We start from the raw sequence: 232,565 nt of genomic DNA on the forward strand, positions 1-232,565 counted from the left end.
CGACCCGCCTTGTTGAAAAGGGATTGGACGTGCCGTGAGTAGAGGGAGGCCGAGTTGTTCAGACCGCATGGGTGATCCTCCTCCGGGTTAGCCTCAAGCTTGACGAATCGTCCTGAGGGAGTTGAGGTTATTGTCAGAGACGTTCTCAGCCGTTCGTGTGTAACGACATGAGTTGGTCGGTGGGATTTGAAAAAATCCGTTAAAGCGGCTTGATCAGGCTGGCCCGAGATCCCATCTACCAGTTGGGAAGCTTTGAGTAGCTTGGAATCAGCGCGATCAAGTGCTTGGAGAAGGTCCGAGCAGTCGACCTCCTTCCTCTTGTAGCGTGGGAGTGGTGGTCGGGCGCTCGGTGCCGTCATCCGAGTGGTCGGAGGCGACGTCATCCGAGATTGGATCTGGGTTTCTTCCGAAACCGTGGTCGTGAGACCACCGCCGCGCGTCGTCCACGTGATCTGGCCGACGGTGAACGTGAGGCCTTCAGGTACGGCCGCGGAAGCTATAACTATGACCATCTTGTTCGTCGGAGAAGTTGTACGCACACCCCCTACCTGGCGCGCCACTGTCGACGAAAGCTGGTCGGCAGTCTACCTTGGGGTATACCCACGGTAGTAGTTTATCGGTAGACGGTGCGCAAACTACGAACTCGATGGTGACGCAAGACACGGGCGAGCTTTTTATCCAGGTTCGGCCGCCGAGTTGGCGTAATACCTACGTCCTGCGTCTGATTGTATTGATTTGTGTTGAGAGAATAATCGTGTCCTAGGGGGGTCCCTTGCCCCTCCTTATATAGTCCGGAGGGCAAGGTTACAGATCTGGAAACTAATCCTAGTCGGTTACAATTGTCATAGATAGTTCGATATCAATTCCTATTCTAACCGACTAGAATCCAGCTTGATCTTCACGGCTTGTTCCCTTGCGTGAAACTCCAAGCTGTCGGATCAAGCTTTGAGCTTGTCTCGTAATGGGCCAAGTCTCCTGGCCCAAGTCTAGCCGTAAGGGTATAGGGGTTTATACCCCCACAGAGAGAGAAAATAAATGTTACATGAGGATGAAATGAGCAAGCACAATTTTCCAAGTCCTTCAAAACGGGATGACAACCGTCCTGAGAGCTTCGTTTCATTTCATGGATCTCTAGCTCTATCAAGAGGCGTGCCTCCATCCCAATCCTCGCGCCATTCTCCCCACCTACTCCCGGCATTCTTCCTGCTCGGCCTACCCTTTTCCCCTCCTGTGGAGCAGAGCCGATCGAGCAACTAGTGGAGATCCGGCACCAGCCATCTCCTCTACATAATCCTTGATGGATGCAGATCCAGCATCGGGGGAGAGCATAGGGTGTCGCGGCTCTGGCAGAGGAGGAAAAGGACGCGGGGTAGCCAACGCAATGGTGAGATGGCACCCAAGCCCACGCTTGATTTCCATACATGGTTGTAGGCAGGGATTAGAAACTGAGTATAAAGCTGATCATATGGTGTTATGTGAATATCAAACTAAATGTAGGCTATCCAAATATGAAAATTGTTAATATCCAATAAAATTTTAATACATAGTATAGTAAATCATCAATTTATTATGATTTTTTGTCATAATATTATGTTTTTTTGTTATGAATACTAACTAAATATGTACAAGTATTGAGAAAGTTATATATTGAGACATACATTTGGTATATACTTACCATACCTATGAGATGTAATCATGTTTGCCCAGCCCCCCTTAATAAAAAATTTGGTTCTGCCACTGCTTGTATGCCTATTCAGCGAGTTAGTTTCATCAACAATATAAAATAGACACTTTGGGTCTTATTTTTCTTGGTGGAAAAATTCTACATAACCTCTCAACCTATGTAGGATGGACTATTTCACCCCAAAACTATATAAAAACGGATATTCTACCTCCTAAACTTTATAAAACTGGCCAAATAACCCCCACAGACGGTTTTAGACGGTGGTTTTGCTACAGTGAAGCAGTTTTGTCTTTTTTTATTTCGGCTAAATCTTTGAAAAATCATAATAAATCATAGAAAATCATAAAATGGATAATCCAATTTTGTTGGGCTCCATATGAATTGGTCTACACAATGAATATATAATATGGTATGCTTTAGTATAAACTTTTTATGTAGTTTTATATCTATGATTTTCTGTAATTAATTAGAATAATTCATAACTGCAGGTTGTATGGTATAATTATGGTAATATTTTTAGATGGGCTAATTATTGTATGCTTGAACTATAGCAAAAAAAATTTATACTTATTGTATGATGTATAACTTAGTTATAGATAAAGCATAGATTTAACAAGCATAATCCTAAATAAAACTATAACTAAGACTACCCCTCCTCTGTGACTCCGACTCGATAACCAAATATGCTATTATTACTAGTGCATGTATGTAGTAATTTCTCCTGCAGGTGTGTGTGTGTGTGTTTCCTTATATATATGTTAAAAAAATATATATATGCAGTCGCTATTTCTTGAAAAGATATCAATCCCTGATCACTCCAGTAATCCACAAACTTTACATCTTTGACGGAGTAAGGACCATATCATACATGTAACATGTACGGTGCACGCACCACCCTGAAAAAGGATACGACGACGTCTCTATCCTGTATGCCATTATTATTATTTTTTTGAGCAAATCTGTATGCCATTATACACAGGCTAGCTACCATAGTGATGCATGCATACCAAGTTCATTGGCTCGAACGATGCAGTACAGCGAGAGAAAATGGATGTGCGTGTCGTCGCTTCATCAGCTGAAGCTGCCGGGCGACTGGGCGATCGAGTGCAGCGAATACTACCAGTGTCCAGTGCTGCAGCAGCAGCAGCCTGGTGCCGCCACACTCGGGTCTCCATCCATCTCCATATCATAATCCGGCGCGATCACAGCTGCAGCTAGCGTGCGTGCAGATACGATAAGCATCGTGCAGGCAGGCAGGACCAGGCTCCTTAAAGTTCCCAAAACGGTGCCCATGCATTATTCCCTGACGATGCATGCTGCGTGCGTGCCGCCTGTCAATGCATCGGAATTCGGATCATACATGCACCGCACGCGCGCATCGGCATCATATCGCCGCCGTGGGCTCGCCGCGCGCGGCCCCGCCGGCGGCGTCGTGCGGGTCACGGCGCGCGGGTCAGGACCAGATCCAGACGGCGTAGTACGCGAAGGCGGCGTGCTTGAGCTGGCGCAGCGTGAGCAGGAAGCACTGCATCTGCGCAAAGCCGAGCCCGAATCCCAGCGCCGCGCCGCCCGCCTGCCCCACGGACCGGATGCCCTCGCCCGGCACCGCCCAGAACTGCGCGCCCCACGCCCAGCCGAACCCGCCCGACACGGCGCACGCCAGCGCCAACGTCTCCGCCGCGTGCCCGCCCGCCATCCGCGCTCCGCCGCCGCCGCCGCTCAGGCTCAGGCTCAGCCCCGCTTGCGCCGCCATGATCGCCGGAACCGCCACCTGCCACAACAGAAACAGTCGTCACCGGCCGTCTCGTGCTTGCTTGCCACCATGTCCATCTGTTGTATGTATGTACGGAGCACGTACCTGGCAGAGGACGACGAGGACGCCGCTGATGGCGCACATGGCCTCCCGGCCGAGCTCCCTGGCGGCGAGTGCGGACCCGACGACGCCGCAGGTGGTCACCACCACCACCACGGCGTCGCCCATCATCTGCGCGGCGCTGCTGCGCCCGCAGCCGCCACCGCCAGTGGCCTGCGCCAGCATCGGCAGGAACAGCGCGGTGATGTTGGCGCGGGTCAGGTGCAGGAACACCTGCAGCGTGGCCACCACCACGGCGTACGTCAGGTGCTCCGTCGCCGCCAGCCTCCGCAGCGAGCTGCCGCCACGGCTGCTCCTGCTCCTGGGTCTGCTGCCGGCAACACTTGCAGTGTGTGCGCGGCACGCGCACGGGAACACAAGGTCGACGTGGGCGTGGCTCGTGTCGAGCAAATCTAGCGTCCAGCAGAGCTGCCAGACGAGCGCGTCGTCGCTGTCGTCGTCCTCGATGACACGGGTGGATTTAGCTTCATCGTTGTCGACGTTGTCGTTGAGACCACTGACGTACTGCCTACTGTAAACAGGGCCCTCGAAGGCAATGGAGCTGTGAAGATTGGTCACCGAATCACTGATGGCATCCAGAAATGGAAGGAAGCCACACAGGGCCTGGAATATCATGGCACCACACGCTAGCTTGCCCTGTCAAATTCACAAAGTTAATGTTAATGTTCAGTATATATATAGAGAAGGAGAAAAAAATAAGAGAAGTGTTCATCATGTAGAGCCACTTAGACCTTGTTTGAAAACATGATAGTCCCTTCCAATATACGTAGTAGGCATGGTGAGAGAATGAGAGGATTTGAAGTCAAAATTAGTTTATTTTTCGCTCCAATCTACATGTATTGGGAGTGACTCATGTGTTTATAGAACCAAGCCGTTAGACAGTATTTTTTGCTTATCCCTCAACTAAATTTTGCACTATCCATCAACATATTAAACTATCTATCACTCATCCAATAAGGGCCTGTTGTTTGGATCTTATTATTAGAATCTCAATTATGTATAAGATAACTATAATCAGGATTATGCATTATAGTATTTAGAGCCTTTGGTCCCTGAATTATAGTGACTGATTATGGTTTACTAAGTGGGCTCTGAATACTAAGTGGGCTAGATTGGACCTAATGGATTTGACCCAAATAAGAGCTTTTTTACTGTTAATCGATATTTAGAGGCGTTATTCTTTATGGCCTCTTTAAATAAAATGACCGTTTACGAAAATCATCACCTATTTAGGAGAAGGTTACACTTGGACACGTCTCCTAAAATCTATTTTATACTGTGAATATAGAGAGGGGCATTCAAAATTTATTATACATACATGTAAATATAAGAAATTTTGAGAAACAGAAGACACAAATTCAATAGATAATATATATTGTAATTTGGTATTTGTCATGTAATTCCCTTTAATCACACGGATGATAATACCTATCCATTATATTTCAAGACGGAGTCTACCAATTTTGTAATAAGGAAAGGAAAGCCGCATGTTCTAGTAGCGAAGTAACTCGTGCTCAGTTGTTTCGCTGTACCACAGGACAAGAACCGAGGCTGTTGGGCTCAGTCAATCTGACCCTGTGGGCCGTGGCCCAGGGCAATCTTGTTTCTCGACACTCCCATTGGCTGACAACAGGTCTCTTATCTGCTCATCCTGATTCCTGAACCCTCCCTAATGCACTACGCCACTACCATTTGCTGCTAACTCGTTTTGTATCAACTCGAACTGAAGCAACCAAAGGTACAAGAGTATACAAATAGAGAATTGTATATAAAGAATATTATCTTCGATTTGGACCAAGTCGAATTTTCCCTCAGTTTGACCATGTGTTTATAAAGAAATAGTATTAGCAATTATACTATTCATTATCTATATCTAAGGGGTGTCTCCAATGGTTTTTAAATAGCTAATCTAGGAGGAACTCTATTGGTTATCAATGACAATTTACAAATAACTAACTAGATGAGACATATAAATAAGAATAAATAAACGCTATAGTAGAGAGTTATGTGAAAGGAGTATTTCTAGAAGATCGTGTTAGATTAGGTATTTAGGAGTCGCTAGCTATTTGATCTCTCTCCTTAATAGCTAATAAAAGTGCTACTTTTTTATTATTATTTTTATACCTCATACAACTAGTTATTTATAAATTGCCATTAAAAATATCATCATAGCCAATAAAATTCTTTCTAAACTAATTATTTGACTCATAAGTAATTGGTCAACATTGTTACTCACCTCTCTGTCGCTCTACCCTTGTGCGCGCGCCATCGGCGACCAGCCCTGTCCGCAGCGATTCGTCATGAATGGGCCAGCGGCGAGCTGGATGGCACGGCGGCTCCTTGGCGGCTGGCTAGCTACTAGCTAGTCCCCGGCCGTGAGCTGCAAGAAGACGATAGATGGCAGAACAGAACATGCATGAGCGCTAGCTTTTGGACGGTACTAGTAACATCCATAAATCAGAAAAAGCCCGTGCTGCTTGGCACATGCCAATTCGCTGGTGGGCTCGTCTTACCTGCGGCGGTGCATCCTGTCACCCGCGGCCGTGCGGTAGCGCCGCCGCTTCTGTGTCGCCGCCGTACGTTGTACACACGCAGCCCTCTCCGGTTGCTCCTCTTGGCCGGAGCCTAGCTAGCGTGTCCAGGGGACTGAAGAGAGACGGCTAGCTGATGAGTCTTGAGTGCGAGAGGAGGCCGACGAAGAGCCTACCTATCCGCCCAAGCAGCAAGCACACACTGCTGGACCACTCCCTGCCTCCCACAAGATACAAATTGACGACGAGCGCTTTGACTAGTAACAGTGTGCCTTTTAATTTGTGTTGTGTCACGAGGAACACATGCGTGTCTGCATCTTGCTTCACTGCCGAGTACTCCTCTTCATGACGAATAAAAAACTAGCCAGGCCTAGATGCACTACTAGCTACATGATTGATTTTGCGTGACACCACCTAAAATTTACAGGCACCAAATTTAACAGGATTACACAGAGCCGAATCTAATCTAATGTGATGAGAGAGAGAGAGAGAGAGAGAGAGAGAGAGAGAGAGGACATGCATATTTTCCTCGATCATTCATACTTGCGCACATTTTTCATTGAAGACGACTTAAGAGGAAGGGAAACTATAGCACCACAATACAAGGCAGAGCCACGCGAAACGAGACTATAGGGTAATCGCAGGAAACAGAAACATCACCATCGGTCACAGTTCGATCTGCAGCTAAAAGCTCTAGCTCTACTCGAATATGCATGCACTGATCATAGCAAAGAGAGATCAGTCAGCAACTGCAGCTTCTGAATCCTATCGTGTGTTGTGCACCAGAGGTCAGCTTCAGAGACGATAGAATCCATCAACTGGGCCGAGGACGCCCGGCCCCCTGCTGGATGAAAATATATCGAAAAGAGAGAGGGATGACCACACTTCTCGACTGCACACGCAACCAATCAGGATGTGATCACACTCCGATCGCCATCTTGCAGATTGTAGAATCAACTCGTGCTTTGAAAAACCATCTCGGATGACTAGGTGCCAGACGAACCCACTCCGCATGCGTACGTCCCTCAAACTAAACACATTGTATACACCTTGTTCTCCGCTCGGTAGTATTTTTCACCAAAGGAACAATATTTTTTTCTCTTACAACATTTTAGCATCAGCATCGGCAAGCCAAATTTCAGGGTCGTTCTGCTGTCCAACACCTATCCTGCAGTGCAAACCAAAAGAAATGCTTCACTCTCGGCGGGCGCTCACCTTCCACAGTTGTTTCATACCTAAAAGTGGCACTTAACCAAAGAACATGCCTCTATTTTCTTTAGATTAATAGTGCGATAGAATAATAAATTTAGGAAAATGGGTAATTCAGATGGGCAGGCTATAGCTAAACTTGTTCGCTTATAATAGCGAGTTTGATCAAGCTGTACACGAACAATGCACACCTCAGATGTGCAAACATATATTCGGAAGAAAAGCTTTCCGCATCTGCTGGGCATGGATTAATAAGTAGAGGCCAAAAATGGATGCATAGGCCTAATCCTAAATTACTGCTTGGTATCAAATTCAGACATGGATGAGCAGTCTGGATCGGACCAGGCTGCTGATGATTTATTATGCATTTGAAAATAAATAAATTGTTCTGAGTTCGGCCTGATGTGAATCGCAATCCAGGCCATGGGCAGACTGACCCAATCCAGCTTTTTGGGCCAATAAACACCTGGTCCAAGCCCATCCACAAGGCTCCATGGGCTTCATGGACATGTCCAGACTATATAGGAAAAACTTATTTTTTTTATTTGCATGAACCAATATATATAGATCCTAAGTCTCTAAGCGCTAGCCATGTGAAGCATACACGAGACTATAAGTTTACTAATTGAATTGAGGGTACCTATCTCTCAAAGCTTCAGAAAATAAGATTTAGCTCTAGGAAAATAGAAAAAATATCCCAAAAATCTAGAAAATCCACAAACATTCTAATTGATGTCTTAATATGTTTTGAAATTTTTGCACAACAAAAATATGATATGCAACAAGCAAAAATGCAACATACATTTAATCCTTAATGTATTCATGCTAGTTGTATCTCGTGCTATGGTGTGAAAAGTATTGAAAACATGTTTAAACATCAATTCGAATGTTTTATAAATTCTCTGGGTTCTTTTCCCATCTTTAAAGCTAAATCTATTTTTGAATCATTTTAGATCCTTTCATGAGTTCTTTCTATTCTATTTGGGGTTTTCACGTCCTAATATATTTTTAGGATTACCACGGAATATTCACAAACATAAAGACATTCTTTGTGGATTTAAAATCTTATCAAGTATTAGTTGATTTTTTTATACTGAAAGAGGATGAAATGACTTGAAACCACTTCTAACCAGAGTAGGGCGATAATTTATACAGTTTTGAAAGTCGATGGGATAAGGGCATATACAACGGGGCTATAAGACTTGTTCGTATGTTGTTTATTTTACAAAAAGAACCCTGTAAACAAGCAGACGAGATGTCCCTATCGTTTCGCGAGACAACGAGCGTGGCTCGTGGTCCAAGGAGCTCTCGTCTATCTAGAGTCACGTTGTATGGCGAGTCGACGATCTGGAGGATCCAGTACGGCACACGCGCACGAAGAAGTTGAGGGCGCGCGGAAGATGGATTTTGCACGTCAAATCCACCGCCTCCTCTATATATTGTTCCTTCTTCTCGCTGATCTTCAACTCTAGGGAGATGGACCACCACCAGAGGCCACCGGATTCAGGGCAGAAGAGTACAGGCATGGCGGCCTCGGCGGTGTTGGGAGTGACGGCGGGGTGGAAGGGCAAGGTAAAAGCAGCAGGTCATGGATCCAACTAGGCGGTGTGCTTCATCCCCGTTGGTCGTAGATCTTGCTCACCAGCCGGCCTGTTCCCCATCGGTCACGGATCTGGCTCGGCGGCGACTATCTTCCCCATCAACAGCGGCAACAGTTGAGCATCAGGTTCATCATCTATGACTGCATCTGGCGTGGCCGAATCCTCCCTCATCGGTGGCTTTACTAGCCAAGGCGGTGGTAACTTCGCCGGAACTACTTCGCTGCATGCTGGATTTCCATTCTCTCCATCTCCATCTTCGGCTTTATGGGGCTCGGATGGTGGTAGTCCAACATCTTCCTCATTTCAGTGTTCAGATGCAACATGGTAGGTATCCTTCTTTTTTTAGTGATAAGATCCAATTTTAGTGTTCGGATTCAGGCCTTGTTTAGTTCCTTGGCGAAATTTTTTCACGACACTGTAGCACTTTCGTTTGTTTGTGGTGATTATTATCCAATTATGGACTAAAAGATTTGTAAATTTCGACTAAACTGTGTAATTAGTTTTTATTTTCGTTTATATTTAATACTCCATGCATGTGTGTAAATATTCGATGTGACGGGGAATCTTGAAAAGTTTTTGGATTTTGGGTGGAAGTAAACAAGGCCTCAATTTCAATGTCAAGCAATTATTAGATGTCTGCCGCTTGCCAGTTTTGCCTGCATTTATGTCAGACTGTCAGTATGGATAAGATTTGAACCGTGGGTGTGTGAACTATTTTATCAGCATGGTTTCTTTTTTTAAGAGCACGTCATACGACGCGTTTTTCATTAAGCAGAAAGAAAATCCACAACCCTTGGTAACACCATGGTTACCAAACCGGAACAACACAAAGAAAACACCAAAAGCGTTAACGAGAATACACGGATAGCCTCAAAGCTACCCCGGGCCGAAGGCACTAGATGGCCGCAAATAGCATCCGAAGCCTGTTGTTTCCCGCCGAACACCACTGACTGGCTTCAACTTCGACCGCATCGGCTAACTGGACAACGTTCATAGCCACATCGTTGAAGGTTCTCGCGTTTCTTTCCTTCCAGAGCAACCACCCCATCAGTAAGAAGAAAGAATCGAAACCTTGTCGCAGGTTCTTGGGCACCAATTTCCTGGACGTTAGCCACCAGCCCACTGTCGACCCATCCTCCGTTGGGACGTGAATCTGCAGATGCAGTTTCAATAGCCAGATATGCCAGACTTGTCTGGCGAGGCAGCAGCCGCACAACAGGTGATCCAATGTCTCCGGCGCTTGATCACAAATAATACAAATGTTCGACTGTTGTAGGCCATGCCGGAAACGCCGATCCGCTGTCCAACAGCGCTCATGAAAGACTAGCCAGAAGAAGAAGCGGACCTTCGACAGTGCGGCCGTCTTCCAGATGAGCTTGGCACCGAGCATCGGTGTGGAGCCAAAGAACATCGCCCCATAAGCTGACGCTACGGAGTACTCCTTGTCCGCTGTCAATTTCCAATGGAAGGTGTCCGGCCGCTGGTGCAGGCGCACATGTTGAAGCCTGTCGCAAAGCTGATTGAACTCTAGTAGTAGTTGCAGGGAAATTGGGCCAGCAATGTGCCGCGCCCATGCACTTCCCGGCAGCGCCTCCACCACCGTTGCCCTCCTCTTCCTCAGACGCACCGCGCTGAAGAGGGATGGTGCAAGCTCCTCTACGCTGGAACCATTGATCCAGCGATCGGTCCAGAATAAGGTGGACTCACCATTGCCTAGGCCGATGATAGTCACAGCACTGAACAGGGCCATGACGGGGCGTTCGTCGGCCACTCAAGCAATACCTCTCCTTCGATCCCTCCACACCCATCGCACCCGAAGCGCCACCCCCACTCTGGTGAGGTCGGAGATCCCCAGGCCTCCCAGCTCCTTGGGTCGACACACATTAATCCAGGCCACCTTGCATTTCTCGCCCCCAGCCTCGTCGGAGCCTGTACAGATGAAGGCCCGTTGCAGTTTGTCAATGGACTTCACAGCCCAGCGTGACAAGCCGAGGCCGATCATGGTGTGCACAGGGATGGCGGACATCGTCACCTTGACCAACGCTGTGCGCCCCGCCGAGTTCAGCAAGTTTCCTTTCCAGCCTGGGATGCATGCCGCCACCTTATCGACAAGCGCTTGTTCGTCGGACCGTTTTAGTTTGCGTACTGAAAGCGGGATGCCTAGATAGCGGGTGGGGAACCCCTCCATACGGCAAGCCAACAGTTCTTGAATTCGCTGAACATCCTCATCGGAGCAATGTATTGGGGTGGCCACACTTTTGTCAAGGTTGGAGAACAGACCTGACGCCAAGCCGAAGATTCGTAGAGCAGCTGTAATGGCCAACAAGTCGTTCGCGTTGGGCACCACGAAGAGCATGGTTTGTGTTACCTTTCTTGATATCTATCTTGCAACTATATTTCAGTTTTCTGAAACTCTGCTTTTGTGTTGCTTGTTTTCTCTGCTCTCGCTGTTCTTCTACATGGAATTGTCTAGCAGCTGCATTCTTAATTCGGTGACGGCAAACATGTAATTTATATATTGATATAAGCAGTATGCTATTTGTCTATGAGCTCTGTTGTCTTTCAGGTTATATAGTTGCCTGTTTATTTCATCAGATTGAACTAATTGATTGCGGCAGCTTGAATGGAGCTTATTTTCTATTGAAGTTCTGAAAATTATGGGTCCACGTTCAGCCTTTTTCTGAAGTTCTAACTTCTGTATGAATGTTCAGGTTCGTTTGATATTAGTATGAGCGTTTTTTGCTAGCGTGAGTTAAATACTGGTCTATGTGATTAGCTAGCCACAAAATAGTATATAGCGATCATATTTATACTTGATCATAGATACATGAAAGCATTAAACAGCATAGAGATAGTCAAATAGACAGCTCATTGTACGACTTTGTCTATTTAACTGTCAGTGTGTCGGATTCCAGGGGCGAAGGTATACTATGTCTAGGGGGTGCAGATGTACCACCCCAAATTTGAAAAAAAACAGTAGGTTTGGCTTAAATTTCATCACATATGCATCATCCTTGATAAAAGTATATGCACCCACAAGACAAGTACACCACCCTTCAATTTGTTCTAGCTTCGCCACTGTCAGATTCCAATAACTTATAGCCAACCACTTGTCTGTGGGTTGTACATGCCTAAGATATCTAGTTTTGGAGTTTAACGATCACGACAATAAAAGGATTTTTTTTCGCATTTATTCATTGTGCCCATGCCTTCGACAGGCCAATTTTATCCAATGTGTTGCGGTTGGTGCCCATGCCTTCTACAAGCTAAATTTTATCCAAAATGCGTTCCGGTGGCCCATCAATTAATCTGAAGAATGTTCCGTTTTCTTCTCTCCAAAATTGCAGGCGCGCAGCAACACCGCCCGGCGAGCTTCCGGCGCGCGGTACCTTCAACCCCAGTCAGCCCCACCCACGAGCGCCCCCGCAGAAGGCATAGGATGAGTACCTCAACTGTCAAGTGCCAACCACAGGCAGACAGAAAAACGTCATCCGACGCCCGGTGGTCCGGCGGTCCGGCCGCCCTGCATCCCTGACAAACGGCAGCCGAACGCATCCCTGACAAACGTCGCCATCCATGGGGTAGCTAGGAGTAGGAGCTTCTCACTTGCATATTCGAGGTCCGTGGCGGCTTGCAAGAGAATCGAGCAGTTTGGTGAAGGAATGAGGGCGCTCACCTAACGACTTGCTCACGTTGAATCGCTGATGCAGTATACTCGTCAGTCAGTAGTATAAAATACCTCAGTACTGGCCGCTAACGCATCGCATATCGCTGCCTAGCTGTTCCGTGACGAGTGGTAGCTAGCTACTGTAGTAGGTAAGCGAGCGAGCACTCCGAGCAGCGACTAAGCAAGAATGGCCGGGGGCGCGTTCGCCGTGGCCGATGGCGGCGCGTGCGTGGACTACGGCGGGCGGGTGACGTTCTCCGTGGTGGTGACCTGCCTCATGGCGGCCTCCGGCGGCCTCATCTTCGGCTACGACATCGGCATCTCGGGGGGCGTGACGGCGATGGAGTCGTTCCTGTCGCGCTTCTTCCCCGGGGTGCTGCGCCGGATGGCCGCGGCGCGCCGCGACGAGTACTGCGTCTACGACAGCCACGTCCTCACGGCGTTCACCTCGTCGCTGTACCTCGCCGGGCTGGCCGCCTCGCTCGTCGCCAGCCGCGTCACCAGGGCCATCGGCAGGCAGGCCGTCATGCTCGCGGGTGGGGCGCTCTTCTTCGCCGGCGCCGCCGTCAACGCCGCCGCGGTCAACGTCGCCATGCTCATCGTCGGACGTATGCTGCTCGGCTTCGGCATCGGCTTTACCAACCAGGTGTTGCATGCCGGCAGGCACTCCATTCTTTTAATTCTTTGTTAATACGTAACAAACAAGTACTAGTATTACACTAGATGACAGTTCAGCTAGTTGTTCAGTCACTATATATCATTTAAGGGCTGACCCTGTAGCTTAGGTTTCTTTTTAAAACTGAACCTGTAACTTATTAGGTTTTCCTTATTTTTTTAGTTAAAAAGTTGATACTTGGTTGTACATAGGCTGAACTACCATAATCTGGGTAAAAATAACATTGAACAGAATTCCATAAGAGTATAGTCTAAATAAACTTAAGCAAACTTTAGATGATAGGCAACTTTTTGGCAGAGCATGTGTACGTAGACGGTGACACATAACCATAAGGGCCTCTGCAGTATATGCAAAGTAGAGCCACCAGCACAGCACCATTTGCATTTCGTTACACTGCTGAAATAGGATGGCCAAATAAAACCCATACTCTTGCCCTTAATTAGTGTGCATTTTGAAACCAATACACTTACACCTAATAAGAGCTTGTTTGGCTTCATACAAATCCACCTCAGTCCACATGGTTTGGGAGGGATTGAGATGTATACAGAGCCTTATTAGGCCTTGTTTAGCTCAAGTTGAATTCACATTAATCCACATGTGTTAGAGTGGATTGAAGTGAAACTTGAACTAAATTACACCTCAATTCACCCTAACATATGTGGATTGAGATAAATCCGATAACATCCAAAACAAAGCCTAAAGTCCACTTTGTATTATGGTGATGTGTGTTGTTACGTTGTTGTCGAACCTACCTACCCAACTCTGAAGCGGAGCCTACTTTATCAAGTATCCCCAATAATCAAAGTCATGGTCCACAGCTCCAGTTATGGTTATGTAATTATGTAAGTAAGATATTAGTACCTACAAGTAGTTAGCGTTCTTCTTGACAGGAAATAGAAAAGTAAACATGTCGTTGCACAAAAAATTGTAAAAAATTGTCCCATTGTGGTTTTGAACTTTGACATGGTAGCATTTCTTTTTAGAACTGAAGTGATTCGATTATATTATGTTTCACAAAATAACAAAGCCTAGCTAACGTGTTTGGTAGTAGGATACTCTCGGGAATTCCTTCAGAAGACAAGTGATGATAGGTGCTGTGCCTTGTTTAGTTCAAAAAAAAATTACAAAATGGAGACCGTAGTACTTTTATTTGTATTTAACAAATTTTATCCAATGACTAACTAGGTTTAAAAGATTCGTCTCGTAAATTATTACAGATGAATGTATAATTAGTTATTATTTTTATCTACATTTAAAGTTTCATGCATGTGCCACAAAATTCGATGTGACGAAGAATTCTGCAAAATGTTTTGGAAACTAAACAAGGCCCAAAGAAAAGTAGTTGGCCAAAATGAAGCAATTGATACTGTAGCACGGGGAGGGAAAGGTTGTTGCGACGTGCAGTCCTGCATCGTTTGCTCACCGATCCCTCGAGGTAGCTAGGGCTAGTGGTCGGTTTTGAGCCAGCACGTCCATCTCAAGCCCCGACCTGATGGAATAGTGATGCCTCGGTCGCGTCATCCGTACATTTGATCAGTAGCTGCACTGAGGCCCTGTTTAGTTACTCATCCAAAAAATTTTCATCCATCCCATCGAATCTTTGGACACATGCATGGAACATTAAATGTAGATAAAAAATAAACTAATTACACAGTTTGATTGAAAATCGCGAGACGAATCTTTTAAACCTATTTACTCCATGATTAGCCTTAAGTGCTACAGTAACCCACATGTGCTAATGATAGATTAATTATACTTAATAGATTTGTCTTGCAGTTTCCTGACGAGCTATGTAGTTTGTTTTTTTTGCTTCCGACACATCCAATGTGACACCCAAAAAATTTGCATCCTCAATCTAAACAGGCCCTCATGCAGACATCGTCCGGCTTTCTTGGAGTAGTTGGCTGTCACTTTCTAACATCCTGGCTGTTGACTTCACACGCATGACGTACGCATGTTTTTATCTTTTGCAAGTGTGGCCTTGTTTAGTTCACCCAAAAAGAAAAAAGTTTTCAAGATTCCCCGTCACATCGAATCTTGTGGCACATGCATGAAGCATTAAATATAGACAAAAGCAAAAACTAATTACACAGTTTAGATGGAAATCGCGAGACGAATCTTTTGATACTAGTTAGTCCATAATTGGATAATATTTGTCACAAACAAACGAAAGTGCTACAGTACCGAAATCCGAAATTTTTTTCGGAACTAAACAAGGCCAGTAAATTGTGATGATGCATGCATCATGATGACACGACACGTACGTGACAAAAAAACGTACGGCGCTCACGTACGGTTTGTGTGACGAGACGCGCGCTAAGGCCTTGTTTAGTTCTCGAAAAATTTTACAAAATTTTTTAGATTCTCCGTCACATCGAATCTTTAGACGCATACATGGAGTATTAAATATAAATAAAAATAAAAACTAATTACACAGTTTAGTCGAAATTGACGAGACGAATCTTTTAAGTCTAGTTAGGCCTTGTTTAGTTTCCCAAAATTTTTGCAAAATTTTTCAGATTCCCCGTCACGTCGAATCTTTAGACGTATGCATGGAGTATTAAATATAGATGAAAATAAAAACTAATTACACAGTTTGGTCGAAATTGACGAGACGAATCTTTTGAGCCAAGTTAGTCTATGATTGGACAATATTTGTCACATACAAACGAAAGAGATACTGTAGCAATTTTGCAAAAAATTTAGGAAGTAAACAAGGCCTTAGTCTATGATTGGACAATATTTGTCAATTACAAACGAAAGTGCTACGGTGTCCATTTCGCAAAAAAATTTGGAACTAAACAAAGGCCTAACGTTGCGTGACAAATGCATGCATGGCACTATGGCAGGCGGCGCCGGTGTACCTGGCGGAGACGGCGCCGCCCAAGTGGCGGGGCGCCTTCACGACGGGGTTCCAGCTCTTCCTCAGCATCGGCAACCTGGCGGCGAACCTGGTGAACTACGGCACCTCGCGGATCCCGACGTGGGGGTGGCGCCTCTCGCTGGGGCTAGCGGCGGCGCCCGCCGCCGTCATCGTGGCCGGCGCGCTGCTCATCCTGGACACCCCCAGCAGCCTCCTGGTGCGCGGGCGGCCCCTGGAGGAGGCCCGCGCCGCGCTCCGTCGCGTCAGGGGCGGCAAGGCGGACGTGGACGCGGAGCTGGAGGACGTGGCCCGCGCCGTGGACGCCGCGCGGGGCCACGAGGAGGGCGCGTTCCGGCGGATCCTCGCGCGGGAGCACCGGCACCACCTGGCGATGGCCGTGGCGGTGCCGCTGTTCCAGCAGCTCACGGGGGTCATCGTCATCGCCTTCTTCTCGCCGGTGCTGTTCCAGACGGCCGGGTTCGGCAGCGACGCCGCGCTCATGGGCGCCGTCATCCTCGGCGCCGTCAACCTGGGCTCCACGCTCCTGTCCACCGTCACCGTCGACCGGTACGGCCGCCGGCCGCTGCTCCTCACGGGCGGGTTCGTCATGATCATCTGCCAGGTCGCCGTCGCGTGGATCATGGGGTCACAGATCGGGGGCAACGGCGAGTCCGCCATGGCCAGGCCCTACTCACTGGCGGTGCTGGCGCTGACGTGCGTCTTCTCGGCGGCGTTCGGGTGGTCGTGGGGCCCGCTCGCCTGGGTGATCCCCGGCGAGATATTCCCCGTGGAGATCCGGTCGGCGGGGCAGGGCATCAGCGTGGCCGTCAACCTGGGCGCCACGTTCCTGCTCACGCAGACGTTCCTCTCCATGCTCTGCACGCTCAAGTACGCCACCTTCATCTACTACGCCGCCTGGGTCGCCGTCATGACCGCCTTCGTCGTCGCGTTCCTGCCGGAGACCAAGGGGGTGCCGCTCGAGGCAATGGGCGCCATCTGGGAGGGCCACTGGTACTGGAGACGGTTCGTGCAGCCGGCGGCGGCAAAGACGACCGCCGAGGACCCCTGATGAGCAACTGATGTGGGGATTCTTGTGGACGTGACACGCTTGTGTTGTCTTCACTTTGTCTGTGTTCGTCACGTCATATGGGAAGAGTTGTGTCGTGTGTGTGGATATTCTTGTCCGTGGGTTTTCTAATACGTCATGCAAGATTCAATAAGAGGGTTAAGCATTCGTTGTCAATGAGGTTTTATGATCATGTAGAACGTAATAATAGATTACTCAGCAATGACTCCGTGGCCCAATGGATAAGGCGCTGGTCTACGGAACCAGAGATTCTGGGTTCGATCCCCAGCGGAGTCGTTTCTCTCTTAATTTTTTTGTCCAATTTTACCCTCAACATCAACTGGAATGTTTTTCTATTTCACCCTATATTTTTGTTGATGTTTTACTATTTCGCCCTTTTTAAGAGTTTGTACATGGCTGAACATTGGCAGGCTACTAGTATCCCTATTTTACCTTTAACATCAACTGGGATGTTTAGGTCCAGAGCTAAGACAAATATAGAAAAACAACACTTTCGCATACTATATTTCACCCTTCTTTCTGGCTTACATATATATATATATATATATATATATATACTATTTTACACTTGACATCAATTGGGATGTATAAATTTTTTAGGCGCGGCGCAAAGACAGCTATAGAAAAACAACTCTGGATACTTTAATCTTCGTTTCCATGGTTTTTGTTACCAAATGATACAAATTCGGCCCACACTTTGCAATCAAATGTTAAGAGGGCAAATAGAAGACGAATATGGATCTTTTGGGTCAACAACAGCACAAGCAAAACATCCTATAATACCATAAGCCCGGAAATGAGTCCAAAATAATTATTGCACAAGTTCTAGTTCGGATGCACTAATACATAACAAAATAATGTAGCATGAATCAAAGACGAGATCACACACCGGCGTATCAGATGACACGAGCAACCGAGTCAGATTCTCCTGACTCTACATTATATTAGACTAACGATACCCAACATAAATTATGATCCCCGGCACAATTCAAGAGCCAAGAGGTCAACAGATGCACTCTCGGCGCGCTTCAGTGACGAGGGGAGCTATAGCCAGTCCGAATTAGAGCCCTCGACAGCAATCAGATCAGAGCAATGCTGCTCTCACCACCAGGGGGCTTCCGGATGCCGCCGAGGTATTCTCGGGGAGCTGGCGTTCCATCAGCAAAGATGTCACTGCCGCTCATCTCCTTCAGCTTCGCAGAGCTCAGAGACTTCTCAGCCGAGGTAGGGACATCCTCCTTGAAGATGTTGTTACCTGTCAGCTCCTGGAACTTCTGGTTGTGGATTTTCTTTGCTGTCTTCACTACAGGATCTTCACTGAATGAGATGTTGCTTGGACCTCCGGCAGGCTGCAGCATAAGTTTACATAGATTTAGAGGGTAAGATATTCATGCTAACATGATGAAAAACATCTAGCTTCTGTTCAAAGGGGTGAATACGATGGTTTTCCAAGAATATCAAGTCATATGAGAATAACATCAAGTAAAACATGAGGGATTGTTCTATGCACTGATGTTAGCCTAGCTAGTGTATTTCATATGAAAGGCTTACAAACACATTCTTTGTAACATAAACACCAAAATTTCCTTTTCATATTATCCTATAGAATTATGGTACAAATAACTATTAAGCATTTCAAATTAGGACATTATCATGCTAGAGGACAAGATTCAAGCAACAGTGACATCTTTGAATTCTTGATTTCTAGGAGACATTTTACCATAGACAGATTTGATTGTTAGTATAAAAAAAGCACCAGCATGCACTGGTAAGCTAGCGTAGTATTAGCAAGTAGGTATGCAAAAGCACAGTACCATATTCATGCAAACACATCAAATAGGGATCACTACTTATACAGTACAGTACAAATTGTATTAAAATAGCAAGCAACTCAAATATTTGCATCATTTGAACATAAAACAAATTAAATCCATACAAATAACTGTGCAAATATGGAATACTAGCCTGCCAATGTTCAGCCATGTACAAACCATATAAAGTTGGAGCTGAAATCGGTTTCCACGACATATTCCAAGATAAGAAGAGCCAAATTCTCTACATTATGCATTTGGCTGGGTAGGCATATACAGCCAAGAACTAAATAAAATGTGCATCAAAACATCAATAGGAAAGTTATCTTCTAATGTCACTTACATTAGATACTTTAACTGATGTGTGGACGCTTCGCTGTGGAAGTGAAAAATCGACATTTCCTTGTAGCTCCATGTTACGAGCAGCCAATGGCCTGGCAGGAATCTCAGGAGGCGGACCAAAGATGTCACTGCCACTAAGCTCCTTGGTCTTGGCTTCAGAAAGCTGCTTATTAATTTTAGCATCAGCATCTTCCAGGGTACCACTAAGCTCTCGCTGCTTAGCCACCTCAGGTATCGACGATGGCTTCTTCGGCGAAACACTTCCGTCAGCGCTGAATGAAATCTGGCTTATTCCAGTCACAGTTTGCTGTCATGAAAAGTCGACTCACATAGTAAGAAAACAATTCTTCTGTGACATAGAATCAATCGATGCAAGATAACTAGAGATACAAAATCTATAGTCATACATAAAAGTTACATAAACCTAAACTTAGCAAAATGTGAGAAATATAAGCTCTGGAAGATGTGGTTCCTTTTTTTTTTGACAATGGATGTGGTTCCTTTGAAATATCAGTTATAGCGCACTTCCTTAAGAGAAACGTAAGCATCAACTTGGCATGCCATCCACATAAACATATAGTAATATGTGCTGGCACAGTAATGCTTAGAAGGGGAGAATAGGTTTCAGTAGAAGGATCTGAATAAGACCAGTACCTGGTACATCCTCAAGGAAGTCTTGTTAGCAGGATTTGAAGCCTCTGAATCACCAATTTCACTCTTCTCAGCAAAAATCCCACTCCCACTCATCTCTTTCAACTTCGAGCCAGAGCAAAATTTTCTTTCACTACAATATGTCAACAGGAAGGTTAGTGTTCAGTATATTTTATCTCTGAAGAAGTGCCAAAGATAGAATTGGAAGCAATGCTAAAAATTGCATAGACTAGAACATCCCCAGCTGTTTGTCTACCATTGTCCAACGCAAGCAGTCCATCACAGAATTGTCAGGTACACATTTTCATTTAAAACACGAATTTCGAAAAGGAACATACACAAGGTTTGTCACAGTTGCCTGAAAATTTTCAACATTCTCCAATGCAAAACAGAAGTGTATACTTTCAAAAATACAAAAAGAAACAACATGTTAAACAGGCAGTGACACCACTACAGCCTACATCAAGGAGTCGGAAATATCCAAATTTCAAATTGGGGGCTTGTGTTCTGCATCCTTGAAATCACTTTCAGTCAGTGCTAAAAACTTGGAGTCTAGCCCCATCTACAATACACTACTGATACCCATGAAGTTGGACACTAGCAGCGTCACCTACTTGCACCGTACCCCACGCTCACGGCCCAGCCTTCACATGAACCAACCGCCTGCAAGCGACTGCTCCCCAGCAACCACCATGGGAAGGTGTCGCGAGCATTGAAACGTGTAGCTGCCACTACTAGCTAAACCCCACCATTATAGAATGGCCTTCTCGCCAAAACCAGAGCAACCAGGCTTGCTATGTTTGAAATGAGACATCGACTGGATCGGTCGGAGCACACATCCGAACAGAGCACGCACGCACGCGCACACACATAGATACGCATCGCTAGATCAGATCGGAACCGGATTAATAAGTAGTAGAATGCAGTAAACGACACAGATCGAGCGGATCAACACGGAATGCGGAAGGGGGACGCCCCAGATCTCACCTCTTGCTCAGATCCTCGGCCTCCTGATCGGTGACCGGCGCGCCGAACATCGCCGGCGTAATCCCCGCGGCCGGCTGCTCACACATCATCACCCCCCAAGTCAGCCGCATAGCGCATAAACAGATGAACAATCAATTCACAACACACCGACGCCGGTAGGGTATCAATAGGCAACGACAGACCTTGAGGCTGGGGCGCGAGGCCGCCGCCGGCGAGGCAGATGCGTCAGGGCCCGTGGCCGACCAGGAGAGAAGGTCGGCCGTGTTGGTGTGCGGCTTCCGAACCGGCACCGCCCTCTCCATTGCTCTCCTTCCTTCCTACCCGAGCGGCGGCGGCTGCTACGAGATCGAGGATGCTTTCGCTCGGCCACTACCGCCTGCCTGCTCAGCTCGGCACGCTCCCCTCTCGCGATTTCTTCGGGGGCGAAATGGCAGTGATAGGCTGACACACACCTCTCGGTTTCGAAAATTTTTGCCGGTGACACCGCTGCCTGCCCCTGGTTTGTACTGGTACCCATCCATGCCTGTTCCCCTCACGAAACAGTGACGCTGAAGCTACTGAAATGTGGGACCACCTAGTACTGGAGCCACCTGTCGGTGGGTGTAGGGTATTGGTTCCTAGGAGCAGGTTGGACTGGGAAGGCGTCGGGCGGGGAGCAGCGGATCCCAGATCCGTGTGTTCGAAAGGTTTTAGCGTTTCTTTGGAGTCGTGGTCGATGATGAGTGGGTGTGATGGACCAATAGATTCCAATGCTAATGTAGAGGATCCTGACCATGTGCCGGTGGGCACGTTGGCTCGCCGCTCCAGACGGTGCGCTGCGGGCTGCGGCCATCTTCGTACAGAAACTACGCTCAACCATTGACAGCTTGGGCCCACGTGGGGCCAGGCTGTTAGCACAACACAAAGGAGCATTTTCAGAGGACTGTTCTTAGGCCGTGTTTAGTCGACAAAGTGAAAAATTTCGCGACACTGTATCACTTTAGTTTGTCTGTGGTAATTATTATTCAATCATAGACTAACTAGGCTTCAAAAGATTTATCTCGTGAATTTCGAATAAACTGTGCAATTAGTTTTTATTTTCGTTTATTTTTAATATTCCATACATGCGTCTAAAGATTCGATGTGATAGGGAATCTTGAAAAATTTTGAGTTTTGAGGTGGAAATAAACAAGGCCTTAATTCACACAAATGGAGATTTTGATTGAAAAAAAAAAGTTAACATCCTCTGATCTGTATTTCTCACTAGCTAAAGATAAAAGATGAGAACAATTCTCTAGCGTGTACCAGATATACAAAAACTGTTTGAGGATAGAAAGATATAGAAAATCATTTTTCTTCAAAAGAAATCTACAAATAATAATTTAGAGAGTAAATTTTAGAAATACTCTCGCTAAGCATGTGTTAGAGTAACTCTAAGAGTCTCTTTACATGCCTCCTCATTGACAAATATAGAGATTTTGATGATAAAATGCCCTCCAACAAGTTTTTTTATTAGATCTCTAAATTTTGTCATCCTATATTTCAGATTTCTTGCTAGCCACAAGTGGAGAATGAAATTGGCTCTCTAGAAAAATATAGAAAATGATTTTATCCAAATACCTCTCCAAGCGATGATTTAGGGAACGAATTTAAGAAAGACTCTTAGATATACTCTCAGATTAGTGTGCAAATGGATTTGTCCATAAACCCGATAAAAAGATTTAATTTTGTGAGTTATGCAGGGACTATTTGACCAAGCTCCTCCTGACTTCTCTGTGCTAGAGGAGGAGGAACAAAAAAATATTAGCTTCCCCCAGCTCCTAATTCATTTGGAGAAGAGAAAGAAAAAAGATTTTAATGAACATTGCTATTAACGCTGCAAGTGTTGGAGGAGTCAGAGACACTGCTATTAGCTCTTCTAATATTCTCTTGCAGGCTAATCTAAAGGGATGTTTAGAACTGCTCTGCTCTAGTTTTTTCAGTTCCACTTCAGCTCTGCATTACCAAACACGTCTAGCTTCACGAACTCTGCTTTGCAAAAAGTGGAGCTAGAGGTCAGCTCCATGTTTTTCATGGAGTATCTCAAGGGGTACTCTAGTTTTTGGAGTATGGTACTCCCACATGGAGTTGTGAGATAATTACCCACCTTGCCACTCATTAAACATGAATTAATTCTCGTAAATGCTCCCCTTTACCTCATTTCTTCCTTTACGCCCCTCTTCTCTTCACCTTCCCGTCATCCCTGTTAATTATTTATATTTTAATTATGACCTTTGTTAATGCCCTATCATTTTATTTCTATTTGGTTAGAAAATATCAAAAACAATTTTAATCAGGGGTATAATGGACTATTTGCATAGAAACAACTCATTTCTAAAGCTAGAACAGAGCTATATGCCAAACAGTACCTCATACTCCACAAACTCCACAGTGGAGTTCGTGGAGCAGAGCTGCAAAAACTAGAGTGAAGCAGTCCTAAACACCCCTAAGACGTGAGGTACGGGTGTGAGTAATCATGATCATCCTCGGTCACGCGGACTTCAGGCATCACTACTATTAAGGCCTTGTTTAGTTCACTCCAAAAACCAAAAACTTTTCAAAATTCCTCGTCACATCGAATTTTGCGGTACATGCATGAAGCACTAAATATAAACGAAAACAAAAACTAATTACACAGTTTACCTGTAAATCGCGAGATGGATTTTTTGAATCTAGTTAGTCTATAATTGGAAAATATTTGTCAAATAAAAACGAAAGTGCTACAGTACCAAAAACTTTTCGGAACTAAACAAGGCCTAAATTCTATATTGGATACTCACTTGTACATTCATTATGAGTTATACTATAAGTGTAATTAAGCTCTAATTTTGGGTTTTGATAATAATGACCACATCATTAAAAGACTAATGAGATTTATTGAAATGACAAGTAGATAAAATAAGAATGATGATAGCACATAAGATGATGGTGGAGCCTAAATTACAAAATGACGCGGTGATGGACTCAAAACTCAAAGGAGTTTAAATTCTTTGATACTAGGAGAATACCCCGCGCGTTGCTGCGGAAATTTTAGATAATTTAAAAGAAAATTAGATTATTTATATTTATAGTTATATGAATGAAATTATCTTAAACTAATTTTGTTGAATGATTTGACACATCAATATGAACAGCTAAATTGCATGTTAGTAGATGAAGAGATGACTATCATAATTACATGTGCTAGTTGGCTATAATTGCAAGTTTTAGTGGATTGTTGATGTGGATAGCTTGCATGTTGAGAGAAATTTCTAGTGGGGTTTAGTTTTATAAGAGTATAAGATAAGATAAGATAAGATTTGAGTGCATTTGCTCGGTGATGTGCTGAGCCTTTTCGTTGTAGTCGTCGTCATGAAGGGCCATCAGAAGAGGTTTTTTGTTTGAGTGTATTAGTTTATTTTCCCTTTTAGGATATGCTATCTTTTCTCATCAGAATATCCTTCAACTCTAGCTTGATTCACAGATTTGCCAAGATACTAAGTTTGGTTTCCACCCGTGTAGATATGCTGGCATTTAGAATATTCAGGTTAGGTGTCCTATCTAATAGCTTATTCCATTTATTATTTATTTTTACTTAGTATATATTTTTGGTCTGAGTGCTGACTCAAAATCCTTGCATGGAACAGCCACCACACTAATTAAGTCATTATCATGTTGTGTGGGATGAGAAAATTTTTGCCACTGAGGGTGATTATAAAGCTAAGCCAAATTTTGTTTCCAAGTGATATTGTACAGGCAACTTTCAGCAGCTCCCTTAAGTTTTGGCCAATCGAATTGTTACTACCAACTAATAGGTGAATGCTAGTTTGTCCAGGCTTCCTGCATCGGTTGTGCCTTTGCAGAATTGTTGAAGGTGGAGCTGCAAGGCGCTCCCAGTTGGAGTTCAGATGATCAGATCAACATTCAGTGAGGCAATGTGGTGGTGTTATGCTGACATATAGTATGGGTGATTGATCCATAGGAAGGGGTCCAGAGATCTTTGAGCAAATGGTTGATTACTATCGTCTTTCAATTTCAGATCGGACTTTTTCTTCTTTGATTGATAGTGTATATTGTGCCTAGTCAGTAGTGACTCTGGTTGCTAACTGCTGGGGCGGAGTGGGAGCTGGGCACGCCGAGTCAATTCTATTTAAAAATTAATGCTATCGAATTAGCTCTGAATATCAGACTGACAGCAGATATGCAAACATTTACTCAGATTGACAGGCTGACAGCAGCTTGTTCTGCTCGTCCAATAGTATGTATGGGTCTTGTTCTATTAATTGACCGACAACAAGAGGTGATTATTGATGGCAATGGAAAAATATCTCATCTTTTATTAAAACCTAAAAGGTGGACATACAAGAAGTCAAAAAAAAAATGAGGGGATGAAAAAAATTATTTGAGCCCCCCATAATCACCACACAAACTAAAGAGACCAAAATGAAACAATGTAACTAACCAATCAATAAGCTCAATTTGATGGTACAATGCTCTTTTTTTTTTCTTTTCTCTTTTTTGCGATTGATGGTACAAGGCTCCGGGTAACACAAAATTGAACTCCTAACATAACAATCCAAGGACAATAGTCGTGTGACAAATTTGGCATATCTTCGTGTATAGTGAATGTTGCTGTTACAGTTTTAGCAAGATAGAACCACAATCCACATTCCATGAGAGCATGCTAAAAAAGCATGGAACTTTCATGTGTGCATTTGAAAAAAAAATCACAAACAAAAGTGGGCCATTGTAACTTAATGGTAATCCACAAGCATGTAAGTGGTTGATAGGCAGTTTAGTTTGTTCTAGAGGAGCATACCATATGCAGGTGGTTTTTTTTACGAACATATGCAGGTGGTTGATGTGCTTTAGTCTGTTCAGTCAGTGGCTCTGAATACACTCTCTAATGAGAAACAGTTCAAAAAAAAAAAAAAACAAGTAGCGGCGCGTCCTCGTTCGTGTGCGACGCATCTGCTGTTCGTACCTAGCGACGACCGTTTGCCTACTGTCAGCGCGCCGTCCGCGCCTCGCCAGTTCTGTGGGGTTTGTAGGACGACGCTGGAAAACACTTGTGATAGGCGGTTTAGAAACTAAAAGGAATGAGGTGGAGGGGGTGGAGCTGGAGAAGATGGAGGTGCGTGGAAAAGACCATGGAGGCTCATGAGAAAACCGTGTCGCTGTACTAAACGACTTCTAAATTCTATTACGTCGCCCCACTCGGAAAGGCTAACATGACCGTTCATCCATTGAGCCCAGGCAGAACCTCGCCGGTGGTGAAGGCGGTGCCCCAGCTTTAGAAGCAAGCAGGCGTTCTGGGTGTCCGACCCCGTCCACAGGAAGGGCCCTGCGTCGCGCGTCGATGGCAGCTACAACACCTGAGTGGCAGCAGCATTGCTCCCATGGCATAGGTGGGGACTCCGATGCATGAGCACGGCGGTAAGCCGCAGAGTGAGGCAAACCATTCAATCAATTTTCTCAATTCTCAAAATTTGGAGCAGGGGCTATACATAACTTTCTATAAATATTTATCCTGACATGGTAGCGTCTGAAGTACAGTAGTTGTTAATTTCGCTGTGAGAATTGACAATTGAGATGGCCTAAGCTAGTCCTGCTGACTGAACGTTGCTGCGAGGAACATGTCCTCCTCGCTCCCAACCCAGCCGCACTGGCCGCAGCGCTCGGCCGCACGGCAGCACGCGGTCATGCCGCCACCGGGTGTCCTCCTCTCCGCGGCAACGTCGCCGTGGCCGACAGCCTTGACCTCGACCAGCAGCTTAGGCGCCTTGCACCCGGCCAGCTCGCGGCCCACCCGCGAGAGCGTGAGCCACCTCTCCGCCGCCGGCTGCGACGCCGACGACACGTCGGCCCACGGGAGCTCGGCCCGCGCCAGCACCCTCGACGACGGCCTCACCCGCGCTCCAGCAGCGCCCAGTAGCGCCGCCGCCAGCCCGGACGAGGACGACGGCCTCGGCCTCCACCGCAGCTCGAACACGATCGCCCCCGCGGCGGCGGCCGCGGGCGCAGTAGCTGTAGCAGCGGGCTGATGCCCACCGCCCCAGCGCTCGAAGCGCGCGAGCTCGCCCCAGCGCAGGTCCCCGCCGCACGGGACCTCCCGCGTGTCCACGCGCAGCCGCCGCCTCCCGTCCCCGGCCGGCACGTAGTACCTCAGGAAGAGGCTGCCGCCGCGCTCCTCCAGGTGCTCCTGCTCTAGGCCGTCCACCCTGACGACCCTGACGCTGAGCTCGAGGCTCGGCGGCTGCACCCTCAGTCCTCCTGCCATTAACGCACGCACTGACTCGATCGCGCCTCTCGCGCTTCTTCTTCTTCTTCTTGCAGCAAGTTAACAGCAGGAACGCAGCACGCTACGGTTTGTTGGTGTTGGCTTGGCGCGCCGGTCTGGTCTGAGCTGCATGCGCAGGCCCCGGCCGATATATAGGCGGACGACGCCGTCGCCAGTGTGGAAACGGCCCTCGCTTTCCCGAGGGACCAGCCGAGCCGAGCCGAGTCATCAACTTTCTAGTGGAGGTTGGCCTTGATTGATCCCCAGCGCCGCGTGAACCCTTGGGCGTGTCAAGGGTGGTTTGGCCATAGAGGAGGGGCACAAAGAGCGATTAGTTAGTGACCGGCGCCGGCGATCAGCAGCCGATGATGGGCAGTGAGATAACTAGATAAGGATGCGTCGCGTCAAATGGCGAGGCCGATATGGTTAATTATGTGGGTTGTTCGAACGAGCCAACGAACGAGGGGCAGATAACTCTTTTCCCCCTCCTTCCACTTGAGCACATGCGTTTGCTTCTCATTTGATTGGCCGCCGTCCAGTTTGTTTAATACTACTACTACTACTTGGGCTTCCGCCAACTAAATTTTAGAGAGCTAAACTTTAGTCACTTTAGTAGCTAAAATTCCAAATATATTGACTAAAAGGGGCTAAAATAGTTTAGTTTTATTAGTCATCAAGAGTAGCTAAAATTTAGTTGGTGGAACCAAAAGAGGGCCAATGTATTGGCGCGTACCGCTTTTGATTTGCGCGAGGCGGAAGCGAGCGCGGCAGCCATCCATCGACGCACGCACGGGCCACGGGGAAATTGGGAAAAAGCAAAGCAAAGCCCGTTACGTCGCGCACGTCTGCATGGGATTGGATTCGGATAGCCAGATGAGGGCGACGGGGGCGGGCGGGTGTGCTATGCTAGTTGTATTACACCTCGGATAGGTGCTCACGCGTGCCTAGTTTACTACCCCGCCGGTTAATTAGATGCAGCCTACCCCGCTTTTCCCCCACTCTGGAGGTAGAGCACATATTGTTAAACGTGTTCTTATCGCTGATTCGTGCTCAGAGATCTCCGTCAGTATGATGATTGACGAGGGCGAGCGTTCCCTCTTCCTAGTGCTGGGTTGACCCAAATCCACTGCCTGCATCAGTGGCTGGAGAAAATGGTGTGGGGGGTTGCCTACACTACACCACACACACACACACACACACCCCTTGAATGGGACGTGTCGACAAGTTGAATTAGGAGCAGCATCACATTTCACTACATGCTCCTAGCATTAGCTGCATTATTGCAACAATGGTCAGCTCTTTTCTCTACTAGTGGGCCCATCTGATGAATGATCAACCATACTCCCAATCCAATCATTCATGTACGAGCCAGTGGCAGCGTCTTGCTTTTGCCATGTTGAGAGTCGTTGACCGCGCGAAAGATGGGTCAAGTTGGCTCCCAGCCACAGCAGAGGAGAGTGTTTCAGGATTTCCGCACTACCCGCAACAACAAGCACCGTCTCTGAATATGGTCCGCAGCAGATTGGGTCTGCCAATGACACAAAAAGCACAAGCCCTGTATTCACATTCTGATCGTTACTGTTACAACAAATAATTTTGATTTTTAAACTGAGGGAGGGACAAGCAAGGCAGAATGGGAGTGGCACAAATGAGCCGGAATTATTCTATAACAGAAAATAAATGTGTGGTTGGAAATTGAAATCATGGCATAAATCAACATGTCTCTCTGACTACAAAGCAGTGAGGGGCTTATTTTGCAGCACAGCAAAGTCAAGGGATGGAGGTACTGTCAATTATGCACTTGAGTCTGCAGTGGTTGCCTTTGATCGATCGGCTTCAATCATAGCCTTGATGTAGAATTCACCTGCTTTGTAGGAAGATCGAACCATTGGCCCAGATGCAACATAGCGGAACCCCTGCCATTTACAACAAAGACAGGGTCATTTTGTCAGCACCCCAGTTATACGAGCAATGCAGAAAACAACTGTGCGCTTGAAGCTTGTTAACAATGAGACAAATTCTGGGAACCAATAAGAACAATGACAGTAATCAAGTCTGCAAATCAATCGATGCTGCAGCATAGGTGAAAAATGCAAAGTTTCTAGAGCCTCATTTCGCTAGCACAACTAAGTTTGGATTACTAAAATAGAATCACAGAAGGAATGAACATTCTATTGACAATTTTTCCTTTTGTAGCATTCCAAATTGCCAAACAACGATGTCTAATAATCAGCAAAGAGGCATCAGGGTCGAGAATCTTATTTATTTTGTATACATTGTGAAATTTAGTATTATGGTTGATAATAGGCTGGCCATGTACACGATGGAGCAAAGGAATGTGGCTGGCTCTAAATGCCTCATACAATGTAAAACCCAAAGCACACATTCGGGAAAGATAGGCATACCATTTCAACACCAAGGGCCCGGTACTTCTCGAAAGCTTCAGGCGTAACATACTCAGAAACAGGCATGTGACGTTTTGATGGCCTCATGTACTGGCCAAATGTTATAACGTCAACACCAGCAGCCCGCACCTTTTCCATGGTGCTAATAACCTGATCTGGAGTCTCCCCGCAACCTAGCATTATTGATGTCTTTGTAAGGGTACCAGGAGGAGCATACTCTTTTGCCATTTTCAGAACATCTATAGATTGTTTGAAATTTGCACGGTAGTCTCGGACATTTCTTTGAAGCTCTTCCACTGTTTCAATATTGTGCGCAAAAACATGCAATCCAGAAGTTGCAACCTTCTCTACACAGCTTGGATCTCCGCGGAAATCAGGTACTGCAAAATTAGTAGTAAGGGTACAGAAAATGGAATGGTTGATGCACTAATTTGACAGGGCCAATGATCAACTCCACGCTAATATGCAAGTAACCAAGCATATGGTGAGCAACATGTCTCTTACCGAGTGCTTCAATAAGCATTTCTGGCTTCAAAGCCTTTAACTTTTGTACTGTTTCAGCAAAGTGACCACTGCCCTGATCAGGCAAATCGTCCCGGTCAACACTCGTGATAACTATATATTCAAGGCCCCATGAGGCAATTGCTTGAGCAACATTGGAAGGCTCATCAGGATCCGGTGGAGGGGGCGTTCGAGATGTCTTGACATTACAGAATCTGCAAATCAGTAATTTCTCAAATTTGTAAGCAACTATGGGCCTTAAGTTCATTTCTTCAAAAGGTCAATTCCACATCACAAACAACAAACATCCAATGCTTTATAGGCTTACACAAAACAAAACTATTGGTGAAGCGTGTGATCTAAACAACAAACCTGCATGTATCCCGAAAATGGACATCACACACAATAGAATAAGCATATTTTATATAGAACTGCTTCATACAGAAAAGCATTCGTTCTTATTACTACACGGTGGCGGCTATGAATTTGTAAATTTAGATATCAAGAAAATTCTTGCGACGCAACAGCTAGAGCAGTATCAAAGTGCCTAAAAAGTCCAGAAGAAACATCTAAACATATGAGGATGCAAAGTTAGATCATATGAATTCAAACAGTTCATGGATCAAGATAGAGCACACTGCAGCATGTTAGTCTAAATGTCTACCATACAGAAGCAAGTGAAGAGCACATTCTAATTTCTAATACATTGAATCCACGGTACCACAAACAAGCAGAAAAAAAAAATTAATGAGCACGACGAATCTCTCACCTGCAGCCGCGCGTGCAGGTGTCCCCAAGGATCATAATCGTGGCGGTGGCGGTGCCGGTCTCGCCGCCGGACCAGCACTCGCCGAGGTTGGGGCACCGGGCCTCCTCGCAGACGGTGTGCAGCTTCAGCTCCCGCAGCTTGGCCTTGATGGCCGCGTACTTGGCGCCGCCAGGCACGGTCTCCTTCATCCACTTGGGCTTGGGCAGCGGGCGCTGCCGCGTCCCCACCTCCACCGAGTACGCGAAGTCGCCCAGCGACGGCGCGTCCGCCTGCAGCCGCCGCCGCAGCTCCGCGAGCCGCCCTGGTTCCGCGGCGGGAGGAGGCGATGGCGACGGCACTGAGGGGTCGAGGGTTTGGAGGAGAGACGGGGTGGAGGAGATGGAGCGGGACGGCGCCTGCGTCAGGGCCCGGGTTAGGGACGCCGCGAGGTGCCGGCGGCCGTGCATGGCTGCTGCGGCGGCGGCCGGCGGCGGCGGCAGCGGTTGGTGGGGCGTGGGGACTGGGGACGGGAGCGGTGGGGACGAGTCAGGCGAGAAGCGAGATGGAGTTTGTTGGTTTGGTTGTTTTGTGCGCAAGTCGAAGATGGGGATTCGCGGAAAGCGTAATCCTACTGAGGCGTCTTAGGCCGTATGAAGGCGTATTCGTGTGCCTTTCTGAAGAACTAGGCCATCCGCCATCGGAAATCGATCAACAAGGATGACGAGCCCACATTCAGACTCAGTTGGATTAGTGCTCAGCCATAGTAATATTTATTTATTACAAAACCTCAGATGAGTGTCATTTTCGTATAGGGACCAAACGTTTTTCCACTATAAGTGGCGGAGCTTGAGCTAAAATGGAAGGGGCCAAGCACCAAATGGCAATGGACTATCAAGCAAAATTGTGATTATTTTTAAGTCTAGCAACCTCATAAAGTTACAGGGCACAAAACTAATGGTGAATCACTTGAGATAGAGGGACCATGGCACATATATTCGCCTACACTACCGTCCAGAATTTCTACGAAGGGACAAGTGGACGAGAATGAAAATTCAAAAGGTGCTTTTGTGACACAAGCTGATCCGCAATCACCCGTACTTTAACTCTTGTTCTAGAACTGAGGATGAGGATTAGAGCCTTAAAAAAATCGATACTGATACGAAGAGCTGATGGGCATACTTTTATGGTATCCTACTGTCAATGTCATTACCTACCATATCAGCTTGACTATGGTGCATTTAAAGCATTTTGTACAAATTCTTCAAACAACACATGTTGTTCCGTGAATTACCGAATGGTTTTGGGATTCAGAATCAGAACCAAAAAATATATTTCAGTTTCTTCAGAAAGAATATTTCAGGGTTCTCCAAAAAAACTGAAAAAGCCTAGTTTCATGAGAAACAAAATCAGACTCTTCAGGAACATTTTTTATAAAACTGAAACTACAAAACGGGGCTCTATAACAAATATAACCCTCCACTTGTTTTTATACGGAGCATCCATCGCATTTTTTGGATTCAGAGTTCATACTCGTCAGCTAAGAATCAGCCTATGTAAACCTTCTTATGCAAAAGTCATATTTTGGATCCGTATTTGAAAGCACTCTTATATTTATGATTTATTGCTAGAAACATTATATTATACGACAAAATTATAGATCCAAGCATACCAGGTCAAATCACACCCGGTATTGGAGGGAGCATAATGCTCGTGGACCTGGTATGAGTTCAGAAAGAAAATACTGGGATTACAACGATAAGCTTGCTTTCTTTGAAAATTGTTTTTTAAATATATTTTTCAATCTTTACCTGTCGAAGCTATGTCTCAGAAAAAAAAACTGGTACAGACACATAATAATTGTAAAAAAGAAAAAGAAAAATAATACAGATAGGCTCCCCCCTACCACAAATTTACAACAGTACACGAACACCTCTGCAGCTCACGGAAGTACAATGTTTTCTTGTTAGACTAGAGCGTACAAAAATGGAGCACTTCTGAATTGTTCCATTTTCTTGTGTGAATAACATATCGAAGTGTACACGATGGCCATCTTGCTCGCTGGTATCTTTGCTGGAAGCAAGTTGGAAAGCTCACCAAGACTTATCTGATGAGCAATTGTTTGTAAACTATGCTAGTGTGCCAAGAGTTCCAGAGCAAAAGCCACTGTGCATTGATTCACCCATTTCTGGAACTTGGAGCTGCAAAAGGAGCTACTTAATTGCAGCAATCGGGAAAGCAACATCAGTTGAATTTGCCGATTTCCATCTTCTTCTTGATTGCTCTTTGACTATGGTATACAAATGAATCTATGATTCCAGAAACGGTGAACACACCTGCACATCAAGAAAAATAGAAGACTTGGTTTGTTGCTCGAAAATCCTACTTTAGATACCTCAAAAACATAACTAAACGAGGACTTAGTCCAAATCAGTCAACAACCAGAGAGAGAACAATCAGCAACCAAAGTTACATTTAACTTCAGCTCTCACTAATGGTCTACCAGCTTTACCTATACCATTGGCTATATTTTACACAGAAACACAGCTTTTATGTTGTTCATGGTCAAGTTGGCAAAGGGGGCCAATACCCATGTTCAACAGGTCAAATGTTCAATTGAATTACAAGTGCGTTCAACAAATATACTTATTGTAAACAGAAAAGGTGCATGACAGAGAGACTAATAGCATAAACCAAAATGGATAGACGGAAACATTACCTCCAACAATAGCGCAAACATTAGTTAAAAAGTGTAAAAATGACACATGTTGTTCCGTGAATGTGACCTGTAAAAGCCATTGATGAAAAATTACACTCATGTACTGCAAAACACATGTCAAGCAACTACAAATACAATGATTTCCAGCAAAAGAAACAAATGAGTATAGTAGGCCACCCTTACATTATCTATATGCAATACAGTATCAAATGTAAGTACATCAAGCTGGTACCTTGATTGGTGAAAGGTCATAAAAGAAGAACACACCCGGAAGAGCCTGCATCCGACCACTCTCACCACTTCTAAAATGTTCCGTTACAGAGAACTGTGGCCATGAATTACAGCATCTTAGGGAATGCTTGAAATCACAATATGTCGATATGTGCATCAGCAGCATGAAAATGTTTGCCCACCAAAATAAAAGAAAGAAAATACCTGATTAGAGAGAATAATGTGTTCATTTATGTCAGTGTAGACTGTAGGGACAACCTGAAAGACCAGAAAAAAGAATAATTTCAGATATTTTGAATTAAGTCATTGGGTAACAGTAAGTATAAGAATATATAGAAAATAAGAAGGAAAAAACAGGAGCAATTTAACTAGAAAGACAACATATCGTTTGATACTTCTTTTAATTAGGCCTCAAAGGATAGGACAAACCTTGATGAAGTATTGGTACATTCCATATGATGAATGCTGTACCCAACTTGCCCTGCATGTTTAACAAGTAAAGAATCTTAGATTCTCACCTAGATTTTTAGGGGTCATTTTCACCCTAGTAACAAAACCAGAAAACAAATATATGAAATAAAAATAACATTATAGGAACAGGAAACTACCCGTCAAGTGGATTAACAACACCAGGAAAGTATTCTCCAAAACTTAGTCTGTTTATTTTATGGCTGACCTGGCATTGTAAAGAATAAAATGTAATGTTAACACAATAATGCTTGTGAGAAAATGACAAATCTTCCTGTCAGTATACACAGCTATAAAAATCATTTACAGATTTGCTAAGTATGATTACATTGAAGCTGTCCTTCTGGAACGGAAGCAAGTCATGGACGTGCACATTTGACTGCTGGAAACTTTTCCCTGGAGCAAAATGGAAATTCCCAGCAACCTTATTAACTTCAATGAAGCCATAAATATTGCATCCTTCGCCTTCTTCATCCTTTATACTTTGAAGAAAGCCCTCCCTTTTGCACTACAGAACAACACACATCAGACATAATAATTGTCTTGAAAGTAAAGGGGGCATTGTCTACATAAAGTGATCTTTTCTTTTTGGTAGTTATTACAACATATGTTCATCAGATGGTTCTACCTGGTCAAGCAAATCTGGATTTGATACACCCCAACCTTTTTTCCTATAGGCTTCACGAACATCTTCACATGAGTTACAACATTGACCATCAGACTACATTCAATAAGGAAATATGTTAGCTCAAAAATTCATAACAAAACAGCAGATGAACTACATATCTGTAGGTACAACGATAACAGGTTCTAAAGCAATCATGTAATTTCTAGCACAGCAAGAAAAATGAAGGAGTGTTAACAGAAAGATATATGGTAAAGAAACTAAAAATGGCCTGCCTCACACAGATATATTCGATAGCCTCATTAGATCTGACTTTTGCTCTGTAGTTCATAGGAGTATACAGGACTCAAATTAGGGGTGTTATTGAAAACTTCACTGGAAACAGTTTAACACATGGCCCAGCTATTGACATGAGCTGACATGTATGTATTAGCATTTTCATCACTTCATCAGTTCTACCCAGGTCAACATGTCTGGCTTGACCCCCTCACGAACTTTTGTAACAACACTTGCACTAAGTGATGCTGATGGATCAGCGGTGATTGATAATAGACAAAGGAGGTGATTTTTTTTTAAAAAAAATCATGATTCGTGAAGTCTAAATTAGTCCATGGCATGCAACCCAAAAGGTAGAAATACAATTGCGTATTTTGTGGGCCAAGGGATAGATATTATCTCACAAGAGATAGAAGCATACTTCTTGTGCACCATAACATGAGCCACAATAGGTTTCATTGTGTTCAAGCCTTCCACCATGATGTTGTAGAGGTGCTTCCATCTGTTGAAAAGGCAAGGAAATGTGCATCTTTAGGTATAACAAAACATGTATAGATTTGAGCAATACAAAACACCTAAAGGAATTTTTCACTTGCGAAGCCAATATGTGTTATGTAATGCATCAAGGAAATAAGTCAGATATTATGTGCAGAACAAATCACACGCTAAGAAACTAGGACTGTACAAAAGGAAATGTCATAATACTGCATATTTGGATTGTTTCAAAGAATCTGACTTTGAGGCAGTGCTGTTATACATTCTACATGCTATAGGTGTGACTTTGAACACCACAAGAGATGATCTCACCTTCATCCCACCAACTGCATCTTGCCTAGTCGCAATAACATTGCCATGGGCATCAATTCGCTGCTTGAATACATCATGTTTCTACGTAAGAGCATTAAACTGGAACAAGTTAGTTACCACAGGTCTGCAACCATCAGTTATTGAACACAACTCGTAACAGCTAAAAAGCTGAATACACAAATGCATACCACATCTAGGTGCTCCTGTCCACTGATGTCCATTGCATCCAGGCTAATTATAGAACATTGAAGGGCTGGAAAGGTGACATCAAACTGCATTTTAAGCATCAGAAAAGGTAGATGTCAACAAGTGTCTGAACATAAATTGGTACAGATTAGAATGGCAAAGTTATCATGTACGAAATAAGTTCTGGTAAGCCAAGGTCTAGTGTTAGAAAATATACAAGAATGAAGGAACAACTAGCAGGCAAAAAAACCTGAAAAAGAAATGAGTGTTTGCAAACAGTTGGTAAAGGGTGACAATGAAATAGTGCAAGAATATAAAAGCAGTACATTACATTTATGCGAAGTGTTTCTCCCCTTGAAGTATCAACCCTTAGTGTTGTCTCAGTAACTGCATGGAGATATAATCCTGCACAAGTGCACAGAGAAAAATATAAAGTAGTAGATAGGTAGAATGATTTCTTTGGTTAACCTTCATGCTGGTATACTATTCATCCGGTAAAGAAAACCAAAAGAAAGCAAACCCAAGGTTTCGAATATCCACACACTAAAAACCTTATATCTAAAACAATGAGAGCGAAAGAGCCCCTCATTTACTTCAACTAAACATGTGGGTACTAGGTAAATCTGCTTCTGAATTTCTGATGAAACTGGCCCTTACATTCGACAACAAAGCAACCAAGCACAAGAGAAACAGCCTTTTACCTCAAATTTTGTACGAAACCAATAATTATGTATGCAAATTTGCCATTTGTAGCTGTTGTTTCTCTAAAAGCTTATATAACATGTCAGGTCAACGCCTTATTCACTAACCAAAACAGAACGAAAGTTAACAGCAGAATCTCCCGAGCTTCGTAGCTACTCGTGAAATGAGTTGAATCCTGGCAATACAAAGCACATTAAAATAACATTTTGCGCGGTCGAAATAGGCACTCAATTCCACTCCCGCCAACCCAGTTACGCGAGATCAATTCCACGGTTCCACCCGCTCCGCCAATCCGGTAACCACAACACCAGATCTCGACGCATCCTGGAGAGAACGCCGGAATCGTAATGCGACAGGGGGTCATTATACTAGCATCCATCTAGCATCACCAACGCGGCCAAACCTAACCAGCCGATCTCAGAAACGGGTACAGGGACCTAGATCGAGGCGCAGGGGGTGAGAAGAGAACAAGGAAAAAGCGAGACGCGTACGGAGCTCGGAGACGAAGAGGAGGAGCATGATAACGGAGGAGGCGAGCGTGATGACGCCGCCGGAGAGGGTGCGGCTGTAGAAGTCCTCGTTCACCTTGGGGTACGCGTCCAGGCTGCGGAGCTTCGACAGGAGCCCGTCCATGCCTGACGGGATCTCGGAGTCGTCGGAGGCGGAATCGGGCAGAGAGGCCGAGCCCGTCCCTTCCTCGCTATTTCAGTTTTCTTTGGGGGGGGTGTGGGGGGGGGGGGGGAGGAATTGTCCTCGTCACGAATCATTAGCGAATTGCCGGCCTTGTATAGCGGTATTGTTTTTTTTTTTCGCCCTTTTTGAAAAGACGCAAAAAAACGTCCACGAATGCTCCAGTTTGACTTCTTGTTCTTGGCTACTGAAACTGCTTGACTGGTGGGTTTCTACCGTCAGAATAACCATTCTTGATATGGTATAATATACTTCCTTCGTCCAAAAATAAAGATTGTTATAATATTTATCATTTTTTAATTATAATTATATAAAAAACATTAGTCTTTTAAATAAATTTATATTATAAAAATATATTTAATAATCTATCTATCTAATAATATCTTCTTGTATATATATTTGATAATATATTTATATTATAAAAATATATCTAAAAATATCTTCTTGTATATATATTTGATAAAATTTAAAAAGGTTTGACTCCAATTTTTTTGAAATGGAGGGAATACTTCTAAAACATAACTTCTAGCTTGATTTACTTTTGTGCTCTTTTTGCTCAATTTTTATCCAACATCATTTGCAGTGTTACTATAGTTGAAACCATATCAAGTACTTTATCAGCTACAAGGGTCTGAGCATATATAGAACTGGAAACTGCAGAGGGCATAGAGCAAACTCCGATCCACTTTAGTATGAGCATCACATGGCTGACTCTTTAATTTACCCCCGTGCACTAGTGCTTCATGTACTTGCTCAGAGAGGCTAATGCATATTTAAGTTGTGTCCATGTACAAGCGCTTGATTTAAGCATGGGCGCCCGTTGTCTTGTTTGGCATAGATCCCCGTTCACCGTGTGCGCCACCATGGCACATGATCGATGGTCACCTGCTTCGGTTCTGACCCGATCCAAACTTGATGATGACTTCCCCCGTTCCCCGCATCATGCCTGTCACTGATACTCTACGTTTTTCAACTCCGCTCTATATTTTTTAGTTAAATGGTTTCAACTCCACGCACTTATTTCGAGGAAAAAAAGTAGAGTTGTGAGAGCATTTAAAGAGGTACTCCATAAACTCTAGTTTTTTATGGAACTACTCTACGGTGGAGTTTGTGGAGCAGTCCCAAACAGCTATTTAGTAATATTTTTTCCAGCAGAATACAATGCCTTTTTTTAGAAGAATATAATGCCTTTTGAAGCTCTTCTGAGACTACATATATCACCCTCATTAGCTATAGCCTCTTCAACTCTTGGATTGGATCTTGAGTTGTTCAGCATGGCCGTCAATGCACTCTCCTTCGCCGTCCTCCTTTCCTTGGTGATCTTGGTACGTTTCACTCTCTTACTGTGCCCTGATAGTGTCATGCTTGGTCATGCATCTTTTCCTCAATCGGCATCCACATTTACATGCGTAGGCCGCCGGCGCCGGATAAAGACCACTGTCGCCGGACGACCAGGCGGTGGTGCCGCTGCAGAGCTCTGCCGTCGACGCGGCCGGGAGCTACGACGACGACTACAGGTGCGTGTACCCGATCTACGTGGAGACGGGGTCGATCTGGAAGGCCGGGACGGACGCCGTGATCAGCCTGGCTCTCGGGGCCGCCGACGGCGCCGGCTTCACCATCCTGGACCTGGCCCGGTGGGGCGGGCTCATGGGCGCCGGCCACGACTACTACGAGCGCGGCAACGTGGACATCTTCAGCGACCGGGCGCCCTGCCTGCCGTCGCCGCCGTGCCGGATGAACCTCACCTCCGACGGCTACGGCCCGCACCACGGCTGGTACTGCAAGTCCGTGGAGGTCACCGCCACTGGGCACCACGCCACGGCCACGTGCGCCAAGGCCGGGTTCGGCGTCCAGCAGTGGCTCGCCAGCGACGCGCCGCCGTACCAGCTCTACGCCGAGCGTAGCGTCTGCGCGAAGAGTGACGCGGAGGAGTGATGCTGCCGGAAACGGATGTCGCTGCACTGGCCTTCTAGACTTCGAGTCTTCATTGTTTCTGTCGTTCTCTCGCGTCATTGCTTTTTGTTCATGGAGATGTTTGAACTCGTTGGTGTAGCACTGTAGAAGAGCGTCTCTGACAAATTACTATTCCATTTCCCAATAAAAAGAATGCAAGTAGAAGATTGTGTGGTTGCTTCAACACATGAGTCAGATTATTCATTCTATCCCTAATTCTTAAAAGGAAACGAGGAGGATTCAAGTACCATCACTGAATGCGGTGCATAACAACATAAGAGAAATTCAGTCCTACAAAGTAAAAGGAGAAAAAGAACAAGCATTATAAATTCAACCAGGCAATCAGCTTAAGATGAGAAGAATAAGATAAGGAAAGTTTAAGGAAACCTGCTTTTGTCTGTGGGAATCCTGGTTATTAAGCTAGTGAGTGTGAGAATCACAATTCACAAAATCAAGCAGATCGAAGGAGCAAGGTTGGACTTGGGCACTTGGCATTATCCAATAGAAAGGGCTCATGCACTGTTGCCTGGGAGGTGGCATGCAGACCAAAGAGCAAGTGGACTTGGCATTATCGACCTTAAAACCCAGAATACTGTCCTGCTCAAATTCTTCGACAAATTTTGCAATAATGCTGACTTTCCTTGGGTGCAACTCACTTGAAAATGTCTTCGAATGTCTCCACATGCTAGAAGCCCAGCTGGCTCCTTGGCCAAACTGCTCGTCTTGCAAATTATTGTCTAGCTGTGTTTTTAGTTTCGTAAATAGTTTATATTTAATACTTCATGCATGTGCCGCAAGAATCGATGTTACGAAGAATCTTATTTTTTTTTTGATTTTGGGTGTAACTAAACAAGGCCTTAGGAGTTGGGAAACAATCTTTTCTTTGAATGTCCCCTTAAGTCAGTCTTGTTGGACCCCTCTGCACATTGTCTAGAACTTGTCACTCCAACCGCTGGATATGATCATTGAAGCAAGAAACTAGTTTGTAAGCTGCATTCTCAGGGAGCTAGCCATTACTGCCAGTTGGACCATTATATTTGATAATGGTCATGTGTCATTCCCGGTGGAAATCACATCTGTTTGGCTGCACTTGTATCTCCCACCATCTCAAAATACAGAGCCATGGAGCAATGTATGCACCCAATGCTTGATGCTTAGTGCGCCCTCTATTTGGAGGGAGTCTTTTTGTTCACTCTTGCAATTTTGCATGACAAAATCAGAAGAATATAATATATTACATCTCCCGCAAAACGTTGAGCACTTAAATTTGAGACATTATCTTCTCTGCTGGAGGGCATATGTCATCTATATTTACCAAACTGGAACATATATAATACAACACAAAACAATCAGATGGATCCTATGTAGGTACATCTCTTCTGCGTATGCAATGCTCTCCTCAAATCCTCAAACTAGACCGTGATGTTACATCTTTGACATACTACCAAAGATGGTAATAAAGCCTTCATCAGTCGTCATCCTTGAACTCCCTGATTAGCCAATCCAAATCAAATAACCATTAGATATCTCCTTCTGACCAATTTTTATCTTGTTTACATTTATTTGGAACGCCATTCGGGCAAAACATTGACGAAACGAACTTATGAAGGAAAACATATAGGACCCTTCTCTTCTCATGGAGAAGCATCACAGGGAAAAGTCTCCTACATCTATATGACAGGTTCCTAAATCATTCACTTCAACAGTATGGACCATCTGTGCTAAGCAAATTAGCCTCTCCACAAAGGGCCTCATGTACGAATATCAAATTTTGTGACAATCTACATCTATGCACTATGGATATGCATAGTTTCATTTTTTTTTTTTTTGAAAACTCCTTGGTATGTTTTCTAAAAAGTTTTCACAATTCCACCAAGTAGAGTGTTTGCACTGAATATTTCCCTAGTTCCATTATAGGAAATTCAATAATATAGATAATGTTGCTCTGAAGTTGTTAATGTATATAAGGCTAGCAGTGATAAAAGGGGATCATGGGTGCTTACATGCAAAAGTTTTAGATAAAAGCATATTACCTGCGGTCAAGATAGCGTGGTTGGATTCCAGTGCCTTGGCATGTAGTGCATGTCAAAGAGCCGATGCCCTCGCAGTTGACGCACTGTGACTCTTCAGTCTCGCCTGCACCAAGCACTACAGTAACAATGCCCTTTCCAGTGCAAAACCTGCATACCTCTGGAAAATGAACAAATTCCATTTAATACTCAGAACCGTTGGATACTGTTTTGTAAAGAAAAAGATAAGACGCATAGTTACAAGGCAGTAACGTATGCATTATGTGCAACATACCACCATGCCCAGCCCATTATCTATTTCCATCATGACTAGTCGTCTAATTCGCTGAAGCTCATAAAGGGAACTTGCAAGTCCGTTTTTGGCTCAAGGCTCTCATTGATATTGCAATTTTCAAATAGGCGAATGTTTGTCATTTCTCGGGGATACTCAATAACAGCTTTGCTACCAGAGTACCAACTAATTGGTGCAGAATAATTGAACAAGAGATATCTGCTCCCCTGCCCCCCCCCCACCACACACACACACACTAATGCCATCATATTTAGGTATAGATATGGTCATGAAAGGTAGAGTTACAGGGACACATTGCATATTCGAGAAAGATGAAAGTTGCAGTAATAAACATTACTAAAACTTTGGTTCCGATTTTCTGACCCTGCAGTCTGCAGATGTCACATAATTTTCGGCCTAGTCGTCCTCTTCCTACTGTTTTCTAATAAAACATTAAAAGGTCAACCAAATAAAATAGTGCATAGGAAGAACTAAGATGCATCTTTGATTAAAATGAGAGCCTGGATGATATTTTCATTTTAACAAGGCAGTCCCATGACCAGATTTTGTGTGTTTCACTCAGCCACGTGGTTGTCCCAACAATGTTTAATCACACAACCATAGGCATGTTAGAAATGCAAATTGGAATAAAGGAGCTAAGGCAATCTAAAGAGCATAATCATCACATACGCGCGCCAGAACCACTGCAGGGGAAGCACGGCTGTGTATTCTCCCTCTTTGCCTGCATGGGGAAGAAAAAAGGATAATCACATTATTGCCCCTTTTATGACTTTAAGATAGTAGTAATAAATACTCGTACAGAACAGTGGCAAATTCATTAAGCTTGGATCTTTCAGTTTCAGTCAACTAGTAGTATGTTCTTTAGCTGCTAGAACTCCCAGCCTAATTAACGCTACTTGGACAGCGAACAGGTTGCAACAAACTTAAAAAATGGCGAATACTCACGGCATTGTCGATTTGAGTCTCGTAGAACACTGGGACACCTATTCCCACGGCGATGCTGACGACGCCCACCGAAATGGCCACAATCTAGAGGCACCAAGAAGGGAAATCAAGCTCCGCGAGAATCAAAGGACAAGGCAAGGGCGCGATTTGGGGTCGGGTGGGCACTCCGTAGCGTACCGTGTTCTGGTCGAGGTCAATGGCCCGGATGCGAGGGTACCGCCGCGCCCCGGCACTTCGCCGTCGGGGCAGCAGCGCCGCCATGTAGGGCGAGGAAGGAGTGGAAGAGAGGAAGCGGGAGTGGAGCGTCGTGAGCGACGAGGAGGAAGTGGCCATGGCTGCGGACCGGCCGGGTCTCCGGCGGGCGGGCGCGGCGGTGGCCGTGACCCGGTGACCGGCTCCACGCCTCGCGTCGTGAGGAGGAGGTCGAGCGAGCGAGGGAGGACTGGAGGGGGAGAGGAGGAGGTAGGAGAGACAGCCGGGGAGGTCGTGCCGTCAGCCGTCGTGGACCATGTGGATGTGGTGCTTGTTATGTGGAGACGTGGCAGGCCGAGGTGCCGGAGTTGGGATGGGATGTGGGTGCTGCTCGTGACTGGGGCCGCCGGCCGGGCCTCGGGACGAAGAAATGAGCGTGGATGCATGCATCATGCATCGAAGGAATTGAGCGCCGGAATTTGAGAGGCTGCGGAACTCCCAGAGCGGATAATGTCCATATCCGAAAAGACCAAGGCTAGCCACGGAATGCCTGCTGTCCCGATCTCCTCCCCGTCGTCTTTTCTCAGCCGCAGGTAGTAGTAGGAAAGGAAAAAAAAAAATCTCGGCATCAGTGCGACAATGGAGAAGCAGAAGCTGATTGTTAACTCTGGCACTAAGCTGTTAGTTAATCTGATAACCGCGCGTTGTCGCCATTTTGCTTTCTGAAAGAATACCAACGTACGGATTGACGGCCATATGCAATCATATGGTTTATAATAGATTAACCAGATTAATCCACTCGGCAGTTGCGCCACCGTGTCATTTCCGGTTGACAGTGTACAATGCATGCATGCACGTCTTGCCAAGATTACTTTTACTTTTAGCCAGCGAGTCCAAGCAGCCGAAAATGACGCGCATGCTTTCAGATTCAGATATACAGTACAAAGGTCTGCGTGTACTATTGCACTGCACGATTTTTTCAGCGGCATTGCACCATCATCCCCTGCAGCACTGCTCATCGTAAGAAAGTGAAGCTCATTTTACTCAGGCTTCGCAGCGGCAGATGGGAATGGGAGAGCCTCGCATGGGACTGCCCGGTCGGCCGGGACTGGGAGCGTATCAAGGTTGAAGCTCCATTTTGCTTTTCTGACACCTGTCACTCGATTTGCAGCGACAGATTGATTTTCGTCAAAGTTTTCTTCACAAACTTATGCACTGCGTATGGTTCCTTCTGACTGGGCCAATTTTTTTGGCTCCCTACTTATGTCCCCTGAGCACTTTGAGAAAGCCAAGTGCTTAATTCAGTCGAAGGCGCTCACCTCTTGCATCAGTGACTGTGTGGGCATTAACTTCTTCCTCCCCAGCAAGTGTCCTGCAAAGAATGCTATCTCCTGCCCCAATATGCTGATAAATAAAGGGTTATCTTCTGCTGTTGACAACTCTGGCACTTCCTCTGCCGAACCTGGTATTAGTTCTGTCAGCAAAAAGATTAAGAGCAAAAAAGTGTTAGTGGAAATGGAAGTAAGAAGAAGCCCTCGAATCAAGACCCTTAACAAAGGTTTCAAGAAGTCTACTTGCCCTGACAAATTCTGTGTGGGCTGCTCATCTAAGCCCCCCCATCTAACATCAAAAGCAATCAGAGAACTCAGTTCCTCCATGTGTGATATCGATGCTGCTCTTGTGACTGATGCTGCCCTGAACAAAAAGCTGAAGACTGGTATCCCTGGAAACTCCAAGACTGAAGTCAAAAAGACCAATAACAAGAAGAAGAAGTTGCCAGCTCCTTTAGAGTCTGACCATCCTGAGGAGGATGATAAGTCGACCCATGAAGATGAAGACTGAACAAGCCAAGCAAGTAGATGGAGCGGGCTCTGCTGCCCTCCAGCTACCTTCGAATAATCTTTGCAGTGGTGGCAGATGGCCTCAGTTTTACCCCTTTTTTTTACTTCTTTTCTTTAGAATCTTAGTGATACTGTTGGTTTGGTCGTTCAAACTTTACTGCTCTGTGAGCATGAATGCTTTTATAAGTTTAAGTACTCTCAGTGTCCTAAGTTCTTTAGCCATGTGCTCCCTCTGGTTTAAATTTGATTACATTCAGGCTATGTCTGATCATGTAATGCTGCTTCTCCCCTCTCTGTTATTTTATGGATAGTAGACCCTCCTCCAAGGCCTGGAATGTTCTCTGCTGGAATATTAGAGGAATCAATGCTGATGAAAAGTGGACTTCTCTTAGAAATAAAATTATTGAATGTAAATGTGACATAGTTACTATCCAAGAAACAAAGAGGGAATCGTTTGATTCCACCTACATCAGGAAGTTCTGCCCAAATAATTTTGACTCCTTCTGTTTTCTTCCATCTCTGGGAGCTTCTGGAGGAATCCTTGTGGTTTGGAAAAGCTCCACCTTCACTGGGAATATGGTGTTTCAGAACAGATTCTCTATCTCTGTTGAATTTATCTCCACTCACAACAATGACAGATGGGTTCTGACCTCTATTTATGCACCTTGTGATGATGAAGGAAAAGCAGTTTTTCTGGACTGGTTTAGGAACATCCACATGCCTGATGATGTGGACTGGCTGATTCTTGGTGATTTCAACTTATATCGAAAACCAGAGGATAGGAATAAACCTGGTGCAAAAGCTCACGACATGCTCCAGTTCAATGATGCTATTAGCTCCCTGGGTATTGTTGAAATTCCCCTCCATGGTAGGAAATTTACATGGACCAACAAGCAGCACCCACCTTTGCTAGAAAGATTGGACTGGTTCTTCTCCTCTCAATCTTGGACTTTGAGTTATCCCAATACAGCTGCTCATTCCTTAGTCATGGAGGTCTCTGATCATTGGCCCTGTGTCATTGAGATCAAAACTGATATTCCAAAAGGGAAAGTTTTCAGATTTGAGAACTGGTGGATGAATCATGACAGCTTTCTGCCTCTTGTTGCCTCTGTTTGGAACGGGCAGTTCCAACAGTCTGACCCTGCAAAACTTTTAACGGCAAAGTTTAAAGCCCTAAGGAGTGCTTTGAGGTCTTGGCAGGCTCAACTCTCAAATCTTAAGATCACAATTGCAAATGTCAAACTTGTCATCTCTTTTCTGGACATCATTGAGGAATGGAGGGACCTTTCTTTGCAAGAATGGAATTTCAGAAACATACTCCATAACAAGTTATCCTCCCTTCTTCATCACCAGCAGATTTACTGGAGGCAGAGGGGGACCATCAAATGGGTCCAACTTGGAGATGAAAACACTAAATTGTTCCATGCTAATGCTACAATCAGATATAGGAGAAACTCCATCCCCTGTTTAATCGATTCTTCTGGTGCACCCATATTCAATCACAATGCCAAAGCTGAGCTTATTTGGAATGAATTTAAGGAAAGGCTTGGGTCTACCAGCGGTGCTGAAATGGCTTTTAACTTGAACAACCTGCTGCAGAATGATGTTAACCTTAATAGTTTAGAAGCTCCTTTCAGTCATGAAGAGATTGACTGTGTCATCAGAAATCTGCCTCTAGACAAATCTCCAGGCCCTGATGGTTTCAATAATGAGTTCCTAAAAAAATGTTGGCCAATAATTAAGCTGGATTTCTATAACCTCTGTAATGCCTTCTATGAGGGAAATGTCTGCCTCCAGAGCATCAATGGATCCCTCATCACTCTGATCCCAAAGTCTGAAGGAGCAAATAGAATCAGTGAGTTTAGGCCAATATCCCTGCTCAACTCCTCTATCAAGCTAATTACAAAAATCCTTGCCAACAGACTTCAACCTCTCATCACCAAGCTAGTTCATGCCAACCAATATGGTTTTATCAAGTCAAGAACCATCCAGGACTGTTTGGCTTGGTCTTTTGAGTATCTTCACCTTTGTCATACCTCCAAGAAGGAGTTGGTCATCCTAAAACTAGACTTCGAAAAGGCTTTTGACAGAATTGAACACAACGCTATGATTCAGATTATGGAGAAAAAAGGCTTTGGAAATAGGTGGATTAAATGGATGAGAATGATCTTTAATTCTGGATCCTCTGCTGTCCTTCTTAATAGCTCACCTGGTAAAATCTTTCACTGCAAAAGGGGAGTTAGACAGGGTGACCCTCTCTCCCCTCTCCTCTTTGTCCTAGCAGCAGATTTTCTACAGACCATCCTCAACAAAGCTAGAAGCCAGGGGCTCATCAACCTTCCCATTCCCTTGCAATACTCTCTGGACTTTCCAATATTGCAATATGCTGATGACACTTTAATCATAATGGAAGGGTGTGGGCGGCAGTTGTTCACCCTAAAAGCTTTGCTAAATTCTTTCGCAACATCCACAGGTCTCAAGATCAACTTCTCTAAATCACCCAATTAATATTAATGAAGTTAGAACCAGTCACCTTGCAGCAACCTTTGGATGTTCTGTGGGGAGCTTCCCTTTCACATACTTAGGGCTTCCTTTGGGCTTAACTAAGCCAAGTGTTGAAGACTTCATGCCTCTGGTTAATAGATGCGAAAGGAGGTTGATCAGTACCTCCCTCTTCCTATCCCAGGCAGGCAAGTTACAAATGGTCAACTCGGTTTTCTCTTCACTCCCCACTTTCTTTATGTGCACCTTCCAGCTTCATTCAACAATTAGAGAGCAAGTTGATAAATACAGAAAACATTGTTTATGGAGAGGGTCTGACGATAATAACAGAATTAATGCTAAGGCTGCTTGGCCAATGGTTACAAGGCCAAAGGTGGATGGTGGCTTGGGAGTCCTGGACCTTCAAACTCACAATGAGGCCCTTCTCTTGAAAAATTTCAGTAAATTCTTTAATAAAGCAAATATCCCCTGGGTACATCTTGTTTGGGAGAAGCACTACTCAAATGGTAGACTTCCCAATCATACCAGGAAAGGCTCCTTTTGGTGGAGGGATTTGCTGAAGATTCTGCACAAGTTCAAAGGTTTGGCTATTGTCTCTCCTAGGGATGGCTCCTCATGTTCTCTTTGGGATGATGGCTGGAATGGGCAACCCCTCAGATTGACTCTCCCTGAGCTCTTCTCCTTTGCCAAGAAGCCTAATATCACCTTGCAGCTTGCTGTAGCACCTAATGATCACTCCAACCTGTTCTCACTCCCTCTCTCTGTTGAAGCCTTTCATCAGTTTCAACTCCTGACCAACCTTCTTATCCAGCAGCAGCAAATTGCAGGCTCAGATGTTTGGACGTACATTTGGGGCACTGCTTCATTCTCTCCCAAAAAGGCATATAGACACCTACTTGGGAATGCTCAAGCTCACCCATTTTTTAAATGGCTCTGGAACTCCTCCTGTCAGCACAAACATAAAATTTTCTTTTGGCTCCTAATAAGAGACAGACTCAGCACTCGCAATCTGCTCAGTAGAAAGCACATGCCAATCCCATCTACAAATTGTGTCCTTTGTTCTCTTCAATCTGAAGAAACTGTGGACCATCTTTTCATGGAATGTAGTTTCGCAAGAAACTGTTGGAGCCTCCTTGGTTTGGTCATCATCAGCGAACCAGACCTTCTTCGAAGACTTCAAAGCCTCAAAGCTCAACTAAATGTTTCATTCTTCATGGAGGTGATAATTCTGCTATGCTGGAGCATCTGGATCTCTAGAAATGATGTCATTTTCAGAGGAATTTCGGTGGACTGTTTTAGCTGCATCGAAATTTTTAGACATCACTTCAAACAGCTCCTGTGGAGGGCTAAGAAGAAGTACTTTCCTAGAATTGAATCATGGTTAGAGCAGCTTGTGTAATTTTTCTGATTTTCTTTTTTTCTTTTTTTGTGTCCTGAATGGATTGGAAATCCATCTCCCTCCTCCTCCCCCTGTTTAGTTTTAGTCTTTTTTTTTCCTTGTTTTTTTTTACCTTTGAACTTGTTTCGCTGGTTCTTGCAACCTCCTGGGTTGCTTTAATAAAATTTTCAGTAGGGGCTTCCATGCCCCTCCTGTTCTTTCAAAAAAACTTAATTCTTTTCTTTCCAATGCTTCCAATAAGCAAAAGCATCGAAGGAGCAAGCAACGGTGCACCTCCGGGCAGCAGTGCGCGGAATGCTTGTCCGTCGCATGGTGCGGCAGATACGCATGCTCCTCAGCTCGACGTTGTCGTACGTGTTCATCCACTCGGACTCGCCGATACGGCCTGCGGCTCCAATTGCAGTGGGGATCCAAGTATGGGCGTTTCCAGTGCAGCGACCTCGCATCCAGCATCAAAGGCTATCTCATTTATCTTGTGCCTGCCGTGGTGCTAGACACTTTCAGCATAAGGGCCAGCTGCTTCACACTCCACCCTTCAGCCTACATGAAGCCAGCAGAGGCGCTCTTTCCATGGGATCCAGGTGGATATCCTTGTATTTTAGTCTTCAATAAAAAAGGGAAGCCGAGATGTAAAAGGTTTAACCCTATTTCGCTTCAGCTCTCCAGCTCGAGGACGAGCTGGGTCTCCAAGGGCGGGGGAGATGTCATGGGCATAAAGAGGGGCGCCGTAGGGCGCAAGTGTCCTAGTTGGGCCTTAAGCCCATTAGTGTTAATTAGTGTCTCTCTTAGTTATTTGTCTATAAGAATAGTACCATATTGTCTAGACACAAAAGGTGTTAGTCCTATGTACATTTTATATTCAGCCCATGGGGCACAATAGAAAGCAAGCAATGAATTATTAAAAAATAATTCTAGTCTCCCTCAATCTCTCAAGCTCTTGGCAAAGCATAAGGCCTAGTTATCCCAAAGCTCTTGGCAAAGCATAAGGCCTAGTTATCTATCTCAAAATATTCACCTCGTTCATAACAGTTTATGCTTGCTTACGTTGTGCTACATAAGGTGTAATGCAGGCTAAGCCTAATACAAGCAACCAATCAGACCCTACGGTTTCTTGTTCTTGAGGACCTCTATCAAACAGCCAAAAAGAATTGTGCTGGAAAAAAAAATCGATCTGCTCCCAACCTCCCATCTCACTATATCCCCATCCCATTTAATATCTTCTATCTATAAAACAGACAAGCAACATAGGATGCCAAACTTTTTTCCCTCCAAGAAAAACCAGAGATTACTCATAAGAAATATCTTCCCGACTGACATCAAGGTCTAAATTACAATAACAATTTTTTAGTATAGTACGTGCATGCCTTTTAGCTCTAGCGGTATAAAAAAAAATCAGGGTACATGTATGTGATGCACATGCACTACCCATTCTGAATTGCTATACTCCCTCCCAGAGGAGTGAGGTACACACACAGCCAACAAGAATTAGAGCATGAGCATGCGTTTACAACCCAAAGCTAAATCAAACAAACGCCCCCACCCCCCCAATCTACATTGCCAAGAATCCATAATCCAGCAATACATCTCCAATATTTTGTTGCTAGATTGTGGCACAAATATTTACCCACTATGCCATGACAATTGACAAACATAATGTGTAGATGTGCATTACACAACAAATTACACCTCCAGGAAATTTCTTCACTAGTTTTTTAGCAACTGGACGTGTACCCTTCGCTCTCTTTTTCCCCAATACAGTTTGCTCCTTTGCTGCCTTGCTGAGATGAAGCAAAAGTGGTTTTTTTTCTAACAAATATTCGAAACAGGCAAACTTACAAAAACTTTCGACTTTAAATTTCCAATCCTGACCTGATGCAAATATTCTTTCATAGGAAAATCTCATATGCACAGTGACGAGCAGGAAGAAGAAAAATTAATCAGTAATGTTCACCAAATCGCCTCAATGGCCTTGCCGATAATCGCCAGCTTGTCACCGAGAGCTGCTGGGTCATCCCCTGGCTGAGATCATATATGTGCAGCTTCACCGGGTACCCATCTTGCACACAATCACTCAAATCATCATCTGCTCAGTTCAGATGCTTGCGAGAAAGAATGGCAGAATCAAAATTCAGCCCCCTACTACCTCTGCCATCTTCTCCACCCGAGTTCTTGCTTGACTTTTTTCCTTCCAATTCTCTATGAAGTTGATACTGACAAAGCTGAATTTAGGCCCTGTTTAGCTTCCTACCGAAAAAATTTTCATCCATCCCATCGAATCTTTGGACACATGCATGAAACATTAAATGTAGATAAAAAAATAAACTAATTACACAGTTTGGTTGAAAATCACGAGACGAATCTTTTAAGCCTAGTTAGTCCATGATTAGCCTTAAGTGCTACAGTAACCCACATATGCTAATGACAGATTAATTATACTTAATAGATTCGTCTTGCAGTTTCCTGACGAGTTATGTAATTTATTTTTTTATTAGTTTCTAAAAACCCCTTCCGACATCCTTACGACATATCCGATGTGACACCCAAAAAATTTTCATCTACAATCTAAACAGGCCCTTATGCCAAACTCTTACCCCAGAGCTAAGAGCCTAAGGTTTTCCCCAAATTCTACCAGCTCAAATCCCCATTCAAAGACGGGACATTTACATTTTTACCATTATAACGGATGTCACTTACTCGAATCTCACTCTTAATTTGGCTCTTACAAAAATACCAGGTGCGTGCAAGTTTAAGTTTCATTTTTACCACTTTAGCCGATGTGGCACGCCACGGCACGTTGACACGCTGGCACACAGTCAGCAGGGCTAGGTAAAAAGACTCCGCTGCCCCTGTCCATTTGCTCAATATTGCCGCTTCCAATGCCGCCGCGCTGAGCACCAAGGCTGTGGAGTACGGAGTACCACAACTTCGTAGCCACCTCGCTCTCGCCCCACGCGTACACTCGCTGCTCCGTCCGCAGACGCGGACGAGGATGTCTTCGGCAGCAGCCTTGCCGTCGCGGACGAGGGCGCCGCAGCCGCGTCGGCCGCGCACTTCCGCGTGGTCCACCGTGACGCCTTCGCGGCGAACGCCACCGCGGCCGAGCTGCTCAGGCACCGTCTGCAGCGAGACAAGCGTAGGGCGGCGCGGATCTCGAAGGCGGCGGCCGCCGGTGGCGCCAGCGCGGCGAACGGGACAAGGAGCCGCGGCGGGGCCGTGGCCGCGCCGGTGGTTTCGGGGCTCGCGCAGGTGAGCGGGGAGTACTTCACCAAGACCAGGGTGGGCACGCCGTCCACGCCGGCGCTCATGGTGCTGGACACCGGCAGCGACATGGTGTGGTTGCAGTGCGCGCCGTGCCTCCTCGTCGTCCAGCGCCGCGTCGGGCTCCCGGTCCTCCACCGTCACCTTCGGCCCGCCCTCCGCGTCGGCGGCGTCCTTCACCCCGATGGTCTGCAACTCGCGCATGGAGACGTTCTACTACGTGCAGCTCGTGGGCATCAGCCTGTGCGGCGCGCGCGTCCCGGGCGTGGCCGAGTCTGACCTCCGCCTGGCCCCGCCCACTGGCCGCGGCGGCGCCATCGTGGACTCGGGCACCTCCGTGACCCGGCTCGCCCGCCCGTCCTACTCGGCGCTCCACGACGCGTTCCGCGCCGCGGCGGCTCCGTATTGAGCAAATGGATAGGGGCAGCGGAGTCTTTTTACCTAGCTCTGCTGACTGTGTGCCAGCATGTCAACGTGTCGTGGCGTGCCACATCAACTAAAGTGGTAAAAATGAAACTCAAACTTGCACGCGCCTAGTATTTTTGTAAGAGCCAAATTAAGAATGAGATTCGAGTAAGTGACATCCGTTATAATGGTAAAAATGTAAATGTCCCTTCAAAGACAGGATCCCTTTTTCGTCCAACACCAAGCGTTAAAAAAAAACAGAGATTACCCACACTGATTTCTCTCCACCAAGCAAGTAATCCCCAATAGGTAATAGCTAGCTTCTTTCTTTTTCTTCCTCCAAATGAGCAAGCAGCAGCTCAAATCGCCAGCACACCTCCTCCTCTCTGTTCTTCTCTCCACCAAGACCTTAGCAGCAACCTGTAGCTCTTCGTTCTTCCTGCCGGTAAACACCAGGAGCAGATCAGCCACCCAGCTAGCCTTCTTTCTCTCAAATAGCAGCAGCACACTAGATTCATCTAAAAAATTCAAGCTCCAAGCCTTCATCACCACCGCCATGACCTCACACCTCCGTCGACTCTTTCAGCTTCAACCAAAGCACGCCATCTCCTCCGCTGATCCTCGTATCCGAGCCGCAAATATAACAACGGCTCCTCCCAACCCGTCTCTCTCTGAGCAATCGAAGCCACGGCCAGCACCTCTGCTCTGCTCCTCTCCTCTCCTCTCCTCCGTGCGTGAGCGTCGTGGCCGTACCTGAAGTGATGGCGCAACTGGAGGCGGCTAGAGACGAGGCACGATGATGAGAGGCTCAGCAGGCCGGGGGCGGAGCAGGAGAGCGGACTGGAGCAGGTGCCGTCGCCTGCGGTTCCGCGGGGCGCCCGTGCGGGATTCTCCCAAACCGCCGGTGACAGCACCCGGCCAGAAATTGGCCTGATCGGGACGTGAGCGAGATCCCTCCCCCTGATCCACCTGTGGCCGGCGGGCAGCGAGAGGGCGGCGGCGAGGTGGAGCGGACGGGCGGGCATTGCTGGAAGCCTGGAATGCTGGGGCGGGGACCGGGGAGGATCGGCGCAGAACGGCCCAATGCACGATGGCCCCACCTGTCGGCGCGCGGTAGAGAACGGGGTGGCAAAGTGGAGTCTGGACTCTGGAGTGGAGAAAAAGGGTAAGACTTTGGCCGCCCAGGCCCTGACCCAAACCCCTGACCGTGGCGACGGCGGTCGATCGACGTCGACGGAGGCAGCTAGGAGGTTTGCGACGATTAACCGGTCGCCCCTGGATTTTGTGCGTGTGGAGGCAATGCTAGCGCGTGCGTCTGGCTTTGTGGGCAAAGCATGGAAGCGAACACCCAATTTGTCGGTCCAGGTCTTGACCTCGCCGCGCCGCTGCTCCTACATGCCACCGCAGCTTCGTCATCTCCACAGTACGCCGACACAGCGGGAAATACTCCCCGAAGAACAGCAGCTGCTGCAAAATAATAGCGTGTAAGATCTGTTGTTCTGCCTATTTAATTGGGACATCTATCTTGGGTCGATTTTGCGGTTGGGACATCTATCTAGGGTCGATTTTGCGGTTGGGACATCTATCTAAGGCCGATTTTGCGGTTGGAGTGGATGAGCTCGTGTTTGAGAAGAATTTTAAATCTCACGAGTATTATTTATGATGAAAACTGGGAAAAAGAAACATCTTTTGAACCGCAGCCTGATTATTTTTTGCTGCAGAGGAGCTCTACCAAGGCTGGACTGTATCTCCAAAGAGAACTGGAGCAAACAGCGCAATAATGTCAATATGCAGAATTCAGCTGTTGCTGCTGTCGACTCTATTAGGTAATCTTGCTCGCTTCTAAACTTCAGTATTGGCCTGAGCTTTGTAATGTTAGCGTGCTTACATTCAGGGATACTGTTGAGGGGAGTTTTGACCAGAGGTTTGCAACACTGAAGAGCATTGGGGAGGATCGCGTCAATGACCGCGAGCTTGAGTTACTGCTAAAAAGGAAATCTGCCCCCATTTGCTATGTTTGGTGTGATCCCTCCCCCTGGATGCACATATCTGAGGTATATGAACTTTTTTTTGTGTGTGGTAGCATTTTTAAATGCTACTGAAATTGATGCATTCTATGAAGGAATTATCCACATAGTGCTCCTACTAAGGAAGAACTGGGGTAGTTTGATGTAGATATACTCTTTAGTCTGTAATGGACTTTAGATCTATGATGCATGAATATGTCTTGGACTGGTCTTATCTCCCAGAGAGCAATCTCAATGCCCAACACCCCTCTAGCCCCAATGGAGACTTGGAGAGAAAAAGAAACTAAATATACAATCATTTGGGTTTGAGAACAATTCAAAAGAACTGTAAAACACTGCTTTTGTACACCACCTGGGTTCAGAGAGTAAAGCTGAAGTAGTATGTTTCATTGAAAAAATATAGGGGTGTCTTATAATTATCAGAATGATTCTAGAACATTCTTGAATCTTCCTATTATTAGTGAAAAGTTCAGAAAGACAGGGTGGAGCGGCCTGATAAGACCGTAGGGCAAAGATGGTTCCTGCCCTAATATCTTGGTTGATCAATGGGCCTGTTACTTGCTACTCTCTTGCAGCTAGGATTGAATTTGTACTTTTTCTAACGGCATATATGCAGGGGTCCTTAAGAAATTAGAAGATAACTTGCTCACACCTCTTTTTCTCTGTCTAATTACTTTCAAAAGTTCTGCCATTATTTCTTTGTTAATTCAGCACCTGTATAACTATGCAATGGTACTGGGCAATCCTTATGGACTGGCTTCACATAGTCATGCTACACTAACGAATTAAATATCTTTCCTTCAACACTGTTCCGAATGTTTTTGAAGAGATACCTTTATGCAGGACTTGACTGATCTAACAAATCCACCTTCTAGTGAAACCTTTTTACATTCGATGATCAATAGAGTCTCCTGCTCAGAATATCAAAGTTCTTCTGAATGGTTGCCCAGTCTCTTTTTTGTGAGTGCACTGTTGAAGCCATCAGCACTAGATCCTTTGCTATCTGTTGGCATACACTATTATTATCATCATCAATTTCATGCAAACATGAGGAACCCCAATAAAGTTAGTAGGGATTTTCCTTGGACCATAAATATATATTGTATGGAAGTGAAATTTAGTGAACTATGAACATACTTTAGTTCCATATAACTATCCCCGCTGATATGCTTTCATGGTGGCAGGTTCTTGTGGTAATGTTATTGTTGGTTAATGGGCTGTGGCAAATGCTAACTTTTATTTGTGTGGTACTTAGTTAATTCATTTTCTGTCTTGATTCACTCATTTAACTGTTTTTATTTTATTTTGGGATGATGCCATGATGCCCATTAAAGTAACAGATGTTCGAGTTTGTAATGTGACGTTCAATCTTAGTTTTGCACTGATATTTTTTCATGCTGCAGGGCATCATAAAGACTCTCTGTGTTAATAAGATGGTTAATTCTGGTTGTAAAGTCAAAATCCTAATGACAGACTGGTTGGCCCGGATGGACGATAACATTGGTGGCAATCTAAATAAAATGCGGAATATTGGCTTGTACAATATTGAGATTTGGAAAGCAGTTGGCATGGCTCTTGATAGGGTAGAGCTAGTGTGGTTGTCAGATGAAATAAATCGGCATGCCAATAAATATTGGCCACTCGCCATGGATGTTTCAAGAAAAACCACTGTGCATAGAATAAAAAGGTATATTCTTGTTTGGATTATTTGAATAAAAAGGTATATTCTTGTTTGGGTTATTTAAATGTTCATGTGTATTTTCACTTGGCAACCTTTAAATCTGAGCATCAAATGGAGGATCATTTGAACATGCAAGTCATTTCATTTCTGTTTACCTGCAGGTGTTATCGGAATAGAGATCCTTTTGAAGAATTCACTGCTGCTGATATATTTTACCCTTCCTTGCAGTGTGCTACTATATTGTTTCAGAAGGTTATTTTCTTTCCTCTTTGAAAACATTCAACCTTAGCAGGGGCACAGCTAGTGCCACAAGGACAGTGGTGCACTTGAGAAACAGATGCAATTTCAAAGTAACATGTGACCAGATATGAGTAAATGTACTAGCGAAATCTTGATTTACCATGGTGCATGTGCAACTTCCTAATCCAACGCATCGTTGCCCCTGAACCTTAGGAACTATCTCTGTTTGCAAATGAGTCACCATGACATGTGTCGATCAACTTTGTCTTACTTTGAAGACTGGAATTTTTAAAAATTAAGGAAGTAAACAACAATGCAATATAGTTACTTTAGCCTTTTATTTCTCTAAATTGCAGTTTGGAATTATCCTGAGTTTTTGAGATTTGGATGCTTTTATCATCATGTTCTTAAAGATCATGATGGTTTTATATCAACACACCAAACTTTGTTGTATGCAACTATGCATCAAACCAGAGGGGGGAAATGCTTCTGTCTCCAACATAAGTACTGGATAATTCAATTTCTCAGAATAATAATAAATTATGTAGTGTAAGATTTATATAGTGTGTAGAAATGGTCTTGGGAATGATGTTTCAGGATGAGATTGATTTTTCAATCCTGGTCTTTGACTGGAATGGGATGCTTTGGAAGGAGAGATAGCAACGATTGATTGTATTTTTAGCACAGTTAGTGAAATTAGTGGAATGAGATAGCCTTTGATGTATGGGCGTTTCCAGTGCAGCGACCTCGCATCAGCATCCAGCAACAGGCATCAAAGGCTATCTCATTCATCCTTGTGCCTGCCGTGGTGCTAGACACTTTCAGCATAAGAGCCAGCTGCTTCACACTCCACCCTTCAGCCTACATGAAGCCAGCAGAGGCGCTCATTCCATGGGATCCAGGTGGATATCCTTGTATTTTAGTCTTCAATAAAAAGGGGAAGCCGAGATGTAAAAGGCTTAACCCTATTTCGCTTCAGCTCTCCAGCTCGAGGACGAGCTGGGTCTCCAAGGGCGGGGGAGATGTCATGGGCATAAAGAGGGACGCCGTAGGGCGCAAGTGTCCTAGTTGGGCCTTAAGCCCATTAGTGTTAATTAGTGTCTCTCTTAGTTATTTGTCTATAGGAATAGTACCATATTGTCTAGGCACAAGAGGCGTTAGTCCTATGTACCTTTTATATTCAGCCCATGGGGCACAATGGAAAGCAAGCAATGAATTATAAAGAAACAATTCTAGTCTCCCTCAATCTCTCAAGCTCTTGGCAAAGCATAAGGCCTAGTTATCCCAAAGCTCTTGGCAAAGCATAAGGCCTAGTTATCTATCTCAAAATATCCACCTCGTTCATAACATCACCAGATCAAAATATCCTCGACATACCTGCTCCACTTCATTACACAGGTAAAATCACGAGGAAAAAGTAAAGCTAGTCTTTGAAACATCTGTTTACTGTTATATGCTGATATCAGGATTATAGTCGATGCACTTCAGCAGTGAGTTCCTGTTGGATTTAATACATGCACTGGAACCTTGCTTTATTGCAGGTTGACATATGGCTGTTGGGCAGGGCTCAGCATGAGGCCAACTTGTTAGCTAGAGAATATTGCAAGCGTGTAAGAAGGGGAAATGAGCCAATTGCTCTGTCACACAGTATCTTTGGATGTTCTATCTAGTTGCTGTTCCAGTTTGTTTTATGAGCTAAATGTAACAGCACCACAGGTCCATTAACTTTTGCCTGTGTGTCAACTAGGTCCATCAACTTTGTAAGTGCAGTTGAGTCCCTAAACTTTTTTTAAGTGGTTCACCAAAGGTCCATACCCCTTTGTTTGGTTTTTAGGTCTGATGTGGTGTGTACACTCAGCAGTCAGCATGGTGTGTAAATTGCAATTAGACCTTTCCCTTTGTTTCTTCTCTCCTATTCAGTCCTTTCTTTTCTTCCAACCGTATGTGTGCCTCCCTTTTTGCCTTGAGCGCACGAAGGATGACGACACCAGTGAAGTGCTCATGGGGCACAAAAGCAGGGGGCCATCGCTCGGGCGCGTGAGGCGCATCACCACCTTGGCAGTTGTTGCAGTCGCCACAGCCAGCATAATGGTGTGGCCATGCTCCTCCATCACGACCGTGGGCTACAAGTACGTGTGGTCTGGGCAGTGGGCACGGGAGCTAGTGCTGGTGATGGGGACGGGGGCTTGGTGTGTGAGTCACCGAGGGTGGGGCGGTAGCCTTGGGGGCGAACTTTGGCAGTAGTTAGGGTCGCATCAGGTGCTAGGGTGGCCGGCGCCACGGTAGCCGGAGCAAGTAGTGTATCGAGCGGCATAGCAGCTGGGGCCGGAGTGGTGGGTGTGGCAGCAGGGGCCAAGGTCGTTGGGGCACCGTTGCTTCTGTGGTGGTTGTCACCAGTGCAGTAATGAATGGTCCAGGCGAGGTGGTTGTCCGTCTCGGTTAAACCGAGGAGGGAGGGGAGATGCAGGTGCACAGGGTGGGAGAGCACGTGGATCTCCCACCGCGTGTGGTGGGCAGTGTCAGGCTTGCTAGTGGAGGTCTTATTGAAGACCTTGATGGTGGTAGGAGGCTGGGAGGCAAGGCCGAGGGGGGGGGGGGGGGCCTCCATGTGAGGAACATGGCCCACAGCCGGTACGTGTTGTGCTTGGCCTCTTGACCGGCAATGCGGGTGCTACCGTTGGCTAGTCGAGTTGGGGATGGTAGTTGCCCTACACTGCAGTGGCGCTGCTAGGTTGGCTGCATGAGAGAGCAGGTCTAGGGAGCACAGGCCAAAGGCGCAGGGAGCGACACCGGCGAGCGCAAGCATGGAGGCAACAATAGTGGCATGGTCTATGGAGATAGGGAGATTGGGTGAGAGGAAGGGGCTAATTGCAATTTACATGCCATGCTGGCTGCTGAGGCTACATGGCATGTTGGATCTAAATACCAAATAAAGGATATGGACCTCCGGTAAACCTCTTAAATTTAAGGACCCAAAACTGCACTTTCAGAGTTGATGGACCCAGGTAACACACATGCATAGCTGTTGTATTGTGGATGAGTACTCTGGTATTTAGTCCTTGTATAATGGTAATTTAACTTATGTCAAGACACATACACACTGACATACATGCACCAAAGCATACCCAGGCACAGATCCTTAAATTTAAGTACAGATATACTTCCGAATTTGTTACTGTACCCTGAAGAAGAACATAGGAGGAATCCATTTCTGGCTATCTACATGGAAGATATTGAGGTTTGTGCTGTAATTTTAGTACGCTCAACCTCTAACCTTGTTATCTATATTCTATTGATTGCATGTTTTGTGTAACAAACATAATTTTATTTCAAATATTTTGATACATGAGCTAGTTGTTTTTGTAACTCTTGCTCACTGTACATAGAGCATAATATATAACTATGCAAGGAAAACCATCTTGGGCCAGGAAGGCGAGTAACAACTAACAACAGTTTACTTTAACTACCTATGGGCTATGTGAGAGTACAACGTTTCAGTTGGACAGTCATGCACACACATGTGATCTCTGTTATTAGTTCTATTATGGACTCCTCATTCTTTGTTCAGAAGAAGCGACTTTTCTCTTACCACTCATTCTTTAATCAGAAGAAGTGACTTTTCTCTTAGCACTTTAAGAAAGGACTAGTGTCATTAACCAGTTTGTTGGTCCTTTTGTTACTTGAACCTATATGTGAAATTAATTATCTTGTATATGTTTTGTAACATTTTGATTTTTGTCAACTAGTGTAACCATAGAGATATGGGAATTAGCTGCTTCGTGTTCACTACCTGATCTTTGTGTCTTAGGGAATCATTAACTTTGTGTTTGATAGTTTTACAAGTGAGATTGTTCAATACTGACATTTAATGTATAGGTTGATATCAGTAGAAAAATAATACATGCTTTCTGCCCTCCAAAATTGGTGGAAGGCAATCCGTGTTTGGAGTACATAAAATATATTGTCTTACCGTGGCATGGAAAGTTTGAGGTGGTTCGGAAGAAAGAGGATGGTGGTGACAAGTAAGATTCTCTGTCAAGGCACTTCTGCATGTTTCCTGACAAATGCTAGTCATGTAATTGACCAGTAGAATGTACAATTATTTCATCCAGTCTACTAAAAGAGTAGCAACACATTAACAGGCTACAGATAAATAAATTGATTTGCATTTTGCAGAACATTCATGTGCTAGTATATACTACGGTCAAATCTGATACAAGTATGACTACAACTACAATCATTATACAGGACGTTCCTGAGCATGGAGGAGCTTACAGCTGATTATGTAAGTGGGGCTCTTCAAACTTGAAGCTGGCCCTTGCAAATTCTTTAAAAATAATATTGCAGGTAAATTATTCTCTCTTGCCTGGCAGTCATCTTTCTTGCATTTGCTTATGACTTACCATTTTGAGACCTACACCGGAAGATGCACAATACGGGGCTTATTACATATCCTAGACTCAAGATGAACACCTTCACTGAGTCCAAACACTAGGTTAAGTCATGGATTGAAATTATGCCAGAAATTGCATACATAAAGGAGCAAGAAAATGCATGCATTAGCAATGTAGCACTCAGCATGTAGTATAATGTAACTACTACCAAACAAAACTGGAAAAAAAAGTAGTATTTGTTTTCACTTCTCCAGAACATGTCTCACTTCCAATTTTGCCACTGTGTAGTTCCTTTCTTGACAGTAACTATTAGGAAAGGATCTATTAGGATCAATTGTTATTATTGGGATAGGATCCATTAAGATCAATTGTATAGAATATCTATCCATGTATAGGCTAGCTTTCTTGTATTGTACCACCTACCTTGTACCACAGGTTGATCATGGCTATATATATGCAAGAAAGAAATAATATATTGTAGACATTGCACCTTTGTGTGATAGCATGTCCTGTTTCACAATATTTATCCTTCCTCTCAGGAGGTGCCATTTTAAATTATTAGTCCATTGAGTAAAACAAGAGTGTACTTATTGAGATATTTCCATAATGTATCCTATTTTAATGATGTAAAACAATTTAAATTTTTTTGACCGAAACAGTAGGGGAATCCCCTACCTTTTTTTTGTTTTTTTTCCATTAAATGAAAGAATGGTATTTACATGGAGAAAATACAAGGCAGCTAGGCCCAGAAAGAAAAAAGAGTCCTATATATTGAGTTGCATGCACCGACCAATTCAACACAAAAGCTTAAGCTGATGGGGAGAGGTGGACAATTCACTTATATTCCAACACTCTCCCTCACGTGGAGGCTCCCTCAGGCCTCAGACGTGGAATAGGAGCGAGCAGCAATTATTTTATTTGCGCTAACCAGGATTCAAACTCGAGACCTCTGGATATGATACCATATTGAGTTGCATGCACCGACCAATTCAACCTAAAAGCTTAAGTTGATGGGGAGAGGTGGGCAATTCACTTATATTCCAACACTATACATTGTAACTATCTCTCCAAGAACTGAGTGAGTTATGTCTGCTGGGATTGGCTTTAGTACAAACTAAACCAAGTTCCTCCTTGAAATCTCTTCTCCAAATGTTGATGTTGACCTGGCCCTGGTCAAAAATCACCCTGTTTCTGGTAGTCCAGATGATCCAGCATGCTGTGGTGAAGAGCTCTCTGAAGATTGGGCTGCCAAAGTTAGTCCTGGCCTCTAAAACCATATCTAGGGGAGGTAGGTTGAGATTCCAGGAAATAGGAATGGAACTCCAGCAGTCCTGACTGAAGGGGCATTTGAAAAAGAGGTGTAGGTTTGTTTCTTCACATGTAAAAGAATTTAAATTACTATAGCATGCATTGAATAGGAGATTGCACATGCATTTCTCATTACCTTTTCCTTAGATACGATGAAACGGATGGAATGGTTAATTTGAGTTGGCTTAATTTCTTCCAGCCCTTTGTTCTTACTCAAAATGATATTTTATTCTGAGTTTATCTTACCTTACGTTTTTTGTTTCAAGCCGGTCCATGATCACTTCATAAGAAATGCTGAAGCAAAAAGCACAGTGGAAGACATTAAGGTATATTTTTTATCAGCTTTATTGGTTTTTCATTTCGTACAGATGATGTTAAGAAACACTGTTTCATATAATTATGTTGTTAAGAAACATCTTATTTGAACTCTTAGTTTACTGCATACAGAGGATTTTGTGGATGATTTAGGGTTTGATATAAGAGTTGGCTGGGTTCTCTAGGATATAGGTTAAGTTGTGACTGTTGTTAATGAAAATTTCATATATTAGTAAAAAAAAACCCTGTGCATTGCTGTGACTGCGAGATGGAAAGAGGAAATTTGACATGATGTCATGCAAATCACATTTGTATAATTGAACCTTTGACAACATGCTTTCCATAACAAATTTGGACATGGTTTTAAAAAGATGCAATCCTTGGTAAAGTATAAAGTATTTTTTTTTGACAGGAAATAAAGTATAAAGTATTACTTGAGGTGTAAATGAGAACTCAATTTAAAAGCAAAGAATAACGGTGAGTAACATTAGTTTTGAGCTCTTTACTATAAAAAAAAATATCTCTGGATACTGAGTGAGAATAGTTGCATAAATGAAAAGAGAAAATTAGCGGCACCATGGACAAAATATGCTAGAACTTATTTTGAAGCTATTTTTTCTTCAGTAACAACGAACCTCCACTTCAAATTAAATTACCTTCAGTTTGGTCCTCCCAAATTGATCTGCAGTTGGAAAGCGGACATTACTGTTAGGTTTCATGCACCAACCAAGTGAACCCAAAAGCTTAAGCGATTGGGAAGAGGTGGGCAATCCACTAATACTTCACAACAATTACCACTCTTGGCCTTTAGAAAAGAGCAAACATCAACAATTTATACAATTCCAACCCCTTGTTCTCTCTACATTTCTTAACCATGTGAAGTCCATAGGAAGAGCCACATGACAGGTTGACCTGTCCATATGATCTTTCAATTTTATTCCTTTTCTTCATTCTTAATCGGATAAAAGGTTCAGTAATAAATACAACACAGATTCTGAGAGAGAACCCTCAACTGATGTGCAGTAATCCTTTCTATAAACTTACTGGTGTTCCCCATCTGAAGTAGACTACGAAAATCTGCAAGCAATCACAGGAAATATCACATGAGATCCAAAAGTTTGATCTCTGCCATGCCTATGAGTTATTTTCACTGAAGTCACTAATCTGCAAGTGTTGATGATCTGTTTGAAATTGCAGCATTTTCTTCTGGTGCTTTATATGAAAACAGTGGTCTTTACAGAAGCAAACTGCTACAGTATATTAGTTCTATCCAGGGATTTGATTTCGGTTTTAGATTTTTTTTTTCACCATCAAAACTACTGAAATTTTCAAAATTTGGTTGAAATTTATTTAGATTTGTCACCAAAATACATGTTTTCTAAAGTTTTTGGACCTTAACAAAGGATTGGCATGATTTATGGCTGTACATCTATTGAGTTGAAAAATATGCAACCAAACAATAGGAAATATGAGATTATAGAGTAATATGTTTACAATATAGCATATGCATGAGTCTAATATTAAATTTGGATTTTTCTTTCAGCCACCACCAAAATTCATGAAATGTCTGCGACTTCACTGAAATTTAGAACCCTGGTTCAATCAATCATGTATCTCTCTTTTTTTTTTTGGCAGGAATACTACATTGCAAAGTGAGGATCTCCGATGGCTAGGAATTGTAGAACACTACACTTGGGAGCAGTGGTCACCAAACGCATGCAATTAAGGATTTGGGATGTATTTTTTTTTTTTAAAAAACTGTGGTATTAAGTTTGAAACCTTCAAAAACTATACTATCTCCATCCTTGAGTTTAGGTATATGATGTTTACACAAGCTAATTAGTTCTAGTTAACTTGTCCTAACATCAATATTTGAGGACGGAGGGAGTATAGTTGTTCCTTCCTTACGGATTAGGCCAAAACTAGCGACAAGATTGCTTTGGCAACGCAGCAGTTGCGTAGTCTGTTCAGAATTTACTTGCAGGGTTCAAGGCAGGGAATGTAATGTTGAGGGAGTTCTAAATCCCCGCTCGTCGCTTGCTCGGCGACAGCCACGTGCTGTTTGCATCACAGGCTCGCAGCCACTGGTTGCCCACCATGCAGTAAGGGCGTGATTGTCTGCACTTTGGTGGGTGATCCGGGATGGAGGCCCTGTACAGGCTCAAAGGCAGGATGACATTATGCACTTGGGTGTGTGTTGAAAAATTTCAATATTTGACATCGAGTATGTGTGCCTCACAAGATTTGACATCTAATTTATCTGCCTTCCAAAATTTGATACTAAGGCTGTGAATTGTTTCAATTTAGGGGATTTCAACCATTTTCTCATCTTTTCCTTTTGGTGAGATATACCGTTAGACCACCGAGCCAGTGGAGGTCAACTCGGTCAGTGAACCGAGGTCAATGGGGACAAAGAGGAGAGGGCGCACTAGAGCTAAGGATGAAGGAGAAACAAGAGAATAGGGGTGGTAACCCTAGCCACACACCCGTGCATGCCTTTTATCACTAGGACGACACCATCTCCCATGCTCCCCCAAAACCCTTCCTGCCTAACACCGCGCCATCCGAGGGAAGCAGAAATTGGGAAGACGGAGGTATGCAGGATGGATGGGTGGAGAGGAATGAGTTAGAGTGGGTAAATGATGTGAGGCAGGCATTCAAACACCAAGTGGTGTCGGATGGGCCTCAGGATGGCCTAATTCCAGCAACCAATCACCCCCTAAGGTGCTGCCATGCTAGTGAGAACTGACTAATGCAAAGTAGTAGATGGAGAGGTGAACTATGAACAACACTTGCCTGATGATGGAGCGTTGTTATTGATGGTTTCAGTTTCTAGGTTGCACAACACACATGTTGGAAGGGCATATCAATATGCCATGACTTTTTATTATGAGTCTAAACTATCTAAGCTAGCATGCGTGAAAAGAACTAGCTAGCCGAGTCAAAGAACACACCAAAAAATAGAAGCAATAGAGCACACACCAAAAAATAGAAGCATGAGCATGAAGATGGTTAATACGCAGAGCACACAAAAAGAAGCATGGGGTACACTACAACAAAAACCTCCTCTAGAAACGTTTTCTTTGATACATTTTTGAAAGCATATCTATACCTTAAGTGGTTCTAGCACTAGACACGTTTGTTGACACGTTATAAAGAAAACGTTTCTACATCTTCATAGGTTTCACTACTAGATGTTGAACGATGTGGTTATCTGTTCAACAGATAAGTTAGACCGGTACAATGTACTTAAAGTCTGTTGGTTAGATCCTAAATGTTAGCTAATGTAATATGTGGTTGTAACCCTAAGATGTAAGCCACCGCCGAGGGGGCTGTTCCCCGGCATCTATATTAACATGCACCCAGAGCCAAGGAAAAGACATATGGTTAACTCATTTTTACATGGTATCTAAAGCCTTCATCTCCAACGAGTTGTGCCGCCATGTTTGCCTCTTCCTCCGTGCAGCATGCCGCCATCACCGCTCTTGGCTTCCTGCCGACTAGTGAGAAGTTGACGCGCGACAACTACCCCTTGTGGCGAGCCCAAGTTCTTTCGTCCATCAAGGGAGCCGAGGTGTTCCACTTCCTCGACACCAAGGCGGAGGCACCACCGATGTATCTGCCCAAGAAGGAAGGCGAGGACAAGGAGGCGGCACCGATCCTGAACAAGGAGTACACGACGTGGGTGGCAAAGGACCAACAGGTCCTAAGCTATCTACTCGTGTCTCTCTCGCGTGAAGTGCTTCAGCAAGTCTCATCCGCGACGACCGCAATAGAGGCGTGGGCTGGGATCGAGAAATTTTTCGCTTCCCAGTTACGCGCGCGCGTGATCAGTACGCGCATGGCTTTGGCAACTGCGTCCAAGGGCGCGTTGACCATCGCCGGCTACTACACAAAGATCAAGACCCTGGCCGACGAGATGGCATCGGCAGGACAACGTCTAGAGGACAATGAGATCGTGTCCTACATGCTGATGGGACTTGATGAGGACTATGAGTCCGTGGTGTCTGCCGTGGCTACACGAGTAGAACCAATCACGCTTGGTGAGTTATACACCCAGTTAATTGCTCATGAGCAGCGACTTGAGATGCGTAGCGGTGGTTCCAACTCCTCTGCTAACTCGGTGTCCCATGGAAATCGTGGGAACAACGACAACAATAGCAACCGTGGCCGCGACGGTTTCAGTCATGGTGGCGGCGATCGAAACTAGAAGGGAGGAGGGCGCCAGCAGAACCATGTCTCGTTCTAGGCCAGATCTGCACCAAGGAAGGACACGCTGCAGGCGACTGCTTCAAGAGGTTTAACTCTTCCTATACTGGTCAATCCCAAAAGTCTGCCTCTAGTGCTACTAGCTCGTATGGGGTCGATACCAATTGGTATATGGACTCAGGTGCGACTGATCATATTACAAGTGAGCTGGAGAAGCTAACCGTGAGGGACAAGTATCGTGGAGGAGATCAAGTGCACGTCGCCAATGGTTCAGGTATGAAGATCTCGCATGTTGGTCATAGTATAGTGCAATCCCCTACTCGTGATTTACATCTAAACAACATCTTGCATGTTCCATCTGCCAGTAAAAACCTAGTATCTGTTCATCAGCTTACTCGTGACAATAATGCATTTGTTGAATTTCATCCTGACAATTTTTTCATAAAGGGGGCGACAACGAAGAGAACACTTCTCAGAGGCAGATGTAATGGAGGTCTCTACCCACTCGTCCCTCATCAGCTAGCTCGATGTGGAATAAACAGGCTTTCGGTGCTGTCAAGCCATCAACGTCTTTGTGGCATAGCCGCCTAGGACATGCCTCCTCATCAGTAGTTCATGAAATTCTTAGTAGGTTCAAATTCTCGTGTGTTAAGGATTTGAATAACAAGCACGTGTGTGATGCGTGGGCAAGAGTCATCAGCTGCCCTATCCCATTTCTACTAGTGTGTCCAATGAACCTTTGAATCTTGTATTTTCTGATGTCTGGGGTCCGGCTCCAACATCAGTTGGTCGATTTAATTATTAAATAAGCTTTATTGATGATTACTCTAAGTTTACGTGGATTTTTTTGCTTCGCCAAAAATCTGAAGTCTTTAAATGCTTCTGTGACTTTCAGAATTTGGTAGAACGCTAGTTTAGTAAAGAGATCAAAATCATGCAAACAGATTGGGGGGAGTATCAAGCGTTGAACTCCTTCAAACATGAGGGCATCACCCATCAAGTTTCTTGCCCACACTCTCACCAGCAAAATGGATCTGCTGAAAGAAAGCATAGGCATATAGTAGAAATGGGAATTTCACTGCTTGCTCATGCAGGCATGCCTCTTAAATTCTGGGATGAGGCTTTCCTCACTGTTGTGTTCCTGATTAATCGATTACCATCGAAAACCATCAATCATGAACCCCCCTTGGTCGCCTTCATCAAGTAGAACATGACTACAATTTTCTTCGTGTGTTTGGGTGTGCAGTATGGCCAAACTTGCGCCCATATAACACATGAAAGCTTGAGTTCTGATCCAAGCAATGCGTGTTCCTTGGTTACAGTAACATGCACAAAGGCTTTAAGTGTTTAGATCCCAAGGAAGGAAGAGTGTACATCTCTCGCGATGTAGTTTTTGATGAAAACATCTTTCTCTTTGCTGCCATGTGAAAGGTCCTAATATGGCTAGAGGGGGGGTGAATAGCCTATTTAAAAATTCTACAAACTCACTAGAGCAAGAGGTTAGTAAATAACAAAATGAAGCTTTTTACTCTAGCTCTAAAGGGGTGTTTGCAAGCCACCTATCCAACAGTTGTAGTTGATATGATCACTAGGCACACAAGAGCTATGTCACTACAAGCTACACTAGTGAACTAGGCTACACAAGGCAAGACTAGCAACTAAACTAGTTACACTACTTTGCGGTAAGTAAATGGAGAGGAAGAGATATTTATACCACCATGTAGGGGATGAACCAATCACAATAATATGAAGTCCAATCACCGGGAGAAATCCAAAGAACAATCACAATAGAGACACATAATTTTCTCCCGAGGTTCACGTGCTTGCCGGCACGCTACGTCCCCGTTGTGTCGACCAACACTTGGTGGTTCGGTGGTTAAGAGGTGTAGCACGAACCTCATCCTCACTAAGACCCCATTGTCTATCTCTATTCTGCAACCAGCTTCCTCTAGCTGCCCAAGGGACACAATATTGCAACGCAGGGATGGAATATAATATACCTCGGTGAGCACCCGATGATCCTGGTTCTTTCCTGCAATCGTGACTGCACCCATCCCGCAAATGTGCACCTTGGATCCATCACCAAACCGTACAGAACCTTTCACGGTTTCATCAAGTGATGCTAGAGATTCACGGCACCCGGTCATATGATTTGTTGCCCCGGTGTCGAGTACCCACGCTCCTGCATCGTAGGATGATGGGAAAACCTGCTCCTGATTCAGGAACACCTGCTGCACCATAGTTCCAGTAGACCGAACCACGTTACACACTTGTGCCACCAGCAGAGCTCCGTTTTCTCCATCGGCATTGGCATGGTGCACGGCCTCCTGCCGCTCCTTCTGAGGTGCTTTCTTGCACTCCTTTCCCCAATGCCCGTAGACACCGCATTTGCGACATTTACCCTTCCGGCGAGGCGTGCCCATTGATGTTAGCTCGGGTTCACGTCCATCTCCTCCGCCGTTGTTTTTACACCTCCAGGACTTCTCCTTCTTCACAAAATGTCCAGTGCCCCCACTTTTTCCTCCGGATGAAGATGATTCAGACACCATGCGACTTTTGTTCTTCTTGGCCCAATCTTCTTCTGTAAGTAAGAGTTTCCCGGCCTTATCCGTGACCTGCTCTACTGGAGTTTCAAACCTTTCCTCGGCCGCCCGTAGATGACCGATTAGTTCCTCAATAGTCAGAGTCTTGAGATCCTTGAACATCTCAATGGCGACTGCCACTTGACTATACCGTGGGGGTACCACACAAAGGAATTTCTTCACCACCCGTGCATCAGTCACGCTTTCTTCACCGAGGCCGCGAAGATCAGTCACAAGCTTGGTAATCCGGATTGCGAAATCGTCGATTGCTTCCCCTGACTTGAACGTGATGGACTCAAATGCAGCCAGAAGTTTTTGGGCGTTCACTTCTTTGACCCGATCTACTCCAAGACGCATCGTCTTGATTCCCTGCCAAGCTTCCTTCGCAGACTTCTTGTTCAAGAGCATGGAGTGCATCTCTAGCGGGACGCCGCGAACCATCGCTCCCAACGCCAGGCGATCTCGGCGTCTTTCAACCTTTTCACCCGGCTCGATTGCATCCCAGAGGAACATGCCTTCGAGATTACACTGGATGTGCGACGACCAACCTTGGTAACTGGGACGGGTTAACATCGGCCACGTCAAGTTCCCCGCGGCCTGATTAAACGCCCGCTCCATCACGTCCTTGTCGCTCGTCTCACCCATGGCGATTTTCTTCGGCGTTCACGTCTCCTTCTTCTCTGATTCAATGATCTGAACCACCAGACTTCCACCACACCTTCTCACCGCCGGCAAACAATCCTCCTACGGCTCCGATACCACTTGTTAGCGCCTGAACGGCTTGATTATCCCTGGAACGTTGAAGATTGTCTTGAACGTCGGCGTCGCGGTGACCGCGGCGGGTACCGTGTCGATGGAAAATAAACACGAGACAGATAGGTTATGAGGCTGCCCAAATTGCAGCTTATTACGTCCCCTCTATGTTTATATTTATAGACTCGAGTTATTACAAACTCCCCACGCCGTGTCGCACCGGTGCGCTACACCGTTTCCTTGCGGTGTGCGCCACATGCGCCGTGCACGCCACGACGTGGCTGACCAGGACTCATACGGGTTTGATCGTAATCGAGCATGCCTCCAATCACATCATCCCCCTACCTTAATCGACTCTAGCTTTCCTAACTGAAACAAAGATTAAATATAATGTGTTTGCAACAAATTAGCTAACAAGAACTCCTTCATCAAGCGTACTCATGACGACAACCTCTCCACGCTGCACGGTCTGGGCGCCCAGTGTCTGTCAATCGACACCAAGGTCCATGCGCTGCACAACTCTGTCCACAATCTGCAAACCAAAGTGTATGAGTTGGCATCGTGTCTGCCGCCCACGGCATCGGGCGAGCACACCTTCGAGTTCGAGCAGATCGATCTTACGATGTCGGTGGCCGCTCATATGGCTACATCCTCCGCGGAGGCGACTTCAGGGCCATTAGGCCACGACAATGCAATGAATCACCGGGGTTTGGGTGATGCGGTGGTCACCACCCTCGTACTGGCCCTCGTCACAGGTGCGCGGCAGCCTTAATTACTTACCACTACTTGATTCTCTTACTCGCATTCAGTTCAATCAAGCTATCCCACCCATAGAATTTCCAAGTTTGATGGCATGAATCCCAAGCTATATGGAAGAAGAACTGTGAATCATATTTTGATGTTTATGTTGTGCCTAGTGAAGTTTGAGTAAAAATGGCCATGATGAATTTTACTGGGTTAGAGCCTTTTGGTCCCAGTCAGTAGAAACCATCCTTAAACATTGTACTTGGCCTAAACTCTGTGCTATTGTGTGTAGTTGCTTTGAGCGAGAGCAGCAAACCTACCTTGACCGTCAATTTCTAGACCTGAAACAAACTTCTACTGTCACAGCGTATATAAAGAAGTTTGATGAATTGATTCACCAGATTTTAGCACATGATCCATGTTTTAGCCAACACCTTATCACTAGTCATTTTATTGGTGGTCTTAGAGATGATATTCGTTTTGTTGTTATTTTGCATCGACCTTCGAGTTTGGATGCTGCCTACTCCCTCGCCATGTTGCAGGAGGAGGTGTTGTTGGGTTTTGTATCTCAAGACACCAAGAAAGGTGAATCATCTTGGTCAATCAAAAGTAATGCTCACAAGTTCACACCACATGTGTTTATCTCAAAGATCTGTATGCTTAGAATCTAAGTTCATTTCATGCATCATGTTTAATTAACTTGTTAATTGTTTTCCCTCTTAGCATGGTTTGGGTTAAATAATTTCAATCCTATTCTTGCTAACCTTCAGATCTTTCTAAGTTGTCTTTGCTAATCTTAATCTTACCCTCCATGAGATGACCCGTACCAAGTTGACGCCTCACAAGTCCACGGGACCCAAAGGAGTTCCTTGTCATCAGCTTGCTCCTAGGGATGATGATGCTAGTGTAGGCTTGTTCCTTAGTCTGAGATTAAAAGGCTCTCAGCTAAATTAGCACAAGCTACTCGGGACAGGGCCATGAATGCTATTCAGATTGGAAAGTCACATGTGCAACTATAAAGTCGTATTGAAGCTCATCAAAATTATGAGTATATGCTGGGTCGCATGGTGGAGGAGAGGACGAAGCCTAGCAAAGGGAAAATGTCGCAAGGGCTTGTACTTGAGTTAGAGTTCTATGTTGAAGACCTCGAAGACTACATAACCTTTTGCATGAGGAAAACAATAAGCTGCACAATCTTTTAGATCCAAATCATCTTCCTGGTGCAGCTGAGATGGACCCGGGAGTAACTAAGCAAAAATAGAAGAGAGAGATTAAGAGGGGTGAATAAAGAGAAATAGGTTAGCAATTTAGAGATGACAATTATTTGTGGTTGTTATTTTTGCATGAAGAGGGAGAGTAGGGGCATCTAGGGATGATAAATGGTTGCATGCCATTGACTCATGCACTTAGGGAAGAGAGATAAGAGAGATTGATGAGGGGCATGTAAAGAAGATGAGCCAATGGATTAAGTGCTGTTGTTTGCATGAAGGAAAAGGGAGGGGTCGGCACCAGAAGAGGAGAGGGGGCAACATCTTGATGCAATAGTGCTGCTGCATGCTTGCAAAATGAAGACAAAGGAATAAATTGATGGAAAGAAGAAGCACTCGTAAGAGAGTTTTGTCTAAGAAATTAAGAGAGGTAAAGAGGAGATGCATGTATTTTTTGCGTGAGAAGGGATTGACATGGGCAGTAGAGGAGGAGTAACAACAGTCGTTGCTTCTGTGTAGTAGTAAGGGAGAAATAAATAAAGCATGCAAATGGAGATGGGACAAAGAATTAAGGTACCAAGGGATTTAATGTTGTTGTATTTCTTTGTGCGAGGGAGGGAGATTGCGCAAGGGAAAAGAGAGAGCCATTGCATGCACTCCCTATAGAGCTGAAATTAAGAGGAGAAATGTGTTTGCATGAGGAAGTGAGGGTCTGAGGGAAGAGGCATGGGAGCAGCACAATTTTGCTAGCCATGGTCTTTTCCACATGTAGTGAAGATAAATAATGTGGTATTGAAAATAAGGCATTAAGGAGGAATTAAATGATGAAGTTTAGGCATGGTGAAAGGGAGGAGGTGCGGCACAAGGGGAGGGTGACTATGGAGAGGAGAGTTGTGGCCTTTCCATGTGAAAGGGAGGTGGAGGGGCTGGATTGGGCTTGACCTATGATGTGGAGATAATTTCAATGTGCGGGCCGATCATTGGAACATTAAGCAAAAACAAGGAAAGAGTATGGGTTGTCATGATGGGCTAGATGAAAGAAGGCTCTAATCCAATTTGAGTTCCATTTATATCAACGGATGAGAGACAAGAAAAGATTGGCCCAAAAAATACATGGACACCAAATTGACTGAGAACTTGAGATAGAAAATAAAGGAGATAAAGAGAGAACAGGTCATGCTAGATTTTTATTAGATGTTAGCAAAAGACTTGATTGGAGATTTGAATATTGATTTAGTATTTGGGGAGAAGAAGTTGGGATCAAACCCTAGGTGTATTTTGGAAACAAATAAATTAATTTTTCAAGCATAAACTCTATGCAACGGCATCAATGCAACAAAGCACTAAGTTGAATTGCAAAAAAATTAGAAACTATATTTTTTAACTATCTAAAATGTTGACAACATAATAAAGTTGGAACATTTTATAAAATAATAAGATTTTTGGCTTTGTTTTTAGTGTTTTCTAAGTCACATCCAAAAGTAGAAATTTTGGGGTGTGACACTATGTAAACCCTAGTGAGTCGGGTAGTCCTACTTAAGTGCAAACTTGTATAATACATAAGTGAACCTTGTACAGTGTACTTGTGTAACTCTATAAAGTTTAATCAATGCTTGTGAATAAAGTTTGGATTATCTTTGAACAGATGCCTATGCGTACTTGTGGTTTCGATGGTGCTGGTACTTCTCAGGGTGGGAAAGGTGCTCCTAATCCCCCACTAGTTCCACCAACTTTGGCTCAAGCCATTGCGGCCTTGGTCAATGCTACTGCTGACAATGCTCGGTTGCTGAGGGAGTTAGCTCAAAACAATCAGAATGTGCCACAGGGTAACCGTGGGTGTAATAATAGAGAAGAAGCTACCTATATGGATTTCATAGAAACTCGTCCGCCAGTGTTTACTAGGGCTAACGAACCACTAGAAGCAGATGATTAGCTCCATACCATAGAGCATAAGTTTGACCTAATAAACTCTACTGAAATTTAGAAGCCTGGTTTGTGGCTCAGTAGCTTAGGGGTCCTGCAGGGGCTTGGTGGTCAAATCTTCTTGTTGTGCAACCTGCTGGACATCAAATTACTTGGGCAGAATTTTGTGAAGCCTTCAGAGCTCATTATATCCCAGATGGGGTGATGGCCATGAAACTGGAAGAGTTTCTCAATCTGAAGCAAGGAGATCAATATATACTGCAGTATGTCGGCAAGTTTAATCATCTCTCTCAGTATGCTATTGATCAAGTGAGTACTGATGCAAATAAAGAATTGTTTTATGAGGGGATTGAATACCAAGATCCAGACAATGATGACTACATGCCCCAATGCTACATATAATAAAGCAGTCAGCATTGCAATTGCATCTGAAGAGAAATATCGCCTACACAAGGAAGCCAAGAAAAATAAGAATGCTTCAACTAGATCCTCTGGTGTTGTTAACAAGCGTTAGAGGATAATTTATCACCCTACTCACCATCCTACTTCTCCTTTTTGTCCTCCCTATCATCCTCCTTTTCATCCACAATTCCAAGCCAGGCCGTAGGTTTACATTCGACCTACAGCAGCTCTTCTTGCTCCATGTCAGTTGAATGCCCCTAGCATTTGTACTCTCACTCCACAAAGCCATAACTACCCATGTTTTAATTGTGGGAAGTCATGTCATTTCTCTAAAGAGTGCCCCTATCCAAGGCAGTACAACCCCAACTTTCAGAGAACATCTAGCAATCAGCAACAATAGAATCAGAACAAGAATTATAATCGGAATGCTCAAAATGACAAAGTTGAAAATAAGACGGGGCATGTCTTCCACACTCAGGTGGAGGCAATACGAGAAGGAGAGCCTGTAATGATGGGTATGTTCCCTGTTGCCAGTCACCATGCAGTCATGCTTTTTGATTCTAGTGCATCGCATACGTTCATTAATAGAACTTTTGTTATGAAGCATGCAATACCAATTGGGGAAACAAAAGAGAATTTCTTTATACAGTCGCATGGGGGACGTCGTCTGTGTACTAAAGAAATGGTATATCAAGTACCTATAGAGCTAGGTGGCACACTTTCCAACCACCATGATATTCCTTAAAGATCAGGATATAGATGTAATTTTGGGTATGAATTAGATGTATCAGCGTGGAGCTATCATAGATACCTTGAATAGAACAATAAGACTGAACTTACCTGATAGCAACTCTCAACTTCTGATCCAACTTCCAACCCCTAAAAGAGCAGATGAGAAAGTTTGTGCCACTTCTGTGAAAGAAATCAAAGTTATTCTTGTAGTCTGGGGGTTTCCAGATGTATTTCTAGATGATTTGCTTGGTTTGCCACCAGACAGTGATATCCAATTTGGGATAGATTTGAAACCGGGGACTAACTCAATATCTAGAAGGGCTTATAGAATGCCACCAAAAGAGCTACTAGAACTAAAGACTCAGTTGCAAGAATTGCTTGAAAAAGGTTTTATTCAACCTAGTTCTTCACCTTGGGGTGTCTAGCCTTATTTGTGAAGAATAAAGATCAAACCCTAAGACTATGTGTTGATTATCATCCCTAGAACGAAGTGACAATTAAAATTAAGTATCCTTTGCCTCGTATTGATTTGTTGTGTGATCAATTAGATGGGCCAAGGTTTTCTCTAAAATTGATTTGAGGTCAGGGTATCATCAAATAAAGATCAGATCCAAAGATATTCCAAAGACTGCTTTCACCATCGCATATGGGTTATATGAATATCTGGTTATGTCATTTGGCTTGACCAAGGCACCAGCTCATTTTATGTATTTGATGAACTTAGTATTTATGCCTAATGACATTCTAGTCTATTCCAAGAATAAGAAGGAACATGTTGAACATCTCAAAATTCTGTTGACTCGCCTAAGAGAGCATCAATTATATGCCAAGTTCAGTAAGTGTGAATTCTGGTTAGATAAGGTTCAATTCTTGGGTCACGTACTGTTAGCTGAAGGAGTTGTTGTAGATCCTAGCAAAGTTAAGAAGTTGTGGATTGGAAGCCACCCACCACTCTTCATCAAGTTTGGGGTTTTCTAGGGATGGCAGGATATTATCGTAGGTTTATTCCTGACTTTTCAAGAATATCCAAGCCAATTATAGCATTGTTATAGAATCAAACCAAGTTGTTTGGTCACCCAAATGTGAAGAGGCTTTCTAGACTTTGAAGAAGTTACTAACCACTACACCCATTTTAGCCCAAACAAATATTGAGAAGCCCTTTGATGTCTATTGTGATGCATGAGAAATTGGTATTGGTTGTGTATTGATCCAAGAAGGCCGAGTTATTGCTTATGCCTCTAGACAACTCAAGCCTCATGAAGAACACTATCCAACTCATGATCTAGAGCTAGCAGCAGTGGTTCATCCCTTGAAGATTTGGCATCATTATCTATTAGGTAACACTTGTCACATATATACAGATCACAAGAGCTTGAAATATATCTTCACTCAAGATGAGTTAAATATGTGTCAAAGAAGGTGGTTAGAGTTGATCGAAGATTATGACCTAGAGGTGCACTGCCATCCTAGCAAAGCAAATGTTGTTGTTGATGCTCTTAGTCACAAAGCTCATTGTAGTTGCTTGAGTGTGAAGCCCATGGATCTTACATTATGTCATGAAATGGAGAAGCTGAGTATAGAAATGGTTCAATAGGGAAGTTTAGCCAATATTACAATTGAATCGACTATCAGAGATCAAATTGTTGCAGCTCAAATAGAAAACAAGGGTATAACTCATATCAAAAAGAAAGTTAAAATCAAAAGATAGTCTTGCTTTAGAATTGATGATGCAGATGTGTTATGGTTCAAGAATCGACTAGTAGTCCCCAAAGTTCCTCAATTACATCAACAAATCCTCGATGAAGCACACCTGACAAGATACTTTATTCATCTAGGAAGCAATAAGATGTATCGGGACCTAAAACAGAGATTCAAGATTGAAATAGCTCGATATATAGCTCAGTGTAACACTTTCCAGAAGGTAAAAGCAATCCATCTTAAGTTAGCTGGAGAATTACAACCATTACATATTCCAGCTTGGAAGTGGGATGATATCAGCATGGACTTTATTATTGGCCTCCCTAAGACATCAAAAGGATTTGATTCCATTTGGGTCATTGTAGATCGTCTTACAAAGCTAGCTCACTTTCTTCCGGTCAAAACTGATCATTCTGTCTTGACTTATGCTAAGTTATATATTGATCGGATGTTAGGTCTTCATGCAGTGCCGAAGACCATCATCTCCGATAGCGATACACAATTTGTATCCAAATTTGGGAAGCAACCACAAGCGTCGTTGGGTACTGAACTCCTTTATAGTACAGCTTATCATCCCCAGACAGTGGTCAGACTAAAATTGTAAATCAAATTCTTGAAGATATGTTGAGATCTTGTGTGCTCACTTATTCAAATAAGTGGCATGAGTGTTTACCTCTGGCAGAGTTCTCATACAATAACAATTATCAAGAAAGTATTAAAATAGCACCATTTGAAGCATTATATGGTCGAAGATGTAGAACTCCACTTAATTGTTCTGGACTTAGAGAAAGATGGTTCTTTGAAGTTGATCTAGTGAAGAAAACTAAAGAAAAAGTTAGACAAATACAAAATAATATCAAAGTGGCACAATCTCGACAAAAAGGTTATACATATGAAAGACGTTGCCCGTTGATGTTTGCCAAGGGAGATTATATTTACTTAAAAGTGTCACCAATGAAAGGAGTTAGTCGTTTTGGAGTCAAAGGCAAGTTAGCACCTCGCTATATTAGGCCATTCTAGATCATGGAACGATGTGAAAAAGTGGTTTATCGCCTAAGACTACCTGAACAGCTTTCAACCGTCCACGATGTGTTACATGTCTCGCAACTGAAGAAATGTCTTCAAGTGCCAATCGAGTCATTGACATTGATAGGGTCAAGCTTGAACCAGATTTGAACTATTCTGAATACCTTGTTCGAGTTATGGATCCTAAAGATTGTGTTACTCGAAGAAGAACAATCAAATTTTACAAGGTACAATGGGATCAGCATTCCAAAGAAGAAACTACCTGGGAATCTAAAGATTATCCACCGGAGAATTTCCTTGAGTTTCTTGCGTCTATCTATGTAATCAATGTGAGTTTAGGGTATTGATCTTTTATAAGTTTAGGGTCCCTAAATTTATGGGATAGTGTCATCTCGGTCTCTAAACTCGTATCCATGGCACCCTAAATCTCTAGCCTACGTGTGCACTGGTCACGCGCTCCGAATCAAGCACGACCAGTAGCGCCTTAGGGTTGTTTAGTTCATCCCGAAATCAAAAAGTTTCCAAGATTTTCTGTCACATCGAATCTTTCGGCACATGCATAAAATATTAAATATAGATGAAAATAAAAACTAATCACACAGTTTGACTATAAATCATGAGACGAATCTTTTGACTCTAGTTAGTGTATAATTGGACAATATTTACCACAAATAAACGAAAATGCTACATTAGCGAAATCCAAAAAATTTTCACATCTAAACAAGGCCTTAGAATTTGCGTTTACAAGTGTCTCTTTTTTTCCTCCTTCGTTAACGCCGACGTTTTGACAACCATATCTATACATACGTGGATTAGCACTTTGGGGTGTGCATAAATTCTCCTTCCGTTGCGTCCGCGTGTCTCCTACGTGGAGGTGTTCACAAATACTATAGCATTTTCTTTTTATTTGACAATTAACGTTTAATTATGAACTAATTAAGTTTAAAAAAATTATTCTATAAATTATTCTCTTGTTGTGTTTTTAGTTTTATAAATAATCTATATTTAATACTCTATACATGTATCCAAATATTTTTATATGACATATGATAGAAAAACATGAGTAACCAAATAGGGCCTAAGAGGCCACGTGCTGCGGCAATGCCTCGCCACCAGCCGCCAAAACTCACTGGCCGCGACAAGAACATTATTATTCGCGGATGTTTAGTTCATGAAAAAAATGGCAAAGTTTTTAAGATTTTTCATCACATTAAATCTTGCGGTACATGTATAAAGCATTAAATATAAATAAAAAATTAATTAATTTTACAGTTCACCTGTAATTTGTGAGACGGCTCTTTTAAGCCTAATTAGTCCTTGATTGAAAAATGATTATCAAATACAAACGAAAGTGCTACAATAGCCAAAATCAAAAAAATCTCGTCAACTAAAGGGGTGTTTAGTTAAGAAAAATACAAAATCCCAACTACTTTGGAATGATGGAATGTAAAATACCAAATTTTTCAGGGTTATATTTAGTTTCATCCAAAATACAGAATTTATTGTTCTCATAAGGGTCTCTTGAGACTTTTTGGGGGTTTTTTTGACCTCTTGAGATCAAAATTCAAAATAAAAATAACCATCTTTTTAATAAAAAATTTGCATGATGTTTAAGTTTTTTTATGTAAAATGACGAACGAAAACACAAAATTTTTCGGAATAAAAAGAGAGCTAAACACCTTGAACAGACCCTTGATCGACCGAGCGTTGCCTGCTGTGCCAAAGTAATGTCGAGGCTTCCACGAGCGAACCGCAGAATCTACCTACCGGTCTTCGCCGTGTTCCACGTCCACGTGCACGCGCCACGCGGCCGTGCTTCACTGCCCCTGCCAGTGACCTAGCGGCTAGTGCTTGCAATGGTTCGAGTTCGGATCTGGACTGGACATCTGGTCGATGGGGATTCGGCCCACGAGGCTCGCAGCCGTGGAATATGCTGCTGCCTTTGGAATTTTGGATTCCTCCTCCCCCAATCAAAATTCAAAACTGTCTCTGTCCTGTGGGAACTGTCTCTGTCCTGTGGGGTCGTCCCCGGCCGACCCCCAATATAATTCCCCACCAGAGCCGCCCACAGTTTTGGCAGCGTCCAGCCGTCCATTCACATCGAAGCATAGCAGCCAAGGCGGATTCCGCGCTCCGGGGCCGCCATGAAGCTGAAGCTCCTCTCCCCCTTCCTTCTCCTCGCCTTCCTCGCCGCCGCGGTAAGCTCATCATCGGCCATCCGCTGCTACTGCGCTCGCTCTCGCGCATCCATCTGAAATCGTCTCTTGATCGATTCGCTGACACACACACACACACACATACACTCCTCAGGCGTACGCGGCGCCGGCGTCGCGCGAGGCGGCGGCGGCCGCCGTCACGACCACGCTGCAGTCGGCGTCGTCGGACCCGGAGAACCAGTGCGTGTACACGGTGTACGTGCGGACGGGTTCCATCTGGAAGGGCGGCACGGACTCGACGATCGGCGTGACGCTGCTGGGCGCGGACGGCACGGGGATCCGGATCCGGGACCTGGTGGCGTGGGGCGGGCTCATGGGGTCCGGCCACGACTACTACGAGCGCGGCAACCTGGACATCTTCAGCGGCCGCGGGCCCTGCATGAGCCAGCGCCCCTGCGCCATGAACCTCACCTCCGACGGCTCCGGCGCGCACCACGGCTGGTACTGCAACTACCTCGAGGTGACGGTGACCGGGCCACACCTGGGCTGCGCGCAGACGCTCTTCACCGTCGAGCAGTGGCTCGCCACCGACGCGTCGCCGTACCGCCTGTACGCCGTCGTCGACGAGTGCGAGAGCGAGACGACGACGAAGCGGCGGCAGCGGCAGGAGACGGAGACACAGACACGCTCGCCGGCCGGCGAGGCCGAGGCTGATGAGGCCACCGTGTCCGTGACGGCGCTCTGATCCTGCCTGTGTGACCCATGCCCCCCCTAATTATGTGATCGATGGATCCCCATCGGGATTACGTTCGTCTTGTGGAGACGCTGTGTGATCGCGCGATTGATTTCGCCGCCTTGTTTTTGTGCGACGAGGTTCTGGTGCGTAGTACGTACGGGGAGAATAAAAGCAGCGTTTTCTTTCTTTCTTCAAGCTTGCATTTCTGTTGGCTGTTGCTGCTGTCCAAACCTTCAAGCTCTATCACTCTATCCTTTGACTCAGCTGGTAGGGTGTGGTAAAGTTTGGTTATGTGTCTGCATCAGCTCATTTATCTCTGGATACGGTCATTTGCCACTTGGCATTAGTTTCTGCGTGCCTAGCTAGCGTTAATGCGTGATCGCGAAAGGCCGTGTCGGCAGACCATGTGTTCCATGTACACAGCCTTTGTTTCGGGGCTCGATGAGGGACTACTCGGAGTTGACAAAACTAGCTACAGTTACTTGACTCATGCATGGCCCGCGGCCGCTGAAGATTCATTCCGCGTACAACTAAATTCGTTAGCCCATCAAACTAAGCCCTTGTTTACATGTAAAAAGATTTTGAATTTCGCTACTGTAGCACTTTCGTTTGTTTGTGGTAAATATTATCCAATCATAGACTAACTAGAATCAAAAGATTCGTCTCGCGATTTACAGATAAACTGTGTAATTAGTTTTTATTTTTATCTATATTTAATGTTCATGCATGTTCCGAAAGATTTGATGTAACGGGGAATCTTGAAAAATTTTGCGTTTTTGGGTGGAAGTAAACAAGGCCCAGGCCTTTCCACCCAAAAACCAAAAAGTTTTCAAGATTCTCCGTCACATCGAATCTTCAGACATATGGATAGAGTATTAGATGTAGAAGAAAATAAAAACTAATTGCATAGTTTGGTCGAAATTGACGAGACGAATCTTTTGAGCTTAGTTAAACCATGATTGGACAATAATTACCACAAACAAACGGAAGTACTACAGTGTCGCGAAATTTTTCCCTTCACGAACTAAACAAGGCCCTAACAAAAGAGCTAAGACCTTGTTTAGTTCACCCCAAAAACCAAAAAGTTTTCAAGATTCCTCATCACATCGAATCTTTCGGCATATGCATGAAGCATTAAATATAGACGAAAATAAAAACTAATTACACAGTTTACCTGTAAATCGCGAGATAAATCTTTTGATCCTAGTTAGTCCATGATTGGACAATATCTGCCACAAACAAACGAAAGTGCTACAGTAGCGAAATCCAAAATCTATTCGCATCTAAACAAGGCCTAAGAAACCAAAGAAAAATTGTCTTAGGTCCAAATAATCAAATTCGATTAAAAAAGTGCCAAGAAACTAAGCAACACTTTTTTAAGGCCAAGGACTCGAAAAATTAGGATGGTAGATTGGGCTGACTTATATATATTGTAATAATGTTTCAACTGTTGGCCGGTTAACCTGGGCCTTGTTTAGTTCCCAAAAATTTTTGCATTAAAGTATTGTAGCATTTTCGTTTTTATTTGACAAACATTGTTCAATCATAGAGTAACTAGGCTCAAAAAATTCATCTCACGATTTACACTGTGCAATTGGTTTTTATTTTCGGGATTTCTATTCATATATCGGTTGTTGTTTTGTCTATTAATCAATCAGTTTTCTACGGCTGGCCGTGCAGCCGCGACCCACCGTGTCCGCGCCGAGCTCTGGACGCCATGCTAATCAATCAGTTTGCTTACAATCAGTTTTGCTTACAATCAGTTTGCTTACACCGTGTCCGCGCCGACCCACCGTGTCTGCGGAAAAATTGTTCCATGATTGTTTTGTCTATTAATCAATCAGTTTTGTCTATTAATCAATCAGTTATTTTTTTAGTGTCAGTGGTTCAATATGTATGTTATTTAGAAAGCTTGCTTTATTGGAGTTAAATAACTTGTTACCTAGTACCATTGCCATTTATTTTTCGAGTGTAATCTTTTGTGTTATCTTTTAAATTTGTCTTGTAGATTTTAGTCGGATGGTTCCATTAACTTGTAGTTTATTTTATGTACAGGGCAAGTTTTTGGTAATCTGATTTTATTCGTTACTAGTTTTGTCAGCGGTTGAGTTTTAAAAGTTGTTTTTTTGTTTAGTCAAGTTATTTGTTCAATTCACTTCAATGAGTTTTAAGATTCAGTGTTTCATTTTATTTTTCATTTTCACTTTTATTTTTATTTTTGATGGGGGAGCAGAGGTTTAGCTCTGGGAAGGATCCAATGCCCAACTTATGTAGTTGTCAAGGCAAGAGCTGCAACCCCTCTGCTCCTTCTATTCCCTCCTCTTCTCTCATCTACTAGAGGAAGACAAAGATGTTGTATTCTTCTTGTTTTATTTTCTTCATCCGAGGTGTTTTTTAAAAAAAAAAATTAAGAACATGCAACATCTTTGTAGAAAAGATTAAGGCAAGACCTGCCCAATGAATCCAATTCATCCTCTAAGTAGAAAATAAGTTGAGAAGGGTGACATTGATGTTATCAGCAAGGTTTTTTTTCTCTCTCCTTGTTTCTATTGGTCAGTTCAACCTAATTTAACCTTTTTAAAGTTCTGTGGATTTATCCTAGTTGTTCGGACTTTGAGAAAATTGATTTCTCTTCGAATGGTTTGATAATTTATTTGGCTTCATATTGTGTTTATTTTTTTAAAAAAAATATAGGTTATTCAAAATAACTCCATATATGCACCCGTGAAACATGCTAACAAAATTATTGGTGGTTTGAATTCTGCTAAATCATTTGTAAGGGTAAGTATATTTTTTTAATATGTTTTGCTTTCAACTATTCTTAATCCTTAAAAGTTTTGTCTTAGTTTTCTCGTTTCATCATTTTTTTCTTGGCGGTCAAGTTGATTTTTTATGTTTCACATGAAGATGTGAGGTGTCTCTTTCCTTTCTCTCAAGTGAATGGATCACGTCTTGTGGAGATCGGTAGTACTCCCTCCATCCCTAAATATTGTTATTTCTAGCAGATTTCAGACAAATTAGTGTGGCAAACAAAAGACCATTCTACCCTCAATTAATTTGGGTTCCACCATTTAATTATGCAGGTTAAGCCATGGTTCTCTGGTTCCAATGAGCTGCATTTAATGCTAACTAAACGGACTGAAACAATTACCATGCGCCAAAATACTACTCCTTGAAAGAAATTAAATGGGCTGATGGACCACGAAAGTTCTGAGGAGAAATTAAATGGGCTGGTGGACCGAGTATGCTAGTAGAAATAGAAGTATTTGTGGACAAAATTTTCTCATAGAAATAGCAGTATTTAGGAACGGAGGGAGTAGGATGTGATCCACTCATTGTTTGAGATCTGGTTGTTAGCGGTTTTAATTTTTCAACCACGTTTTTTTATTGTGCTTGGTTGGTTAATTTCTGGTTGTTTTATTGTCCCATATCTTCTAGATTTTATATCAGTTTGACTTGTGATGTGTCAGTCTTTGGTTGGTTGAAAATCTGGTTGATTTAATAAAACAAAATCAACTGAAAGTTGTGTAGTCACTCCCTTTATTTTTATCTATACTAGCCAATACCCGTGCGTTGCTACGGATGACAATAGTATGTTAATCTAATTTGTTGCTCCCATAAGAAGGTTGAAACAATATTAGCACTAATAATGAAGTTAAAGAAACACATGATTTATTGATTTGCATCACTAGTATAAATGGAAATGAAAGGTTAAATGCAACTTGTCGAAATCCACCAAAATGATTAGGCTCAAAAGATTTGTCTTGCAAATTACATATAAACTGTGCAATTAGTTATTTTTCTATCTATATTTAATGCTCTATACATGTGCCGCAAGATTCAATGTGACAGAGAATCTGAAAAATGTGGTAATATTTTTTGGGAAGTAAACACCAAAACTAAAAAAATTGGTGCTAGAATTTTGGTGAGCTGCTCAAGGTATTGGGTTTTTGGATTTTTTGCAAAATATCATACCTAGATTTTCTTACCTAGGATTGACGATGTGGGAAGTCCAGAGATGGACATGCCCAAGGCGTCGTTTAGTCACTCGGGGAGAGGAAGCCATACAACGCCAGGGGCCAATATGCCCGTCGATCGAGCGCGCCGGCCGCCTAGGGGCCGCCATGCCCATGGGTTGGCAGCGCCGCCGCCAGGAGCCGCCATGGCCATGTGTCGGTCACACTGCTGTCATGGCCACCACAGCCATCAGGGAGGAAGGGGAGGGGGCATTGCCACCTAAGGTCGCCGTGCGCGCTGGCCTAGCAGCATCATAGCCAATGGCAGCGTCCTATTGGGGAGATGGCTTGCCGCCAATCGGCTGGGGAGAGGCGGTGTGGAGGAGTGTCGGGAGTAGACCGCAGCAGAAGTCTCTGTTTTTTTTCAAGAGGCTGACGGGCTGAGGGAGCTGTGTGGGGAGGCACGTTGAAGACTGTTGACGTCTCTATTTTCATCTTTTTAGGTGTAGAGATTTAATACTCTTTGCATGTGCCGTAAAATTCGATGTGACGAAAAATCTTGAAAAGTTTTTAGATTTTTAGGTGAACTAAACAAGGCCCTGCTGCAAACAGCGGAAAAATAGCCCAGACATAAGTGGGCCAAATGAGACAAGAATTGATAACATTAAGAAATCAGCCCATAAACCACATTGTGAACAGTTTTTTTCTATACAGGTCTTGGCTGTTAAAATCGACTGAAGTTAAATCCAATATAGCTGCCAATCATTTATTTAGAATTAAATGTTATCCTCCTACACTTAGTGCATCCTATTCATCTGGGTTCGGACTTTGGAATATATAAACTCTAACACTGAAAGCCTTTTTTTGAGGAAACTAGAGGGGCAGCAGTTTCTACAGAATTTTATTAATCAAAGCAAAAAGAGTTCAAATAACAGAAGAAAAACACGGGTTACAGTGAGCTTACAGAGAGGGGAGAGGGAGCTTAATTAAGAAACAAAAAAGACAAAAACTATGACTAAGGCACTGAAGCTCTTCGTAGGCTATTCCATATTGCTTCCTCCATCCCATAACAAAAATGCACTTCTAAAGTTCAAAATTTATCCCAAAATAAGTACTAGTAGATTCTTAATCTTCATGAATATCCTTCGGACGATTCAATAAAACCCATTATTGAGGTCAAGGAAACCATACAATCAACATTGTGCCTTCAAATAGTACGTCATTACAACACGCGTTAGTCATGATACTTTTGTGGTTATGAATCATCGAAATTGAGTTAATGATCTAGATGCTTTCATCTCAGCCAGGCTAGACGTGTTCAATGTTGATTACTCATACAAGGACATTTAATCATCATCATAGTATTTATTTATTATGTGCAACTACTGTCCTACTTATAGCTCCCAACAATTTATCTTATTATGTCTTGTTATTGTCGTTTGAAATATACTAGAATCATTTATATGTGCTAACCATACACTAACAACAAAGCATTAGCTAGCTAGGTATTTCCTTTGTTCTTGAAAGCTTTAATTTTTAGAATCTGTTGCAGTTAAATTTTTTAAAAAATGAGTATCTTTATAGAAAAGAGCATCAATATCTATGATATAAAATAAATATTTTATAAAAATATATTCTATGATAAATTAAAGGTACTTAGTACTAAAAGTTTTAGTGTTTTTTTTTAGAAATCTGATTATATAATAAATTTAATAATACTAATTTGATACTATAAATCTTAGTGTTTTGCCTAAAAAATTTAGTAAAAGTTGAAAATTTTTGATAAAACAACTAACGCACCTTTTATTGTGTGAGCCACGAACCAAATCAATCGTGGCGTAAAAAGAATCGGTACACGACGTACGCCGACCGAGAAGATCAAAGGCAAAACGTTCATGTGCATTGTTCCGTTCGCGATATTTTCACGAAACCCGACGCGGAACAGGACATGTCAACGCCGCCGCTGTTACAGCCCGCATTCTTACGCTAAGCTTCTTCCTTACGTCAGCGACGACGCTAATGCGGCATGGAATCGTGGCAAAATGGCGCGCATGCACGCAGTTAAGCTTCGGTCGTGCCCACGCGTCGTCGATCGACCGTCACGTCCATGCCTTACTATGCTGCATGCTATAAGCTCCATCTCAAAATTGCGTGCAACAACCGTGTGCTACGTACGTACTCCTACGTCGGAAACATGCATGCACGCACGCGCGGGACATGAATGATATGATATATTATCGTTTGTTATCGTGATATATAGTCGTTGGAATGTTGGATGTTTGCCACAAAAGAAGCTTCTAGTGCTCATATGGTTCCCTAGGTCACTACACAGCTTCCGATCCTTCTTCAATTCTTGGGTTTCTTCGTCTGCAGGTTTACGTCCATCCACACGTATTATACGTCTGCAGCTAAGACTTTTAGGGTGGGTCTATTTGAAGCTGGTTAAGTGGCTAACTTCCAATCGAATTCTAAAAAGCTATTTTAAAAGTGTTTGGTTAATTGCCTGTTAGAGCATCTCCAAGGGACTTTGTAAATGAATTTTATATTGGTGTTGTTTGCAAAGTCCCAAACTCATTTGCAAAGTCTAAAAATAGTCCAACTCCAAGGGACTTTGCATTTAGACTTGGCAAACCCAAAGTCTGGACCCCACCCTGAATTTTTTTTCACCGATCGCGCCCGCGCTTTTTTTTTCTTCGCGCCATTTTGACGTACGTCGTGCGTGCCAGTCGCTGCCCAGGCCAGGTCGCCACCAGTTGCCGCCCAGCCTAGGTCTTCGCGCCAGTCACCGCCCAGCCCAGGCCGCGTTCGTCGTTCGTCGTCGTCGTCGTTCGCGTCAGTTCGGCTCCGTCCACCTCCGTCGTCGTTCGCGTCAGGGCGGGCGCGCACGGCAGCTGGAGGGACGGCGGGCGCGCGTGGCATCTGGAGGGCGGGCGCGCGCGGCAGGGAGGGCGGACGGGCGTAGAGAAATCGCGCGGGACGGGGGGAGGGGGGGACGGAGTCTGACGTGGAAGGCTGAAATTGTAGATGCAAAGTGGTGGGAAGGTTTGCATATATACAAAGCCACAACCTCTATTTGCAAAGTTGGTATTTTCTACTCTTTTTTACAAATAGGACAATGCAAAATTTGTTTGCAAAGCCCTTAGAGATGCTATTAGATAAGCTCCAACAAAGCCACCCAACCATCTCGTATAGCCTAGCTTGCTGGGAATGCGCGGGGGCGTTCGTTTACAGCAAGTCTGGCTTGGCCAGTGCCTACTACCTAGTCTCCAATTCGCCGTCGTCTCGCGCAGCAGGGACCTGGCCGTGGCCTCACGCGGCTAGCTGGGGGTCACGTAATACCGAACCGATCGATACAAATTCGGTTTTTAAAAGAACTGATACGTTCCTAAAAAAATTCCGATACCAAGCTAATTTAGTATCGGCCGAAAGAACCGAACATATTAGAGCAATATGTAACATCAAGTTTAATAGCCAATTTTAATAAAAATTCAGCGTGATTTATATAGAAATAACAATGTCAAAATCATATATATAAAAGGCCACAATATAATAGGAGTAGATTAACACAAATATGTAACATAATTATCTATTATAGACCCATCAACAATATTACATATTGCTAGTAGTCATATTCGGTACTAGTTCGGTACTTCAGTTTACCGAGGCACAGAACCAAATATACCTCGGTAAATTCGGTTTCTGAGAACTAAGTAGTGAACATGGCCCTTTTTCGGTTTCGGTAAATTCGGTTTGGTTCTCGGTTTTCGATATTTGGTACCCAGGGTGAGCTGGGGGCACGAGAAGTAGCCATCTTCTCGAGCAAGCGCGACATTATTCACCTCCTTTGCCGAGAGCCAGCCTGGCAGGCTCTCGGCAAAGACTTTTTTTTAAAAAAAATAAAAAGTCTTTGCCGAGAGCCTGCCAGCACAGCTCTCTGCAAAGACGACGTCAACATTGACGTTTCTCGACGGCGCCGTGGGCTTTGCCGAGGCCGTTTCTAGCCCTCGGCAAAGTCTTTGCCGAGAGTCATATGGCAAGCTCTCAGTAAAGACTTTGCCGAAGGCTTTTAGGCCTTTGCTAAGGGCTCCCGGCTCTCGGAAAAAAAAGACGGATCCATTAGTGATTCATCTTCTGAGGTGCTCGCCGTGCTTGCCACTGTTCAACGAAATCTTTCGAAGGAGATAAACTTACCCATTTTGAAAAAGAGATAAATCTATATGCAAAATAAACTAGACAATCAAACACACTATTTTTTAACCAGACTTAGACAATACAATACAGGTAACTAAACAACTAGAAATTAACTTTCGTAGGAACGAGCTAAAACTATTCGGACTTAAAAGCTGGCCAAAGCTACAAACAAGCGATATGAGTTAAAAGTGATTTGCAGCAAGGGTAAAGTGATGGGTGAGAGCTAGTAGCCTTGCACGTGCCCGCTAGTAATTTTTATAGTGCGTACCCAACAAGGCGACGCACGGCAACCCTTCCGGCTCCGAGGCGCTGCCACGGCGAGCGTTCTTCTACAACCTTCTCCGCGCCACGGAGAGATTCCGCGGGACCTTTTTAGGCGAGCTCGACGAGTGTTGCCGGTGCTCCACCACCTTTCTCCGTCATATCATCGTCAGTCACTCCACTCTCCAATCCCGTAGCTTCACTACACACGTAGTCACACGTACACGGTAGCCACATTATCATGGAGAACTACTGCGAAAGCATCGACTACTATCAGAAGCCTTGTCATGCTCCCAACAGCCCAACCATGGACGACGAACCCAAGGACGACGGCAAGGGCCACAAAGGAAAGGCCGTCGTCGACCACCATGCCGGCGCCGCTGACCAGCATGAACAACCGGAAAGCCAGGAGGAGTTCTTCAGCGACTCCGAGTCGGGCTGCGAGTCCATCGAGGTCGCCGACCTCAAGAAGCGCATGTGGAAGGACCAGCTGCTTCTCATGAAGCTCGAGGGCCGGTCGGGCCGTGACCACCGCCGCCACGGCGGCGAGGGGCAGCTCCAGCTCCAGCCCGGCAGTACTGACGACGTCCTGATCCAGGTCAAGGATGAGGAGTCGCCCGAGAACCGGTACCGTCGCAAGGCGATGCTCCGGGCGCAGGACGGCGTCATCCGCCACATGCTCAAGATGATGGAGGCCTGCAACGCGCGCGGGTTCGTGTACGGCGTCGTGGACGAGACCGGCGTGCCCGTGTCCGGCTCCTCCGACAGCCTCCGCGGCTGGTGGAAGGACGAGGTGGGCTTCGACCGGGCGGGGCCGATGGCGCTCTCCGCCCTGGACCAGGAGTGCCCCGGCGGGAGCCCGATGGCGGCGGCGTCGTTCCTGCACGGCCTGCACGACATCCAGGACAGCACGCTGGGGTCCCTGCTGTCGGCGCTCATCCAGCACTGCGAGCCCCCGCAGCGGAGCTTCCCGCTGGACCGCGGCCTGGCGCCGCCGTGGTGGCCGACGGGGCGGGAGGCGTGGTGGGGCATGCAGGGCGATGCGCCGGCGCACCAGGGCCCGCCGCCGTACCGGAAGCCCCACGACCTGAAGAAGGCGTGGAAGATCTCGCTGCTGAGCGCGGTGATCAAGCACCTCACGCCGCGCTTCGACCAGATGCGCAAGCTCGTGTGGCAGTCCAAGCGGCTGCAGCACAAGATGAGCGCCAGGGACGCCGACGCCTGGTCCAAGGTCATCACCCAGGAGGAGGCGCTCGACCGCCGCGCGCAGCGCGCGCTGCAGATCACGCCGCTCGACGAGGAGGAAGAGGACGACGACGACGGTGGCCCCGACGCCGGCGCCGACGCTAGTGGTGTCGATTCTCCGCTAGCCGCAGCGCAGCACGTCGAGAAGCGCAAGCGCAAGGTCGGCGGCGAGGGGGGCACGGGTAGTAGTAGCGGCGCCGGCGTCGACGTCGACGTCGGCAAGGAGTTGCTGCTGGCGCTGCCGGACATAGATTGCGTGCCCGATGCTGACCGCAGCTCGATCGACGAGCTCATGAAGCTCTATTACCGCTGCCTGCAGGGGACCGACGACGGCGAGCACAAGGCGAAGGGCGCGGTGGCAGTCCCAGACGGAGGGCAGCAGGCTGCGCCGGTGACGCACGACAGCATGCTCCAAGGAGGTTTACAGCGCGGCGGGACCGCGCCCGACGGGTCGGCGGCGGTGCATGACGACGACATGATGCTCCAAAGTCTTCTGGGAATCGCTGACGTCGTGGACATGAGTGACTTCCCAAACAGCCCGATTTGGCAGTGGGGGGTTTACGACTGACACTGACTAGAGTGGTGAGTTGATTAGCAATGCCAACTACTGTACTCCGGCTGTTAGAATCGTACAAGTCCAGAAGTGAAGTGTTATGTTGATTACTTATGCCTGTTTAATCATTTCCTCAACTTCAATTCGAGTTTGGTGAGCCATAAGCAAGCTACATGCTAAGTCCGGTTTGTTTGTGGTTATATTTTCAAGATGATAGGAAGAACTTCTGATCTGGAGCGTATGAATCATATGCAGGGGTCGTTTGGCAGCGTTGTTCGGCGCAGATTATCCGTGAGAAACACTTATCAATCGGCTAAACAGATTTTGATGGGGAGAGTATATAAGATTCACTTTTCCATTTAAGCTGAAGAAGCTTAAAAAATCTGTTATTTGACACTCCCTTCTCAACCGTCCTGCCATAATCACTATAAAACCAATTTTCATCAGCATATTACCCTGCTTTACTATAAAAATCAACTAAAATCACCCTACCAGAAATTTAAAAGTTTAAACTACAACAAGCTCTACTAAACAGGTCCGTATACAGTCACTTCACGGTGATAAGTTTAAACTACATGTCGGTTGGGTGAAGAATATAAAGACTAGTGAATGCAAAGGGAGTCGCATGCAACTAGTGCCATGCATGTACAGTCGGTTCAACAGGATATATTCCACTACTCCGGTACTCCCTGTATATTCGTTCCAAAGTGTCAGATAAACCTAGGATCTTGTCAGGTACCAGAAGAAGCGCCAGTTCGGTACACCCTGACACATTTTCTTGGCTTCAGTGCGATCAAATAAACAATATAAGGCTTCGTTTAATTTCGAAAATATTTTAGATTTCGATACTCTAGCATTTTTGTTTTTATTTAACAAATATTATCTATTTATAAACTAACTAGGCTTAAAAGATTAATTTGGTGATTTACAGACAAACTGTACAATTAGTTTTTATTTTCATCTATATTTAATGTTTTATGTATGTGCCGCAAGATTCGATGTAACGGAAAGTCTTGAAAAATTTTTAGTTTTTGAGGTGAACTAAATAAGGCCTAAGGTTCCGTTTGGTTTGTACTGATTTTTTAGACCATCGAATATATATATATATATATATATATATATATATATATATATATATATATATATATATATATATATATATAATTCTAACTATAGACTATTTATAAAACTAATAAGATATAATTTATAAAATAAATATTTTAAACCTAATTAATCTATGATTAGACACTAGTTGTTACCTTCAATCAAATACCGTTTAAATAATCTTGCGCGTGATCTGACTGGTAGTAGTAGTAGTAGTAGTAGTAGGGATGACGCTTCATACCAAACTTTTGGTATACATGCAACTAGCAGAGTACTCCCAGCCTCCCTGGTAGTAGACCAGTAGTGGTAGGGATGAATTCCTATTTTGTCCTGTTCGCTGATTTATTGTGTGAGAGAAATACTGCTAAATGATTGACGTACAATTTCGGCAGATAAATTTAAGTATAAAATATTAGAAATCTGATTTTAAGTATTTGGATTGGAATACAGTACAAATATTAAATATATAGAAATCTACTCCATATTAGAAATCTTATTTTAAGTATTTAAATTGAAATACAGTACAAAATATTAAATGCTTAGATTTAGATACAGACTATATCGGTTTGTGACTCTTTCAAAACGGACGAATATTAGTATGGGCATGTTTAGTTCCCGGAACATGCAAAATATAAAATGCCAACTACTTTGAAAATGATGAAATGCAAAATACAAAAAATTTTAGAGTTGTGTTTAGTTCTATCTAAAATGCAGAATTTATTGTCTTCATTGTAGCCTCTTGATGCTCTTTTGGACCTTTTTTGGCCTTTTGAGGCTAAAATCTAAAATGGAGAATAGTCATATTTTTGTCAAATTTTGTGTACAGTGTTTAGTTCAATTATACAAAGTGATAGACCAAAATCCAAAATTTTTTAGGATAAAAGGGAAACTAAACACCACCTAAATATCCATTCTGTTTCCACCTATTTGTTTAAGGGTAGGCCAAATCTAGGAACACCAAACAGTTTATTTAGAGTGATTTTACACTGATTCTACGAAGTGATGGAATAGAAAAAAAAAACCTAGCTTCTTCTAATTCACTTTTCGTATAGAGCCAATGTATGCAGAGTTCATCATATAGATAAGAGAAATATTTTCAGTCAGAGAATCATTTTTCAACAGGTCAGTTTCCACAGAAAATTTAGAGCAGAAGGTGGATGCGAGCGCCATATAAATATATAATACTGGTGTCAAGCCTCTCCTGTAGTAGAGTGACAGTTAGTGGTGTTTAACCGGTGATGACATGTCAGTATGTCACTTTTAAAGAGAGAAAACAGCCTCATCAGGCCTTCTTGGGCTCTTGGCCCATGGATATTTCTAACTTGCAAAGAAGCTGTATGCCAACAGGTACATAGCATAGTTCTACGGCAATAATAATATCAACAAAGCACCTAGTTATGCCCTTATGCACATGCAGTATCGTTGGATCACAACTGTTACAACCATGATATGATAGAGCAAATGAGATCTTTTTCACTCGACAAAAAGAGCTGTCCGTATAACGTGTATGCTTTTTTGTGGTTACCGATATAGGAGTACGTAGTAACAGGCTGTCAGTACAATGAACAGAACTGGGCCTGACCAGCTCTCTCTTTGGTCCATAACAACCATTATTTTTCCCAGGGACTAACATTTCATGACAAGCTTATAGAAGTAATCTCTAAACCATAGTGGTGCATAATACAACATCGACAGAATAGCAGAGAACTGGCCGTAAGCGAACCAAGCTGGAGGATTCTTCTTTAGAACGGATGCAACCACCTTCTTTGCAAGCTCTTCTGCTGGAGTAGCCCCGGGGCCCTGGGAAATGTCAGTCCTAGCTCGGAGCCCTTCCTCGTATTTCTTGTAGTACTTCCACTCATGCATCTGATCATACTTGGCTGCAGAGGAACTCCCAAGATTCGACTTTGTCCCTCCTGGGGCGACAGTCATGACATTTATGCCGAAGCTTTTTAGTTCAACCCTACAGCAAACCTTAAGGTTACAAATTGAGAAGACTTAACAGCACAAGAACAGGACATGTTGTAGTAAAAAACAAAATTTGGAAACTGAAATATATTGCATGTTTTGTTGACTTGTTCAGTATATTGCCACATGATCAAATTATCTGTGGTGATACTTGAGACCAGTGATAAAGAAATTGCATCAAGACATAAACACTAAAAAATATGCGATGCTATGCTACTAGCTGTCCTGTATTTCACAACAGTTAAATCCAAATTTTTTTTCATTTAAAACAGGGTGTTTAGAAACAACATCCTAATTCTTCAAAAACAGGGTATCTAGAAGTAATATCCTAATTCCTTTAAAACAGGGTATTTAGAAGTGATGTCCAAATTCCTAAGCCTAAAGGCTACCGTGTATGGATGGGGGTGGAGGTTTAGGGGTTTTCTCGCTGAGTGAGAAGGCACTTTCTTCTTAATTTGAAAGCTGCGGCAGCAGTCTTTAACCGCCCTGGTCGAGTTTTTTTTATAACCTATATACGACTTACCTATTGTCCCTCAAGCTAGCTACACACTCACACTTGGAACTTGGAAGCTTTTTTAATGTCTTCCAGTCCAAGTTATAAAATTTAAGCAAGTACCAAATTGTCAATATAAGAATAGGTAATAGTTGATTCCTCAAAAAAAGAATAGGTAATAGTTCAATTCACAAACCTTAGTGAGTCACTCAGTGCATGAAGAGCAGCTTTGGATGCTGAATACACACCAGCCCATGGTCCAGGTGCCAAAGCGGTAATACTTCCAACATTCACAATTGTACCTTTCCTTCTCTCCATCATGTGAGGAATAACAGCTTGAATCAGCCTCATTGCACCTATATATAGTGAAAGGTTAAAGTTATCTTGACATCAAGCCAATACTGTAACTGTAACAGAACTTGTGAGTGTCAGACAATTCCCTTTTCATTAACACAAATGAATACGACACTTCCGCTCGCAAGCCCTCTCTGCAACAAACTGAAACCCCCCCTTCCACAAAACAATTCCCCGTAATCCATGAAACCAGAATCCTACAGAAATCCAGGCCAGTAGAAGTCAGCATCCCCCGTTGCAATGCAAAGATCCTAATCCAAAGTGAAATTGGAGCCAGGGTCATAGCAGTCTCCAACAGTGCAAACAACCTTGCAGTCTGCAGACCAGCTCTTCGCCAGAGTCCATAATCTGAAGGTTAGTATATACCGATTCTTACTAATGATGGATACAAGGAACCACCTGATCTGGGTCAGGAAAGATTTTTCAGATCTAGCTCCATTGTTGGGATTAACGAAGGTCATGAGAGTGAGTTTCATGTCTCAGATGTCCCGTGAGAAGGTAGTGGTACATGCATTTACAGGTAATAAAGACTTGCTGATTACCGAGGAGACATTTTGGAGCCAAGTCTCTGAAAGATTGAGCAGCATAATACTATTATGGTGAAGGACAATCTGAGCTTTTCTGGAAAGCATGGTTTGTTGGAATTCAACATTGATGAGCAGGGAGTGTCAATTCAAGAATATCTGTGAATGTGTGTGTAGCAGGAATTCAATGTCCGGTAACCCAGTTAACCCCCGGACACTTCAAGAGCTTGTCGCTCGGAACTGCTGAAGGGTAGGGCTGTAGGGCTCCCTTGGACAGTTCAAGAGCTTGTCGCTCTGTTCAAAAAAAAGTTTAAGAAACACACACTAAAGGTGACTGAGGAGCAAATTTGAGGTGGAGATTGGGTATTAAACATTGTATTACTGTGGCCTGGCCCTGTTTTGGCATGAGTCTGTCTGTCTGTGGAGGTGTTTCTCATTGAAAAACACAGAAGTTTTATTGCCATACATTCATGTCTGTGAGAATTATACATCCCCTTGGCTCAGAATCACCTTTGTATATGGAGAGCCCAGGACGGAGGCACAACACGTGGATTAATACGGTGCCTCAGGAATGCATCTTTGACCCCCTTGGCTTTTGATCAGTGATTTCAATGAAGTTATGTGGGGCTATGAGCACTTCCTGGTTTATGACATCCAGAGAGTCGGATGGTGGCTTTTCTCCATTAATGATTTGGGGTTTGTGGGACTCCCTTTTACATACGACAACAGTCGAGATGGGTACGCAAATGTTAAAGGTAGGGTTGTATATAGCAATGACTGACACAGGTTGAAGGGATATGTTTGGGGATACTACTGTTCACCATTTGGTCTCCTCGTGGTCAGATCCTCTTCTAGAAATCAGGAAAGAGACTTGGAAAAGCATAAACCACGAATTTTCAGATATGAGATTATGTGGGAGCGCCTAGTGTTGCTAGCTATTGAGATAAAGAATGCATGAGACAATTTTCATTACTCCATTTACCTTCCTATCAAGCATCTTCATATCAAACCTGCACTTGTTACTGTCATCGTGCATTTTTAGCACAAGGTATTGCCAATGATGACTGAAGAAGGGTTCTAATTGAACTGCTGACTTCACTGGTTCAGCAGATTTTATTGGATGCAACAGATCCCTTCTCAGTCATAGGAGTCATAGGAATCTGACTACATTACCCATTGCTGTACATGATTTACTATTGAATCATGCACAACTAAACACACTAGAGGATGGCCCAAATCTAAACCAAACTATCTCGCTAACAAGCACCCAGTTAATATACACTCTGCCCAGTTCCCCGAGTTAGGAAATAAAATTCATTGTTTGCAGAAATTCAAATCATTCATAAAAACAACGTCTGCGAAGCTAATTCCTAATTCTCTACCTTTCTTCTCTATCAAACCACAATTCCCCTAGGTAGATCTAATAAAAAAAACTTTCAACTCCTTTATTCACCTCTAATTGCCTAATTCAGATTCCAGAATCCAAAATCTTGTCTTTATTGGAGAACATCGCAATCAGTCGATCACGCCAAAACAGCAAACAATGCACTTAACAGCAAGCAGAACAAAAGGAAAGCATTTTTTTAATCCTACCATAGACATTGGTGTCGAAAACCTGGTGGAAGGACTCCATGGGCACCTCGGCGAGTGGCGCGACGAGGTGGATCCCGGCGTTGTTGACGAGCACGTCGACGCGGCCGTGCTCCCGCAGCGCATCCGCCACGGCGGCGCGCGCGCTCTCGTCGGACCGCACGTCGAGCTCCAGCAGCAGGAACCGCGGGTCGCCGTCGAGGTCGCGCATGGAACCGCGCGACCGCGCCGTGGCCACGACGGCGCAACCGGCCGCCGCGAAGGCGCGCGCCATCGCGTGGCCGATGCCGCCCTCCGAGCACCCCGTCACAAGCACCACTGGCTGATCCCGATCACGGTCCTCGCGGCGGGACGCTGCCACTGCCATCGGTGCGAGGTTGGGATTCTTGGTCCGGGGGCGGACGGGATCCGGTGTCTGTATGTCACTGTATCTGCTGCCTCTCTGGGCTCAGCGCAGGACGGCCCGTGTAATTAACCGCCATTCGCTGAGCTGCCGTAGCCGCGCCAGACGCCAAAAATTTCCGTGGATTTATCAGCCGGCAGAAGTAGACTTTATTGCTTGATTTAGGCAGTGTTACAGTGGAGTCCTCGTTGAATTACTCGTTGACGATGACACGGAACGAACTAAAAAGCGTCGGGAGAGCCGACAGGAGACTCTGCATTTGGGAGCCGGCAGACGCCACTTTAATTCTCAAGCTCTATAAGTTATTACTATATTAATTGTAAAAATAAAATTAAAGTGACCTATAAACGTGGATAAATTACCCAACATTGCAATTACGCAAAAGTAATCTAAATTACCCTCCGTGGCTGTTTGGATCTTAGAGCTAAGCTAAGGCCTTGTTTAGATGTAAAAAAAATGAATTTTAATATTGTAGCACTTTCGTTTATATTTGACAAATATTGTTCAATCATGGACTAACTAGGATTAAAAGATTTGTCTCGCGATTTACAGGTAAATTGTACAATTAACTATTTTTTTATCTATATTTAATGCTCAATGCATGTGCCGCAAGATTCAATGTGATAGAGAATCTTGTAAACTTTTAGGTTTTTAACTGTATCTAAACAGACCCTAAGTTAGACCTTTGGGAATTGTAATGTCAAATCTGGTTAAATTAAGTGAAGCCCATGTTATACCAATCTAACTTTTTCTAAGTGAAAATAATCGGAAAGGCTCATTCAAGTATCATATATCATAACATATCATCATATCGATCAAATCATATCATATCAAATCAGCGAAAAAAATCAAATCAAATCTTTAGTTCTCAGGCTGCTACAGTCCTATAGTACCGGTACACAGTGTTTCGTGACTCGTGAGAGGCAAAAGCTCCAGCTTTTCTTAGAACGGCCAAACCCATAGGCTCCGCCACTCCTTCCGTCTTAAAATAATTTACTTTTAAACATTCTATTTGATCGTTCGTTTTATTCAAATTTTTATAAATTATAAAATAAATAAATTATTATTATAATATCTCTGATAAAAAATAAGTTATAATAAAATAAATAATATTTATTAAAAAATTGAATAAGACGAACGATAAAAAAGATATTTAAAAATTAAAAGCGTCACTTATTTTAGGACTAAAAGAGTACCGGTTGTTCCCTACCCTCACTTCCTTGTCCTTTGACTGGCTGCTCAACCCTTCATCTGCTCGTCCTACCACGGCATCGCCTCCTCCCCTCGCACCACTGTCGTACCGCCACCTCTGCACCCTCTCCCTCCCAGGTATCTCTCCTCGTGGAGGTTTGTGGGCGCCATCACGTGTGTTGTTGCCTCCAGAACCTTCGTTTCCTATCGCCTCCTTCGCTTCCTCCAGCACCTCTATGTCCTCCGCAGATCACTCTTTAGGGGTGGCCTCTAGCATGGACTCAGCCCCCTCTCCCCCCCCACAACGTGAGGGGGTCCTTCGATGCAGCTCAAGATGGCAACGGGTACCCGAAACCCGAGTACCCGACGGGTTTTACCCGATAAAGAGGCGGGCATGGAATGAATTTTCTACCCGTGGGTACGTTATTGGGCAAAATCCTATACCCATCGGGTATGGCGGGTACGGGTGTGGGTGTGTACTACCCATACCCGCCTACCCGCCGGTAAAAAATACCCGTCAAAATAACTAGCCACCCTTCTCATTTTAGCCTATATAGCACATGAATTTGGTCTAAATCCAACTAAACTCTCCTAATATATATGTATATGAATTTAATGTTGTCATATGAATATTAGTTTGTAACTTGTTGGAGGTTTAGTATGATTTTCTTTGTGTAAATATATGATATTTATATGTAATTCTCGGGTATACTAGCGGGTGCGGGTTACCCGTCGGGTATAAATTACCCGCGGGTGCGGGTATGGAATTATTTTCCTACCCGTGTGCGGGTACGGGTAACCCGACGGGTACAATTTAGATTTCGCGGGTGCGGGTACGGGTGGCCACTACCCGTCGGGTACGTACCCGTTGCCATCTCTAGATGCAGCTCTAGGCATGAGGGGATCACTAGCACATAATATGTGTAAAACCACATACATGCAATATAGGTTGCACAATTACAAAAAAGCGAGTATATGTGCCTCTACTCCTATGTGTATCCTTTTTCTTAAAGGAAGAAGGCAAGAGAGTTGCCGATTATATCAAAAAGCAGATGAGGCCCAGACTAGACAAACAAACATATACATCTCTAGTCTGGGAGCTGTGGAAGGAGTGAAACGCCATATGCTTTCCCGAGTGTCCAAAAGCTGCAGCAGATCCTCGCTATTGTCAAGCATGAGGCGGATCAACGGGTTCTGGACTTCTGGCTAGGGTCAGGAACCTCGGTTGTCCTTTGTCAAATGTAACAACCTAGAGACATGGGCCTTGTTTAGTTGCACCCAAAATTCAAAAAAGTTTCAAAATTTCCCGTCACATCAAATCTTGCAGATGTGCATAGAGCATTAAATATAGATAAAAAAGTAACTAATTGCACGGTTTGTCTATAATTTGCGAGATGAATATATTTTGAGCCTAGTTAGTCCATGATTGAACAATAATTATCAAATACAAAGAAAAGTGTTATAGTATCTAAATTAAAAAATAAATCTAAACAAGGCCATAGTATACTAGGGAATGAGCATTCATAGTATACCGGGCGCCACTCAGGCACATAAAACAACTTTCTCTATCTTAATATAATGATACACAAATCTTTTTCGTGTTCAAGAAAAAATAATACAGAAAGCATGAGAAGAAAAAGCAACAAAGTAAGATAGATTGCTGATGAAAGAACATTTACATTTGGTAATAATAAATATTAATAATGCCATTGGTATAAAAAGCATGAGACAGAAACTAAAACTGTAAGTTGTAGTGCTTGCTAAATTGTACTCCGTGTTATTAGACTACTCATGCAACTGCGCGAGATTTTATACTCAAAAAAATTAAAATTCTTCTTGCCAAATTAGAACAACGGGCTTCGTTCGCTTCCAGACTTGGGCTGGAAGAGGCCCGTCCGATACGCAAGCGGAAAAGGCCGACACGTACTGAACGTCGGACCCAACAAGATCGAGCTGTTTGCTCAAAAAATGAAAAAAAAAAAAAGATCGAGCAAAATCCAGCGGTTGCATGGGAGACTGCAGACCTGGTGGCTGGTTCTGCGAAAGCCAACGCGATGGGGGTTCCGCAGAATTCGGCAGACATGATCGAGTAGATTACGGAACAAAATTGGGTGAACTCGGGGTGCATGCCATCTCATGTGCGCTCCTAGCCCCGATAGCCGACACGTGTTACGGAATGAGATCCCACGTCCGAAGATATGGCTCCTCGAGAGCACCTTGCACACCACTGGCTTCGTGCGTATGGACGGCTCGGCTGACACGGCTTCGGTTCCATGGCTCCATCTCGGTCAGGCTCCAAAATTAATCTGGCACCGCTCCTCATCTTCAACTGACGAACACCACCGGCTGCCTAGCAGACACCAGGTCTTGTTTAGTTGCAATTTTTTTACAAAATGGATATTACAGTATTTTCGTTTGTGTTTGACAAATCTTATTCAATCATGAATTAACTAGGCTCAAAAGATTTATTTCACAAATTACAGATAAATTCTACAATTAATTATTTTTTATCTATATTTAATGTTACCGTAAGATTTGATGTGACGGAAAATTTTTTTAAAAAAAATTAATTTTTTTTTGAAAACTAAACAAGTCCGCCTCACTAGCGCCAACTCCCATCACCTGGATGGCAGGTGTGCAGAACCACGACGTCGTGTGCCACGGCGGCCAGCAGAACAACTACTTCATCTTCTCTGTCTTTTCACGCTCGCAGCCTCAGACGGACGAATCACGGATGGCCGGCTGGGGCTTTGATCTTGCTATGGGGCACCAGCAGTGGTGCTTGCGGCTTTGCCTAAGGAAAAAATTTTGTAACACTGTAGCTGGCGGTGCTCGTCGGTAGCAGAGATGGCTCACGGATTGATCTTGAAGGCGCCAAAAAGTTTTTAGATTTTCCGTTACATCGAATCTTTTGACACATGCATGGAGTAGTAAATATAGATAAAAAATAATTAATTACACAGATTGTCTATAATTTGCGAGACGAATCTTTTAAGTCTAGTTAGTCTATGATTGGATAGTAATTATCAAATACAAATAAAAGTGTTATAGTAGCCAAAACCAAAAATTTTCTTTAACTAAATAAGATCTAAACTGACTTGGGTGATGCAGAGCCAACTCAGCCGAGCCGTATGTGTACGCAAGGAAGCACTCCTCCAGAGACCTGCGAGCCGAAGTCAACTGAGCAACTACAGAGCCGAGGCCGTGTCAGCCGAGCCGTGCATACGCAAGCAAGGTGCTGCCGAGAAGCCATCTCTCCCTGGACGTGGGATTTTGTTCAACGACACGTGTCGGCTATCAGGGTTCACCCAGGGTTCACCGAATTTTCTTCCTAGATTACCGTAGATGACCATTAGTTAGGCACTATTAGTAGTAATTATTTACCGTCGACTGTCGCAAGCGTTGTATGAAGCGGCCGACAGCCTAATAGCCTGGGCTCGATTTCCTGACGGATGACTTTGTTAATACTACTAGTCTCCTATATAAGCGCGTAGTTTTAAGTAGCGCATGTGTCCTCGTCCAGAAGATCACAAGCGCAGAGGACAAACGTTGCCGCATTGAGCCTTTGTCTCGCGCTGTCCAAGTGTCAAACACTCTGCATACTCATATTCTGGTTGGAACTTGTGAGACACTGCATGCGTTGTCAGCTGTAACTTTGGATACCTAGCTTAGCGTGGAAAGAGGATCAAGACTTGGAATCAGTAATTAGCATGTAGTAGTACTAGTAGAGAGGAAATATCAGTAGCAAACATGAATTCGTTTTTTTTGTTGGACTTTGTAGAGCTAATTAGTCAAATACTGCACTCTCTCTGTTCGTTTGGCTGATAAGCACTGGCAGAAAGCATTATTCACTAATTTATCGTAAAGAAAAACAGCACTGAGTGACTGACAGATTTGACTGATAAACTCAAGCAAATTCATATGGAAAGAAGGAACTGCTTCGTTTCCTTTCCCCTAGTCTAGACATTTTTCTTCCATCTCTATCAAACAAACAGGCACATCTACATGGTTTGCTTATTCAAGGACAAGGAGGAGGAAAGGGAAATTAAAGTAACAAAAAGGCCTATCTTAGCCGAAAGTCTGAACCGAAACACTTCAAGATTGACAGGAGTAAAATTCTGAAATTCCTTGCATGCCTGCAGCCACGCAGATGCCTACTACCGGGTGCTTAAGAAGAAGCTCCTGTGCTTCCGCCAACTTTGGGGTGAACCTTCTTCTTCACCAGCCCAAAGAGGCTGCTGCCTGCTTCTCCCCTGCTACTACCAGCAGCTGCAGCCTGTTTGGCCGCTTTCTTCTCCGACGACGATGCACTAGCGCCGGCCTTCTCCGGGTCTCCTTGTGCCGCCGCCACCCCACCGGCGGTGCTCGCTTCTGCCTTCCTCATCTCCTCTTTGCAGGCGTTCCTCCGTACGTAGGCCTCCACGAAATCTCCTGTTATCATGGACGCCATGATGTCTCCTCTTTCTCACTTGCTCTTATCTCTATATGGGTTCCTCAAGAGCCTGCGTAGCTACCCCCTTGACCGTCTCTCATTTGTGTTCTAAGGCCTTGTTTAGATCTAAAAAGTTTTTGGATTTTGACACTGTAACACTTTTATTTTTATTTGACAAACATTGTTCAATCATAGAGTAACTAGGCTTAAAAGATTCGTCTCGCGATTTACAGGCAAATTATGCAATTAGTTTTTGTTTTCATCTATATTTAATACTTCATGCATGTACCGCAAGATTTGATGTGACGGAGAATTTTGAAAAAAAATTGGTTTTTGAGGTGAACTAAACAAGACCTAAATGCATACCATAGGAGTTGGCAAGAGAGCGATGTGTGTGTGTATATATATATATATATATATATATATATATATATATAGAGTGTCATAGCTTTGTTCTTCCGCACTATTTCAGCATTACTTTTTAGAAAACTCAAGAGTGTTTTTCTCTTACAATGAATTAGTATAAGCCAAATTTTAGCGAAACGACACCGCTCAAACTTGGGATGCAAGGAAGGTAAATTTGCGTGCAGTTGCGGTGAGCTTGACTTGACGACGCCTTGCTTGGCTTTGGGCTGTGAGATGCCAAGCCAATTGCCACATGCCAGTATCAGTACGCCACTGCCACCACGGCATGATTTTGATTTTATTGACGAAACGCTCAGGCCTCGTTTACTTCCAAATTTTTTTTGCAAAATAGGAATAGTAGCACTTTCGTTTGTATTTGACAAATATTGTCCAATTATAGACTAACTAGGCTCAAAAGATTCGTCTCGTCAATTCCGATCAAACTGTGCAATTATTTTTTATTTTTATCTATATTTAATACTCCATGCATACGTCTAAAGATTCGATGTGACGGGGAATCTGAACAATTTTGCAAAATTTTTGGAGAACTAAACAAGGCCTCAGTCAAGTAGCTAGGATAGGATAGGGTTGGTACTTGGGCCTTGTTTAGTTCCAAAATTTTTGGCAAAATGTGAATAGTACCAATTTCGTTTGTATTTGACAAATATTGTCCACTCATGGCCTAACTAGGCTCAAAAGATTCGTCTCGTCAATTTCGACCAAACTGTGTAATTAGTTTTTATTTTCGTCTATATTTAATACTTCATGCATACCTCTAAAGATTCGATGTGACGAGGAATCTGAAAAATTTTGCAAAATTTTTTGAGAACTAAACAAGGCCCTGGTAGTCAGCTGTGTGCTCGACATATGAGCGAACAGCAGACAGTAATTCTACTCTTGGCCCGTACAGCCGATCGAGACTTATCGACGGATTTTTCATACCCGATCGATCGATACATGACACTGTCTCTGTCAGTCTTGGACGGGAGAAACTTCCTACTCAATTCACTGCAATTACGTAGTACGTCATGATTCCAGTGTGACGACCCTGCTGAGAGTTTGAGACTACTGTATCATGCACTCACTTACTGAGATCGCTCTGGATCTGGACTTCTGGTACTACTCTGCAGGTATCAGCCTGCACTACGTCAACCGAGCCTTAGTGCCTTACCGTCGATGGTGCTTCAATCTCAGCCAGCCATCGCGTAGTCTAGACGATATATAGCTTAAGGTGGCACTTCTGTGTAGTTGTAGTCTAGACTAGCTAATTAAGCTAGCTAGTCGCTGTAGGAACGTGTCCGCCTGTCCGCCATGGAGGTGGGGTTTGAACTTCTGATCAGGATTCACGAGACTCGCTCGCTCGTTTGGCGGTCTGGGTGGCTCTCAACGTCTCAGTCTCTAACAAATCCGACGCGTGGAGACAGGGAGAAGGGCAGGCATCAATGATATTTTATTTCACAAACTGAAGTCTGGATGTTGGATTCTTGTGGGCGATATTGGCCCTTTAAGAATTTTGATTTGAGATGTGTTGGGAATAACGGGCAACACTAATTAATAATGAACAACACTACTCTCTCATCTTGTGGTTAGATGAATTCTGAGGACAATTTCAACAGGGAATAATTAATAAACAATGCACAGGTGGCACAATATAATGAAGACCGTTTCGCTTGGGCAAGCAGAGCACTAGAGATCGTTGCTTTGGGCACTGTCATCAAGAATAGATGGAACTATAGAGTGTTCACTTGGCGAGCAGGGCGCGGCTATGGTGATAGTCCTTAAATAATTTGCTTATGATTTTATCTTCGGTGTATATTCTTTTTTCCCTTCAGATTGAGCAGCTCATAAGCTGAAAACCTTTTAAGAACTTGGCAGTGTGTGGTCGCTGAGGTAGAAAATGTTTCCTTTTTTTTTCTTACAGAAAACAAATGGCACAATGATTTACTCATCTTTTTTTTTTCTTACAGAAAACAAATGGCACAATGATTTACTCATCCTTGTAAACCGATATATTTCAATATCACCTCTCGTTCTCGATGGACACGCTGCTGTGGGACAAATACCATTGTTAAATTATCAAATACTAAAATAAATAAACATAGAAAAATAGGAATAGCTGAATCGATGATTAACTCGAGTTGCCATGTCCCACCACAAGAGCCTAAACAGATGAGCTACGTCCAGCTTGCATATGTCAAATGTCTTTAATCCATCGTATCTATGTATAACTCCTGACTCCGTCTCACGTCACACAGGCATCAGCACGGCCGGGCTACTTCACCGTGCTTCGACAGAGATCCTGCTCAGTAACCGGCCGGGACACCGCCTTTTCTGGGGTCACTGACGGCGGTCAGGTCGCCTTGGCGCCCGACGTTGTGCACCACGAGCTGGCTTATGGTTCCACCGGCTAGCGGCTTCAGGACGTGGCCTCTCTTCTGCAGGTCGGCCCTCGTCGCGGCGTCGAGCTCGAAGTGGTCGCCGGTCACCGTCGTCCAGTTCTCGTACTTGACCTCGTTTGGGATCAGCTGCGGACATGGCAACCAAAACCAAAGCTCAGAAGAAAGATTATCTAGCCGCCGCCCGGCGGTCGGTGACATGTCTCTCAAAAAATCTCAGGGGCAGTGACGGCATCATCGTAACAGAGGAGTAAGCTATTTTTCACCGATGTTTGTTTTTTTTTGTATAAAAAAGTATCAAACCTGGTGATAAACCCTTGGCGCCATGACAGAAGCCAATGGATCCATGTTCTTGACGAAATGGTTGATGAACACCTCGATCGTTCCAGCGGGGATCATGCTGCCACCACTGGCACCAACTGCGGACACCAGCTTCCCGTCCTATGCAAATGCAGCACATGCATGACAAACACAGTCAACCTCTCTTCAGAAACACGGTCTGAGCTCGTTTCAGATCGTCTCACAGCTTCAACAGTTACCTTGACAACTATGGTCGGAGTCATGGAAGAGAGAGGCCGTTTCATGGGGCTGACGAAATTGGCAGGTGCTGGGGGTGGAGAATTCTCCGTCGTGTTCGCCGGCATGGAGAAGTCGTCCATCTCGTTGTTGAGCAGGATGCCTGTGCGTGGGGAATGGATCAGTGACCCGAAGTACGAGTTGACGGTGCTCGTCATCGAAACCGCGTTTCGCTCGCTGTCGACGATGGACAAGTGGCTCGTTCCATGGTCCTGAAGGATGTTCCACCTGGAAAAAAAAACACAACTCGATCAGGATCAGCACATTTTGTTTGCAAATGATGGCAATGGGACGTGGAACTGAACTTGTAAGGCAATGAGCAGCGATCTCCAGTAGTATTCAGAAAGGGTTAATTGAAACTTGAAAGCAATGCATGATCTTTTTACGACAAGTCTGTGTCTTTACCTTCCACCGTAATGTTTAGGCGCAAATGTCATGTTGTCATAGATGGTTTTCTTCAGTTCAGCAGCAAATTTGGGGGAAATCATATCAGACACAACCTCGTTATCGTTCACAAAGTCAGGATCGCCGAGGTTCATCTTTACCGCCATGTAATGTTTCAAGGACTCGATGAGACGGTGAATCCCAAGAGATCCAGCGAAACCAGCAGGAATGCCAAACTGATCAAGGATGTTCAGGACCTATCCATGAGTGAACAAATGAGCCAAGATCATGGCAAATAAAGGAACCGAATGGTGTTCATCAGAATGCAGAGAGCTAGTAGATAACTCACAAGCATCATCCCGGCACCGCCGGCGGAAGGCGGGGGCATGGTCACCACCTCGAGCCCCATCACGTTCTCCGTCAGCGGCTGCCGCACCTTCACCTGGTACCTCTTCAGGTCCTCCACCGTCAGGATCCCTCCGGCCTCCCGGACGTCCCTCACGAGCCGCGCCCCCACGGCGCCGCCGTAGAACACGCCGGGCCCGTGCTCCGCGACGGCCCGCAGGGTCTGGGCGAGCCTCCGGTTGCGGCACATGTCCCCGGCCCTGAGGATGTCGCCGCCCGGCGCGTACACGGCCCGCGTCCCGTTGTTGCCCAGGATGCCGTCCCTGGTCGCCTCCATCTGCATCCGCAGGTACGGCGAGATCCTGAACGCCAGGGCGAGCCGCGCGGCCGGCAGGACGAGGCGCCTCCATGGGAGCTTGCCGTGGTGCTTCCACGCCTCGTACAGGCCGGCGATCTCCCCGGGGACTGCTATGGAGAGCGCGCCCCGTGCTTTCAGCGACTCATTGCCGCCGTACATGTCCTGAATGCATGGTTCACGTTTCTAGTGTTCAGTCTCTCGATCTTGGAAGAACAATCGATACAGGAATAACACTGGAACGAACATGGAGGAAGTGACAAAGAAAACGCTGGGCGATCGAGTGCCGTTTCTCTAATTTCTTATTATAAACGTCATTACTCTGCTTAGTGCTCAGGACTCAAATTCAAAACTGAAACTAGTTGCAGTGTCACTCCCCTCCCTTGTTGTAAGGAAAAGACGCGAGCTGGATCTCATAGTCACTCGTTCTTATAAAGTTATCCATAAGTCAAACTATCATAAGTTTGGTCAAGGTCATATAAAATTAGGAAGATATATTTTACCATCTTCTCTTATCGTACTATTACTAATCAGAGACTTTCAATGTAAACTTCATGTTAATTCTCACCAGACACACTAGACAAGAAACAATTCTAAATATTCTCACAATAATAAAAAAACATCTAACCTTTAATTAATCATCATCTACAATAACGACACTAGATCATTATGTTCTTTTTTTTAAAAAAAAAATACCCGCCTCTGTCATTATGAAAAATACTTAAAGTAGCCTTCTAATTTTGCATCTAGATTACTCATCTCCATCATTACGAAAGATAATTCAAACACCCCCCCTCCAATTTGTATCTTAATTACACATCTTTGCCATGATGAAAGATAATTCAAAATAACTCCCTAAATTTGTATCTAAATAATCCACCTCCATCATTATAAAGATAATATAAAATGTCTCACCCACTAAAATTTTTATAAATTACTCACCATTTTTATTATGAAAGATAATGCAAATTAAATCCAAAGTTTGCACTCAAATTACTCATATATAACACAGTGGAAGATCATATAAAGTATCAACTTTTAATTTACATGTGACTTATCCACCTTAGTGTATAGAAGTAACCAAAAATATCTATCAAATCTAAATGTAAATACTAATATAAGCTATTACAAAATAAATAATTTGATATTCATAAATTATGCTATATATATTTCTAAATTCTAATCTTTTATCATTATTAAAATATAATGATGTACTCCATCACGTAGACCATGTATATATGTATACAACAGTAAAAAGTTATTTAGGCCTTGTTTAGTTTGCAAAATTTTTTGTTTTTGGCTACTGTAGCATTTTGTTTTTATTTGACAAACATTGTCCAATCACGGAGTAACTAGGTTCAAAAGATTCATCTCACAAATTACAGGTAAACTGTGCAGTTAGTTTTTATTTTCGTCTATATTTAATGCTTCATGCATGCGACTAAAGATTTGATGTGACGGGGAATCTTAAAAATTTTTGCGAACTAAACAAGGCCTTAGTTTAGTATCATATCAAGCATGGAGGAAAAACATATAGACCAATAATCTGTAAGTTTATCACAATTGAATAGGGACTACATTATCTAATGTGTCTATTGTGTTAATAAATAAACAAGGAGAAAAAAATGTAATTTAATGTGGTGATATTTTATTAGTAACAATAACTAATGTTTATTTCTTCTAATATTCTAGTTCGTATGGCCGTATGGGAGTACGAGTTGATTGACAAGTATATCTAATGAAGATAAATTACTGTTATAGATATTATTATTTTATTATATAAACTTAACTAGGAACGGTTTGATTTATAGAACAACTCAAAATTCATTATATTGCGACACGGGTGTATGCTTGAACATTTCCTTCTGGTCCATCCAACAATCCACAGTCTTTATTCATCGTTAGCTACTTTTCCCCCTTGTCTAGCAGTCAAACTATGCTCTAATCCATACTTGCATCGTTGGTCAGTCCCCTTGCTAGCCAATCGCCTTTGTCATGTGCTCATCATGTCATTGTTGCCAGGTCATTTGTAGCGCTCTGCAAGACTGCAATCTGCATTTTACCGTCCCACCCACTGCTTTCCCTGGCTCAACTTCATCCCAAAAGGCAAGACAAAACCCCATTTTATTAGACACCTCAAAGCCCTAACTCCCATCCACCGACCACCCTTCTGTCGCTATTTATGGGGATATATTTTCAGTCACACTATGAGTCCGAAGGACACTTAGAGAAACAGATACTTGTTTTAACTGTACTTCCAAAAATGTTTGAACCATTGGTATAAAGGTCGATGTGACCTATTACCTCCTCCTATTTGAAAATTTAGAATAAAAGGAAACGAGATATTTTAAATCCACATTGTTTGTACAGAAATCATTTGACTTAATTTGAATTCTAAAGAAGAGGGGCAGGCATATTATAACATGGCATGTGCACTATGATTCCAACGTGACAGTTGGCAAATATTCTCGACAGATCACTATATGACTAGCCTTCTCTCATTTTTATTTAGGTGTCTTATTATTATCATTCAGTTTTAAATTAGAGCTTAATTTAGTCTTGTCCTAAGTAAAACTTTCCTGCTTTGACTAATTTTTTAAGAAAAAATATATCAACATCTACAAGTTTAAATGTACTTGATAATGAAATCAGACATTCTAACAGTACTACCCCAAGACTTGTATGGAAAAATTTGTAATAAAATTAATTTGATGATGTTGATGTTGATACATTTTTATATGCTTGGTCCAAGCTAGAAAAGTTTGAGCAAAGTTGAAATAAACCATCATTTGGAAAATATATATACGTAGCTAAATTTATACACATCTCATTCTTCGATTAAGCCGTGACCATACTCATCTGAAGGCTCAAACTCAGTATCATGTAGGTCAGGAACTGCTCCCTCCATTCTAAACTACAAGACATTTTGGTTTTGCCAAATACATAGTTTTCATTACGTATCTAGATATAGCATATATATAAGTGCGAAGTAAAAACTCTATTATCTTAAAAAAAAAGCCAATAAATAACAGTTAAAAAATGACGTCTACTAGGTTGTGGTATATTGGTGATGGATCCATGTGTCAATGACATACTTGAATAGTGTCACCCAAAAAAGATGAAAAACAAAAATTAAAACGTAACAGCTAAAAAAGATGTGTCCGAATATATAGGATGTAGAAGAAACCAAATGAACGAGAGATAATTAAAAAAAATACTTATAGCTCCAAAAAGATGTGAAAATGTACTTGTTTGAGCTTTCAAAAAGTAACTTCACGGAAGCAAAGGCCAGCTCTCCTGCCGGTTTGTTTAAAAAAAAAATCACGGAAGGAAGCCCCTGGTATGCATGGTGCTGCGGTATGATGTGAGTGAGTGACTCTACTTGTACACTAGTGCTGTAGTGCACACCGGATGGAGTGATAAACGAAGTGCTAGTTGATCTTGGCACGATTTTGTTGTACCGTAAACATCAACCATATATAACTTGGATTCCTTTTGGCTTTCGCAAATCTCGTTGCTCGCCGGGCGGTCCAGAGTCCAGACACTACAGCGCAGCAACACTGTAGGGGACACCGAGAAGTGGACGAATGAAAGCGCGCGCCAAAGCACTTTCCACACGGCAAGAGAGGAGAACAACGACACGGACACGTTTTATTCTTTGATTTGATCTCTAGCTAGCATGGATAAATAATCCTTCACTCATGCATGGTTCTCCTTCACCCCCTAAATCCCTAGAAGAATATATTTCTATTGAGGAAAAAAAACAAATTTAACTAAATTTTGAAGAAATCGGTACTGCTGCCTCGCAAAAAACAAACACACTCACACATTTCTGACTGTGCCTCTTGTTCTTCCCACCACTCCAAGGCACATTCTCACACAAGCAAATAGCACTGTCATGACTGCTACGGCGAAGACTATGCCTACAATAGTCTTATCAGCAATACCCTTTGTAAGTAACTACAACATTTTGTTTTAATCCCGTACCTGAAAGACTATTTCTTTAAGCAACAAGCATGTGAATCAACTACCGGCCTACTGCAAGTGGCAACTCGTATTTGGCATGATTACTTTATGCTCCATCCGTTCACAATAATTGTATTGTCAACACCCTACTAGCTGCCTTGTGACTCCTGATCAAGCGAAGCTAGTAGTACTAATCTACCGAAGTTTGTCATCGATGAACATGTGACAAAAGACCACAAAAGAAGAATCCTAGCAAGTTCCTGCTAGTACGAGTGCACTTTCGCTGGCTTGAGTGTTTGACTCACCTTGGAGGCGGCGAGGGGCGCGGTCTCGCGGGAGTCGTACACGACGGCGGTGCCGTCGGCGAGCCTGACGAGCATGAAGGCGCCGCCGCCGACGCCGCTGGACGCCGGGCTGACGACGCCGAGGCAGAGCGCGGAGGCGACGGCCGCGTCCACGGCGCTGCCGCCCTCGCGGAGCGCGTCCCGGCCGATCCTCGAGCACCGCCAGTCGTCCGCCGCCACGGCGCCGTGCGGCGACGTCACCACCTCCCTGCGCCCTGCTGCCGCTGGCGCTGCCGTGGCAGCCGCTCCCGCGGCGGCGGCGGCGAGGAGGGGGAGGAGGAGGAGAGCGACGGTGACTCGCGGTGTCTCCCATTGGAGACGTAGTCGTCGGGCTGCAGAGTTCAGGGGGAGGGAAGCTTAGCAAAAACGAATGGATAGCCCCTGGTTTTTTATTTCACCGTCGGAAGGAAAGAAGACAAAAGATTTCCTATTACCAGCCATGGCGCCGGAGAACGAGACGAGAGTCCAGGGAACCTCGGACGACTGTGAGGCCTGGTTTCTTGTGCCTACTCTCCTATATACTCCGGAGTAGAATAGAATATAGAAAAGTGTCAAAGAGCTGTGACTTGATTGGAAGGACGGCCAACGGTTTTATTTTCGGCTGACATGTCAGAATTTGTTTATTTTGTACCATCGTAAATTGTAAGTTATTTGACTTTTCTATATATAAAAAAAAATTCTTATCGCTACCTGCATTAAAAAAGCTCAATTTTAGCACAGTATTATATTTTAGTACCTTAAATTTGACCAACTATGGATAAAAAATCAATATTTATGGTACCAATAAATATCTTTAGATTAGTTACAAAATCTATTTTCATAAGTCCTAGATGTGAATATTATTTACTAGAAACTTGATCAAATGTGAACAACTTTTCGTGGCACGCAACCCATAGTTGCATTCTTCTTAGGACGAAGGTAGTACACACTTAGATATATACTATGTCTACGTAAATATCATTTTGAATCCAGGAAGTGAATTTGATGTATTACTGTAAAAAAGAGCAGGGCATTTGAAGAGGTTATTTAAAGTGGTGTCATTATTATGATATAGGACCAGTGATTTATAACTTCTATTGCCATTTTTACTAATGACACCTTTCCAAAAGCCACTCTTAAGAAGGTTTCTATATATTTTCTATTAATGAGAGATGAATTCCTAAGTTTATGCCATTTTTACCTACGTGTTGTGACACACGGAACAACCACACTAAGAAGGTATTATAACTTAAATTGTCATTTTTACAAATGACTCCTCTCTCTCACGAGTTCAGTCTTATGCGCCGACGACTCCAATCTCCAACCTCTCTCCAATATCCTTTGCTGGTAAAGGCTGCTAAACCGTTGTAGGCAGTGGCGGAGTTGGAGAACTTTCACGACCAGGGCCAATACTATAAACCACTAACATCAGAGCATATGCTAATTGATAAAACTAATGCTAATATATAGATTTAGCTTTAAAAAACAAAAGAATTCCCACACCTAGGGCCATGCCATACTGGCCTGGCTTATATCCGCCACTGGTTGTAGGTGCAAAACAGTTTCAAGCCTTGTTTAGTTCACCCAAAAACCAAAATTTTTTCAAGATTCTCCATCACATCGAATCTTACGGCACATGCCTGAAGCATTAAATATAGATGAAAATAAAAACTAATTGCATAATTTGCTTGTAAATCGTAAGATGAATCTTTTGAACTTAGTTAGCCCATGATTGGACAATATTTACCAAATAAAAACGAAAGTGCTATAGTATCCGAAACCAACAATTTTTGGGAACTAAACAGCTCCCGCGGCTGAACCAAACAACATCTAAACTAATTTGTAAGCACATAAGAGACGAGGGGCATTATTCACAAAAGGACGTCTGAATCAAACATCTAAATTAATTTGTAAGCACATATGTAAGCGCATAAGAGACAAGGGGCATTGTTGGGTCCCAGGGCTGAACCAAACAACATCTACTAGATTAATTTGTAAGCACGTACTAAGAGACAAAATGGACATCGTTCACAAAAGGACGCCTAAGGCCTGAATCAAACAAACATCTAAACTAATTTGTAAGCACATGGGAGGGGCATTTTTCACAAAAGGACGGCACAAAAGTAAGGAATTAATTACGGTGTATTTGATGTCGCAAAAAAGATTACGGGGTATTTGACAGTTCCATCATGCTGTTGGGAATATAAAAAATTATACAAAAATAAAAAAAATATCCGGACAAATGTTCGGGGTTTTGAACCCGACGTGAATCGAACACGCAACCTTCTGATCTGGAGTCAGACGCGCTACCATTGCGCCACGGATCCGGTTTGTGCTAAGCTTCACAAATCCCTGTTTTATCTCATATACACGTTGTTTTGTAGGTGGCCATGCTGCGCATTGGCGGGGAATGGGGTGGGTCGATTCCGAGCCCCTCCACAGCCACATGCCCACATGCATCTTTAGCACAAGAGGGGTTGCTCTCCCGGTGTGGACCTCATTCTACGGTTGGTGGGGTTTGGGCACCATTTTGCACAGATCCATGGGCTTTCAAACCAAGTGTCTCTATTAGTTCCTATAAATAGTTAATATAGGAAGAATTTTATTGGCTATCAATGACAATTTATAAATAGCTAGCAAGATGAGACATATAAATAAGAAAAGATAAACACTACAGTAAAGAGTTATGTGAGAGAGATATTTTTAGGAGATCGTGCTAGATTAGCTACTTGGAAGTCGCTAACTATTTGATCTCTCCTTGATAGCCAATGAAAGTGTTATCTTTTTATTATTTCTATATCTTATGTAGCTAGCTATTTGGTAATTGCGATTAAACATGTCATCATAACCAATAAAATTTCTTCTATACTAGCTATTTAATTATCATTGGGCACACCTTTAGAAGGATATCTTCTCCACTCAATACTCTTTTCCAACCCCCCCCCCCCCCCACCACCACCACCACCACCAAAAAAAACTATGATTTTTAGGTAGCCAACTGTTCGAGTTGTTCTAAGATGTTAGATGTCTAAGCTGTTACAATGGTTCTAAAATTCTGCATCAACTATTAATTTGATGGAAAAGTCATTTTTGTCCCCCCCCCCCCAACTGTCGTCTAAAGTTTAGTTCATGCACTTTCAAAACGGCAATTTCAGTCCTCAATTTTTGTTAGGCTCGTTTAGTCCTAGAACTATCAAAGCTAGTGACCGTTCTAGTCTTTAGAATCCGTATTACTCCCTTTGTTTCTAAATGTTTCAATTCCTTGAATCCGTGCTAATTAAAAATTTTTAAGTTTGACTAATTTTATACAAAAGAGCATCAATATCTATGACATAAAATAAGTATCTTATGAAAATATATTCTATGATAAATCTAATGATACTAATTTGGTACTTTAAATCTTAGTGTCTTTTTTTAGAAATTTGGTCAAAGTTTAAAAACTTTGACTTAAGACAACACTAGGCATTGAAGCTTTTAAGAATAGAGGAAATATTTATTTTCAAAAACTAGATCATTTATGTTATTATGTATAACCAAATCGACCAACAAGTAATTGTTGCATCCAACATAATTATAGGTTTTTCAGATCAAACTAAAACCCTCAAAGCCAACTCCCAAAAAGATTTTGAATGCTGCAGAGTTGGGGGATATTTAACGCAACTTGTATGCAACCCCAAATTACTTGTGCAAAGTAGCATTCAAAGAAAATATGATCACTGTCTTAATTGTGACAAACGCACACTTTCTCACTGCCTTGCCAAAAGAGTAGAGTCTAAGACTTAGGATTATTCTTTAACAAAATACAAAAGGAAGGTTAACAAAAGATATAACAGGGAACGAGTGTGTGCTCGTTTGGTCAGCAGCACGAAGCCAAAGGCCATGCGCTTGGCCACCCCGGGTTTGAACCCGGCCGGTGCCCGCTGTATTTCGGTTCAAAAAAACAAAAGATATAACAATTATTAGAAGGGAAACTGTTTCGGTTCAAAAAAAACAAAAGATATATAACAATTATTAGAAGGGAAACTATAAAAGGCTAGATAGATCGTACCGGATTATGTCCACGTCCAGTTGGAATGAATGTTGGATCGATCGGCCCCTTACGCGCAAAATGACATCTAAGCCACCCGAATCAGACACGTCTGCATCCTAGTACTAGCCGGTGGTACACAGCATTTTTATATGCAGCTTGCATGCGTGCTGCTCACAGATGCATTGATGCCCAAGTGATTCATCAGCTTGACTGGAGCTGTTCATTAACCAAACCGTGCTGGCAATGGCAGAAGAATATTTTTTGTACGCGCGTTCAGAACTTGTTGAACAGAACGGCAGCACAGCTGTGTAGTAGTACTATATACTACTACTGCGGACTGCGGTGCAGCCACGGGGGAGGAAGCGCCACGCCGGACGCTGCTGCACGCCTGCACCGAGCTAGTAGAATAGAAGAAGAAAAACGCTCCAAAGACGACGATGACGCGCGCCATAATAACTGCGTCGCGCTAGCTGTGAGGTGAGGCTGTGAGCCCAAGCTAGCAGCAGGCTACCCAGCCATAAATTTGCAGCGAGCCATATGCCCCGCCGCGCCATTGCTTCCCCTCGCGCACAGGCGTGCGACGACCTCGCAGCACGACCTTCATACGGCCACATCTAATACAACTCGATCCTGGTCGCCCGCCCTCGTTGTCGCCTGTTGCTCAGTCGATTTTCTGCCCCGGGCCGGCGCAAGGGTTTCCATGTGAATAATCCAACCGGCCGGGGATCCTGTGATGTGAGCGCCCGCGTGCATGCATCCAGTTATTTATGGCCACTTCCACCAAGCTCTGATGCACCTGTAGTGTCTCTCTGTGTCCTATATATCCACATGCAAGCAGAGTGCAGAGCGTCCCCCCTCCCAACTCGATCGATCGGTAGCTTGCTGCGTTTGCTCTCACAGTTTTCTCTTCCTGCTAGCTCGTCGTCGAACCAGCAGAGGTCTCCTACTACTAGGAAGCGAGAGAAATGAGAATGCGGGAGTCCTCTGCTTGCCGGTGCCGGCCGAGGATATGGTGGTGGTCTCCAGCCCCAGCAGCAGCGGTCGTGTTGGTGCTCCTGCTGCTCATCACCACTTCGTCGTCAACGCACGTTGCCGACGGCGGCGTCAGGACGACACCACGTAAGTAGATGGTCATCAGCTAGCTTTCATGTTTCAGAACTTGGAAAAGCTTTGCACACAGCTTGACTTGCAGCAGTGCAGGTCCGACGTATATAGTACATGCACCGTAGTACGTATTGGTACTGCTGACGTGTCAGGTCGACGTCGCGCGCCTCCGTTACCATCAGAGATGGCATATGTGGCGTCTGACTCTGAACACACGCTGGCGTTCTTTTCTTGTTCCTATACAACCTGTTTAACTGAAACAACAGACAGAGGGGGACCTGACAGTCGTTCGTTCGTCTTCCTTCTCCGTGTACAACGCGCAGGTGCGTACGGTCCAGGTGACGCCGGCGTGCTCGACGACGCGGAGGCACCGGCTGCTGCTGGTGGTGCTCGTCGCGCAAGCAGCAGGGCAACCTACAAATTTCCAGCAGACCGGACTAGCGAGGACGAAGGCTCGCTGGTGGTGGTGGAGGAGGATCGGCGGTGGTGGCTGAAGGATCGCGCGGCGACGGGGTCGCGGCTGCCGGACTGCGCGCACGCGTGCGGGCCGTGCTCCCCGTGCCGGCGCGTCATCGTGAGCTTCAGGTGCGCGCTGATGGCCTCCGAGTCCTGCCCCATCGCCTACCGCTGCATGTGCCGCGGCAGGTTCTTTCGGGTGCCCTCCCCCTAGCCTACTGCCTACACGAGACGAGACGAGACGACTGCTCCTCATGCTAGTAGGCATTTGGGCGTCTGTACTTTTCGCTTCTCATCCTCTGCTGCTTGCTTGCTTGGCATATATATATATGCATGTAAAACTATGTGATGTGATGTCAGGGATGCTCGTCGGTGTTGTGCAATGTGATGTATATGATGAGTAGCCGTTGTTCTCTGTCAATGTGATACTAGTGCTAGATTGCTAGTGGTTATTACTTAAATAAGTACTAGTAAGTAATTGTGATGCATGCTGCTTTTTTGTTTGGTTCTACCTTTTGCTCAAGCCCGGCCAGCCCGTTGGAAATACGAGAATTCTCACGCTGCGAACAGGATCTGTAGCCTGTAGGCTGTGTCTTGTGATGACTGCCTGCGCTGCAAGACGCTGTTGCTAATTGCATGGTCCATTTCTGGGGAAACGACGCTGCATTATTCCTCCTAGTCCTAGGTCCTGCCCCGCCATACATTAGGAAAAAAAAAATTACAGCTAAACCGAGCACGTTCAGGTGTAGCCTGAGCATGGATGATGTGTAGTAGCAGTGGACTTGTTTATCGGTGAGCGGCTGAACGGGGTCTACCACCGATGCGTGCCTGACAGCCTGAGCGCGCGCGCGCCCACCGCAGCAGTGCTGCGCTATGCCTGCCGCCGAGCACGATACAGTCACAGTCGGCAGGCCACTGCCCTCTAACTCGTACGCTCGTCACCCCGCTGTTCGGAGCAAGCGCAGCCACCACAACGACGTGCTGGCTGCTATGGACGCCATCGCAAAACGAAGAGCAGCTACTACCATTAAACTACTGAGCTCAACAGAGGCTGGTGTCATACTGCTCTCTAATTAATATCAGAAAAAAACCAAAACTTACAGAGGGTCAGGTGAGAACCACAGGTACAGAATTCCAGCTACAATTTTCGCAGCTATCATCCAGGACCAACCAACAAAAACTACCTGCCGTCATATTCACAGACAACGGATTTTCACGACGACGATCATCTACCTCCGCCGCATCAGCCATCGCCTACCTCGGGCCGGACAGTTCGACGGCCCTGAGGTTGTAGGTGGAGTCGACGATCCAGTCGTTGTGGCGCGGGGCGAGCTCCGCCTCCTGCCGCATCACCTCCACCTTCTGCCACTGCTCCCAACGCTCCGCCAGCCCGTCGCCCTCCAGCATCCGCACCACCTCTGACATCTTGGGCCGCTCCATTGGGGACCCCTGTGTGCACAGCAGCGCCACCTGGATCAGCGACTCCACCTCCTGGTCCGCGTACCGGCCCTGCAGGTCCGGGTCCACCAGCTGCTCCAGCTTCTTCTCCTTCAGCAGCGCCTTCACCTGCAACCACAACAATAAACACCAGCTTCTTCATTTCTTTCCTTTCACAAGTTTGAAGCATTTAGCGAATGCCAGCTCATGGTGGCAGTGCTCTACTTACCCAGTCAAGGAGCATGACGTCGTCATCATTCGCGAGACGAGCGAGGTCGAACGCCCTCTGCCCAGTGATGAGTTCCAGGAGCATGATCCCATAGCCGAAGACGTCCGTCTTCTCAGAGGACTTTCCGGTGGAGAGATACTCGGGGGCGATGTGGCCGATCGTCCCACGGACAGCGGTCGTCACGTGGGTGTCCTTGTAATCCATGAGCTTGGCGAGGCCAAAGTCACCCACCACGGCTTCAAAGTCTTCGTCCAACAGGATGTTGGCGGCTTTCACGTCGCGGTGAATGATCTTGGGATCACAGTGGTCGTGCAAGTAGGAGAGACCTCTGGCTGATCCCAGCGCGATCCTGGCCCTTGTTTCCCATTCAAGAGGGGGATCATTTTCCGTGCGTTCTATACAAAATCAAAGCATCAGGAATGAAATCAGAAATATGCAAACTAAAGTTGGACTACAGAAAACAAAGAAAAACAAAAGTAAAAATGGTTTACATGCTTTTGACACAAATTTCTAGCACTTTGTTTTCAATTAAATGCAGATGAAAAGCTTTGAGTAGTGAGAAAGAATAAGGTACCTCGAAGGCGCGACGCGACACTCCCATTAGCCATGTATGGATATACAAGCAACCGCTCTGTTGGAGTCATGCAGAATCCACGGAGCCGAAGCAGATTCCTGTGCACTGCCATGCTAATCAATTCAACTTCTGTTTGGAACTGGAGCTCTCCGCCAGGGGTGCGTTCCTCCTTTAATCTCTTCACCGCTACCAGTGAACCATCCGACAGTCTCCCTTTGTACACCTTTCCAAAACCACCTCTTCCTAGGACATTCCTATTGTTAAAATTATCTGTGGCAACTTGAAGCTCTCTCAGTGAAAACCTCTTGAGTTGTCCTAGGTGAACTTCAGGATCCTCCTCACCTGAATCGAAAGGAGAGCATAAAAATGAAATGAATAGCACAGATGACAACAACCGCACAGTGGTATATAATACCGACCAGGGACATCAAAGAATTGCTCTTCAGGTTTTCGCCTCCGCCACAATGCGTATCCAATAGCAGGCACAGCAATCAGAAATGCAGTGCCAGCCGCAACGCCTCCAGCAATTGCTCCAGTGCTGGACACGCCTGAGGGAACAGAATTAACAAAGTTAGGATATGTCATGTACCATAGTTTGATCATGTCAGTGCTTCGCCCTTATGCATATCTCAAACAGTAACATGATATGACAGAATATACAGCCAATCACCGTACCTTTTGATGAAGCTGGTGATGGGGGATTGTATGGAGGGGGTGGAGAAAATGGAGGAGCCCCAGGACAAGGCTTTGTAGTACCAGGGCCACAAAGATTTGGGTTGTTAGCAAAACTGTGACAAAAAGGTTAGAATTGTCAACATCAGAAGACACAGGTTTTTGTTTTCAACTGGCAGAAGAACTGCATCACAAGATGCAATTAAGCATCCAAATTCATCCAGAAATTACCTTATAGGTGTAAACAGAGAAAATGAACCACTTGATGGCACCCCTCCTGAGAGATTGTTGTTTGAGAGATCCCTGCAAGATTGTCAAAACACTTTTTGCTGTTATCTAACATCCTGAACAGCTGTAATGATGTATAAAAGGGCAACAGGTAACTTACAGAACTTGGAGAGTGTTGATATTGGTCAGCGTTTTCGGAATTTGGCCAGAAAGACTGTTGTTATTAAGACGGCTGTCCTTGCAAGTAGATATCCAAAGAAATAAAAATGTTACAATCATTCCAATAGTCAATAGATAAGCTTAAAGATAATGTAAAAAGTAACTAGACAATGGGTTTTGCCTTTCATTTTAAAAATAAAAGAAAAAGACACAAATGGATAAGTGAATGATCGATGTTATGAAAACCTTAGTATCTACTAACACAAAGTGAAGAGTGCATTTGGAGGATAACTTTGTGCAAACCTATTGTTGGGCACATCATACATATATTACTGTTATGTAAGAACTTTCTATTTCTCCACACCATTGTCAGATAAATCATGACCGAATAACAATCAGATAATTTACACTAACAGGATCAACATATATTGATGGGCAATGCCAGATGAACATGTCACTTCTGTAACCAGGGCAATTGAATTAACTTACAGAAACCGCAACTTTGATAGTTGGCCCAAGGTGTCAGGAATGCCTCCAGTGAAGTTGTTGAGGTACAAATCCAAACTGACCAGGTTAGTTAAGTTCCCCAGTTCAGGTGGTATTGGCCCACTTATGTTGTTACTGTAAAGTTCTCTGTTGCAAAATGATGAAACATAACTTCAACACGAAGGCGACCTATGTATTGTAGGGTACAATATTTATTGGAAAATATATACGGTAAGAAAAAGTAAGAGAAGTGAGAACTGTTGGGCGTCAGACAAAAGGAGACACAATGCACCCAAAAGCATGCACACATGTTTCGGAAGCTCCAAAACTAAGCAATGATGCTAAACCAATATTGGAATTCAAAGATGCACCTATATGGCATCATGAAACTATTAGCTCAATTATCAAAATCATGGATGTGGAAACTTACAGATATTGCATATTTTTCAATTGCCCAAGCTGTGGCACCAACGGACCTGATAGTTGTGCATTTCCAAGATCACTAGCAAAAGAAAGACAGTACATATTCAAATGGTCAGTCTTTCACCTCAAAGGGAGAATAAACAAAAACATCTTTGATCAACTTACAGTCTGATGACACTGTTATCAGGGTTACAAGTAACATGGAACCATGTACATGGATTAACCAGAGTTGGATCCCAACTCTGCAGCACATTGTTGTTATCTTTCAGGCTTTGCCGTAGGCTGTAAAGAGCATCACCTGCCATTGAGGTATCATCACAATAAGCAATAATCTACCCATTAGAAATTTAAGAGGATGCATAGGTTTTCCCCTTCATTAATATGCCGTTAAGATATTAATGTTCTTATATGTGGTTAAACCCATCTTTTATTTTGGCAGACAATACCTTTTCCAATGGTAAAAGAGCATATCAAGTGTCAAGCATCATGGATTCAACGCGCAATATGACTAGCATCTAGACTAGTAATTACTCTTATAGGGGTTCGGTTACCATGGTAGTGTAATCTTTTAATCACGAGTACATACCTAAGCGTTACTATCCACTTCAAGGATAGATCCACCATGGAAAAAAATCACTAGCATTTAAGACAACACGGTTTCTTTCCACACGTGTAGAATATGGTAAAAACACACTATGTGAACAATGCACTCTTAATGATTAAGCCATGTTTTCCAATTATTCGCAATTACTTCACACGTCCGTAGGATGCTCGGTTTTAAGAAAGTAACGTACGCATTCAGTTTTTTTTTCGTTATGTAGCTTCAGTTCATTCTAAATGGCACAGCTTTATTTAGGTAGCAAGTACAGGTTGTTCGTTAACAACGTACCGTTAATATATCAGTCCATATCTAAGATGCCTGAACAAATTAATGAGGCAATTATTACTAAGTATACTGATCTCCCCATCTCCCAACCCAAACAGACAAGGTTCAGTAATCAGAATTTCTTTCCTCCAGCTTCCATGGCTACTAATGCTATCTTTAGCCAAATAAACAAAAACAATCATCTTAGTTCAGATTCAATGGCGAAATGGAATGAAAATTTACTGTGTAGCAGTGAATCAAAGACCAAAGCTTTGCATCAGAAAAAAAAATAAGCCTTGCATATGCACCTTCACAGAAAGAACTTAAAAGAAACAATTTTAACACAGCGAACAATCCTTCCTGCCCATTCATAGTTAACGTAGAAAACTCCTTTTGGAACCTTGAGGCCCAAAATAGTTCTAGACGCTGACATGAGTAGAAAGCAGAATCTACACTTGTGTGCATAGACTGCATTTGCTCCAGAACGAATTGCCTTCCAGGTTTGTGTCAACCACCCTTTCCAGATGTAACAAAACAACGCCCGTCATACAAACATTGCCGCATGGTACAAAATGACAAAACACTAGGCGAGACAAACACCCCGGCCCCCAAAGCAATCACTCCAATCAGTCAAAGCGCTGGAAATGGGAACCATAGGCTATCGTTTCATCCCCTGTTCAGTCCCCGCCCATCAACAGAGGCTTGTAGAACTAACAAACACTAGTTTTCCGGACACCACCCCCAGATTTTCAGCCATTATCCCCCCTAGAAGGAAATTCGCTCCGCTGTGGACTACTCATCGAACCTTGAAGAAAATAAACCACAAATTACATGAAGCAGCAGTGTCATACGCATACCCTCCGTGTTGGCGACAACCGGGCTCACGCCGACCACCACCAACAATACCACCGCCGACCACCACCACCTCAGCGACGCCGCCATCCCGCCGACGCCCGACCCGCGCCTCTCGGGAGCCAAAACCGCGGGCACGCAGGTTACCACTGCGCCGCCTCGTGAGCTGACAACGCCGCCAGGACCTCGCTCAGCTTACGCCGCCGCCGTGACAGCTCGGCCACCGCTCCCCTCCGACGGGAAGCGAGAGAGAGTTTTCTCTCTCTTATATATATATTTTTTACCTGTGTTTTTTCTTCAAGCTCGGGGGTTTTAAAAACTTTGGCGAGGCTTGCGTGTGGAGTCCGACCCCAAAAATGTTCCACTGGTAAACGAGGGACACGCGAGGGGGGGGGGAGATCAAAGTTACGCCGCGTTATCCGGGTAACTTTACTGACAGGTGGGGTCAAAAAAGATGGTCCCATATGTCGGCCGGAGAAACTTGTTCGTCCGGTGCGGGTTTTCGTTTTGTGCGAGTATGCGAGTGCGATGAGGACGGACAGCGGCAAGGCACAAGCGCTGACGTGGGCGTGATGCCGTGTTGGGGATTTCGTGGACGCGGTCCTCGTACACTCGTCCCCAGATCACTCATTCATCACTTGTAAGTTAATCGAGAAAGCTTGGGCCTTGTTTAGTTACCCAAAAATTTTGCAAAATTTTTCAGATTTTCTGTCACATCGAATCTTTAGACGTATGCATGAAGTATTAAATATAGATGAAAATAAAAATTAATTGCACAGTTTGGTCGGAATTGACAAGACGAATCTTTTGAGCCTAGTTAGTCTATAATTGGACAATATTTGTCAAATACAAACGAAAGCGCTACTATTGCTATTTTGCAAAACTTTTTGGAAGTAAACAAGGCCTTTTCCTCAAGGGCTTATCCAGGAAATGCGTTTTCTCTTTTTCCTTTCTATCATTTCCCCTTTTCTAAGGGGAAAAGTGACAAAGGTGCGATCATCACATAGTCCATTTTCTTTCCTCTACAATCTACTACTCCACGATGAACAATGAGTTGTATGGTTTTTGATATATCTTTGGGTATGGTTTGTTGTCCATGGAGTTTGAATCAATTTTGCCTCAAACGTCTTGTTTCTGGTCGGTACCTCATTTGGAAGAGCCGAAACAAAGCATGTTTTAACACACAATGATCCGCGCACGAGTGCAAATTGTATCATCGTGCAGGTTTAGCACCACGTGGATGAGGTTCTCACAGAACCTCGGTTATCGGTTTGAGAACATACTATGTGGCATCGCATTCAATGAGAACCACAAGTTACCAGATGTGAATGTAAACCAAAACAAACTATATTTTAGACACATTCATCTGCACGGGGTACAAACTCTATCATTGTGCAGATTTAACGATCGTGTGAATGAGGTTCTTACTAGAAACTTCGGTTATTGGTCGAGAGCATATCGCGTCACGACGCATTCATACACACGTGGGTACAAGTGTACCGCCGTGCAGATTTAGCACAGTGTGAAATGAAGTTCTCACAAAATTCCGGTTATCGGATAAGAACATATCATGTAGCAAACGCATTCATATAGAACCACGGTTACCAACTACACTAGTATTTTATCTCGAGCCTTCTATGAACACTTTTGTGAATGGGACTTTGCTCTGAGGTGGAGTTAGAGCAAAATAGGGGACTCAACACTATATGGGATGCCAATGGTAATATAGTATCATAAAAATATAAAAGTTTTGGTTTGAGCTGGGTGCCATCCACAACAAACAATATAGATTCGCCCTCAAACTTTGCCATATTGCACCGTTATGAGTCAATTAACCATGTTTCCTTTCCATCCTCAAAAGAACACTACCTAGAGGCCTACTGGATTTTAAATTTCCAAGACATCACTAGCCAACTGTTTTTGGTTTTGATAAATCGAATCCTCGCGCTAAATTCCCATACATGTTTTAGAAGTACTTTCTTTTCCTTCATGGCCCTTGTATATCTTGTTTTTCAAAGATCATGTGCTTACATTTCTGGGGACTCTTATGCAAAATGAGGTTTATCTCCGGGCCAAAAAGAAAAAAAAACATTAGCAGTTTCCGTTCTACTCCAACCGTCCAGCTTATCGTTTTTGGCAGTATTTTAATGTACAGCTTGAATGCTACTCCAGTACTTGCATACTTGCATTTTAGCAGCAATACTGGTACTACTTTACATCACTGCCCTTGTTTTTCTGCCTACGCACAGACAAGAAACGTACAGTACGTTATTTCCGGAAACAAGGCGTACCGTTCCCATACGACCCGGAGGAGCAGCAGTACGCTGTACGCCGGTACGGCAGGTCCATGGAACTCGTACTGCACTGCCCTCGGAGGCTCGGACCCACCAGTCAGAAGTCCTGGTGTGGTCAAAGAACCGTCCCGTCCCCTCGGTCGTGACGGGGGTCCGGTGCAACCCCAACACCCGTAATCCCGTACGGCCGCCTGCAGAGGCTGCAGCCACAGGCCGGCAGGCCCACCCGCGCGCTCCGTCCTGTCAGGGCCCCGCCCAATGGGGAGGCGTCACGCAAAGCGTCGAGGTCGAGGCGGGGTGCTTGCCGTTCCGGTTGGCGGAGTGATGACGCAGGGATTTTTCTTGCTCCAAGCGCGCGGAGAGCCACGATTTTTGTTCCAATGATTGCGGGGCCCAGCGAGGCGCCAGCTCGGATTTCGGTCAAGATGCTGGACCACGCGGTCTACATCCACAGTTAGCTTTTCATGAAACTGGATTGAGGCCTTGTTTACTCTAATTTTTTTTTTGCAAAATAAGTACCACTTTTATTTGTATTTGACAAATATTATCTAATCATATACTAACTAAGCTCAAAAGATTTGTCTCTTAAATTACAAATAAACTATACAATTAGTTATTATTTTTATCTATATTTAATGTTTCATGCATGTTCCGTAAGATTCGATGTGACGTCTGAAAATTTTTTCAAAATTTTTTTGAGAATTAAACAAGGTCTGACTGGAGTGCATGCGAGGCTGAAAAAAAACCCTGACATACCCTTTTCATCTAGCTAGAATTTCAACATATAGCATACTTCATTTGATTTTTGTTCAAAGACCGCTTCCTATCACGGAGAGTGTGAGGCTAGTTGGTCAAGACCACCACCAAGGCTATCGTGTTGGGCTTGCCATTATCTCTTCCAACTGCTTTTCTCCTTCCATCTTGGATCTTAATGTTGGATCCATGATATTACTCTAACTAGCTAAGCTGAAATATTTTACTTTAACCACCATAATCATATCTATTGGCATTTTCCCCGTAACTTATTTGACCTCACACTTTACTTTCCAACTAAAGTTTTGTCGGTTGTCATGAGTTGACTTGCCTTCCCAAACATCTTCTTAGGGCATGCATTGTGAAGTGCAACTCTTTTAATGTAACCTCGCCTGAATTGTAACCCGGTTGGCATGTAGCAAAGTCATGTCGAAGAGAATCTATTGTATGCTCTAGGCAATAGAAAAGTAAGCATAAAAGAATGAAGTTTGAGATGTGTTCCATTACAAAGGGAAGTAACGTTGGATGAAGCTCGAGACCATTGATCCCGATCGATCGATGATGCCTATGTTCTATACAAATTAGAGTTTATCTCAAGCTAAATCAATTTAGATCTATGGCTAGCTTGAAAATCAACTATACTCCCGAATGGCATCGATTGGATGGGCACCATAGGGGCTCGTATATATAGCGGGCTTCACCAAACTTCCCCTATTTCCGTTTCACACAACTATCACTCTCTTCCCATAGTATTAGCAAATTTGTCAGAACCAACGACTCCTTTTTGCACCTCAAGGTGTCCCTTGCACGTGGCACACCCTACGACCACCCGCTCACGTCCTCTTATGTGTGTCATGTGCTTCCCAATCCCACCTACAATACCAACAAACAACTCGCATGCTCACATGTCACATCGCAAGGGCAACACCAACTATGCGTGGTTCTACCACACGTGCATGTCTCCTGTTCAAATTGCATGGAGTTATGCTAGAGGGTTAGTTGGTCAAGATCACCACCAAGGCTTTCTCCTTCCATCTTGGATCTTAATGTTGGATCCATGATGTTACTCTAACTGTCTCCATTGGGATATTTTACTCTAATCACCATAGTCATGTCTATTGGAATTTTCCCTAAAACTTATTCGACCTCACACTTCACTTTCTAACTAAAGTTTTATCGGTTGTCACGAGTTGACTTGCCTTCCCCAACATCTTTTTAGCCATGCATTGTGAAAGTGCAACGCTTTTAATGTAACTATGAGAGTGATAAATTAATTTTGTTTTGGTTGAAAGGATTGTGACAGGGAGTCAAAATTTGGTGGCAACTCTAGGTTCTATGGTAACCACTGGTCGTGGATACCGGTAAGAAGTTGAAGCTTGCAAAGTCATAGGAACTGGTGCCCTGCAGGCCCTGCTGTTTGCATGTACGTGTACTTTACACAAAATTTTGGCCTTAAAAAATAAGCTTGTTTGGAACGGAATGCAAAATAGAGTAAAGAAGAAAAAACAGTGAAAACGAATGATTAGAAAACACAGAAAAACTTATAGGAATGTGTGTTTGGAACACATGAATATAAGTAGATGTTGGCTCCTCCATTCTAGTGAATAAGGACTTGTTCGTCCCTCCATTCAGATGTAGGTAAACTTTCCAAGAGCGTGAAGTGGATATTTTATTTCTTCTATTTTATATAGGAAAGGAAACCTTCATTCAAAACACCATCAGATGTAGTTAAGCAAAACATAGGAATTGTATTATTTGAAATTCCTATGAAAATCCTTCAATAAAAACAAGCCGTTATATGTTTTTATTAGTATGTTTGACCCATTTAGCAATAATGTCTGTCTTCCTTTTTACCCAGGAAATACTTGTACTAGACTTGTAGGTCATTTTGGTTGTGGTAGTTAGTGGAAGGAAAGAGGGGCTTAGACATCTTTATTTGTTTGGTGGGCCGGGAGTGGGAGTTTTGGTTGCATAGAGAATATGAGTTTAGAGTAAACTTCAACCAACTGGAAGGGCGGTAATTAAATAGGGAGTACTCCGTATGCTTTTATATGTAAAATGAATATCATCACTGTTCATCATGACTTGTGATAAATATTGCACTATGAAGCATATATACCAAGTATAGGATATCGATTCTCTCTTGAAATACGCTCTTAATTCGCTACAGAAACCTAATAGAATATTAGCGCTATAAAATAAATTTGTATCATAATTCTGTCTATCAGCTTCCACTCATAATTCCCATACCCTTGTTAATGCTTAGCATCACTAAATGCGCAGTTGCTTGCGTTGAGTTGAGCGGGTAGCAGTATACGTACTTCGCTGACACGAAAAAGACGTGAGGGTAATTAATTTGATTAATTTCAGGACCATGATGACGCCAGGCCTGATAACGGCCGCCGGCCCGGGTAAGAAACAGATACGTTTGGAGGAGCTGTTTTAGGCCTAGTTCAGGCCCAACTAGAAATTCTGAACCCATGCGACCCTGTGTGTTTCTAAGTTGCGTTATATGCTTCCATTGATCCATTAACCAGTGGAACAGGATTTCCTAATAGTAACAAATAAAAAGAAATAAAATGGAACAGGACAGGAAGCTTCAAGCTTGCTCAGCCTATGCCCAATTCGCTGACGAGTGATATTTGTACGAAGTACTATCTCTAAATACGTACATAAATACGCTCGGTTGCTGACGAGCGTACGTACATTTCATCACGATTCCATTGAGGACTCTATCATGTAGTCTAAAGTTATCTATTAACTCGAACAATGTGGATTTGGAGTCTAAATAAGATTTGGTGTCTTATTTTTTCTATCTCTTTCTTCAATAAATACGGTGCCACATCAGTAAAATACCATAAATAATATGTAATTAATTGTCTTAGACTCTATAATAAAATCTTGCATTGGGAGTGCCTGATCCATTCCGCCGTCCATCGCCCCTGTTTAGTTCCCTACCCAAAATTTTTTCATCCATCCCATCGAATCTTTGAAGACATGTATGGAACATTAAATGTAGATAAAAAAATAAACTAATTACACAGTTTAGTTAAGAATCGCGAGACGAATCTTTTAAGCCTAGTTACTCTATGATTAGCCTTAAGTGCTACAGTAACCCACATATGCTAATGACAGATTAATTATGCTTAATAAATTTGTCTTGCAGTTTCCTGACGAGCTATGTAATTTGTTTTTTTATTAGTTTCTAAAAACTCCTCCCGACATCCTTCCGACACATCCGATGTGACACTCTAAAAATTTTCGTTCCTAATTTAAACAGACCCTAAGGCATCTTTTCAGGTGGTGGCATGGCAGATGCAGAGCTGACGAGTGACGACATCACTGACGAGCCCGCTAGCAAGCAATCAAGGGCCGTGTTTAGTTCTCCATGTGAAAAATTTTGTGACACTATAATACTTTCGTTTGTTTGTGGTAATTATTGTCCAATCATGAACTAACTAGGCTTAAAAGATTCGTCTCGTAAATTTCGATCAAACTGTGTAATTAGTTTTTATTTTCGTCTATATTTAATACTCTATACATGCGTTTAAAAATTCGATGTGACGGGAAATCTTGAAAATTTTTAAATTTTTAGGTGGCAATACAGGAGCAGGACGCACCAATCATTGGGAGTTACGAGCCAGCCCAGGATTCTCCTCCTCCCATTTCTTTTCCCTCGTTTCCTTCTGGAGCCAGGATTCTAGTCCACGGTAGGCCGCTAGTTTTATCTCTTGGGGCCCCACTTAAACAAGTTTGACCTGACGCCATTGGCTGCGAAGATTGGTTGATTCGTCGTGGTGGTAGGAGGAGCTTTGCTTGCTGCACCGGTGCTCTCTGGTCTGGTGGGATCTCGGCGAGCTAATAATTTGTCGCGGAATAAGGCCGTCCGGCAAAACGATTGGCCTGATTTTGCAGCTGAACAGAAGAGTAGGAGTATCTGATTTGCTTAATAATGTTCTCTGATCTGAACGCTGCAGGATGTGCGCGGCGACGCTGACGCGGTTTTGGTGTGGATCGCGGAGGTTCTTAGGTCTCAGGCTCTCAGCCTCAGGCCTACTATTTGCCGCTTCCCTTTTTTCTACTAGTGTTTGGTGGCACCGCGTTATTCAGAACTACACTACTACTCCCTCTATTCCAAAACTATAAGACGTTTAACTTTTTTTTATCTTAAATTTGACCACTCATTTTATTCAAAAAAATATGTAAAAAGAGTTAAATTTAAGTCATTCTCGTAGAACTTTTATTAATAAACTAAGCCACGACAAAAAAATTAAAATTTTACACAAATTTTTGAATAAGACGAATAGTCAAATTTGGTGTCAAAAAAGTCAAACGTCTTATAAATTAAGGATGGATTGAGTACTTTATTACTACTAATGGTTGAACATATATCATTTACATTCGTAGGAGGTGACATTATTCCAAAAACAACATGCGAAAAAGAAAAGTAGCAAATGAGAGTGCTCGAAAAGTAGATGTGGGATGGTTTCTAGATTGGTACAGAAACAACAAAAGTTACTCTCGCAAGTACTCCTTTCTTGAAGAACTGCATCAACATTTTTATTTTAAGTGGTATTTTCATCTGTCATTTTTTTTTGTGTAAGCCTAACTTTAATACTGACAAGAAATCTATAGTTCGATCTAACAGTAAAGGAATCATTTTTTACAAGACTGTTCACTTGACTGATAAATCATGGTTGAAAATATTAGTCGCTGATTTATTATAAAAGGAAAAAAAACATTGTTGAATGCTAGCAGATGCGGCAGATAAATTCAAACATACAGCTCCTTTATAAGCTCCGTACGTGCAGTACCCACGTACCAACCTCATATAAACAAAGCACAATATTATTTATTGGTCGCTCTATTATATGGAAATGGAAGTGGTAAAACACTTTAAGTACGTGTTGACCTCCAAAATTCGTCGAACTTGGTTCATATTTCACACCGGTGGATGTGAAGTCATTTTCTCGTGCCAGGTGAGCCAACAATATGTCCATGGGCTAAGATTATAATTCCTCAAAGACATATACCGGTCAAGTAATAAAGGAGAATGATGACTATATTATCGGATTACATGAATGAGAACCACATCGTTACCACTTTTCTCTACTTTAGCCGAGCGTCCTTGAAAAAAGGCATTACATGTGTCTGCAGATGTAGATATGTTGATTTCAGCTTCTTAGTCGTGTTGTATCCCTGTTTATGAGCATCTCTATGTGAGTTTCTGTTTTGATTCTGTCCTTGTAGCTAAGACGCTATGCGTCGTAATTCGGAAATAAATTTCCAATCTAGCTTCAAAGCTTTGTGTATATATATTTGGGTCCTTATAAAAAAGAGTAAAACGCATTGTAGGTCCTTAAACTTTTTCTACATTCTCATCTAGGGCTAAGAACTCTCAAAAGTGAGTATCTAGATTCTTCAACTTCTGTTCATTCTAATCAGTGGATCTACATGGGCCTGAATTTATACTTCGAATGAACTACTTGAAAAGTGGCCAAGTTGAAGAACACATATAATCACTTTGAGAGTTCATAGAACCAATTGAAAATATGAAAAAAATAGAGATCACAAAGCATGTATTTCACTCGAAAAAATATATCTCACGTCTCACCTTCATTGAGAAAAGAGGGCATTAGCAACTATTCATCTTTGTTTTGTGATGTTGGCACATGGCACCCTAGATGCCAGATTTTTTTTAAGGCATCCTTTGGAATGCAGGAATGATAAAACACAGAAAAAAGGGAAAGAAATACAGAAATAGGATAGGAATAAAAGTGCAAGACAAAGTAATAATAGAAAATATAGGAATTTTCCATATTAAGGTGTTTCGATGGGCGACGAGAATCTTAAAAGGAACTTTAGGAGCAAAAAAGAACTTGCTTTCTTAATCAACCTAATTATTATATTCCACTCCCTTGAATGACATAATCTGCTCTCATCAACCCATTGTTTGCCTGGTTTTTGTGCATAGGATTTTTTGCATCATGTCAAGGTGGATTGTTCTTTTTTGGTATACTTTTCTTGTGGAAGGGGGGGGGGGGGGAAGGAAAGTTTCCTTTAAAATTCGTATGAGCAATTCTTTTGTCTTTCCTCCCTTTCCAAGGAGGCCTAAAAGAGTATAAAACCTGTGCTCTTGCTGCTACTTCTAGGAGTACTCCCTCCGTCCCAAAAAGAGTGTCGTTTTAGGTTTTCGTGCCACAAGTTTGACTCGATTTGTAGAAAATACGTGCAATATTTATATCTCTAAATAAATTTGTTAAAAACTAGACTTAAAGATCTTTCCAATGATATTAATTATGCATTATAAATATTAATATTTTTTACTATATATTTAATCAAAGTTATTTCTTGGGAAGCGAAAACGACACTTATTTTGGAACGGAGAGAGTACTTCTTAGCCAACAGTGCACACTATTAGCGATAGTGTTGAAGTGGGTGACAACTGACAAGGCACGGGCACGTTGTTGATCAGAGGTTTCCTCACTTGCATAGTGTAGAGTTCTCATCCGAGACGCAAGCATGTGTTATGTTATCTCGAGAACCAAAACGTATCGTCGACACAAGGGACCAAAAAAACGCAGTGCGATTGGCTCTCGCACAAGGCTACTGACCCCCCTCTCATCTCCATCCTCCGTTTCAACAAATTCATTCGGCTTCGTTCCAGTGGTCGCCAGAAACTAAATTTTTTTAAGATTTCTCGTCACATCAAATTTTACGTTACATACATATAGAGTATTAAATAAAATAAAAACAAAAACTAATTGCTGTCAGGAGTTACCAACACGAATTCGCTTTGGCAAAACTACAAAGAAAAAACATCAACGTCGTGCTCCTGCTAGCGTACTGTACCACCTAACTCCGCGGCTCCACGGTGTTGGGCAACTTGCAATAAGCCCCCGTCCGGCTGTGTGGTTCTGAGCTGCGTCCGCGTGCGCGGCCGGCGGCCCCGTCCGTGGTGGCTCGCGCCAGCAAGCTGCCGCGCCACACGGCCACACGCCCGCCCAACCGCCGCCGACGTCACCTTGCCTGCCGCACCGCAGCCACCAGACGCAGACTGTCACGGTCTCGCTCCCACCGATCCACTCGAGGCCAAAGCGCCGGTCCCTGCGCGCGCAGCCCACCGGCCAACGAATGGAGGCGCGCCACGTGTTGTCCTCGTAGAGGCCGAGCGTCGTCGGGCGCGTGGGGTCCGTCCCCCGGGACAGCCGAGGCCGCTGGCCACCTCGAAAACAATAGTACGCACCGTCAGGTTCGCACTCGACGCGGATGACGCCTGGGCCCGAAAGGCTTGTCGGGCCTACCTGGCGGTCTCGGAGGCGGGACGGCGCGGGGGCAAAAGGGGTATCGCCACCGAGGGGTCAGGGGGAGGGAGCCGCGTCTCGTGCGCGCGAAGTGGCAGCATTAAAAAAAAAAATCGGAGCTGCGGCCCGTCATCCCGTGGGACGGCGACAAGTGTCACCCTGGCCCGCCCAAGTGGGCAAGTCCCAACGGACGGTGCAGGAGACTGGCGCGAGCCGTGAAGGGCAGCAGGGGCAGCGTTGCAGTGCGGCAAGCAAAAACGAGCTCACGTCTCGCGAGCGCGGCTCGAGCGCACGCACGGAAGAGGTCCTGCGGCAGCCGCGCAACGCAACAACTCGTCGGTCGGGGCCCCGCCGAGGGATCAACTTGTGTAGGAGTAGGACCGGAGCCGGAGGGGCCGTAGCTTGGCCTGGGCATGTCGCGCACGGCGGAGGGTGGTGGTCCGTGCGCTGCCACCGAGACCGACACCCCGCTTTTGGGCGAAAGCGATGGGTGGGGATGGGGCCGCACCCACTGACAAACACAGGCAGCCTGAAAACTCGCGCAGATCTCAGATCTGCCGCCGTTCTGGCTGCGCATGCCAGTTTGTCGTATCCGGGATATGCATCCTAACGACGGTACTCCCTCCGTCCTGATTTTGGACAGATTAGACTATTTTACCTTCAATTAATTTGAGTTTCACCATTTAATCATGCACGTTAAGCCATGGTTCTCTGGTTTCAACGAGCTGCATTTAATGCCAACTAAACAGACTCAAACAATTACTCCCTCCGTCCCTAAATATTGCTATTTCTAACAGATTTCAGACATATTAGTGTGGCAAACAAAAGACTATTTTACCCTCAATTAATTTGGGTTTCACCATTTAATCATGCACGTTAAGCCATGGTTCTCTGGTTCCAACGAGCTGCATTCGATGCCAACTAAACAGACTCAAACAATTACCATGCGCCAAAGTACTACTCCTTAGAAGAAATTAAATGGACTGGTGGACCACAGAAGTTACGAGGAGAAATTAAATGCGCTAGTGGACCGAGTATGCTAGTAGAAATAGTAATATTTGTGGACAAAATTTTCTCATAGAAATAGCAGTATTTAGGGACGGAGGGAGTACCATGCGCCAAAGTACTACTCCTTAGAAGAAATTAAATGGACTGGTGGACCACGGAAGTTACGAGGAGAAATTAAATGCGCTAGTGGACCGAGTATGTGGACAAAATTTTCTCATAGAAATAGCAGTATTTAGGGACGGAGGGAGTATTTGGAACTTGCAGCTCGAGAATTTTTACGCTGGAAAATGAAAATCAGTAGTACGGGTCAATAAACCTCACAAACTGAGGCGCTCTTTAGATGCAGCCAAACAGCCAAAATTTTTGGAGAAATGAGTATTCTTTGGAAGAATGGATCTAAACAGGGGCTTGTAAAACTTGGCTGTAAAGATTTGAAATTTGAGACCTTGGAGCCTCAAAATTGTGTAAACCTGCTTAGGGACCCGTGTCATGTGTCTTGCAGACTAAAAAAATTTGGAAAGCATCTAAACACCTATTTGAATGTAAAGTTTACAACCAAAAATTTTGGGATGTAAAGATTTGGGATCTAAACAGGCCCTGAGCCGAGGGAGTGAGGTGAGTAAATTTTTAACCTAAAGCACCTCATCGTCACCGTGTCATCCGTGGAAATCAGATTTTGCTTCCACTTATTACTTTTAAACTTTAAGGCCTTGTTTAGATCCGATTTTTTTTGGATCTTGACACTATGATATTTTCGTTTTTATTTGACAAACATTGTTAAATTATGGAGTAACTAGCCTTAAAAGATTTGTCTCGCGATTTATAGGCAAACTGTGCAATTAGTTTTTTTTCATCTATATTTAATGCTTCATGCATGTGCCACAAGATTTGATGTGACGAGGAATCTTGAATTTTTTCTGGTTTTTGGGTGAACTAAACAAGGCCTGAGTTTGGCTCAGATCAATCTCAATAGTATTTTTATAAGAGTTTTATTTGCACCTACATTTAATAGGTCAGCACATCTACCTCTATCTGAAAGGGTGTCGTAGGTTTAGATTAAGTCAAACTTTCTTAAACTTGACTAGACTTATAAAAATATTATCAATATTTATATCTCTAAATAGATTAAATATTATAATATATTTCATAATTTATCTAACGATACTTATTATGTCTTATAAATATTGGTACGTTCGTATATATTCGGTCAAACTTGACACTCATGGACTCCTTGAAAATTAAGATTGACATTCTTTTGGGAACAAAGGTAGTAAGCATTTTTGTGATATGATAATGACACAACATTTTCAAGAAAGAGAGAGAAGATATGAGTTTCATCTCTTGGCTCGATTTACAACTAAGTGAATCACAAAATTAAATATTCATATAAAACAAAATAATGAAATTATGTATTGAGAGCGATTTATTTTGTCTATGTTTCATTGCATGTTATAATCTTGGAAGACTAGAACTCTTCTACGAAAATGCCTGACAAGAGCAAATTATACAGATGGGGTAGTCCATGTGAGTGGACCTTGTGATAGTAACCTCTGACTATTTTCATTGCTACTCCCTCCATACCAAATTATAAGACATTTTAACTTTTCTAGATACATAGCTCTTGCTATGCGCTTGGATGCACACTGTATCGAGAGACACATAATAGAAATAATGTATCTAAAAAAATCTAAGACATCTTATAATTTGGAATAGAGAGGATACATGTAAAAAAACATAAATCAACCATATTTCTCTAGTACTCAAGCCCTTCCACTATTGACCCCCCTCATCCCTCCACCCAATTGATGTTACCAAATACTAAGTAGCATTGAATTATTTATTAAATGTACTTTAATAGTATACTTATTTAGTGCTACAATTGTGAATGTATTTTCTTTAAATTTGACCAAAGGGAACTATAATTACAAACTTTTCCAAGATGGGGTAGTGCTCCCTTCTTTCCAAAATAAGCATGTCTTTAGCTACAGTGCTAAATTAATCAATCTTTATTTTGACTACTTTCTTTTACAAAATAAAATTTTATGACTATTAGATTGGTCATATTGTATAGTAAATTTATTTAGAGCCCTAAACATAGAGAAATTTATTCTAACTTAAAAGTATTTTGACTTTGACTAGATCTATTATTTTTTTTAGTTGGTACTGTGTTGGAATTATTTGTTGAAGGGAGGAGCAGTATTTTTCTAGGACGAGGCGAGCAATATTAAAAAATACTTTACTTTATATAGTTTGGTACTCCCTCTGTCCCACAAATAAATGCATTTCTTTGACTGCTACAATTTATATTTGACCATTCGTCTTATTTAATTTTTTATGGAAATAAATAAATCATTATAAAAATATATCTAACAATAAAATAAAACATAAAAAAATAATATTTATTATTATTTTTGAATAATACGAACGATCAAACATAAATAAACTATAGAAATCAAAGGAATACAATTATTTGTGCGACCAAGGAGTACTGTATTAGAATTATTGTCAGAGCATGAAGCCAAGTCAAAATCAAAAAGCGATAATAACAAAAAATTGTTTTGCTGGCAGGCACAGGCTCACAGCTGGGCGCCGCTTGGCTTGCCAAGCCAGCCAGTGATGCCGCGAAGCCGAGCCAGCCGCCAGCAGGCCTGCCAGGTAACCCCGTCGTCATCCACCCGTTCCGCCGTCCCACCCCACCCCACCCGCACCGAGCGAGAAGAGAGGATTGGAGGAAGGAACCCTACCTATACCAATCTCGCCTCGTTTCGTCAGCTGCACTGCATTCCAATTCCATCATCTGCAAGCGGAGGCCGGAGGGAGAGAGAGCCTTCGTGGTCCCCCTGCTCTGCTCATCAGAATTTCAGAATATAGGAGGCAGGCCGCCGCCCGGCAAGTCCACCGAAACAAAAACACTACTCCGCCTCGCCTCCCTCTCCGCCTCTCTTCCCAGCGACTTCCTCCTCCCTCCCCCTCCAGCCCTCCTCGTCGTCCGGCGAGGCAGCAGCGAGATCGACCGTCCTCCGTCCCCGCGCGAGGTGATGCTCTACTCCCGCCTCCTCTCGTCCCAGTCCCTCCTCCCTTCTCTCTTTCGTTCCTTCGGCCACGATGTGCATGCATGCTTCTACGCCGGGGTGTTACGGGTACGAGAGCTTCTTCTCGGATTAAGGTGCCGAGTCCCTCTTCGGGGTTACCTCATGTGGTTGGGGAATTCCCCTCCCCTATCCGATGGTGGGTGGTGGCGCTATTCGCCTATTAGATCTGTTGTGTCCGTTCCCTCTCGTTCTACACTTCTGCGCGGAGAACGATAGCTGCGAGATTTAGGGGCCCTAGGATGGAGTAGGCGGCCTCTGTTTTTGGGGTGTGCAATTCGGACAGTACGGGGCTCTGAAGCAAGTTTACATAGAGAAAGGACGGCTGTTTTCTTTTCTTTTTTAATTCCTTTTACGTCCCTATTTGTACTGCTTTTGTTCCTGGCTGGCTATATACTCTCTTGTCAAGAGTTCCTTGTACTGCTAAGCATCTCTTGAGTTTTTTTGCAAGCAAATCCTAAGGTTGTCAGGCTGTTCATCTTATTGGGGATTCTTTTTAGTGGCTCCTAAATCCCAAGAGCTTCAGCGTGGTCATCGTTTAAGTAGTCATTTGAATACAACTAGTCAACCTGTTAGCTTTCCGTTTTGATGGATTTATGGTTTCTCTCGTTCTATATGTTTCTTATGGAGAATTCAAAACCTTGTTTTGTGTGCTAAATTCTAGGTAGCTTCGGTTGTTTGTTAGCTATCCTCAACTCTGTTTTTTTTTTTTTTTTTTTTTTTTTTTTTTTTTTTTTTTGAGAAAGATGTGATATGTGCATATGGCACAATGGCTTGTGCTGATTCTATGATATCAAACCCTGACAGAGAGCACGGAGATAGAGCTAGGTTAAATTCATTTCTGGATTAGGCTATTAACAATAGCAACCAAGTGCCAGGAAACAAAACAAATTATGTAAAAAATTATACTCCTTAGAATTTCAGTTGTGCAAATTATTGTTCTGGGTATCTCAAGGGGCTTTGGTGATATGCCCGAGAAAGATTGCACTCATGTTAGTTGCCTCCATTAAATGATTTTGTGTACCAAAAAAAAATCAATCTGTTGAACATCGTTACTCATGGGTTCTGACTTTGCTTACTTTGGTTCAGTTCAAAATAATATTATTTCCAAAGTCCTCGACTATTTCTTCTATCATGTGTTGGTCACTTTGTATTGACTTTAGCTCTGTAAACATTACAACCACATTTTTACTTGACAAATTCTGCTACTGATAATTAGTAAATTCGATCATGCCTACTATATTTTAATATCTGAATCTTATCTAACACTTTTTTTTTTCTCTCTCGTAACTTTAAGATTGTGAAACCACAGAATTTGGATGCTCCTGCCTATGCAAGATGTCAACCACCAGAGATATTGTTCAGTGTTAGGGAAGTTGTGCAGTTTTGGATCATAAATTCTACAGAAACAAGATAATTATGGACCGCGCAGACACATCAGGGTTTGTCAGTGGTGGTTGCTTTGGTACTACACTCCTGCTGATATTCTTCCATTTCGTCTATTCTACAGTCCGTGTCTGAAAGATTGTCAAGAACCCTTAAGCTGCCTGGGCAGAAATATCATCAGGCCCCTGTTCTTTGAGCTCTCTGGTGTTTTATCTCATCTTCTTTTCTGCCATTGCTATAGCGTCTCAACTGTGATGGATAACGGCTTCGTGAACATTCCCCATCCGCCATTGTCAGAGGCTCTGATGAATGACCCCTTTGTTTTAGTGGGTTGCTCAGCGCCAAGCTCCACGATGGAGAACATGGGCCAAAGCACACTCTGTATGGATGGCCTGAACCCAGCAATGGTTAGTTGCAGCCATGTTAATGGAAATACACAGATAATGAATGACATAGCACCGAGAGATGATGGCAGCAGGTTAGTCCTTGGTTTGGGTCCAACACCGAATTTTTATTCTGCAGCGTCCACTGGTTCAAAACAAGATCAGAGGTTGTCTGGCCAGAGTTCCACTTTCACTGATTCCGGGATGCTGAGGCTTGGTCTTCAGATGGATGGTGGGGAAGCAATTCAATATCTGCAAGCACCAAATGGAGCACTCCATTCTTTAGGTGTCGTTGATGAGGCTTCAACATCTGCTACTGTAAGGAACATGGGTGGTTACATGCCATCCCTACTCTTTGCTCCCCGTGCCAATTCTACTGTCAATGAGACACAAGTAGAAACCCCAGATTCTCTAGACCTCACGCACAGCACCAGCAATAGTCAGCATGTTCAACATCACCTCCAGCTCAGCCCTGAACCCTCTGCAATGACCGAGTCTTCATTTGGTGTGAGTTCTGATGTTGTCACTGCAACAACTACATCAGAACGTAGCCATTCCCGGCATCCTAAGAAATGCAGGTTTAAGGGATGTTCCAAAGGTGCAAGAGGCGCATCAGGGTTGTGTATTGCTCACGGAGGTGGGCAGAGATGTCATAAATCTGGATGCCATAAAGGTGCCGAGAGCAGCTCTGCGTACTGCAAAGCTCACGGTGGCGGTCGTCGGTGTGAGGAGCTTGGTTGTACCAAAAGTGCAGAAGGAAAAACAGATTATTGCATTGCTCATGGTGGAGGCCGCCGATGTGAACATCCTGGCTGTCCTAAAGCTGCCCGGGGTAAGTCTGGGCGGTGCATCAAGCATGGTGGTGGGAAGAGGTGCTCGGTTAAAGGTTGCATTCGGAGTGCCGAGGGGAAGGCTGGACTGTGCATTTCTCATGGCGGTGGCCGACGGTGCCAGTATCCAGATTGTGGCAAGGGGGCACAGGGCAGCACATTGTACTGCAAGGGACATGGTGGTGGCAAGAGGTGCATCTTCGATGGTTGCAGCAAAGGCGCAGAGGGTAGCACACCTCTGTGCAAAGCACACGGTGGTGGGAAGCGATGCATGTTTGAAGGAGGTGGTGTCTGTGCAAAGAGTGTGCACGGGGCTACTGAATACTGTGTGGCACATGGAGGTGGGAAGCGCTGTTCCGTGCCCGGCTGCACCAAAAGTGCTCGTGGCCGCACTGACTGCTGTGTGAAGCATGGTGGTGGTAAGCGGTGCAAGGTTGACAACTGCGGCAAGAGCGCCCAGGGGAGCACGGAATTCTGCAAAGCCCATGGTGGAGGAAAACGGTGCACTTGGAGCACAGGGTGTGAAAAGTTCTCCCGTGGCAAGAGTGGCTTCTGTGCGGCACATGGTACCTTGATGGCCAGGCAGCGAGAACAAGAGGTGGTGAAGAATGTAGGAAGCATGATTGGACCAGGTCTCTTCAGCGGCATTGTGGTGTCATCTGCCACTGCAGCAAGCAGCATGACGAACGAGCACTCGTCCTCTGGTGTCAGTACCGCTTCGGATTGTGACGGCACCATGAGGAGCCAATCAATGATTCCTCCGCAGGTGCTGGTTCCTCGCTCTATGATGCCTTGGTCTTCTGAGCCTGTAGATGGGGGCAGAGAGGGAGGTCATGTTGTTCCCGAGGGGAGGGTCCATGGAGGTGGCCTCCTGTCACTACTCGGTGGCAGCTTCAGGAACGCTGATGTTGAAAAGCTTTGAAGCTAGTGCTTTTCCATCGGCAGATTTGGTCAGTTTGTACATAAACAGGGCGTGTTTCCGCCTATTGAATTCCTATTGTGCCTTTTCTTGTCTAGATAAACATTTCAAACCTTCATGTACTGGTTAAGTCCATTGTAAAGTGGTGACTGGCAATTGATGCGAACGCTTTTGGCTTGTTGGTTAAGTTGTAGTCAGTACTGCAATAAATTCGTGTACTTATTATGCTGCTCTTATCTGTTTGTGCGCATTCTTAAGAAACTCGTCTAGACTTTCCATTGCGAAGTGTTGGATGCCAATTTTCTGAAACCTGAAATTTTGCATCACGTCGGTCCAGGTTATATTTGTTCTGTTCTGAAACCTGAAATTGTGCATTGTTATTAAGTTATTGGACCTTTTTTTTTTGCGTTGGTGATGAATTCCATGTACCTGAATCCTGCCTTTTTTTTTCTTTTCTGATCAATCGTTCTTTTTTTTTGGCACTATGGTTTTATAATGATTAATGCAAAATGCAGATGTCATTGGGAGAACCTTATTTCTGCAAGAGCTCATCACCTCCATGTTTTATTTTGATTGAATTGTTTGATCACAAAGGCTAAGTTATGGATCTTTTATTAAACAAAAAACTCCCACAATTTGCTGAATTTGGTCAAGAAGAGGTGCAACCTTAATCACATTTTATAGCTGGTTCAAGGAAGATAAAGAGATAGCAGGATTTATAGTTGTCTTCAACCAAATAAACTTCAGTTTTTTCATAGCTAACTCACAACAACTTTTCCGCAACTCATAGGAGCTGCACATGATTAACATTTTACACCACCTCAGATCTATACAACCGATGAAATGGAATGAAAAGTGTGTGAAAAAAGAAATGCTTTCCAATGCTTAAACGAGTATCTTTTTTTTTAACAAGAGTTTTACTTCAGCTTTTAAGAAAGCAAAGTTTTGATACAAGACCGGGAAAGCCAGTTTCTCAGGAAATCAAAAGCGAGAACAGAAAGCACAAGCCTATGTAGACTAGATTTCGCAAACGTCTGACACTACAACTAGGCTAGGCTTGAAGTTCCTCATCCAACGGAGAATTTCATCCTTCACTTGTATGATATGCTGGCGATCAACTTCCTTGAAGAGGACACTCCATTTCTGCAGATACGATAACGCAACATATGTCAGTAGGTAACTTTGGATACTTGTGCTCAATAGCCATCTTGTTTCTATTGTTCCAGATGGCCCAACCGAAACCTGCAAAGATAAAGAGAGTTAAGCTAACAGGGAGGGGCCCCATGCCCTGAAGCCAAGTTTCAGACAATTTTTTCAATGAAGTAGGATAATCATTCCAATTAAAAATCTCACGGAGAAACCCCCAGATCATCCTCGCAATAATGCAATCAAACAAGATATGAGTTACCGATTCAGTATTCCCACATAAGCAACATTTGCCACCCCCTTTCCACACTCTCTTACATAGACTTTGAGCACATTGCAGCTTGTTAAAAGTTTGCCAAAGAAAAATTTAATTTTCAAACGTATTCTACATTTCCACAGGAAACCAGCAATTCTGCTAGCTGCCCCACCATCAGTAATAAACCTATACAAAGATTTGGTAGAAAAGAACCCTTTCTTCTCTAACCCCCAAAAAACCAAGTCTGCATTTTCCTCTTCTAACACTACAGAATCAAGCTCACCTTTGAGCTCAATCCATCTATGAAAATCCCTGACAGATAAGGATCTCCTGAAATCAACTGTCCGTTCATCCTCTACCCAGTGATCAGCTACCACAGTCAGGATCCCTGACCATCTTAAACAGGTCCTCATATTCAAGATTAACGGCCATCCATTATTAGTGGATCTGAATGAAAAACCAGTCAAAAAAAGAATGGATTAAACGAGTATCTTGAGACTAACGGCCATAAGTTATTTAGTGGATCTGAAAAGCGAGTCCAACAAGAAATGATTAAACGAGTATCTTGAGACTAACGGCCATAAATTATTAGTGTATCTGATATCTCGTCCGAACAGTTTTTGAGATGTTGCCCGTCACTCGAAAAACATATCTTGTTGCTTGAAAGATCAGAGTACCAGACCACCCATTTCAAAAATTGGCAGCGTTGCTAACTACAATTGCTGGTTTATAGATCTCAGTTCTCAATGGATGGGTTAACCAAAATGGGTCAACCAGAGGCAGATCCTCAGATCCGAGTTTAAGAGGTCTACGATAGTACGATTGATTCTGGTGTAGTTGTCATCTGGTTGACAGAAACTTCACATGTTTTTTTTGGTTTGCGTAGTCAGGTGGTTTGGTTCTGCAACCGTACCTACACAGAATCGTTTGGTGCCGGATGACATCGCTAGCTCCACTCCTCAATCCAAACGAGCTGGTAGGGCCTTCAGAGTCTGTCCGTGACGCAATCCAAACACACCGTAAATCTCTGAACCAAAGTCCCACCATGTGACAAATGATGTGAAGAAAATTACGATCGAGCAACTAGTCTGAGATTGGCCGCCATAAACTATGACTAGACTAGATCTCAGATCTCTAGAAAGAAAAGAAACGCTGGATGCCAGCATGGGACTATGGGAGTGGAAAAATCTGACTTGTTCCTTTTGTTTAGCATCAGTTTGCCTAAGGTTTTCTTACTGCACAATGTTGGTTTACGTACTTATCAGTACATGTTATAATTTTTGAGTGAACCAATCATATTTTTCTCTCGCAACGAATTAGCATAAACATTATTAGTATAAACTAAAGTTCAGCGAAACAAACAGAGAAATTGAAAAGTGTTAGGACCTAGACCCTCGTAGTGTTATCGGGTAATCCGGCAAAAAAAAAGTTCGTCATGTTCGTGGACAAAAACACCTACTTTTTTTTTTAAAAAAATGACATATCATCGGTAGTTTTGGTTTGTTTTTTGCGAGAATAGTTTTGGATTTTTGGTTAGCTTCTGTCCAGATCACGATCTGGCCTTTTGGAACGCGTTTTTGCATGTGTCGGCAGGATTCCCGGGCGACCTGGACGTGTTAATTGGCAGGATTCACTAAGTGGGTGGTTGGTTGAAGGTGTTAAAATTTAACAAGTATTGTAATATTTTTTGGGCAGTTATCATCTAATTATGGATTAATTAGGCTTAAAATATTTGTCTAACAAATTACTCTCTAACTGTATTTTTAATTTTATAAATAGTTAGTTAAAGTTAAAATGCTTGACTTCTCAAGAACTAAGAATAACTTTTATGGAATGGAGGGAGTACTATTGCTTTCACTCTTTTGGGTTGTGTTGCTCTGTTATGCTCTCTCTATCCTGTAATATAGTTTATTCTAGCGTTTAAACTTTATCCTCAAATATAATGCATTCTAAGAACAAAATCTAATTTTACATTAAATACTTTCTATTTATCAATAAATCACCATTAATCAAGTTGATGATAGCGTCTGATTAAAAAATAGAGCGAGGGTACATGCGTCTTTTATGTTCTCTCTTAATTTATTTTAAAATCATTAGAATGCACTATATTACATGATAGAGAGAGTATCCCCTAGTCTGGGTTCTTCTTATGACAAGCAGGTCTTCTCCTTGATTCTTTTAAAAAAAATGACTATTATGGCCCCGTTTGGCAGGGCTTCTTGAGCTGCTTCAGAAGTCGTTTTCTGCCCGTAAAATGAAACGGCTCTACCAATGAAAACCCCTAAAAATATACTCTCATAAAGCTTTGGGATGAGAGAAAACCAAAAATAATGGTTTGTACTGGCTTTATCTCGTCGTATATGGCATTTTATGAGAGCATATTTTTAGAAAGTCCCCCCCTCCCCCCCCCAAAAAAAAGGTCTCCATTGGTGCAGTAGGGCCTTGTCAAACGGGGCCTATATTATTAAGGTTGGAATAATGTATGAATCAAAAGTTTAGTCCTTGGTGCTGGTTCTTTTTAAGTTTTATTTGGAATTGTTTGAATCTTTTAGTTGTAGAATAGCAAAGTATTTCCTTGGTTCCAAATTATAAGTTGGTTGTTTTTATAGGTATATAGTTTTTGTTATGCACCTAGATATACATTATGTCTAAATACGTAATAAGGCTATGTATATAAAAAAGGTTAAAACAACTTGTAATTTGGAAAAGAGAAAGTAGGTCTTCCTAAGATGCTAATAGAGACGAGGTGAAATGTGGACTATTAGCACTACCTCTTGTTCCTTGCTTGCTAATTTGAACATACTGCCTATTAGCACCAACGATCTAAACGGGGCTAGTTTACTGGTACAGAGGAGTGGTAAAGACTAACATCGGAGTCAAAACAAGAAACTCTGTAATATTGTTGCCGGAGTTTCTTGTTTTTCTGATAGATGCTCTCCTCACTTTCTTTCGGCTACTTAAGCCACTCGCTCACGCTTTCTCCCGCAGGATCAGTCACACCCAGTTAGGCCTTGTAGACACACGTTGGGCCGCTTCACTTGCATAGTTTTCCTTGGCCCATGTGTGGCGTCTTTCGAGATTGCGATATTGCTCGCGTTCCACTCATCGTTCCCTGCCTTGCCAGTCACAAATCCATTTATACGGACGTTCATCCATTTTAAATATAGCGAACGATTCGATAGTTAATGTAGCCTACTGTCGACTCTTCTCCCACGCTTCTCTTTTTCTTGTTCCTTACGTAAGAAAAAACAATGCATTTATTTTAAATTACTATAATTCGTAAACGGTGTGTCCATTTTTAATTTCGTCTGCACCAGTGTATTCAGCGTGACAAAACGAACAAAACTAGACCTCAATTCCATATATTTCGAAGAATTTTATTTTTTAGTAGCAATTTATGTATATTAACTTATAACATATAATTATGCAGTTAACTTATTCCGCTAAGTTATGTTGCTAACCTATTCTGCTAAGTTGCACTGTGTAACTTATGTTTGTGTAGAATAACTTTTATAAAAACACAACTTTGTCTATACACTAATATATTATTTCGGTAACTTATGTACATAAGTTGTATTGTGTAACTTATATACTCCCTCTATTCTAAATTACTACCTCGGTCCACAAAATAATGCTATCTAACTTATTTCATTAACATAGTGTACATAGTTATATATCTAACTTGTGTTTTCATGTGTACGCCATCTTAACTTATTTGATGAACTTGCTGCATTTAGTTTCATGTGTTATCACATTATATTAGATAACCATGCTAGTATTTGCTATTAACTAAAGTGTTTCTTCTAGTCAACTTTGTTATTTGAATTTATCATTTTTCACATTATATATTTTGCATATCTTCCAATTTAAAACACATAGATGCTGAATATCATAGTTGTATAAGTTATGCAAATCAATTATGTAACTTGTTATATAGCTTCGCATTATCTATATGGAAGTTATTGTGTAATATAGGGTGTAAAAGTTATTTTTATTTTACTCCCCCACCCTTTTTAAATCCTTTTCTCTATGTTCCCGAATGATTATTTCTGAAAAAAAAACCGATGAAACATAAACAGAATGCTATTCTCGCAACTGTTTTAATAATATAAAATTTGCGCAAAAAAGGTAATGTTGTATAACTTAGAACTATTAAGTTAATCTTAAAAGTTATGCTTGTAACTTAGTTTTCTAAATTATACTTGTAGTTTAAAAAAAATACAAAAGTGAAACTACCGTTGCTCGTGCGGCTGCATAGGAAAAGAAAAAAAGTGCATGTAACGTCCGCTCAAAAGGAGTCGGGAAGTTGCGTGTCTTTAGGTCCGTCCAAAAATAGTATCATACGGGATTGAGTATTTTTCTAAAAAGGATAGTTTAATTGGTCGGAGATCGTTCGCTGGATTCATTTCAAATGAACGTTCGTAAATTAGTGTGGTCGCTTGCCAGTTGCCACCATGTACAGTACTTGCTGTAGATGTGCCGCTGACACACGAGCATGGTTTCTATGTGTCGATTTCTACTTCAATTTATATCCATCCACCGCCACTGGTGAGAGTGAGGGACGACATAACAAGAAACGAAAGATGAGTGATGGATGGACGAGGAAGTGAGTGAGAGGTGGAAAAAAAAATCGATGCCTTTCGTAGTTAATAAGAATAAGCAGATCATAAAAAATAATCAATTATCCTGTGACCCTCTGGTATATACAAATGTGTAGGAGTATGATTTATTAGATGGGTCAAGCAACACGGTCTAGCCAAGCTGCATAATTTTGACAATAATGATTAGAGTTTATCAAATTGATCGAAGACCAAATGTTTCTGTTTATTATAAGATTTTTTTGGGTTTATCCTTTTTTTAGCACGCTGGTGAGAATTAAAATAGAGCCTTTGTCAGTGCTGTAACTATTAATATTATGATAAGACGTCTTTCTCTCTCTCTCTCTACCTATTATTATTTCAGGATATTACTATTTCCTTGCTCATGTTGAAATATGGTCGAAAGTAGGGGTGCATTGTGTCGGTTCTCATTCAGGTTCACTCGTAGTTTATTTGTACCACGGGAGCATGGTTCTATGCGTCTCTGAGTTCTATATGAACCTCTGTACCAAAGATGCCGAATGCATATGCATTGACTCTTGAGGAGAGAAGCTGGAAAGTCTGGATGATCTTGAGACTAGTTGCCATGAACCGGTAGATTCTCACATCTCTAGACAAAAAACACGCATTTGGATGCCAACTTGTGAACGGAGAGTTTTGACCTTATGATTTTACTCAAGGATCAAGACTTCGATAGAAGAGAGTGTTCAGTCATCTGCATTGTATACACATATGCCTGTTCCTTCTTCCACCAGCCATATCTTCTCCCCCTTGTAAACTTGCACACTGCTGTGTGCCTGTGTGCTTGCTAGCAGTGTTGACCAATGGCTAGAGCTGCACTGCTCGCCATTCCTTTGCTCCTGCTGTGCCTAGCATTGGCCGGCGGCACAGATGCTGCGAGGAAGACGGTTGGGGTGTACAAGCTCCAGAACAAGAAGGGCGACTTCTCCGTCAAGGTCACCAACTGGGGAGCCACGCTCATGTCTGTCATTGTTCCTGACTCTAAAGGTATGGTTCCACTGCGTCCAGAGAAACCATCTATGTGCGTGACGTTTTGTGATATATACAGCGCTCGTAATGTAAACAAGTTGGCATACTTTCTTGCTGCAGGAAACCTGGCCGATGTCGTCCTTGGGTATGACAAGCTTGCACAGTATGTGGTAGGTTCACAAATGCCTCTGTTTTGATAATTATATAGGCATAGAACAGTATATATATATATATATATATATATCGATTCCTCTTCCTCCTGTTTTCAGCAGATGCTAATTTTTTTCGAAAGGCAGCAGAAAGATTTTGCCGTATTTTTATTAGACGAGGAAAAATAAAAAGAAGTTTCCTCTTGGGTTGGTTCTTGTTTCAGATTTTATATCACGAAGTTAACTGTGTGTATATGATCAGGACGCTTCTTCCGCCTTTGGAACCGTGGTTGGACGAGTAGCCAATAGAATCGCCAACGGCAGTTTTGTACTCGATGGAAAAACCATTCGTCTGAACAAAAACGGCACCACCACACTTCACGGTAATTTGGCATCATCGTGAATTCACCTTACTTTCTTCAACATCATGAATGAATAATCACCATGCACGCTATGTATATTTGACCAATGGTTCACTGGTTTGATCATGCTGGCACCACCTGTAAATCACAAAGGTGGGCACAGGGGTTTCAACAGTCATCTGGACGGTGAAGGAGTACGTGCCCGGCGGTGACTCCCCATACATCACACTCTACTACCACAGCTTCGACAGAGAGCAAGGTGAAAACCAATGCGAGCCTGTACCAAAAATTTTGGCACTAATTTCTTTCATCTGAGAATGTTGGTGACAAGCTGACCTCCCTGATACAGTACTAGTAGTTCGGCAACTCCAAGAAGTCAGTCCGAACTCTGAACAGGATGAAAATTTCAGTTCAGTCATACCAATACGGCAAAGAGCTGAACTATACTGATTTATTTTGCAGGGTTCCCGGGGGACCTAGACGTGTACGTGACGTACCAGCTGTGCTGCGGCCCGTACGAGCTGAGAGCACGGATGAACGCGACGGCGCTGAACAAGGCGACGCCGGTGAACCTGGCGAACCACGCGTACTGGAACCTCGCCGGCGACGGCAGCAGCGACGCCCTCGGCCACCTCATCAAGGTGTTCGCGTCGCAGTATACGCCCGTGGACGCGTCCATGATCCCGACGGGGGAGATCGCCCCGGTCTCCGGCACGCCGTACGACCTGCGCGCGCCGACGCTCCTGGGCTCCCGCATCAAGCACGTCTCCGGCGCCGGCATGGCCGGGTTCGACATCAACTACGCCGTGGACGGGGACGGGTTCCGGCAGGTCGCGGACCTCCGTGACCCGGCGTCCGGTCGAGCGCTGGAGCTGTGGGCCAACCAGCCCGGGGTGCAGCTCTATACCAGCAACTGGCTCAACAACGTCAAGGGCAAGGGTGGCAGGGTGTACGGGCAGTACGGCGCGGTGTGCCTGGAGACGCAGGCCTTCCCGGACGCCGTCAACCACCCCAACTTCCCGTCGGAGATAGTTAGGCCCGGCGGGGTGTACCAGCATGACATGCTGTTCAAGTTTTCCTTCTAATGGGAACGTCGTCCTCTTTGACCAGCAGAGATCAGATCAGCAGTCTCATACGAGTGAGCTGCTTTAATAACATCAGCTTACCCAAAATGTAGTGTCAGTGCTATATATGATGCTCCTTGCTCCTATTCCACAAAGACTTCGAACTTAATTTGTTCTTTGTTAATTACAGCAAGCAGTTTTGTTTTTGTTTCATCATCTAAAAGCACTCAAGGTTTTTGTGATCCTTTGCTATATCCAACTGTATTAGGTTTTACTAGACCATCACCCCATATAAACACTAAATGTTTCGTTGATACAATAAATTGAAATTGATTATCTATATTTTCTTTCTTTCTACTCACTTCCTAATAAAATAACCATTTATTTAGATACTCTATAATTTCTATTGGGCTATGGTAAATTTACCAATTACTCAATGCACATTTTCATCTTTTGTATTGCATCTCTTTGGATTTTAATATTACTTATTAGATGAAACCTGAGAGTCTAGATTCTCCAAGGGAGTGGTTGGATCGGGAGGGTAAACTCCAGGATGAAGAGGAGGTGATTGAGTTTTTTTGGCCAGCTATGGGTAATTGATTCCCCACCGTCGCGAAGGAACCCTAGGCCACCACCCCCTTGCACTGATCCCACTACCGCCGCCAATCTCTTCTGGATTCGGCGAGGTTTGGTGGAGACTCGGAGTTTCTCGCGAGATGACTGCTACCCGGTGCGGAAATCACATCGATTGAACAAACCTCCCGTGAAAATCAGTTTCGCGAGAGACATCTGGGGTGGCGGGAGAAATTTCAATATTTAGGACTCAATTTGCATGCCTCTCAAGATTTAGGACTCAATTCGTCTGCCTTTCAAAAAATAGGACTGAACATGCGAATTGCTTTAAGATTTAGGATTTCAGGCATTTTCAGTCATTTATATTTTTTCTGAAACGTTTTCACCTCTCCCTGACACCTAAAATGACCAAAGTGCCCCTTGCATCTAAAACATCTCCCTGGTTCCTTCATACGCTACTTTTCTCTTCGATCCGTCGCGGCCGCGACTCCCAGTCGCGCAAGCGCGACGCTTGCCGTCCGCCGGACCTTCGCTGGTGCTCCATCGCCGGCCAGCGGCCTCCGGTCCTCCACCGCCCTCTCTCTCCGCCGCCCTCCTCCTCTCCCCTTGCCCTCTAGTCCGCCGCCATCCCCATCCGCCAGCCTGCCCTGCGCTCAAGCTGCAGCAAGCTAGGGTTTCGGCTGGACCCTAAGAGGAGGCTCGACAGTTGGGCCAGGCAAAGTGCTTGCTCACACGGGTCTCGGACAACACGTCGACACGGCTCTTGGCATGGTGCAGCGCCTGCAGCATCACCAGCAGCGCCAACCGCTCTTGTAGCTGAACCCGTGCGGCTTGTTCATGTGAATGGCGATGTCCGGAGTACAGGGCAACCTTCTTGATTAGATGCAAGGGGCACTCTGGTCATTTTAGGTGCCAGGGAGAGGTGAAAACATTTCAGAAAAAATAGAAATAACTGAAAATGTCTGAAATCCTAAATCTTGAAGCAATTCGCATGTTCAGTCCTATTTTTTGAAAGGCAGACGAACTGAGTCCTAAATCTTGAGAGACATGCGAATTGAGTCCTAAATATTGAAATTTCTCGGGTGGCGGTGGTGCCAGGGAGTCCTTTGCTGCTGTGCTGAGGAAGGAGAAGATGACGGAAAGAGGGAGATGGATTTGGCAACCAGAGACTAGGTGTCCGCCTCCTCAGCGCCCGACCCGTCCTCCTCCGCCGCCGCCGCCAATCAGCCAGGCTAGGGGTCCGAATCAGGGGTGGCAGGACCTTGGCAGAAGGCAGGGGGCAACTCGTCCTCCTCCTCCGCCCCGCACACAGCAGCATCAAACACCGTCCCAGCAACCTCAACATTCGCAACCTCCACCACGGAGAATTCCTCAGCAGGGACGTGTGCAAGGTAATCAACAACCAGATCCACCGTTTGTAATTGATCCCAGATATAGGGAGCTTACTTGTTATAACTGCGGAGAACTTGGGCACTTTGTTGGAAATTGTTCTTGACCTAAGATCTGCTTTATATGTGGAGTTCCTGGACACCATATGAATGCTTGTCCAAAGTGGAAGTTAGAACATCCAATTGCAACTTTTGTGGGGAGTGCGAGTCTGGGGCTTGGGTTCTATCACCTTGAGGTGCCTAGTGTTGAGTCAACTCAGTGGCTAAATCTCACCAACTGTGGGGTGGTTCGAATGAAAACTGGTCAGATCTCTTTGGCTGAGTTAGAGATAGAATTGTCTGATATCTACAGCAGGGACTGGCCTTGGCAGATAAGGGAATTGGAGCCCGGAAAATTTCTAGTTAGATTCCCTCCTCATAAGAGGGTTAGTGATATAAAAATTATCCTTCCTTTAACCTGAGAAAAGAGGGAGTGCAGGTGGAGGTTCTTGAGTGGATTGGAGATTTGGAACCACATAGTGAACTGGAAGGGGTCTGGATTGAGATGAGGGGCATCCCACCGAGATATTGTCATTGGAAGGTGTTTGCTCAAATTGCTTCTGCCTTTGGACTGCTCACTGATGTTGATTGGCCAACTATGTTCAAGACCTTTTATGAGGTAGTCAGAGTTAAGGTAGCATGCAAAGATTGGAAGAAGATTCCAAGACAGAGGCTCTATGAAATGGGTATGAAGATTTATTGTAATACCCGATTTTAAGAACAAAATCAGATATGCACCATATGTGAGTCTTAGAAGTCAAATCTCACATATAGCTACAAACAAGGGGTAATATCAAAAGACAATGCATAAATATATAACGTACTTAGTATAAAAGAGATAACCTTTGATAGCAAACAGCGGATAAACAACTCCAAACTTCGGGTATTAACTTCTCTCTACAGGATCCAACTGACTGGTTGATCACAAGCCTAAAACATCTCCTGAAGTGTGGGGGAAATAGCAAGAGTGAGTCCATGTCGAACTCAACAAGTATAGCAACTAGATTGTATAGCTCCCACAATCTCATGATCAATGTGACATAAATAATGTAGAGCATTAAATAATAAATAATGAGCATATTTAACATACAAGAATCATCACCGTTGATGTAAGAATCCCCAAGGCTGCTCTTGACCGTGAGCACGGCTAGTATACCGGTTTTTAACACTCTGCAGAGGTTGTACATCTTTACCCATGAGTCATGATTTACCCTTTCGCCCGAGGCCCGTCGACCTCTTAACCCACTACCAAGGAAGGTCGGCAGGGATCACTATGAAGCCTTTCAAAAGTTCGTCTAATATGTTAGGGCCGCAAGGTTTCCTTCGCGAGCAGATATAGATACCCCCTTCCGAATGGCACAATGACGCGCAGCCTATACACATAGGGACAGGGCCGTGTCGGTTCAGCCCCTCTAGTGCCCTTTCGAATAACCTCTAACAAGCTAGAAAAGGTCTTCATACTGAGCTAAAGCCAGAGCCATTATAGCCCTCATGGTTGCAATGTTGTCCCGGTTATCACTTACAGATAAATCATCAAGTGGCTAAAAAGTCATTTTTATCGTTTATTACTTAACATTAATTTAGTCACAGGATCATGGTCACAGAAATAAAATCCATATGCTATACTTGCCTTAATCCAATTGCTCTTGCTGATCTTGCTAGTTGTCCAAGTACTGATTTAGTTTGTTGTAGCACTCTTGATCACCACAGATTATTCACCGTCTATTCTCAGTCATCAATCATCAACACACACAATCGAGACAAAACATACACGAAGCAAACAAAGCTACAATTAGAACAGTACACCAATCAATGAAAAGGTTTGAAAATTAATCTACGTATTGCTACGAATACACATACGTGAAAAACACGCTAAACGGAGTTACATTGAAAAATAAACAACTAACGGAGATTTACCTCAATTTAAGAGTAAAGGCTATAAGCTCAGTTTATTTTATTTATATTTATAAAACCATGTGACAGATATTAATTTTGTCAATTTATATCTTAGTTAAAAAGTAGAGTTAAAGCTAAATATATTTTATTTATAAACATATCTCATATTGTTTAAGTCATTAGACTTTACTCTGTAAAAATAAATAAACACGGGAGAGCACCTAGCCGGATTTAATGTATGCAACGTGTTTAACAAACTAAATAAAATGTAGTTAAAAAATATATCAAGAATAATTAATCATAATAGCAATTATAGGTATAAAATATCCAGGTTTTATAAAACTGGATGCGAGCAGATTAATCATATTACTTTAATTGTAAAATTCAGAGGTATTTGACAATAGAAAACATAGTTGCAGATTTACAGGCTAACGCAAAAGGAAGCTATGGATATAAAGGCACTAACCAATGCTGAAACAGATCGAAGGCACAGGTACTAGGTGATAAACATTTGCAGGATTGCAGTGCACGGGCAACTCGTGAGCCATAGAGATGGAGGGCCGGCATGCAGATGCTGTGTTTCTGGTGATCAAGCTGCACTCGATTGGCAATGGGCAGCAACAACACAGAAGATAATCTGAAGTTTCATGGAAAACCAAAGCATCATATATACTATATATTTATATATAGGCATGCAGGATTTCGGGCACGGTATAGACCTGATCGAATAGAGAGAGCAAGCAAGGCAGACTGTAGGGTTCCTCATCACGGTGCAGATGACATCAGGTGGCAGGCGATCTGGTTGACATGTCTTGATGATTTAAGCTTGGCTGCACCGTAGGCAGTGGCGAAGCTAGAGCAAATATGAGGAGGGTGCGCTTGCCTTGTGGGTGGGTGCGTAGGATTTTTCTATGTGGGTGCAAATATGGTGAAAATTTGATCATAATCACTATTTTTTGATATTTTTGTGGGTGCACCCGCACCCACAACCCTCTATATAGATCCGCCCATGACCGTAGGCATGAATATTCAGGTTTCGAAAAGTAGAGGTCCTTGATGACCAGGCAAACTCATGGGCAGGGCAGGGTAACAGATCGGTGGTGATTTGGCGATGCCAGACTTTCGCTTGGACTTCAAGCGTCCAACTGCAAAGCAGATGCGTTATCCTCTGCAAAGCATATGCGTTATCCTGGGAATAAGCTGCATAGAACAAGGACTCCTTGTGGGATCGACAAACCAGGAGAAGAAAACAAATCAAAAACAAGGAACGGAAGTAGAGAGGTGCACCAAAGGTTGCCGGCGGAGATTCTCAAACTTCACTACGAGGCTGGTTGAAGATATGCGATCAGCATGTTGACTCGTATATATAAGAGACATATAGGTAGGGTTTTGGGTTGAGTTAGAATAAGATTGGACTTTATTATTTTCGGAATTATTTAATAACCATGATTAAAAATAATTCTAGAATATCTAGAATTACTATTTGAGTCATGAGAAATACTTCGAAAATTTCAAAATTTTAGGGGAAATTTCCAGAGACATTTTAGAACATGAAGAACCCAAATAAAGTATTTGGAGCTCATGATAAGATAATTTGGAGTATCTAAAAATTAAATTATGCTCACATAAAAGGCCGCAAAAATTTCCGAGAACTTTTGTAGAGATCTCCTGATGGACGAGAAACTGAAAGGAGTGACTTAGGTTTGAAAGAAAAGATTCTCTTGAGCTGAGGGACAAGGAATTTGATTGTAGAAAAAAAATATAAATATGTGCCGAAGAAGGAAGATCGATCTAATAAACGTATTTTAAATATTTTTCTCACTATCAACACACAAAGGAGAAACAATCAAACATTACATCAAACCTTATGCACCAGCATGTATGCACAACAATATTGCTAAACCTTATGATAAATTTTAATTTAATGAAAACTATTATTCTCCTATATTTTTATGAGCACAAAAATTCATAGTTAAATCATTTTAGCTCTAATTCCCAGAAATCAATTTTAGAGTGTTACAAATCTACCCCCTTAAAATGAATCTCGTCCTCGAGATTCGGAAGAGACACGGATCCTCCGAGAGAACACAGAATAAAGATCTCGATAACTCTTTAAACATCACAACCTGTATACGAAGGCAAACTCAAATTTTCCATGGAATATCTATTACTCGTATTTGATCAAGGTCCATCTTGGCTACCAACTTTTTGATTTATACAACTCGAACATATGATAACTTAGCATGAATATGCCTCCTCAGGTAGGAGTGGATCACTTTGATACTCAATTCTTTTCCCCTAATGGTGCGGTTACAAAAATTTTCCACTGGGTAGCACAGATCACTCCCTTGTGTGCACATAACCATCCATTACCAAAAACCAAAGGAATATCGAGTGATTCTAGCACAATGAGGTTTACTGTGAAGTTTTCCTTTTATGCTTCCATCATTGTGGATTCTGATTTGATTCAATGTCAACTTGCTCTTCTGTATTATTATTTTGATAACATTCAGCTTTATCATACCCATAACATCTTTCTTCAAAGGCAAGATAATCATACTCTTCCCACATATCCATGAGAGGTGTCATACTGGGCTCCTGATCCATGGGACACTACACTCCCTGTCATCAAGTGACCAACGTCCGTAACACGGCAAGGATAGATGTTCATAACCATAGAATATCTCAGAAGTCAATTATCACTTCAAGCTAGTTTTAAAATGCATCATCCGTGATATCATGGTACTACCCCCCTTAAAATTAGATTGATTGGGGACACTAGGGACTAGTTCTCTTATCCTTTTTGGACGCCACACATCATAGTCTTTTACATTCATTGTACCGAGTCTCTTGATCCAACATTATCCAATTCTTCTCCATGTAACCCCTTTATTTAGGCTACCCCCTTAAGAAAGGTCAACTAGGGGGACACAAGAAAGGTAGCTTGTATGTTTTCCAGATAAGTTAACAAACATCGAGAACTTCTGGCATCCCAAAGAACTTATGTGTAAAGGAAGAACAAATATCCTTAAATTTTTCTCGCAATATGGAAAACACCAGCGTAGTAAAACACATATAACTCTTATTCTGTTACTCCAATAGAGTTATAGCTTATACCGTTAGAAAACTTATGAAATTATCTACCACTTTCATGTAGAAGACCTCCTTAGGTTCTGTCTTTAAGCTTAGGTAAAACAACCAAACTTAATATCCTTCCTGACAATGTCTCAGCAAAGGTGCAGTAACTTCCAGAAATTATATCTCGAGCTACTTAACTCATCTGAAGATGGTCCTTACATTTTTGAAAAGCTTAGGAAATCATCTACAACTTTCGTATACAATGTTTTCCCAGATTCTGACTTTAACTTGGCTGAAAATATGAAATACTGGGACTGTCCAGACTTTTAATAGAATAGTAACATTCACTTGTAAATGTCATATCTCAGGTTCTACTTATCAAAATAAGTTACAGCATATACCGTTGGAAAGCTTAGAAAATTGTCTACAACTTTTCTATAGATCACTTTTCCAAATTCTATAGTATATTTGTCTCAAACAGCAAGTACCCGAAACTGGTCCAGATTCTTAACAGCACATCTGTATCATCTTGTGATTTTTGTAACTTCCAAACCATAATAGCTATGAGGGTGATTCTTGTGGTCAGAGAAGATTTTGAAGTCTAGTTGTTCCCAGAAAAATTTGATAAACCTTGCACGATCAGATCTTGAGATACACCAGAACTATTGCAGACTGCTCTATAAATCAGCAAAGGACAGAAACAGATATAACCAAGCCCAACTACTTATTTCATTACTCCTTATGCCTTAGGCCTATGAACTAATGAAATTGTCAAGTAATTCCACAAGATCATTGCAATCATTACAAAGATCGAAATCAAGCATAAACATAATAACAACCAATTAAGCATTGAAGGTTCATACTTCACTCAACTTGCGATACTATCGTTCTCTTCATAGTAAAGGGTAGAGATCCTAAAACTTATATTTCAAAGACGCAAGAAGGTGGTAAGAAAAGGTTCTACTAGCATACCAAATCAAGGAGTGAAGGTGAGAACAAGTACTTTTTAAAATAAGCAACAAGGTAGAGACAAATAGCAAGGATAGGGATATAGTATGGATGAAAATACCAAGATTTATAGAGCAAGGATTTTATGACAATTTCAAAACCTTAAGACGACCAATTTCTAACTAGGCTTGCGTCCTACAGCCAGCATTGCTTTGATACCACTTTGTAATACCCGATTTTAAGAATAAAATCAGATATGCACCATATGTGAGTCTTAGAAGTCAAATCTCACATATAGCTACAAACAAGGGGTAATATCAAAAGACAATGCATAAATATATAACGTACTGGTTTGTGTAACCTTGATAGTCACTTTGCTTAGTTTGTGTAGCTAACTAAGTTGCGCTCTCGATATGGGCCGCACCATTGGAGGTTGCCCGGACTACAAGATGAAGACGTACAACGCACGACGCTGGTTAGGCATGCACCACAAGGCTACAAGAAGTTATTGTACCAAATAAGATACTTTACTTGTAACTCTGTCTCTTAACAATATATAAAGAGGGGCAAGGGTCCCCTAGAGGACAACTCAACAGATCACAACACATCTCATATCATCAATGCAATTAGACATAGGACGTACAAATTACGCTCCCACGGTGGCCAAACCTGGATAAAATCATCGTCTGTGTCTTGTGTCACCATCTAGTTCGTAGCTTGCGCATCTGTCTGCCGACAACCTACTGCCTTGGGCATACCCCTAGGTAGACTGCCGACCATATTTTATTGACAGTGGCGTGCTAGATAGGAGGTGTACGTACAGCTTTCCAGACGAACTAGATGGTCATCATCCCTGACTTCGTGGTCGTAGCGGACGATTTCATGTTCACCGTCAGCCAGATCACCTGGACCACCGGCTTCAATAGGTTCACCACCACGACCATGGAGGAGACGCAGACCGATCACTTCTTCAACATCATCAGTTGCAGCTCCAACCACGCCGGCTATAACTCCAACCCTCCAGTAACGTCTCTGACCACGTCGACAACATGTTGCCCGCATCCCTACTATAAAGGGAGGTAGATCGACAACGCCGACCTGCTCGAGGCTATCGACCAAGTTGCTTGGCCTACTTGCTCTGACCACCTGTCATGTCGTAACAATGATCGCTGTGAAGAACGGCGCTACGACAACTGCGACCACCGTCATGACAACACGTTAGAAAGCTCGAAGACTAGACAATTTTGTCACCACCGAACAGACTTCCATCTAAAGATAAGTACACTTCTAATATTTTATTTATTTTTGGCATAATATTTTGTATAATATCCTTGACATGATTATCCTTTGAAATAATTTTTTTGTTAGCGGACTAGTTTTTTCTCCTACACAAGTTTTCCAGAGCCGGCACTGTCTCTGACTCCTTCCCACACGTGCACGAGATCCACCCTCTGTGTTCCGGATGGTCGGCAATAGCTCTTTGACGAGGCTAGCAATCCTACGCGTACCTAGGCACCGCGCCTCATGCTCTAGATTGTTGGTCATACCAGAACTGATGCAGGCTTTAGGATGAATTAACTATTCATACTAACTTTAATATAATATAAAAGCTAAAAACTTATCTCAGTGCTGATTTTTCTCGGAGTTTATTTATACATCATGTACTACCTATTTTCTATATTTATTTTTTAGGACCTTGGTCCAGTCAACAAGCTACGCTCGGTGACTCGTCAACCATTCCCTACGCTATGCTCGATGACTGCTCCGACCACCAAGTACGTTTACGTTCCCAACCACGCTTAGGGACTCGTCGACCAGTCTCTACGCTGTGCTCGGGGACTATGTCGATCACCAAGCACGTTTACATTCCTAACCGCGCTCGGAGAATCGTCAATCACTCCCTACGCTATGCTCAGGGCTTGCTTCGATCACTCTCTGACCATAGCTTGGGGCTTACTCTCCTTGGTTACATATAAATTAGACTCATATATAACTAAGGGACGATTTTAATTTTTTAGACCTTGCTACAAGGCTCATACTTCATCTTCCAGCAAGCTCGGGGACTATATCGGTACGATGCACCTAGTGATGCATCTTAGTATCAAAATTTCTACATGAACTTTTCTTTTTAGACCCTGGTATCACGTGTTTACGTCACCTACTGCCAGACTCGGGGACTAAGTGGGCACACTTCATCTTATGGTGAATATGCTTGCTTTTTCAAATCCTATATTTTTCAGAAAAGTAAAGTGGACACATTTCATCAGGAAAGAAATCTTCTTTCTCAAGAGCACTATGCATTCTTCGGACAACTTGTTTCTTCGGCCTCAACGGTGGTAGACTATCATCCACGCTGATCAAAGAAGCTCAAGATGGTGTATCACATCACAATACATAGAGCTCGAGGACTAGCTGTGGGGGTATAAACTCCTATACCCTCATGGCTCGACATAAGCCACACCATCACAGGTGGCCCGACCCATAAGATGAAGACGTGCGGCGCACGACGCTAGTTAGGCGTGCACCACAAGGCTACAAAAAGGTATTGTACCAAATAGGATATTTTACTTGTAACTCTGTTCCTTCATAATATATAAGGAGGGACAGAGGTCCCCTAGAGGACAACTCAACAGATCACAACACATTTCATATCATCAATACAATTAGACGCAGGACGTAGGTATTACACCCTCATGGTAGCTGAACCTGAATAAAATCTTTGTCTGTGTCTTGCGTCACCATCTAGTTCGCAGCTTACGCATATGTCTGCTGACAATCTACTACCTTGGGCGTACCCCTAGGTAGGCTGCCGACCATATTTCGTCGACAGTTACTTATCCAAGCATTAAGACAACTTGTTAAGATTTGGATAAGTACCACAAAATTTGACTTGATAATGGTAACTCACTGTATATGTGTGTTCAAATGGTTTGGCTTCAAGTTAGACGCATGCATAAATATGGAATTTGTTGGTAGTTTACCATATTAAGTGATGTTAAGTGGTATAAAAGATGGAAATGTATCTTTGTAGCATGTATGACACATTGAATCCATCCTTAGCATCATGATTTGCATGGTCCGTGGACTAAAATGCTAGACCAATAAACTTGTTAAATGGTTACAAGGGCTTGTTTAACATGACTCTAGCTTTGGCTCTAGCTCCAACATCAGTTTTGACAAAAGAGCCGAATGAGTAGTGCCAAACATCTCAAGAGGAGTTGTTTCTTGGTGCATACAAGAGAATTCAAAGCCATTTTTTGTAGTAGTCAGAACTATATTTTGTGGTTCCTCCCTCTAACTCTGGCTCCTTTAGAGAAGCACCTAAGGAGAAGCCATTGTGAGGAGAAGGCAAGAAAATCTAGATTCCAGTTCTTTAGTATAAAAACACTCTGATTTGTCTAAACTTCTTGTAAAAAACTATTTGGGTACATCACTTAGCCTAGTTTCACAATAAAAGCCGCTAGGAAGTAGAGAGCAAGTCCGTGCCAAACAGGGACTTTATGAGGGCCCATTCCCCATTGCTTCGCGCTGCAAAGCGAAGAAGCCCAGAAGTCAAGTGGAGGCTACTTTTTTGGCTTCCTCATCTCCAGCATCGCCGCCGGCCCGCCCGCCCCTCCTGAGTGACTTTTTGCTCTAGCCCTCCTGCCCCACCCCGTGGAATTCCTCCTTGTGCCATTCACCCACCCCACCCCGGACCATTAGCCTTTTCTTCTGCGATTCAGGGGTTCACAAGGCTTGTGTTATCTCTCCCTCCTTCGTGTGGCAGTTGACCACCGACACGCCAAGTGCCCAAGCCTTCGTCACTCCCTTCGCGTCCTTCGCTGGCGACGAGCATCTGCCACGCCAGGTATGCGCACCCTTACTCTTCTATTCCCATTCTTCTCTCTGAAATCGAGCACCCAAACCCTAATTTAAGTTATAGGCTATTTGTATTCAGATCCGATCTTATTAGAATTGTATACTAGCCTACAAACTATGATTTTTTTTGCAAAAATTATTAGGTGCACACTTGTACACCCATGTCCACTACTGGATTCGCCCCTGCCCCAAACCTAATGTTAGCTATTTGTATTTAGATCTGAACTAATTGCCAGCATATACATGTTTTGTACCTACTAACTTGTATTCTTTGAAAAATTTATCGCCACCCATGTCCATTACTGGATCTACCCCTGCCCTAGACCTAATGTTGTATTTAGATCTGAACTAATTGCCAGCATATACATGTGTTGCACCTACTAACTTGTATTCTTTGCAAAAATTATTGCCACCTATGTCATATACTAGGTCTACCCCTGTTAACTGGTCGCAAGTTTTTGCAATTTTAGGTAACATTTGTTTCCTTTTGGGCAGGTTTGGAAACTTCTTGTATGCTCCCGTATTCAACGCTGATTGGTGAAAATAGTTTTGGGACTCTGAGGACCTAAATTCTGTGAATCAATTGTAAAGGTGTAGCTATTTGTAGTTGTGGAGGTGTGTGAAGAAATGGAATGCAACAAGGATGAGGCCCAAAGGGCGAAGGTTATTGCAAAGAGGAAGTTCAAAGCAAGGGACTTGCAGGGTGCCAGAAAATTCGCCCTCAAGGCTCAGACACTCTTTCCTGGGCTTGAAGGCATTGACCAAATGATCGCCACCTTTGATATCTATCTTGCTTCAGCTGCTGGGGACAAGGACTGGTACTCTATCCTTTCTGTTCCCATGAATGCAGATGATGAAAACATAAAGAAACAATACGAGAAGTTGGCTATTCAGTTCCACCCTGACAAAAACAAGTCAGTGGGTGCTGAGGGTGCTTTCAGAATGGTCCAAGAGGCATACATGGTGCTATCAGATAGAACCAAGCGAGCTGTATATGACCATAAGAGGAATGTAAGGATATCCCAACAGAGAACATTGCAATCGAGTAAAGCAAGCATGGTCCCTGGTGCATCCAATGACTTCTATAATTTCGCAGCTAATGCTACTACTGCCTCCAAGCCGACAGTAAGCAAGCAAACAGTGGGATCAGCAACACATGCCCTAGATGCACCCCCACCTGCACCTTCAACTACTACTAGTACACCTGTGGCACAACCTAATACATTTTGGACCTTATGCAATAAATGCAAGATGAACTATGAGTACCTCAGGATGTATTTGAATCAAAAGCTTCGCTGCCGTAGTTGCCGTGAGTTATTCCTAGCAAAAGAAGTACAAAGGCCACCAATAGGGAACATGGTGCAAGATTCAAACATCAGTGGTGCTAATCAAAATGCAACCACTAATAGAAATTTGGATGGAGGTCCAATTTCAAGGGCTGTTGGTGTAGCTAGTGCCACTGCATCGTCTGTTGCTGCTGTTGCTCAAGCTGCTAATGTAGTTCATCAGACATATGAAAAAGTTAGGAGGGAGAGGGAAAATGTGCAAGCAGCGGTAAGAAGGGAGGAGGCTCTTCGCCGGAAGTACAATCCTCTAAAAAGGCATGGAAGCATGTCAGAGAATGCTAATCTTGGAGCAGTTGCTGCAACATCTAGAAAGAAGACAAGGACTATGGCTAAAGATGCTGAAATTGGTTCTTCATCCATCATATCAGGTCTAGGAGCAAATTTTTTTAGAGTGCCTGGTGGTGATGGTGGACCCAATTGGAAACCCAGACCTCTGATCCATTTAAGTTTAGCCAAGACCTTCTCTCAGATGGATCTTAGGGGTCTTTTGCTGGAAAAAGTGAAAACTGAGCTTAAAAACAAGCTAACAGTAATAAAAAATAAAACATCACAAGTTGTTGCTAGTGAAAAAGTGAGCAAGAAAGTTGTGGTTAAGGAAAATGGTGGGGATAATGAAGCTCTTGCACCAGAAGATCCTATAACTAATAAAGATGCTCATGATGATCCTGAAGAAATTGGTTCTAATACTAGCACAAACACTGGAAATGAAGATGATGGCCGCTTATCTTTTAATGTTCCTGATCCAGATTTCTGTGATTTTGACAAGAACCGCACCGAGGAATGTTTTCGAAGTGATCAAATTTGGGCTTCATATGATGAAGATGGTATGCCTCGTTATTATGCATTTATTCAGAAAGTTCTTTCCTTGAAACCATTCAAGCTCAGAATAAGCTATCTCACATCAAGGACAAATAGCGAATTTGGGACTTTGAATTGGGTTTCTTCTGGATTCATAAAGACGTGTGGTGATTTCAGGATTGACAAATATGAAAGTTGTGATATAGTGAACATGTTCTCTCACCAAATGAAATGGGAGAAAGGGCTTCGTGGGATAATCAAAATTTATCCACAGAAAGGTGACATCTGGGCTATTTATCAGAATTGGTCCCCTGACTGGGATAAAGATACTCCAGATAATGTGCTCCATGCCTACAATGTGATTGAGATACTGGACGCCTATGATGAAGAACATGGCATCTCCATTATTCCCTTAATTAAGGTTACTGGATTTCAAACAATATTTCAGCGCCATCAGGATCCAAACACTACCATGAAGATTCCCAAAGAAGAGATGTTTCGGTTTTCACACCAAGTGCCTTTTTACAGGATGTCAGGCGAAGAAGCTCCAAATGTCCCCAAAGATAGTTATGAGCTTGACCCAGCTGCTATTCCTAAAGAACTTCTTGAGGGGATCACAGAAACAGTGGAGGCAAATGGAACCTCGACTGTTGACTAAGACAGTTGATGTCTTCCTTGGTTGAACTGCCATTTTGAAGTAATCGAGCAAAAGAGATTAAGATTTGCTAGTTTCCTAGTTTTATAGATTTCCTTCTACTGCTTTTGATTATCACATTTTTTTGCATAGAAGGGATACAATGGAGCTAGTCATTCAGGAGCCAGCTGCTTAGCAGCTTCTGGTGTAATTTAACAGGCTCTAGCATGAATTTAGTTGTGATATGTTACTTGTTAAGTATACTAGCGTGAAGCTCATGTTGCAGTTTTTATGGTCAGTGTTGACATATGTGATCTGTCTTGTCTTGAGAGTGGATCTGTTGCCATTTTAAGAATTCAAATTAATGCTAACTGAACTCATGTCTATTTCTTGGTTCTGTTATTTTGAAAAATCCATATGTTGTATGTGAATACTCCCTTCGTCCACATATAGTAGGTGCAACTCCAAAAACACCATGACGAAGGAGCTTGTTCATTATTGCGTGTTTCTAGGAGTCTCTCTTTGATTTTTTTTGAGGGCGCCTCCAAATTACTGAGGCCCATGATTTTTCGTCACACCCCCGTTAAGCAGAGTACTCGTCCGCATTTCTAAGAGTATCCCTTCGATTTCACCTCCAAATTACTGTGGCCCACGATTTTCCGTCACGCAACTCGCCCTGCATGCATTCCTTTCGGCTTCCACGCGCATGCAGATTCCTTCTGGCTTTTTGGATAGAAATCTTTTCCCCCTGCTAATTTTCCATGGGCATATATGTTACATGCAGCTATGCGCAGAGGAGATATGGTTACGCCTACTATATATGGATGGAGGGAGTATGTGATAAACTACTAGCATAGCTTCATCACTCAGTTAATTTCATAAATTCCAGCTTAATGCGGCGTACTGTATGGTCAGTTTGTGCTCTCTTTTTTAGGTTGCAGCTTGTTCTCGTTTTTTACAGCTTGTATTCTCTTTTGGAAGGAAAACATCTTGCTATCTTTTTTTTTCTCTTTTCCTCAGTTTCTGTCTTCAAAAATGCTGCACATAAAAGTAGACTAAGGGCCTGTTTAGATCTCAAATCTTTACATTCCAAAACTTTTGGCTGTAAACTTTACATTCAAATATGTGTTTAGATGCTTTTTAAATTTTTTGATCCGCAACACACAAGACACGGGTCCCTAAGCAAGTTTACACAGTTTTGGAGCTCCAAGGTCCCAAATTCCAAATCTTTACAGCCAAGTTTTACAAGCCTCTGTTTAGATCCATTATTCCAAAAAGTGTTTATTTCTCCAAAAATTTTGGTTGTTTGACTACATCTAAACAGGGGCCTAAGTAAACTTCAAGCGATTTGTAGGAACAAGCTAGATATGTAGCTCTCTGACCACCTCATGGTCATGAAGGCACTAGAAATCGGAAATCGGAACATTTCTGTCATGTTTGCTTTAGTTGTGCATCTTACTCTCAAACTCTACAAATTTCATGGATGTCTTCATTCATCAGTCATTGAATCCCCTGAAGACGATACCAGTGATCGTCATGTGGTCATCTCATGTTATGATGCTTAGTTCATATGGGGGTAATGGTGGTAGGATAATGGCGCCAAGGCTTTGTGGCCTGGCTACCGAAGCAAGGAGATGAGAGATTAGACTGATAGCAGGGAGATGAGATTAGAGATAGCATGGGGGTGAGTTGAGAGGTAACTTCATTCTTCATTGCTTCCTTCATTCCATTGATGCTGGTTACAATATATAGGAGCTGAGCTCTCTGCTAGGTGCACAGACTCTGGCCCTTTCACACTTGAGGCCCCTTCAGCTGCTCCTTAATTGCTATTAATAGCCTTGATGACATTGTCCCTTTCAGCCACCAGCCCCCTTGGGCTCCTGCACGCCTGCTGACCATTGCATGTCCCCATACAGCTGCTGACCATGCGATTCCCCAGGCCTGCTTGTCCCCAGGCCCTTTCAGCCACCAGCCCCCTTAGGCTGCCTGCACGCCTGCTGCCTGCCCCCCATGACATCTCCTCCCTCCTTGAAGACCAGCTCGTCCTCGAGCTGGAAACGTGGAGAGCAGTTGTCGAAGCAGATGGCGATCTTCTGGATCCCATGAAAGGAGCCCAACACCTAGGAGCAGCCATACATCAGTCCTGTCCAACGACACCCAAGCAGGTGACGGAACCGAGTGGACGGCTGGAGGCGGTGGCGGTGGAAGTCGTTGGTGAGGCTGGGGCAGATGCCATGGTGACTGCTTGGTTGTGCTTGTCCACACCGGAAGATTGCAGACTCATATCGCTTCTTGGGTTGGAGCTACAAGATGGATAGGCGAGCCCAAGTGGATGACTGGGCAGGTTGCAATGTGTTGCAGCGACATGCGGAGCAACATGCACAACTTCTGCACCCGCCGCCGGACAAGGAAACCTCGCCCTGCTGCTTGCAGGCACACCGCCGCTCGCTCCTCCGACGATGGCCACTTGATGGCCGGTGAGATAGCAGCCAGACGCTGCACCTCACGGAGAGATTGAGCTCGCTGACGTGCCAGGAGTCCACACGCTGCCGCCTGAAGCCGCACCGCAGCAAGGCGTTCACGAAGCTTCCTGGTAGTGTGTCGCGCCACCGCTTGTAGGCGGACAACAGCCTCCTCATGGAGAGACCGCACCCGCCGGCGTGCTAGGAACCCTCGCGCTGCCGCCTGAAGTCGCCCCGCAGCAAGGCGTTCACGCTCAGATTTCTCCGCTTGAGCACAATAGCGGTTGATCATCAAGGCGAGGCGATCTAGATCCTTTTAGAGACGGCACATCCCATCAGCAAGGTCAGTGGTCGCAGCAGGGGGCGCTCCGAAGCGCATGTGCAGCAGCTCGGTGAAGTGGCACCAAGTCGGGGTGCCCTCATCTTGCTGAACTTGTGAAAGGTCCTAATATGGCTAGAGAGAGGTGAATAGCCTATTTAAAAATTCTACAAACTCACTAGAGCAAGAGGTTAGTAAACAACAAAGCGAAGCTTTTTGCTCTAGCTCTAAAGGGATGTTTGCAAGCCACCTATCCAACAATTTTAGTTGTTAAGATCACTAGGCACACAAGAGCTATGTCACTACTTACACTAGAGAGCTATCTAAAGTTTCTATACAAGTAAGTAAGCTACTCTAGTTTACGGGAATGTAAGAGAGATGGTTTGATCTTTATACCGCCGCGTAGAGGGGATGAACCAATCAATAATATGAAGTCCAATCACCGGGAGAAATCCAATGAATAAACACAATAGAGACAAACAATTTTTCACCCCAGGTTCACGTGCTTGCCGGCACGCTACGTCCCCGTTGTGTCGATCAACACTTGGTGGTTCAGTGGCTAAGAGGTGTAGCATGAACCTCGTCCTCACTAGGACACCACAAGAACCTACCCACAAGTGAGGTAACTCAATGACACGAGCAATCCACTAGAGTTACCTTTCGGCTCTCCACGCAATCACCGGGAGATGGCCACGAACAATCACCAACTCGTGCCAAAGCTCCTCCGCTGCTCCAAGCCGTCTAGGTGGCGGCAACCACCAAGAGTAACAAGAAAACCGCAGCTAGAACGATCCCCAAGTGCCACTAGATGCAATCACTCAAGCAAATGCACTTGGAATCACTCCCAATCTCACAAAGATGTTTAATCTATAAAGAAGATGAGTGGGAGGTGTTTGCTTAGGCTCACAAGGATGTCAAGTAAGTTAGAATGCCAAAAGAGTAAGCCCCAAGCCGGCCAAACACGTATTTATAGCCCCTCAAACAAATAGAGCCGTTGGCTCTTTTACAGGGCAAAACTCGGGGTCACCGGACGCTCTTAAAGGGGCACCGGACGCTCAACACCTGCGTCCGGTGCTCCAACAACAGCCACGTGTCGCCTTTTGAACTTCTCGTGTCAGAGTCTAACGGTCACCTGCAGTGCACCGGACGCTGAGCAAGTTAGCACCGGACGCGTCCGGTGCACACCGAACTCATGCGCAGAGAGTTCCGCAAACCTGCGGGTCACCGGACGCTAAGCACCGGTAGCGTCCGGTGCTCACCGGACCCATGCGCAGAGAGGGTCGCAAAACGCCCGCACACCGGACGCTAACCACCAGACGCTCTCTGAGCGTCCGGTGCTTCCAGTCAAACACTTCGACCGAAGTCAGATAGCACTGGACGCATGAACAGGAGCTCCCCAGCGTCCGGTGTTCACCGTCCGGTGCTTAACCCTAGCACCACAGCACACGGGACGCTCAGCCTCAGCGTCCGGTGCCTCAAAGGCCAGCGTCCGGTGAGTGTTTCTCTACGAGGAACACTCCCGCGACTTCTCCTAAAATCCCACCGGCGCAATAGAAAAGTATGCACTTCATTTTCTCAAAAGCGCCGAATCCCGCCGAGCAAGCTCGGTGGGAGGGAGAGAGGAACCCATCCTCTCTCTATCCTTCAAACTCCACCTCCTTCTCAAAGTGTGCCAACACCACAATGTGTAAACCAACATGTGCACGTGTGTTAGCATTTTCACAATCATTTTCTTCGAAGGAGTTAGATTAGCTCACTAGGTTCTAAATGCATGCACATGAACAATGATACCTAGTGGCACTTGATAACCGCTTAGCCAAAGAATTCCCCTCTTTATAGTACGGCTATCTATCCTAAATGTGATCACACCCTCTATGGTGTCTTGATCACCAAAACCAAAACCCTAAGCAATACCTTTGCCTTTATCTCCATAGGGTTTTGTTTTTCTCTTTCTTCTTTTCCAAGTTGAGCACTTGATCATCTTGTGGTCATCACCTTCATCACCATGATCATTACTTGCTCCATCACTTGGCATGTACCAACCTCATTAAGTCTACACACACTTAGTATAGAGGTTAGTACTAGGGTTTCATCAATTATCCAAAACCAAACTAGGGCTTTCAACTTGGAGGAACCACATTCGGGCGTCATCTTCTAAATTACGGGAAGCCAGCCATACTTTTTCTTCCTCCATGATGTGCTCCCAGCGGAAGTAGGACTCGCATTGGTTGATGAATACCACAATATCAGATTTCCCATCAAATCTTGAAAGATCCATCGTTTGGAATTGTAGTGGGGGTTGCTGTGGTGGTAGGTGATGGTGGCTGATGAGGAATGGAGGTTAAAGAAGGGGCAGCAAAGGTGGAAGAGGATCGCTGGACAGCTGATACCAGATGTTATGATGCTTAGTTCATATGGGGGTAATGGTGGTAGGATAATGGCGCCAAGGCTTTGTGGTCTGGCTGCCGAAGCAAGGGGATGAGAGATTAGACTGATAGCAGGGAGATGAGATTAGAGATAGCATGTGGGTGAGTTGATAGGTAGCTTCATTCTTTATTGCTTCTTTCATTCCATTGATGCTGGTTACAATATATAGGAACTGAGCTTCCTGCTAGGCGCACAGACTCTGGCCCTTTCACACTTGAGGCCCCTTCAGCTGCTCCTTAATTGCTATTAATAGCCTTGATGACATTGGCCCTTTCAGCCACCAGCCCCCTTAGGCTCCTGCACGCCTGCTGACCATTGCATGTCCCCATACAGCTGCTGACCATGCGAGTCCCCAGGCCTGCTTGTCCCCAGGCCCTTTCAGCCACCAGCCCCCTTGGGCTGCCTGCACGCCTGCTGCCTACCCCCCATGACATCTCACTGTAATCACAGTGCTGCAATAAAATTCATCTCTGCCTTTAGTCCTGCACCTGCCATCCCCTTATGTAGAGCAATTAGTGCAAATTTGCTTTTGATGCAGGGTGGTGTCAGATTAAGATTTCGTTTTTGCTTGCGCATTCATGCATCTTGACCTTTGTTTTGCAGTATGGTTACAAATCCTGAAGCTGGTAGTAACGAGTTTTTCCTTTAACTCTTTTGTTACAGAGAACAGATACTTGGACGACTTAGATCAAGTTTGTCTTATTTTTTTCATAAGTTAAATTATCTTAGATCAAGTTTAATACAAATTAAAAAGTATTAACTTGTATAACATTCGGTAGGTACAATATAAAGAAATCTATTCTATGACGAGTCTGATTATACTTATTTCGTATCATAAGTATTGATATTTTATATATCAATTTGATAACATTTAAGATGATTCGACTCACAACAAAATTGAAATTGTAATATTTCTATGATGGGTAGACGTTCACAGCATTTTACAAGAAAAAGAAATGTCAACACAAGTTGAATAAACGTTGCAGCGTGTGATAGGATCCATTTCTCTCATGCATGATGAGGTACAAGTATACATATGACGAAAAACATTAGAAACATGTGAATCACGTATACATCATCGGTATATATATGCTAGAGATCTGGGATCTCTGAATGCTATACCGTACCCAGAAATCAGAAACCTAGCACTCTTGCTTTTCACTTTTCAGCCTCCCTTTTTCATGATATGTGCGTGAAGCTGTCAGCGCTGTCAGAGGACCAAGAAGCCGAACCCAAAGGTCTTTGGCGAGCAGTGGACCTACGTAAAGAGGCAGCGCCTCGGTAATGGCTAATGAGTATAAGACTTAGGAGAAGGAGAGATGAGACACGTTTTGTATCAGGGGACTATTCTTTTTTTTTAATGAAACAGGAGGGGTTTAACCCCCTACTGGAATTTTATTGAAAAGAACAAAACAGTTTACAAATTACAGAGACTTGAAGTCAAGAAACAAAGAAAGAAAGGAAAAAAATTAAGTAAATTAAACATAATTCTGTAGCCATAAATCTATATCCGGGTGAAGACTTGCTTTTGCTCGTAGAATAACCAGAGCGAACTCCTTCTTGAACTCCGCTTTACATCTGGACAGGGAATGAGGGACTCCGTTGAAAATCAAATCGTTTCTCATCATCCAAATAGACCAACACATTGTGACAATTATTTCCATGAAGAAGGGTGTCTGCAGCTGACGCTTGAGGCTCTCAGATATTAGAGTGAGGTCAGAAGAATTAGGTATAGTCAAATTGAGGGTATCCCAACACTGCGAGGAGAAACTGCAATGAAAGAGAAGATGACCAATCTCCTCATCTATGCCACAAGCACAAAGAGCATAACTGTAATCTGGCAACTGCATGTTTTTCCGTCTGAGGTGAGCCCTTGTATTCAATCTCTGCTGAAGAATAAGCCAGAAGAAAATTTTCCTTTCATTCTGGCAACAGGATTTCCAGAGCCACTGGAAAGCTGGATGGACTGACCTATGTCCAATAAGATGCCTGTAAACATGTTTAGTAGAAAAGTTGTCGGTACCCCAAATATATGACCAAGTATCATGAGCAGTCTGAAGTTGCAAATGTTGCAAAAAAAGCTGGAGATCCAGAAACTGAGAAAAGGCTTCTGGAGATAAAGGCAGATGAAAATGCTCATGAAAGGAAGCTGAAGAAGTGACCAGATAAACCGTTGAGTGCTGATTCTTTACAAAGGAGAACAGTTCAGGAACAGCTTGACTTAAAACTCTCCCATTCCAAAGATCCAACCAAAAGAAACAAGATTTACCATCTTTAACTGTTACCATGGCCATACCTTTAAATTTCTCTATCAGCTTTAATAAATCTCTCCACCAGTAAGAACCTCTGAAGTTTGTTGCCACTATTGGAGCTCTGTTTCTTGCGTAATATTTATCCCAAACCAACTGAACCCATAGAATCATGGCTTTGTTAAAAAATTTATGCAGATGTTTGAGTAGAAGACCTCATTCTGAACATATAAGTTAAGCACACCTAGGCCTCCTTCTGTTTTTGGGAGGTAGACCAAAGGCCAAGCAGCTTTAGGGGGCTTCTTGCTGGACATGTCTAAACCTCTCCATAAGCAGTGCTTTCGATATTTATCAATTTGCTTGATTACAGTCTTAGGGAGCAGGAAAGTACACATTGCAAACGTTGGGAGGGCTGTTAAAACTGCATTGGTGAGTTCTAATCTTCCAGCTTCTGAAAGAAAGGAAGAAAAGGTCACAAGCCTTCTTTCACATTTGGAAACCAAGGGCCAGAAATCTGCAACTGTGGGCTTAGTGAGACTTAGAGGCAAGCCCAAATATGTGAAGGGCAAGGATCCCTTTGAACAGCCAAAGGTAGAGGCCAACATTTCAAATCTGTCATCATCGATATTAATCGGAATCATCATGGACTTATCAAAATTGACTTTTAAACAGCAAAACTTTGCAACAACCCCTTAAGATGCAGTAATTTAGAAATATCACCTTTCATGAAAATAAGTGTATCACCTGCATACTGCAGTATTGGGAAGTCCTGCGACTACTGTTCTTCTTCCTCCGCCGCCTCCCTTCCTTCTCCTCCACTCTTCCACTGCTATCTCTCACAGAAGCAAGATCAATTCGGCCCTCGACCATGAGTAGACAGACACACTTGATCTAAACCGTAGTTCCGACCTTATTACCGTGAAACCTAACACTCAATGTGACGCACTGTTTTTCAAGTCAATCAGAACCAAATGATATCCAAGATAGAGCGGGTTGTTGAGTGCTGACGCGTGACGACGCCTGGATCTGCACTTGTGAACTGCACGCACGAAACGATTCAGCGCTGCCCTGCCTGCCACTGCCAGGGGCCAGCCGGCCAGCGATGAAGCTGCTCTCTGGTGGCCTTCCAGTTCCAGTGTGAAGCCCGAGCGCAGTACTAGTAGATTGCTCTTGCCTCGTCTCTGAAACTGCAACGGATATGGGCTGCTCCGCTAGCTGGAACTGCAGGCGGTCCACAGTAGCCGTGATCCTGTGCGTTCTTGTCCCGTGTCTGCCGCGGTCACCATCACCTGACAGACTCCTTGCCTCGCCACTCTGAATTTTCCGGGTTCTCCAGAGCCGACCGCTTCAATTTTGTCAGCGGCGGATCGGTGGATCCCTCCCCGCCGCGTGCCAACAGGATTTCGGATTTCCGCACAGCGTGCCCTGGACGACAACGACACTCTGTGGGCGACGAAAGACGCCGAGCGATTTTCCTCCGATCGGAAGTGGATCCGAGTGTGGAGGCACACACAAACCCAGGGACCATGCGCGCACAAGCGGCGAGCGTGCGTACATGGTTGATGTTTCAAGCGCTGGAGCTGGAGCTGGAGCTGGACCATCATGCGCAGCACGAGGTCGCATGGACGAATATTCGCCGGTCGCCGCCCATGTGCCACTGCCAGCCAAGTTGTAGTAGCCGCGGCGCCCGGCGCTCTGCCGCTCATCACAAAGCTGGATGGGGCGTGCGCCTAGCGCAGATTAGCTTTGCGGTCGCGGACAAGGAAAAACGCGAGACAAAGCGGTGGCCGCCTGGCCCCGCTCACGAGACGACAATTCGATCGGGCCTGGCCTGGCCTTTGGGAGCAGGAACCGAGGAGGAGTGACCACTTCGGATTTGGCACTATCACCTTTCCCAGCTGCTACATCTTTGACTGCATACACGTCCGTCCATCCATCCATCCATTCCAGCAGCCGCTGTCGTCAGTCAGTCAGTCAGTGAGTGTCCTGCTCCTGCTTCTGCCTTCGTTCGTCGTCCTTCTTAAAGGCGCAGGCGCAGGCGCGCACGCACGGCGACACCACGCCTGCGTTGCGTTGGCTGATCATGGCGGCGAGAGCTCATCATCTGCTCCTGCGACTCGCGCTGCTGTGCGCGTGCGCGTGCGCCGCCGCCCTCGGCTCGGCCAATGCGGCGGGGAGGAAGATGGTCGGCGTGTACGAGCTCAAGGCGGGCGATTTCTCCGTCAGCGTCACCAACTGGGGCGCCACCATCACCTCCGTCGTCCTCCCGGATTCCAAAGGTGCGTTAGCGTTCGACTTCCCTCTGATCCCCTCTCTCTCTCTCTCTCTCCCCAAGAATCCATCCATGGCGTCCGTCGTCGTCCTCTGTGCTGTGCGTGTGCGATTAGTAGTCCACCGTGAGTCACCAGCGTCTTTACTCTGTGCCTCCCCAACTTCCTTCGCAGGGAATTTGGCTGACGTTGTGCTTGGCTATGACACCATTGGAGGATATGTGGTAAGCTCCTAGATCACACGCTGCTCCCGTTCTTACTGACAGAATAACCTGTGTATGCTGCGCCCACCGCTCGGTTTATGTTCATCTCTGCAACAATTCTACGAACTACACTACTTGCTTGTCAGTTTGCAACTCGCTGATCCAAGCTGATGTGGTCTGCATAACGTAGTGCAGTGAGCCTTCGACATGCATTCCTTCCTCATTTCCAGTTTCCGAATTTGCTCCATGGAGTAGTTCGTATTCGATCCTATTCGCCTGTGTATATGCAAAGGAGAAGATGTGTTCTAAATCTAATTAGTTGGTCATCGAGTATATCCCGCAAAACCGCTGTCAACTAGTCAATCATTCAGGAGTATAAAAGTAAGGTCATCAGACAGAAAACAACCACAAGGACCTATGTCGTCGCTTTCAGTTTGAGCTCAGTTTTCTACACGGGGAGGTCCCAGGCAGAGAAAATAACACCGACAGGCCCACACAAAAATTGAGATGTGTTCGCCACGTCTCAACCTTCTAAAACACATCGATATACTTGTATATTTGGTGATGAAATAGAAGGAAAAAACAAGAGAGAGCAGAGAAAAGAAAAAGAAACTCTGACAACCAGAAGAATCGACAAAACGATTAGGCGATTAGCTGGATGCAGTTTAATTTCTTTATGCCGGTGGTCATGTTACCCGTGAGACAACCTCCACCACGTGATCTACTCATCTCTGTCCAAGACCGTGACTTGTTCGGTTGTTCTCCAGCTTTAACCATACAAATTTAGAAATATTTCTTACCATTTTATCCTCTTTTCTGAAGCTTCACCTGTCATGTACTCGTAGTATTATGTACAGCGTAGTTGCAATTTAGTCACATCATTAAAAAAAAGGATAGCATGGTGACCAAGCTGATTAACTCTAGAGCCAATAGGACAACAGTTCAAATGCAATCAAACAAAGGAACTTTGCCAACGTTTTGCTAATAGGACAACAGTTCAAACTGCATTCTTGCATAGTTCTGTAGTGTGCTATTTTGTTCTCCATGGATAAGTAACTAAGCTCCTAACTCGTTTTACTGTCAGAGTGGTAAAAGCTACTTTGGAGCCCTTGTTGGACGAGTAGCCAACAGAATTGCCTATGCACGCTTCGTGCTTGATGGAAAAGCTTATCATCTTTTTAAAAACGATGGCAACAACACACTTCATGGTATGCTTCAGGATTCAGTGAATTCAAATGTTCCCAGTCCTATATAACTCCATTATGCTCCATGAACAATGGCTAAATTTATCTTAACCTTTTTTCAGGTGGCCATAGGGGTTTCAGTCAGGTTATATGGACGGTTAAAGAATTTGTCGCCGGCGGTGACTCGCCCTACATCACACTGTACTACCATAGTTTCGATGGAGAACAAGGTAACACTGATACATACTCCCCCAGTCCAAAAATAAAACACATATTTTTCAGAACCTATCTTCAGTTTAACCAAATACTACTCCCTCTGTCCCTTCTTCGACAAAATTTCCAAACTTTGGAACCCCAGACACGGTCAAATCTGTAACTTGAATTCGTTTGACCGATTGCGGCCGGGAGTTTGAATTGAGAAACTGAAAACGGCACAAGCATGTGTATCGCTAATTAAAATGAGTGTAACATCTGTGAGTGTGTGGAACAGGTTTCCCAGGCGACCTGGACGTGTACGTGACGTACGAGCTGGCGTCCCCGTACGAGCTGCGCGTGCACATGAACGCGACGGCCGCGAACAAGGCGACGCCGGTGAACCTGGCGCAGCACACGTACTGGAACCTGGGCGGGGAGGGCAGCGGCGACGTCCTCCACAACACGGTGCAGCTGTTCGCGTCGCGGTACACGCCCGTGGACAGCGCGCTCATCCCGACGGGCGTCGTGGCGCCCGTGGCCGGCACGCCCTACGACTTCCTGGCCCCGACGCCCGTGGGCGCGCGCATCCGCCAGGTCTCCGGCGGCAAGGCCGGCATCTACGGCTACGACACCAACTACGCCGTGGACGGGGACGACGCCGGCGCCGGGGCGGCGCTGCGGAAGGTGGCCGTCGTCCGGGACGGCAAGTCGGGGCGGGCGATGGAGCTGTGGGCGAACCAGCCTGGGGTGCAGTTCTACACGGGCAACTTCCTCCAGGACGTCGAGGGGAAGGGCGGCAAGGTGTATGGCCAGTACGGCGCGCTGTGCCTCGAGACGCAGGGCTTCCCGGACGCCGTGAACCACCCCAGCTTTCCCTCCCAGATCGTCAGTCCGGGGCAGGTGTACAAGCACGACATGGTGTTCAAGTTCTCCTTTTAGCTAGCAAGTCACAATAATTTCCATCAGTTTCGCAAAGCTGAATCGTTTGCGTTGTTCAAAACTGCTGTCGTTTCTTTGCCTTGTTCGTTTGGCTGATAAGCCATAACAAAAGATACTATTGACTAATTTGTTGTGAGAGAAAAATACTATATAATGGTTGACATATTCGACTAATAAACTCAAACGAACAAGGCGGCATATTTTTTTCCACACGTAGACTTCATTTCTCCATCATCGGAACAAGGAGACTCCCTGCAATTACAATTAGACCCCACCAACTCAAATGATTCATCTTGAGTGTCGATTCCGCGGTTATAAATAAAGCCAAACGCGTGCACTCAACAACGCACACTCAACAAGCCACTGTTTTGTTAGAGCAAGTATTATAAGCGGCGAAGAGCTGGCGAAATCCGACGTGCGAGAGAGAAAGTAGGAGAGAGAAGAAAATAGGTGACTCGCTAGACGCCCGTGAAAAGCGGGAGAAATGCACTGTGGACGTCGCTCTTCCACTCCAGTTCTTCCACGTTGCAGTTAAGCATTAAAAATTGTTGGGGTCCGTCATCATTGCTCGGCATCTCGGGTGACCTGGAGCTTCCTGCAGCCAGCGAGCGGGTGTATTCATTAGCCTTGCTCTTACCAGCCAAACACACGCCACCATTAGTCCATCGGTCTAAGCCAGTCTCAATGAAGTTTTATGTAAGTTTTATTTATATTAAATAGGTTGTCACACAGATTTTTTTAATGACATGGTGGTGTAAAAAAATAAGTTTTATTTAGATGAAACTCTCTTGGCACGATTACCAACTCTATATGAGTCTTGAAATTAAATGTCTATAAAACCATGGAATGAAACTCTCTATTAAGAGTGAGTGTTTTATCCAAGTTTTCTTTTATTTCACATGACATGGCAGTCTTGAAAACAACGTTATGAAACTCCCCACTCTGACTGGCCTTAGGCCAATCTCAATGGAGTTTCGTTAGAGTTTCATGCAAATATGCTGATATGACACTATTTTAATGAAGAAAGAGCTGATAAGAGTTTTATGGGAGTAGTGAGAGTTTCATTCACATGAAACTCTTCTTCACTATTTCTAAAATATGGATATATTGTTAACTGAGCCATGAAACCCCCATTAAGGATGGCCTTAGGCCAGTTCGATAGTATTTCATCAGAGTTCTATGGACATTAAATATGCCATTGTATTAATAAAGCTCAAGCGAACAGGTATATGAGTACAAAGTACTAGACAAAAGTTGAACAAGAAAAAAACCCTATACAATTTAGATATATGATTCAAAACCTAGATTCACAAATCACAAAAAGAGCCAAAGGACAGAAGGTTTTGTCTCAGCTAGTCAACTGTCGTCGTCTAAAACGTCATCGTCTGGATTATGGAACTCGGACGTCAGAACATTGGTGATCGCCGCTGGTGATGCCGATCGTGTGGTGATATGATCGGTGCTGCGTGGCTACGTCTCGCCGTCTCATCAAGTGTTGAAGTGCGAAACGGAGAAGTCGTCGCGATCGCTATCAGTGGCAGAGCTTGGATTTAAACATGGGTATTTCGAATTCCTCTCGTCATAAAAAAAATGAATTCTTATGCCCTAAAATATAGCCAATAGCATTGCAAATCAGTAACTCTAAACCAATATTTGCTTTCTAGATGAGACTTCTAATTGAAAGGTCAGTTTTTTACTTGTTTTGAGCTGAAATGTGTGAAAACATTATATATATATATATATATATATATATATATATATATATATATATATATATATATATATATATATATATATATATATATATATACTCGAGAATACCCCTAAATTCGCCCATGATTACTATGTGCCGTGTGCAGTGCCGTGTGCAGGGTTGTGGGCATTAGCGGCTTGGCTCCTCGCCTTCTAAAAAGAAAGAGACTAAAAACTCCTTTTTGTTGATGAGCCGTTGCACCTTATCGTTAATCTTAACTTCTAATGAACTATAGATAAAGGATATGGGATCTTATATACTTGGGCTTAGGCCCCCATCTCGCTTGGACCCTTGGCCATCACACCTCCTGTCCACCCCTTAGGGCCGACACTGAGTTGGCAATGACAAGTTTCATTGGGGCCAAAGGTGGCAATGATCCTATATACTCTTTCCATCCAAAATTTTGAGACGTTTTGACTTTCTTAGATTCATAGCTTTTGTTATACATTTGGATATAAACTATATCTATATACATAGTAAAAGTAATGTATCTAAAAATAGGGTGAGTGACTCTTAGATGACCATTAAATCAATCTAGACATTTGGAGAATGCAATCCACCTAAAGGGTACTTACCCATCCTATATCTGGACACCTGGCCGGTGACTAAACCTAAGTCAATCTATATCTAAATCAATTAGGAGTCCACAACCTCACAAGGGTGCAAAAGACAAACTTAAGGGGCATTCAGTACTATAAAAGAGTGAGACATTTGGAATATGGTAACCACCCAAACGCTACTTATCCATCCTGACTCAACCTGAATCAATCTAGACATTTGGAGAATCCAATCGATCCAAAAGGCTTCTTACCCATCCTATATCTAGACCCTTAGATGACTAAATCTAAATCAATCTAGACATTTCTATTTACGCACTCTATGTTTGGACCCTTGAATGTCTTAGCACAAATCAACCTAGAGGTTATCTAGACCAAACACTATAAGGGTGTAAACAACGTAAATGCCAGGGACTATTTATGTCTGCTACCATGAAAGAGATATTTAGAAAATACTACAATCTACCTAGTGGCTACCTATCCACTTTATATGTGGCCCCGAACTAGATGACTCATCTATATGTTATGTTAATTAAACTCCAACAGATATGCTATTTATGTTATCCAGGCTATTTTTATATTTTTAAATCAAAAACTAAAGTCCAACAAGTGTGCTATCTGATTTGATAAAAATAATAAGTTTACTATTCCTAAACTTTTGCTTGTCATATATAGCATGTCGTCCTCACTAGCTATTCTATACAAAGGCTGTTGTGAAATTCTATATTTTGAATGGATTTTTTTTATTTTACACAATGACTAAATCTTGTAGTTTAGAATATAATTTTACCTTGTCTTTTGAAGATGCTCATTATACAGAGTGAGACAAGGATGTAGATGATAGATATGTAGATGGTTACACTTAACAACACAGAACTGAGATTTCGATTTCCCCTTCCCTCATCGCTTCATTTTTGTTTGTATCGTTTAGATAAATAATGTATTTTTCTAGATAAATATCTTTGCATAATAAAAATTGTCATAAAAATTTTAGCTCTGCCACTTGGCTTAAAGTACTCATAATGCAGACTCTATCATAAAGTCTACAGTTATTTTTTTACCTCGAACAATATGGACTTAGAGTCTAAATAAGATTTGGAGTATTATTTTTTCTATCTCTTTCTTCAATAAATATGCTACCACATCAGCAAAAACCATAAATAATATATAATTAATTGTCTTAGACTATGTGATAAAGTCTTGCATTATGAGGTCACTTATGCATGCATTTTATGTGCTCAGTTCACCTAACCTTGTTTAGTTCCAAAATTTTTAGCAAAATGACCACTCTAGCACTTTTGTTTGTATTTGATAAATATTGTCCAATCATGGAATAACTAGGCTCAAAAGATTCGTCTCCCAGATTATAGGCAAATTGTATAATTAGTTATTGTTTTTATCTATATTTAATGCTCTATGCATATACCGCAAGATTCGATGTGACGGGAAATGTGAAAAATTTTGTAAAATTTTTTGGGAACTAAGGCCCTGTTTAGTTACTCCCTCAAAAATTTTTCATCCATCCCATCAAATCTTTGGACAAATGCATGGAACATTAAATGTAGATAAAAAATTAAACTAATTACACAGTTTGGTTAAAAATCACGAGACGAATTTTTTAAGCCTAATTACTCCATGATTAGCTTTAAGTGCTACAGTAACCCACATATGCTAATGATAGATTAATTATACTTAATAGATTTGTCTTGCAGTTTCCTGACGAGCTATGCAATTTGTTTTTTTATTAATTTCTAAAAACCCTTTCCGACATCCTTCCGACATATCCGATGTGACACCTAAAAATTTTTCCTCCATTATCTAAACAGGGCCTAACTAAAAACAAGATTCCCCGTCACATCGAATCTTGCGGCACATGCATGAAGCATTAAATATAGATGAAAATAAAAACTAATTACACAGTTTGTCTGTAAATTGCGAGACAAATCTTTTGATCCTAGTTAGTCTATAATTGGACAATATTTGTCACAAACAAACGAAAGTGACACAGTAGCAAAATCCAAAATATTTTCACATCTAAACAGGCCTTGTTTAGTTCAAAAAAATTTGGGAAATCGACACTGTAGCACTTTTGTTTGTATTTGACCAATATTGTCCAATCATGAACTAACTTAGGCTCAAAAGATTCGTCTCATCAATTTCGACCGAACTGTGTAATTAGTTTTTATTTTCGTCTATATTTAATACTCCATGCATGCGTCTAAAGATTCGATATGACGGGGAATTTGAAAAATTTTACAATTTTTTTGGGGAACTAAACAAGGCTTATAATTACACGAATGAGATATATATATATGACTCTATAAAACAACGTACAGCAGTAGTTAAAATCAACACCTATGACTTTGAAAACCGATCATGATCGTAATTCGTACGGTGCAGACAAGTCGCCCAGTTGAGAGAGTTGGCTTTTGTTCTAGTTTTTGCGTCTGTCTGGGACACGCTTTTCCCCGATGCCTGGTCCAAGCTGCATTCGGCGCGCCGCTTTCACCGGTGGCCCCTCGCTGTCCTCGCCGCCCGCATCGACGCCGTTCGCCGGCAACGGCCGCGGCGCTCATGTCATGCTGGTAGTGACGGCGCGTCGGCGCCAGCAAGTGCCACAGTTTTAGTGTTTTACCGCGGCTCAGAGCTGGGGGCGCTACTACACAATTGATGGTCACGGGACGCTATCGGACGAGGATGAAACTCGTAGAGAAGGGACACAACCTGCAGCGCGCGCGTGCACTGCACCATGGCCCAGCCCAACCATTCGACTAGCCTACTACACATCCGGAGAGGACCGACCGCTTCAAGCACATCCAAAACCATCGCCATCGCCATCGCCCAGCTGATCGATAGCCGCCTATATTAGGTGCTCGGTGTTCATAACTTGCGGCAGAGCTCGGCGGCAGCAGCATGCCTGCAACTGCAACTGCAACTCCTCCCCTCTCTCCCTCCTCCTCCCCAGTGTGCTGATTTGCTCCTGTCACCTGTGTGCTTGTGTGTGCTAGCTACCATCGCTGGCCGCCAATGGCGAGGCGTGAGCTGTTCCTCGCGCTGCTGTGGCTCGCGGCCTTGGCGCTGGCCACCGGCCCCGCTGACGCGACGAGGAAGATGGTCGGGGTGTACGTGCTCAGGAAGGGGGATTTCTCCGTCAGGCTCACCAACTGGGGCGCCAGAGTCATGTCCGTCGTCCTCCCAGACTGCAAAGGTACCTTACCTGCAGTGTTCTTGCTTCATGTCTTCTCTTCACCCCCTTTGTTTCCCTTCCTTTTAATTTGGTACCAAGCTTGATGATTTGAGGCGTGTCTTTCTGCAGGGAATTTGGCTGATGTCGTCCTTGGCAGAGACACCATCGCTGAATACGTCGTAAGATGCCCAAAAACCACTCTGAATGTTCCTTTTCTTTTATCTTGTGTTCTTCCATCATTCTTCAGCAGTATATATATGCCTGCATTTGCCGTCCGTTCGATGACCATGAACTGATTTGGACGAAAACATCAGAACAATGCACGGTGCGGGCACACAACTTCATCTGTTCTAGCTGCAGTTCAATAAATCCAGTACATCTAGTACACGCTAAAAGTTGATCCTTAATCGGCATGACCAGATGCCCTATTATTAAGTATATTAAAAATACCCACCCACCCAGTAAGGTTGTCCTAAAGCGAGATTCAATAACTCAAATAGTACCTTCGAATCGATTTGTCATCTGCTTTGTAGTTTCACTAGTACTTTTCTTTGCCTGAACAGCTGAACCACGACAACATGTTTAATTAAGACAATCTACTTGCACGTCATGCTCGCTTTTTCATGCAAAGGAGTATAATAATATATTCAAGACATCAAGATGTTAATGTAAGGAAAGTGTACTATCCATGAAGAACCGACAGTTGACAGATCATCTGTAGCTATCCTCCGCTTTAGTTCTGTTTGGATGTTGTGGTTTTTCAGAAACTGTAGTATCAATAATAAACTTCAGTTTCGATTTTTAAAACAAGAGATACGTAAAACCATAATTTAGAAAAGAAGGAAAGTTAAGTAAAGTTTCTGCTAATAAAACTCCAAAAAGACTAGAGTTTTAGCTACCATGGTTTTCAAAACTACAAAAATCATTACACACTAAAGTTTTCAAAAACAAAAGTATTTTACAAAAGCATGATCTTTTTTGAAACAATAAAATACTTAGTATCCAAACAGGCTAGTTCACACAAAACCTCTGCATCATATGCAATTATTGTAGTCCTTTTCCTGAGGTCATACTGGTCAAAGTTGCATCACTCAAGGAGAACTTTCTAAGAACGAGCTGATCCTTCGCCACCAACCAAATTTCAGAAACGTTTATCCACGAGTCATCATCTCATCAAGCTTTAAGCTCGCTGAAAGTGACATGCATGTTTGCTGTATTGTTTCTTCTGCGTTATATATATCAAATAATATGGCAATATCCTCATTTCGAGTTTATTTCTGCAACTTGTTCTGTTCATCCAGAACGATGACGTGTACTTCGGGCCGATAACGGGCCGCATAGCGCAGAGAGTAGCCCGCGGCCGGTTCGTCCTCGATGGCAAGGTCTACCACATGCACAGGAACGATGGCAGGAACACGATTCACGGTACATCCAGATTGAGGCCATGGTTGATCCTGCCAAGGATTCTTTCAGATGCTTATATGCATATCAGTATATGTTCTTGTTGTTCATCAGGTGGTGACAGAGGATTCAGCAGAAGCATTTGGACGGTGAAGGAGTACGTAGCCGGCGGCGAGTCACCCTACATCACCTTCTACTACCGTAGCTTCGACGGAGAGCAAGGTACAAGCAGTACAACCGCAGCTAGATAGAAACGTAGATTGCAGTCCAAATTGACTAGATTTTGGACGGCATTCTGAACCGTTTTGCCTCTTCGAATGAGTAGGTTTGCCGGGGAACGTGGACGCGTACGTGACGTACCGTATGTCGGGGCCCTACACGCTGGGCGTGCACATGAACGCGACGGCGCTGGACAAGGCGACGCCGGTAAACTTCCTGCTGCACGTGTACTGGAACCTGCGCGGCGAGGGGAACGGCGACGTGCTGGGCCACACGCTCCGGCTGCACGCGTCGCGGTACGCCGTGCTGGATGATGAGCTCCTCCCGTCGTCGGGGCGCATCGAGCCCGTGGCCGGCACGCCGCTGGACTTCCGGACGCCGACGCCGATCGGCTCGCGCATCCGCCAGGTCGTCGTCATGGGCGGCCGCGCCGTCGGGTACGACACCAACTACATCGTCGACGGCGGGGAAGGGATGATGCGGCCCGTGGCGCAGGTCCGGGACCCCGCGTCCGGCAGGGCGTTGGAGCTGTGGGCAAACCAGCCGACCATGCAGCTCTACACGGGGAACTTTCTCAACCACACCAAGGGAAAGCGCGGCAAGGTGTACGACAGGTACGCTGGGTTCTGCCTGGAGACGATGGGGTACGTGGACGCCGTGAACCACCCTGAGTTTCCGTCTCAGACACTCAGGCCCGGCCAGGTGTACAAGCACGATATGGTCTACAAGTTCTCGTTCTAGGTGATGCACGATGTAAAACACAGTTCACCATTGGTATTTGGAGGGCAATCAATAATAATATTTGGATCACAAGCAGAGCCGGCCCTATGGGAGGGGCAGCAGGTGCGCCGGCCATGGGCCCTTGCAGCTTGGGGGCCTAAATATGTATAGTACTAGTATATCTCTATTCTCTGTATATGTATTGAGTTACAGGTAACGAGCAGCCGCAACGCCTGTCGCAAAGAGCCAGAGACACGGACTCGCGGTGTCTCGCCAAATTCCCGATTGACGGCACTGCACGCAGACGTAGGCACGCAGCCATTGCTCTGGCCACAAACCTGCAGTCATCGAGGCCTCGAGGGACTTCAAACAAATCAGCCAATCAGGCAATCACCAATCAGATCTTTATTGAATATTGATTTGATTCAGTTTCATATTTTCAGTTTATATGATCATGCCAAATTTTATATGCCCTAGTTTTTTTTCTTGTTCAATTTTTGTCTATTACTTTGCACAGGTACTCATGTAGTCATATTTTTATTTTAATTTAGGTAAAGTGTTAGAATTTGAGAATGTTACCTAAAAAATATGAGTTGGGGGCTGCGAAGAAGAACACTTTCGGCAGTCACAACAAGGTGCTTTAGATAAGTTTTTTTCAGTTTCAAGTAGCGCTGTGCCTGAGCGTGATGAGAACCTTATAGATGCACCTGAGAATCAAGAAGAGACTATGTCACAAGAAAGGTTAAATGGTTTGGCTATGTGCACCATCGAAAGGGATATCTTGGACACTATTGATCTTAATACCGTTCTCGATGATTTTGCATCAAGAAATGTCCGAAGAAATTTATTTATATAAAAAGCAATGAATATGACGAAATTCTATTTTTTCTCAAGGTAATCATATTAGTTCTAAAAGTACAAATATATTGCTTTTTAATCTACATTGTTTCTCGCTATTGATAATTATCAGACATATTAATTTTAAATATTGATTTCCCTTTATAAACAAAAATAGCCTATATATTATAGACTAGAGAGGCCATCGCGACGAGCTCGCCAGAGGGCCCTCGAAATCGTAGGGCCGGCGCTGATCACAAGACAAGAGATGAATCTTCGGTGTTTTCAAATAGAGTAGCCAAATTCGTGCTCTCAGCATCAACGATGGATGGATGACTTTTCTTCTCGCTAAGAGTTGACAAATCAGATTTTTCCATAAGTCGTCAGAGAGATGAGATTAGAAAAGACAAAGCTGACTGAAGGCAACCCATTTGAGTACTGAATTGGGCGTTTTCCCAAAATTATATTCCACCCATCCGATTGTTTAGAATTAGAAGTAACGCCAATATTAAGGCGATTAAAAACTGATTTGCGTGGTAAAAGAGTTTAACCATTCCTGGGTCCACCAACAAGTGAATTGCTCACCGGAATAGCGTTTGCTCCGGTGAGAGGGATTCTTCTTATTATTTCCCACCGTGGTCCATTTTTAGCTTCGTCATGCTGCCAGCCACGAAATTCTAACATATAATTTGCTCTCCCACCATGCCACAAATTAAAATAGAACTTGAAAAGCAAGCACTCAAAATAACACAACTTATAGATATAAAAAACAACTGTTTGCGAAGAAACCAAGAAACGAAAGACTCGATCACCAAGAGGCAGAATATAAAAATTCTCAGCGATACCACCAATCACTGATTGCAGAAGGGCAGCTGCTATGGACTTTGTCAAACAGAACTTGTAGCTGCCAAAGGAAGGGACCAAGAAGAATTCATGAGAGGAGAGTGCAGGATCGAAATTGACCAGATGACCAAACTGTCAATGGATCTCGGCTTCCACCACTTTCCTAGGCCTATTGTTGAGGCCAAGATGATCCATGATGGCCAGATCGACACCTCAACGATGATCATCATGGTGAAGAAGGGGAGGGAGTGGTGAAGTCGCCAAGGTCACCATCAGTGTGGCACCATATTGACTCCCGGTTCGACAAAACTTCAAACAACTTGTGTGTGAGCTCCGCAGAGGCCACCTCTTCCAGCTCCAGCTCTGACTCCGGCAAAATTCTAGTGGGTAGTAGCGATCTCCCTCGGGGCTCTATCGAGAACTGGATGCCATGACCAGAGTGGTTTGCGGCGGTTTGGTGATGGTCACTAGGACCAAAGGGTCTGTTTGATACACTGGCTCGAGGGCCTAGGTGCACTCCTAGGGTGCAACTCCCGTGTTTGCTGTCTTGAGCCCACTCATGGACCTGGCCTCGGGATGCAAATTTCACTCTCTCTCTCTCTCTCTCGTGGCTCCTGTAAAAGGAATGGACTTTCATTTTTTCTAGGCTAGGTCGGCTGAAGCGCTCAGAGTGTGATGGAGTCACCTCCCAACTCGTCCTCTCACCCAGTGCTCCGTTGTCTCCCTACCTCTCAACTCCCATATCCGCGCCCCTACTCGACTTCTCCTCCTAGCGTGCCCCTACCATCCGAGGCACTGCTCCCCAATGACACGCTCCTCCAAATCGATGACTTCTCCAACGGCGATGCGTTGCACATCTCTTCTCCTTGGCCATGGGCTGGGTCGAGCTCCCGTCGTTCCTCGCGCGCGCGGCGGCGGTATGCCACCGACATGATCCTCCTCAATAGGCGTGTGCTCATCCTCGGCGGTGCGGTGCTAGCACTGATGTTCTTCCCGTTCCTGGATGAGACGACGAAGCTTGACATCGAGAATAACCTGTACCTGTTCCTCCACCTCCCCCTAACGACACCATCTTCGTCTTTGCCAATGACTGTGCCATCGTCCTGATCCCTACAACCGTGCCCCACTCTAGCGCCTCCCCACCGTGGCCATCGACCGGACCTGTGCCTGCAGCTCCTCCAACTACGAGCTGCCGCTGCTAGCACCAGCAGGCAGCCGTAGCATGCAGTTCTGCTAGTGCTTGGCGGCATTCTTGCTCCTGCCCACCATGTGTTTGATGAAATACCAAGGAAGGGAAGTTTTTAGGGTTAATGTAAGTGCAAGGTCATGGTATCTCTCTGTTCAACCATACAAACACAATATAAACTGGGCTCGACTCTACTGGAACACAACACCAAACACCTGCAATTGCACCATGGGAACCAAGCTTCGGCCGCAGCCAAGCTAAGCCAGTCGGGTAGGAAGAAGGAGGTGTTTGGTTAGAGTTGTTAAAGTTTAACAAGTGCTGTAGTATTTTCGTTTTATTTGACAATTAGTATCCAATCATGGACTAATTAGGCTCAAAAGATTCGTCTCGCAAATTACTCTTTAACTATGTTTTTTGTTTCGTAAATAATCTATATTTAGTACTCCATACATGTGTCCAAACATTCGATGTGACGGACGATAAATTTTAACTCGTGAAACCAAACAGGGGCTAAGATATCAAACACGCCCGGAGTGGCCACCGGTGCAAGCTGTGAGGCAGGGTCTCAGCGGGGGAAGGGCATCTCAGCGACCGGAGAGACCCGCAGGCGCTGCAGGCGCTTGGTGGTGACCGCCGAGGCCAGGATGGCCGATGGCGCTAGCTCAGAGGTGGAGCCTCAGCAGGGGTGGCCACTCGTGTTATCAGCGGTGGCTTGTTGACCATTTGACAGCCCATATTGAGTACCGAGAGAGTTGGCTGTTGTTCTAGTTTTGCGTTTGTCTGTGCAGCTTTTCCCGAGCTTCATACGGCGAAACCGACCACCGCGCCGCTTTCACCGGTGGCCCGTTGCTGGCCTCGCCGCCCCCATCGACGCCGTGCGCCGGCAACGGCCGCGCCGCTCATGTCATGGACTCATGGTGACGGCACCAGCCAGTACCACAGTTCTACCTTGGCTCACAGCCGGGGGCTACAAAGACGACCGATGATGGATCGATGGGGTCACGGGGCGCTATCGGACGTGGACGTGGAAACTCTGGGGAAGGAACACAACCGGCAGAGTGCGCGTGCATGGTGATGGTGGCCCAGCCCAACCATTCGACTAGTAGCCTACTACACATGCGGAGAGGAGCGACCGCTTCAAGCCCGTCGTCCAAACCATTGGCATCGCCCAACTGAAAGCCGGCTATATTTGGCGATCGGTGTCCATCACTCGCGGCGGCAGAGCTCGGCAGCCACATGCACATGCCTGCAACTGCACTGCAACTCCTCCCCAGTGTGCTGACCTGCTCCCAGTGTTTATGCTAGCCATCGCTGGCCGCCACGTGCCCACGCCAATGGCGAGGCGTGAGCTGTTCCTCGCGCTGCTGTGGCTCGCGGCCTTGGCGCTGGCCACCGGCCCCGCTGACGCGACGAGGAAGATGGTCGGGGCGTACGAGCTCAGGAAGGGGGATTTCTCCGTCAGGCTCACCAACTGGGGCGCCAGAGTCATGTCCGTCGTCCTCCCAGACTGCAAAGGTCCTCCTGTCGTCGCGTCCTTTGTGTTCCTTCCTTTGGTACCAAGGTTTGATTTGAGGCGTCTCTTTCTGCAGGGAATTTGGCTGATGTCGTCCTTGGCAGAGACACCATCGCTGAATACGTCGTAAGATGCCCAAAAACCACTCTGAATGTTCTTTTTTCTTTGTATGTACTGTTCCTCCATCTTTCTTCAGCAGTATGCCCTGCTGCATTTGCCGTCCGTTCGATGAATGGATATGGGCGAGAACAATGCACGGTGCAGGCACACACACAGCCAATCTGTTCTAGCTGCAGTCCAATAAGTTTACTACATCAAGTAAATGCCAAAACTTGATCCTTAATCAGCATGACCTAATGCACTCGGTGCAGACATGTTTGCTGTAATTGTTTCTTCTGTGTTATATTATATCCAATATGGCAATATCCTGATTCAGAGTTCATCTCTGCAACTTGCTCTGTCTGACCAGAACGATACCGAGTACTTCGGGCCGATAACGGGCCGCATAGCACAAAGAGTAGCCCGCGGCCGGTTCGTCCTCGACGGCAAAGTCTACCAGATGTACAGGAATGCCGGCAGGAACACGATTCACGGTACATCCAGATAGAGGCCATGACTGATACTGACATACTGTAAATTCTACACACTACGTCCAATGGATTACGTATTTCAGATGCTGATGCATATCATTGTACGTTGCTGTTGTTCATCGATCAGGTGGTGACAGAGGGTTCAGCAGAAGCATTTGGACGGTGAAGGAGTACGTCGGCGGCGGCGAGTCACCCTACATCACCTTCTACTACCGTAGCTTCGACGGAGAGCAAGGTTTGCCGGGGAACGTGGACGCGTACGTGACGTACCGTATGTCGGGGCCGTACACGCTGGGCGTGCACATGAACGCGACGGCGCTGGACAAGGCGACGCCGGTGAACCTCCTGCTGCACGTGTACTGGAACCTGCGCGGGGAGGGCAGCGGCCGCGACGTGCTGGGCCACACGCTCCGGCTGCACGCGTCGCGGCACGCCGTGCTGGACGACGAGCTCCTCCCTTCGTCGGGGCGCATCGAGCCCGTCGCCGGCACGCCGCTGGACTTCCGGACGCCCACGCCCATCGGCTCGCGCATCTGCCAGGTCGTCGTCATGGGCGGCCGCGCCGTCGGGTACGACGCCAACTACATCATCGACGGCGGCGGGGAAGGGATGCTGCTGCCCGTGGCGCAGGTCCGGGACCCCGCGTCCGGCAGGGCGCTGGAGCTGTGGGCGAACCAGCCGACCATGCAGCTCTACACGGGGAACTCCCTGAACCACACCGCGGGCAAGCGCGGCAAGGTGTACGACAGGTACGCGGGGTTCTGCCTGGAGACGATGGGGTACGTGGACGCCGTGAACCACCCCGAGTTCCCGTCGCAGACACTCAGGCCCGGCCAGGTGTACAAGCACGATATGGTCTATAAGTTCTCCTTCTAGGTGATGATGATTCGACGTTTGGTGTGCTGTGCACAGGCACGATGTAAAATCAGTTCACCATTGGCATGTGGAGAGCAATCAATAATCTTTGGATAACACAAGAGATTCCTTCGTCGGTGTTTTCAAAGAGATTAGTAGCCGAATTCGTGCTCTCAGAGTCTCAGGTCTGCATCAACGATGGAGGGGTGACTAGGGGTGACTTTTCTTCTTGGTAAGAGTTGACAAATCAGACTTCCATGAGTAAGCAGAGAGAGGAGATTAGAAAAGACAAGCAGATTGTAAATAAATCTATAAACAACTGCAACACGACACCAACAAGTTCAGCTAGAAAAAAGATTATGGTTGGCCATACATAACGGTGTAGTATGTGTGTTTATAGCAAACTCTATATGGTTCTGCTATTAGATTTGGATGTTAGATAATGTGGTCAGTATGCTCTTAGGCTTATTCCCTTGCACATTAGGGTGACTTCAAATTACATAGCTTTCTAATTAAGGAGTGCCCTTCATTAAGAAAAAAATCCTTGCTAAGTATTACACATCCTAAAGAAAATCAAGTTTCTTTAGTCCTATAAGGTGCGTAAGATAAAGAAATGGAAGGAGTACAAACTTAGAGTAATGATACTATATATTGGATAAGATATAACAATTTATATGACATTATATTTTTTAACAAAAGAATGACATGATAAAATGCATTGGGAGTAGCTTATAAACTCATGATAAGATTATTTTTTAGTGGGTGGGTGGGTGGGGTTGGAGTGGAGAGCGTTTGGGGAGGTTGGGAGGAATGTGGTTCAATAAGAATTTGTTTCCTCCCTAGACCTGGCAATAGAAGATGTGGTGATACTAGTGAGACAAGAGGGTGAGCTGGGGTCACCTTCGAGAGACGAGGTATATATATTAGGTGACGTGTTACATGTTTGGTTAACGATGGCATCATTGGAAATGGGTTGTTGCAAATGAAGCCGAATCCAAGTATGCACGATAAACCACCAACAAGTCATTCACATGCTAGCTGACCATTCTTTTTTGAGGAAAATTGTGGAGCATTGCTCCCTAGGCCGCATATATATATAAAAACAAACACAAGTGCAAAATTACAGGGGTGTTAGCCAAGTGCTAACCAGAAGGGAAGGAAGGAAAAAAGACTCACCTAACCTACCTAGCAGAGAAGGCAGAGGTGAGGAGGATTGAACAAGGCCGACTAGCAAGAACAGCTATTACAAAGAGTTTGACCAATTCATAATTACATTTTGTAAATTTGGAGGTACTCTAGTTACAAAGAGCTTAATTCACATCTTTGTGAGAGTGTTATGTCCTTAGTTTAAGATCTTGAGTTTTGGGCTTTGTGCCCTTGTAATCTTGGTAAGGTGGAGCAGTTCAAATTTTGGTGACTCTATGGTGACGTCAACCCTCCAAGCTTGGTGTCGAACGGCAGCAGCTCCATAGTGAAAAGTGCCAAAGTGGCCAAGAGTGTTGAATGACACCACAGTGGTGGTTGGCCTTAGTGGTTTGCGATACTTGCTTTGGTTATAACTTTAGATTATTTTCATAGTAATAGAGGTGCATGATTTTCTTATGAACAAAACAGATTGAATAACAACTTCTTAGTCTACTAAATTGGCAACCATACCCTTGAAGATTAAATAAAGTGAGGCTAGAAGAGAAGTATCTAGTTGAGAATTGAGTGTAGTTCATTTGGTCATGCTCTTATAGTGGAACCTACTAAACTAGGCCTGAGTCTTTGGCTCAAAACATTTTCCAACATTTTTTTTACTCATTTTTTTATATAGTATAAATACACTCACAAATGTACACGTGTACTTAACACTTGTTCTACTAGTAGACAATGTGGCCGTTAACAGTTGAGGCACCGATGTGACTTTGTCGATCCCAAGATTTATTAACACAATCTCTCATAAATGCTCATAGAAATTATGTTGGCGTGCCTGAGTTGATAAGAGTGCGTGTAGACGATCATCCACATTTGAATATATTTCACAAAGTTAATTCAAATGTGCGTGTAGACGATCATCCACATTTGCCTGAGTAATTTTTTTTTCTAGCATACCCTCTGAGGTACACAAGACTTGAAAAAGTCTTGGTTGACTTCTACGTAGTGAACAATGGCAGGCAGCCAGGCATTGACACAGCCCGGACAATCTAAAACGAAGCCGGCCGGGCATGCAGGCCGATTGGCAATGGCACACCACACACGCGTACTAGCTGGCCCAGCCCACAACTTTGACCAAGACCTAGCACAGAAAATAAAAAATATATAGAAATAGAAAAAACAAAAAGAAAATAGATTTAAAGCTGTCCAGACCACTCAAGCGCAGCTGTACCTACACATTTGTATCGAAAAAAATGGATGAAGATGTACTCTGTAGGGACCCCGTGAGGATGTATTATAGGTATTCACGTCCGAGAGAGGTCACATATAGATTTGTGTAACTTTTTTTTGGTTGTGTTCCTCCTAAGACCATGTTCGGTTATCCAGGATTAGAGCTTGGAACCATTCCAATTTATCAACGTTATATAAATTTAGTGAATCATTTCAATTGGAACCGAATGAGCCCTACATAAATGCATTTATATAATATATATATAGTCCCAGGCTTTTTTTTTTTGTTTTGAAAGTAATAGTCCCAGGCGTTAAGCTCGTGGTCCTCATGGGTACGTGACACCGGACCAGCGCCCTTTGTGTCTTGTCGGCTCACCTGCTACGGCAACTCTTCATATGCTGGGACTGGGAGCCACCGGGAGCCCAACTTCTGCTCCTGTGCGCTACATTTTGGAGCTACAGGTGTGGAGTGTGGACTATGAAGCCGGAGCTGGGAGGAGGCCGGCCGGACGCGCCTATATGTAGGCGATTGCCTTGGCAGTAGCCAACGACCGACGTACGCGACAGTCGTACACCCCTCCTCTCTTGGGCTCTTCCTTCCTGGCAATCTGTCGCAGCAAGCAACAAGCTACAGCGTCCATTAGTTGGCCCGGCAATGGCTAGGGCTCAGCGCCTTGCTGCGCTGCTGTGCCTCGCGGTCGCGGCCTCCCTGCTGTCCCTGGGCGCACAGGCCACCACCGGCCCCCGCGCGAGGGTCGGCGTGTACGAGCTCAAGCTGGGGGATTTCTCCGTCAAGGTCACCAACTGGGGTGCCAGATTAATGTCCGTCGTCCTTCCCGACTCCAAAGGTTCGTCAGTTCAATCCTCTCTTAGCCTTCCTGCTGTCGCCTCTCCGCCTTGATGTGGTCCTCGCCCTCGCCCTCGCCTCTTGTCGCTGCAATTCTCTCTTCGGTTGCCAGCACACAGGCTAAAGTTCAAGCTCGTACGTGGTTTTGCAGGGAATTTGGCTGATGTCGTCCTGGGCAGAGACACCCTCGCTGAATACTTTGTAAGATCAGCAGAAGCGCTCCTCAATTTCTTTTCTTGCTAATCCGTGATCTTTCGTCTGCATAGCGTGTGTATTGCATTTAGTTTGCGTCTAATTTTCTTCTTCATTTTCATACTAGCTGGTTCAATTCGTCTACGAATTCCACTTCTCTAGATTGACAGATTTTGTTGCAGTCAGTCGCTCTCCAAACATAGTAACTTCATCTGTTTGCCAACTGATTACAACTCAATCATTCTACTCTCGATCTCTTTCCTAAAGTTTTACAAGCCCGAGCACCACGGTCAAGGATTTGGAAATCAAGCATGAGCTACTAGAATATTAGGCCACCAACCAAACTTTTTAGAAAAGAAAACAGAAAAGGCAACTAGCTACAAGCTGGCAAGCTTTGGGATGGAAAAAATGATTATCACATTGTGATTTGTGCTGTACAGGATGGCCCTCCATCGTGATCTTCCCCTAATTAAAAACTGACAAAGATCGTGCAGATATTCAAGATCATCCTTTACTTTTTTTGAAAAAAAATATACTCGAGATCATGCAAGCATTGGCGGACGCACGAGGGGGGCTGGGGTGGCTGCAGCCCCCCTCTTGGGCTGAATTTTTTTTTTGACATATTTTTTTTAGCAAAAGACTCCATATATTTGGCATTTTTCTATGCTTATTTTATGAATCTTTGCCTTTGAACACTTTGAATCAATATTGAATTATCAATCTTAGCTATATCTATTAGGTCTTGTTTAGTTCTCAAAATATTTTGCAAATTTTCTCAGATATCCCATCACATATAATCTTGTGGCACATACATGGAGCACTAAATATAGATAAAAGAAATAACTAATTACACAGTCTACCTGTAATTTGCGAGATGAATCTTTTGAGCCTAGTTAGTCTATAATCGGACAATATTTGTCAAATACAAACGAAAATGCTACTATCCTATTTTGCAAAAAAATTTGGAACTAAACAAGGCCTTAGTGTACTGGATTGAGCGAGAAAAAAATTTTAGCATGTATTACTTAGCCCCCCTCTTGGTCCATTTCTGGATCCGCCACTGCATGCAAGTGTCAGATATGCATCATATGAATGGCACGCTGCTGATTGCTTGTTGCAGACACCAGCTAATCTCAAGTTTTTCTCTGCTGAATCTTTGTTCTTACCACGCAGAACGACACTTCTTACTTCGGGCCGATAACCGGGCGCGTGGCACAACGCATATCAAGGGGCCGATTCGTCCTCGACGGCAAAGTCTACCACCTGCAACTAAACGACGGCAACAACACGATTCACGGTACGGTCGCCTACACCCATAGCCATAAGATTGCTCTGCTCCAAAACAATCCCAAGATCAATTGTTGAGTCACGTTATTCGTAAGGATGGGGATAGTGCTCAAAATAGATATTCACGATTGTTCTCTAGTCTAACTTATAATAAACTAAATAGATAATTTTTTTCTTATTTTTTTATTTAATTCGTTAAGTTAGATTAGAGAAAAACTATGGGTATTTATTTGAAGCACCATCCCATCCTTTCGGTCGGTCCCTTGGCCTTGAGTGACACCTTTATTCATGACCTTGACCAATTCATTTTGTTCGTTCGCTCATCAGGTGGTGGCACAGCGTTCAGCAAAAGCGCCTGGACGGTGAAGGAGTACGTCTGCGGCGGCGACTCCCCGTACATCACCTTGTACTACCACAGCTTCGACGGAGAGCAAGGTTTCCCGGGGAGCCTCGACGCGTACGTGACGTACCGGGTGACGAGCCCGTACACGCTGGGGGTGCACATGAACGCGACGGCGCGGGACAAGGCGACGCCGGTGAACCTGCTGCTGCACGCGTACTGGAACCTGGGCGGGGAGGGCAGCGGCCGCGACGTCCTGGGCCACACGCTCCGGCTGCACGCGTCGCGGCACGCCGTGCTGGACGCGGAGCTGCTCCCTTCGTCGGGGCGCGTCGCGCCCGTCGCCGGCACGCCGCTGGACTTCCGGGCGCCCACGCCCATCGGCGCGCGCATCCGCCAGGTCATGGGCGGGAAGGTCGTCGGGTACGACGCTAACTACATCGTCGACGGCGGCGGGGAAGGGACGATGCGGCCCGTGGCGGAGGTCCGGGACGCCGCGTCCGGCAGGGCGGTGGAGCTGTGGGCGAACCAGCCGACCGTGCAGCTCTACACGGGGAACTGGCTGAACCACACCGAGGGAAAGGGCGGCGGGGTGTACAACCAGTACGCGGGGTTCACGCTGGAGACGATGGGGTACGTGGACGCCGTGAACCACCCCGAGTTCCCGTCGCAGACACTCAGGCCCGGCCAGGAGTACAAGCACGACATGGTCTTCAAGTTCTCGTTTTAAATTTCTCATAGGTGCATGATTAAGTTTGATGTGTTGTGCACACGCACAAGGGGAAATCTGTTCGTTATTGGTGTTTGACGGAGGCGAATAAGAGGGTTTGACGAGTCGTTGTTTCATTACACCCTCATAAACCACGCACAAGCGCATGCGGACATAGTATATGCATGTAAGGTCACTCAGGGCACTCACAGTGCAGACTTCACCCATAGAGTCTAAACCTCGAAGACTCCATCACTAGACTCCATGCTCCCCAATGCAAAGTTCATAATAGTAGTTTTTATAGACAAAAACATTTATTATACAACACAAACAAAGGTGATCAGCTGTGGCATACTACATGTGATCCACCCTACACCTCATAGCAGCCATGCGACATCGCTATAGCATATACTACAATCAACCGGCAACTAAATTAAACCATACAAGCTCGGCAACTGAACTGAACCGTACAAGCATACAGTACTGAACCAGCAAATGAACACAATAACAGAACAACTGTATTCATGTAATAGAGAGCAAGAGATAAGAAATAGAAGCAGTAGCAGAAAGGGGAGTCAGAAAAAAATCAATGACTAAAACCACAGGTTGTAGAAACTAGCTGGAAGGAGTATACAAACTGAACTAGTAGCCATAAACTGAACACGGAAAAAACGAACTATCACCTTGGCCTCTCAGGTTTAGTACTAGGAATCTCAACACAATAAAACAAACCGAACATGCAATTCCATCGAACAATCCTTCACTGAACATGCGGACACAGCCTGAACTGGAGATGGCCTGCAGAGAGGGAAGAATAGGGTGGGAGGGGGAGTGGCCAGAAAATTTGGTGGCCGCAAGGGTGATCTATACGAGCACGCGCAGGAGATTTGCGTAAGCGCGCGGGAGATGGCTGGCTCGCGCACACGGAATCGCCGCGGCGGCAGGTGTGGATGGCGCTGGCGTACGGGATCTGAGGACTCGACGCTGTCTTCCCCATCGCGAGAACGAAGTGGAGTCCATCGCCTCGAAGCCAACAACGACTCGAAGTCTTATCTAGACGTCGTTTCTTAGTATTTCACCCTCTTTCCTCATTAAATTGTCTGCCATGTCAGCAAAATGTCTACGTGGCACTGTAATTAATAGAGATAGACTCCATAGTGGAGTCTGCATTGTGAGTGCTCTCACAATGCAGACTCTATCATAGAGTCTAAAGTTATTTATTACTTCGAATAATGTGGACTTAGAGTCTAAATAAGACTTGGAGTCTTATTTTTTCTACCTCTTTCTTCAATAAATACTAGCAAAACATGCCCGTGCGTTGCAACAGGAGAAAAAAAAGCTTTTAAACTTTAATGGAAAGGGACCATGATAATGATATAATTTCTCTATTTATAATTTATCCATTATATAATACTTGAAATTTGTAATTTATTTTACAAAATATATTATATCGTTAATTTTCATACTATCATGGTTAAATATCATGCTCCATGACTTTCTTTGAGGACTCGAATAATATGTAAACTAATCTCTTATTGAAGTTGACAATGAGTTGTTGATATGTTAAGGATTGGTTTTGACCTTGTTGCATAGCAACTCTCTTTTGGGATAATATATTTAGAATCACAGTAGATTGTTCAAGATTTAGAGTTTACAGCTAGATCTTTGATAGTGTAAATCTTTTGTTTCTAGAGAAAGATAAATATTTGATAAGTTTTTTTGTAGTTTTTTTATATAAGAAAAAAACACCACGTGATTGGAGAAATAAGTAGGCCCAAAAACCCAACGGAGCCGAACAACAATCTAGCCAGCTGAGTTTGTTGAAAAAAACATACCTTTATTTCTTTCCTTATTATTTTCTTTTATTTTCTCTTTCTTCCTTTTCTTTTCCAACCTTATCCGGGAACTTGTGGAAGCGTAATCGTATGTGGACCACATTATCTCCTATCTATCCGAGTTCAAGATGGCAATAGAGACTCGATCTCCGATTCCTCACAGAGAATTCTTCTAGGGGATGAGTATGGGAAAAAATTTATCCCCGTGGGGAATTAAACGGAGAAGAAACGGCCTCCGTCAGGTCTAGCGGGGGCGGGTATGGTTGTGCGATCCCCGCATCCCCGCCTGTGTAGCACTCACGAGCTCGCAGCCTGCCTATTCATTCCTGGCCCATAAAAGCCCAATGGAAGAGTCACGTATAAAAGACAGGAAAACCTAAGCTGCCAAAGTTTTTACTCTCTTCCCATTCTCACCCATCGGCCGCCGCCGCCAAGATAACTGAGCAGCTGAGGAACACGCTGCACTTTCGCAGTCATCCACGCGACGCGAAGCATCGTAGCGTAGTCACTCCCTCGTCCGCGCATCTGCTCCGACTCCAAGCCACACATCGCGCGTTTCCTCTTGCAAATCACAGCCCCCACCCCACAACTTTCTTCCTGGAGCATCCGCATGACTGAGATGTCTATTCGAGCTCAATGGTGTGATGTGACATGCCTCAAGCCAGAGTCACTTGCACGGCATGTCTTGATGTAGCTTGGAGTTCTTGTTGAGTAGTGGCTTGATTCAAGAAAGCTTAGCACCCAAGACTCGTGTGTTCCGGTTATTTGTGCTTTCTTTTTTTTGGATTTTATGAGAAGGAAGCTAGTAATGTTTCTTAGCGACCGGCACATGAGAAATCTTAAAATCTTCTTGCTCGATTGGAGTCTATTTTTCACTCGAATGATGTCAGTTTTGATGCCATAGATCTGGTCTCGATCTGGAGTATATATGATGGTCTTAATTTGGTATTATACTTTATTTGGTCTCGATCTAAATCGTGATGGCATTGATTTGGTTCTCTGATCTCTCCTAGTCTTTATATGATGGTCTAGATTTGGTATTCTACTCTAGTGTCGATCTAAATCGTGATGGCCAACAATTTGGTTATCAGATCTCTCCTAGTCTTTCCTATTTTTTAAATTATTTTGGGCTCGCATACAGATATGGATTCAAGTCTACACGTTCCGTTTAAAAAAATACGTCGAAGAGGCTGGACGAGGATTTTGCTGGACGAGGATTTTCCTGGTTGGTTCGATAGAGTTTGATTTGGAAAAGTCTGATTTTGGAGAGGATTCTTTTCTTTCTATTTTTCTTACATCCAATCTCTCCTATCCTTATAAGTAGCCAGACCAAAAAAATTTCCAGACGAAAAAAACAGTGAAATTAGGTATAGATTTAGATTTGGACTTCGATTGAATTGGCTGCATTTGATTTCGTGTCTGATTTGGAAGTGATTGCATGTCTGATTTGGAAGAGGAGATTTCTTTCCGGTTGCGTCCGAACTCTGAAGTAATTTTTTATCCGATCTTCACCATCGAGGCCCGGCGGACTGGAGTAATTTTTTATCCGATCTTCACCATCGAGGCCCGGCGGACTGTTGGCTATAGATGTTGCCATATCAGCAAAATATTATAAATAATATGTAATTAATTGTCTAGAACTCTGTGATAGAGTTTTGCATTGTGAGTGTCCTAACACGGGTACAAGTTTTATCACAAACACCTAGACCTAGCTATGTGTGCATGTATTACATTTATGATCAGAAGTTTAACTTCTTGAAAGAAGTCAGAATTTAATTTCGTGGAAGAAACCAGAACATTGGACGCGCGCGAACCGTGAATATAGCCACAAGTGATGTGTTTGCCACCGGTAAAATTAACAATCTATATGTAGTTTAACTGGAGATATCATATTATCATTGATTATGCTTGTTATCATGCATATCCGAATTACCTTACCAGCCCAAAACCATCAAGAAAAATATTAAAATACCAAAACCATTAAATCATAAGGAAATGATTCTTGGCAGCTAACTGTGGGCCATGGGTCATGGGCTGATCTTTCTATTGATGTGTATAGGTTCATATTGGTCTGGACCAAAAACTCGAAACTTGCTAGCTCGCTTGACTCACTCGTTAATAACTCGACTCGTGCTCGACTCGTTTTATAACAAGCCAGCTCGATTTATAACGAGCCAACTCAAGTCAGCTTGCGAGCTACTCGTTAGCTCAAACAAGCCAGGAAATTCACAAGCCAAACACCTATAATGCTTCTCACATAATGTGGATTTCAAACAAGATGTAAAAGAGGAAGAGAACTTGGGACGTGAATGCTTCTGAGTCCGGATGTGCTTTTGGTGTATATATATCTATATTACCTACAAACTTGATCGGTCTACCTGTCAAATCAGTCCACATGTCAAGCGGTAACTCATTTATTTGTTTCTTTCGTGAATTCTTGGATGATGTCTAAAGTCTTAAATGTATGAGTATGATTATCGTTGTGGTCTGTCTTTAAACTTAAGAGTCTTTGACAAATTGTGGATCAATCGATGGATGGATTATATTCTCTTTTGTTAAATTTATATGTACTAAGTGTTCGTTGACTTGCTGTTCATAGAAAAAATCCCTATAACGTGTTTTTGACATCTGGCTCGCGAGCCAAAACGAGCTACTCGAGCTATTTAGCGAGCCGAGCTGAGCTGCTCCTCTAGCTCGTTAGTGAAACGAGCCGAGTCAAGCCAGATTTTAAACGAGCCAAGCTGGCTCGATATCCACCATGACATTATTTTTTATATTTCTCTAAACGTATCCTGTATTCTCAATATCAAATAAAAACAGGAAAAATATAGAAAAAACTGACATGCCGTATTCTTAGCTCACACATTTAGGGCCGATTTAAAATGCAGGAATTTCAAATAAATCAGTTTATTTTCATAAGAAAAACACAAGAAAAAATAAATTTTCTACATTTCAAATGAGGCCATGCAATTCTGAGAAAATTTCTATTCTCAAAACCCTTTTTATTTAATTTTTTTTTGATATGCTTACATATTTTGAATGTAATGATATGCTTACTTCTAATCTCCACTACCAAACACAAGGCCACTTGCCATACGATGCTAGTTTGTAGCTTCCTTCGTATCCCCATGCTCACTAAAGCCCTTTACGGTGTGGAGTAAAGCTCAAAATATATTGAGCTCCACCAAGAACAAATAGGCACTGATGCTCAAATGGTTGCAGTGTTCGGCATCACTTAATGAAGGCGTAGCTCCCACCAGATGCCTCAAACCGTGATGAATGAAACCACAAGAAAATGAAAAGGCTACTCATACTTTCTCTCTGACACACCTGACACAATTTCTCTCTCTTGTCTTTGGAGCACCGGTGCTTCTACATACTCAACTCCTATTTAGGTCTTGTTTAGTTTCAAAAAATTTTACAAAATAGAAATAGTAGCATTTTCATTTCTCTCTCTCTTGGCATCACTCAAGGGCAACACTGCGGAAGGCCTAAGCCACTAGAAGAGGTGCGACTAAGGTTAAAAGTAGTGAGACTTATAGCTTTGTTTGGATAGGTAGGGTGTGTTTGATTTTCTGGCTTATTTCTAGCTTGGCTAGAATTCTAGCCTGGGCAACTTTAGTCTGGCCTCATCAAGCCAATTGCTAGTTGTTTGGTTGTCTGTATTATCCAAGTCTGGCTAATAAATAGTGTGTTTGGTTGCTTGGTTTACTTTGCATAGAATACCTCTTCTTGGAGCCGATAACTTTACCCCATTTGTGTAACATCCAAAAAATTCACATTCAAAAATCACTCACATTAAAAATTATTTTCAAAATATATTTCAAAAACTATAAAATAATTTGAGCTCTATAGTATCTCCATCTAATCCATCCATATTTTTTTCGTGCATAATAACAGCGAGTACCAGCAAGCTTACATGCAAGAAAACATAGCAGTGCACCTACACGAATATATATCTCATGCATGCATGCAGGACATGCCACCGTCCATTTGCATGCACCTGCATGCTAGGACACGGTGATTAGGCACCGTCCATTTGCATGCATCGTGCATGCAAATTAGGCACCGACCATGCGCTACAGTAGCATTTTTAATGGCACGCAGCTGAGCGCTTTGGCCTATAAAAAGCCAGCTTCGGGTGCTCACTCTCACCACCCGAGAAACACGTTCACTCACTCGCTCTCACTTCGCGTATACCGTATACGGCCATACGCACAAGCCGAGCTCGACTGCCGTCGCAAGACGAGGTGAGCAGCTCATGAGCATCTCCTTGCTCTTCTCTGTCTTTCTGTAGTATTTTCCTGTATTTTTCCTTATATTTGTCTGTACCGATTCACTGCCAAGAACTCCACGAATAGAACCATGACATACAGAAGAGCTCTAATGACCCCTGCTAATTTCTCTCTAACCATGCATGCGTGGGCCATAAGCATTAACTCCAAATAGTACATGCATGCACCATGCACTACCAGCCAAACAAATGCCCACGTGAAGCATCCATTCCTTAATCACCGTTAGCCTTTTTCGCATAATTAAAGTCCGGCCATTTCACAAATGCCACATGCTAACTCTGATTTTAATAATTCTTTTTCCTAAATTCATCTAAAATCATGATCTACCTCCCATATTAATTTCATGATTTTTGGAGCTCATTTGAATTTATATGATTATTTATCTGTGCCTGTTGTCTGTGTCGTTCGTCGCGTATTTTAGCTGACGGAGTGAACGAGCCGGAAAACGAGAACGTTGGAAGCGAGTACCGCGAGTTTGACGCCGAGGACCCGGACTGTCAGCAGGAGTTTGCTGAGGACGCCGACGGAGGCAAGTCCAACCGATCCCCTTTGATGCATATTGATCCTATTTTTAAACACAACCCGTAGAAGCCGTTTTAAATATTACATGTACGATATATGTACGAAGTATTTTCGATGCTTAGTTAAAACCTGTTGAATAGCCATCGTTGAATTGATATTACCCGATAATTGTCTTGTTCGAACCTAGGAACAAATAATATGCTATGACAGAAATATTATTATTTAGTATGCTTAGGACTTGTTACTCATCCTGGATACTCGTCGCTGTATTTTTCAAATATAATTATTTTAAAAGTAAAAGGTGTGAGTGGTGAAAATAAATTGTGGGTATTATGAAAGGGTTAATGAACAAGTTATAGATGTGATTACTATGGAGATGGGGCGGATGGGATCTCTTTTGGAGATGCCCTGGTGTTGTGGCTTATACCTTGCGGGGTTAAGCGTGAAGATATCCGCCTTGTCTCGATTAAGGACTGAGTTGATGATTCATCTTGCCTAACTCATTTATCGTACAACCACTCGCCTTGCATGGGAAAGGCTTAGTCTAAATCCCTCTAGTTAGTATGGCAATCAACTGGAGGCAGGTGTGCAACGGGACACTAAGTGATGTATGTGAAATTGTGTAAATATATGAAAAGAGCTTTGTGAATTATTGTGGTATCATGAGATGTGGCCTTAGTGTTCCCGTGGTGAGCGCCATTACTTAGCTATGGAGGGTAATGACTTTGATGGATCTGTGCTTGCACGACGGTGTAAGTTATGGTATCCTACTTGTGGGAAAAGTGTACAACCTCTGCAGAGTGTAAATCTATCTGGATAGCCGTGTCCGCGGTCTCGGACGGGTTATGGTTCGGTTTCAACAACTAGATGGATTGGGATGAGTGAAAACATGAGAGTGAGTGTGATTTTGGAAATAAATGGTTGACTGCCATTGTGTTGTGGGAACAAGGGTTCAACAACACTTAAAATTGTGATCAAACCCCCATTTTCAGAAATACTATCATATGTGGAAAAAGAGGTCTTTTACAACAGTATTTGTAAAATGAAACCTTGCATGTGTAAAAAGATAGCTTTATGCAAATAAAACTAAGCCTCATCCTTGATTTATCCATATGCATATATATTGTTAACCCCTTCCGTAGGATAAGGTTGGATTTGCTGAGTACTTTGTACTCACCCTTGCTTTATTAAACAGAGGAAGATCCGGACTTCGATCCCGAAGTGGCGTTCGAGTAAGGTCGTGTCTGCACCCAACTAAGCCTGTGGCATTGGGACTTGTCAGATGTTCGGTTGTGATATCGTTTGTTTCTGGGTCCTTTGGACCTATGTTGTATTTTGGTGTCTTATTATTATAGCGTGTCTTCCTTGTCCACGCTTTCCGAGACTATGCGCTGAAACTTATCTGATGTAATAAATGTGTTACTAGCCTCCTGGGACTAGTATTGTATCACATTTGAGTTTCTGGTTTACCAGGGGCGCTTCAATTTGAGATTTTCACAAACACATGGTGGGCACCTCGACGAGCACGGCAAGCACCTCATCGTCTCCTCTCCTGCACAGCAAGCACGGGGAGCACCTGGGCGAGCACGGCAAGCACCGCATCCCTGCACAGCAAGCACGGGGAGCACCTGGGCGTGCACGGCGAGCACGGCAAGCACCGCATCCTCTCCTGCACGCCAGCATCGCCACGAACAACACATGCGCCAGCAGCTCCGGCACGAACAGCACATGCGCCAGCATCCCTAGCATGCCTGCTGCTGAGCTCCGGACGTGCGCCCACTGCACCAGGTCCACCGCCCCGGTGTCTCCGTCCTCATCCTCCGCCTTCGCGTCTTCCACGGCTTCGTCCTCGTCGGATGCGAGATCCAGCGCGCAGATGTCGTTTCCTTCCTCGTCGAGGCGGTGGTGGGGCACGGCGGCGTCGAGGTCGAGTTCGGATTCGGAGTCGAAAACGGCGCCGACGATTGGGCGGAAACTGCACAATGGCTACTCCATCGAGCTAGAGCACTTGCGAAGCTTCCCCTTTGCCGGCCCCACCTGCTCCCACGCCCGCTTCCACTTCACCGGCCCCATCACGACGAGAACCGCCGTCAGGAGGGTTCGACGTGCGCGCGGACCTTCATCGCCGCGATAAGCCATGTGTCGAGTTGCAAGAGTGCGAGGTCTAGGAGCTTTGGGACATCGTGCCCGTGCGGGAGCACCTCCTTGATGACGGCCCGGGGGTCGGCGAGGACGGTGAGGATGAAGGCAGCGGGGAGGACGGAGTGAAACCGGGGGTGACGAGAAGGGTTTATCGGAGCTGGCTCTAGCCTGGCTCCAGAAGAAACACCAATCCTGTGTTTCTTTCTGGGCCTAGCTCCAGGCGTACAGATGGCTACTTGGAGTCTGGCTTCAGGAGTTGGCCTAGGAACCAAACAACACAAATCTGGCCCAACCAAGCTAAAAGCTAGTTTGAGAGCCCAACCAAACACACCCGTAGTAAACTAGGTCATGGATTTTGAGCACCTAATGATAGAGATTGTTGCTTGGCTGCATGTGTCTGCCAGTGCATAATCCAAACAACTTGAGACAGCATTGGAGTCCTCCTGCTAGTTGCCTTGGTCTTACTCTTAGCATGAAAAGGGCGTCCCCAACAATCTAGCCAGTTTCTAGCTATTTGGTGTCAACTCATCAACATAGGTTCACTTTTTTCTATTTTGCATCTTCTCTCTCCTCAATGCATCGGGCACACTATTAGTTGGTTGCGTGATTTCATCCTTGGTTCTCACGCTCCGAGCTAGCGAGAAAGGAAGCGTCCTTTTTGGTCATTCTCTCTCTCCTCTATGTCACTTTGAATCTTGGCCTAATGGCTAGCATGTTGCGGCCCAACAGGCCTTTCTTTCTACCAGAAATAACCATGCTCTTGGCCATCTATCGACATTGCACGACCAACAGAGCTAGCAATGTTTCCTTTGTTTTTTCTTTTGCCATGACTACAAAAGTATATAATTGTAATGACTTTAAAACGCACAGGTGTTTTTAAGGCTAACCTCACGGCCACCTTATACACAATCGCACACTCAACCCACTGCTTCAAAAGCAATGCACACCTCTCTCTCACACACACTCACACACACATACACATGGCGAGGTCCTCATTTACGCCCCATGACCTCCTCTAGTGACCCCCCCCTCCTCCTCTCCCCATGCCCGTGCTTGTGCCCCACCTCCTCCCCATGCGGCTCCTCCCTCTCTTCTTTTGGCGGTGGCGGTTGTGAGGCCCCTGGTGAGGGTGGAGGTGGCTAGGCCAACTCGGGATGTTGGTAGGGGGAGGGAAATAAGGTGGCGTTGCAGGCGAACTAGGGTTTTGTTGGTGCTTTTGCAGCCATGGCTGTGACCATAGAGCTCCGACAAAACCCTAGCTTGACGCAGTGGGATGGTGGGCGGCAACGAGGGTCGTCAAAGAGGGAGAAGGCACCGACGAGGAGGAAGAAGGGGAACAGGGGCTGCACGAGGAAGGAGTCAGCTTTGCGGTGTGCTTGCATTTGCCACATCCATTTCTTTCTCATTCATGAAATCATATAGCGCAGACACGCAAAATGCTGAGTGCATGCTTACCATAGTATATCGCTATTACACTACTTTTGCCCTAAGTGTTGGGAGAGAAACTGTTAAGTAATTAGGCGATTTCTAGATTAAATTCCAAATATAAATCATGATAATCTTGAAGACTAGATTAAATAAAGCATGAATATTATCATTATCCAACATCGTATTACATAGCATGAACAAGATTACTAGTGTAAGGATAACTCGTACACCATATAGATTAAATAATACGAGCGATAATATTAGATCACGAGAAATATACCTTCTGATTGTAGATGTAGTTGTTGGTGGTGGAGATGTAGATAGCGATGAAGTTGGTGATGATGGCGCGAGATCGAGGTTGTCGATAAGCGGTGGAAGAACGTCCCTGTTGAAGATGCCACGAGCCGGACAACGATGAAAATGATGTCTCGACATAGCTTTCGGAAGATGAGCCATCGTGAAGATCGGGAGCAGTCGTGCAAAAAGTGCTTCCAAAAAACCTTATTTGTCCTCTCCCGCTAGAGGATCGCAAGGATAAAGGTTCTGGAGACCTGCTCGTCTAGTTGTCGGTGCATGCAAGCGATCGGACTGGAGCTATGTCGGCAGCAAAGCAGTGAGAAGAGGCAAAACCCTAGTTTAGTTGGATGTGTTTTGCCGTGCCTACGGCGGCAGCGCAGCAGGAGAAGAGGCAAAAAAACCTAGTTCAGTTGGATGCATTTTGCCATGCCTTTAGGCTACATATATAGTCCTGCCCAACCAACCTTGTGTCTAGATTTCGGCAAACCACTCACGCAAGTGCCATGCACCCACGCCATGCGCCCCGTCCCAACAAGATAAACAAGCATGCAAGTGTGGGCTTCCCATTCTCCCCCTCATACTAGACTTGAGGAAGTGTAGAAGAGTCTCATATTTAAATATGGCTACTTCCACTTCCACCAAGTAAGGTGGAATTTCTCAAAAAAAAATTAAGGTGGAATTAAAGAGTTAGTCTCATCCTCTCTTTGCATACATGAATGAGCCTTTGAGAGTTATTAGGAATTTTTGAATTTCTTATATGGGCCTAGCCCAACTAAAATTCTAACAGAAAGTAGTCCAACAACGTATATGGGATGTGTAATGTTCTATATTGCACTGGGCTGGCCGCCATGACGATTGAGGACCGAAGGGCGAACGAAAACAAGCCGTGGCAGCACGTTTGGGGCGAAAATAAGCTAGAGGTAGTTAGTAGGCAGCCAGGTGCGGGCGGGCATAACATGCCCTCCGCGCGGCTTGCGTTGTTGTCGTCTCGCCGCTACCTCATCGAACCTACTCAAGCTGTTCACGCGGAAAACGACTAACGGTGCCAGCGAGAACGACACACACACATGCATGCATGGTCAAGTGGGAACAGGATGCATGGACATCAGGAGGCCGATTTTTTTTGGAAATGATCGAGCAAACTGAGCAAACCCGATCTAATGTGGTGTGAGGATCAGTCTTGCACCAAGAGCAATGGTTTGGATGGAATAAAACACTATTATGCTGTTATTTTGGCTCCCCTAACGAGCAGCAGGCTGGCAGGCCTTCGTCTCAGTACTTCAGCCACGGGGGCTGCACTGTGCCGTTGGCCTTCGTGTCAGCACCGTTTAGAGGAATCATCGGGGTTTGGGCCTTCTCCCTCGCCCGGTCAGCTTTGATGACCTCTGAACCCTACAGTGAAGACAGGTGCACAACAAGATTGCCGATGTATGATCACTGATCAGTGCATGGCGCACAACATCGCTATGGGTAAGTTCAGGTTTGGTGTGATGCATAGGTGGAAAAAGGTCAGTGCTCAGATTTTTTTTGTTGAACTGCTGGATTGTATTTGGAATGACGTGCATGTACCGGTATATATACCTCGGTTAAAATCTTCAAGGCCTCTTCTGGGGAATTGGTTTTCAGAATCTACGATTTCCTAGATTTTGGGTACTGAAACAGGACACACACCACACAACTATGTACCACACACACAAACACACACACAATGTATCACACACAAAAAACAGGGAGCTATCTTTGTACTGAAGATATTATGCTTATGAATGATTATGTTATGATATAAAGCTATCTTTTACCTTCTAATGTTAAAATTTATTAACTGTCCTTTCAATAGTTCAATAAAAAAATGAAGTCTAAACCGAAAAATTCTATGATCAGTCCCACCGAGAACTTTGTATCTCCACCATCTGGGAAGAGACTGATAAAACAGGTGGCCAATGTGATAATGTTTCGCAGCAAGTAGTCATCTATACCAATAACAGAAGTGATAAGGGACGAGATGAACAGAGTGCAAGCCATCTCCCAATTGTACCAACAAAAACATTAAAGCCACGGATGGGAAAGCAAATTGGAGACTTTGCTGCTCAATGTGCTAAATGTCAGAAATGGGGACTTATTTCAACAAAAGAGAAGTATAAATAAATTCGAGAGCAAGCTCTAAAGGATCCTTTTGTCCATGAAAAGGCCCATGAATGGAAGCCTGATGTGACATGCGGTGACCCATTGGATGTATCTCAAGAGTCAGGATAACTGTAATCTTTGGGCAATTGATAAACCTAACATTGCATGGGTCCCTCATGGATGGGAAAGACTGGTTAAAATAAGAGGTGAAGGAAGCACCAAATTTGTTAATGTGTGAGTAACATTTTTCTCGTTGAACCTTAAATACTTCCTAGGTTGACCACTTATTTATTAGCAAATGGCATTGTAGTTGCTACATATGTCCAACTCTGGCTGACGTCTAACCTATGATCTAAGTTCCTAGTCCATGGCAACGAACAAATAAAGAAAGAAAATCATTGTTTAAAAAGATGGGAAAATTGGCGTTGTAGTTTAATATCATACAAAACAGTTCTCCTTTGATATATTTATACCTGCATCTAGTGTTTTTATACTATAGTCAATCAACCATATTGATATTAAGATCATACTGCATGGTGTCCTAGCATTGGCATCTTGAATAAATATGGTAGTGCCCATATTAACATTGTATTCATGCTTTCAGGTACTATTGGTCTAGCACCGGAACACAACTGAGATCAAGGAATCAAGTCAAGATGTATGTCAAGTTCCTTTGGTCAACTAGAATATGTTGCCCAATGTGTGAAGTGATCTCATTTTTCATTCAAGTCATCTGCGCCACTACAAAAGGAATATGTGTTATGTTAGGAAGCGTTCCTAGACAAGCAAAAGTGGTGTTACAGGGTCAGCTAAGCTTCCCCCACCGGAAGAAGGTAATGTATATTACATAAATTGGACATCCTGATTTTGTTGTTGTTCTTCAGGCAACATCTAATTTTGTAATTGTTTGACTATAGAAAAAATACGAATTATATTATGTGAGTTGTCCTTTTAATTGTACTAGTTCGTTGTCTAATATTGTTGCTTGAAAATTTAGACACCAGAAATATAGCAACTCCCAGCATCTCTAGCTACGCCTATTGCTGCATGGTTAGATTGACATCTTCCAAGTGGATAGTAGTAGTTATCTACATGTTTGTATTTTCTAGTAGGCAACATTCTAGTGTGAAGTTACTTGGCAATTGGTCGATATGGTTGTTCATTTTATGGTTGTGCCTGGGACATTTATGTCCTTGCTTCAACCATATATACATTTTGTCCTCTAAACATATGGCTTCTAACATGGGCTAGTATTTCGACATCCATTGATGCATGCTCATTAATCTCATTTAATCCCATGTTTTCTTTCTTTGTTCAGTGCAACTCGTCTCCTAGGCACCTCCACCGCCGCCGGAGAACAACATGCAACTAGTCCTCTACAATGGAGATTAGACTCAAGTGGTGCAATCATTGTCTGAACTACCAGAGCGTGAGAGCCCCACTGCCTGCACCAGTAGCTTAGCCCAAACCTACATTCGGCAAGCCCAAGTTAATATTTTGGGGGTTGGTGTTAGAATGATACAAAACTATAGATGATGCTCCTATAAGGATTGTGAACTAGGTCCCCATAGCTAAGGTAGCTATTGTGTTTGTGTTGCTTTATTAGTTCATTGGTTTGGGTCGGTCAGGATCAGGTTGGCTTTTGTTGCTTTAGATCGACTACTACTTCAACCCTGCTATGAAGATGTATATGTGTCGTACCATAACTACTGCTACTGAGTGCTAGGTTGCTAGTCATGGTCAGATGAAACTCTAAAATTTTGGGATGACAACCGACAAGGAAGTGTCAAAGTTATAAGGTTTAAGATTTGGAATTATTGGTCATCTATTGTCACCATGGTTATAGTTTAACTTTATATGTTGTTGTGGATGCTTGCAAGTTACAGTATCCATTGATATATGCCTGACACACATGCACATACACACATCCATGGACATGTGTTATGCACACCTAGAAGTTGACATCAGTGGATCATGGACTGAAAAAAAAACAAAATAACAAGAGAATATGATAGCATCTTTCGTCCAAGCAAACGTATACTTATTTGACATAGAACAATGGTACTGATAGCATCAGTTGTCCCATAGATGATGGTGAAGCAAAATAAAAACCTTCTCCCTATTGGTTTACAGAAACCTAGCAACATATGAAGTGCACACCATTAGCTGCAGTGCTAGAAACTTAGATAGCATGATATGTCTATTACTCTATGTATATTACTTATTTTAGATATTGCACATTTGTCTTTGTTTATTTTTAACTTTCTACACAAACCCTGTCCCAGGAAATGGTCTACTTCAAGGCCATGTATCACCGCATGCATCTCATCATAGGTGAAACTCCTAACACGAATGTGCTATGTTGATCTATGATGAAGTCATTATGAGGGGCCTCCACCATGACCATTGATTCTGCCATCTCTATACAAACCAAAAAACTTAGACTACGGGGGATACACATGCATCCCCCCAAGCATTGCGCTTAAGATAGAGTACTCCTCACCTAGTCCAAGAAAAACCCACAAACCCTATACCCCAGTCGCACAGAGAGGCATGTTACCCTGTGAGTGGGCTGGTGCCATAAACTTATGTTTTTTGGTACGTGGGGCAGGTGAGAGGTTTTTTCTCTAGCTAGCCAATTCGTCCATGCACAAGGGTGTCACTGGAAGTGCTCAACCAGCTGGTCTAGAATTCGTTGGCCTCTGTACAAAAAAAAACAAAAATGGATGAAGCAGGGAGAGAAAAATAGCCGATGGCCGAGTGCTCTGGTGAGAGATAGAGTCCCACCTCTCACTCCGCTAGCACCGGCATCTACCCTCTTCTCGAATGGGGCCTCTTCACTCATCACCCTCCAAATATGCTCCCTCACTTGCTGATGGTGACAAGGTGGAGCTCGTGGGCTAGGGAGATAGTGATGGCACCACCGACATAAAGTTGCCTCCCGAACCACCTCCATTGGACGGGGCAGAGCTTGTGGATCTGAGAGCTAGATGTGCTACGCCCCCATTTGGAGGCATCTTTGGCCCCTCCTGCCTATAGATCTGACAAATCTCCTGCTTCAGCTACCATCATGTCCTCGATCCTCCCACCCCTGCCCATGGAGACGATGAGGCACTGGCCCTATTTTGGCTTGCTATGTCCACTTCATCTAGGATGTTGATGTAGCAGCTGATGGATTGGTGTGGGCCTTCCACTTGGGATCCTTAGGCTCCATGTCACATCACCTCGTGTCACCAACCACTCAGAATGTGAAGTGTCTTTACTCCTGCACTAATTTGCATTGGGAGCAGGGAGAGGATTTGGAGTGAAGGAGACCTTCTTTCACCAGAATGGCAAAGAGCGAAGACTATGCACCACCAAAGGACAGAGACCATGCCGCTTCCCATGTCGAAGCCGAAGCGCACGTCGAGAGCTACCCATGAGGCCTTCTTTAAGTGCCATGCTCAATGCTATTTGGTGTCTGGCCTTCGACCATCAGGTTGCTCAGTGTTGGCACCCCTTTCATTGCCTCACAAGTAAGGGCATTAGACACATCTCCTAGTCCTATCCTGCTCATCGACCGCACACTACTCCTCCAAGCTCCCGCACAACAAAAGTTCCCCCAAGAGAGCGTCCTCAGTCGCATCTTGTTCCCTCCTCTGCATCACCACAACACTGTTGGTTCCACCACCAAACGTACAATGGAGTTTGTCCCTAGACATGTCCATTAGCGCCTCGCACGAGGTTGTGTCTCCTTCATCACTACTAAGGCCATCACCTGTGATGCGAACCTGCTATGAGCCCACACTATGCCTATTAGTGCACAATCCAAAAACCCTAGACAACACTGGAGTCCTACTGCTAGTTGCCCTAGTCTTGCTCCTAGCATGATAAGGACGTCCCCAACAATCTAGCCAGTTTCTACCTTATTTGGTGTCAACTCATCTACACAGGTTCTCCTTATAAGATATTTTTTATTTTGCATCTTCTCTCTCCTCAATGTGTGGGTGTAACACCTCGGGTGCCACAAAAGCTTAAAATGTCACTAACGGTCCCTTCCCTCATGCCCATTATAGAACTCGAGAATAAAACCCAACACCAAAATAAAGCACGGAAGCAACAACAAGTACAAAACTATAATTAAGTAAAGCTTCAACTTACACATTTTATTAAACCATGAAATATTACTATGAAGATAAACTAAGTTTATTACAACAAGCCAAGAGTGTCACTATTATCTCTAAATGTGGATGAAACACTCAAGATATGCTGTTAATCCCATCCTTTCGAGGAAGCATCCAAACAAGCACCTGGGAATATAAAGGGGGTGAGAATAAATCTCAGCAAGCAAACTGCATATTCATGTCGTTCAAACTACGGTTAATTAAGCATGAATTTCAATGTGCAAGATATGACATAATATGAAACTAATAATTCAGAGTCAAATTATATATCCAATGTTAGCAGCATAAAGAAGTAACATCATGACATTCAATAAATAAACCACCTCTTTAAATAGAAAACACCTCATATTCCCAACTTCCCAACTTCAATGCAAGTAAACCTTAGATGCAATGCATATGCATGTCCATAGGCTCCATACCCAACATAGTACGAAGCTACATCATACCTCTCCTCGGGTAACATATGATATTGTACTAGTACGGTCACAGCCAGCAAGCGGTGATATCCACGAATGTTGTGCAATGCAATATGATGCAATGATATGATACCGCCGTACAAATACTTACCACATATCCCATGTACATCCACCATTACAAAACATAGCACTTACCTCATAGTGATAGGAAAATGACTAAAGATACAACAATGAACATCATATATAAATTACTTTATAAATGGACAAGTGAATTCATACTTATATATATTATCTTGATTTAGTGTTATGACAAAGTGTAGATAGATTAAATAACATGTCATTTACTTTCCTTGAGACAACGATGCAAAATGTAAGCTAAGAACGATCCAAAGGTACACCACCTGCTCAAGCATTATCACCAAACTCATACAAAAATTTACGAATGACAAAAAACAATTTCTACGACCTGTGCTACCATTTCCCCCAAAACAACGACCAAACACACAATTAATAGTAGAAACCACATTTTCATTATGGATAAATTACTTATACAAAAATTATGAAACTTTTATAGAAGATATAAGACACAAGTATCTACAACTTTGATATAATATGATGGAATATGAGGTTTCCAAGATAGCTTAAACAATATCTGAACTTAACTAAACTTTTCTGATGACTCAAACATAACAACAAACTTCTAAAATACATAACTGCAGTTATACTTGTCTAAAAATTAAAATATTAACCAATCTGACGATCTCAAGAAAAACATTATAACTTTGTTTCAGATCACAAGTTCAGAACCATTCATTAAGATGGTCAAAAACAGATTGGGTTGTTTTTAGTATGTAGCCGATTGGGTTGTTTTGTTCTAGACATCAAGTTTCCCGATTTCATATTATCAACTAGATTTTCTTAAGTTTATTTTCGTTTCTAGCTAAAATTATGAAATTAAAATTTGTTAGAGCCTTTTTTCCACCGTCCCCGACTGTAGGCCATGTTTAGTTCGTGGAAAATTTTGCAAAAACCCTGAAACCCCAAAACCTTGAATAGCCCACCAAAAATCTGACATCCATTTTTTTTTTGGTTTTGGTGTTTAATTTCAAAATATTTGCAAAACGGAGACACAAACAATCCTAATTAATGCCTCAGTTTGGGACTACACAGTTTGGGGCCAAAAAAAATTGACCCCATTTACTTCCAAAATGCAAAAACATAAAATATTTTATTTTTGGTCAAAAAATTTTGAAACTAAACAAGGCCTGTATTTTCATCCCTATGCTCGGTACTCTCCGATCCTTCTACAGCTAGAGAATTTTCTTTAGCCTTGACTCTTGACCTTTACAACCTTATATTGGGTCTACTTAGACCAAATTTAATAATAGAGCCAAGTATTTGGATATTAGCCAAGTTATATAGTAGTGGTCTCTTATTTGTCTATACCATTTTTTATTGTTATTTTTATCTATGTCTCACTTTCTCTTCCTTAATCCTCCTCACATTCACTCAATGTATGAATCCACCACTGCATATGTATTTGTGCCTAGCTTGTTACTTGCATGAGAGCCAAGCTCTTTCCTTTCTTTTTTTTCCTCCTCTATATTAGCATTTACTTGGCTATAAACTAATTATTGTACCTGCTCATTAACAACATAGTCCGCAGCATTAATTCTTTTTCCAAGAACACGTCCAGTGGCGCGTGTGACTGACATTAATTCTTGAACAGAGGTAAAAAGACAAGTTAAGGTCTTGTTTAGTTTGTGAAAAAAAATTTTGGATGTCACTTCGGATATGTGCTTAAGACGAGTAGTTTCTTCAATCTAGACCCACTTGACAACCTTGTCTTGGACACTTTTGGGCCTCATTGGTTGCACAGTTTGTGACAGCCACCCCTACCATTATGAGGCGCATGCCCTCTCACTGCCAGAAAACCTCCATCTAAGCCGATATCGATCCCAGGGTAGAGCACAGTCTTTTGGAGCGAAAGTTTGCTTGGTGCCTTCAATTTGGAAAGAGAGAAACGCGCGGGTGTTCGGCAGGCCAACGGCAAACATCGACGGCGCGTTGTCAGGAGTTTGTTGAGAGAAAGTGAGGATTGGGCACTGGGGATTTTCTTGCCGTTTGCAGTTGAAAGGTCCTTGTTTGGTTTTGGTAATTGAGTGACAACTTAGGTGGACTAATAGTGTTTATGTGAGATACACAGGAGATTAGTCCACAGGTGATGATGTGATGATGAAGGAGCTCATTGCATATGAGACATGACATGGAGTCATGTGACCAAGGTGGAGAATATCAAGATGAGGCTTGGCTTGATGGACCGGTTGCAAGAGTGAAGGGCAAGTCGGAGGTTTTGAAGCGAGGGACCGCGTGTGACGGTGAAGCTTGAGCAAGACTTGGCGCCGATGGACCAAGGCAACGGTGAAGAGCAAGTGAGGTCAAGATCGATGAACCAATACGGTCACGTGATGATATGAAGTGGATCATATCATTTGGTGATTGGTTGGTGCATGTGTTGCATCAACATTGGAGGAGATGGAATGGAAAGCGCAAGGCAAAGGTATAACCTAGGGCTTTTCTATTTCACCGGTCATAGGTGTGTAGAGAAGTTTATGACCGGATTTAGGATAGATGGTCGTACTATCAAGAGGGGCAAACTTGTTTGCATATCGGTCATCTAGTGCCACTTGAGCGATCTAACTTTGCATACGTGTTAGGATCGAGTGGCGTGGCAAGTTGAGAGGATAACTCCTTGGAAAAATATTTGTGAAAATGCTAACACACATGCACATGGTGGTGTACACTTGTTGGTGTTGGCACACTTTACAAAGGAGGTGGTGTTCCTAGGGTTGAGAGAGGTGTGGGTTTCTCTCTCCCTCCCACCGAGCTTGCGAGGCGGGATTCGGCGCTTTTGAGAGAATTAAGTGCATATTTTCTATTGCGCCGGTGGGAATTTGGAGAAGTCGCGGGAGTGTTTCTCAGTTGGAAACACTCACCAGACGCTCTACGCGGAGGCACCGGACGCTGGCCTTCAGCGTCCGGTGTGCTGTCGGGTGCAGCAGAGTGCACCAGACGCACCGGAGAGAGTCCGGTGCTCAGCGTCCGGTGTGCGGGCGGTTTGGCGACCCTCTCTGCGCATGAGTCCGGTGAGCACCGGATGCTCAGGGTGCGTCCGGTGGCTTGTGTCCGGTGACCGTGCGAGTTTGCGGAGCTCTCTGCGCACGAGTCCGGTGTGCACCGGACGCGTCCGGTGTGGACTAGTTGAGCGTCCGGTGGTGCTGTGTCAGGCGCAAGCGCGAGGTAGCCGTTGGCCGCAACGGTCGTTTTCAAACGGCTAGTGACACATGGCCGACGCCTGAGCACCGGACGCTGGGAGTTGAGCGTCCGGTGGCTCCCTGTGAGCGTCCGGTGCCCACGTGTTTTGCCCAGCGAAGGGGCAACGGCTAGTTTAGCCCTTGGGGCTATAAATAGAAGTGGTGGCCGACCTTGACTAGCGCTGAGCACCCTTGGGACTTAGTGTCCATGCTTGGGGAGTGCTAGGAAAGCCTCTAACTCACTTGTGCTTGCAAGAGTGCGAATCAATAGCGAGTGAGTGATTCTAGTGCGTTGCATTGAGAGATTGCATCGAGTGGCACTAGGTGTTCGTGTTGCAAGCCGGTGGTGCTTGTTACTCTTGGAGGTTGCCACCTCCTAGACGGCTTGGTGGCTTGTGACTCCGTCGAAGCACGCAAGGAGATTGTGCGGTGCTCCGGAGAAGAGATTGTGAGGGGTACGGTGCTCACCCCGCGGGGATCGCGAAGAGAAACTCTAGTTGAGAGAGACGTGAAGAGCGACAAGTGGTCCGGCTGGGTCAAGTGCTAGAGCTTGTGGTAAGCACTCCACGTGGGAGAGTGTGACTTGCGGGTCACCACTAGCAAGAGGACCGGCGGCAACCTTGGAGCTTGTCTCAACGGGGACGTAGCTTGGTGGCAACCAAGTGAACCTCGGGAGAAAATCTTCGTGTCAACATTGTTCTTCCCGTTGGTTTGCAAGTCCCTAACACAAGCTTGTTCTTACATTCATATATTTGTGCTTGTGTAGTTGCTCTTGAAATTAGTTAGCTTGTGTAGCTTGCTAGTTACCTTCTTGCTTGTGTGGCTAGAAGTAGTTCCCCTTGCGTGACTAATTTGGTTTGTGTAACCTTGTTAGTCACATTGCTTAGTTTGTGTAGCTAAGTAAGTTGCGCTCTCTAATTTGGCATTAGTTGCCTTGTTTTTGAGCTTGCTAGTGATCTTAGGCTTTGTGCGCTTTGCCTCACTAGTTTGTGTAGGAGCTCTCCCGGTTTGCAAAGTACTAGTTGCATAGGTTTGTGTGACCTTGCTCCTAGAATTGGTTAGGTGAGCTCTTGCTAAGGTAGCACCTTGTTTGCTTGTTTAGGATCTTGTCAAGGTGCTAGAGAACTTAGATAGAGGGGTGTAGTCTTGGCTAGACCGATAGTTTTAATTTCGCATTTGTTTTGGTTAGCCGGCGCAATAAGTTTTAGAAAGGACTATTCACCCCCCTCTAGTCCGCCATCTCGACCCTTCAGCAGTGCTCAACGATGTGTGGTCACGCCCATCGGGTTTCCATGTAATTTTCTCCTTCAAGTGTTGCCTGCCTCTCGCCGCTCTACTGTGGGCTCTTGTTCTTTATAACTCTTCTCCTCTTAATGAAATACGGGTTGATCCCACTCGCGAAAGAAAAAAATCTAACAACATTTTTTTTCGTTGGAGCAAACAACTAGCGTATACCCGTATATGATGTATAATGCTCCCGAACCACTGTATTCTGTGCGCCTGCTGTCGTGATGCCCACGGTTGCATTGAGCACCATTTGGTTATGGGGGCTAATTTTTAGTCCATGATGTTTGATATTAATTTAAAGTATTAAACATGAACTAATTATAAAACTAGATTTAATAAATTTGTCTCATAAATTAGTCTTTATCTGTACAACTAATTTTATAATTAACTGATATTTAATCTTACTAATTAGTATCAAATATTCGATATGATAGGTGGATCTAATCACCCTCCGAAGACAAGCCGCGGCAACACGTATTAGGGAGAAGAACACACGATAGCAAGGAGGCGCGGACGTTTCCGTGGGACTGTGGGGTGTCAGTGTCACATGCCTCTCTGCGGCATTGCTGCAATGCGTGCATTTTCATCGTCTTTGTTGTCTGGTGGTGTCTCACGTTCAGGGTCCATTCGGTTCTTTAGGATTAGACACATGATTAACTCTAGCTTCTCAAAATTATACAAATGAAATTAGTGAACCATTTCAACTAAAAATTATTCTAAGGCTTTATTCCTGAGGAACCGAACAGGCCCTTAGCGAGAACGATATACACATGCATGGTCAGGTGAGATGATCACGAGAGGAAGAAGTCGAAGAATCGAAAACGATCCAGCAAACTGGAGAAACCCCATCTACGCGATGTGAGGCCGGACCCCAAGCCACCACATGCACTAGAGGAAGGCGTCCATTTGGTTTGGATCGAATGAAAAGCAGACTATGCTGTTATTTTAATTTGCTCCTGATCGACGAGAGGAGCAGACAGGCAGGCAGGCAGGCCTCTTTGTCTCAGTTCTTCGGCGGTGGGTGCTGCACCGTGCCGTTGGCCTTCGCATCAGCACCGTTTGGAGGCATCGCCGGGGTGTGGGCCTTCTCCCTCGCCAGGTCAGCCTTGATGACCTCTGAACTCTGCAATGAAGACAACAGGTGCACAACAAGATTGAGTGATTGATGCACGGCACACGACAACTTCGACAAGGCTTACATCGCCATGTAAATCGTTGTGCGTAAGCTATTTCAGGTTGGAATTGATGCATCAGGTGGAGAGAAACATCGGTGCTCAGTTTTTTTTAGGCTGAACTGCTGGACTGTATTTGGAATGACGTGCATGTACCGGTATATACCTCGGTGAAAATCTTCAAGGCCTCTTCTGGGGAACTGGTTTTCAGGATCTTCAACGCTTCCTTCTGTACCAAACGAGTCAAACCGTGGTAAATAGATTCTTGAATTCTTCAGTGAAACCAAGAGGGTCAAACCGTAGTTAATACATGCTCCAAAGGAAACCTAACAAGTGATGTACTACTACTGAAGCCAATGCAGTACTCATGTCATACGATATTGTATTTGACTGCAACAGAAAAAGAATATCACATTGCTTTTGTGCCTACCGATACTACATTTTGTACTATTCCTAATCATTTCGCTTATTACCAATTTTGCAAAAAGATAAATAATTACACTTGCAACAGAGTTTGGCATAGCATATAAATGGGCACTTGTGTTGACCCTGCTTTCAAACACAGATGAGGTTGTTCGAACGGTCTCGGAATACGGCTATGGAGCCCTAATCTTTAAAAAAACGTACCTATGTAGCAACATGTGATTTCTTTCGCTTGAGTTTATCAGCCAAATCTATCAGCCCCTTGTGCAAACACCCGGGACGTCCCAGCCGGAGATCAAACTCAAGCGGGCAGCGCTCCACTAAGCGGACACAACCACTGAGCCATAGGCTCGTTCGCTGAAAGAGAGTTTATTTGTATCAATTTATGGCATATGTGCCCCCAACCCATCCCCACAAGCACACACATCACACTTGCTATTCCCTTATAGGGGTTTTCTTTATGGGTGAATCAAATTTTACCAAACATATAGCCATTAACTAGTGAAAAAAATTAACTAAATCAGCGTTAAAACACCCATCCACAGTTGCCGAGATTCAGATATCAGATTACTAAAATCCAAACAACACATATAGAAATGGTGCAGATACTAGTTTTACAAAAATGCGCGAAAGATGGAGCATATAGATGGGCGAAGATGTAGTGTCAAGATGGAGCATAGAGTACCCTAGCATCCTCGATTTCCTTGGAGGTCAGGGTGGGCGCCTCCACAAGGCCATCCGAGAGGTAAAGGCCATCCAAGAGGTAGGAATAATCCAAGCTGTCCATGGAGTCCTGACTCCCAACAGAGCTCATCCTCGATCGGTCCTTGGACTACAGGGTGGCGAGCTAGTGGCGTGACTAGCCTGGAGGCAATGCAAGACCGCAAGAGCTTCTCTGAAGAATACGGAGGTGAACATACAGGAACAGGAGAAGGTCCCTTTTGTAGGAGCGGAGCAGGAGGCTAGTGAGACAAGTGGGAGAGGAGAGCAAAGCGTGCCCGCCGGTTGCCGGACACGCGTCCTGTGGGGGTGCCTGGGATTTTCCACTCGGGTTCTCTGCGTTTCTCGTTTTCTGGCGCCTGGGTGTCACGCGGTAGAGCACGGCCGAATGACAGAGCGCATGGTAATTACCCAAGCAGTAAAGTCTTTCTTGCATTGGGAGTCTGTTTTGAGTTGCAGTCAATCCCAGCATTTAGGCCTTGTTTAGATACACCCAAAAACCCAAAATTTTACAAGATTCTCCGTCACATCGAATCTTACGGCACATGCATGAAGTATTAAATATAATTAAAAAGAATAACTAATTACACAGTTTACATGTAAATCACGAGACGAATCTTTTAAGCCTAGTTACTCCATAATTAGACAATGTTTGTCAAATAAAGACGAAAATGCTACAGTGTCAAAATCCAAAAACTTTTTGCATCTAAACAAGGCCTTAGGCCCTGTTTAGTTTCCACCAAAATTTTTTCATCCATCCCATCGAATCTTTGGACACATACATGGAACATTAAATGTACATAAAAAAATAAACTAATTACACAGTTTGGTTGAAAATCGCGAGACGAATCTTTTAAGCCTAGTTACTCCATGATTAGCCTTAAGTGCTACAGTAACCCACATGTGCTAATGATAGATTAATTATACTTAATAGATTTGTCTTGCAGTTTCCTGACGAGCTATGTAATTTGTTTTTTTATTAGTTTCTAAAAACCCCTCCCGACATCCTTCCGACATATCCGATGTGACATCCAAAAAATTTTCATCTTCAATCTAAACAGGGCCTTAACAGTTCAATCAACTTATCGGCTCATATAAACTTAAATAAAGATCTCTACACCTAAAATATCGACGGTTATTGGGAGGCGGTTTTTTTTGCCCTTAAGGGCATATGCCCTCACTCTCCCACCCATTGGATTCGCATTGAGAAGTGTGCAAACACACATCTCAAAGCAGTTTCACATTGAGATGTGTGTTTGCATACTTCCAGTTTCACATTGAGATGTGTGTTTGCATACTTCTCAAAGCGAATCCAATGGGTATGAGAGTGAGGGCATATGCCCTTAAGGGCAAAATTAACTTTACCACGGTTATTGTTGATGTTAGCCCGGTTCTCACGTCTACGGAATGTGTACAGAGTCCGCGTCATGTGCGTACGTCTAGCTAGAAGCAGAAGCGAAGTCTACAAAGCCTCAGGTGCTAGCCACCTCGTTGATTATTTAATACTCCCTCCGTTTCTAAATATTGCTATTTCTAAGAGAAAATTTTGTCCACAAATACTGCTATTTCTACTAGCATACTCAGTCCATCAGCCTATTTAATTTCTCCTCGGAACTTCCGTAGTCCACCAGCTCATTTAATTTCTTCCAGGGAGCAGTACTTTGGCGCATAGTAATTGTTTGAGCCTGTTTAGTTGGCATTAAATGCAGCTCATTGGAACTAGATAACCATGACTTAACGTGCATGGTTAAATGGTGGAACCCAAATTAATTGAGGGTAGAATGGTCTTTTGTTTATCACACTAATCTGTCTGAAATCTGCTAGAAATAGCAGTATTTGGGGACGGAGGGAGTAGACAAGGATATCACGCGAGGGGACCTATCTTCTTTGTCGTGTCTTCTTCTTCTTCTTCTTCTTCTTCTTCTTCTTCTTCTTCTTCTTCTTATTCTTCATGTCTAGCGCCCTCCCCTCGTCGCCCTCTCCCTGTCCTCCACTATCAACGGCCAACGGCTCTCGCCGCCCACCTCCCGCCCCCACCCCTCGACCCCGTCCTCCCCAAAAGCTCTGCCGTGACACCTTCGCCGACGTCATCCTCGCCCTCGCTCGCCCCCGCGCCATAGACCCTGCCACCCAAAGCCCAAGGCAGTGCACCAGCGACCTCCGTCGCGACGTTCCCACCATCAGGCCTACCCAACCGCCTTCTTTTGCCGCCCCTCCCTATCATTGTCTTGCTCGCCACCATCGTCAACATTGTGTCACAGCCGCAGCTACATGAACCCTCTTATGGACCCGCTGGGGAATAGATCGCTAACCTTATCAGAACCCAAACACCGGTGAGGTCCTTCCTTGTCTCTAACGCTAGTGATCACATCGTCGGTTTCTTCTAAGGCACACATTGCGTGTTGCCTTATTTAATTCCGAAAAGGATCATGAATGGGCTTAGATGGAGGTGCTCGGGAAGGGCGGCCTAGGCACATCATACAAGATGGTGCTAGAGAAGGGCACCACCGTGGTGGTGAAGCGCGTGCGGGATGTGGCGGCACGTCATGGCACGAGTTCGCCATGTCCATGGAGGCGCAGAGCACCACAACCTGGTGCGCGTGTACTACTTACTACTCCAAGGACAAGAAGATGCTCGTTCTCGACTACCTCCTCGGCGGCAGCCTCTTCGCCCCTCATAATAGGCACTAGGAGCAAAAATGATGAGAGGAAATAAATAGAAGGGAAACATGATTCTAGTTGATCAATAACTAATGAGACAAAAAATAGAGAAGACATGAATGAATTTAGAAATATTTTAGGATTCCCAATACAAAATTATTTTGCTTTTTTGTGAAAAAAGGTCAAATCTGTCATCCTTGACATGTGAAAAATTTCATGACCTCGGTGCAACGTTGGGCATGTATCTAGTAAAAATAAAATAAGATAATGTGCTAGACTCTTCTCCACACCTAAAATATAGAAGATTATTGTCGTTGTTCGCCCCACTTGTCGAGTCTACTTCGTTTGCTCCGTTCATCACATCTACGGAATGTACGGAGTCAGTGTCATCCTAGCCCATCCTAACCCTGGGCAGGGCACCAGCGAGCTCCGCCATGACGTCCCCACCGTAGGCCCCATCCAATTACCTTCTCCTGCCACCTCAACAGGCGTCGCCCTACTCCGCTGCCCCCGAACCCCCTTCTAGAGCCATTGGGGAATAGATTTGTAACTTGATCAGAACCCTACGGGACCTAGCCCCCTCCTCCAATGATGGCAGCGCTCGTGCTAGAGAGCCGTAGATCTGGCTCTAGCGCGGCGGATCCAGTAGGGGAGCGGTGGATCCAGCTCAGGGATATCTAGATCTGGCGAGCGGAGTAGCGACACATGGATGGGCTCGGCAGGCCCATGGATGGGCTCGCTGGGCTTGTCTATGGTTTTTTGTTTTTTATATTTGATTTACCGAGGTGGGCATTTCAACTGCCTTGGTAAATCATCGATTTATCGTGACCTTTTGGCCGCAATTGATTAAGGCTTTTTACATGCCACGGTTAAGATTTCTGTAGTAGTGTGGTTTTGGTGGGGTTGGGGCCGAGAATGCAAATTGTCAAAATTTGTGTTATGCTTATCCCAGTGATGCCATCTTCTGCAAACGATATGTAGATTGTGACATGTGTCGGTGATAGTTGTGGGCATAACAGAAGACTAGGAAAGTCCTAGCGTAGAATCAGTTTGTTATACGAGAACAACAAAATATGGATTAAGGCCCACCTTCTTTAATTTATAATATATCAAGTACTAATATCTACATCATCGTTGGTGATGGTGCCTGGCGGCGATGGTCGAGACAGTGTCCAAGAAGACCACGAGAGAGGTGGAGACAAAACTAGAGCTCTCAAGCGTGATTCTAGCCATCGTGTTGAGCCACCACAACCATGTCCACCTAACGAATGACACGTGTAAGGCTATAGTGGGGCAACCAATGTGTCCATAGTTACCTATCTAACACAAACACGACAGAAAGGAGGATTAATGGCATATTGGTGCTAGATGGGCAGGTGTTCAACGCTACATCATGTCTAGTGAATGCTAGGTCAAGCGCCTTTGCGTGGACCTTGAGGATCTTGTGATTATCACTTCATCTAGAAGTTTGACTCCAACATATCATCAATCATCTACTAAATAGCGTGACATGCTAGACCAAGTTATTTACAGTCATGCTTCCATCACATGGTTTGTTTTATATGGTATGTGCCACTCAACTGAAGATGTGCCATAGATGTATAGGTGAGGGATCATTAGTATGCCTTTGACGCCATATAGAGTTGATTAATTTGGATATCATCAAAATTAATAATTTGCATATGCATGTCTATGATAGGATCTTCTCTTGCATGATGTTGACTGATTCAACAATATTATTACTAGTTGCAAGGAAGGTTTTAAACTTTTAATATGTTTGTGCAACTGATTTTTTGTGGGGGTGGGATGGGGGATACAAATTGTCAAACATTGTGCTATGCATATACCAGTGACATCATCTTCTTTGGCAAAGCATGTGTAGGTTGTGGCATGCACCGATGAATAGTTGTGGGTATAATCCCATAATCAAATACTTGGGGAAAGCTCTACCATAGGATTCATTTGTGGTACACGAACGACAAGATATTGATTAAGACCCACCTTCCCTAATTTATAGTATATCTCCTACAACTAAAAAGAGTAGAAGATGGACATTTTTATCATGCGGCATTTGGTTTCGTCCGTCTGCCCCGCCGTGCGTCCGAGCCTTCGCAGCGTCCATAGTTGGAAACATCCTGCACACCGCCATCCCCTCCCCGATCCCCTCCCCCTTTCCTATCTTGTCCGCGTGCAGTCGATCCGCTCCACAGCGTCCGAGCGCAGTCGATCCGTGCCTCGGCGTCCGAGAGTTCGCCGCGAGATCGGGCGCCCAGCGCAGTCGATCCGCGCCTCGCCTCGGCGAGAGCGCCGTCCGCCGCGAGACTGGCCGCTGCGCGTTGGTCGCCATCCGCCGCGAGACCCGAGCGCGGTCCATCCACGCCTCGGCGAGAGCGTCGTCCGCCGCGAGACCGAGAGCGCCGTCCCCGAGCTCCGTCCGTGCGACACCGTCCTCGAGAGCACCGTCCTCGAGCTCCGTCCGTGACAGCTCCGTCCTCGAGAGCGCCATCCTGCTGCTGGATCCGACGAGGAGGAAGCGGATCCGCGTGGGATCCGGCCAGGTGGGCGTGCGTTCCGGCGAGGATGAAGCGATAAGTTGTTCGCAACACTGGGTAAGAACACTGTATGTTGATTTCACTTTATTGTCTTCTGTTCAGCTATTGGATGTTGAAAATGCTTTCTGTGCTGGGTGAAGCCCGAGATACTGAAACGTGTAGGACAGGCAATTACTACACTGCCTGAAAACTTCAAACCACACAGCAGTGAAGAAGATTTTTGACCTGCGTGCAGCTATGATCGAGAGTGGTGAAGGAATTGATTGGGCTGTTGCAGAAGCCCTGGCCTTTGCAACACTTATTGTGGAAGGCAATCATGTTAGGCTAAGTGGACAGGATGTGGAAAGAGGAACTTTCAGCCATCGGCATGCAGTTCTGCATGATCAGGAAACTGGAGCAAAGTACTGCCCACTTGACCATGTTGCAATGAATCAAAGTGAGGAGCTGTTTACTGTTAGCAACAGGTAAGTTTGCTTATTGGATGTACCAAATCTTTTATCTATCATTTCAGTGATAAGTTGTTTTAACCTTATATTATGTATTGCAGTTCACTTTCAGAGTTAGCTGTTCTTGGGTTTGAATTGGGTTACTCTATGGAGAACCCTAACTCATTGGTTCTTTAGGAAGCACAATTTGGCGATTTTGCCAATGGTGCACAAGTGATGTTTGACCAGTTTTTGAGCAGCGGCGAGGCAAAATGGTTGCGGCAAACCGGCCTTGTTGTTCTGCTGCCTCATGGTTATGATGGCCAAGGTCCTGAGCATTCCAGTGCCCGCTTGGAGCGCTTCCTTCAGGTAATTCACAGGAGCCATGTTTTTGTTATTGCTGTTGTTCAGCCGTCACATCCGTGGTGAACAGTCCTTTTTTTGCATCCTTGTTCTATATATTTTAGTTGTTTTTTATTCAACTTTTTTTTGAAAGAAACCATGTAATTTTTGTGCATCCATACAAATCATATTTGGTAAACTCATCCCATGTGGGTCTACAGTATTATAAATTCTCTAATGTGAGATGTTTGTTCTTCTCTTGAAACCATTTTTATAAGAAATGATGCAGTTTTAATTAAACTTTTAATGCATCCGCGCAATTCTTTTTTGTGTGGCAATCAATAGTCATGTCATGCAAGTGTACAGTAAATTCATTTCCTTTTGGTAATGATTCAAATCTTCTGCTTGTCTGGAGACTAGAACTTGAGTTTAACTGCTTACTTGAGACTGCTATAACGATTGTTTTCCGCAGATGAGTGATGATAATCCTTTTGTCATACCTGAGATGGAACCAACACTTCGCAAGCAGATACAAGAGTGTAACTGGCAGGTTGTGAATGTGACAACTCCTGCAAATTATTTTCATTTGTTGCGTCGGTAGGTCAGCTTATCTTATTGTGCAGTTTGTTTTTCTGATTATAGCGTTTGGTTTGCAGTTTGCTCACATGTTATATTCCTTCTATTGTTGCCTACTGTTGGTGCGGGGCTGTAGATACATAGGGAGTTCCGGAAGCCACTGATTGTAACAGCTCCTAAGAACCTGCTTAGGCACAAGGATTGCAAGTCAAATCTTTCAGAGTTTGATGATGTTGAAGGCCATCTAGGATTTGATAAGCAGGGAACACGTTTCAAGTGACTGATAAAGGACCGTAATGATCACAAACAAGTCGAGGAGGGTATCAACCGTCTTATCTTATGTTCTGGAAAAGTAAGTATGTGTGTTTCTGAATTAAATCAAACAAATTAGTGGTTGGGGACAATATGAACCATTTTGTTGCGTTGCAGGTTTACTATGAACTTGACGAAGAGCGCAAGAAGTCCAAGCGTGGTGATGTTGCAATTTGCAGAGTTCAGCAACTTTGCCCATTCCCGTATGCCATCAGAGGCATCCAGACCAGCATATGGGCACTGTTGAATCAAGGTGAGAGATAAATTAGCTTTATGTTACGAGTTTTTCTTAGATTCATTAGTTCATATGCTCCATTACTGCATGAAAACATTTTGATAAATAATGAAGTACTATTTAGGTTGCAGTATCTCTGAAATTGATGATATTAGTTTCTTAGTATCTGCTCTTAGAAGTATATGTGCCTATTGTACCATGCAACTTATGCAGGATGCTCTGCATATTTACACACACTATGGAATTGTATATCTACCTAATAAAGGTTTTGGAAGAGATACTGGGACTTTAATGATTTACACTTTAAATTCTGATGGAAGCTTATTCTAGCTTCTTTTTTCTTAACTCTAGCTTCTTCTTTTTTGAAAAAACAATTGTAAGTGTTCACTGCTGTACTTAATTTCTTATTAAGAATGATACATTTTTGCAAGCAAAGTTGGATGACTCTTTGCCCACATGTTTTTTCAAGCAGATTAAAAATTATTAGGAACCAACAAAGCTAGATCATATCAATATCATCATATTCAATCAGATTTGCAGAGGTCCCATGTAACTATTAATATACTAGAGAATATTTTGGACCATACCACAAACTGAAAACATAACATCACATATATAGTTAATGCTTCTGTCTTATTTTAGGTTCCTATGGGCTCATAATCTTGCAACTACTACTGACATACTCCGCATGATAGATGATGACCGTGGCTCCTCATGCCAACAGCCTATGCATCTTACTTCCTCAATTAATCTCTTATTTTTTTCCTCTATTGCTTCCATAGGAGAAGCCGATGGAGTGCATGGACACCAGTGCAGATTTTGAGAACTGTGGTCTGCCGCTAAGCTTATAGCACGTCACTGGAGCATATAAGGTAGGAAAACCTGCAGGAAGTGAACACTGCTCTATGCAATTATCTTCCCAAAGTACTTACTTTGTTTTTGCTGGTACTTAGCATTTGGTTAACACTCAGCATATATGTGTCATATCTGTTTGATTACTTCCCAATGACTTGCCTTGATGCTTCCCCTTCTGGACTTCAATATAAATACTTTATGGACTCACTATTATAAATTTATAATAGTTCCACATATGTGTGCAACAACGCTAAATGTTCTTACTAAATATTTCAATGTTTTATCTATTTTCTAAAATAGTCTGCATATAATTCATAAGTTGTTTGTTTAAGTGTTTGTAGAAAATATCATTGTGTAATTGGCTTAATTGAACTATGTGTCCTGGTGCAGAGTATTATTTCAAGTGTCTTCGCTAATCTGATTGAGATCAATGCAACAAGGTGTGATTTTTTTTGTTGTGCATACCATATTCGACAAGGATCGACATGATGATGTCGTCGAGGCCATTAACCATATGCCATTCAATCAATCTGCTAACTCAAATATCTCCTTGTAAATAATGTCTCATTTAACTCCACTTCTCATGAACTATAAGTAGACGGGTTGCCTACCGTTATTCCTGTGTGTTATATTGTTACTTCTGCTTTCGTATGTGTTTAGGTGTGAAAATAACATTTTTTTATATAATCTTTGATGCAATGAACCATGTCATGAAATTTGTCTTTTGAAATGTCATTTTAATGTTGATATTTAATTTCACAGTATTGTTATCTTATCATGCGATCCATATATTTTTTAAGTATAAAAGTTTAGTTATCCCGTAGCAACGCACGGGCACGCTAACTAGTATGTTAATAAAGTTCTAGTAGCAAGATCGTCATTGGTGGCAGTGCGTACCCAGTGGCTGTGGTGGTGGTAGTGTCCAAGAGACCACAAGGGAGGTAGAGATTGACTAGAGCTCCCATCATTTTTGGCCATCGTGTCTGGAAACCAAAACCATGTTTACCTAGCGAATGATTCATACAAGGCTATGGTGGGGCAATAAGTTTGCCCATGCCTCGACTCCTTGCCTAGTGTTGATTCATCAAGGAGGATCAATCGTAAAGTGGTGCTAGATGTGCAGACATGTAGCCCCACATCATGCCTAGGGAATGCCAGATTAGGCATCTTCCCATCCACCCAAGGATCTCATGGGAGAATGGCGGCGATAGCACAATTGCCTCCCTCATGTGACGTGCACCATTGAGTACTTCACCAGCAAATCCCATGACTCACTTCGTCCAGAGGTTTGACTACAGTAGACTGTCCATCATCTATTGCATCACGTGACAAACTGGACTAGTTATTTACACCCATGTTTCCATTACATGGGTTGTTATATATGGTATATGTTGGTCGATGGAAGTTGCACAGTAGATGTGTAGCAAGGGATCATTAGTTTGCCTGCCCGAGTTGATTAATTTGGATGTCACCAAAATTAATAATGAGTGCATACATGTATATGTATGATTTTCTCATGCATGATGTTTAATGATTCAAGAGTATTATTATAAGTTGTAAGGAAGGCTTTAATTATCTCTTAATATGTTTGTGCAACTAATTTATTGGTTGGGGTTATACTATTATGGATACGAGTTGTCAAACCTTGTGCTAAGCTTATGCCAGTGACATCATCTTCTTCAACAAGGCACAATAGGTTGTGACACGCGCCAACAGATAGTTGTGGGTATAATAAAATAGTACGGAAAAAGTCATAGCACAAATGACAAAATATGGATCAAGGTCCTCCTTTAATTTATAATATGTATGCCAACAAGTACTACTAGTAATATCATCATCGGTGGAGGCGCATACTAGGCAGGGGCGGTGGTGGTTGCGTCTGAAAGGTCCTAATATGGCTAGAGGGGGGGTGAATAGCCTATTTAAAAATTCTACAAAATCACTAGAGCAAGAGGTTAGTAAATAACAAAGCGAAGCTTTTTGCTCTAGCTCTAAAGAGGTGTTTGCAAGCCACCTATCCAACAATTCTAGTTGATATGATCACTAGACACACAAGAGCTATGTCTCTACTTACACTAGAGAGCTACCTAAAGTTTCTATACAAGTATGTAAGCTACTCTAGTTTGCAAGAAAGTAAGAGAGATGGTTTGAACTTTATACCACTACGTAGAGGGGATGAACCAATCAATAATATGAAGTCCAATCACCGGGAGAAATCCAAAGTACAATCACAATGGAGACACACGATTTTCTCCCGAGGTTCACGTGCTTGCCGGCACGCTACGTCCCCGTTGTGTCGACCAACACTTGGTGGTTCGGTGGCTAAGAGGTGTAGCACGAACCTCGTCCTCACTAGGACACCACAAGAACCTACCCACAAGTGAGGTAACTCAATGACACGAGCAATCCACTAGAGTTACCTTTCAGCTCTCCGCCGGGGAAGTTACAAGACCCCTCACAATCACCGGGAGATGGCCACGAACAATCACCAACTCGTGCCAATGCTCCTCCGCTGCTTCAAGCCGTCTAGGTGGCGGCAACCACCAAGAGTAACAAGAAAACCGTAGCTAGAACGATCCCCAAGTGCCACTAGATGCAATCACTCAAACAAATGCACTTGGAATCACTCCCAATCTCACAAAGATGTTTAATCTATGAAGGAGATGAGTGGGAAGAGTTTGCTTAGGCTCACAAGGATGTCAAGTATGTTAGAATGCCAAAGGGGTGAGCCCTAAGCTGGCCAAACACGTATTTATAGCCCCCTCAAACAAATAGAGTCGTTGACTCTTTCACTAGGCAAAACTCGGGGTCACCGGACGCTCAACACTTGCTTCCGGTGCTCCAAAGTCAGCCACGTGTCAGGGTCTAACGGTAACCTGCAGAGCACCGAACGCTGAGCAAGTTACCACCGGACGCGTCCGGTGCACATCGGTCCTAAACTCAGAGAGGTCTGCAGAAACACAAGGTCACCGGACGCTGAGCACCGGACCGTCCGGTGCTCACCGGACTTAAACTCAGAGAGCTCTGCAAAACGCTCAGGTCACCGGACGATTAGGGCGTCCGGTGCTTTCAGTCAAACACACCGACCAAAGTCAGATAGCACCGGACTCATGAACAGGAGCTCCCCTACGTCCGATTCTCACCATCCGGTGCTTAACCCTAGCACCACAGCACACCGGACACACAACCTCTGCGTCCGGTGCCTCAACGGCCAGCGTCTGGTGAGTGTTTCTCAGCGAGAAACACTCACACGACTTCTCCAAATTTCCCACCGCCGCAATAAAAGATATGCACTTCATTTTCTCAAAAAGCGTCGAATCCCGCCGAGCTTGCGAGGCGGGAGGGAGAGAGAAACCCATCTTCTCTCTACCCTTCAAACTCCACCTCCTTCTCAAAGTGTGCCAACACCACAATGTGTAAACCAACATGTGCACGTGTGTTAGCATTTTCACAATCATTTTCTTCGAAGGAGTTAAGTTATCTCACTAGGTTCTAAATGCATGCACATGAACAATGACACCTAGTGGCACTCGATAACCGCTTAGCCAAAGAATTCTCCTCTTTATAGTACGGCTATCTATCCTAAATGTGATCACACCCTCTATGGTGTCTTGATCACCAAAACCAAAACCCTAAGCAATACCTTTGCCTTGATCTCCATAGGGTTTTGTTTTTCTCTTTCTTCTTTTCCAAGTTGAGCACTTGATTATCTTGTGGTCATCACCATCATCACCATGATCATCACTTGCTCCATCACTTGGCATGTACCAACCTCATTAAGTCTACACACACTTAGCATAGAGGTTAGTACTAGGGTTTCATCAATTATCCAAAACCAAACTAGGGCTTTCAGTGTCCAAGAAGACACGCTTCCTTTCATCGTGTCGATAAACTAGGATCGTGCTAGCGAATGACACATAAGCTATGGTGGGGCAACTAGTGTGCCCATGGTTCAACTCCCTTCTAGGAGCCATCACGTCAAGGAGAATCAACGACATAGTGGTGTCAGATGTGTAGGTGTTTGTGAAAGGTCCTTGTTTGGTTTTGGTAATTGAGTGACAACCTAGGTGGACTAATGTGTTTAAATGTGAGATGCACAGGTGATTAGTCCATAGGTACACGTGTGTGAGCAACTCATGCCATGACGATGAAGATTGCTTGGATCTGTTGCTAGGCTCACACATGTGATAAATGAGCTCATTGCATATAAGACATGACATGAAGTCATGTGACTAAGGTGGAGAAGATCAAGACAAGACTTGGCTTGATGGACCTGTTGTAAGTGTGAAGGGCAAGTCGAAGACTTTGAAGTGATAGACCATGTGGCAGTGAAGCTTGAGAGCAAGACTTGGTGCCAATGGACCAAGGCAACAGTGAAGAGAAAGTGAAGTCAAGATTGATGAACCAAGAAGGTTACGTCATGATATAAAGTGGATCATATTATTTGTTGATCATGTTGGTGCATGTGTTGCATCGATAATAGAAGAGATAGAATGGAATGTGCAAGGCAAAGATATAACCTTAGGGCAATTCATTTCACCAGTCATAGGTGTGTAGAGAAGTTTATGACTAAGTTTAGGATAGATGACCGTACTATCAAGAGGGGCAAACTTGTTTACATACCGATCATC

The 232,565-nt window shown here is 44.0% G+C and overlaps 22 protein-coding genes, 2 non-coding genes and 2 pseudogenes across 29 annotated transcripts; 15 read left to right on the forward strand and 11 right to left on the reverse strand.

Moving 5' to 3' along the window:
* On the reverse strand, nucleotides 2,506-6,313 carry LOC8057455 (sugar transport protein 5). Its single transcript, XM_002447901.2, has 4 exons — nucleotides 6,071-6,313; nucleotides 5,794-5,937; nucleotides 3,543-4,193; nucleotides 2,506-3,455 (listed from the first exon to the last, which is right to left on the reverse strand). Exons 3-4 carry the CDS (start codon nucleotides 4,170-4,172, stop codon nucleotides 3,138-3,140), a joined length of 948 nt encoding a protein of 315 aa, XP_002447946.1. The 5' UTR covers nucleotides 4,173-4,193; nucleotides 5,794-5,937; nucleotides 6,071-6,313; the 3' UTR covers nucleotides 2,506-3,137.
* LOC8057457 (sugar transport protein 5) lies at nucleotides 12,662-17,393 on the forward strand. The gene is made up of 2 exons (XM_002446548.2): nucleotides 12,662-13,211; nucleotides 16,091-17,393. The coding sequence occupies exons 1-2, from the start codon at nucleotides 12,753-12,755 to the stop codon at nucleotides 17,171-17,173; spliced, it is 1,542 nt and encodes a 513-aa protein (XP_002446593.1). The 5' UTR covers nucleotides 12,662-12,752; the 3' UTR covers nucleotides 17,174-17,393.
* TRNAR-ACG lies at nucleotides 17,395-17,467 on the forward strand. Its single transcript has one exon. It is a non-coding gene; the product is annotated as a tRNA-Arg (tRNA).
* LOC8073410 lies at nucleotides 17,955-21,475 on the reverse strand. The gene is made up of 5 exons (XM_002447903.2): nucleotides 21,165-21,475; nucleotides 20,983-21,056; nucleotides 19,999-20,128; nucleotides 19,346-19,651; nucleotides 17,955-18,540 (listed from the first exon to the last, which is right to left on the reverse strand). Exons 1-5 carry the CDS (start codon nucleotides 21,282-21,284, stop codon nucleotides 18,271-18,273), a joined length of 900 nt encoding a protein of 299 aa, XP_002447948.1. The 5' UTR covers nucleotides 21,285-21,475; the 3' UTR covers nucleotides 17,955-18,270.
* Nucleotides 28,795-31,500, reverse strand: LOC8057459 (lipoyl synthase, mitochondrial). The gene is made up of 4 exons (XM_002447905.2): nucleotides 30,935-31,500; nucleotides 30,169-30,380; nucleotides 29,665-30,044; nucleotides 28,795-29,175 (listed from the first exon to the last, which is right to left on the reverse strand). The coding sequence occupies exons 1-4, from the start codon at nucleotides 31,378-31,380 to the stop codon at nucleotides 29,053-29,055; spliced, it is 1,161 nt and encodes a 386-aa protein (XP_002447950.1). The 5' UTR covers nucleotides 31,381-31,500; the 3' UTR covers nucleotides 28,795-29,052.
* LOC8057460 (endoplasmic reticulum-Golgi intermediate compartment protein 3) lies at nucleotides 32,661-37,672 on the reverse strand. Its single transcript, XM_002447906.2, has 13 exons — nucleotides 37,416-37,672; nucleotides 36,554-36,627; nucleotides 36,225-36,308; nucleotides 36,037-36,117; nucleotides 35,651-35,731; nucleotides 34,957-35,049; nucleotides 34,657-34,836; nucleotides 34,469-34,536; nucleotides 34,290-34,341; nucleotides 34,065-34,118; nucleotides 33,862-33,954; nucleotides 33,630-33,696; nucleotides 32,661-33,246 (listed from the first exon to the last, which is right to left on the reverse strand). The coding sequence occupies exons 1-13, from the start codon at nucleotides 37,555-37,557 to the stop codon at nucleotides 33,155-33,157; spliced, it is 1,161 nt and encodes a 386-aa protein (XP_002447951.1). The 5' UTR covers nucleotides 37,558-37,672; the 3' UTR covers nucleotides 32,661-33,154.
* Nucleotides 38,889-39,820, forward strand: LOC8057461 (PLAT domain-containing protein 3). The gene is made up of 2 exons (XM_021463602.1): nucleotides 38,889-38,959; nucleotides 39,048-39,820. The coding sequence occupies exons 1-2, from the start codon at nucleotides 38,889-38,891 to the stop codon at nucleotides 39,550-39,552; spliced, it is 576 nt and encodes a 191-aa protein (XP_021319277.1). The 3' UTR covers nucleotides 39,553-39,820.
* LOC8073411 (protein SPA, chloroplastic) lies at nucleotides 40,718-43,466 on the reverse strand. Its single transcript, XM_002447907.2, has 5 exons — nucleotides 43,015-43,466; nucleotides 42,838-42,921; nucleotides 42,562-42,613; nucleotides 41,604-41,760; nucleotides 40,718-41,060 (listed from the first exon to the last, which is right to left on the reverse strand). The coding sequence occupies exons 1-5, from the start codon at nucleotides 43,168-43,170 to the stop codon at nucleotides 41,039-41,041; spliced, it is 471 nt and encodes a 156-aa protein (XP_002447952.1). The 5' UTR covers nucleotides 43,171-43,466; the 3' UTR covers nucleotides 40,718-41,038.
* On the forward strand, nucleotides 53,496-64,360 carry LOC8073415 (tyrosine--tRNA ligase 1, cytoplasmic). 3 transcript variants are annotated; one of them, XM_021463559.1, is made up of 11 exons: nucleotides 53,496-53,918; nucleotides 54,156-54,260; nucleotides 54,329-54,488; nucleotides 55,865-56,148; nucleotides 56,304-56,394; nucleotides 57,924-58,029; nucleotides 59,538-59,620; nucleotides 60,259-60,404; nucleotides 60,631-60,729; nucleotides 62,351-62,410; nucleotides 64,035-64,360. In XM_021463559.1, the coding sequence occupies exons 1-9, from the start codon at nucleotides 53,518-53,520 to the stop codon at nucleotides 60,689-60,691; spliced, it is 1,437 nt and encodes a 478-aa protein (XP_021319234.1). In that variant the 5' UTR covers nucleotides 53,496-53,517; the 3' UTR covers nucleotides 60,692-60,729; nucleotides 62,351-62,410; nucleotides 64,035-64,360. The 3 variants fall into 3 exon arrangements, with proteins under 3 accessions (XP_021319234.1, XP_021319235.1, XP_021319236.1); XM_021463560.1 differs by lacking the exons at nucleotides 62,351-62,410; nucleotides 64,035-64,360 and having other exon boundaries at nucleotides 60,559-60,647; XM_021463561.1 differs by lacking the exons at nucleotides 60,631-60,729; nucleotides 62,351-62,410; nucleotides 64,035-64,360 and having other exon boundaries at nucleotides 59,533-59,620; nucleotides 60,259-60,399.
* Nucleotides 79,723-80,869, forward strand: LOC8073416 (PLAT domain-containing protein 1). The gene is made up of 2 exons (XM_002446555.2): nucleotides 79,723-79,874; nucleotides 79,987-80,869. Exons 1-2 carry the CDS (start codon nucleotides 79,821-79,823, stop codon nucleotides 80,575-80,577), a joined length of 645 nt encoding a protein of 214 aa, XP_002446600.1. The 5' UTR covers nucleotides 79,723-79,820; the 3' UTR covers nucleotides 80,578-80,869.
* Nucleotides 89,131-91,163, forward strand: LOC8073417 (ETHYLENE INSENSITIVE 3-like 5 protein). Of its 2 annotated transcripts, none has more exons than XM_002446556.2 (2): nucleotides 89,131-90,803; nucleotides 91,030-91,163. In XM_002446556.2, the coding sequence occupies exon 1, from the start codon at nucleotides 89,218-89,220 to the stop codon at nucleotides 90,787-90,789; it is 1,572 nt and encodes a 523-aa protein (XP_002446601.2). In that variant the 5' UTR covers nucleotides 89,131-89,217; the 3' UTR covers nucleotides 90,790-90,803; nucleotides 91,030-91,163. The 2 variants fall into 2 exon arrangements, with proteins under 2 accessions (XP_002446601.2, XP_021319601.1); XM_021463926.1 differs by lacking the exon at nucleotides 91,030-91,163 and having other exon boundaries at nucleotides 89,131-90,381; nucleotides 90,541-90,939.
* Nucleotides 93,329-97,401, reverse strand: LOC8073418 (short-chain dehydrogenase cctT). Its single transcript, XM_002447908.2, has 3 exons — nucleotides 96,811-97,401; nucleotides 94,536-94,695; nucleotides 93,329-93,841 (listed from the first exon to the last, which is right to left on the reverse strand). Exons 1-3 carry the CDS (start codon nucleotides 97,172-97,174, stop codon nucleotides 93,505-93,507), a joined length of 861 nt encoding a protein of 286 aa, XP_002447953.1. The 5' UTR covers nucleotides 97,175-97,401; the 3' UTR covers nucleotides 93,329-93,504.
* On the reverse strand, nucleotides 102,284-102,916 carry LOC8057463. The gene has a single exon (XM_002447909.2). The coding sequence runs from the start codon at nucleotides 102,849-102,851 to the stop codon at nucleotides 102,570-102,572; it is 282 nt and encodes a 93-aa protein (XP_002447954.1). The 5' UTR covers nucleotides 102,852-102,916; the 3' UTR covers nucleotides 102,284-102,569.
* LOC8057464 (gamma-glutamyltranspeptidase 1) lies at nucleotides 105,236-112,240 on the reverse strand. The gene is made up of 7 exons (XM_002447910.2): nucleotides 112,039-112,240; nucleotides 111,566-111,936; nucleotides 106,944-107,459; nucleotides 106,616-106,851; nucleotides 106,174-106,438; nucleotides 105,938-106,075; nucleotides 105,236-105,763 (listed from the first exon to the last, which is right to left on the reverse strand). The coding sequence occupies exons 1-7, from the start codon at nucleotides 112,043-112,045 to the stop codon at nucleotides 105,542-105,544; spliced, it is 1,755 nt and encodes a 584-aa protein (XP_002447955.2). The 5' UTR covers nucleotides 112,046-112,240; the 3' UTR covers nucleotides 105,236-105,541.
* Nucleotides 113,839-113,910, reverse strand: TRNAW-CCA. Its single transcript has one exon. It is a non-coding gene; the product is annotated as a tRNA-Trp (tRNA).
* Nucleotides 116,428-117,574, forward strand: LOC8057466. Its single transcript, XM_002446557.2, has 2 exons — nucleotides 116,428-116,732; nucleotides 117,041-117,574. The coding sequence occupies exons 1-2, from the start codon at nucleotides 116,579-116,581 to the stop codon at nucleotides 117,385-117,387; spliced, it is 501 nt and encodes a 166-aa protein (XP_002446602.2). The 5' UTR covers nucleotides 116,428-116,578; the 3' UTR covers nucleotides 117,388-117,574.
* Nucleotides 118,226-123,396, reverse strand: LOC8073419 (LRR receptor kinase BAK1). Its single transcript, XM_002447912.2, has 11 exons — nucleotides 123,104-123,396; nucleotides 121,547-121,679; nucleotides 121,389-121,460; nucleotides 120,962-121,105; nucleotides 120,474-120,545; nucleotides 120,317-120,388; nucleotides 120,089-120,201; nucleotides 119,833-119,961; nucleotides 119,414-119,755; nucleotides 118,840-119,234; nucleotides 118,226-118,739 (listed from the first exon to the last, which is right to left on the reverse strand). Exons 1-11 carry the CDS (start codon nucleotides 123,186-123,188, stop codon nucleotides 118,428-118,430), a joined length of 1,869 nt encoding a protein of 622 aa, XP_002447957.1. The 5' UTR covers nucleotides 123,189-123,396; the 3' UTR covers nucleotides 118,226-118,427.
* LOC8057467 lies at nucleotides 137,160-141,300 on the forward strand. The gene is made up of 2 exons (XM_002446558.2): nucleotides 137,160-137,492; nucleotides 138,844-141,300. Exon 2 carries the CDS (start codon nucleotides 139,187-139,189, stop codon nucleotides 141,065-141,067), a length of 1,881 nt encoding a protein of 626 aa, XP_002446603.1. The 5' UTR covers nucleotides 137,160-137,492; nucleotides 138,844-139,186; the 3' UTR covers nucleotides 141,068-141,300.
* Nucleotides 147,870-149,727, forward strand: LOC8073420 (annotated as a pseudogene).
* On the forward strand, nucleotides 161,244-164,449 carry LOC8073421. Its single transcript, XM_002446560.2, has 2 exons — nucleotides 161,244-161,398; nucleotides 161,905-164,449. The coding sequence occupies exon 2, from the start codon at nucleotides 162,037-162,039 to the stop codon at nucleotides 164,209-164,211; it is 2,175 nt and encodes a 724-aa protein (XP_002446605.1). The 5' UTR covers nucleotides 161,244-161,398; nucleotides 161,905-162,036; the 3' UTR covers nucleotides 164,212-164,449.
* On the forward strand, nucleotides 173,382-176,633 carry LOC8073422 (aldose 1-epimerase). The gene is made up of 5 exons (XM_002446561.2): nucleotides 173,382-173,923; nucleotides 174,089-174,138; nucleotides 175,202-175,325; nucleotides 175,424-175,531; nucleotides 175,792-176,633. Exons 1-5 carry the CDS (start codon nucleotides 173,728-173,730, stop codon nucleotides 176,433-176,435), a joined length of 1,122 nt encoding a protein of 373 aa, XP_002446606.1. The 5' UTR covers nucleotides 173,382-173,727; the 3' UTR covers nucleotides 176,436-176,633.
* Nucleotides 181,492-185,024, forward strand: LOC8073423 (aldose 1-epimerase). Of its 2 annotated transcripts, XM_021464095.1 has the most exons (6): nucleotides 181,492-181,614; nucleotides 181,754-181,953; nucleotides 182,062-182,111; nucleotides 183,234-183,357; nucleotides 183,448-183,555; nucleotides 183,659-185,024. In XM_021464095.1, exons 2-6 carry the CDS (start codon nucleotides 181,773-181,775, stop codon nucleotides 184,291-184,293), a joined length of 1,098 nt encoding a protein of 365 aa, XP_021319770.1. In that variant the 5' UTR covers nucleotides 181,492-181,614; nucleotides 181,754-181,772; the 3' UTR covers nucleotides 184,294-185,024. The 2 variants fall into 2 exon arrangements, with proteins under 2 accessions (XP_021319770.1, XP_002446607.1); XM_002446562.2 differs by lacking the exon at nucleotides 181,492-181,614 and having other exon boundaries at nucleotides 181,630-181,953.
* On the forward strand, nucleotides 188,473-190,244 carry LOC8073424 (aldose 1-epimerase). The gene is made up of 4 exons (XM_002446563.2): nucleotides 188,473-188,653; nucleotides 188,728-188,777; nucleotides 189,121-189,244; nucleotides 189,369-190,244. Exons 1-4 carry the CDS (start codon nucleotides 188,473-188,475, stop codon nucleotides 190,115-190,117), a joined length of 1,104 nt encoding a protein of 367 aa, XP_002446608.2. The 3' UTR covers nucleotides 190,118-190,244.
* On the forward strand, nucleotides 192,884-195,978 carry LOC8073425 (aldose 1-epimerase). The gene is made up of 4 exons (XM_002446564.2): nucleotides 192,884-193,311; nucleotides 193,462-193,511; nucleotides 194,676-194,799; nucleotides 195,117-195,978. Exons 1-4 carry the CDS (start codon nucleotides 193,119-193,121, stop codon nucleotides 195,857-195,859), a joined length of 1,110 nt encoding a protein of 369 aa, XP_002446609.1. The 5' UTR covers nucleotides 192,884-193,118; the 3' UTR covers nucleotides 195,860-195,978.
* On the reverse strand, nucleotides 218,381-220,151 carry LOC110436090. Of its 2 annotated transcripts, none has more exons than XM_021462241.1 (3): nucleotides 219,942-220,151; nucleotides 219,000-219,059; nucleotides 218,381-218,784 (listed from the first exon to the last, which is right to left on the reverse strand). In XM_021462241.1, the coding sequence occupies exons 1-3, from the start codon at nucleotides 220,068-220,070 to the stop codon at nucleotides 218,665-218,667; spliced, it is 309 nt and encodes a 102-aa protein (XP_021317916.1). In that variant the 5' UTR covers nucleotides 220,071-220,151; the 3' UTR covers nucleotides 218,381-218,664. The 2 variants fall into 2 exon arrangements, with proteins under 2 accessions (XP_021317916.1, XP_021317915.1); XM_021462240.1 differs by having other exon boundaries at nucleotides 219,000-219,062.
* On the forward strand, nucleotides 222,539-228,664 carry LOC8073426 (annotated as a pseudogene).

This window comes from Sorghum bicolor, chromosome 6, assembly GCF_000003195.3.
Source record: "Sorghum bicolor cultivar BTx623 chromosome 6, Sorghum_bicolor_NCBIv3, whole genome shotgun sequence".
NCBI lineage: Eukaryota > Viridiplantae > Streptophyta > Magnoliopsida > Poales > Poaceae > Sorghum > Sorghum bicolor.

Excerpts from the sequence above, each read along its gene's own strand:
- LOC8057455 (XM_002447901.2), bottom strand. The coding sequence starts at position 4,172 with ATGATATTCCAGGCCCTGTGTGGCTTCCTTCCATTTCTGGATGCCATC. Across the intron at positions 3,456-3,542 it reads TCCTCGTCGTCCTCTGCCAG|GTGGCGGTTCCGGCGATCAT; the intron begins GTACGTGCTCCG and ends CTGTTGTGGCAG.
- LOC8057457 (XM_002446548.2), top strand. The coding sequence starts at position 12,753 with ATGGCCGGGGGCGCGTTCGCCGTGGCCGATGGCGGCGCGTGCGTGGAC. Across the intron at positions 13,212-16,090 it reads GCATCGGCTTTACCAACCAG|GCGGCGCCGGTGTACCTGGC; the intron begins GTGTTGCATGCC and ends GCACTATGGCAG.
- LOC8073410 (XM_002447903.2), bottom strand. The coding sequence starts at position 21,284 with ATGGAGAGGGCGGTGCCGGTTCGGAAGCCGCACACCAACACGGCCGAC. Across the intron at positions 20,129-20,982 it reads GCCGAGGATCTGAGCAAGAG|TGAAAGAAAATTTTGCTCTG; the intron begins GTGAGATCTGGG and ends GACATATTGTAG. Across the intron at positions 18,541-19,345 it reads CATCAGTTAAAGTATCTAAT|CCTGCCGGAGGTCCAAGCAA; the intron begins GTAAGTGACATT and ends CTTATGCTGCAG.
- LOC8057459 (XM_002447905.2), bottom strand. The coding sequence starts at position 31,380 with ATGCACGGCCGCCGGCACCTCGCGGCGTCCCTAACCCGGGCCCTGACG. Across the intron at positions 30,381-30,934 it reads ACCTGCACGCGCGGCTGCAG|ATTCTGTAATGTCAAGACAT; the intron begins GTGAGAGATTCG and ends ACTGATTTGCAG. Across the intron at positions 30,045-30,168 it reads AATGCTTATTGAAGCACTCG|TACCTGATTTCCGCGGAGAT; the intron begins GTAAGAGACATG and ends CTAATTTTGCAG.
- LOC8057460 (XM_002447906.2), bottom strand. The coding sequence starts at position 37,557 with ATGGACGGGCTCCTGTCGAAGCTCCGCAGCCTGGACGCGTACCCCAAG. Across the intron at positions 36,628-37,415 it reads CCTCTTCGTCTCCGAGCTCC|GATTATATCTCCATGCAGTT; the intron begins GTACGCGTCTCG and ends GCACTTGTGCAG. Across the intron at positions 36,309-36,553 it reads GAGAAACACTTCGCATAAAT|TTTGATGTCACCTTTCCAGC; the intron begins GTAATGTACTGC and ends CTTAAAATGCAG.
- LOC8057461 (XM_021463602.1), top strand. The coding sequence starts at position 38,889 with ATGGCCGTCAATGCACTCTCCTTCGCCGTCCTCCTTTCCTTGGTGATC. Across the intron at positions 38,960-39,047 it reads GTACGTTTCACTCTCTTACT|ACCACTGTCGCCGGACGACC; the intron begins GTGCCCTGATAG and ends CGCCGGATAAAG.
- LOC8073411 (XM_002447907.2), bottom strand. The coding sequence starts at position 43,170 with ATGGCCACTTCCTCCTCGTCGCTCACGACGCTCCACTCCCGCTTCCTC. Across the intron at positions 42,922-43,014 it reads TTGACCTCGACCAGAACACG|ATTGTGGCCATTTCGGTGGG; the intron begins GTACGCTACGGA and ends TGGTGCCTCTAG. Across the intron at positions 41,761-42,561 it reads CTGCAGTGGTTCTGGCGCGC|AGGTATGCAGGTTTTGCACT; the intron begins GTATGTGATGAT and ends TTCATTTTCCAG.
- LOC8073415 (XM_021463559.1), top strand. The coding sequence starts at position 53,518 with ATGCACGATGGCCCCACCTGTCGGCGCGCGGTAGAGAACGGGGTGGCA. Across the intron at positions 54,489-55,864 it reads CCTGGATGCACATATCTGAG|GGCATCATAAAGACTCTCTG; the intron begins GTATATGAACTT and ends TTCATGCTGCAG. Across the intron at positions 59,621-60,258 it reads TCTACATGGAAGATATTGAG|GTTGATATCAGTAGAAAAAT; the intron begins GTTTGTGCTGTA and ends TTTAATGTATAG.
- LOC8073416 (XM_002446555.2), top strand. The coding sequence starts at position 79,821 with ATGAAGCTGAAGCTCCTCTCCCCCTTCCTTCTCCTCGCCTTCCTCGCC. Across the intron at positions 79,875-79,986 it reads TCGCCTTCCTCGCCGCCGCG|GCGTACGCGGCGCCGGCGTC; the intron begins GTAAGCTCATCA and ends TACACTCCTCAG.
- LOC8073417 (XM_002446556.2), top strand. The coding sequence starts at position 89,218 with ATGGAGAACTACTGCGAAAGCATCGACTACTATCAGAAGCCTTGTCAT.
- LOC8073418 (XM_002447908.2), bottom strand. The coding sequence starts at position 97,174 with ATGGCAGTGGCAGCGTCCCGCCGCGAGGACCGTGATCGGGATCAGCCA. Across the intron at positions 94,696-96,810 it reads TTTCGACACCAATGTCTATG|GTGCAATGAGGCTGATTCAA; the intron begins GTAGGATTAAAA and ends CACTATATATAG. Across the intron at positions 93,842-94,535 it reads GCACTGAGTGACTCACTAAG|GGTTGAACTAAAAAGCTTCG; the intron begins GTTTGTGAATTG and ends GGTTTGCTGTAG.
- LOC8057463 (XM_002447909.2), bottom strand. The coding sequence starts at position 102,851 with ATGGCGTCCATGATAACAGGAGATTTCGTGGAGGCCTACGTACGGAGG.
- LOC8057464 (XM_002447910.2), bottom strand. Across the intron at positions 106,076-106,173 it reads CTCCGACCATAGTTGTCAAG|GACGGGAAGCTGGTGTCCGC; the intron begins GTAACTGTTGAA and ends GCATTTGCATAG. Across the intron at positions 105,764-105,937 it reads CGCCAAGGGTTTATCACCAG|CTGATCCCAAACGAGGTCAA; the intron begins GTTTGATACTTT and ends CCATGTCCGCAG.
- LOC8057466 (XM_002446557.2), top strand. The coding sequence starts at position 116,579 with ATGAGAATGCGGGAGTCCTCTGCTTGCCGGTGCCGGCCGAGGATATGG. Across the intron at positions 116,733-117,040 it reads CGGCGTCAGGACGACACCAC|GTGCGTACGGTCCAGGTGAC; the intron begins GTAAGTAGATGG and ends TACAACGCGCAG.
- LOC8073419 (XM_002447912.2), bottom strand. The coding sequence starts at position 123,188 with ATGGCGGCGTCGCTGAGGTGGTGGTGGTCGGCGGTGGTATTGTTGGTG. Across the intron at positions 121,680-123,103 it reads GGTTGTCGCCAACACGGAGG|GTGATGCTCTTTACAGCCTA; the intron begins GTATGCGTATGA and ends CCTCAATGGCAG. Across the intron at positions 120,202-120,316 it reads TCTCTGTTTACACCTATAAG|TTTTGCTAACAACCCAAATC; the intron begins GTAATTTCTGGA and ends TTTTTGTCACAG.
- LOC8057467 (XM_002446558.2), top strand. The coding sequence starts at position 139,187 with ATGGATAACGGCTTCGTGAACATTCCCCATCCGCCATTGTCAGAGGCT.
- LOC8073421 (XM_002446560.2), top strand. The coding sequence starts at position 162,037 with ATGGAATGCAACAAGGATGAGGCCCAAAGGGCGAAGGTTATTGCAAAG.
- LOC8073422 (XM_002446561.2), top strand. The coding sequence starts at position 173,728 with ATGGCGGCGAGAGCTCATCATCTGCTCCTGCGACTCGCGCTGCTGTGC. Across the intron at positions 173,924-174,088 it reads CGTCCTCCCGGATTCCAAAG|GGAATTTGGCTGACGTTGTG; the intron begins GTGCGTTAGCGT and ends CTTCCTTCGCAG. Across the intron at positions 175,326-175,423 it reads TGGCAACAACACACTTCATG|GTGGCCATAGGGGTTTCAGT; the intron begins GTATGCTTCAGG and ends ACCTTTTTTCAG.
- LOC8073423 (XM_021464095.1), top strand. The coding sequence starts at position 181,773 with ATGGCGAGGCGTGAGCTGTTCCTCGCGCTGCTGTGGCTCGCGGCCTTG. Across the intron at positions 183,358-183,447 it reads TGGCAGGAACACGATTCACG|GTGGTGACAGAGGATTCAGC; the intron begins GTACATCCAGAT and ends GTTGTTCATCAG. Across the intron at positions 183,556-183,658 it reads TAGCTTCGACGGAGAGCAAG|GTTTGCCGGGGAACGTGGAC; the intron begins GTACAAGCAGTA and ends TCGAATGAGTAG.
- LOC8073424 (XM_002446563.2), top strand. The coding sequence starts at position 188,473 with ATGGCGAGGCGTGAGCTGTTCCTCGCGCTGCTGTGGCTCGCGGCCTTG. Across the intron at positions 188,778-189,120 it reads ACACCATCGCTGAATACGTC|AACGATACCGAGTACTTCGG; the intron begins GTAAGATGCCCA and ends CTGTCTGACCAG. Across the intron at positions 189,245-189,368 it reads CGGCAGGAACACGATTCACG|GTGGTGACAGAGGGTTCAGC; the intron begins GTACATCCAGAT and ends TTCATCGATCAG.
- LOC8073425 (XM_002446564.2), top strand. The coding sequence starts at position 193,119 with ATGGCTAGGGCTCAGCGCCTTGCTGCGCTGCTGTGCCTCGCGGTCGCG. Across the intron at positions 193,312-193,461 it reads CGTCCTTCCCGACTCCAAAG|GGAATTTGGCTGATGTCGTC; the intron begins GTTCGTCAGTTC and ends GTGGTTTTGCAG. Across the intron at positions 194,800-195,116 it reads CGGCAACAACACGATTCACG|GTGGTGGCACAGCGTTCAGC; the intron begins GTACGGTCGCCT and ends TTCGCTCATCAG.
- LOC110436090 (XM_021462240.1), bottom strand. The coding sequence starts at position 220,070 with ATGAGCTCTGTTGGGAGTCAGGACTCCATGGACAGCTTGGATTATTCC. Across the intron at positions 219,063-219,941 it reads AGGAAATCGAGGATGCTAGG|AAGGAAGCGTTGAAGATCCT; the intron begins GTACTCTATGCT and ends CGTTTGGTACAG. Across the intron at positions 218,785-218,999 it reads CCTTGAAGATTTTCACCGAG|AGTTCAGAGGTCATCAAGGC; the intron begins GTATATACCGGT and ends TCTTCATTGCAG.